Source organism: Cynocephalus volans, chromosome 3 (genome assembly GCF_027409185.1).
Source record: "Cynocephalus volans isolate mCynVol1 chromosome 3, mCynVol1.pri, whole genome shotgun sequence".
NCBI classification, from domain to species: Eukaryota; Metazoa; Chordata; class Mammalia; order Dermoptera; family Cynocephalidae; genus Cynocephalus; species Cynocephalus volans.
Genome location: NC_084462.1, coordinates 42,840,039 through 43,128,396, shown reverse-complemented (window position 1 = coordinate 43,128,396; position 288,358 = coordinate 42,840,039). Strand labels below are relative to the sequence as shown.

The following is a 288,358-nucleotide window of genomic DNA, read 5'->3' as shown; positions in this document are numbered from 1 at the left end:
TTAACATACTACTGGAAGTACTAGCCAGAGCAATCAGGCAAGAGAAAGAAATAAAGGGCATTCAGATTGAAAAAGACAAAGCTAAACTGTCTCTGTTTGTAGATGACATGATCCTATATATAGAAAAACCTAAAGACTACAAAAAAACTCATACAGCTGATAAACAATTTCTGAAAAGGTATAGGATACAAAATCAGCATTCAAAAATCAGTAGCTTTTTTATATTCAAATTACAAACTGGCAGAAAAAGAAACAAAAAAAGTAAGCCCATTTACAATAATCACCAAAAACTAAAATACTTCGGAATCAATATAATCAAAGAGGTGAAAGATCTCTACATGAGAACTACAGGTTACTGCTGAAAGAAATTAAAGAGGACACAAAAAGATGAAAAGCATTCCATGCTCTTTGATTGGAAGAATTAAGATTGTGAATATATCAATACCACCCAGAGCGATCTACAGATTCAATGCAATCCCCATGAAAATACCAATGACATTCTTTACAGAAATAGAAAAAACAATCCTAACATTCATATGGAACAACAAAAGACCCTAAATAGCCAAAGCAATCCTGAGCAAAAATTAAATAAATAAATAAAGCTGGAGGCATAACACTACCTGTCTTCAAATTATACTACAAGGCTATAGTAAACAAAACAGCATGGTACTGGCATAAAAACAGACAGTCAAACCAATGGAACAGAATATAGAACCCAGAAATCAACCCACATACTTATAGCCAACTGATATTTGAGAACAGCAACAGGAGCATACATTGAGGAAAGGACTGCCTCTTCAATAAGTTTTGCTGGGAAAACTGAACATCCATATGTAGAAGAATGAAACTAGACCCGTATCTCTCACCATATACCAAAATCAACTCAAAATGGATTAAAGAAGATCTGAAACTATAAAACTCCTAAAAGAAAACATAAGGGAAACACTTCGGGAAGTAGGATTGGACAAAGACTTTATGAACAAGACTCCAAAAGCACAGGCAACAAAAGAAAAAATAAACAAATGGGATTATATCAAACTAAAAAGCTTCTGCACAGCAAAAGAAAGGTAACATAGCAAAAAGACAACCTACAGAGTGGGAGAAAATATTTGCAAACTACACATCTGACAAAGGATTAATATCCAGAATATACAAGGAACTCAAACAACTTAATAGTAAAAGAAAAGTAACCCAATTAAAAAATGAGCCTAGGAGTTGAATAGGCATTTCTCAAAGGAAGATATACAAATGGCCAACAGACACATGAAAAATTGATCAACATCACTCAGCATCAGAGAAATACAATCAAAACCACATTGAGATATCATCTCATGCCAGTTAGACTGGTCGGTATCAAAAAGACAGAGAATAACAAATGCTGACAAGGATGCAGAGAAAGGGGAACACTCCTCCACTGTTCTTGAGACTGTAAGTTAGTGCCACCATTACGGAAAACAGTATGGAGGTTCCTCAAACAACTACAGGTAGAACTGCCACAGGATCCAGCAATCCCACTGCTTGGTGTATCCCCAAAGGAATGAAAATCATCATGTTGAAGGGACACCTGCACCCCCATGTTTATCGCAACTCTATTTACAACAGCTAAGAGTTGAAACCAACCTAAATGTCCATTGATGGATGACTGGATAAGGAAAATACAGTATATACACACAGTGGAATACTATATTGCTATGAAAAGAAATGAAATTCTGCCATTCACAGCAACATAGATGAACTTAGAGAAAATTATGTTAAGTTAAATAAGCCAGGTATAGAAAGAGAAATACTGCATGTCCTTACTCATAAGTGGGAGCTGAAAAATTAAAAATTGAAAAAAGAAAGAAAGATATAACAATCACAATAATTCCTTGAATTTTCAAAAGGAAAGAATGGAACTTAGGCCACCAAAGGTGGGAAATGGGGAAGGGGAAGAGGTTAGGGAGAAATTGGTTAAAGGCCACAAAAAATGTTTACATTGTGTAATGATAACATTTTTTAAAAAATTAAACTTAATATTTTAAGAATAAAGAGTACATTTCCAGTATCACCAATTAAAAAAAGAATATTGATTTAACCAAAATTTGAGATATAAATACTGTGTGCTATTTAGTAGGATGCACCACAAAGACAGAAAGAAAAATGCTGCCATTTTTAAGTGATAATATGTCATCCTATTTTCAGACATTTTAAAACGTGAAAAAAACTTGGAATCAGAATGGCAGACAGAGAAAAGAAATGAATGTGTAAGACAAGGGGAGAAGAGGGCTAGAAAATCATCAGAGGATGTTCAAAACTAAAATTGTGAATTTTTAAAATTTAAATTTAAAAATATTGAGAAAATACCAAGCAAAAGATTGGTGTCTTCATTCCAAGCTTGATAGTACTAGGTTTTTTCCATGTTTCAATGGAGTAATAAAACGTTAAGAGGACATGTTAAGTGTCATCCTGACATCAGCATTAAATGGAACTTGTTCCTCTCCTCTCCTCCCAGCTACCTTCTGGGTGGGGCTGGAGCCTGGTAAACCTGATCAATAAAGCAACGTGAATGCTTCAAGCCACATGAGCTTCACGGGGTCATGCCGTCACTCAGAAGCAACTGTATGGGGGCTCACAGAGGTCCAGAGGGACCTCAGTGCTCCCTGACACAGATGCCACCAAAACATTAAATCCCAATCCAAACCCAGGTACCCGAGCCCACAGCTGCAGTCAGGGGACTGCAACAGGCAGCCTTCCGCCCTCTGCAATTTAACTCTGGCAAACAAGAGAGCGGATGGGTGCCCACCTTCCTCCCAGACTGCCAGCTCAGATGCCCCCTGGCCCAGAACAAGCAAGCTCTCTCATGGAGCCACCATGAGAAGGATCTTGGGCAGTAGCAGCTTAGTCTGCCAGCTGCCTTCTTTGCCATATGTTGTAGGTGCTAGCATGTGCACAGACGGTGGCCTTGTTTTTAGAATTCTCACAATGGGGCAGGTAAGATTCTTATGATTTCCTATTTACAGTTGGGGCATCTGGGACTCCCGTGGTTTGTGTGGCCCACAAAGTCAAACAGCACAGGCTTGTCTCACAGCACAGCCCACTCTTGTGCCTTTAGAGCTGTCGGCTCTCTCCAGGCTGGCAGCTGTGGGGTGGCGGGCAGTGGAGCCCATCCCCCATGCCCCCACCAGAAGGCCCTCTGTTCACCTAATGACATCATCCTCTGCTCCGTGTGATCTTGGTGATCCTATCCACCCTGCACTCTCCCGGAGAAAAATATAGCAAGGCCCTCTGAGTCCCCCATCCACTTAATTGTCCTGCCATCGCAGTCTTTGTTTGGGAAATAGTCCCCATGTCTTAAGACCCTGCAAGCATGTATCTGTCTTTCCGTGGTTATTTCTGAAATTTCTTTGAAATTCACTCGATATAGAAAACACGTTTTACATGTCTCATGTATCACACTCCCCTGGGCCCACCCACAGCAGTCTTTCTGCTCAGAGGAGACACTCCCTGGGGGCCGACCCAGGCCTTTCCCACTCACCTAGTCAGAGCCCCACTACCCACACAGCAGATCAGGAGATGTGCAGAAAGCAGGGAGGGCTCAGGTCTACATCCTGCAAGGTCAGCCCAGGACACAGGGAGGCCCTGGGGGAGAGGTCGGATGGACGCAACTGCCCCCAGCTCTGGGGGCCCAGGCAACCTCCAGCACACCTCATCTGGGCTCATCCAAGTCAGGGGAGAGTCACCTACAGCCACAAACCAACTCCAGAACCTTCCCAGAATCACATGTTCCTCTGACACCAGCCGGGTAAAGACCCTCTCCTGCACTGTTTGCAGGAAGAATTTTAGGCTTTCTGCAGAGTGCTTTTAACTTTTATCTACTTCAGAGCAATGCTCTGCTCACTGAGCCGTAACTTTTGGGCTGACTAGTTCCAGCGCACCGCGGTGGAGTCCCAGTCCAGGAGCACCCTTTAGTGGCCCTTTTCTGTCCAGGCTACTCATGTGTCAAGAATCAGATTTTAATACTTTCTGTGCACCCAGATGATTGGCTCCTGGGGATTGCCACCACCTGCTCAGCCTCCTGTCGCAAGCCAAAGTCCCCCTTCAGTGATACTTGCAGATCCCAGCCATAGCTCCTGTCTGAACAGAGAAAGCCAGATCTTATAGTAGGAGACAAATTATGTGCACCGCTTTATGAAACTGAAGAAGAAACCAAGTGGGAAAATCATTTTAAGAGCAATCGCCAGTAATAACATTAAGCTGTTCTTTGATTTTGAATTTATGCCAGTTCAGCTGAAATGGCAGGTAACTGAGGTGTAGTGGAAAGTTGGAATTAGAGAGTCCTAGAGTGAAATGAATGAGTTTCCTTAATGACCTCAGACGGCACTCATAGAGTAGGGCTTAGCACATCGTAAGTGCTCAATAAAGGTTAGCCAATATTTTTGTTTATTTGCTTTTGTGACTAATATTTAAATTTACAGGCAATAAAATTGACTTTTATTTAGCATATGGTTCTATGAGTTTTAAGATGTGTATGTTAAGTTACAGAAGAGTTTTATCACCACAAACTCCCTACTGCTGCCCCTTTATAGTCGAATTCTTCCCCCACCCCAACCCGTGGTAACCACTGTTCTGTTTTCAATCACTATAGTTTTGCCTTTCCCAGAATATCATATAAATGGACTCATACAGTAGGTAACCTTTGGAGACTGGTTTCTTGCACTCTGCATAATGCCCTTGAAATTCATCTGGGTTGGTGTGTGTATAGTTCACTCATTTTTATTGCTGAGTATTCCAGGTATACATTCTCATATACCACGGTTTGTTCATTGGTTCACCCATCCAAAGATGCTCATTGTTTCAGTTTTTCGTGATTATGAATACTGTTTCTATAAAGAGTTGTAAACAGGTTTTTGTGTGAACATGTTTTTATTTCTGTAAAGCAAATACCTAGGAGTGGGATTACTGGGTCATATGGTGAGTATGTGATTGAATTTATAAGAAATTGACAAAGTGTTTTCCAAAGAAGCCACACCACTGTGCACCCCCACCACAATGCCTGAGAGTGCCAGTTGCCACATTCTTGCTAGCACTTGGTATTGTCAGTATTTCTTATTTTAGCCCTTCCAGTAGGTGGCGAGAGGTAGCTCAGGGTGGTTTTAATTTGCATTTCCCTACTGGCTAATGATGTTAAGAATCTTTTCATGTGTCTATTTACTATTCTTATATCTTCTTTGGTGAAGTGTCTATTCAAATAGATAGCCCATTTTTTAAATTGAGACTTACCATTCAGTTTTGAGAGTTCTTTATGTATTTTGGATATAAGTCCTTAATCTAATAAGTGATTTGCAAATATTTTCTCTCAATCTATAACTTGTCTTTTCATTCCCTTAATAGTGCCTTTTGCAGAGCAAAAAAATTTAATTTTGTTGAAATCCAATTTATGAAGTTTTTCTTTTATTGGTCATGCTTTTGATGTCAAATTTAAGAACTTTTGCCTAGCCAAAAGTGGTAAAAAATTTTCCCCTAAGAGTTTTATACTTTTACATTGTCCATTCTGAGTTAATTTTTTATAAGGAATGAGGCTTAGCTCATAGAATTTTTACATTTTTAAATATGGATGTCCAGTTGTTCTAACTGTTGGCCAGTATTAACATGATTTTTTCAACTCCTCTCTTTATATCAATTTTTCTCTCCTTAAATTGAAGATGCTTTTCTTTAAAAAAAAAAAAAAAAAAGAGAGAGAGAGAGAGAGAAGATATATGTTAAAAATGCCTGGCATATGATTCATGAAAATGTAAATAAATAAATATTGGGTTAAAACACATAAGCACACGTTCATAAAAAAAAAAAAAATATATGAATTGCAAAATGAAGCCAAAGATGAAGGTCCATCGCCCGAAATTAAATTCTGGAATCACAGGTAAAATTTGCAATGCTAAATTAAAGCCACTAAAGAGTACCAGTCTCTGGCTCAAAAAAGGCCCCCCTCTCCAGACCCTGCTGAAGAAGAAACATGTCTGCCTTTCTGTAAAAGCAAGACCTGTCCCTCATCCACTCCAGTTTGTGGTCAGATGAGCTTGCTGTTAAAATGAATGGATCTCAGCTGAAATTGAATTCTTACATTGTGGAGTGTTGCTTGTGTGCGAGTGTGTGGACATGTGCACACACCCGGGATGTGTACAAAACCCACTCCTACTGGTCTTCGCCCATACAGACCCCTCCTGGGAGCCGTATTCGTGTGAACGATTTACCCTGGTGACTTCAGGACCACAGAAACCCATCCAACAAAGGAGTTCATTTACTTTCTGACATGGTTAATGTCCTGATTTAATGGCCCTCTTATATCACACTCAGCCCCCTAAATTATAGGGCAACCAAGGCAATTACACTGCAGGATTTCATGCTGCAGTCTCCCAAGAGCTGAGCCCTCCTGTGTTCATGAGGAAGGCTCTCATCCCTCATGTGAGCTGCGTGCCTGGACTCTCATTAAAATAATTTGTCTGCACCACTTTGTTGCTCCAGATCACTGTCTCCTGAGATTTTCAGCCTCAGGAAATATTCTGAACATAAAAATGCACACGTGAAAGACTAAAAATGTCTTTCTTATCATTACTACAAAAAAGCTGAGTCAGTGTTTCTTGATTGTGTGTTAAAGAAAAAAATCCCGTCTCCTTGGCTTGTTCTAAAATGTCTCTGTTGTGAAAGATCATTTTCCATAATGACCCCTTGGAGGGAAGTGGTTATGGTCAGGGTTTCATAAACAGGAGTCCCTGCGTTTGCTCCTCAACACAGCCAGGCTGAGAGCTGCCGATTAGGCATGCTTAGTGCTTGAAAACTTCTGTCAGATGGGTTTAAGGGATTTTTACATCCCTGGCATTGGTCGTAAGATTAACTGTAAGGTAAAAAGTAAAATGCTGATGCCCAGAACCCACATTCAAGGGCCTATATCCAAGAAAACTGGTGGTGACTTACTGGCTGAAACACTCTAAGAGGCATTGCTTAGCTTTGATCTATTTATTCAGTAAATAGTAACCTAAGGACAAACTAAACAGTTGAAAATATAAATTGTCTATGAAGTGAAATTTCACTCTTAAAAATAATGTCACGTTCTAAAACTTAGATTCCACTTTATAAATATGAGAAATAAAATAATATATGTTTTCAAGAGACAAAATAGGGAATGACAGCTTATAAAAATTACCATTCATAACAAGAAAAAAGTAGCTTAAAGTCCTATAATTATATCAATTTGATTTGCTAAAATAGATCAGGTGGGAGGGAGAGGCCCTCTGAGACAGAGGAAGGGCAGGCAGGTGGCAAGAGTGCTGTGTTCTCTGCTCCAAATACCGCTTGATGCCATTCTGAATCCTCAAATGTTTACCTGACTCTAAAAAGAGGTATTTTGCCAGTTTGGGAGAAAAGACTCTTAGGAAGCTGTAGAAAAGCCTTTCATAAAGATGGCTATGTTTTCCACGTGGCATTCTGACCACAGTTGGTTATGCAATCTGGGCTCTGATCTCATTCCCATCATAGATGCATCAGTCCCTCTCTGAGCCTCCATTGCTTCATGTGTAAACCAGGAATAAAAATTCTTATCTTATAGGGCTGTTGTGAGAAGTAACTGATGTAATATATGTACGGCACTTAGCAAAGAGTGCCCTGGCAGTGTGAAGATTCCACACAATTTAGCTGGTCCAGCTGGCCCTCCGCAGTTGCAACAACCATGGATTGAGAACGTAATTAGGCCTATGATGGTTGCATCTGTACTGAACACACACAGACTTTTTTTCTTGTGATTAGTCTCTAAACAATACAGTGTAATAATTACTTACATAGCATTTACGTTGTGTTAGGTATTATAAATAATCTAGAGATTATTTAAAGTATATGGGAGGATGTGCATAGGTTGTATGTAAATACTACACCATTTTATATAAGGGACTTGAGCATCTATGGATTTTGCTATCCAACGGGGTCCTGAAACCAATCCCCCATGGATACCTAGGGATGACTGTATTATTATTGTCACAATTATTTGGTGATACATTGAAGCTGTTCAAATTGGGAAATGGAGCATTGTTTCATGAGCTGTTGTCTGACTGAATAAGTGCTGAACCATCTTCTGTCCCTTTCTCTCTGTCTCTCTCCTGCACACACACGTATACAAATGCACACAGCCCAACGTGTAGAACTGAATTTAATTATAAGCTACTAGGCATTAAAACACTTGATCTATTCTTGGCTCATAAAATAAAATAAGAGTAAATTACTATAAAATAAGAGTAATTACTATAAAATGATCATTATTATTACTACATGACACTGAAATCAAGCACTGATGGAATTTGTAAGGAACACGAGCACGCTGCCCTGAAATTCATATACAGGACGGCTGTGTTTGCTCTGAAGAAAAGAAGCCATGGAAAGAGAAAAACAGAAAGACAATGAAAGGGAAGTACGGGGAAACAGACAAGGTGATGTTCTCTATCCTTCACTTTGAGCCACCCGATCAAGGGAACCCAGGCCATTCCCTCAGCAGACAAAAGGAGGAAGCACCTAGCTCCCTGGGCAACTCCGAGGTCTTAATAGAAAACATCCCCACAGCCCACTATAGTTGCAAAACGAAAAACATTTGTCATTTTTCCTTATACCTAAATAAATAAATACCCAGGGGGAAGGGATGCACACTACAGTAACCTGATTTGGTGACGTGTCTCAAGAAAGAACGTACACCCAAGGCTGGCATGTCAGATGTGGAAAGCCATCGGCCGAGTGGAACACCTAGGAGAGGCCACCACAGCGGGACAGGGTGGAAGACAGCGGGTGGCATGGGCAACGGAACCGAACGAATCTCGAGACTCACATCACTTTCATCAGATTGAGTCACTGTGGGACGATTTGGGGGAACAAGTCAGCATCCATAACTTAAGGAAGCATTCAAGTCTATAGTCACAGTTTTATAGGTTATGTGTGAATACTCATAAAATCCACGTTGGGTTTTATATGCCATGTTTCTGAACGATTTGAAGCCACGCCTGACCTTTGAGTCACTTGGGGGAGCGGGGAATCGTCTCAGGCCCTTGACCTCTACAGTGGCCACATGGGAAAGACAAGGGATGGAGTGTGTGGCCACTCTGAAGGCCAAGGGTGTGGGGAACACTGTCCATCTGGTGGAGGTAATGTCCCTTGGGGGGCCAACCTCATCTGCTCTGAAGTTGCTGGCTAGATTCTCAATTAGCTGGAAAATGGGGCCACAAATGCTGCCCCCTCCCCACCCAACACTTCCCCCACACCACCCTTTAAAGATATAAGTAATGCCCTCCTGCATTGCACCAAACGCCTGTATCATTTCCGACGGGGACTCCAAGACCTTCCTAGATTAGTGGTGGGGCTAGGGCACCTGGCTTCCTAGGATATGAAATCCATGATTTAGAGGCATATTTTACCATTGCTCCTTTCTCCCCTTCATGTCCTACATGTCTCTATCACTATAATTTTTTTTCTATATCCTTATTAAAGCTGAACTTTCTATACAACCTCTCAAAACAACACAAGCCCATTGTGCAGTTCCTTTCCTTTAACTAAAAGTCTAGTGCTACCCCTGGTAAACTGTAAAAGTAAAATTAAATGAGCTAGGAAAAGAAATTTGAACTTTTCAAAGTATGGAAAGACATGGCAGAACTGAAGATAGAGTTTTTCTGTATTATCTGCTTTTGATTTTTTGCAAGTATTCATTTTCAAATAAGAATATTAATACAGAAAAAAATTAATAGGGATACTCACCTAAAGGACTTTTCCACAAATAATTGCAATCAATTTTGCGAGTGTTGTTATTAAAAACAAGTTTCTGAAAATTTTTAAAATTTCTCTTATGCAGATCTCAGGATCAAAATGAAATCTAAAATAGAACTGCAGAATATTTTAAAATAAAAATAATACAAATATATGTATCGGAAAATATAGGATCCAGCTAAAGCAATACCCTGAGAAAATTTCATAGCCTTAAGTACTTAACTTAATGGTATAAGCACTCAACTAAAGAAATTAAGGAGAGAGCAATAAAATAAACTTGATAAAATTATAGAGATGATAAAAATAAAAGGAAAAAAGAGAAAAAATGGTAGAACTGCCAAATATGTCCAAAAGTTGTTTTCCCCAGGAGAAAATATAGATTAAATAATTAAACAATTATCAAACAAAATAAACAATCAAATCAAGGAAGATGGGGGGAAACTATAAAGAGAAAGAAAAATGTGGAAATGGGAAAATTCTCGGCTACAAGGGAAATTTTTAAAATAATAATTGATTATTCTGCTCAAGTCTACAAAAATCCATGTGAAAACCTCATGATTTTTTAAAAAATATATAAATTGGTTGAGAGAGAAATAGAAACAAAATAATTTGCACAGCAGAGATTTTTAAAGTTATCAAAAAGTTACTTTCCAAAAAGCACTCTTCCCAGCTGGTTTTGTCAGTGAATTCTATCAACCATCCAAAGTACAGATACCTCAAATGTTCTTAAAACTGCTGTGAATCATAAAGAAAGAAAGAAAGCTCCCAAAATACTTTATATTTCAAAATTTTTATTTTGGGATACTTCTATATTTACAAAAGAGTTGCAAAGATATTACAGAGTCCCCAAATCCTTCTTCCAGCTTTCCCTAATGGTAGTGTCTTCTATAACCAAAGTACATTTGTTAAAACTAAAATTAACACTGGCACAAAACTATTAACCAACCTATAGACTTAGTTTTGATTTTACTAGTTTTTTAATTGATGACATTGTTTTCCAGGATCTAATCCAAAATACTGTGCTGCATTCAGCAAATTATTTTCATGAAGCAAATATATAGATATATATAGATAAAATTTGACAAGAACTCCCAAAAGCAAAATACAGATTAATCTCACTCATGAACATAGCTCCAAAGAAGCCTAATTAATTCAACCATGCTTTAAAAGAAAAACACACCACAGCCAACTGGAGTTCAACCCAAGATGTGAGAACATTCTTACTTAGGAAATCTATTAATACAGCACAGAGCAGGTCAAAGGACAAAAACTAAATTTGTTTATCCACAGATTTAGAAAAAGCATTTATTAAGTTGAACATAATTTATAATTTAATATCTTAATAAAATAGAAACACGTTCACCACAATTTTACACACGCACACATGCACCAGCATTTTGTTTAATGACTAAACATTGGAAGTATTTTTATTGAAGTCAGGAAAGAGACCAGGATACTTGCAATGACCACAATGTTTAAAACTGTACTGGAATTACTTGTCAAAATAATTAGACAAGAGAAATAAAATGCATACACATTGGAAAGGAAGTAAATTTTTTGTTATTTGCAGATGACACAATGGTATGCCTCAATACACACACACACACACACACACACACACTCACACACACACACACACACAGAGGAGACTCAACTAAAACTTTTATAAATAATAAGGGGATTTAGCAAGATGGCTGGTGACAAAATTAAACAAAAATCAGTGGCTTTCTCGTGTGCAAGCAACAATTCCTTAGAAAATATAATGGAAGAAAAGACTTTTGAAAAAAAGAGAGAGAGAGAATATTTGGGACCCACCCTTTATAAGAAATATACAGGTCCTATATAAATACACTTGGTAAATGATACCAACAAACATAAGAGAAGACTTAAAAATGGGAGAACAACCTTATTATTGAAAAACTCATTGTTGTAATTTTCCCTAAATTAATATGATCTTCCTAAAAATACCAACAGGATCCCCCCCCCCTTTTTTTTAACTACTAACTTCACATAGAAAGAAAATAAACATTTGATCATTTCCAGGAAAATTCTGAAAACTCAAAAGTAACAAGAGAGAATTAATCTTATACATGTTAAAATATTAGAAAGCTATAGTTTGATTTTAGTGTGCTGGTAGAAAAAAGATCAATGAAATCGTGTAGCAAGTACAGAAACAGGCCAAATGCATATGGGAATTCAGTATATGATCATAACTGTATTTCATATCAGTGGGTAAAAGGGTAGATTATTCAAAAGTGGAGCTGAGGTACCAGGGTAGCAATCTGCAACAGATAATATGAAGATCATTATCTCACTCCATTCAGCCAAAAATATCTAGATGGATGAAAGATTTAAACATATGCAAAGATAAAACTGCCAAAATATTAGAATAACACTTGGGAACATTTTAAAAAATACCCTTGAGTGTTTTTGAAAGGTCTTTCTACACAAGACATAATATTTCAATGTGATAAGAGTTATGAATCTGACTACATAATTCTGTTTAGGAAAAATTATCTAAAAAGAGTCAAAAAATAAATGATGATCTGGGGGAAAACATTTGTCACAGATAAGATAGAGAAAGTGCTGATTTCCATAATATGTAGTGATCTGTTGAGATTCAAAAAGACAAATGACAGAGGACTAGGGAAGGCTATTTTCATGTAAAAAAGGAATATAAATGGCTGTTCCACCTCAATCATAATTAAATACATTTTATTTAATTTAAAAGTATAAAGCTTTTACCTTTCAAATTGGCAGTGATAAAAAAATCAACTTTACAAACCCTTGTGGGGAAGCCAGACTCTCCTTCCCCAACCATGAAAAGTATGGTCAGTATATTCGTACATGGCAAATTTGGCACAATCTAACCTTTGACCCAGTTGACCTTAGATTCTGTCCTTCACGATGCTCACAGAGGTGTGCAAAGAGACACATAGAAGGAGGTTCACGGCAACAGTATTTGTAGCAGCAAAATGATCCAAACAACCAAAATGCCCATCAGTTAGGAGACTGGTTAAATAAATTATGGTACATCCAAATAATAGAATACAACACAGTGGTGAAAATGAAGGAGGAAATCTGACATCATTTTTATAAAATGAAAAAAAAAAAGAAGCAAAACTTAATGAGATAATGTTTAGATATTATTGCATATGGAGTAAAATGATATTCATAAAGGAATAGAATATAGAGGAACCCCTACAGTTTTGGACATGGTCTGGCGCTGAGCTGGGTTGGTCAGTTCAAGGGTCTAGATCTTATTACTGCACTTAATACAACATACTCCTTATGTGTTCTATGGAATCGATCAAGTATTAATAACTGTTTTTAAGAATGAGGTAGCTCTAGGATGACAACATCATTAGCGGTCATGAATAGGTTCTGGGGTCAGAATCCTGTGCTGGCCCCTTCACACTGGTCGCCTTGGGCAAGTCATGTTGCCCTCTGTGCCTCTGTTTGCATATCTGTAAAATGGGCTTAATAATTGTACTTACCTCATAAGATTGTTGAGAGGATTAAAAATATAGGTACGCATACCAAGCACAGTGTCCATTACATAGTGAGAACACGTAGGAGTCAGCCGTTCTTACAGTTAAGGAATGACCTACATAATACTAAGTGAAAAGAGCAGGAAGCAGAAGCTGGTATGTAGGCACTCCCTTTGGTGCAGAAGGTGGGGGAGGACCAGACTGTGAACTTCTGAAATACTCACCCCCACATAAATTGGCAACAGTGACTCCTCCAGAGAGGGGACGTCAACTGGGAATTCGTGATGGGAGGGAGATTTGCTTTTCATTGTACAGCTTGACTTTTTTTCCCCCATGTATATAAATTACCTTTTTAATTAAAAAGGTAATTTTTTAATTAAAAAATAAGTCTAGTAATAATCTGAAAGTTTTCCTGCTCTGGCTAAGAGGAATTCCACATGCCCACGGCCTTTCTCTCTGCCCACTGATGCTTAAGCTATCAGTAATCATAGGGCCTGATGGCGTGCCAGTTCTCACTGTGTTGACAGACTCCAGCTCAAAAGTCCCTTTATGAGACCTTGTCCCTCAGTAAAGCTTGCAAATTGCTCTGATCTTAGTAGACAAAGCCATGGCTCATTCTCTGCATCTCTGAGTATCCTACACAATAACGTAAGAATTGGAGAAAATTACCCGAGATAAAGCGTCATTTAGAAACATCAAAGCCCCTGATTTCCAGGCTGTAGGCTGCAGGTATGCGACAGGCCTGACAGCCCAGATGGACAGCAGAGATAAAGCAAAAAGTGAAATTCTCCAGCCAGCCGGAGCACCCAGGTTGGATTTGGCACTCAGGTTTCTGCTGAGGGGATTAAGGTTATCCTCGGAGGTGTGAGCACATTCTGCTTTTCTCTTCAAAACCAGGTAACGAGCAACAGATAGCAATCAGAGCAGGAAGCCTTTAAACCCCTGCAAGCTGCAAAGCCGTTCTCCTGCCGGGTTTGTTTAATTCTGGCCAGGGCTGTTCTGCGTGATGCGCACATATTTCCCATGTTTCGTCTGAATTCTTTGTTTCTAACCATATTTATGATGTGAGCCTCTTCCCCTTTCTACCACCATCATTGCGCCTTCAGGAGCTATGGCAGTCTTGCCTGTCTTCCTGAAGACTAGCTCTGGCAAACTTACTCATTTACTCCATCAATGTAAGTATCATCCATAAGTACAGGAGAGACGGAAGCTTGCACACATTCCCCAAAATACACTCACACACACAATCTGAAATCAGCAACATGACTTCGAAGTTTAACTGTCCTCTTAGAGGAAAATGACGGCGACTTATAATTTGCTGGGAAGTTGCTTAGCACTCCTGCTTGAAAGCTGAGCGCTAGCTGTCTTTCTGGAAAGGAAACATCTCATCACCTAACAAAAAGAAACGTGAAACTTTTTCTATTTGACAGCTGGACCATCGCCTTTACCCTACCTTATTTTAACATTATGTGTTGTGTTCATAAAAACAAGCACAAGTCACTGAAATGGGACATGCTAGTGTGTCTTCATGGTTAGGTCCAATTCAAGACCCTAATCAGAATAACAATTTATTTACCTAAGGTAACTCTCAACCCGGTGCATAAACAACAAAATGACATATGAGGGGATTTCAAAAAGTTCACAGAAAAATGGAATTATGTGAGAAAAATGAAAAACACAGACTTTATTTCCCAACATAAGCTTTCCCGGGCTTTTTTCTGCTAAAGCTTTGGCTCACTTTCTCAAAACACTCTCATAATAAGCAGATATTATGGTTCTTTGAACCTCCAGAATGTCAACAAGCAAAACACCTTGAGCATCCCAAAAACCGTTGCCATGACTTTGCTCTTGACGGGTCCCCTTTTGCTTTGACTGGACCACCTCCACCTCTTGGTAGTCATGACTTTGATTGTGCTTTGTCTTCAGGGCTGTACCGGCAAAGCCATGTTTCATCTCCTGTTACAATTTTTCAAAGAAATGCTTCAGAATCTTGATCCCACTTGTTTAAAATTTCCATTGAAAGTCCTGCTCTCATCTGCAGCTGATCTGGATACAATAGTCTTTGGCACCCATTGAGAAGAAAGTTTGCTCATCTGTAATTTTTCAGTCAGAATTGCGTAAGATGAACCAGTTGAGATGTCTACGGTGTTGGTGATTGTTTCTGCTGCTAATTGTCTGTCCTCTTCAAGTGGGGCACAAATAAGATTAATTTTTGTCCCACAAACTGATGTGGATGGTGCATCGCTGCATCTTGTCCCTTCTCAAAATGAGTTACCCATTTGTATGCTGCTGATTTCTTTGGGGCATTGTCCCCATAAACTTTTTGTAAAGCATCAATGATTTCGCCATTCGTCTGCCCAAGCTTCACCATCAATTTGATGTTTGTTCTTGCTTCAATTTTAGCAGAATGTTGCTCTGATAGGGGCTCTTTTCAAAATGATGTCTCATCCTTTGTGGTGCCTCAAACTAGATCCTGTTCACACAGGTTGTAACAAGTTAGTACTAATTTATTTTGGTGCAAAAGTTTTTTGAAATCCATGCACAGTTTTTTATAATACTCATTTTCCATGAACTCTTTGAAGACCCCTCATATTTTTCAATTTATAAGCCATTCACTATCCTTTTAAAAATAGTTTCTTTCTTCTCATTGTCTCCAAATTGTTCAGCTTTCAGGAATTGACATTTCAGGATGCCGAGCAATGTCAATGTCTTGCAATTGGTTGATGCCGATGTCTTCCAATATGGTTCTGCACATGTACATTTGGGATTTTAAAATTGTTTTAAAACTGAGGAGAGAGTTGGTCCCTGGGGCAGGATGAGTGGGATAGGAAAACGTCAAGCCTCAGTTTCCACATCTGTGCAATGGGAAGATAGCACCTGCCTGTGCACAGCAAAGGGAGAATTGGAGACCAGGTGCCCAGTGATTGTGGACTCAATAAATACTAGTTTTTCTTTTAGAGGGATTAAAGATATTTATTTTCCCCCCTTTATCACTGTTTGGAAAATATATTCATATTTTCTCCAGATGGTATGAAATATGGGTTAGCTATAAAGCACCATAAATGATGACTGCTCATGGAGCGTGACCATTGCTTGATATGTTCCTGTCCTGCACACAGCAGAGAAAAGTCCATGCTAGATTGGGCCTCAGCTCTGGCTGCCTCAAAGCTGCCTCTCCTGCTGCTCTGCTGCATTCGCTTTGAGTGAACCACGCATTGGAAAAACAGTTTCACTTGTTTACAGTCGGTGACATGGTCCTGACTGACTTTGCTTGTTTTTGTTTTTATGCTCCTTGTTGCTTGGTATTTAAAAAAGCAAATAACTCTTGTAACGCATGTCTTAAACAGAACAGAATTGTGAACCTGGGACAAACCTAGTAATTTTTTTAAAAGGTTTTAAACAAAAAGGTGTAAAGAATAATGAATAAAAACACTGCATCCATAATTTCACTTTACCCTAACTGCTTTCTATTTCAGCATACTCTCTGACATACACTTTCATAATTGTAATCACAAGGTATATATAATTTTACTGTTTTCTCTTTCAAAAAATGTTGTTATGAATATTGTCCCCTTTTCTAGCATTTACATAATTTTAATTGCTGGATATCATACTATAAATTTGACCTATTGACACCTATATATTATTTTCAGCTTTTCCACCATTATATGATATGCTATAATGAACACCTTCATATATATAGTATTTTTCTTCAGTTATCGTGGGATAAATTCCCAAGGTGGGGATAATAGTCAAACAGTATGGAATGTTTTCCTGATATACGTCACTAAGTTACTTTCTCAAAATTTTAGACCTAATTTAAAGTGCCATCGGCAGCAGTGTCCAAAAGCAGTATCCCAACCTTGCCAACCCAAGTGGGCAAATCTTCCAAATGATGCTTACTGATTTGCTTCACTGTTAACTATTCAACATGTTATATATTTTCTGATGATCAAAGTGGAAAAGAACAAAACATCAAAAGAAATATAAAACAGAATTTAGAGGTGATGCTGATTACAGAACTTTAGAGCTCAAAAAGACCCAAGGAATAGCCACTTCACTCTCACCCTTTATTTAAACATGTGACAAACCTGAGACTCATTTGTTTGAAGTCCCAAATCATGTCATTAAGAAAACAGGATGGACAAATCAGCAGAGAGGAGGCTCAACTTCTTTTTCCTTCTCGAGCAGAAGCCCCAGGGTAAGTCTGCCACTGCCACCCACCACCTCCAAAAGGACATTGAACATAGTGAACCTGTGACTCATTTGAAAATGAGATGCAGATAGTCTGTGAGTTCCAATGAGAAACATAGCCCAGACCGCTGTCCACGTGGATCCCTCATTCCTCCTTCACCTGCACCCTCCTGCACCCTCCTGCCTTCTGTTTTTAATTAGGACCTTGGAACTCACTAGCACAGATCCAAGTCATGACTTTCAAGTCATATCTTTTAAGGAAAATGACTCTTGGTTTCCAGCCTGTATCTGTCATTACACCCTCATGTGTCTCAGGGAAATTAGCAACCTGATTCTTCCCCCGGCTGTCATCTAAAATAAAAAGCTTTCTTATTTGCCATCCACGAAAAAGTACAGTAAACCGAGCAGCAGGCGGATAGGGGTAATGAGACATAATTAACCATATTCAGCAGGTTCCCAGTATCATATTTACTTGTGTGTCTCTTGGTGATGCAACTTGGGGGGTGATGCAGGTGTGTGTGGAGTCTGCATAGGATGGAGAGAGTGGTCCTAATGACCTCGAGGTCACCAAGGCTGCTCACACTGCCTCCTTACTGAATACACAGACACAGTACATGACATCCACTCAACATGGAGCCTCCAACACACCCCACTGGGTATGTATTTGGGTCTCCTCACAAAGGCTGTTGGAAAGGAGCCTACATCTTCTGGTGACTGAGGTTTTCTGGCCGAATACATGGGCTACCAAACCCACGCCCACCCATGCTTGCTGCATGCCGGGCACCGTGCTCAGCACCTCCTTGGTATTATGGAATGAATTCTCTCGACAAAGCTACGAGGAAGACTCGGCTACTCTCCCCAGATGAGGAAACCGAGGCACAGAGAGGTATGTGACCCTCCCAAAGTCAGTGGGGAGCCAAGGTTTGAAGCCAGGCCATGGGGCTCCTGAGTCTGTAGCCTCTGCCAGCCTGGGCCACTTCTTCCCAGGGGGTTCCCGGGAGCATTCAAACTCAGCCTCTTGGGCAGCTCCAAGTGCTCCCAGGAGAGCTGGGGGATACAAGGCTTCCCTCACGAGGGATTCCTGCCACTAACATTGAACCTGAATCTAAGCCAGACTCGACTGAACTTTCAAAGCAGAAGTTAAAGAACGCCATGAGGAAACAGGACATTCTACAAGGTATTAGGCCAATGTCATGAAGGGAGGAATTAAGGACCAGGGAGTGGAGGAGGCTGTGTTAGATGAAAAGAGACTAAGGGGACATCATGTCTTCTTAGACAACATGACCGTATCACAGATACCATAGTTAGATGATATTCAGTAATGTTCATTTTCTTAGGTGTGATGACTGTCACACCATGTAGAAGAATGTCCTTGTTTCTATGAAATGCATGCTGAGGAGTAAAGGGTCACGATGTTTGTAACTTAATTTCAAATGGTTCAACAAGGACACGCATCCACAGGGAGATAAAGCAAATACAAAAAAAGGTTAATAATTGCTGAATCTAGGTGGTAAGTACACAGGTATTCATCATATTGCTCTTTCATATTTTCTGTATGTTTAAAATTTTTCATAATTTAAGTTGAGAAAAAAGTCAATCTGGCTATACTTATTTTGGAATGTGTTGACTAAACCCAGGCTCACAACCAAAAACTTAGAACACAGAATTTTAGAGACAGAAGGAAACTGAGATATCTATAGCCCAACTCCTCTTATTTTAAAGATGAGGAAAATAAGCACACTTAACAGTTAAAAGCTATTTAAAATAAGTGTTATAAATATTTCCATTAATTTGTCATCCCAGGCACAGAAAGACAAATATTGCAAGATTTCATTCATATGTGGAATCTGAAAAAGTTGCTCTCTTAGAAGCAGAGAGTAGATCGGTGGTTACCAGGGTCAGGGTAGGGGGCAGATTTGGGAAAATATTGATCAAAGGATACAAAAGTTAGTTAGACAGGAGAAATAAGTTCAAGAGATCTATTGTACAACATGGTGACGATAGTTAATAATATATTGTATTCTTGAAAAATGCTGAAAGAGTAGATTTTAAATGTTCTCACCACAAAAATGATAACTTTTTGAGGTAATGCACATGTTAATTAGCTAGTTAGCCATTTCACAATGGATATATATTTCAAAGCATCATGTTGTACATGATAAATACATACTTTTATCTGCCAATTTAAAAAATAATAGCATTTAAAAATTAAATATAAAATAGAGTTTATCTTTTCAATGGTTTTCACAATGTTGACATAGTTAAAAAATTAAAATTTAAAGAATCTAAATATTTTTCTAATTATTTTTAAAACATTTAGCAATTTTAATAAGTTAATGATATTGCTAGGTATTCATGCAGTATAAATATAAGTGAATAGTGTATCTGACCCATGGTACAAATGAAAATAAAGAACAGAAAGATCAGGACTTTAAGGGAGGTGTAAGTAGGACAGGAAGCATTTGGCTCTGCCAAGACTTAGTTCTGCACAATTCTAGTGGTGGAAAAGCAAAACATGAAAACCTAGGAAAAGAGATGAAAAGAGGGAGGCATGAGATGTTTTTACAAAGCACTTCTATTTTATTTATATCAACTACTTCAAGCTGCGGTAAATAGCTCTGGAAAGCCGGGGGCAACACAAATGGACCAAAGCCCATCTCAGCAGGCACTAGCTCGGCATTTCCAGATGACAACTTTCGTGACCTGAGCAACATACTTCTGGCTAGACCAATGCAGTATGTGTCAGTGTCCAGATGGAGTGGGCCCACCTAGGGGACTAAGGTGGAGGTGGGAGGCCAGGAGCATGGATTGAGAAATTGTCAATAACTCAAAAGTCCCCACAGGTATGGTTTCCATTCTCTCCCCCAGCCCCAGTATACGTCACCCCCAAGCCCAACCCTCACCCCATTCCCCAAGTCAGTGACTGCTACGCACCAGTAAGGCCCATCACTCATCTGCCCTGGTTCCCGGAGAAACAAAGACATAATCATTACAATTCTTAGCTTCCCAAGATACCTGTCACCCAGATATTTCAAAGTTTGCTGGATTTTGTCCCCATTCTGCACATGAGAAACTGGTCCTGGGCACCTCCCAGAACTAGGAGCAGGAGTGAATCCAACGGCTGACCGAGCTGCTCAAGGGTTCTCGCTTCTTCAGTGTTTCGCTGCCTGGCCTTGGACAGCAAGAACCAACCCTTTAAGAGTTCTCAAATAAGTACATCATCAGATCTGGACGCTGATAAAAACCATACCTAATCACACTCACTCGTATGTGTTTCTTAAAGCTCTTGATCTTGGATAAATCATATTCCAGTAAGTTAGATTTTAAGCCATTTGTACAAACATAAGTTGAATATCCAGTTATATTAATTTTGTTCATGTTAATTGATATGAATCTTTATTAATCTGTATAGATTTATTTATTTGATATAATAGTGATTCCTGGAAAAATGTAAATTTATATAAGATGTTTAGGAAAACCTACACATATTCTTTCAAGTCATTGTGGATACTTTATAAAATTATCTCCTTGGTTACCAGATACTATAGCACCTCCAGCAAATTTGTAACAATTGACTTTTGACACTCTTAAATGTTGGGTTTCTGTGTTCAGGCTTTAGAATTGCACATTAGCAATCACTAGAAAGATTAAATCAGATGGGATAATGTGGATCATGGAAACTGTTTGGGCTGTTATATTCAGCATAAAGCCAGAACTTCCACAACTGACCTTGACCTCTGAAGGTGGCCGGGGACCTAGCAGGCTCTCCTACAAGGTTCTGCTCGGAGGACTGAATGCTGACCCCACTGAATTAACAAGCTGGGGTCCCCGCCCTTCCACCCCCAGCTCCCTGCTTTGAGTTTTCCCAGTTACTAACATGAATCAAATTACGGGCACCTCTGTTGGGTTTCCTGTGAAATAACAGATCATACTGTAACCAAATATTACCATCTCGGAAAAACCTTATGCAACTGGCGAGAACTCTTCATTCTCAGGCAACAGAGAAAAGCTTCTTTGTTTTGAGACCGAACACCTGGAACACGTTATCCGGGGCGGCCTCCCCGGGCTCACGGTGCGGAGGGGGCTCCGAGGACCCAATCGCACCCCTGCGTGCGGAGGCCCGGCCGGCGGGTTTCAGCAGAGCCTGGTGCTTGCAGCGGGCTGCAGGCGAACGCCAGGGGTGCCCTGCATCTAGGTGGCAGGACAGGCCGGCAAGGCCACAGGACTCCGAGGCAACATTCGCGAGAGGAGAAGAGGGAGGCTAAGGGCGAGCGAGTCGGGAGGCCTGAGCAGCCCTCGCCGCCCGCAGACCGCGGCGCCCCGCTGGACCGCGGCCTGGCGAGAACCGGGACAGCGCCGCACGCGGCGGGGCAGCCTCAGCGCGCACCTGCCCGGCTGCCCTCGCAAGCAGCGAGCCCGCGCCTCCACCTCTGCAGCAGATCGTCGACTTCCCGGGAGAAAACCTTGCATTGCTCCTTGTCTCTAACTCCACGGCTGATGCAGCAGCTGCAGAAAGAGGGGCTCCGAGAACCCCACGCGGGACAGTTTGCAGCCCGGAGTCAAGGCCGCGCGTCATAGGGCTCAGGAGAGGAACCCACTGCGACCCTCGGTGGTGAAAGGAGAACAGGACCCCTCCTCCGTGTGGAGAACCAGGGGACGTCCTCAACAAATGCAGATCCAAACACCAATCTAACGTTTTGAAGACGATACCCCGTTTTTGTTCATATCTTTTGGTCTTAATAAAGTCTAAGGTCCTTGCTGGAAGGGAGGTGCTCTTACTAATCTCTGGGCCCCTCACGGACAACTCATGAGCGTGGTATTAGTACCCAACCCACCTTAGCTAGCACCACTGTCCTCAAACCCTCACTGGCACTGGGTGCCCTGGAGTCTGGGAGGTGCGGGTTCGGAGACAGTCAGGAGCCGGGCCTGAGACAACCCTTTTCCAGCAAGCTCCAAGGAGATGCCAGGCTGCCAGGCAGCTCGACAGGCGATGTCCCACATCCAATAAAATGCCCATTTTTGACTCTGATTATCGCAGACAGTTGTAAGAACATAGCTCCCCCGCCCACAAATACCAAATAACAACAAAGTTCAGTTGCATCCGTGAGCTGATTCTTGTTCATTTGGTCATTTACATTGAACTTTAAGAATAAATCGAAGCAACTCATCAGCCACACAGCTCTCAGAGCATCTTAGGTGATGATTTGGGAAAACAAAGCCAACAAGTGCATACTTTTGACAGAAAAGGGGGACTGCATAACTGTTGAGCTATTGCTATTTATAATAATTTTAAATAAATTTTAATAAAACCATCAACTTTTGCTGAAAACAGAGGTGTGCTGTGAGAGGAACAGAAACCCAGTTAAAGCCACTCTTGAGGCTCTGTCCTTTGCATAAATGTGATTGAGAGCCTATGCCTGGTTGACCCTTTAAAAATGTGTTCCTTTACCTCTGAACTGTCAACAAAGGGCCCTATCAGTTTGCAGAATATTTCCTTAAAATGGTAGGGGTACCATTAATGATTTCCTGCCCCGTGTTCTGTTTTAAGGAAACTAGTGTGTTTTTATTCACCTCAGCTGGTCCTTCTGACAAGATGCAATTCAACTGCTTCACCGTGCTTTAAAGCAAGTTTAATTTACTTGATTAAAAGTACTCCCATGTTCAGCATGTCTCGAAAGAACCAGGGAGAGACATTAATGAAGAGTTTCCCTTTGAAATAAAATATACAGATTTAGTTTCCCAGTGTTTCCACGTCTATCTTCCTTGCTTTCTTAGTTTTCATGTGGTGTCCGATATCACAGAGGCTGGCAGCAGAACAACATAGAAATGCTTCTCATGGGGGCCCATTCTCTGGGCTTGTAGGCGTAACATATATTTTACAAGAACAATGAGTAATCAGTTAGGGAGCCACTTTTTGCCATCCCCTTAGAAGAAATCCTCTCTGGGATAGAAGTGAGGGCAGAGGGTAGATTACTATATAAAGCACTCAACAGGAAAAAAAAAGCACTCCCCATTTTGGGGGATTTTCTGTTATGATCTCTTTCACAAAGTTCCTTTGCCTAGAATGTTCATGCAAATCATAAATATTAGTGAAGAAAAATGAATCCTATTGACCAGAACTCATTACACAATTAGAAGAATTGTGCATTTTATATTTGTTTGTGTATTTACATCTTTCAGAGGAAAATATACTACATATGTTATTTTTACCAGGGTGTGCAGAAATTCCTTAAGCAAATATGCAATTAGGCATTTTAAAATATAAAGCGCATTTGCTTATATATATATAGCTTATATGCACACATTTATTTTTATTTATCCAAAGGATTGAAGCTACACTTTCCTGGATTAGTACTTTCTTTGGTTTCTTGTTGAAATACATATTTAGACAAGTTTTGAACATACCTAATAGACATTAGGAGACTAAGAGGCAATCTTTCTGAAACTTTAAAAATATGTTCAAATTTTAGAAGGAGAGAACAGAACCGTGGTTACTAGCAGTGGAAAGGGAGAGGGGCAGAGGGAAGAGTGTTAATGAGAAATTAATGAGAAATTGGTTAACAGACACAAAGAATGATTATATATTGTAATGATGAATAAGCTAACTATCCTGATTTGACCATCACACATTGTACACAACTATTGATAGTCAACTTTTTACCTCACTAATATATATAATCAATTGTGCTTCAATTAAAAAGTCATATGAACCTGAAAAGCAAAAAACAAACAAACAATAAACATATAAACTCAGCACATTTATATATATCTATATAGGTAGGAAGCTATTCTCTTCTTTTTTCCCCCAAGTTCAATAGCTTAGCTATTCATTTCCTGTTTCCAACAGCCAAGGTAATTAGACCATAATGAGAACTCTTTGCTTGGAAGATGGCATCTGAAAGTTGAAACTATTCGCTGCTGCACAAACCTCAAGGCGGAGGGGGAGGGGGCAGGGATCGCCTCCTCAGAGGGAGAAAGTGCTGCGACTGAAATGTCATTTCCCCCTAAAATTATTTCTTCCTGGAAAGACTCCAAAGTCCAGGAGGCAAAGTGACATTTGTACTGTTTTTTATGGAATGATCAATTCTTCATTGTTAAAGAAACATCTCTAAACGCTCCAGAAAGACCCAGGACATAGAGAAAACTTCTTCCCCACTTATTTTAGCTTCACTTTTCTTTCTAGGTCTAACACACACAGTAAAGTACACACGTTTTAAACGTGCATCTTGATCATTTTTCACCTATGTATACACCTAACCACCACCAAGATCAAGAAATAGAACATTTCTAGCCTTGAAGACTCTCAGACCCCTTCCTGTCCGCACCCCACCCAAGAGAGCCGCCACCCTGATTTCTGTTCCCCAGAATGGTTTTTTTGATCCTTAGATTTCATATAATGGGAACCATGAATTATACACTCTTTCTGTCCAGATTCTTTTAAGGTTTTAACGTAAATAACAAACAGAGAGTTTAAATGATTTTAAATGAGCTTAGTTGAGAATAGAGAATTGCAATGGGAATGCACATGCCATAGTAAACCATGTGCGTATTCAGGGAGGCGAAGGAAGACAAATGATTTTAAAGGAAAAATGATGGAGGATTACATAACTGTTTGGGGATAATTATCCTTGGCTACAAGGATCAATAACAAAGGTGATGCCAGTCTGAGGCTGGACAGTCAGCCCCTGGGCAGATGTCCTCAGAGAAGTATTTTTTGTGTGTAAAATTGTGATGGCCTCTGTGCAAGGCTGTGGTTTTGCAGAGTCCTTGTGGTAATTTTTGTTATCAGGCATTTGTGCATGAGAGCTCTCCTTCATGGCCTTCTCTGGCTCTATTTCTCAGTTTAACACAAGCAACTCCATTTTGATTCTGACAGAGCTCACAGAGGTTACGTGTCTGCGATCCATCCATACTCTCTGCACACTGTGCTCTGCCATTTCCATTGCAGGTCAGCGTTCCTTTGTGTGGATACGCCACCACCTATCTACCCATCCTACCTTTTATGGACATTCACATGTTTCCCAGTTGGGGCTCTTAAGAACAGAGCTGTTGTGACCGTTTTTGTCCGTGTCTCTGGGAGAACATAAGCATTTGTTTTCCTTGGGTGTATAACTAGGAGTAGAATTCCTGGAGCATAGAGTGTGGGAAGCTTTGGTAGGTTCTGCCAAATCGTTTTTCAGCGAGTTGTACCAACTGTCACTCCCGCAAGGAGTCCATCACTTTTTGAACAGCAACAAGGGTTTGTTCTCATCATTAAAAAAGTTTCAACTTCCCAAAAGGGAGGACACCAAGACTGAGCATCAGGAGAGGTAGGAAAAAATAACAATTAAATGAAAAGAGAGAGAGAAGACAGAAGAGAGAGAGAGGGAAGAGAGAGAGAGAGACAACTACCCCCCAGGGAAGGAAGTAGCCCAGGCTGAATGGGCTCTGGCCAGGGTCCTGGGCCTTTCTGGGTGAACCATTTCCTACCCACACTGGTCAGGATGAGGGGCAGTGGTCTCAAGATTTCTGACCAGGGAACTGAGTGAACAAGCAGGGTCATCCTGGGGTCCAGCTGCCTCCAGCACCCTTCAGCCTGGTTCTTGGCCTTGTAGATCGTCACTTGTAGGACTCACCTGCCAGACCCACTAAGTCACCTGAAACCTTCTTCTTTGGTCCAAAACCCATATGTTCTCTTTTTCTGATAACTTTTCTAATTATTGACCGAAGAGTAAATAGTAAGGCTATTTAAGGAAATCTGCCACCCTTGTGGCCAGCAACCACCCTCCACCCACCCACAGTGGCCCTGCTGCCCCCATGGGCCCTGCTTGTCCCTTCTCCTCCCCACTTACATGCAGACCCTCCAAGGGGCCTAGAAGGGGTCTTTCAGGCTCTAACTTGGCCAGAATCCCAGCGGAGGTGAGAACCCAAAACACCTCCCCAACCTCAGATATTCCTAGAAACACAGGAGGTGGAGGCTGATAGGAGACTGTTGGCCTTACTGACAACTTTTCCAAACAACCAGAGCAAGGTCATTTTTAAAATTTAATATATTTGCAGCTCCTTCTCCAAATTGAGAACCATCCACTGACACCTGTGGGTTGTGAAGGAGTGAATTTGAAAATCCTCCCACCCATTAAGGACCAGAGACTCCAGGTCAGGCCCATGGCTGGGCAGACCTCGCCCATCTCACGCCTTCCTCCAGCACTCCATTTTCTCTCGGGGCCTTTGCTCTGTCCTCTCCATCTCTGGCACTGATGGGTTGGCACCTCTGCTGGGAGTTTCACGTGTGCTAGGATGGCCATGTGCTAGGATAGTCAGGAGGTCCTTGGCCTTGAAGTCCCACTTATAACTCAAAGGGATAGGAGCACAGTGATTTGTCATTCTGCTGTAGCACAAAATTGACCCCAGGTCTGGGCAGCGTATGGGCTTAGCGTGTACTCAGCTAACAAGGAGTTTAGTTAGCTGTTTGCTCACCTGCTGCACGATGGAGCACCAGCTGGCCTGACCAGGCAGAGACCTCTGACTTAACAGGCCGTACCCACCAGTGGTGGAGCCGGCTGGGTTAAGCCAAAGAAGAGATTAGGCCAGCTTCAAAGGCTTGTATGCTTCCCTTCTTTCTCTTTGTCCCTCCTTACTGTTTTGAAAAGTGTGCACTCTCCTCCTCTCACCCTCCTCTCAGTTTGAGAGGGACAGGGACAGGGACATGTGGAGAGGACCCAGCTACAACAGAAGAGCCTGGGATGAACTGGGGCCAGATGGCTTACAGCCCTGCAGATCGGTCCCATCATCTTGACAGGGACCTGGTGAGCTGGTGCAGGTGTGGCGGTTTTAAGATATGACCCCAGATTCCTTGACACTCTTTTCTTCAAGAGGTGGAGACTACTTCCCCTCTGCTTAAGGGTGGGATGGACTTAATGTCTTGCTCCTCACACTTAGGGTAAAGCAGAGGTAGGGTTGTATGGCTCGAAGATTAGGTCATAAATGGCGCTGCAGCTTCATGCTTCTCTCTCTCTCATCACTAGCCTGGGGAAACAAGCTGCTGTGTCATAAGTACACCTAGGTAGCCCACTGGAGAGAACTCCGTGGGGAGGAGCTGAGGCCTCCTGCCAACAGCCATGTGCTGGCACCATCTTGGAAGCAGACCTCCAGCACAGTCAAGCCTCTGGATACCTGCAGCCCTGGCCCACGTCTTGACTGCAACTTCCTGAAAGACCCTGAGCCAGAACCACTCAGCTAAGCCGCTCCTCCACATTCCTGAGTAAGAAAATAAATGGTTATTGTTTCAAGCCACTCAGTTTGGGGATAATTTGTTACGCAGCAATAGATAACTAAAACAAGAGGTTATTAGTACTACAAACCAAATATTTCTGGTTCTAGCTTCCAGAAGCATGACAGGATGACCTACCTCCGCTTCTTAGAAGTTAGTATGTCCCTGGAACTTTCTTTGGCTAATGAAATTGAGCAAGACTGGTGTGTGTCCCCTCCACGCAGGCACTACAAGAGCCAGTTTGCCGTCACCATCTCTTTTTCTTCCTCTACCAAAACAGTCGTCAGTGTTGTTGTGAATAATGGGAGAACATTTTGGCTCCATCAGCTTGAGGCCAAGAATAGGGCCGATGCTGGTAAGAGTTGCTAGCTGACCGGTCATGGACATGTAGCAGCAGAAGAAATAAACTTGTGGCTCTTAAACAGCCCCATTTTGGGTGTTTGTTACTGCGGCATGAGCTGGACTACGCTGACTGAGGTAGGCAAGGATGCACAGGGACCCTCTGTCCCTCCACCCCCACCTCTTCACACTCTTTGAGCCCAAGAAAGCCAGCATCGGCAGTGAGGTCATCAGGATCGCACTATTTAAGTGGGATTGCTGTCGTATACACAGGGAACAGCACTCCTGCATGTCCAAGCCTGGCTCCGGAGTGGGCTGGGAAGAACGTACATGGGAGTGAAAAGAGTTTAAGGTATTCAGCAATGTCCATGTGGTCCGGTTCTGGAAGTCACAAAGTCAACAATGATTGATCCTTTGCTTTCTTTTCCAGAACAATAGAGAATTTGGGAAATTACCGTCTGGCCACCCAGAACACAAAGGCCAGTTAGGATTTGTTTTCTTTTCTTTCCTTCCCAGATCAGTCCACAGTTCCCCAAGGATCGCTGTGGTTTGGAGCTTCCTCTGCCCTGGTCCTGCTCCTCTCCAGGCGCCGCCCCTCCCTGCCCCCTCAACCGTCCTCCCCTCTGTCCCCACAGCCCCTCCCCTTTGCCCAGTCCTCAGGCTCCAGCCTCCTCATTAGGAAGTGTTAGAAAGTTGCTGGAGTGAGAAATGAGCCTGTGAAAGCTCGTTGTCCCAATTAAACTGTGACAAGAGGCGACGGGGAGGAAACGGTGCCACCACCAAGGTCTCTGCCTGGGTCCAGGTTGGGGAAGGCCTTTGTCCTGCAGAACAAAGGCTGCTGTTTGCACGTGTTAAACCCCATCAAACTTCATCAGACCCAGGTGCAAAAACCCACATCCCAAATGCCATCCCGGCTTATGCCACCTTCCTGAGCACCGACAGTCCCCAGCCATCAACCCTAATCAGGGCCAGGGCCCACATCAAAGCTGCAGTCCCTCCACAGACAGCTTCTGCTCCAAGACGCATTGTCCTTGCGACTTCCCAGCTCAGCCGGGCCTGACGAATTAGGGCACACAGCCCCCATGGCCCTGCATGGCAGCCCTGCCCGCGTTGTTAATGAGGCAGGAAGGGCGGCCTCCCTGAGCCCAGGCCTAGCATAATCGCACAAAGCTGGTGCTTTGGAACAGACTGAGCTGCCCCAAAGTTGATTTCCCTGGAAGCAACGCAGAGGGAGCTTCCTGGAAGAAGACACAATGCCTCCTATTGTCCCCGTTGCCCCCTCCACCCTTCCCGAGCTTAGGCATCCACCCGGGAGCCACAGCCCTGTGCAAAAGCTGCTCACTGTTGCCCAGCCGCAGTTTCCAAACCCCCCTGAGAAGCAGCTTCTCTCCGCAGTCTTTGTGATCAGACTGGCCAAGCCAGCCGGGGAGAAAGTCCAGGTCCAGGGAGATGGGGGCTTGTGACACAGAACACCATGGCTGGCGGTGTCTCCTGGGAGGCAGCAGAGGCCCTGCTAGACATGCCTGGTGTCTGGGCGAGGCCAGGGCAGCATATGCCCCATGGTCCTGGGGGCCAGGTCCCTGGAGAAGGATGGAGTGTGGATGATCTAGCAGCTCTCAGAAAGTTCCTGGGAAACTATCCCTGGGCTCTGAGGACAGCTCACACTCCTCCCCAGGAACTGGGGCAGCCATCTGGGTCTTTGCTAACCCAGCTTCTTCTCCCACCTCTTCTGAGTCATCGCCCAGTCCCAAGGGCTCAGGCAGCTTCCTAGAAGTGTCTGCGACTGGAAGGAAACTCTTGTCCCACCCACCAGGTGTCCCCATGTTTTCTCTACCACCCTACTAGTGTTCTTAAGAACCGTGGGGGGTGGGGGAGTCCCAAAGTAGGTGGTGCATGGCCTGACACAAGAGTGGAGTCAGGAAGGAGTGAGAATTGGGGGACTTGGGTGGGGTGTGGGTGCGGTCTGTGCTGAGCACCAAACCCAGAGGCTAGAGGTTGCAGGGGAAGTCGCATCCCCTCATCTTCCCCTGCAGTGTATTTGGGGGCTTCTGTATTCACAAAGTCACCAAAGGACTCTAGAAGGCCACCAAGATTCTAAGGTGACCAAGACATGATCCCCCTCTTACTGCCCGTGGGGAGACCAATCTGTGAACAACTAAGCATAACCCGAGGCAGAATTGACTGAGGGCTATTTTAAAGGTTCCAAAGACAGCCTGAAGGAGAATCAAAGGGATAGATTTGGTCGAGGAAGGAGGAAGGCTCCTGAGAGAGATGCCCTCACTTGGGGTCCACAGTGTATGAGTAGGATTTTGCAGAGAAGGAACATATATGAGGTGACAGCTTTGCTGAAGCGTCACTTTATAACAGGGACAAAAGCACCACTCCCTCCCCAGCCGTAGGTTAGCCTGTCTCTCCAAGTCTTTGGTACCCCTGGAAAACTGTGATTTTTCCAATCTTCACCCAGCCCAACCACCTCCTCCAACCCTCTCATGCTGCAGACTGGTATATGTGGTGGGCACTTAGAGAGTGCTTGCTGATCCTGAAAATGAAGCCATTCTCTGGGGCTCCTAGAAACCAAAGGGACTCACATAACCAAGAGATCACTCTTGGACACGGGCAAGAGTGAAATCATTTAATAGGTATTTCTTGTTTCTTTTTAACTATATAAAAAAAGGGCGGATGTGCAAACCCAGCCCAAGAATACCTTGGCTCAGGCTCAACTAGATAAAACTTTTAAAAAATGATTTAATGTTATGTTAGACTGTTGCATATTAAAGCAATGTAATGCCTTCTAAGAAACGAGAAGTATATCCTGAAAGCGATGACTTGGGTAAATTTTATTAAAGAGTTATAGCTCACTTTTCAAGGAGCAACAATAAACATTCTGCCCGATATGTACAGCAGCCTGGACCTCTAATGACAGTGTGTAAATGCTCTCTTTCATTCCCCAGCTATGAAGCTGCCACTTTCTCCTCCCCTTCCCAAGCCACACTTTTCCAAACAGCAACTGGGAGGGATGGGAAGCTCACATTTGGGGCCGTATTGGCTGGTGGAGTGAGTCGGTGTGGTCACTGTGTTGCAAAGTCGCATCACTTCCCAGGAAACCCCAGCCTCCGATAGCTCTCTGGCCAGGGCTGGCGGGACCAGGCAGGGGTCTGTGTGTCGGGTGCGCTGCCTGGCAAGCGGTGCAGCTGTAAAGGACTCTCTGTACAGAGGAATTAATGAGAAATTATTGGGCACTCGGCCCACAGCAGATGCACTGGGGAATGGAGCCAGGACCTGGGATGCAGCAGGAGAGGGGACGCAGAGGACCTGAGAAGCCTGGCACGGTAGCCACAGGCAGAAACCTGAAAAATGAAGACATTCCCATTAGTTCCAGAAAAATGGGGCTAACTTCAAATGCTGCTCCTTTCCTTGAAGTGGACTTGGTGGGCCCAGTTGTTAAAGGCAAAAAAAAGAGAAAAAAATCAACATATTTTATATTTTTCTAGCCTGCATACCGAGCTGTGTTCCTCCAGACCCCCTCAAATGCTGAACTGATGTGTGGGATCAAAACAAAGGAAATTTAGGGCAGTCATTACAGGACCAAGAGCTAAAGAGGTCACAATTTTTCAATATTTCATGCATTTATTGTACTAAAGCAGCAAACAGATAACAGCACACCGGGTCCTCTAGAAAGTCACCGGAAGTCTCAGGGCTGTGGCCTCTAGCTGCTGCTTTAGAGGGTCATCTACACCCCTCAGAGGCCGCTGCAGCCCAGAAGAGCAAGGCAAGGCTCCATTTCCCATCGTTGTGAGCGTTCCTCTTTCCCCGTTCATGTCCCAGAGCCTCAGCTCCTCAACTTCCCCCGTCCTCCAAGTCTGCTCTCAGACAAAGAGTGGAAACTCACTCAGACCCAAACGTGAATGGCGACACCAGCTGCTTCTCAGGGTGGATGGGGAGGCCTATGTTTTCACAGGTCTTAAGTTAAAGTAAGCCCCTGCTAAACAGATGAGGGAATTACATTTAGTGGTAAGAGGTCCATACTGAACTCCTACGAGTTCCTGGAAGGATTCATGAGATTTCTTACCTCTGGGCTTGATGTAGAGGTTGGTTCTCTCCATCTGCAATGTTCTTTGTCTAACTGACTCATACTTTCTTTCTGCTTAAAAGTGTCACTTCCCCAGGATGGCCTTCTGTCATGAGTGGTCCCTGGGCTAGAGGCTGATAGTTGCCTAACAACACCTATTCCCCTTTCTTCTTGACTATTAGACCCCTATATTGTTGGGGTCGCAATAGGTCTAGCTAAAATACTACATTTCCTAAGTTTACAGACATCTGTGGCTGGGGGATGTAAGTAGAAGACATTGAGGATAGGGGATGGGATGCTGCAGAGAAAGTTCTTCAAAAGGGGGATAATTAAACTGGAGGCAGGTTTCTCCTTTGCCTTTCTGCCTTGGAAGGTGGCCGTGAAGGTTGGAGCTCCAGCAGCCATGTTAGGTGCAACCTGAGGTTGAGCACTGCAAGCTAAGATGGCTGAGCGGAGAGAAATACACCAGGCTCTCTGATGAATGACTGCCTTGCCAGCCTTAGATGTCCCATCTCTGTACTTCTGCTATGTGAAAATCAACCTCTATCTTCTTTAAGTTGCTGTGGCTTCCCGTCTCTGTCACTAGCCGCTGAACCACACCTAACGAAACCCTCTGCTTTCTGCACTCCTCACACTGCCATCCACACTTGCAGTTTCCCAGTCCACGTCCATCTTCTCCACGCTGCGAGAGCGAGGAGGTTAGCAAGGCATCTGTTTTGGCATCTGCCGGAGCCTCAGCGCCTGGTTGGAGCCTGGCACATATTAGCAGCTCTGTAAATGTTGCACAAGAGGCCCCTGAAATACAACTCTGCAAAAGGTCGGCATGTTTGGACCTCCCTTCTGTGGAGTTAAACAAGATTCTAGGGAGCCAGGGCCCCTGAGAGGTCAGCATTTAGACTAAGTAGGACACAGGAGAGGGAAAACCTATTTATATTTACTTATTTAAAAAACAGCTATTTTGGCACCTGTTATGTGCCAGGCCCTATATTGGCACTTAGCAGAACATCTGTCCAATGCTCACAGTGGATGTTGGTAAGAAGATGGCATTCCTTACTTTAGGGCATGCCCCATGTCTTGTGATTGATTTCTGCATAATGAACTGCTCCCAAACTCAGGGCTTAAAGCAACAGGCTTATTATTATTATTATTATTATTATTTCTCATGATTCTATGGGTTGACTGGGGCTCAGCTAGAGGGTCCCTCTGCTGACCTTGTTTGGGGTCTCTTACCCAGCTACAGTCAGGTGGTGGCTGAGACTGGACTCCAAGATGGTGCTGGGGCTGGACCTCCCTGGTGACTTCATTCATCTGCCTGGAGTCTTCCCAGGGGCATCTGGGAGGCCAGACTCAGCTAGGACATTGGGACAATATTAGGGCCTCTTCTTTCTCTCCATTTGGCCTCTCCACGTGATCTTTCCTGAAGGAAATCTGGATTTCCTACATGGAGACTCAGAGGCAGAAGCTTCCAGATCTTCCTAAGGGTCAGGCCCAGAACCCACCCAGCATCACCCAGCATGTTCTGTAGTTCAGGCAGTGGCAGGGCCAGCCTAGAGTTAGCATGGGAGGGGACTGCACAAGGACGTGAGCACCAAGAGGTGCCATTCATGGGGCCATCTGTGGGGACTCACTGCTGTGCCCATGAGTAGAAGAGGAGGCTGAGGCTGAGAAGGACGAAGGGGCTTGCCCAAGGACCCCACCACTGAGGGTGAGAATGGAACCCAGAGCCACCCTCCTCCATGGCTGGCCCTCTCTTGCCTTCCTCACTGGGCCTCTGTAGCAAAGGGATACATACCCCTGAAGTTGCATCTGAGGCCAGAGCTCTGCCCAAAGTGCACACTGCCCAAGGCTGCACGTGCAGGGCTGCGGATGGCCTCTCATCCACGTGTTATATATCTGCCACTTCCAGCAGTGAGGGGCCCTGGGAAAGATGTTGCTCAGGCAAAGGGTGACTTGACAGAGAGGCAGACGACACACAGAGGGCCAGGGACCTCTGCATCCGTCACCCACAACCACGGCTCCTCTGTTAACTCCATCCTGTTCTAAAATATCTGCCTATGCATCGTTACCCCAGTTTAAAACCTATTCCCACGTGCACCTCACTTTTCACCCAGGGATTTCCCAGTGGAATCTGCAAGTGCGGCAGGACGTGGGGGCTCCAGAGGTGAGGTGCTCAGGGTGGGGAGCAGGACTCCAGGGTCCGAGGGAGCCGCAGATGAGACCCCTCAGAGCTTGAGCGTTCCTTTGTCCACCCCTCATCTACTTTGCCCAGATACGCTTTTGGACACACAGTTCCCAGGGAAGTGCAGGCCCGGCCCCCTGGCTGCCTAGCTCAGCCTTCAGGGTAGGGCAGGAGAAAGAATGTAATCAGAGTTATGGCTTAACGAAGTGAACCGTGATAACCATAAACAGACAGTTTGGGATTTGGTTTGTTATTTTGTACAGAGTAGTACCTTTCAACAGCAACTAGTATAGGGCCAAACTTAAACACTTCCATGTCACCAACAAAAAAGACAGTGATGCCATTGTTATGCTGGACTTTTCCACCTTAAAATGGGATTGGTTTTGTGGATTGGGAAAGTTACCAAAAATAAGTTTCTTCAATCACAAAGTTTAGTGGAAAGGAAGTGGATAGATCGTTTTAAAGATGAGAAAGGACTTAGGTAAGTAATAGCTGTTATGGACAATGGTGTGTCAGACCACCTACCTCAAGCTGTTTTTATATCTGACACAAAGAATAGACAATAAATCCCACACAGCTTGAGGAGGAAAAGTAAATTTGTCTTTGAGTCCTCCCTACATACAGGGCAGAGCAGACACAGCTATGTGTAATAGCTCATGGCTGCATGCTATGTTTTAAGAAAAGTAATAACTAAAAAACGTTTCTCTCTTGAGAATCAACACCCCAAATATAGTATGCCCACATGGGGGAGCCACACAGCTGCCCACATGACAACTTCCTGAGTGCCAGTTTAGGATGGAGGGCTCAGGTTGGGGATGTGGATGGCTCTCTAGACCACCTGTGGAAAGGAGCTCTACTAGCTCTAAAAGGTTGTTGGCCTTTATTCTGTGTCCAGACATGTAGTTACCTAGTAACAGTCAAAGTCAGTTCAGGGTTTGAAGCCATTTGGTGACTCTCTGAGAAGCTGTTCATCTTTAAAGCACACACTAACAACACCTCTGTGGGAGATGCCGGTTTCTAGGCAGAAACAGCAAGACCAACAGATGGTGGGTGCCTTCAGGCCAAAGCACCAGCCCCCAGCACCTAGGTGTGAAGTGGGGCTCCCTGGCACCTTGAGCCAATGCCACAAGCTTTTATTTCACCAAAGTGGGGTGACAACACAGAGGCCTAAGCACATGGTCTTGGATATTTCCCTCTTTTAAAAATCTTCCCCATAATCAGGAGTGCCACCCCCTGCCTCTACTCCTTGCTCTTTAGGATGTCATCAATATCTTGCATCAATCACTAATTATTCTACCTGGACACAGTTATTTTCCCAACTAAATTGCAAACTTCCTGAGAGCAAAAACCATGACCTCTTTTTCTGTAGTCATGGCACCTAGCTCATAAGATGCTTTGTAACAGATTATAAACCCTTTGGCTCACCAGAAGTCCACTGTGTTCAGGATTGACCTTTCAACTTCTTACAAGACACAAACCAAGAGGGTGCTGTGGCAGATGCCTGGGGGCATGGGTTTTCACCTGCTATGGAAGGAAGCATCCTGGACTGGGGGTCAGGTGGGCTGGGCTCAGTCACAGTTAACTCTATGGCTGTGGACAAGTGCCTGTCCTATGGGTGCAGAGTTGATTTGCCTGTAAAATAAAGAAATGGGTTTTGGAGAATTCTATGATCTCACCAGGTCTACAACATAGGCTAATTGTTGATAATATTATTTCATCTATGAACATCCCAGGCATGGGTGGAAAAACAAGCAGAACTTGATTTTTATTTCTCCAACCCAAGGTCTCATTTTAATTTGTTCTACAAAGACCATTAGCCCTGATGCGTTCACTGCAGACCTACTAATAAACTACCCAACTCCCAGTTGGTGAATGTGCCAAGTATATAAATGGCCATTTGAACTTCGAATATTTTGGGAGTGCTAGCAATATCCCGTACCAAACTGTCCTCAGGCAAAGGCACCACTTGATAGCTGGTGCAGGGGTCCCTGCAGTTATGTATTTCTGTTCTAGATGCAGGAGTCCACCCAGCAAACAGACAGACAGAAGAAGCATAATCAGTGCCATAAGGATGATAGAACGGGATGCTGGGAGGAAAGATGTTTCAGACAGACTGGTCAGAGGAGGCCTCTCTGAGGAGGTGGCATTTGAGCTGAGATGCTCATGACGAGAACAGATCAGTCATGCAAAGATCTGAGGAGATCATTCCAGTCTTGGGGACTGCGATTGCAAAGGCCCTCAGGTGGAAACAAGATGAGTGGGTTTTAGGAACAGAAAGACACCCTGTACAGCCGGCGCCTGGCAAGCATGCAGCATGGCACAGGTGGGCACAGAGGGAGCAGGTGGACCCTGGGAAGACTTGCCATGTGGGAGGAGCTGATCTAAAGTGTGCAGGGGTGAGGAGTTAGGCAGCTGAGCGGCACGGTACCATGTCGTATCCCTTCATTCTCTTGATCATTCCTGATACTTACATTAATTCCCCTTTAGACAGTAATCCTTTCTATTCCAGCCTTTGTTCGGGTATCTCAGAAAAATGTCTCTTCCCTTAATCAACATTCCATTCCATCAGGAGCAAAAACAGCCCAGACCTTGGCCAATAAATGCACTGTATCCTCGGAGACCTCCTCTTTGAGCAGATGAAGGGTGACCACACACCCAGCCTGAGCTGGCACCCTTGCCTGGAGAGGCCCGTTTCCATAACAGTCCAGCATGAAACACCAGGCTATCTGCATAGTCATGGGCTGCTAAGCCATCCCCTTTTACAGAGGAGGAAACTGAAGGTTAGAGACATTCGCCAGATGCCCCAGGTATTAGCAAATGCCGAAACTAGTTACTGAATCCCTCTAAGTCCATAACATAAATGGGAGCTCAGTCTAGTGAAGACTGATGTCAGATGAATGACTACACAAGTAATGCATAATTACAGTTTTACATATGCAAATCATATATATGTTACGGTGTAGATAGCTACCCTGTGAGCTGGAATATGTACAATGCCTAGGCCAATGCTCTCACAAAGGAGCCTGGGCCACATTCAGCAGGGCCGGGGCCTGAGACAGCCCACAGCCCCTGGCCCACTTGCAACCCTCATCTCAACCACTCAGCCTGAGTCAGAGCAGCCGCTCCGCCCCCACATGCCTGACCTTGCCTGCTCCTCTGGCCTGAGGCTTAGTGCTGTCTGTCTCCCTGTTCTGTCCTCCCATTGTCTGCTTCAACTATCCACTATCCACGCTTGTCCTTTTGATGTCCCACCTCAGCCATTCTGGGGAAGCACCTTGCTGTGCCCTGTTGCCCTGGGGGCCTCACATCCCAAAGTGGAGCTCTTGGCATGTTAAAATCCATCCCAGCCCTCCAATGGGCACAGAGTCTCATCAGCACAGTGCACAAAACTCCTCAGTCTTCCCCAGAATCTTTATCCCACCCCCTCAAGGCTGCCTTCCTCAAGCCCTAGAATTCAAGACCAGTATGAACAGCAATTTTTATTCAATATAATGAAAATATAACCTCTTCTTAATAGTATTGCATGGTATTTCTAGACTTCAGTCTTGTAAAACTGAGCTGATTAAAATTCTACAAAGCCATTCCCTTGGGGATAGCCATAAGGAGCCTCCAAAGAATGGGAACAGTTGGGATCTTGGTTGGGATGGGTATTGGACTTTCCTTGGGCTCATGGTGGAATGCGATGTCATCTCCATTCTGAAAATAAACAGAGGATTGCAAAGAGATGAAGGACTCATTTTAGGTGTCCTGACCAGTTGGTCTTTGGTGGGGTGAGGACAGGGAGTGCTTTTTGTGAGAAGCCAGGTAGTAATCAGATCAGAGCCTGGTGGCCCTTTTTATTCTGGGATGTGCATTTGAAGCTCCCGGGACTCTTGCCAACCAGCAGATTTTGTATCTGCAGGTCTAGAGCAAGGCCTGAGAGTCTGCATTTATAACAAGCTCTCAGAATATGCCAATGTTGCCAATCTAGGGAGGACATCTCTTAGATACTTGCTAGTAGCTTGTTAGATGTGCAGAATACTAAGCCCCACGTCAGAACTATGAATTGAACCTCCCCGTTAACAAGGTCCCAGGTAATTCCAAGTGATAGTAGGAGAAAGCTGGTTTCTAGGGCTTGCCTGCATCCTGTGCCCACGGAGACATAGCTGATTAGTCAGAACACTCAGATGATGAGTCAAGGGCCTTCTCTGCACAGCGCTGCAAGTGCCTGAGGGGCAGCCTGGGAAAGAATATTATTGCTATGTTTGGCCTAAAAAGATCTAGAAGATTTGGCCCTGATACATGGCTAGTGAAACAGGAGAGAAAGAAACAAGTCAGGGCAAAGTTGTGCTTTCAGAAGCCCAAAGCCAGAAAGATTTCTAGAAGGAGTCCAGGAAATGTCTGCAATGGCAGGTGAAGCATAAATATATGTGCGAAGGCCTCTATGTCAGAGCAGTGGGACCTGAAGTCAGTAAGAGAAGGGTCTCTGTCTCAGAGGTCCAGAGCCTGAAAGCTGCGTGTGGCATCCACCAGAGAGAAGACCAGAAAGAAGTTTCCATTAGAGAGCCTGGGTTGTCTTGCCCGCTGGAAGGACAGGAAGGGATAAGGATCAGGTAGACACCCAGGGCCCAACACAGTATCTAGATGGGGTGAAGCCTGAGAGCTGAGGACAGGCAGGTCAAGGTTCTGGGCGGTGCTTTCTGTTGGCTTAATCTAGAGTCAGGCAGCAGTGATGTCTTCTCTGTTATGTTGCAAATATGCTTGGCACATCATACCTGCTGTCTCACGTTAATCTCTACAACCCCCTTGCTGGGCAGGAATCATGACTCCCATTTCCAGACAAGGAAGTAGAGGCTCACAAAGATCAGGTGTCCAGGCCCAAGTTCTCCCTGTACTAAGAGTGGCACCACATTTGTATGATCTCAAAGCCAGGAACCCATGTTAGGCTCATTAAGAAGTGAGAAGGCTTTTGTGGGCTACCAGGGTGCTAATCACCAGTTCTAACATTTTGTCTATAGTACAGTGGAAGTTTGGGGCATTCAACTGTCAATACGTTTTTGCACATCCATTTTTTATAAGTTGGGAATGCCTGTTTCTCACAGTACAAGAAACTTTAGGGCCAACTTCCCACTCAACTTGGTCCCATGACATCTAGTGGCCAACAGGAGAAGTGCAGTGGAATCCCTGGACATTGTGAGCAGGTGCAAATGCTTGGTACTTTGTGGTATAAAAAGATAGACCAATGCCCACAATAGTACCCGTTATGTCACAGGTGATCGCTAAACATGTGTTGAATTAAATGAAATTGCCAATGGAAATAAATATTTCTTTTATTTAAAAAATGGGCTGAAAGTCATAGTAAATAAAGTATCCATGGAATTTCTAAAATGTACATTTAAACCATATAAAGTCTATAATCCCATGTTTTGTTCCCAATATTTATGCTTATTTACTATACTGGTGGAAATTACACCATATCCAATCCATTGTCTCTTAGTTGATAAACTATGTTTGCAATAATATGTAACATAGTATAATCTCAATGTCTGCAGACATGCTCGATGATGAAAAGCATTTTAAATTTGAAAATGCTACAGGTCACTAATTATTCTATTCCCCTGGGTGTGTGGTGTATGTTTTAGGATCACCATAATGCTATATGAAAAAAACTAGATGAAAATATGCATAGATGATAAGCCTCCTGTGTGCTATACCTAAATATATAAGACATGATGTGCTTTATAGAGACTTTCTGATTACAGGAGAACCTCAAGAGTGCCTCCTGAGTAACTTTCTTACCACAAAGGCAATCTCGTGAGAATGAAGATTTTGACAGCTTCTCCAGCTGCTCATCCCAGTCTCCACGTTAGGATTCAAATAATGGCAAAAATCCAAGGGAAGATTGTTTGGTAATTGATGATCCTTTACGAGTGTCCTGGCTGAAGGGCAGGAGGAAAGTCTTGTCACCGTAGGATAGATGAACCCAAGAGTGATTCGCCAAACCTTAACACATTCAAATTATTTTTCAAACATTTTGGCAAAATGCATCTTGCTAAGCCCCCTTTCCAAACATTTTTATACCCATGTGGATTTCAAGGGAAATTTAATATACATGTTTCTGATTCACTCAGGCTTAACTCAGCATAATTGTTTAGTGAGAGCCACTTTGTGTCTAGGAATCTTCCCAAACCCTTTCTTTTATAAGCCCCCTTAAATGACTTTTCTTCTAACCAAGAAGTGTTTTTTGTCCGGAGTAAACTTAACTCGAACCCCCAAAAGATTCAAGTTTGGTTCACAACTCAGAATCCCTGAATTTTGAAGAAGGTTGGAAAGTTTGCAACAACTTCTCGTGTCACTGAGAATGGCCGGTGGTGGTACTGAGAAGTGGGAAGTAGTACAAGCGAGATGCAGTGATTAGATAGAGTGATGTTTTGCATATTTTAAAACCGAATGTCTGACTTCTTGCTGCCTGGATTGAGGGCTGGCCTGGCCAAGCATCTTCCGGGTCTGGGTGGCTTGGGGACCTATACAGGCACGTTAACTCTCTGAGTGTTGGTACCTTCCTCAGTAGTCTCAAGGGCACAGCTAACACCCATGGGCACCATAAGATGGAAGGCCACCTGCCTAGCTCTATGGAGGCTTTTGTACTAAAGGGATTCTCTTCCCCAAGTAGGACCTCACCATCAATTTAGGCAATTAGAGCTGTGAATGAATCAATGAGCCAGCTTCATTTATTCCACCCCAGGGTTAGTTTATGTCTTTTTAAAAAAAATTTACTATAAACCTGAGAACAGTACATCTACGGCATTTGATTAGGGTCAATATAGAGGAAATGGTGATAAGATAATGTACTTTTTTAACGTACTTCTCTTTTTATAAAAAGATGACATAATTATTCCATTTGAGTTTAAGTTTGTTTTTCTTGTCATAGTGATGCGCAGAGTTTAAACAGCCACTATATCACTTAGGATTAAGTTCAACAACATGTAACAAAAAACTCAAATAGCAGGCTTTAATAATATAGGAATTTACTCTTTGCTTGCATAAGATAAATCCAAAGCAGGAAATCCAGGATTGAAAGGCTCGTTCCAGGATCATCAGGGACCTAGGCTTTTCCTTTGTGTCTGCTCCAACATCCTTACCACATAACTTCCACTTTAGAATTGCATTATGGCCACAAGAGGGCTGCTGGAGACCCAGCCCTCATATCTATGTTCCAGGAAGAGGAAGAAGAGCCTCCCAGCTGACTCAGCCCCATGTAAAGAGCTTATTTGAAAGCCCAAACCAAAGACTTTGGCTCATATCTCCTTAACCACGCCTGTCTGCAGGAGAGACCGGGCAACATGTTTTACCAAAGCACATTGTTGCTCTCAATAATATGGGAATCACTGGCAGGAAAGAAGAGAATTATAGGTGGTCAGCCAGCTGTCTCTATTTTGCCCACCATGCTCTTCCTGGTCTTGTCACAGTCACGATTCTCAGCCACTGGAAGGTAGGCCCTTGTGTGTATGTGTGGGAGTGTGTGTGTGTGTGTGTGTCCTAATCAAGGCCTGACCCTCAAATATTGTGATGTATCCTCCTTGATTTTAGGTAGTTAGTTCTGTTTGCATCTGCGTGGTCTTTCTGATTTTCCTCAGACTAATCATGTGCGTGGAAGACCTTCCCTTGGGGCCAGAAAGGACAGGCAGGGCAGAGAGAGAGCAGCTGAAAGAAGGGGTGGCAGCTCCTTTCTCTTGACCTTGGTTGGGGGTCCACCCTCTCGCCTGGGCTGCTTGTGACTGTGGTAGAATCACTGATGGAAACTCGCAGGAAACAGACTTGCTGCATGTTCTCTGTGGAGAGAATAATGTCGCAGCATCCAGTGGCCTTGATGGACGATAACTGACAGTAAGCTTGAAAGGTAAGTAGTTCCCTACTCAAGGCGAGTGTGGGCAGCACTGGCCAATTCACATGAGTTGTGGAACCTACTTCACTGATACTGGCAGGGAGATGCCCACAGTGAAGTCGACCTTCCCTCACTGCAGGGGCACCTGTCATCCCCTTTTTATAGCCAAGAAAACTGAGGTTAGGTCACCTGCCGAGAGTCAGTGAAGACCCCTCAAGATGGGGCTGGGCCACACTGGCTTCTCTACATCAAAGGACCACCCTCACCTGAGGAGCCTGGTTCTCCGGGGAAGGGTTCAGCACAGGCAGGACCCAGGGCCTGGCCTCAACTCCCAGTCGCTGAGTGAGATGATGGCCTAGGTAGGGAGAGGCAGCTCTGCAGCTGGCCACCAGCTATGGGGACACTGGGGGTCCTTAGAAGGCCTGGGCGCCACTCAGCGAGGCTCAGGTGTCAGACTTGAAATAAAGTAAAACGAAGTGGGCATTCCTTTAATATTATCATCATCATCATCATCAACTACATTTGCTATGGACCTCAACATCGCCCACAAATGCTTATGGGTTTAAAAATGGAATTAGGTTGAGCTTTGGAGGAGGTTACCTGACTTCTGTTTTATCTGTCTTTCGTTCATGCTCGTTTTCATTGAGTGCTTGACAAACAACCCTCAACAGGAAATGTCTTGGACTCAGGCCATTTGACACGGCAAGAAGCCGCACGGCAGACAATGGCAGCACCACAGAGCTGAACACAAAACCAAAAGTTATTTTCACAGTGAAATTAGCAGAGGAACTGTTGGCCGGGGGAGCTCCTACAAGCTGGAGAGAAGCAAGGGGAACTTGCTGACTTCCAAGAAGAAAAGCCCACCAGGAGGAACTCTGTCTCCAGACAGAACAAGAAAATGAAGAACTGGAATGTATGCAGCACTTTACAGTTTATAAAGCACTACTTCACAGCGCCAACCCTCCCTAAATGCTGTAAAGTGGGAAGGAGATTACAGAAAAGGAAACAAGTTCAGAGAGATCAAGGGCTCACAGCTGGAATCCAGGGCAGGGATGTGTTCAGCAGGGGCTGGGCCTCTGCCACTTCCAATGCTCAGGCAGCCCACCAGACACCCAGTAACCCACTGTGGGCACAAATGAGTCCCCACTACTCCCCTAGCTCCTGTGGCCACCACCTCTGAGGCCAGGGCTACAGGGTTTGATTTCTAGGAAAGCCAGGAGGGAAGCTGCCACCATTTGTGCACTGTAAAGCATTTGGTACCTTTACTATGCCCTGTGTGGCCCCAGTGAGATGGGGCCACCGCAGGACACAGGTACTCCCTTTGGTAGAAGAATGGGGTGAGGAATGTAAAAGAAACCCCTCCTCCACGCCCTGCACCTTGAACCCCCACACAGTCTAGCCTTGGTTCCTCCTCTGACAGGGATGTCTGGAGCAAGTACCTGCATGCCTCTGTTTACTCACCTGTAAAATGGGGAGAAGAGCATCTTGCCTTCACCCCTCCCGCCGAGTGGCAAGCCAAGGGGAGTTGAGGAGAACCTGCTTGTCTGGACAAACCCAGAGCGAGGCCCATCCTCGTGACCTGCTCTCTGGGAGCCTCCTGCTATGATGAGGTCTGTGGCTGAGTGTTCTGCTCAGATCTCAGGCTCCCAGGATCACGTGGGTACCAACAGGAGGAGCTGCAGTTGAGCAGGTTGGTGTCATTGCACTGGCCCCAAGGCCAGACGCCTGGGGTCATGGGAGTGTCTCTGAGTGTGAGGGTAGGCAGCCTCCATTTCCGACTTCATGGCTGGCAAAGCAGCAGCTGTCTACCTTCCAGCAAACAGGCTTTACCTCTTACCCTAAAGGACCCAAGTTCTAGGACCCAACCCTATCTGCCTTCCCCCATCAATCCAGCAATTATTTAATTAACACAGTTGCCTCTATAAATTTTCCATTTTGTTTTGTTTTTAAAGCCCAGGCCTAGTGACATCAGTTCAACCATCCAGGATCCCAGATAAACTCTCAGAATGAGAGGTCGGTTTGGAAGCATCTCTACTTGCAGCCCCTGATGCTTGGTGTACCCACTGGCCTTAGGCCCCTGTGACCCTGCAGGCCCTCCTGGGCCCAGACACCCAGAGGCTGAGGCTCCACATCCATCCAGGAGCTCTGGCATGAGACCTCTGCCAAGATGTTTCAGGAGACCTAAGTGGCAGCCATGGGGCCAGCGGGAAGACAAGGAGCCCAGGAATTGGTGGAGCATCTGAGGAAGAGGTGGCATTTCTCTGGGATTCGCCAATGTGAGTGAGCCTGGCATGAGGACAGACACACTCATGGTGGTCAGCCCTAACCCATTCCGGGGGCCCACTGTCCCCTTTCCTTGGCCTCAGTGGTGCATTCCAACCCATAACTGCACAAGACCATTCTGCCTTCCAAGGGTAGGTGGTCTGATGAAGAGGGGTTTCCAAATGCTTAAAAGCTTACCCCACTATCCTGCAGGACACCCAGCAGCACTGCAGTGAGGAAGGAGAGAAGGGTTAGACGCCCTCAGGAAAATGAGGAGACGACCCCCCACACCCACCCCACCCATGTCTATCATTTGGGATTACTCACAGAAAGAGATGGACTAAACCTAAGGACTAAACCACTGCTTTTGCTGGAAGTTCATGCCTCACGTTCCAGCGACCTGAGGAAAGACATACAGGAGAAGCCAATTCCCTGTCTCAGATGGGCCGGGGACAAGTCCCTGGGGTTGAAGGAGCGTTTCCCAAACGGCAGAATGACAGCTAGCCTTGCCTCTGCCTCCCTGGAAAGTTATGAGCGACCTACACGGCAAGAGCTTCAACTCTTAAAACAATTAGCTGCAAAGATCACATGTGCTTTTTCAAAAAATGGAGGTATAATTTATGCATTTAAAATATCAAAATAATTGCACCCCAGGGTTCTGGACTATGAAGGTCAGAGGCTCAGCGGCCGGCGCTCCAGAGTGGCCGCGCAGGAAGGGCCCACGCTTGGCTCTCGCCTTCTGCCGCTGGGCATGTGAAGCCCCGGAGCCGCGGGGAAGCTGCCGGCCAGCCGGGCCCAGGGTGTGCCCGCCGGCGGCCCCGGCTCGGGCCGGGTGAGGCGCGGGGCAGTCTGTCCTGCTAGCGGGGACAGCGCAGCTGGATCCTAGACGGGGTCACGTAGGCAGCGACGCGGGGCCGCCCCGGCATGTGTCGCGACCCCGGCCGGCGCGGCGCAGGGCCCCAGGGCGAGCGCGCATTCCCCGCGCGCCGGCCGAAGTTGGGCGAGTGCGCGGAGCGACCGCGGGCAGGGGGCGGCAGGTGCCGCGGACGACCTGCCCGCCTGCGGGGAGGGAGCCTGGCTCTGCGCTCTGCGCCGCAGTCCCTGCCCGCAGCCGGCGACCGAGTCCCGAGACTTCCGGGCCCGGCGGCGCTGCGGGGAGCGCATCCCAGGGCAGCCTCCGGGCTGGAGGGCGCACGGCGCGGCCGCCCGGGCGGCCCACAGCACGCGGGCCGCGCAGCCGGCACCGAGGCCGGGCGGGGGTGGCCGGGCCCCCGCAGGGGCGGCGGGCGGGGTGGGGTGAGGCGGGCCGGCCCCCTGCCCTCCCTCCCGCGCGCCCGCCCTCCCTTCCTCCGGTCCTGCAGCCAATTAGACGGCCCCCTCGGGCGGGAGGCGTGGGGCGCTCCATAAAGCCGCGCGGAGCTGTCACCCCGCGAGCAGGCTGCGCACCGCCCAGGCCCGGCCGGCTCGCGGCAGACTCGGGAGCCTCGGGCCGGGGAGCGCGGAGGAGCCATGGCCACCACTAACGGGGCCGTGGAAAACGGGCAGCCCGACAGGAAGCCGCCTGCCCTGCCGCGCCCCATCCGCAACCTGGAGGTCAAGTTCACCAAGGTGAGGTGGGCGCCCCTCCCACCCGACGGCAGCCGGGTCCCGAACTGGGCAGCCGCGTCCCGGGCGGCGGGGACGAGGGGCCCGCAAGCTAGGAGTCCCCCGGGCGCTCCCGAGACCCCAGCTTCCCTGCCCGGACCGGCCCTCCCGAAACCGCACCCATCTCTGGGCATCCCGGGCGGCCTCGCAGGCGGTGGGCTCAGCGCTCTAAGCCTCGAAGCCGGGCAAGGGAGGCCTCGCGGCGCCCGCGCGGTGCCAGGCTGCTGTCCTGAGCGGCCCCGACGTGCCCCTGCACCGCCGCTTTGAACGCTCGCGGAGGTGCGCTCCGCGGGGACTTGGGGCGCGGTGTCTCCCCGCAGAGCCCTGGGGGTAGTTTCCGAGGTGAAAGACTCAGGCTTTAGGAGGGTCGGAGGGTGCCCGAGAACTCCAAGAGCGAGTCTGAGAGCAGAGGCCACATGGAGAGCTGCAGTCAGGAGACTCGGGAAACAGGTCCTCGGAGCAACGCGAGAAGCTTCGGGCATCTTCTGTGTTTAGCTTATACCAGCTTACGGGCGAGTGAGGGGGAGGTGCTCACTGATGAAACCGTCCCGGAGCCCAAAGGTCCCGGTGTTATGGACAAAGACGTGTTCCCCGAAGGAAGGTCTCAGATCTGGGCCTCGGGAAGCCGCGGGGGCAAGGCCGGAGCGCCCGGGCTCCGTCGTGTCGCGGAGAAGCAAGGCGGCTCTCGGCTTCTTTGCGCGCTCGGCTGGGACGCTGGAGTGTGGGCAGAGCGGTGAGATCACCTACCTGGGGCAGAGAGGACGGTGCTGAGGCCTCGGCTCGGGCCGAGGAAGGCCAGGAGGCTTGGGCAGTGAGCGTCTCCCGAGGGAGGACACCCCCAGGGTGTTAGTGTGGTCTGGGGATGCGGCGCTTCAGGGGCCAGGGCCATTGGGTTCACTTTCCCCAACTTTGGCTCCTCTTGTTTTCCGGTCTCATCCATAACCCCCAACCCCAGCTGACACAGCGCTTAGAAAATTCTCATCAATTTTACTTTCAAAAGTAGCAATTAAGTCTCTCAAACGGTTTTAATCAAGCGGAGAAAGTTTCAGGCCGCTATGTGTGGCCTTCAGATTTTGGTCTCGACACTTAATTCCCAATGTCGGCTGTGCCTCTGATCACATGACATTTAAATTAACTGTTTTGAGGGGGCTCTGTAATCAACAGAGACATGTCACTGTAAACGCTGGAAATTATTTTTAATGTCGTTTCCTTAGTATCAGCTTCAGAGTGAAAATTCCAACACACGTTCTGGGAACACTAAGCGTACCTTAATTTTTTCAGACCCCAACACTGTGGTGTTCAACTGTTTGTTGGTGGTGGTGTTTGTTTTAATTTTGGTTTTATAGTATTTTGTAAAACTATATAGAAACCAGAAAGTAAATGTATTGTTGTCCTTTTACCTTTTACGTTTTTGGATCCTATCAGAGTAATCTGGCCACACATGAAAAGTTTACCTCTTTCTCTACGATTCTTTAGGACCCTTTCAAAGTATAAATGTAGCCCTTAGGGAGGAGGATCTTAGAAGATTCACAGAGCAATGAGTGACTGTGGTCTTGATGGGTGTCACCTATTTGTCAGTTGACCAGAACCAGTGTGTGATTGACACGGAGGTGGGTGGTAAGATGGGGATGGCTGGAGAGCTGGATCCTTGGGGGGGCTCCCAGAAGGAGATGGCTCCAATGCCTGACACCCACAGGGGACGCTGCTGCTGCCTGCTCTTTGTCTTGGCCCACCTCCGCGGAGGCCTCCCCACAGGTGTTGTGGGCCCAGACAGTCCGTGTGGCTAAGGGTGGGCAGCCAGCACCCTGGCCCTCAGTGCTCAGGGAGCCTCCAGCCAGAGAGGCAGACAAGAGCACGGAACCAAGGCCCAGGACTGGCAGGAGGCTGGGCGGAGCGTGGGAGCCAGCAGTGATCAGCCATTTTTCAAAACTGACTCATGGTGCTTCTCGCTAACGGAGAGAGAACCTGCCAGAGATGGTCGGCCCAAACCCCGGCCTCCATGATGCCGTTTCGCAGGCTAGTCTAGCTTCCAGAGGATGACTTTGTCTAACCCCCTTCATTGTTTTCAGATTCGAACATTGGGCTCTGTAGGGTCACTCTGTGTGATTCTGATTAGGGGAAGGGACACTCTGGGGTTCTCACACAGATCTCAGAAAATAATAACCCCTTCCACTTCAGAGGAGCTCTTTCTTTATAAAATTTCTTCCAGTAGCAGAGATTCTCTTTAAAGTTTTCTAGTTCCTTAAAACACCGGTTTTTATTATCTCTTTTATGAAAAATAAAATTTCCCCAAATCTCCTTTTCCGAAAACATATTTCTGTTGAGTTCAGAGGAGTGGCCTGTTGCCCGATGGGAGTTACCGGAGACAGCGTCAGCAGGGTTCACGTGTGTGACTGCCATCGTCACCTCCGCCCAGGCACCTTCCACTCAGTCCTGTGTCCATGTCCTTTGATTCCTTTGGTCCAATATGAATTCTGTCTACTGCTCAAGTAGCTTAATTTTATATCTCTATGAGGTATAAAAAGAACTTTTCCCTTCTAGACCCTTTGTCCTGATTCAGGTTGAAGACAAAGCAGCCAGCATAACTGGCAGGCCACATCTACTGACTCTTTCCTTATTTATTTATTTTTTGCTTTAGTGGAGGGATAATCAACAGTAGAAACCACTTACAAGAGTACATGCGCGTGTAGTATAAAGAAAAAGATTTTGCTAAGTTAGAAACATTGTGATGGGAAAATATGGATGGAGTCAAGCAGCCTGAATTTTTTTTAAGTTGCTGGTTAGAAAGGACTACAAGATCAATGTCATGAGCAACCAAGGAATTTTTTTTTGGAGGAACATGCTTGGAGATGAAGTTTAACAGACATCTGACCATTGCAATCTGTTTCCATCCACCTTGTTCATGTTCTCTTCTGCCACCTTCTCATTTTCCCTCCTCCTTGGAATTGATACCAGGAAGGACCTCGAATCAGCAATTTTCACTGACAGCCTCTATTATCTAACCCACGAAATTTCATCTTCCTACAAATGGGCCCCTCTTTCTGGCCGCACTTTGCTCCCACACTAACTTGGCTCCTCCTCCCCACTTACTAATTTCTCGCTGTTACCGAGTGATTACTTGCTGGATGGCAAAAGTGAACGCTTGGATTTGGTTTCAGCTGGAAGAATAAACCTGTAATTGTAGCCTGGCCTTTTCCTCGTGCACTTCCCTGGGGGCCTGGCCTCATGTTGAAGGCGCTGAGCTTCCAGAAGTCAGACGGGCACATCCTGCTGGTGATGGACGCTCCCAGCTCTGGATTCTGGTCCCCACCCACCTGCCCAGCCAGAGCCTGCCTTCTGTGCCTGGTTCCCACCAGATGCAGACTGGGCTTCCTTCAGGATGAGCTGCAGTGTCTATCCAAGAGAGCCCAATACAGAGAACGTAACCACGTCGCACACTCGAGGAGACAGCTCCTTCTCTCATCTGTTGTCACTGGGGAGTCAAGTGTTCCAAATGAATCAGTTTCACAATAATTGAAATTAGTCCTTTAATGATACAATTAGTCCTTTAAACAATTCAAAGAGAAACAAAGCTATATATATGATATGCATATAGATATAGAAATGGAATCTGCTGAGCTAGTTCTGTACATAGAAATGATTGACAACATTTTATTTGAAGGAATGGTTCTAAAGCGAGTTAGCCATTTCTGCAACTAGGGTCTTCCTGATGCTATGATGGACCATCCCAATCCAGTGCAGCAGGGGCTTGTCTGTCCTCTCTCTGGGCAGCCAGGATCTCTGTGCTGTCAGAACGTGTTTTGTATATTATCTGTCACTTCTGTTCCTAGTTCTTTTGCAAAAGACTTCTCTTTTAATATGATGCTTTTAAGGCATTTAGGATTTAAACTAACAGTGTATAGTACATACATTTCAATCATGAACTTTGTACATTCTTTTTAGTTTTCTCATAACATCTTATTTTTTGGGTTTAGGGTTCTTATTCTCAGCTATGTTCTAGATAATTGAGGTTCCCAGCGAAGTGATTTCTGTGGATTATTTCTTGGGTTCTACATATAAACAGTTATTTGCTACATCTCTTAATATAACCTGGAAAATTTCTAACCCAGATATTTAACTTTGTTTTCCAACACTGGCTTTTATCAAGCCCGATGTGAAAATGGACATTTTAAAGGGAATGAGGGGGAAGGATGTGTTGATGTGCATTTATGAAGACTAACGGGTGGTGGTAAGACCCTCACATAAAGTGAGTTCCTTGGCAATCTTGCTGGGAGTTGCAGCAGGAAGGAGGAAGGGGCTGCTCAGGGTGTACTTACCCTTTAGGAGCAGGCAGATTGCTTGGCCCTTTATACATACAAACCTATTTAATCTTCCAAAGTCTGTGAGGGTGTAAGATTCAATTCACACCCTCTATTTAACTGTGTAACTCATCTATTCCTCTGTGAATCCATGCTATTGCTGAATCATAATAATAATTTAGGAAAAACTCCAAATAAGTTTAGTTTTATGATGACAAAAACTTGGATTCTAATTCTGAATCTGCTCCCAGTTGGTCGGTAGGTGCTGGGACTCCGAGTGTCTTGTCCCCTTTCAGGTCTCAAATGTAGAACAGGGAGGGGTGAGAGGAGCACAGGGGAAGAGGGCGGACAAGACGTTACCTAATGTCCTTAGCATGTTGAAATTATATGATTTTGATTTAAACCTAATTCGTTACACTTCCTTTCCCGGTTAGATATTTATCAACAACGAGTGGCACGAATCCAAGAGTGGAAAAACGTTTGCCACATATAATCCCTCAACTCTAGAGAAAATATGTGAAGTGGAGGAAGGAGATAAGGTGGGTGCTTTTTTTTCCCTCTAAGTAATTAAATTACAGATAAGTAGAGGATAAGGAAGCAGTTTGCCTCCGCTGTAAGCCAGCACTGGCCCACACTCGGGGTAGGGCCTGGGCTGGCTGCACAAGTTGGTATGTGCTCCTCAGACACATGGCCCGGAATGGGATCAATTATGGACGATCCTCTGCAAAGAGTCACTCTCCTTTGATAGATGTGTCTCCATCTATGAGGATGACCTCAGCTATCCTCATCACATGGCTAAAGGAAAGGTTTTTATCAATTATTTGAACCTGGAGGCATTAAAGAATCTTTCCAGAGAGCATTTCCGGCTGGTGTGTTTCACCGAATGCAGCATTCTGGCAGGAAACGCTTACAAAAAAAAAATAGACTTGAAGGAAAAAAGACTTGCTACCCAAGTGATGTGGGAATAAGTAATAACGTCACGTAACCACCAGATATCTTTTCTACCAGAAACTCACATGATCGTGTAAAGCTGTAGTCTTTTTAACCCTATTTGCTAGTGCAGAGTCTATATTGTAGTATAGACGCTAAGGGACTCCGGATGTGTCCTTTCTGCATATCAATGCCATAGAATATATTCTGAATGTAAGTTCCACTGGGAAACAGGTTAGAGATGACAGTCTGCTATGGAAGGAAGGAAAACATGAATCTCCCCTCAACCACTGGAGTGCTGGGCCGATGTTCTTAATCAGTGTGTTGGTGATGTTGAACGTGGATGGCATAAAGAACACATATGCAAAGCAGACTCGGATTTTATCCTACCCGTGACAGTTTGTGATGGGTGTGCAATACACAGTGGCTCCAGCCTGTGCAGACCCTGCTGTGTCAGGCTCCTCATGCTAAGCTCTGTTCACAAAGAAAGTAGCACAGAGGAGCTTGAGTGAAGATGTGAGGGCATGGGGGGGAAGAGCGGGATGCCAATTGGGATTCCCATTTGGAGATTCCCAGTTGCCCCACACAGGTGTCAGAGAGGAGAAGTAGACCCTTGCCTCACGCTGCAGTCTTTCCCTTGGTCTGGGTGGCTGCTCTGAGCACCTGGAGACAGAGGCCACCCCATCCCCTGCAGCTGGAGAAGGTCTGGCCTCCACCCCAGAGCCTGGGACAAGGAATTCAGTATCCCAGCCTGTCCTGTGCCAAAGTTTCTGCTGACCTACAAGCAAGCTTTGGAGACAGGGAGTCTTGGCGAAGTCTCCCTCCTGACTGGTGTGCAGAATCCTCTGCTTACCACACCTGCCTAGAGAGAGCATCTTGGCAGGGCCTGCGAGATGAGCCATGCCTGTCAGTGACCATAACCTCGAAGCCCATTTTCCCGAAAATAAGAATGAGTGATGCTGCTCTCAGTAGCTCCCACTCTTTCCTTTTAAGGTTTTGTTGTAATTATTCTATCAGTACGTAAAGGATCCAGTTCTACCCCCACGGGGTAGGTGTGACTGAAGGCAGAGAAAAGGCCTCCATGGTAGTCCCTGCACCTCCCTGTCTGTGGATTGTTGCAGTGTGGCCAGTTCTGGGACCCAGAGAAGCACACCCTCCCCCATTCTCACCACTGGACCACAGTTCTCAACGGGAACAAAATGCCAAGACAGATGTTTCCCACCTAATTTGTGAATGGTGGGATGGTGTGTATTCAGACTGGGTTAGCATGTGGAAAATCATCTCACCAAGAAATATTCCAGGTCACCAAGGAAAATACTTAAGGCCAGTGATTTTATAAAATATGTTTAAATGCTTTTATAATCAGAAAGGACATTAATATTTGGCCACCTTAGAAATTTTGCAAAAGACTTAGGATGCAAAGAAGAAAAAAATCACTTGAAAACCCCTGCCCATTCAAGTATCTGCCAACCCCTCCTTCCTGGGCTCTACCGCAAGACAGAGGCCCGACTCTGCTGTTCTCTGTAATTGATACACTCTCTTGTTTTGGCCACTCAGCCCGACGTGGACAAGGCTGTGGAGGCCGCCCATGCCGCCTTCCAGAGGGGCTCACCGTGGCGCCGGCTGGATGCCCTGAACCGTGGCCAGCTGCTGCACCAGCTGGCCGACTTGGTGGAGAGGGACCGTGCCATCCTGGCTGTGAGTACACGCACACGGGGCAGGCAGGGGACAAGTTGGCCTCACAGAGGGTCCTGTTCCCTGTGAGGTATGGGAGAAAAGATGGAGGGTTCCCAGCGTTCTGTGGCTGTGGGTCTGTTCCACCCTTTGAGGTCCAGCTCTCTGGCAGTAGGCAGGCATCGATGGCCCTGGACCTCACCCTCTTCATTTTGAAGTCACTTTCGTCCCCTGCAGTTCAGCTTTTTGACCAAGAAGTTGCCTATAGGAAGTCTAGCTACATCAGTGTTTCTCAGACTTGGGATATGTATAGATGGTTACTACAGGCTGGCCTGTATCCTGGTCCCACCTATACATTTATGTACATTCTTTTTCTTTTTTACATTAACTCCCTTTTAAACTTAAATTTAACCTCATCCTAAGTGACAACATCCATGAAATTACAGGTTTAATGTTTCGACTGTATTTTTTCTAATATTTGTTAAAGGCAATGCTACCACTTAAAAGGAAAAAAGTTTCCCCCATATGACCTAAAATCATTCCTATATCACTCCTGGGCAGTGAGGAGCATGTGTGGAGTGGTAGTAAAAGTAGGATAAACTGGTTACAGGAAACATAGAATATAAAATACCTGGTTCCAAATCCCAGCTCTGCCACTTACTAGCTGTGTAGCTGTGGACAAGTTGCTTAACCTCTCTGAAATATATTTCTTCATGTAAAATGCCACTATTAATGATGACTAAGTGTTGGAGAATGATCCATTTAAAATCCTCAGCAGAGTTAGTGGCATGTAGTAAGCACTAAGTAGATGATGATAACTATCATTAATAATAGCGGTTATCATCACAATGCTATGTGAAGACCCTGTTTCTAACCCCAGCTACATGCCCTGCTAGCCACTAATCTCCTTAGGTGTAAAATGGGGCTGTTAATGCAGCCCACCCCATGAGGTGGAGCCATTCACACTAAGTGGGGCTGTGAAGGTATTACTGAGAAGTTTATGCATCATTTCACAGGGTCATCGGCCCTTCCTTTGGTCCTGAGGCCGAAGCCACTGTAGAGCCATGATGGGCCTTGAGATCCTTTGCAACCTGCACATCCTGTCCCTACTTGGCTTAGACTTCTGTTTGTTAAACTTGTTCCAAACCCTGAGGCCCAGTTTGTAGGAGAGGAAATCTCCTTTTTGGCCTTTGATTTGGAAAAATGATTTTTCTCATGTTGGGAACGAGCAGTAGAGTGGACACTCTTTCAAAGAACAGTGTCAGGCCGAGCCCGTGGCGCACTCGGGAGAGTGCAGCGCTGGGAGCGCGGCGATGCTCCTGCCGTAGGTTCGGATCCTATATAGGACTGGCCAGTGCACTCACTGGCTGAGTGCTGGTCACGAAAAAGACAAAAAATAAATTTAAAAAAAATAAAGAACAGTGTCACTCGGGTATTCAGGTCACTGAAATTGCTTTTGTCCCTGCATGTGTTTCTTGGGGACAGAGGAACTCCTGGTTGCCTTTTCCTGAAGGTGCATCTGCACAGAAACCAGGGATCTTCTTCCTTCCTGCCCAGTTGGCCAGTCGGGTGTGTTCACCCGAATCCGGGTGAGGGTAGCTCCTTCTGAGGGCAAGCACTTCTCTCCACGGAGCCTCTGGTTTCTTCCTACAAGGAAAGCCAGCCTCAACTCTCAAGCTGCCAAACTGGCTTTTTCAAAAACATTTCTGTTTTCACCCAGCATGAGCTCATCGGTTTGCAATGTCCGTGTGGACTAATAGCAGACTGGAGAGGATGTGGCCCGGGCTCCCCTCCCCACCCTGGCCTCGGGTGTCAGTATCATCTCAGGAGCAGCGGCTACAAGGCCACCTTCATCTTCAGGCCACTCCATTGACCCAGCACTACTATGTTCTGATAGCAGATGGAATGTAGGAGGAATTCGGGAATCAACTCATCCAATCGCTTCTGCCATTGGGACCTTGCTGCCCACAAAAAATAAGATCTAGCTCTTTGCCACAGCATGAAGGGGACAGGAGAATCCCTGGCAAATATGGTTTTTACAACCAATGACATCACAGGAAAGCGCCCCTCCCTCTACGCCTTGCCATGGCTCCCCTGCACTTTGACATGGCAGGGCACTTCTTTCCTGTCACGTTCTCTTGCTGGCTTAGTGGTTTTTCAGAGCTGGGTATTGATTTCTGTGTTCAATGTTTGAAACAGTAGTGGGAGACCCAGTGGCCCCTGACTTTCTTTCCCTTGCTGGGGTACCCTGGGCCCACATGCTGGCTCTTTGGGTGCTCATTTTGGGATCCTCCAAGTAGGGACTCCCCGTTTAATTTCCTTTTCAACCTGAGTGCCATTTCTTGGGCCTCGTGCTTTAAGCCTGGCACACTGGGGGTGCAGGGGCAGTTCCCCCAGAACTTTCCAGTCATTCCTTAGTAACTGAGGGTTATGATGTGTTAACTTTTCAGAAGGTATATTTTTCTCCTAAAATGTTAAAGGAAATACACTTAGGAGTGGCTGTGATTTACTCATGGTCGAACCGCAATAACATGTTAAAAGGCAACCATTCCCATCAGTAGCTAACACTTGACTTCTCAGGTTCAGTCCTGTATTCTCACTTACCTGTGACACATTTTTTTTTTTACTAATATTAAGAATTTCCTGTTTAAACCTATTGTGGCCTGGGTTTTGCTTGGACAGATTCCATAAAAGCAACCTGGCAAATTCATGTTGTCACTCCAATAAGCGAACTTGCCCAAGTTAATAATGAAAAATAGGCAATGTTTACTGAATGCTCACTGTGTACCCGGCTTGTTGTAGGCACTTGACCTGGACTATTTATCATCCCATTTTAGAGATGAGGAAACTGAGGCCCAGAAAGGTTAAGTAACCTGTCCAGGGTCACCCTGCTGGAGGCGGTCAGCCTGGACTGGAGGCAGACAGTCGGCTCCGTGTCCTACCCTTATCCATGATGCAAATTGCAGTCTTCTTCCTTGTCCTATCTCAGAAAAGGACCAAGACTAAACCCCTGGTTCCACTGACATTTGCAGATACTGTCTGGAGCAGCCCAGTCCTGGAGACCTTTTGGCATTATTTGCGATTGCTAGGCTTCCCCTGGGAAAATGAAAGTTCCCACTTGGGATGTGAAACAATAGGAACCAAAGATACCGTGTATTCAGTGTTATGTTGGCCCTATTCAGTCCCTGAGCCGCAGCTGCTGGGGGTGAGACACATGCCCCAGACCCAGACCAGCCCTGTCATACTCAGCAACTCACAGCCCTGCCTCCTCAGGGACCCCAGGTGAGGACTGACAAGTACTTGTGCCTGGTGCCTAAAAGGAAGATGATTACCATCATTGTAGCTGTCACTGTTGTCATGTGAACACTTCCACACCACTCGCTGTGGGCGGGCACCCTGGTTAGTGCTTTATGGAGATTGACTCCCTTAGCTCTCCCACCAGCCCAATGAGGGAGGAGCCATTATTATTCTCATTTTCCAGATGAGGAAACTGAGGCAGAGAGTGATTCAGGTACTCACCCAAGTCCACTAAACTAGAGACAATCAGAAGTGGCTGCCTCCTGTTTGTAGGAGACGAGGCTCCTCCCTGAAGCAAAGGCCGGACAGGTATCCCGAGCATCTCAGGTTGTCCTGCTGTCTTTCCAGACACAAATGCCTGGGAGCAGCAGCCAAAGGGGTGGGCACTGTGCTGGCTGCAAGTCGGATGCCCTGAATTCAGTGCCAGCCATGCTGCTGATCCACTGGGTGGCCTTGGCTGAGTCACTGGGCTCTGTTAGCCTCAGGTGTGCACCTTAAAGTGGGAATAGAGATGTCGAGTTCAGGGATGAGACATCTGCAAGTGCATCAGGGTTAAAGCCCTGGACACCAGGAGGGGCCTTTCTTCCTTTGTAAATCTCATCTTGCTGCACTGGCTCTTCAACAAGAATCCAGCCCTGGGCTATGTGTCAGGGTGGCCACTTCCTGCAGAGATGGATGACTGGCGGTTTCAGTGCTGGGCTCAACTGGGGCTGCTTGTCCAAGGGACAAAGGGGTTCTCTTCCACCCAGGCTGGAAATAGAAAAGAATCCCTGCCATTGAGCCACTGCACACTCTCCTTGGGCGATTGCCTCCCTCACCAGCAGAGCCAGTCTGCTCCTTCCAACTCTATATCCGGCGTGGGCAGCACAGCTGGGAAAGCCCACATCCTTGTGCTGGTGGACGACCCCTCAGGCATTGGTCACTTTTTCCACAGTCACTCTGGCCAGCCCAGCTGAGAAGGAAGAGCCCACGTCTTCCCTTTCTCATTTGTTAGAGGAAGTCAGCTCTCTCTCCAGCCACCGTGAAGCCAGTTAACCTTCCAAGAGCTTCCTGGGAATGCACAGGCGCACATCCTGGGTCGCACAGCTGAGGCCACTGTGCTCTGTCTGGTAGAAAGACCAAATGCCAATAACAAGGCTGCAAATCAGCCTTGCATTTGAGGGCGGTCAAGGGGAGCACATGTCTATGCTCTGGCCAGGCCCCCAGCTTTAGGTGTTTTAAAATGAAAGCAGTCCTTGCCAATCTGGGATAGGCAGGTCTCATTTGAAATGTAGCATCTTGCTTTCTGAAGAGATGTATGCAACTCTGATGTCTAGAGAGCAATGCCCTAGGACTGTGTTCTCCCCCCAACTCCTCATACCCCTTCACCCCCAGTCTTTAACAACCTGCTAGTTGAAAGAAAAGCCAGTCTGACAAGGGTGTCACCTTGTTGTTACAGACGCTGGAGACGATGGACACAGGGAAGCCCTTCCTTCATGCCTTTTTCATCGACCTGGAGGGCTGCATTAAAACCCTCCGATACTTTGCAGGGTGGGCAGACAAAATCCAGGGCAGGACCATCCCCACAGGTGAGCTGTCATCGCCTTCCTCCAGGCAGCCTCTTCAGAGCCCCGCCTGGCCTTTCCCCCCAAGGCATCCTCCCCAGCTCCCCAAAAATGATTATGTGCCAGTTCATCTTCTAAGGAGCTTCACTTTCAAAGTTGAGTTCAAGTCACTTCTTTGTGCAATAGATAATACTTGGAGCTGAACCCCTGTGAGCTTCTGGGTTTCTTGTCTTTTTACTACTTGAAATTCCCAGCCTTGATTAAGTGTGTCCTCCCGCTATGGAACCTCTCTTCCAGATGACAATGTTGTGTGCTTCACCAGGCATGAACCCGTAGGTGTGTGTGGGGCCATCACTCCTGTAAGTATGGTGCATTTTCTCCATGCATTCTGGATAGGTCCTGCCCCCCTGCCCTGTGGCCTTTGGATTCTCTGGTGTGTTTTGATTCGATCACATCAGCACTTGATGAGCGTTTGGTCGGTGGCTGTTGAGATGGATTAGACTCATTCCTACTCCCCAGTGGCCCGCTCCATACAATCAGCCGAAGGTGGATTCCAACAGGAGGGGTCAGGAATGGCCAACACCCCTAGGGAGGTGGTCTCTTCACTGGGCACTGAGGAATAAGGACTTGTTCAACAGGAAAAAGGGTTTTCCAAGCAGTAGGAATGGCCTGGGCAAAGGCGTGGAAGTGGCTGGGCTAGTTGGAAGGAGATAGCAGGAAAGCAGGATCTCTGGCAGAGCAGAGAGTGAGGGAGAGGAGGAGCCATGTGGGGGGCACAATACAGCTTCCAGTGCTTTGGCTGCCGAGAGGCCAGGGCTGGGTTCACTGGGTGGTGGGGATGCTTGTAGGTGCCCAGGAATGCAAGGTGCTGCTGTCTGTTTGGTAAGCCCCGGGCTACTGCAGTGAGAGCTGGGCAGGGAGTTGGGGAGGTAGGGGGCAGCATGAAGTAAGGACTGGAAAAGTGCTCCATGGAAGCAAAGAGGATGTCAGCCCTTCAGTGGATATTTTTGAGGAGGGGGTTGTACACCTGGAGCAGAATCCTCTCTGCAACAGCTACCTAGGAGCATGTCCCAGAATGCTGTTTAGGACGCACTGGGTGGGAAAGCTGTTCAGATCGCTGCACAGTCCTGTGTTACCCCTTACACCTCAGATCTACACTATGAAAGCAAGTGTCCTCCACGGAGGCACAGTTGGGCACCTGGGACAGGGTAGGGGTGGATCTGGGCATCCAAGGCCTTGTGCTCTGTCGCAGTGGAACTTCCCCCTGCTGATGCTGGTGTGGAAGCTGGCCCCCGCCCTCTGCTGTGGGAACACCGTGGTCCTGAAGCCAGCAGAGCAGACGCCCCTCACTGCCCTTTATCTCGGTTCTCTGATCAAAGAGGTAAGAAGTCCAAAAAGAAAACATTATGTGTTCTTGATGATGTTCCCACCCCCAGGAACCAGGCCACTGTCACAAGATGTGACCGTGGCAGCCTGAACACGGTCGAGTGGGATGGGAATGACTCCCTGTGTTTTGCTTGACGGCTGCTTTTTCTTTCTCCTGGTTGTGGTCACTGAGCTGGAAGAAACTCCATTGCTCACAGTGATCCTAATGAGAATGCTTAACTCTTATTATGGGCTCAAACTGATGATCTAGGACCCAATGTTTTGGCTACAGAATTTGCAGGAGGGTCACCCAAGAGGGAGCCAAATATTCAGGAGTTTATTGGAGCTTTGCATTTGCAGTGTATGAAGTGGTCTGTGTTTCTCTTGGGGGGTGACCTGGCCAGCTCCAACTGAAGTGGCTCCCCAGAGCCTCCTCGGGCAACCATCCCCTCCCTGGGCAGCCACAATTCAGGGAAACAGCAGCCCAAAGAGACTCCTCCTTCCAGACACACCTGGCAACATATTTTAGTCATTCTGTCACCAGCTTGTATTGTAGCAAAAATTTAGAAAATAGAAACAGTAAGAAAAGAGGATGGGAGAAAATATCCATTTGTTTCACCTCTTGGTGGGGCTGATTTGATTGGAATGCACGTCCTGTATTGCTTAGATGCAAGGTTGGAACAGCCAGTTGCCCACTTGCCTTTGACTGGTCATGTAGGATGTGATTAAATGACAGTGATGAGACTTACAGATTCTAAATCACAACTGTTAGAAAAAAATAGTGTTTGGAAAAACTGAAGACTCAAGTAATAAGTCCTAAAATCTTAACTTTTTAAAATAATGTGTTTTAAGAACTGGACGTGTGGGGAATAGCGTCTTCCACCTTGCTCATTTTCTGGTGTTTTTGGTTAATGAAGAGGATTTGCCTGTGCAAAGCACAAAGCGTGAATGTGAGAGAGATGGCAGTCCCTGCCTTCAGCAGGTGCCAGCTCCAGGTGTGGCCCAGACTGAAAGAGTTGATCTTTGAGGGAGTGATATCTTGTTGCCATTTGAAACATTAATGGGTAGATTAAAAGTTGAAAACTGTAGCTTGGGAAGGATATTTCGCAGGTGCCTCTGAGCCCAGGGATTTGTGACCAAGGTACCCTCTCCTCCCCTCAACACCCCCCACACACTCACACACATGCAGATGCATGCACTTGCACTCTCACACACACTCTCAGATGCATGCACACATGCAGATGCACTCACGTGCACTCACACATGCATGCACACAGACACTCAAACACACACACACTCAAACACACATGTACACACACATTCACACACACTTGCACACATGCACACACTCACATAAACACACATGCATACACTCATACGCTTACACATGCACACACACTCACACTCTCACACATACATACACACTCACACATACACACACACTCACATAAACGCACACGTACACACACTCTAATACATACATGCATACATGCAGATGCACACGCACTCACACATACACTCACACATGCACACACACATACACACACTCATACACCCTTTCACGCATGCACACACTCACACAAACACACACATAGAGACGCACACTCCTCAATGAGACACATACATACCCACACTCATACATGGAATGGTGCTGCCCACTTTGCTCACAGCCCTTTCTGGGTGGGAAGCTCTGCTTGGAAGAAGGGGTGGGTGCTGCGCCCTGGCCAGCCTGCACGCTGTGTGGGCGGTGGAAGGTGAGGAGCCCACATTAGCTCTCGGGGTGCCAGCGGCTGAACATGTCTGGGCCTTGGGGTGCACGTGTGACCCTGACCCAGCCCTCCCTGTGGGAATGCTGCTCTGCAGCCATGCCTCTCTCAGCCAGTGCAGGTGCATGGCAGACACTGGTCCATACTCTTCCTCTGAAGATCACCTCAATTTCTTCCCAGGTCGGGTTCCCTCCAGGTGTGGTGAACATCGTGCCAGGATTTGGACCCACAGTGGGAGCCGCAATTTCTTCTCACCCTCAGATCAACAAGATAGCCTTCACTGGGTCCACAGAGGTAACCCCTCATGGGCTGCTGGCAGGAGGGACAGCAGCTGCATGACTTGAGACCTGCGAACCTTCCCTTTGGGAGACTCAGCTATGATTTGTTTTCCTTCTAAATTTGAGCACGTTTTCATTCATAACAATCAATAAATATGTCACTGGTCCAGTTTCCAAACTAAATAAATATCTAATAGAACCCAGAAGCCTTAGAAGAAAAGATTGAGAGATAAGATAAAATAAAAATGTAAAACATCCAGATGGCAAACAACATCATAATCAAGGTTAAGAGATAACTAAAAGCTGGGAGAAAACCAGCTGTAATGTATGCAGCTCTGCAAGGGCTTATATCCTTCATATGTAGAGTGCTCCTACAAATCAATGAAAAAAACAAAAACAAAAAAAGATACATTGGTGAGAAAATGGCAACTCGATGACTAGAAATACTGAATGCCCAATCAGCTTAACCGAATTCACTGGTAATCAGGGGTATGCAAATTCAAGTGAGAATCAGACTGTCTGTCGTGTTGGTGAATTGTCGGAGTGGTGAAAACCAGATGGTATTTCTGAGAACATGGGGAGGCAGGCGCTCACGCCACCATCAGTAAGGTGGAAGGCGATGTGGCAGCACTGAATTTTTTAAAATTCAAAATTTTAAGGTGAAAAACTTTTGATTCATAAATTCCATTTGGAAGAAACTACTTAGAGTACTATTCTCATGGGCATTCAAAGACATATTTTCAAATATGTCTTATCCATTCTATGAAATGTTTTACAGCCATTACAAGGAAAGCTGTCCATAATCTACTGCTGAAGCACAAAAAAGCAAACTGTGGGAAATTATCTACAACATGATCCCTCTAGTAAAAGTGGGTGTGTGTGGAAATAGAAATTGTTTGGAAGAATTTCCAAGAAATTATCACCATGTCCCCCTCTGAGGTGGGGTGTGGAGTGAGGGGAGATCAAGACTTTCCCCCCTTTAATTTACACGTATCTCTATGGGGAATTATTTTTAATGAGAAAGTCCTTCTGTACTTAAAAAAGCAAATCAGCAGGTCCCATGCAGTACATGTCCCCTTTCCCTTCTACTTGAGTCCCACCAGGAGCCTGTAACCACCTCCTGCAGCCCTGATGGACGGTGCTGCCCTCCTCTAATAGCTAGGGTGGGCATCCTCTGAGACTGCTAGTCAGAGTCAAGTGAGGCCCCCACCCAAGGCCACCAAATCATGCACATGAACGGCATTGAAATATCCAGTGGCACTCAGCTCACTGAACTAAGCAGCAGCTCCACACCTGGTCCGGCCTGGCCCCTGCCCTCCAGCTGGCCCCAAGTCTTCTCACCCAATAGCAAAATTGTCCCTGCCTTGGCCCTGCCCCACCCCTGTCCCTGCCAAGCTTCTCTGCAGCATCCTGAGCCTTCCCTCTGGGACTATGGGGCTGCCCATGGGTACAGCCTCTGTTCCCTTCACTGAGCTGTCAATGTCAGCAAAGCATCCTCAGTATCACCAGAGACTGCTCAACCAGAAGGCATCTCCATAATGGTGTGCTTCTCCACCCTGGGTGCATTCAGCTGTAAGAATGAGCCTTAACACCCCCATCAGTCGCCAGCCTCTGGCAGGCTGGTTTTGCTTTTGTTACTCTCCTTGGGGACCACCATGGCTACTATGGATTGACTCCATACCTCGCTCAGGCCGTCACCCTTGAGCTTGGTGGTTTTTAAAATGCACACACCCCTTACTGTTGGGGAGAATGGCCTCAGGCCTGGGAGAGCCCAGCCCTGCCTCTTGCCAGCTGTCTGGCTCTATGAAGTTCACGTCGTCCCAGATAAATCACCAAGTTATACAGGGCCAACTTCCCTCTAGCAGGGTGGTGGACAGTGGCACACACGGGAGTCAGTGTGTTCTTCTGTCACTTCATAGTGCAGCACACCGATCCTGTCCCAATGAGAGAACTGGCTCTTTCTCATCCTGAAGGTCAGCTGCCCTCTGTGTTTCCCTGACTCTCAGAGGTTCCCTCCAACTACAGCAAAGAGCCACACAGAACCACTGCTTTCACTGGGCCCTTTGTCAGAATTTCAGATGTCACTAGGAAGGGTAGAAGAGTTGGCCGTTGTACTTCGAGCCCTTTACCAGATGAAGGGACCAGCCTGCTGAGCTCAGAGGGGCAGCCACTGGGACAGGTGTGCAGCCGGCTCTGCCACTGGCCAGCTGTGTGGCTTTGGGCGAGTCTCTGGGCCTTCCAGAGGCTCCCATCCACACCTGTAGGTGGAGCAGCTGGGACCAAGGACTCGGAGGTCAAGGTCCAGCCTGGGAAGAGATGCTGTGGGCCAAGTTCAGCCACAGCCAGGGTTTACTCTGGGCTCTGTTTTATCCTGAAGGTTGGAAAGCTGGTAAAAGAAGCCGCCTCCCGGAGCAATCTAAAGAGGGTTACACTGGAGCTAGGGGGGAAGAACCCCTGCATCGTGTGTGCTGATGCTGACCGTGAGTCTCTGCCCTGTCTGGGCTTTGCTGGGGCTTTAGGGCATCTATAAACCTCTCCTCATTCCCTTGCACAAGTTTGGAAGCGATTGAGAGGCACACACACACCATGGGGACCCTTTTCCACCAGAGACAGCCAACCATAAACAGGCAGAAGGAATCAAAACACCCGCTTTATTAGTGACAGAAAGCAGTGTTGGAAAAGGACAGGGCTTAGATGGTAGCCAGAGGGGCTGCCTGTTTCTGCAGCTCATGATTAAGTTTGTCTTCCTCTTCCTGCCGAGCTGGACCTTGAGGTGTAGGTCCAAGTTCTCGCCAAGTCCCCTGTCAGGACAGAGCAGGAGGATGAGGAGGACAGGTGCCGCCCCTTCATGGGCATTCATCATTCTGCCCTCCAAGTCCACGTGTACTGTAGTGTTTTTGGGCTCTCTGATTCTTTGTCTCAGGCTTGACAGATCGGAGGAGGACAGTGGCAGCTGACCCTGAAAAACACCCCCATGGTCTGAGTCTCGCCCACACCACCCCTTCCCTGGGAAAGCAGTCTGCCCCACAGCTTGCAAGCAGCTCGGTCTTGCTAGAGCCGCATGACACAATATTAAAATACATGCTGTTCTTGGCTGCCATGTCCAGACGAGGGAAGAAACGCACTGGGCATTCATGCCCCGGCTGACAGAGTCAGCTATCAAAAGGTGTGATTTCCCAAGTGCCTTGAAGCACCATTGCCTTAAAGAATAGCTTCCCCCACCTGTCCACTGGTGCCAGAAATTCCTTTGGTGGAGAACAACGCCTTCCATTCCACACTCAGATAAGGCTGGAATTGCAAATATCCCTGAGAAAAAGGACCCTGGCACAGTTTCTCACTGAGGTGTAAATGGCTGATACCAGTTCCTTGCCCTGAAGCTGGCTTTCAATGGGAAGAGGATGGGAAGGGATTGCGCTCTCAGGAAGGACAGGGAAGCAGGGCATGAAGGTGGACTGCCTGTGTCTTGCCTTGGCTGATGCTCCCTGGTGGAAGCGTCATTAGCGTTGCTAACGGTGTCTGGAGCCACAGGGAGAAGTTCTGTAGTGGGTGAGCAATCGTGTTGCCCCACTGTGACCCACATTTGGAGTCCCAAGCTCCAATCCCAAAGAGCCAGCTCTCCTGTTTGGCATTCTCATGCCACCACATCTGGGTGTCCCCCTGTACCTCAGGTCACCATCTTTTCCTCCTGGTGAGGAAAACTGCCGCTAAAGCACAGGACTCATGCTGTTTGGGACTTGGTTTTATGAGGGTCATAAAACACGCTCTGTAGCCACCTCCTACTCCTCATCGGGCAGTGCCAGTCCACAAAATTAAATCCTGACATAACTGGCATCCTGGGCATGATATGAAGGGGAACAGGCCTCCATTCCTCTGCCACTTCGGCCACCACCACCCCCAGCTCATGTCAGGGCGCAGGAAATGAATTGGTTATCTCAGAGGAGGGGCAGTTGCAAGCTGGCACTTGGCCCAGCCACAGGGGTGGGGGTACAGAGAGGGCCAAGAACCTTATGACGCTATCCTGCTGCCATCACAACTTATACAGACGACACTGCTGAACCGCAACGTCCTCTTTCCAAAGCCAAGGGAAGAGTCCCCCAGAGCTGCCACAGTGGAATTTGAATGGACCACCTTCCAATACCCAGAACTACAGCCGGCCATGGTCCTTGCCTTTTTTCCATGCAAAGGAAAGTTGCATTTCCTAAGCAAGCAGTAGCATGGGGTGCGGGTGCCAAAAAACCAGCAAAGCCTTGAGCACTAGAAGCCCCTCTGTAAGAGTGAATAACATGCTGTCACCATTTTTGGGTAATCGCACCATTTTAAGCACATCCACAAAGATCTTTCTTATTAAGCAGCCTTCTATCTGGGTTCTAGCGGTTTTAATTCCAAGTCAGCTCTACAGTTCAGATTCACCTTGCCTCGTGCAGAATCAGTGTTTTTTCCTTTAACCCTTCCAAGTCGTGCACGGTGTTACATTACTTAATAAGTAATCTTTCACCTAAGGTGAAAAATTGTGGATCCTTCAATAGTTCTCATCAATTGGCTTACATCAAAACTTACCAAGGTTTATTCTATAGAACGTTAGTCCGTTGGAAAAACAGGAGGGGACAAGAGGAGAGTGTTTCACAGGCAGGCGAAATGGGGAGTGTTGTAACTCTGTGCTCATTAGCATATTAAAGGTACTGAGAAGTCCCATGGTCAGAGAACATATTTAACCTTAAACTTGGTGGACCAGAAAACTCTTTTTCCCATCATTTCTGTTTGGGAAATGTTGAGAACAAAATTAATTTCTGAAATGCTGCCATTCTGGGGCCTGTTTTCTTGTGTGGGCAATTAGAGTTGCAGCTGTCGCCAGTCCTGCTTTAACGACTTAATCACTTCCTCTCAATCCCGCCTGCCTCCCCCTCCAGTGGACTTGGCAGTGGAGTGTGCCCATCAGGGAGTGTTCTTCAACCAAGGCCAGTGCTGCACAGCCGCCTCCAGGGTGTTCGTGCAGGAGCAGGTCTACGCTGAGTTTGTCAGGCGGAGCGTGGAGTATGCCAGGAAGCGGCCCGTGGGAGACCCCTTTGACGTCAGAACTGAACAGGGACCCCAGGTAACTTACTGATGTGTCTGTGCTCATCTGGGGCTGAACCAGGCAGTCCCATGGTCCCATGCAAGGGCCCTCTCAAAGGAGGAAACACTGTCTTGTCCTGCCACCTGAGACTCTTGTTTAGAAGCCGATCAATACTGCAATCTCATTAGGTCCCGGTGGGGTTATGAAAGGGGCTGGACACACAGAGTCATGGGGCGTCGGGAGGATGGAGCCGTTCCCAGGGTACAAGGCCATCTCCCTGCACCCTCCAGACCTCCGAGAGTCCTGCCCTTCTTCTGAGACACCTGGTCCCCAGGGGAGAGCTTCAGGCAGAGGCCATCTTAGCTGGGTGGTCTCCATGCAGGAAAGGGGCTGTAGCACTGAGGGCAGCAGGCAGCAGGCAGGCACAGTGCCTGGAGCCAGCTGTCTCAACCCAGAGGCCCACTGTGTGATGGACAAGGTGACTAGAAACCAAAGAATCCCGATGGAGAGGGCAGGGGGATGGGGATGCATCTCTGGGTAGTAGGAACATGTCTCTGGAGACCTGGTTTGGGAAGCCAAGGACAGGATGAAAATGATCATAACCACGAGGTTTAATAACCTCTTTAAAAGGGCACATCCTGTATCACTTTCTTACTAATTATGAAGTGAAGCAGATGGATAAATATTTAAAAGAGGGCAGCCTGACCATCCCATGCATTATTGAAATGGAGCTGAGCAGCAACCCACTTCGCTTTTAGCCAAAGTCCTGCTCCAGGCACAAAGTTTCAAATCACAGGTCTGTAACTTACCCACTTGCATCTATCCCGGGAGCTTGCTGTCCACTCACTGCATTGGCACCGTGTGTTTGCACCTGAAGCTGTGGGTCTGGGCTCAAACTTGGCTCTGTGGCTTTGTGAAAGTCACCAAATCCTCCCATGCCTCAGTTTCTTCACCTGGAAAATGGAAGTAATAGATAAATATTATGAGAATTTCATGGCACCTAGGAAGTACTCAGTAAAGCATAGTTTTTATTTTTAAAAGGGAGGAGCAGTAAATGACAGGCTGTCTGATCTAGGTGGCAATGAATGTCTGTGTGTGATGTCAGGCCTTGTTGATCCTTCTTGCTTAAGCACCCTGTGGGGACAATCTGGCTGGGGAAGGAGAGAGAACCACGTGGAGGAGGGGTGTGTTTCTGGCTGTGCTGCCCACACTCCCCTGGCCCCATTCCACTCATGCTGTGGCTCTGATGCCACATAACCCTGGTGGGAAAGTGGCTCTATTTGTGGACAGCATTCGTCAGCCCCAAACCCAGTGGTCATTAACACAAGGCTGTCGGTGGCCTTGGTTAGATTTCAGATCTGAATGTAAACACGACCACAAGTCATTATCAAATCCACTGTGATTTTAAAGCTAATCCAGAATCAGTGGTAAATATGTGAGTTGATGCCATACTAAGGAAACCTTTTTACCCTAATCATTATTCATAAGGCTCTTTCCAAGGCTCCAGTCTTGATCCGGGAAGCCAGACACACAAATCTCTTCTGAGAGCACAGATCCAAGCAGAATGGGTGTTGATTTCATTAGTGCGTTTTTTGCTGCTGCTCAAAGTCCTTTCGAAAGCCCACCAAAGCCATCTAACCTCAGCATATTATTTTAGGATGCTGTTGGGTTTTTTTTTTTTTATTTCTCCCAAAGTACTTTTTCATCTATGGTAGTAAGATTTTACTCTGAGAGGACTTACAGCTGTCTAAATAGTCCTGTCTGTCTCATGCCTATAAAACAGCTAGCTGACCTAGATGGGTGTCCACTGCAGGCGAGCCACTCGCCGGACTGCTCCAGAATCATTCAGACTTATTTGGCAACTGAGCAACAAGGTGCATAAACATTATGCAGGCCACCTGGACGGGAAGGATCCACAGTGTCCTCCCCAGCAGAGAACTGAGCACAGCCTTGGGCCAGTCCTTTGGGGGCCGTATTTCCCTGTTTCTGGTGCTGTGCCCTGTCATGTCATTTCACTTCCTGGCAGGTCCTTCTTCCTGTGCTGTAAGGCACCAGCTGACATTTCATGGAGAATTATTAGATCTAAACAATGTGTTCATACAGACTCACCAGGGAGAGCAGAGTTGGGATGTGTAGGTTTCCCTGGGACCCAGCACTACCTGCAGCATGGACGGGGTCTTCCAGGTGAAACATGGTCAGCAGCCAGTCAGGGTCTGTAGTTGGAGAGCCCTCTCAGAGCCCCCAGGGAGGAAGAGAGAGGCTCAGAGACCCCTGGAACTTTTAACCCAAGACTTGGTTCACCTGGAGAAACATCGAGAGAACTTTGAGCTGTCACTGGATCCATTGCGGTTATTTTCATTATTTTTTTTGAGTGGGAGTACATGCAGATGGGTCAAAACCCCAAACACATAAAAAGGTTTACAGTGAAAGGACCCCTCTAATCCTCCCTCCTGTTCATACATGTGATTCTTGCCCTTCTCTTCATGGGCATCCCATGTTCTTAGTTTCTTGTGTGTCCCTCTAGAATTTCTTTATGTGTATACAAGCAAATATGAATGTGTACTCTGATCTCCCGTTACTTTTACACAAAAGGTACCACGATAACTATACTGTTTTGCATCGTGCTTATTGTTCCTTAACGAGAAGCTTGAGGAGCTTTCTATGCCAGTGCATGGCAACCTGCCTCATTCTTTTTCACATGTACATAGAATTCTGCTGTATGAAGCCACCAGAATTTAAATAACATCTTCTGATGAACATGTGAGTATGTGCAATCACACACAATGCCACAGAGTATGTAATTTCACACATGCAAAAGAAAACCCATGGGACAGATTCCCCAAGGTGGGCTTGCTAAGTAGGAACACATTTGTAATCTTTACAAGCATTGCCAAATTACCTTCTATAGAGGATGAACCAACTTATGTTCCTATCAGCATTGTATAAGCTTGTCTGTTTCTCAGCCTGACCCACAGAAAAGTGGTATCTCGTTTAGTTCTAATATGTGTGTATCTCTTACAATGAGTAACACAGAACATCTTATCCTATGTTTAAAAGCCATTTGAATTTCCTTTTCTATCAAATGTGCATTTGCTTTCCATATTTTTCTCTCGTTGGTCATTTTTCTTATCACTTCCAAGACCTCTTTTCTACATAGATAGTAGAGAGATTAGCTTTCTACGATATGACTTGTCAGAATTTTTTCACCGTTTGTTGTTTTGTTCTTTGACTTTGCTTATGATGATTTTGCCTTTCTTTTTTTTTTTTTTCACATGCTCAAATTTATCAAACTTTTATATTATTTTGGCTTCTGCATTTCAAGTCATAGAAAGGCTATCAGCACTCCCCAAGTATGCAAGAACAGTCTTTCACATGACAGAGTTTAAAAACTATGGCTTCATTTTTCATGTTTACATCTTTGATCTATTTGGAGTTTATCCTGGTGTAAGGTGTGAGATATGGACCTGACTCAGTATTTTTAAATTGGTTCCATATTTCATAAGATGGTTGGTCAAGTAACATGCATGGTTTCTGTGAGAAAGCCAGCCTGCTCCTCAGGGATAGTCATCCAAATGCACCATTATGTTGGCTTATTTTTCTATTTAAGATTATTAAAATGAAACCAGTTTCTCTATCTAAAAGTCTCAGCTACAGTATACCCATTAAAGCACTGTCTCTCCCAGCCAAAGAGGAGGGGGACTGTCGACAGGGTCATGATAGAGAACAGGGCTTTTGCAGATTTCAGGAAGAAGGGCCAGTGAAGGGGGACAGAAAGACCACCTTCTCCTTGAGCAGCCTCACACAAGGGTGCCCTCTTGACAACTGGTTAGGCACCATGTCCACGAGCAGAGTGTTAGGCTGGTGGTGCAGGGAGATCCAGCCACACCAAGAGGCAGCACCTCCCCAACACCGTGAGGCTCACTCCTCTCTGTCTCCAGGGTGCTGAGTAGGGCAGCCAATGTTTCTTCTTACTTCTCCTCTGCATGAAAGGAGGATTCCACTAACCCTTATCCTGATCCATGGTGCCAAGAGAGCAGGGCACAGAGTTACCAGATAATCCATGGCACCCAGTTACATATGAATTTCAGATTAACATTGAATGCATTTTTAGCATAAGTATATGTATTAGTCCGTTTCTGTTGCTCATAACGAAATTCCTGGGTAATCTTTAAAAAAACAAAATTTATTGCTTACAGTTTCAGAGGCTGGGAAGCCCAAAGTCCAGGGAATACATCTGGTGGGAGCCTTCCTTGGTGGTGGCTTCAGCGACACAGGGTATCACATTTTGAGATGACAGAAACAGAGACTCACATGCTGTCCTTTTAAAGCCCTCAGAACCACGCCCATGACTCCCATTACACCATCAAATAAGTTAATCCATTCTCTTTGGCATGGTCTTCACAATCTAATCACCTCTTCAAGGCCCCACCTTTCAATTATCATAATAGGATTTCCCACCCTCAGCAGTTACAGTGGGGACTAAGCTTTAGTGACTTTGGGGAGCCATTCAATCTATTGCATTCCACCCCTGGCCCCCCAAATTTATGTTGTTCCCACAAGAAAATACATTCATTCCATCCCCAAAGTCTTAACTTATTTCAACTCAAAAGGTCCAAAGTCCCATCTGCAAAATCAAAACAAGTTATCTACTTCCAAGATACAATGGTGGGACAAGCATAGGGGACATATTCCCATTCAAAAAGGGAGAAACAGGCCAAAAGAAAGGGGTAACAGGTCCCAAACAAGTCTGAAACCCAGCAGGGCAGGCATCAAATCTCAAACCTGGCGAATCATGTACTTTGACTCCATGTTCGACATCCTCTGCATGTTGGTGTGAGAATTGGGTCCCCAAGTCCTTGCGCAGCTCTGCTCCTATGATTTTCCTGGTCTCTAGCCATGCTTCAGTTCTCACAGGTGGGCATTGCACACTGGTAGCTCTACCATTGTGGGGTCTTCATGGCAGCTCCACTCTCGCAGCTCCAGTAGGCCCACTAGGTGCTGATGGGGTTTCTCTGCTGCACCTCTGACCCCACATTTTCACTAGGCATTGCTCTAGCAAGGCTGTCTGTGGTGACTCCGTCCCTGCAACAGATCTCTTCCTGGACCCCCAGGCTTTTCCATACATACTTTGAAATCGGGGCGGAGACTCCCAAGCCTCCACAGCTCTGGCATTCTGCAGGCCTGCAGACCTAACACCATGTGGATGCCACCAAGGCTTCCAGCTTTTATTTTCCAAAGCTGCAGGTCCAGCCACACCTGGGGCCAATTTAGCCACAGCTGGAGCCGCCAAAGTAGCTGGGGTGCTATGGGGAGCAGCTTCCCACAGTGGCCCTGGGCAGTGAGACTGTGGAGGTCACCTCGGGCCTGTTCCCCAAGACAATTCTGTCTCCCTAGGCCTCTGGGGCTGTAATCAAAGATGCAGCCTCTAAGATCTCTGAAATGCCTTCAAGGTGTTTTTTCTCTTCTCTTCATGATCACTTTCTTCTGTACAAATCTCCTTAGTAAATGGTCGCTGGGCTACACCGTTGCATTTTTCTCCTGGAAATGCTCTCTGCTTCCTGACCACATGGCCAGGCTGCAAATTTTCTAAATCTTTACGCTGCTTCCCTTTTAAATTCTGGCTTTATGTCATGCCTTTTCTGCCATAACGCAGTGTTGGCTGTTGCAGGTAGCCATGCAGCTTCTGCACATTTTGCTTTGCTGCTTAGAAATTTCTTCTGGCAAATACTCTGGGTCAGCACCTTGAAGTTCCACATTCCATAAAACTTTTGGGCATGAACAGAATGCAGCCAACTTCCTTGAAACTTCATAACAAGGGTGTTTATAACAACTAGTGATTTGCCCCAGTTTCCAATAAACTCCTTATTTCTGTCTGAGATCTCCTCAGTATGGCCTTTACTGTCCCTATTTCTATAAACATTCTGCTCACCACAATTCAACCAGCCTCTAAGAAGTTCCAAACTTTCCCTAGTTTTCTTGTCTTCTAAACTCCCACCAGCAGCTAGGTTTTTCTAGCCTGTTCCTCCAAATTCTTCCAGCCTCTCCTCAACACCTAGTTCCAAAGCTACTTCCACATTCTCAAGTATTTGTTATAAGCAACACTTCACTTCTCTGGTACCAATTTTCTGTATTAGTCCATTTCTGTTACTTATAACAAAATACCTGGAACTGGGTAATTTATAAGAAAATGAAATTTATTGCTTACAGTTTCTGAGGCTGGGCAGTCCAAAGTCCATTCAGTCCACTGCAGTGTATCACAAATATTGTTTAGGTTATGCTTATACTATAATATCATGTGTTGTTTTTCTGAAATTCAAATTTAACTAGGCATCCTGTATTTTTATTTGCCAAATCTGGAAGCCCTGGCCGGATGCAAAGAGTTGGTAAAGAAAAGAATGTGACGGGCCGACCCCGTGGCTCACTCAGGAGAGTGCGGTGCTGGGAGCGCTGAGGCCACAGGTTCGGATCCTATATAGGGATGGCCAGTGCGCTCACTGGCTGAGCACGGTGCGGGCGACACCAAGCCAAGGGTTACGATCCCCTTACCGGTCACACACACACAAAAAAATGAGACCACTTCAGCTCTTATTTTCATCAGTGGGCCAGCTTCCCAGCATGGGAAGGGAGGCAGACGTGAATAACCCAAAGCTCGAGCGGATGAGAATAGCCTATCTTCTCATCAGTCCCCTGTTCCAAAGAGAACAGATTTGTGCATAAGAGGAATTTTTGCCTACAAGGCACCTTTGTTACACGGATGGGATCATGACGTGGCAAGAACACGCAGGGTAGGACAGCTGATCATGTTGCAGGCCATTGGAAACCTAAGGTGGCAGCCACTGCCCAGAAGGAAAAGCACCATGTTTCCCATTCATGTTTTGCAGATTGATCAAAAGCAGTTTGACAAAATCCTTGAACTGATTGAGAGTGGAAAGAAGGAAGGGGCCAAGCTGGAATGTGGGGGCTCGGCCATGGGAGACAGGGGGCTTTTCCTCAAACCCACTGTCTTCTCCGAAGTCACAGACAACATGAGAATTGCCAAAGAGGAGGTAGGTGGGGCCACGTCCAGGTCTATGGCGAGGGGTGTTTCGCACAGTAGCTCTTGCCTGGGACCTGGGGTCCCAGGTGGCTTTGTGAACTGAACGCTTTCCTTTTTGTGTGGCCTTTCCCCTCTTCTTTAGGTTTCATAGGGAAGCCCCCTACCTCTGACAAACCCCAAACCCCAAACCCTAATTAGCAGGTACAGAGTTTTTCTAGCTCCCAGTTTCCACTCATCGCGTGGTCTCTGGGGAGCAGCAATCCTCTGGCCTCCTAACACGTCCCTGTGCAAGTCCTGTAGCCAGTGATGGAGAGCTGTCGCCACCTGTGGGTTTTGGCAGCAATTGATTCAGGGCCCTGTAAATTCAGGGCCCAAAGCTGCCTTTGGTCCCCCAGACAGACCTTGAACAAGTGTTCCTTCAAGGAATGTGTCACAGCTAGAATTCTCATCGATGTTTTCCATCATGTGCATCCTAGGAAATGATGGAAATTAAGGAGACCCCCATAAGAGTGTAAATCTAACTATGTCTTTCCATCCCACCATGAAGCTGGGTGGAAGCTGGTTCCTGCACAGGATTTATAAGATGAGAACCTGATCCCAGGTGCTTAGACCCTGGGATGTAGGCTTTTGGGGGTGCATGAAAGAATGCCCAGGGCTTCCCAGTGTGGGTATTTTACAGACTTTCTCCTTGAGATTTTTACGGGTTACCAACCATAATGGCATGAAGCTCAGTTCTTTAAACATCCCTGTGACCAGAGGTCCTGAGGAACCTGGGAAGGTATTTTGGAGGTTGAGCATCCTCCTGCTGGGTTATAATCATGTCCATCATTGACTCCATTATGAGCTATTTACAAAACCACCTTTAAATTTGAACCTTCAGCTTTTCCCTTTCCTTTGTTTTGCTGTGTTGTAGATGTGAGAACACTGTCTCATTCCCTCCCCCAGGAGATATCATGGAAACATTTTAGGGCATCTTCAGTAGTGGAAAACACAGCACCAAAATATCAGAACATACAGTCCTACAGTGTTCCCGTAAACACCTTTCAAGATAGCTTTCCCAAAAGTTATCCAAAGGTTTTGTCTTCTGTACATCTGACGTGCACAGGTTCTCACGGGCTGGAGGTTCTCAAAAACTCTGAAAACAAAAGATCTTAAAGGCAACATTTTTGTTGTTGTTGTTATTTTTGATTTTTGTTTTATTTTAATCCTTCCGTTCAGATTTCAACCTTTCGCTAAAAAGGTCTTTGGACGTTCTTTCTGCTCCAGTCATTGTTTTTCATGCATGTGTGCGCTCTGGGTATAAGAAAAAGCATGAAATGAAGGAAACGCCTGCTGAGAGCATACCATTCTGTGCAAACATGCCTCTCACTGCCATTCTTGCAATTCATCATAGATTTTCGGGCCAGTGCAGCCAATACTGAAGTTCAAAAATATCGAAGAAGTGATAAAAAGAGCTAATAGCACTGACTATGGACTCACGGCAGCCGTGTTCACAAAAAACCTCGATAAAGCCCTGATGCTGGCTTCTGCGTTGGAGTGTGGAACAGTCTGGTGAGTTGGAGCATGGCTTTCCAGAGTTGCATGCTTGCTAGCTTCATTACTCCTTCATTACCAGGGCTTCGATTGTATATTTTGTGCCAAGCACTAACTGCTTTGCTTAATCCTCATGACCATATTCTGAGGTAGATACCATTGTGTGTCCATTTTACAGATGAGGAAATCAAGGCAGAGGTTGAGTGACTTGCCCAAGATCACACAGCTGGTACATAGCAGAGCAGGCTCTGGTGCCCATGCCTTTGACCACTGTACTATATTGCCCCACTGACTTTATTTTTGGTCCTGATTCTAAAAGCAGTGAAAGCACGGATGCTAGTTCCTGCCTTACCAATAATTCTGCAGATTATTTATTGTTATCCCCATTTTAAAGATGAGTGAATTGAGGCTCAGAAAGGTTGAGCAACAAGCCCAGAATCATAAGCCAGGAAGCAGGAGAAATTTGAGGTCAGGTTTGTCTCATTTCAAAGCTAATTCTTACTCACCTGTACCATAATTTTTCTCTTCTTTTTTCTCACCTTCTCATTTCATTCCTATCCTAATGAAAAGCTCTGTACTTAAGTATATTTGAATTTTAGTTTCTGGTGGGAAGAATGAGAAGGCAGAAGTTGAGAGCACACTATTTTAATTATTGAAACTTTGGCAAAAAGCCATTCGTGCGGCAACACTCGGCATCAAGTGCTAATAGCTGGACTTTCTGAGATCCAGCTGAGTCTTGAGGTCACTGTGAGCCTCTTTTCATTTTTTCTAGGATCAACTGCTACAATGCCATCTATGCACAGGCTCCATTCGGTGGCTTTAAAATGTCGGGAAACGGCAGAGAACTGTAAGTGTTTCTGTCACTCCAGGCCTGCTGGTGGGGTGATAACTCATACTCCAGCCCCCCCCCCCACCCGCCGCTCTGTCTGGGTCAGCGTGTCCCAAAGGCTGTAGTCCCTTCCCTTTGGGACCAGTATGAATCCCTCCTTTCCTCTCTCTCCTACCTCCCACCTTCATCCACAGCCTGCCCTCCTCGAGACCCCAGGATCAATCTCCAGCCTCAGCTTTGGTGTCCTTCCCAGCACCAGGGGACATTCTGTACATACTTGACATGGGCTGGCTGGATGAGGACATAGGCAGAACTGAAAAGTGCCCTTTTTTGCCAAAGTATGTCATTACTCATGCAAATCCCCACCCTCAGCAGAGAAGATAGGCTCTGACCCAGATCAGTCCTGGACCTGCCCAGCCCTGCTCTCTGAGCCGAGCAGAGGCCCTGGGGGTGAACTGTGGCTACTCTGGTTCCTTCTGGGTGCCTCTTTGGAGGCATATGGCAACACCTCCTACTGAGCCTCTGTGGGCCCATCAGTGTGCTCAAACCCACTGCATACCCCTTCACATTTCCCTTCTGCCTCTCCTGTTGAGAAAATGGCTCCATAGACTTAGATTAACGAGTGGACCTTCTTATGTCTGGCCCAGGCTGAGGCACAGAGTTGGAAGCAGCGTTCTGGGGGTGGAGACACTGTGGTTTCCAGCTGATGCCATCTTCCCTCCCATGTCCTTCTTGGTGGTGCTCAGGGCTTTATTAGCTTTTATGGACAAACATCTTGTAGCGTCAGTGTTCCCAAGGAACTATTTCTGACAGCACTCAAGGCTGTTCTTGGGACATCTCTAAGGACTCAAGATCTTCCTTTTACTTGAACAGTCTGTGTTATTTATACACAAGTGCATTACCTTGTACTTGTCTGCATGTCTTCCAGTGGGAACAGATTCAGACACTTGCCCCTGGCTTGGGCTTTGGTGGGGTCCTTGCAGGGCTTCCCTTCGAGATTCTTAAAGACATTATGAAGGCATAGGACTGGCTTCCTTCCCTGAAGAAATGCTCTCGACCAGTCTGCATGGAATTGGGGTCCCTTCCACCACCTCGTTCCTTTCTTGTCCCTTCCTGACTCACAGCAGATACCCCAGAGCCACCTGAGCATCTGAGTGGAGTGTGTCCATTGATCGCCTTATTCCTGTGACTGGTTTCCCCTTCAGGAAACTTCAGTAAATTCTTGGCCATGAAGACTGTGCAGAAACTGCATTTCCTTTCCCTAGTGGCTTGTTTGTATTTATGTTCTGTGAGCTCTGCTTCCTTGCCTCTTATACCTGCCTGCCTCCCAGGGAAAGCAGGCCTGAGCTGGAGTCACTGGGTCCCCTCCAGGATCCCCCAAAAGCAATAGCACTGGCAACAACTGGCATTTGCTGAGCATGGGCTCTGTGGCAGGCTTTGTCCGAGCTCTCTGCACATGGCAATTCATGCTATGCTCACGATGGTCCGGGAGATGGGTACAGTGTTCTCTGATGAGAAAACAGAGCTAGTAAGTGACAGATTTGGGAATGAATACTGGCAGCATGGCCCTTGCACCCACCACAGCGTAGGGCCTTGTGCAACAGGGGTCACCTTTGTTAGCCACCTGGAATGAAGCCAGCCAGGGCAGTGTGGTCATCTGTCTCCTCTGATGTGCTGCCTCAACAGTCAGGTCGTCAGGTCTGGGAAACCCAGACCCTGCACAGTCCTCCTCCCAGAGGCCAGATGCAGCCTCGTCCCACAGCAAGAACTCCAGTCCTCAAAGCAGATGGGAAAGTGTGTGGGGCCCGCCTGATTCCCAGTTCGTACTCACTCCGACGCCTCGCCACATTACCCTCCCACCTCGGCCTGCCTTGTCACCACCCTGTCAGGGCTGTCAGCTCTGTAGCATCCCCTCGCCTGGCACAGCGCAGGGCTTGATGAGTATCCGCTGAACACAGTCCATGTTTCATCCTGCCAGTTAGCTACGATCGGGACTTTTTTGAATGTCTGTTTTTTGGACCCTTGGCATATAATTTCCCAAGGCTTTTGATTAAAAAATTTAAAGTAATTCACAAGGAGCCTAGAAATGGCCTTGAAAACTAATTTCCATTTTCAGTTATCTCTAATTAATGTCTTCATATTGCAAGAAGTTCCCTTTTTTTAATGCTGGAGCACCACGCGGTGGATTCCATGGTTTTCCCCATCCCTGGCTCCTGGGGCTGGGCTGGCTACCCGCCGCCCACCCACAAGCCCCTGCAGGATTTGTTTCTGTGCAGGTCTTGGGACGGAGCCTGCAATTTTTCTTCCTTCTGGGTACTTTTTCTTCTTAGTTCTTTGTTTTGCTTTGTAATAAAAGTAATATATTAAACAAAAAGCTAGATAGTAGAGACGTGTGGAAAGTCAAGGTCTCCCTCCCTTGATCCCAATCCCATTTGTAGAGGTAAACACTGTTCAGTAGTTCATTTTGTTTATTGGTTCATTCATTCACTTGGCAGATATTTATCGAGCATCTTTGACACAGTAGGCATGATGCTGGGCTCTGAGCATGTGGCAGTGATGGATGTTAGGACCTGACTTTCTGGTGAGGTTTAATGGGAGGAAGACTGGACTCATGGATGACCCTGAGTGCCAAGGTGGCTGAGACTGGGCAAGAAACCAGTTAGGAGACACCACATTGAGTTTAATAATGAGGTGCAGAAACGGGAAAAATGAGGGGATCCATGTGCTTATTCTCATAGGAGTGATTTTAATACTGTATTTATTAGGTATGTGCTAATTCAACATGATTTCATCACTTTGTTTGGTACATACAATGGATGTAAATATGTGTGTTCTTTCTGTTTTCACATGAAATGGGAGCAAACTACCTTGTGCTCTTGAGAATGGGTTTTGGATAACCTTCCATTCTTTTTATTGATTGTCTCCTATGATGGACTTTTGTGTTATTTCCAAGAGGTTTTGCTATGACAAACCATGCTGATGTATTTCCATGTCCGTAAATCTTTATGTGCTTGTGGGAGATTGTTTTCAGAATAAATCCTAAAATTGACTAATCTGCCATGTGAAGATAAGCTCACCACTGTTTTGGTTTGCATTTCTTTAATTGTGAGGGAGTTGAGCACCTTTTCCACACTTATTGGTAACTTATATTTCTCTTTCTGCAAACTGACTGTTCATGTCCTTTGTCAATTTTTCCATTTGATCCTTTGTGTTTTTCTTATTGATTTGTAAGAGCTTTTTGTATGTTAAGGAAAACAGCACTCTGTTTCTCACACAGTGTTGTAAATGTTTTTGTGGTGTTTTTTTTTCTATTTGTCACTTGCCTTTTTTTTTTTTTAATGGAGTTTCTGCTCTACAAATATTGAACATAACCTTCTGTTTACAGCTTTTATATTTTGTGTTATGTTTAGAAAATATCACAAAGTAATTCACTCATTATCATGAGTTCTTGAACTGTTTGTTTTAGGAAACTACCTAAAAGTCTCAATCATATACATTATCAGTAAAATAGCTTTCCACCTTCACTCTCTGCCTACCACTGTGGGTCTTGGCAAGGCCTGAGAATCTGCATTTCTAGCATGTTCAGTGGTGAGGCTGACATTGTTGGCCTGGGGTCCACACTTGGAGAACCACTGGTCTAAGGGATGAGATGGGATTCTGTCTCACATCTTTCTAGCTATAGAGCCTGCAGCGGCCACCTCTACTTCCACCTCTTTTCCTAAACAAGTACACATTTTTCTTTACTTAACAGTGGGTCAAGCACTACAGAGGGATTTAAATCTATCCAAAGCTGCCCCTCAGTTCTGGAAAGGACAGCTACCCTGAAGATGGCCCATGGTGCCAGGGAAGGGTCATCTGGGCCCTACAAGACTTAAAGAAGGGAAAATATACCAAGAACACTAACTCAAAGGCTGTGGCCTCCCTGTGTCCAGTCTGTGCTAACGTCTGCTCCCCTGGTCCCTCCAGGCTGACCTTGCTCCTCCTGCAGCTGGTCCCCAGCTGTGAGCTCCAAGGCCAACTCCAGGGCCTCAGTGTTCTGGCCCTCTGGCCCTCTGGCCATATCCCCATTTAATAGCCTTCAGCCTCTGCCTCTTCTGTCTCTTCAAACGGCTCCAAATTGCCATCTAAATGTTATAAACCCAGTATAATTTCTGCTCCCCACCTTCCCTCTCGTTCTCCCACCCAGGTCCTCTTTTCTTGTGCTGTACCCTGACCCAGGAATTCATCTCTCTCTTTTTTTAATTCTTTATTCTTCAAAGGTAACCCCTTAGTCTTTCTGAATATTTCAAAAGCATCACACACAAAATCTTGCTATTTATGCTCGGGTTACATATCCAGTTATTTAAACTGTACTATAGAATGGCTAAGTGATGTGCCTTTTTTGACTTTTCCTCTTTTCTGTGATCACAGAGGTGAATATGCTCTGGCCGAATACACAGAAGTGAAAACTGTCACCATCAAACTTGATGACAAGAAGCCCTGAAGGAAAGGTGGGCTCCTTCAAACATTGGACGGCTGAATGTGGTAGATCAAACTCGCCGAAGAAAACACTACATTTCTGACCTTCCCGGGACACTTTCTTCTGGAGACTTTAAATCTGCTAGAGTTGATGAGTTATATCTTCCTCTCATGCTCATGTTTTATTGACCAAACTGTGGATGCCTATATGTTGTGTGCAAAATTGCAGTCCTGCCTGGGGAGGGAGCTATTGGCTATTTCTGTTTTTCCCTTTAGACCAAGTCTGGAGACAGTGAAGATACTCAGGGCATTGTTAAGTGGAAGTGGTATTTGAAGTGTCTGGCAGTTGCTTAAAAATGCTTTACTGAATCTGACTCCAGTAGGAACGTGGGGGAAACTTCCTCCATGTTCCACAAGCAGGACCCTGCACCTGTGTTCTCCCCAGGGTTACCTGCTCGCAGAACAAGCCTCTCCTCTTTCCGAGGTAGGGGTGGGACCATTCAGGGGAAACGGGTTAGCACAAAGTTTTTTTTAAAAAGGGGGACTTTGTGCGGATCTAATGTGGGGAGCTTTTGGGAAATGCAAATCATGGAAGGGAGCAGAGGTCTTGGGCATGCACAGGTGCAGGTCTTTGAGGACTGCATATGGACATTGACCATAAGATTCAGCTTAAAACCAATACTGACTTTGGAATATGACCCAATCAACAGCCTAAAAAACTTACTCAAAAACTACATCATGGTCTACCCTAACCAAGACATTTTCCTAAGCAGAAAACATCATTAGTATCACCTTTGCTGCTAAGGATCCAACGTTCTAACACCACAACAGCATAGCATATCCGAGGATAATTAAGCCTTGCATTTGACAAATCAGAGCCATAATTCACTTTTATGAATTATGCATTTCTACCATATTCACTAACAGTTTATGTTAAGCCTATGTAGTTTTCTTTTTCTCCAGTTCTGTTAACCGTTTTAGATTAGTAAAGCACACACAACTGGAAAGACTGCTGTTATAATACAGCCCCTGTTTTGAAAGTCCTATTTTGACATTAATTTCTGATTAGTTAATAAATAACACCTGATTTCATGGAGGAACTGGATCATTATCCAAGTGGCCTAAATAGTTCACAAATAGGTTGTGGAATATCCTTTTCCTCTTTGGGTATCCAAATAATGTGCGATTCCATGTTTTAACTTGGAAAACTGAAAGAGTTCACATATAGCTTTAAAACAAAAGCAAACAAATTATGTTATTCGGATACTCTTACTGTTACTAGCTTGTACTTTTCTAATTGGGAAATGGTGCTTATGTGTGGGAATCAAGTTGGAGGGGGCCATGTTGAAATGAAGCTATATGTCAGCACCAGTGTGTGTATAAAGAAAAGTATATATGAAACGGGGTTATCATCCCTGTTGGAGATATGCGACACAAAATTTACTTTCTTCTCTTCCTCAGTTAACACATCACTTATACTACCAACAACTTGTTAAATCAGGATTCAACTTCATACACTGAATTTTCAGTATTTTATCTCGAATAATTATAGACTGCAACTGTGATAGTAATACATTAGAGAGTTCCTATTCTTTCATTGTACAATAATGCCTTTAATATGAAATGCTACATTATTTATAATTGGTATAGTTAATGTATCTTTTTATAGTTGTAAGTACACAGAGGTGATATATTTAAACTTCTGTAATATACTGTATTTAGGAATGGAAATCTATACAGTTTTAGATTTCACTTCTTTTGAGGTTTACCCCTGTGGTATGGTTTAAAAATCTATCTGCCTGGGAATTCTGATCCTAACTGCAGATTGTGTTCAACAATGCAACAATAAAATAAAATTGGATGTTTGAGAAATATTATGTTTTTTCATTGAAGGACCAAAGTCATTTTAATTCTGTGACTGGCCTTTCTTTTTCTGAGATCTTCTGTACAAAATGGCTTATAATAAGACAGAATCAACAACTCCAGAATAAAATTACATTTGCTCAATCCAATCAGGCCCAGTGCACTGCCTGAGTGTGAAACCCATTTCTGTGTGTGTGGGGTTGGCCAGGCAGGGCGCCGGGCCTCAGAGGTTCTTCTTCTTAGGTGGCTAAGTTTAAGCTGTCATCTAAGCTGCCCAAGTCTCTCTTCATCATAAAGTGATGGTGACATAAGTGTGGAAAATGGTGGGGAGGCTTGCATTTAGGGAAAGCATTTTGCCCCCAACTGTGAGCACAAGTGTGCATTTTGTCACTTTTCTCTGAGGATCTAAGGTGTTTGGGTTTAACTTACCTGCAGTTTCTAAGGAAGAAGACTCAATCGCCAAGTTGTGAGCTGACAAGACCATCCCTTGTACTTGGGTGGGTCCACCAAGCTCAACCTGTGCGTTTGATATTGACAATCCAGATCACTTTGTCCGATGACAAAGCACCACCCCTTTAAGAGAAAAACTTAAAGGAGACCTGAATCAGATCTCTGTTAACGTATGCATTTATGTGTGTATTAATGTATCTAGTAACACCCATTTCTCAATCCAAATGTGAGCTGAAAATGATAGGAAAATGACATTTTCCCTCACTTGGTTTACCAGAGCATGACTCCCTTAAGGGAACCATTCTGGACAGTAGACAGAGTGTGGTGTGCGTGTGTGTGTATGCATGTGGTGTGCACATGCACTTGTGTGCCTGCGGGGGTGGGCACATTCTCTGCAGGTGGACCCTGTGGAAGGCCTTAGCTTCTCTGTTGGTGGATGAAGCCTTTTAATGTTTTCACTCCATCCACCTAGCCATGTGTCTGACTTATCTTGAAGGTGGATAACACTAACTGACCTGGAGCAACCTTCCTATGGGAACCTGCCACTAAAGCATGCTTAATGGACAGAGTTAGATGCTGGGATATGACCAGCTCAAAATAGATTAGCCGTGTGCCCAATGTTCTGGCTGTTTTCTAAGTCGGGCGTATTTTTTCCCTAGCCTATTCCCAAGCCCATTTAAAAGGACAGTTGGGTTGCCTCTATCCCCACTGGCCACGTCCCCTCCAGTGTCTGCCCGTGGCGCCAGGCGTGCGTTTCCTCCCGGTGGCGCTAGGTGGCGGGGCCGTGCGCCCTGAAGGCGCCGCACTGCCGTCGCGGGTCTCCCACATCACAGCGGACGCCACGCCCTGCAAATTATTAGGGACTTTTTGGTAGCAATCACACTGCTGCCCCTTGCAAACTGGTATGAGCACCTCAATGGTGAGAACAGGATTGCAAAACTGAGCCACACCCTTTTGGAAGGGCGTCTGGTGGCGGGAGAGCCGGAGAGGCAGCCTCTTGGGAGAAGAGCAAAGCTTCCCAGGGCTCCCCTCGCCAACCAGGAACCCAAGGAACCGCTCCACGTAACCACTGCCTGGGGTGTCCACGAGGTCGTTTTGAGGGCCCTGCGGCTGCACGAGTTATGTGAAATGGCAGTGAGGGTTATGGCGATTTGTCTCTGTTTTGCGCTCAATCCTAGGAATATTGGAGTCATGACATTACACAAGAAGAGCTTAGGGTGCGTTGGTTCTGCCAGGGTGTAGAACCATCCGCTTTTTCTGAGCGGGCTTCTCCTTCCTGGGAGGGCACGTGGAGCCCAATCTGAGGCCTGCGTGCAGCACGGGCACAGATCTTCGTGGTCTGCGTTTGGGTATTAGCTTTAGTGGTGTGATGAACACGCTTATGGTAGGTTGAAACATGATAAATTGCCGACATTCCACGTTTTACTGCCCCTTCCCCCAAAAGCAGGCAGTTAGAAATGATTCACCAAATAGCAGTATCTTTGCATGTGTTCACAATTCGTAAATTCAGGTGGTGGAGAGGTGCATCTTGCAAAAGATTAACGCTTTAAAAATACGTATTTCTATGCTGCCCTGTAAAGAGCTGTACATAAATGAATATTCCCCGTCTTTTTAATATTTACAACGGGAGTGTATGGCCAACATACAAGTTAGAGAGTAATCTGCCGATTTTGCTGCTACTAGAGCAGAGGGACTGTGAAAGCTGGGCTGAGTCGAGAACCGACCAATCTTACCGCTGCGCCCGCCCCGCGCGGAGAGAGCGGGGATCCGAACCTGGCGGAGACTCGGCGCGAGAAGGGTCCCGAAGTGCGAGCGGTGAGCGTGACCACCCGCGTTTTACGGCTGGGGAAGCTAGGGCGGGCCACCTAGGGGACTCCTCGTGCTCATTGTGCGGAGCGCCGCCAGCGGACCCTGGGAGCACGGCGGCCTCGCCCCGTGCGCTCTTCGCGCCGCCCGCCTCCCGCCTCCCGCCCGCCGGCTGCAGGATTGAGGAAGTGCGTCTGGGCCCGGCCCGGCCCCGGCGCGCGGCCCGAGGCGCGGGGGGTTAGAGGGCGGTGGGACGGCCAGGCCCGGGCCGGCTGGTGTCCGCCCGGCGCGCCCGGCCCCGCGTCCCAGAGCGCCCGCGCCCCTGCCCCGCCGCCGCCACAGGTAGGTGCCGCTCCGGCCCGCGCCCCTCCCGGGGGCCTGGCTGCCTCCTGCCCCTCCCGGGGACCGGGAACCGTGCGCAGGGTCGGTGTGGAGCCCTGGCCTCTGCCTGCCTGCCCGCGGGCCCGCGCGCCCCGCAGCCCCGGCCCGCTCTCCAGGCTGCCGCGCTGTCGGGCATGGGTGGCCCTGCCCCCACAGCCCGAGGAGAGCGGAGGGTGCAGGGCGACCCGCGTCACACACCGCCGCTCCCTCTCGCCCGGACCCCTAACCAGCCTGCGGGCTGGACCTGTGCGGGGCCAGGGCGCGGAACCCCGAAACCCCGCGCACTACGGGGCCGAGGCTGGGGGGGAGCAGAGGGAAGAAACAGAAGTAGGAAAATACCCCAGGGCGTCTCTACGTTTCCTCTGCCTTTGGAGAAAACCCTGCCCTTGAACTTGGAGCTGAAGGAGCGTGAGCGCGCGAGTGTGAGAGTGCGTATGAGTGTGTGTTGGGAAAGGACTGCCCAAAAGTCTCACTCTGCCCCAGGGAGGGCGGCCTGGTGATGCCGGCTGGCCCAGCGGGCCCTCACTCGCCTCCAAGTATGGGACAGGCCTCTTGCCCAAGCGTCGCCTCTCTGGCTGGTACAGATGAATCTGCCGCTCCTCAGTCTGCAGGCGACTCCCTGGCTGGATGGGGAGATGGAGCCTAGGAAGGATGGGGGTCATCTGGGAGATGATGGTGGAAAATTTGAGGGACCCTGTGGCCGGCTCAACCTGCCCCTTCATAATTTGAGGCCACGAAATTTTTCTCACCCAAACACATACCCTTGCAGCAGTGGGAGCACTAGAGAAACAGGGGCACATAGTTATGCTTTTAGCAAACCTCTTACCAAATGCACAGAACACTATTGTTAGAGTTTGCCACTCACTCATATGGTATCAAAGTACTCAGGCATCAGAGGGACAAGTAGAATATGCACAATTTGGGGAAACGTTAACATTAAATGCCTTTATCTTTGCTTATATCCAGGAAGAAAAAAACTAAGTTAATAACATACTAATCTCAGACCTAATTTGTTCCTAAAGGAGGTTTTAGGGTCAGCCAAACCTTTCCCTCTCCCAGGCTTCCACAGCTCAGGAAGTGTCCCCCTAGTCAACTCCATTGCTCAGATCAAAAACCTGGGAGTTATCCTCCACTCCATTTCCTCATCTCTTGAATTTAGTCTGTTAGCAAGTCCTGTTGGGTCTACTTCCAAAATGTGTCCTGGTCTGTCCCCTTCTTTCTCAAGGCCTCCACCCTTGTCCAAGGTACCGGCATCTCTTTCCTGTACGATTACGGTCCCCCTTCCCCCCATTCTCTGGTTGGCAGCCAGAACGATTTTTTTTTTTTAATTGGTAAATTGGATTGTGCCAGTCCTCTTCATGGAACTCTTCAATAGCTTCTCCATGCAACTGGTATGTAATCCAGGGTACTTCCTTCCCCTCACACCCTCAAGGGATCTGGCGTCTGCCATCTCAGGTCACCAGGCCATTGCCCTCCAGCATGGGGCCTCTGTATTGCTGCCCCCTGACTCTTCACACGGCCTAGAAGGCCTTCCCTGGCCACCTTCTCTAAACCTACCGTCTCTGTCAGGTCCCTCACTCTGGACAGCAGTTCCCACTATCTGTGTATTCCTTCTTCACCTGTTTAATTTCCCCTTAATTACCTTGTGGTCTCCGCTGAAGCTCCTGAGGTCAGAGACTGGATCTGTCTTGCTCACTGCTGCGTCTTACTGCCATAACCATGCTGGGGGGCACCCTTCCCCTCTCCAACCTTTGGGTGCTCCTCTGGGATTGAGGACAATATATTTCTCTGTCCTGCAGCTCCGTGATATTCTGATGTCCACAAACCCATTAAACACATTTTGCAGGCAAGCCATATTGGTCAAGGGATACTAATAGCACTAATCGGATGCCTAGAACCATGGGCCAGCCATTTCGACCAGGCTTTGGATTCAAAGGAGCTGGGTGATATGAGCATTTCTAACATGCTTCACTCGCTACGGTATTCCAACTTTGGTGTTAAGCCTCCTGAAAAATTACCTGTTTCTCCCCTGTCTGAAACTATATAGCAGTTAGTTATTTACTGTCTTCCTTCCCCACCAGCTTCAAAAACTCATGAAATTTACTCCTCCTGGGCAGGGCTCAATAAAAACGTAAGCAGAATGAATGTCAGGTTCCTCTTTTTCCTTTTCATTAAGTATTTAGGTTTTTTCATTCATGCAAGTATAAAGAGTTGGCAAAAGGAAATTGGTGAGGTTTTTAAAAATTGTTAAAACAATCATTACTGCAGAAAACCTCTTTTGAAACCGTCTTTGGGAATGTATAATGAAAATACTCATGTGTAACTTACAACCATGATTTGTTGCATTGGTCTGAACCCAAAAGAAGCAGGAGGAAAAGAAGATTCCGTTTGAGGGTAAAGATTGAGCAAAACTTGAGTTACCTCATCTTGAAACCTCTACCTTAGAGTATAAGCCAGAATACTAATTATAATTTAAAAACTGCTCCAGGGGCAAAATCTTCCATTGGTAAAGTGATTTTTAAAAGGAAACTGAAAATGAAAAGGGGAACAAAATGTTCTGGGCGAGAGATAGCCTAGAATATTTTTAAGATTTTTTTTAACTTAAATACATTACGTGGTAAGACACTTCTATTTTCAGAAGGAATGTCTACTGTTAGGATTTTTGAAACGTTGCTGGGTTTGTTTGGTAGCTGTTTTAGAAAGGTGTTATGAAAGCAGATGGCAACTGTGTTTCTCGGTTTCTGGATGCTGATGTATGATTTGGAGCCTTTGTTTTAAAGCAGATTCTGTCTTGCTGTTTCTCCCTATCCCTGTCTCAAATTCATTTTCCAAATCCGGTTTTGCAATTTATAAAGCTTTATTAATGTCCTAAATTTTGTCCAGATCGATTATTTCTCCTTTTCTCCTTGGACTTTTCAGGCTCCCCAACTTCAAACATGGTTTCTCTAGGCCTTTCCCTCTTTGGTTCCGAAAGAAGCCAGCTCATACTGAGCGTTGTCACAGGTGCAGGGCTTTTCTAGCCCCACCTCCCCCTGCCGGTGCCTGATTTTCAGGCTTTTAGATGAGAAATTCCAAGTGCTCTCACAGCCTTGTTCTGTAGCTTGCTCAGTGCCTATGCTGTTCAGGGCACTTTCTAGAACACACCCACTGGAGAGACAGAGCATCTGCCCTCCGCATTGATATTCTGAGCGTGTTAACCAGATGGGAGGCGGGAGACCCTCCCAAGTCTGCACACTTTTATTACAGGTAAAGACCACCCCGGCCCTGTTGTGGAAAGTGACTGCAGAAACTTTTCCTTAGTTGAGTTCTCACAGTAATCCTGTGGGGTTGCCAGGGTATGGGGGTGCATGTCTATTTTTAACAGATGAGAAAACTGAGACACAAAAGTTAGAGCTTGAGGTCACTAATGTGTGACAGAAGCAATCCATGCCTTTGACATGCAGACCGTGCTTTTACCTTTACATATTCTTAGGTGTTATTTATATGACCCTGATTTTCTTTATTATTATTATTTTTTGGCTGCACTATCACTCCCCATTTCGGAGTTGTCTGTCTCAGGGAACACAGACGGGTTGCTGGTTACTGCATACTTTATGTATAGGATAGACTGTACGAACACTGATAGGAACGCGTGCATTTCATATGGTAATACCTTCCTGTCATGCACTTACCCCATGCCAGCCCTGAGCTGGGCCTGGGTCTTGCCCTCAAGACATTTCTGGTCCTTTAATCACCGTAGCAGGATGGGCACTGATGTTGGGGGGACCTCTAAGCTCAGTAGGAGCCCAGCACAGAAGAACAGCTCCTGACCTCACAGTTTATCACAGTCTCTTCAGTTTTAGGAGATTAGTCTTAATCTAACTCAGAGTTTCTCCACCTTGGAACTATTGGGGGCCAGATAATTTTTTCTTGCAGACAGCTGTCCTGTATACTGTAGGATATTTAGTACCTTCCCTGACCTCTGTCCACTAGATGCCTGTAGCGCCACCCCCTACACCCCCATCAAGTTGTGACAACCAAAAAATGTTTGTAGACATCACTGAATTTCCCCTTGGGGAGAGACAAAATTTATGGGGTTCACTTCTGTTAACCCCCAAAGCTCAAACTGAGTTGACTTCATAACCACTGTCAATTCCTTCCAGACCCCTTCTCTTTGGTATTGATTCCTGGCTGCCCTTTGGGATTACATGCCCACCTCTGGGCTTCCAGAAGAGTCTGTCCTGGGCAAAGGGAGGGCCTTGGGTTATGGTGGCCCATGAGTGTGTCTGCCCCACCTCAACTGGAGTGTGAGTCTCTGAGAGCTGTAGCTGCTGTGCTCTCTGTGCCACACACAGGGCCTAGCTTCTTTGCAGGTGACAATGGTTGTGTGTTGAGTGAATAATGATCAAACCTTTTCCCAGTAGGTATTTAACGATTATTTGGGGCTTTTTTAATACTGTCCTGAGTCCGGTGTTGAGGTGGGATGGGGGGAAGCTCTGTCCTTTCACTGCCCCCACCTGACAGATTTGGCTGGATAGAGGGACTGTGAAAAGGAATGCTGCAAAGGAGAGGAAAATATCAGTGAACCAATGTAAATGGCAAATATTGGCATGGGTCACAGGGCAGGACTTGAATTTAAAAAGCTTTCTGCTTTTATTATGTTTTTCACCACTAGGACGAGAAAGCTCTCTGCCCAGCTATGACTGCATATCCATGCCTTAACCCACCTCACGGGCAGCAGTTGTGACATCAGCAAAACCTGCCTTTGGAAATCGGCTGCCTCAAGGGTTGATGGCTGGCATGTCGCGGAGACCACCCAGCATGTACTGGTGTGTGGGGCCAGAGGGGTCAGCTGTGTGTCCAGATTGCGCCATGGAGACCCATAACGGTAAGGGCAGGGTTGGCCTTGCCTGCTTGGGTGCAGCCTGCTATGCTTGTCCTGTGGGAAGTCTAGAGTCCATAAGAACAAGGGGCTTTCAACCAAAGGACATAAAATGCCAATTATTTTGTGCCTTTTCATCATAAAATATATCTTGGGATTCTCACTTAAATTCTAAAAACTGAGGGGCCATGTACAAAATTTATTGTGGACTTGAAGATCTTAAAAATTGGAGCATCATTTAGTGTTGGTTAAAGGAACTTTTTTTTAAGTGGGGATTTGGTTTTGGTTCTGCATTATAAAAGTGATACATGTTTATTAAAGAAAAATTGAGAAAAGAAAATAAAGGAAAGTAGAAAAAAAAAAAATCACCCAGAGCCCTACCACCCCAAACTCAACCCAACCACAGTTAACATCTTGGCATGTTCTCTTCTAGTCTGTTTCTCTGTGCTTAAAGGACTTTGTTTTAACTTTATTGTACTTATAAGTTGTAAATAATTTTGTGTCCTGCTTTTTTCTTCTAACCACCTGTCCGTGGTAACTTATCTAAGGCACCTCCTAGCTCATGTGATCAAGAGAAACATCATTTATATGGGAGCACTGTATAAAATTATTGACCTAATCCTTAGGCTCCTGTTAGACATCATTAGACATGTGGGTTGCTTCTCGTTCACTTTTACAAAAAGCATTCCATTCCCGTCTTTTTATACATGGTTTCAAGACTATTTCCATAAAATATATTTACAGAGGTCAGATTATTGGGTTTGAACATTTTTGAGCCTCTTTATGTGTATTACCAAATTTTCCACTAGAGTTGCACCACTTTTAACACAAATAGAGTATCATTGATATTATTAACAATAAATATTTGTTAATCCTTTAGTATGTACCAGGCACTGGGTTCAAGGCTTTATGAAATAATCTCACTTAATTCTCACAACAACCAGACATCTGAACCCTGCCTTAGTCCTAGAACACTTACTCTTCTAGGCCATCCTGCAGGGTTTGAGAGGGCCCAGATGTTTGTACCCTCAGCTGTGTTAATGATCGGGCATTGAATGTGGCTCAGCAGAGGTTTTGTTCAGTTGCTTGAGTGTTTTTTTCTTCATCTAAAATGTCTATAGGCTAACTAGGGTGATATTTCTGGAAGGTTTCTTTGCACATAAATTAAATTATGAAGTGGGAGAAGAATTTGCTTCTTGACATTGCCCGGCACTAAATGTTCCCAGAGTATTTGATTTGCCTCTTTTTAAGTTTTATTTTTCTTTTATTCAGTTGCTTATTAGAAAGACCTTGATGTATCATTGTGGGGTCAGGGTGGCATGGGCAGCAGAATGCTATACCCAATTGTGAGTGGCGCCTCCACCTTTCCAGTGCACTTCCAGCTCCGTTATCCCACCTGCTGCTCCTCTCAGCAGTCCTGAGGAATGAAGGATGATGGTGTGGGCAGGGACATTAGGTCCATGTGGGGTGTGTTGGGTAGGTGATTGTGTCATCTAAAAATGCCCCACAGGGGACTCTGCTCCATCCCCTTCCTGTTCAAGACTTGGTGATCTAAACACGTGTTTCTCACCACTGGTCCACAGAATCCCTGGGGAGCCTTTCAAACTGGCACTGCCCAGGCACCATCCAGACCCACCAGAGTAGCATCTTGGGAGGGGACAGGCAAGGACATTTTTTAAAGATTCCCTCATGATGTGCAGCTGGGGTTGAGAATCAACCAGTCTAAATGGTTTGAGTCCCATAGAGCCGCACTTGTCCAACTGTACTGTGCACACGAATCCTCTGGGGATCTTGGAGAAATGCTGATTCAGTAGGTCTGGGGCACAAAGAGCCTGCATTTCTAACAGGCTCCCCGGTCATGCTGATGAGTAGCATCGCTAAGACGATGCTTTCCGAGTCCCCAGGGATCCCCTGTTGACTCTTCAAGGTCCCAAGGACCTGAACAAACCTGGAATTGTGCACCTCCAAGCTTGGGGGAGGACAGATAACCAGAAAACGTTAATGTGCACTGAGAGGCCAAACCATTGATACTCCTCAGCCCGCTGTGTTTTCCTTAAAGCTCTGGTTCAGAGCTTTACAGTGTTCCTTAGTACATTCCTCTCCTGATAGCTGTGATTGCCAGCCTGGAAAGAGCAGACTCAGAAAAGTCTTTTCTGCCCCAGGGACCTCTTTTTCCTCACTGGAATATGAGGACACCCCACTGTCCCTGTTCTGGATAAACCTAAGGACACATACAAGGGTCAGAAGCCTGAAGGGACTTATGCAGCCCCAGTGGGTACTGTTCTGGGTGCTTGGAGTTGGAGACAAGAAAGACAGGGAAGTGACATCCTGTGAACCTCTGAGTGTGGGGGAGGTGTTTGTACAGGGACCAAACACACGAACCACAGAGCTGAGCAAGATGAGAGGAAAGTGACCTGAAATTCACCAAAAAATCCTGTCCTGTGGTTCGGCATGAAAGAAATCATATTATACATTAATGAATTATAATAATGATTGAATCCTCATAAAAAATCTTATAAAGAAGCTGCCAATTTTTGCCCATACGCTGACAGCGTGAATAGAACAGTTGGTATCAGGAGAGCTGAGAGCCTGGGAGCCTGCCCCTGGAGCTAACTAACAGAATTTATTAATTCCAGGGGTAAAACCCTATGACACCCCCCTCTGCAGAGCCCAAGTTTAAAACATCCCATGTTGGATTTCATTCTCACAGAATATAAATATACACACCAAGGCCACAGCCAAGGGCAAGTAACACTCAAAAGGTAGTGTCCCACCTGTGTTTCAGGCTCACAGGCACTATGCTCTGCTTACCTGCAGTGTTTACGTTTTCTACTATGAACGCATGTTCCTTTTGTGTGTTTTGCATTCCTTTTGCCATCAGAAGAATAATGTTGCAAGTCATCTTTTAAACTGCTATTTCTGTAAGTACTGACATTTCATGATTAGGATCTAAACGGCAAGTGTGATCATATTCGAGGTCAAATTTGTTTCAATGGCTTCTTTCCCCTTCATGTCTTTCTGAAACAAATGGGGGGATATTTGACTCAGTGCAAATGCTCATCTGCAGCTGAGCCCTCCACAGAGTCCACCCTTGAGTGTGTCCCCAGAGGATGAGCTGAATGTGTACCACCTCCTACTTTCCCCCAGACTTCCCAGGATCCTGGGAGCCCTGCTTCCCCCACCCAAAATCCCCTGGCCTCACCTCAGAGAAGTCTGTTCAAGAACTAATCCCCAGCTCTGACTAAGAAAAGCTGGCTGCCAAAAGTTGGCTCTTAATATAAGAGCCAAGTGGTTTGCTCAAATTATGGAGGAGCAACTCTCTCACCCTTTAAAAATCCTTGGAAGATACATTTTTGAAAATGATAAAGTCATTATACTTCCATTATGGTTGAGAAAAAGACCCAAGCTTTAATAAAACACATTTTTTACTGTGGGGTTTTGGGTAACGGTATTTAGTATTTTTAATTTGTGTGCTAGGTGTGTCTTCACATCCCTGCATGTTTTGACTTGTGTGACCCCACCTCACGTTTGTTTAGAATGGCTAACCCTTTCCAAGCCCATGACCTGGGGGCGCTTCGCCCAGCCGCAGCATGGGGCCGGTGGCCGGTGGGTGCTGCCAAGTGGCCTGCCGTGTGTGGCCAGCTGTGTGTTAGTACAGCACTCTTGCATCCCAACAAGGTGTGTCACAAGTGTAACCGCATTGGCACTGTCCGAAGTCAGCTCACCTGCAGTGCGGGAGGAATGTTTAGAAAGCGCTGATGAGTTTAGCATGTGTGAGTCAAAAGAATGCGAGGCAGTGAGACTCCAGGCAGGCTACTTTGACAAACATGTCATTAGACATTCTTTTGTGTGTGTTTGACATCAGAGTGGAAAAACCTGTCCTCCCAGCAGAGGTAGGCACCCCGGGAAGTAAAGAAGTAAGGAAACTTCGAGGTCATTCAGGCTGAGAGCACTTGGTGAGCCTCTCCTGCATCGTGGAGGGTGGGGGTGCTGGGGCAGACATTGCCCAGGCGGGGGCTCTCTGTGAGTGCCCTGAAAGCCCTCACACTGCTGCCTGCCTCTCAGAGCACTGTCCACCACTGGACCCAGCATGGACCAAAGGAGGAGATGGAACATTCCGGAGAGTCTTCAAACCCCAGGTTGTTATACAGCTACTTCCAATGTCCTTTATTTTTTTTGTTTTCTCCTTTAGCTTTTTCAAATCTGTATTAAAAATATAACTTCTTAGTATAAGAGCCAAGTGGTTTGCTCAAGCAGGGGCTCTTCCTGTCTTCCAGAAATAGAAGTAGGAAATAGACTGAATTCGGAAGTGTCCTAGTGTGGTAGCCCGCTGTCTTGCAGCCGCCGTAGGCAGTTCTATGAGGAACGGACCCATTCTGAAGAAGCAGCCCACATCTCTAACCTGTTCCTCATGTGCTGCTCGCTCCCGATGGGCTGTGTTCACACCGTGGGGGCCAGGAGAAGAGGGGTGGACAAGGCTTTGCTGGGCAGGAGACTGCAGTCATCGGGGCTCCCTCCTCCAGCCTGGCCGCAGGAGCACACTGGGTCCCTCCAGGGAGCATAGCCAGTGTCTGGTAAGGAATCCCTTATTGAGCAAGGCAAAGAAAGGCCAACTAACTGGTGGCCCAGTGGTGGCAGAAATGGCTGTGGGCATCCATCCATGCAGGGGGCAGTTAGCACAGCTGTGCTTTATGCCCACAAAGCAGAGCCCAACTGCAGAAGCTCTGGACTTGATGAGGCTTTTAACATCAACCTTAGTCTGAGGCTTAGATCTTCTCCTAACTATTTGTCCAGAATATGCTTGCTTCCTTCTAGCAACGAGCTATCTACCTTCTGAGCAATGCCAGCCTTTCTGTGGACAGGTCTGTTAGGAAGTTTGTGCTATGGAAATCTGTCCTGCTGTCATTGCATCTAGCTCCACCCATCTAGGCTGACGGGAATCTCTTCACCCCTTTCTTGGAGTAACTGAAAGCAGATGCCTTGCCCTCCCTGTGGGTTCCTTTTAAGGTACAGTAAGCCATCCCCCTACCTCCAAGGGCAGTCAGTGGGCAACCCCACATGCCCCACTTGGTTACCACTTAAACATTTTTGTACCTAAGTCTGTCTATGGACTAATCATTAAGATATGGTTGCCTGGGTCCGGGGGAGATCTGCCCCCCACCTCCTCTCCACCCTCGCATGGAAAGGCCCTCCAGAGCACCCCTACTCACCCACCCCATTCTAGGTGGCCAGAACCTAGAGGTGGTGGCGGCCAGAACCTAGAGGTGGTGGCTCGTCCAGAGCCTCAGCTGTCACCACCTCCCTGCCTCCCCTCCCCTACGCTTGCTCCCTGACTCAGCTCCCTTCATGTGGGATGGGCAGAACAGCCCCACCTGGCAACTTCTGCACTTGCTGGGAAGCAGCCCAAGTCCACTGTCATGCATCAGCAACCAAGAGGGACACTTTTCTTTCTAGCCATCTGCCCTGGTCCCATGAAGAGGTCAGTGGCTTGTAAGCAGGAAGATGTCTGCACAGACATCCCCAGGTCCCTGAGCAGAAGGACGAGGATTTTCACCCATATGTCGGGTTTCCTAGTCCACATGAGTCAGACCTTGAAGGAGCCATGATTAGGGATTTTTATGAAATTCTTCAGTTCTGTGGGAATAGGCCCCTCCCCCTCCTGATAACATATAGGTCTAAACCCTAGTGTATGGATTTCACGTATTTTCAGTAACCCTGATGAATGAAAATAGGGAGCTACTAATATTCCTTGGAAGTCCCAGCTCTTCATCCCTTCACCATCCAGGCTGCCCCATGTTCAGTTTGTCCAGATTCCATTTAACCATATCTTGCTATTTATTCACTGACATTTGTCATAAAGAAGAAAAGAGAAAAAAAAATTAAAAATAGAAACATGCATCTCAAGCAATAGACTCCTTCCTTTGATGTTGTAGAAGGAATCACACATTTTTCAGAAATTATATTTTCAACTCCAGAGAACTTCCTAGAATTCCAGCTAGTTTTGCCAGTTCTTGCAAGGGTTGTGCCCAGCCACTCTTCTCATCCTCCATCCGGCACCCAAGGGCCAGGGCACCTTGCCAAGTGTTGTTTTAAAATCACCTACCTGGTCATTTCAGGAGAACCAAAAACAAAAACAGCTTCATTTCTGTGTCACATTGAGCTTTTCAGAGACTTAGAGATATTTAGAGGCATTGAAAATTGCAGACTATTATTTTATATATAGAACCATGTGATGATGCAAATTCATGGCTGGATTTGAGTACAGAAGGACAGGAACAACACTCTGAATTTCCTGTTAGTAGCTCATTGGGACATGAGATGGTCATGTGAGCTCTTAGAGACAAGTGGATGGTCACAGGTGGCCCACCCCCACGCAGTTAGAGGGGCCAGATGTGGGCCTGGCTCTGCAGTTGGTGCTGGAGGTGGGGGGAGGCCAGGGCAGGGCCCCTCAGGCTGTGCCACCCCTGCCCTGGCTGCTGCTCAAACACCTCTGCTGGGTGGTTGTCCGTCTCTGTTCAAATGCCACCAGCCCCTCCGGCTTCAGAAACAAGAGCAAGCTAAGAGCTCCTGCCTGATAATGGGCAAGGAGCACTCTCCTTAGGCCCAACTTCTCCCTGAAGGTAAGAAAAAGTTACTTGTGTGCAATCCCACACTTTCTCATAGTAGATTAAAATGATCTGGAGAAAGCCACAGTGCTCCTTGGTCCCTTTTCATTGTGCCCGTGGGTGCCACTGATAGTTGAGTGTGTTTCCTTCCTAACCTCTTTCTAAGCACACATGCGTGCACACACACACTCACACAACTCTGTTTGTATGTGTTTCTGGTTTTACATGCATGTTGCTCAGTCATACATATTGTGCATCTTTTATCACTTATGTCTTAGAGTTCTCTCCATGTGCACACGTTTGATGACGTGAATACAACCAGGTTTGTTTAATCTGTGCCCAATTAAAGTGCCTTTAGATTCTTTCTACATATTGCTTATTATTTTAAGAGTTGAATATTTCTGCATGTGCCCCAGCAGAATTGCGTGATCACAGCATAAGCACATTAAAAATGATCAAAGTAATACATACCCCAGGTTAAAGATGCCAGTTGTACTAAAGGGACTGTAACATAGGAAAAGCAACAAGGCCCCAGCGTCAATTCCCAAAAAGGCCTTCATCTCCTGTTTCTGGTTTTAGTTCTGCAGGTAATTACCTTCTCTCGGTGTAAAGAAGATGCCTGCACCTCCCTCTTGCTGACTTCCTGCCATGACAGATGAATATTTCCTTCACTTTCACACCCTGTCTCCCTGCTGCCCCTCCACATTTCCTTAGATGGGTGCTGACTTATCTCTAGCTTGCATTTGTAACTTTACATGATATTTTCCCCTCTCTGTGCCTCATGCCCAGAGACTCAGTGTTATCCTTACTCTGCGGGGCCCAGAGCTGAGCTCCACCTTCCTCCCTTCCACCTGCATCTGCCTGGAGCTCTTACTTTGAGCCCTCATTTACCTGGAGCACATCCCCAAGAAAATTCCTAAGAAGGGGCAATGGGAGGCACACACTAGGGGCTCCTCAAGCCTGAGAGCGTCCTCACTGTGCCCTCCCCTGGATCTCAGTTGGAATTCAGTTGCCTTCACAACTTGGAAGAGCCTGCTCTCTTGTCCTCTGATGTGGTTTGATCCTCATTGCTCTGTGGGTGACCTGTTTTTTTCTCTCTGGGAGCTTTAGGATCCTCCTGGTGTGCTTGGTCTTCTGAAATTTCGGAACAAAAGACCTGGGTGAGGGTCTGTTTTCGTTCATGCTGCTTGGCACTGGGCAGGCCAAGTGTGTATCCCTTTCAGGCCTGGAAAATTCCTTGTATTTTCTTTGATAATATCTTTTTCTTCTGCTTTTTCTCTTTTCTGTTTTGTTTGTTTTTCGGGAGCTGCTATAGTTAAGATACATGTTGCTAATCTTTTCTATCACATTTTCTAGCTCTTCTTTTTCTTAAAGTTTGAAAGATTTCCTAACTTTATCTTCTAACCCCTCTATGGAGCATTCTAAATGTTTCACTTTGGTGCTCATTTTTATTTCCAAGAGCTGTTTCCCGGTCTTAGTTTCTTTTCATAGCGTTCTGCTCCTGTGTTATGTGTACAGTATTTTTCTTTCTTTTTTTTTGATTCCCTAGGAGATCCTAATTGGCATTTATTTTATCTTACTTTGGTGTCAATTTTATTACCTTCTCAGTTAATTTTTGTTTTTATTTATTTTTTTAATGTCAGATTTGTTTATTAAAAACATTTTTTCAGTGAATTCCAGATAAACCAATAATTATATGATTCTAAGCCTTATGAGGGATATTTGCAATCAGCTGACTTTGTAGACAGACAGTGTCTCTAAATTACATGGGAAGCAACTTCCTATGATGCTAAAAAAAAAAAAAAGTCAGCAAAAATGCTGGCAGAAAAATATTTTCTCATTGGCACTTATTTTTGAAGTCCTTTTAATAGGCTACATTCTTCTAAGGCCTGGCTTTTTGTCTGTCTTTCTTAATTCAGCATTATTATTTCACAATTATCACACATCTATTTGTGGGGAACACGGTTCTCAATGCTGAGGACATAGCAAGAATGTGTCCCCTGCTCTAATTGGACTTGGGATTGTAGCAGGAAAAACAGAGAATAGAGAACAAAGGAAACCAGAGAGCAATACTTGCTGAAAACAGCGTCAGAGCAATGGCATGTGCTAAAGAGGTACCACATGGCCATTCGTAGTTGTTATTAGGTTAGAACTGACGTTGAATCTCAGATCTGCTCGGTTGAGCAGGAGGAAGCCAGGAAAGGCTGGGAACAAGAGTGCTTTTTGAACATCCTGCAACAGCAGAGAATGGTGCATCCGCCCTGCTTGCTGCGCTCATTCATTCACTCTGCACTTTGTCAGAGCCTGACACAGACTGGGCCCTGGGAAAGCAGGAAAAAGTCCTCCTATTGCTTATATTTCAGGGAGAAGCATGATAAACAAATATGTGCTCTAATGTCAGCAGTGGAAAGGGCCGGGGGGAAATCAGCCAGGATGCAGGGACAGAGAGTGGGCAAAGGGCACTATTTCAGATCAGAGATCAGGAAAGGTGTCTAGGGAGAGATGGCTTTTGAGCAGAATGGCGTGAATGGAAGGAGGAAGGTAGTCCTGTAAAGAGCTGGGAAGACGGTGCTCCTGGCAAGCCACCAGCAAGTGCAAAATCTGGGAGGCAGGAGCGAGCTTTGCATGGTTGAATAACAGCAGAATGGCCTGCATGGGTGGACAGAGGGAGAGCAGTGCCAGGTAGGGCTGGAGACGGGAGCTTCCGTGTCAGGGGCTCAGATTTTGTTCTGAGCGATGGCATCACCTGAGGAGCACATGAGCTGATTTAGGGAGTTAGAAGGCTGTGACCAGAACCCTGGAGAGAGGGTACCAGGCATAGCCCAGGACAGTGAGGTTGGAGTGGAGAGAGGAGGATGGACTAGGAATAGGTTTTGAGAAGAAAGCTATCAGGACTTGTGTAGGGTTTTACTGTTGTGTGACAGACCACCCCATAACTACTGGCTTGACACAGCAACAGGTTTCTGTGAGTGGAGAATCTGGGCAGGGCTCTGCTGGTGGTACCCCTTGCTCCAGTCACACGTCTGGTTCTCAGTGCTCCTCCACGTGACTTCGCTGTCTTCTGCATGCTTTCTCATCACCCAGATGTCTAGCCAAGCTACTTTTCAGCCCAGCAGTCAAATTCCTAGAGTTCAGAAGCAGAAGCTCCTAGGCCTTCATAAGACGCAGGCCCAGAACTGGCTCAGCATCACTTCTGCTGGCCCCTGTTGGGTCAAAACAAGCCAAAAGGCCAGTCCAAATTCAGTCCAGGACAGAAATAGACTCCGCCTCCTCTTGGGAGGAATGGCAAAAAGTTTGTGGACATCTTTAATACACCACAGGGTTTGAGAATGGATTAGAGGTGAGGAGTAAAAGAAAGGGGTCAAGGATGTAGCCACCACTCACATTTAATATTTTAATATTTAATATGTTAATGTTTTGTCACTTTTGCTTTAAAAATTATTTTAAGAAGTCAAACCTTACAGGTGCAGCTAGAGCCCCTTTGGCTCCTTTCCTGATTACCACGCTCCTTCAGCTTCAGAGATAGCCATTGTTCTGAAGTTAGTGTGAACCTTTGCCGTGTTTTATATCATGGCCAGATATGTGTGTGTCCATAAATATGTGTTATTGTCTCTGTCCTTCCAGGGAGGTCCCCTCTGGGATGCTACCCATTGTGCAGGGAGTGACATGAATTCCACAGTGTCACCTGCCTGGGTTATGGAACAGGTTTTATTGAGGGAGAGGAAATCACAAATCCTGGGTCTGCAAGATGGACTTGCATGTGGCCCCCAGTCTCTCATTCGTTCACAAGGAGGTGTGCCAGGACATCTACTAGACAGAGATGGCTTCCAGTCCAGCAAAGTCTAGCGTGGGCTTCCCCTCTCAGAAGGCTACCCTGTCAATGGAGTGCTACAGTGTGGGTGCTGGCTGTTTTTAGGGGACAGCTTGGGGCCTTGGGACATTCATTCCCCCACAATGGAGGGTGGGAGCCACTAGACCCATGGGAAACTGCGTTTGGGTTCTATCCTTTCAGCTGGAAGAAGGAAGACTCTTCAGCTGGCTCATTGTCCAGATTTGGGAAAGAGCAACCAGAGTCATGTTTGGGCAGTCCTGCTCCTTTCAGAACATTTTCCATATTTTTTGAATAAATGACTTCAATCTTTTTGCAACTTACATTGTACAAACAATGCTGATTGAAAAAGTAAGTATGTACTATATTTTCCAAGAAGCTGGATACAACACTTTGCCTATAAAACTATCTAGGCCTGGTGCTTTTTTTATGGGTAGAGTTTTTCTATTGATTTTCTTTCTTCAAAATTTATAGGTTTATTTAAATTCTCCATTTCTTCTTTTGGTAATACATTTTTCTAGATAGCCATCCATTTAATCCAGATTTTTCAAATGTTTTAGCATAAAGTTCATAATGATTTCAGAATTTAAAAAATATTATAAAATTATCTTACTCATTTTTATAGATAAATCATATATTTGATATAAAACTCAAAAGTGCAAAAGGGAATACAATGAAAAGTATTCCCTCCCATCCCATACCCTCTCTTTCCAAAGAATCAGGGCAGATACTTAGTTCCCTATTTTTTTGCCTCAGAAACCAGTTTTTTTTTTATTTCCTAAGTCTTTAGATTATGCAGAAATTTGAAATGTGTTTTTATCTTAGATTTTTATTTTTGTATTACAGAAAGTTTTGAGCACATTACAAAAGTAGAGAGATCACTATAACAGACCCTTTGTACCAATTACCCAACTTCAGGAGTTGTCAACCTGGCCAACCTTGATCTCTGCCTATCCCCTTCTCCCTCTCTCCACATGATTTAGAACCCAATTCCAGACTTATATCTTAAGACGTCTAAAAAAACAAATACCTTTAACATACATCTTTTAAAAATAAAAAATTATCAATTAATAATATCAAATACCTAACCAGTGTTCAAAAGTCCTTGTCTCTTAATTTGTTTTTTATCATTTGTTTGAATCAATATCCCTGCATTCTTTTAGGTCAATACAGTTCCTAGGTCTCTTGATTTCTATCTTTCTCCCTCATTTTCTTTTTCCTTGCAATTTTATTGTTGATAAAACCCCATTGCTTGTCCTGTGCAGTTTCCCACAGTCTGGATTTGGCAATTGCATCCCTTTATGTGAGCCAACGTGTTCCTCTCCTCCCCATGTTTCCGTAGATCCAGAGGCTTGATTAGATCCAGTGAGATGTTTTGGCAAGAATATTCCATAGACAGTGTGTCCTTCCTGTATTGCTTCAGGGGTCAAATAATGTCTAACTGTCTCTCTTTGAGGTTTAGATTATTTTGGTGATTTCAAGTGTTGTCAGCCTGATCATTCGTTATATAGATCCTAATGGTTTTTTAGCGTTTCACCTAGTGGTTTTATCAGGCATGGATCGTTGCTTAGATCAGTTATTTCATTCAGGGTTGCAAAGTAGTCATATTTTAAGCCTATCTTTCCTTCTTCATTATCAGCTGAAATCTTTCTCTAAGGAAGAGGTCTCTCCCATCAACTCCGTGGTACCTTGAATCACAGTTTGTATGGGAAAGCCGATGAATGAATCTTGCCCTTAATTCACATATTCATTCTTCTGCCAATGAGTTGATTCCCTACACCTTTTGAAAGGGACCAATGAGGTTTTCTTTTCTTTGTATCATTACGAACCCAAGGATTTTAACTTCTTTGATTCTTAAAGGTAAAACTGTTCCTCTTTGGCCAGTAGGCCCCTTTGTGTTGGTTTCTTTCTCTTTTGGCATGACCCCAGGAGTCCTTGAGAATGTCCTTGCTTTCTGACACCCAGAGTGTCCATTTCCTGACCCAGATGTGCAGCCCACCATCTCTCCAAGAAGCCCCGCTTCCTTTAGCAAGGTCCCGACTTTTATTTTCTAATGCATGGTGTTGTCTCTTTTCTCATCCCGGATATTGCTTGTGTGCTGTCTCTCGCGCGCTCTCTTTTTTGTTGTTGTTGATCAGTCCTTCCAGAAGATTATTTATTTCATTAGTCCTTTGAAAGAACAAACTTCAAGTTTTGTTGTTGTTCTCTTTTATTTCTTTGCTTTATATTTAATTCATTCTGCATTTCTCTTATATTCTTTTTTCCAAATTTACTCCTTCCTTTTTCAGCTTCTTTACTATTATCCTGTCACTTCCGAGAACTCATCTTTCCTCAACTTGAGAATTGTTCTTATTTATTTGAGTATATATTTCTGGAATTCTTATGAGACGCATTTGAAACGTTTCCGGAACCATCTTCCATGCCTCTTACTTTTTGTTTCTGCTACCTGCCTCTCTGTCTGCTGGCGTTGCATGCTCTGCTTGGTCTTCCATGTGACCGGTGTGACCTTCAGCAGGATCCACCTGCTCTGCGGCCCATCTGCTATGTTTCACAGTTCGACTCTTCTAGTTTTAATTTCCAAGATTTTTAGCTGATTCTTGTTTGTGGATTCTGTGTCCCCCCTTGTCTCTCCAGTAATTATTCTGAGGTTGTTCTTGCTCTACTAACATTGGTTGTGGGTCGATATGGGCCCCTGAGATTCTGGGAAGCTGGAACCAGGATTCTGCTTAAAGAAGCTCAGGCTCAGACTTGGTTTTTTTTTTTTTTCAGAATGGGGATGACAGTTGCTGATATTGAGTTTTATCATGAGCCAGGAGATCCCAAAGCTTCCATGACCGGGTTATTTGTGTCGGCTTTCCCCTGAGCAGCAATGTAAGGGTGCAGAAAGAAATGCGGCTCTCAGATCTGGCAAGACCCTGCCTTGCACAGATGTTGTCACCATCAGCTGTTCACAGGGGGACTCTGAGGTCCACGGGGGGCAGTGGTGAGATAAAGCATGTCTTCTCCTGCCCTGGGTGGCCAGCCTGCTTCCATGAGACTGTGTCTTTGGCTCCGGAACCAGGGAACTTAATTTAGCTTTACCTTCTGTGGGTGTGTTGTGGGGGTGGGGGCCTCTTCCTGCCAACTTGTAGCCCACACTGCGTGCCTGCATGATGGAAATCGGTGCTTCTCCTTTATGGTATTTGTCTTCCTCAAATGTTTGTAGGTGCCTTCTGGGTGGGGGGGTTCCACGTGCCTCCTGGGTGTCACCCACCACAATTCCTCTTTAGCCCACACAGGGCAAACCCATCAGCCCCCTGCTGCCTGGCACAGGCTAGAGAGGGATAAATCACAGGGGCCTGCCCACTGAGGTTCCCCCTCCCTGCAGTCCTCCCGCTGGGCCCTCCTGCTTGTGGTGTGCACCCCAGGCAGCCGCAGCACACTCCCGATGCTTCTCCACCTTGTGCACCGTGGTTTCTGTTCCTCTTAGGCCTCCTTCTCCTTTTCCTGTGCTAATATGGCTTATTGATATTTTTTTATTTCTTTAATAATTTCTAAGGGTTTGAGACAGGAGATGGTAGCTACAGCCCAGGTCTGGTCTGCTGTCTTGACCCCATCTTCCAGGATCTCCTGGGCATCTCTGAGGTGCAGTTTTCAGGGAACACTGAGTGACAGTGGCAAGAACATGGGCTTTGCAGTCGGAAGGAGCTGGGTTGAAATCCTGACCCTTGCACACCCTCATCTTTATCTGTAACATGGGCATGGTTGGAGTCTGTTTGCAGAATGTTTATTATCTCGCCAGGTGCACATGCTGGGTGGACCCTCAATAAATGTCCATGTTTTTCTCTTTCTGTGTTGGGCAAGTTCTGTAGCCTCACCTGCATTCTATTTCCATTCATGAAAATGACGATAATATTAGATGATAAAAGCAGAGAGGGGGTCCTTAAAAAAATGAGAGGTCTTTGATTGTATTTGACTCTAAGCCATTGAAGTCATGGAATTTAAAACGTGGCCAGACCTCATGTTCAAATATGTGTACAGCTGAAATGTGATGACCCCCAAATCTAATTATCAAATTTGAGTTGTTTTAGTTAAAGCTATTTAAATAACATTTGATATTAAAATATTTTCATTAAAGTTAAAGTCTTTTTTGGCCTTATCTTCGGAATACTTTTTTTCACCCCCAAGTTACAAAACTGTGTGTCACATGGGAGAAAACTCCTGGTAAAGATTGAAGTTATAAACCGTATGGAGTGGATGGGGCTGTTGATGTGGCAGAGACCTCTGGGTTCTGTTGGTAGCAATCCTGGAGAGTCGTGGGGTTCTCAGCTCATGGAGGGTAGGTGGGGGTATGTGCTGGCCCAAGGAGGCCCCCCGTCCCTCCTAGACATCAGCTCCTGGAAGTCTTTGTTGGTCCTACTTGCTGATCAACCCTGTTGGACAACTTGGGAAAGCAGTTTTTTCCTGAGTTTTCATAGAGTAACTCAAAACTGGCTTAATGAAAATATGCACAGACTTTCCTGGTATGTCCCAAATTGGGACCTTATATAATCTCTTTGTTTTACTCCACTGGGGTGCAACAGCTTGCTAAGTCACTGTCTTCTGCCCTTGTTCGTAAAAACTGACCCAAGGAGGCAGTAAAGCTTAGTGGTGGTTCAGAGGAGGAATTCTGCAGCCAGGCTACCGGGTAAATACTCACCATCTTTGCAAAACAATGTTTCTATTCTCTTGGTTTTTCTAACATTGCTGCAAAACAATAAATTTCTATCTCTGTTGTTATTGCCATAAGATTTCTACCAGTTTAAAGAAATAAGTAGTAGTTTTCGGAAGTTGAAAAGATAAGCCATCAGGAACTTCTTTTACTAAATTAGATTCTTAGACAATATCCCTTTCCCTTTGGTTCCTTTTTTTTTTTTCTTTTCTTAGCTAAAATTAAGTTTAGTTCTTCCCCAGTCCTTGTCCTTTTTGTCATCATTTGTTTGCCAGTGATCATATCTCCGTTCAGCCTCTAGCTGTCTATGGTTAGTGCCTTGAACACAGGTCACAGAGAACTCAGGAAGGGAGGCAATGAGTCAGTCTGCAGTGGGCATGGGGCCTCAGTGGCAGAGCCAGGCATTCTTGGAATGTTTGTGGTTGCAGAAGAATCATGAAGCTCCTCGCTTTCATAATCAGAATATCACCCATGAAAAAAAAAGAGAGACCTATTGTTGTCCAGCCAGAGTTTATACTAAATGGAAGAAGTTTGTATGACTCGAGTGGGCTATTCCATACAGGAAAAATAGCTGTGAATGTGGCAGAAGCACTGATCCAACCCGGCCACACACTAAGAACCAGCCACGGAGGAGTGCAGCTCCCAAGGGATGCTAGCTACCACCCCAGACGGCAGATCCTCCCAGAGTTTGCATCTTCGGTCAAAGGGGCTGGGAGGTGGATATTCCCTCTGTGAAGCATTATCTTTCACAAGGACAGGTGTGTGGCATTTGCTTTAACCTTTCAGAGGCCAAATTATAATCATCCATTGGGTACGCCTCAAATCCACGTGTGAAATACATCAGTTTATGATTCTGGCAGCTACAGAGGACCCCAATCCTGGCTTTTTTGCTTCTATTTCGTGTGCTTGCTTTTGGGTTTGGAAGGCAGCTGGCAGTCCCAGCACTGAGTGAATCAGCTGGAGTCAATTTTTGTTGTTTAAACTTGAGGGTGTGTACGTCCGCCTGAAGACATGTTCAGAGAAAGGGAAAAGCAAATGACCTCATGTTTTTTTCCTTGCCAATGTTTTAAAATTTTAGTTGTTGGAATGTGTAATTCAGTCACATGATTCAAAAGCCATGAATATCAATCTATAATTCTTAGCTACTTTCATCCTTCCAAAACTTCTTTATATGTAAACAAGCAAAACAAATACACATTCTTATCTTTCCCCTCTTTTACACAAAATAGAGCAGGTCACTCTGTTCTGGACCTTGCCTGTTTCTTTCACACACATTTGTATGGAAAGGGTGTCATCAATGTTCTTTTTGACAACTGCATAGGTATTCTATTGCAGGGATGCACCTCAGTTTATATGAGCATTCTCCTCTTAGTGGGCATTTGGACTATTCCTAATATTTTGCTATAACAAATAATGCTAGGTGCTTTTTCATACGTATGTAAGCATACTATACGAGAAATTTTCAAAGTGATGGGTCAAAGGGCATATGCTTCTAAAAATCCAGCAGCTATTGCCAAATTGCCCTCCACGAGAGCTTTTCCTGTTTGTCCCAGTCCCCAACAATGTGTGTGCTTGCCTGTTTCCCTAAAGACCTGACAACAGTGTTTGTTACCAAATATTTGGTTTTTTCTAATGTGATGAAAAATGGTTTCAGTTCAATTTTAATATGCATTTCTCTTATGATAAGTGAGGCTATATTTCCTTTTTCTTTTTTTAACCCTCCCCCTTTCCTTTGCTTATCAATTTCGAGGAGCTCTTTGATCTTTCCTTATCAATTTCTAGGAGCACTTAGTGTTGGCTTTGCATCTAGAGGTTGTTAACACATGATCAGAAGCTTTACCAAGATCCACTTAAGAACACAGAAGACTGAATGAAATCTTTGTTCAAGGGGCCACAAGAAGAAATGTTCTGCCTTTTCCCCTTAGGTATTAAACGAATATATTAAATATAAAATACTTAAGGGAACTAATGATACATATATAAGGCCTATCTGAAGAAAACGTTAAAATACATAAAGAACATTTGAGTAAATAAAATGACATACCTTCTTTTTGTATGGAAGACTTAATTTTGTAAAAATGTCAATTCTCCACAAGTTCCTTCTATAATTCAATGCAATAACAATTAAAATACAAACAGGATTTTTTTTTTTTTGTAACATGGAAAAGGTATAATAAATTTTACCTAGAAAAATAAACCTATGAGAATAGCCAGAAAAATTCAAGTTGGGGGGTGGGGTGAGAGGTGGAGGGGAGATTAGTTCTGTCATATTCTAGAATTTATTACAATGCCACAATGATGACTAGGGTTGCAAACTAGAGAAGGAAAGGACAGAGAAAGCAATGGAACAGAATAGCAACTCGAAAATAGGCCAAAATGCACATCAATTTTGCTTTACTATTTAGAATTTCAAATTAGTCCAGGTTGTTTGGTAATAGCATAGGGACAGCATGCTGCTCTCTCACTCCCACACCAAATCAATTTCAGATGAATCAAATATTTACACATAAGAATGAACACTATTAAAAGTCTAGGGAAATGATTAAATTAAAACAGTTTTGGAGTAGGAAGGACTTTTTCTCTTAGAACAGCACAAACCTAGACATCATAAAGGGGAAGATTAATGAACGTGACTACATACCAACTAGAACTATTCTGTAGCAAAGCCCCTCTTGAGTGCCAAACAGTAAATAAGTAAAAACTATTTTAAACATAGACCACAAACACCTACCTTCCTTCATCTGCAAAAAGCACTTGCAAATCAATGAGAAAAAGAATATTCTGATTTTCAAATGAAACAAAAAACAGGATTAGGGAGTTTATTTTAGTTCGTAGAAAAAATAGAATCAATAAACATATGAAAATCCGCAGCACATCATTCCTATGGAAAGAAATGCAGATTAGAACCACTCATGAGATATGTCATTTTGCTTTTCGGATTGGAAAAATCAGAAAGTTTGATGTTATTTAATGTAGGAAGAATTTTTTTTCTGTTTTTCAAACATATTTTATTTTTAACTAATACTGAGTTGACAAGTAAGGTTATATATGGTACAACTTTTTGAAAAGAAATTGGCAATGTTTATCAAAATTAAGGCTGAATATATTCTGTGCTCCTTCCAGTGCTAGGAATTTGTAGTTCCCAGTGAGCAGAAATGTCTGTGCATTTCAGGGGATGTTTATAGCAGCATTGCAACTGGAAATGCCTAAATGTCCATCAGTGAAGACAGAGAGCTACCACAAGAAAGAATGTGCTAGATCCCCATGTGCCAATTCAGAAGAACTTTTAAGTGGGAAAAGCAAGTTGCAGAACATGATTATAGTATAATCCATTTATTAAAAAAGCAGAGGAGAAATGAATATTTATGTCAGATCCAAGGAAATGTGAGCCACTCCATGACCTCTGTCAGCACAGTGACATATTCAAAGGACACTCCAGCCTGGAATCTTAAGACAAAATAAAAAAGCAGCTTAAATCTTTAGGACAGTTTCTTTATAAGGCTTCCATGAGGAATTCCATTTAAAACACACAGCCAAGCTCCTGAACTCCTTTGCCCAGCTCTTCCCTAGAAGCTCACAAAATAGGTCTCTGTCCTCAATCTTGAATCTCATTCTCTCAAGAAAGACCCCAGGTGCTGCCCCTTATGCCAGCTTGTCTTGCTCTGTGTGTTTTTATCTGTGTCTGTCTGCCCCCACTTCTGCCCTTTCCTGGGCAGACATCTCACCCCTCAGCACTGCTGCCCTGCCCGCTCTGCACCAGGAAGGCACACTTGGACTTGCTTGAGATGGAGGAGGAGGAGGTGTCCCATCTACCCTGGAGGCAAGGAGGTGGGACACCCCTTCATGGGTTGTATTGCCACCATTCAAACATGACATGTCATGGTGCATGGAGATTATGGAAGGGCATCATGAGAGTCGGTGGCAGTGTGACCAATGGGCGTGGGTGGCAGGGAGGAGGAAGTGGGCCTCTCCCTCTTCCATGGACTGATCCCACCTTTGTGTACCACCACCAGTGTCACCTTATGGTCAGAAGCCGCAACATGAGGGGCAGAGTTTAGGTTCCTTATTAGGCTTGAGCTCTGAGCCTTGGTCTTCCCAGCCCCAGGATGAGCAAGCAAACCCTGCACAAAGGGCCAGGTGGGGCTGGGAGGTTGTGTGTGCCGAGCCAGAGGTAGTGGAGGTGGCCTGAGAATCACAGGACAGTACGTGCTGGAGATGACTCCCTGGAAGACAGAACTCTTCCTCTTTCCTTCTTACCACTGCGTAGTACTTTGCTGTGTGAGTGTCCCATAGGTTATAGAGGTAGTTCTCTACAGATGGACATTTGGATTGTTTTCCCTGCAATAATGCTTCAATGAATAGCCTTGTGTAGAAATAATTTTGCATTTTTTGGCTAGTGTATCTTTTGTATAAATTTCTAAAAGTCAGTATTGGCTAAGAGGGAAAATGCAGATGTAATTTTGCTAGGTATTGGTAAATTTCCCTCCATATGGGTCGCACCATTTTGCATTTCCATCAGCAATGTAAGAGCAAAGAGCATGTCTGTTTCATCATATTAACCTTTTGTCTGTAATATAAGTTGTGAATATTTTTTCCAGTTTGTTGTTTGTCTTTTTAGCTTGTTTGTGTGTTTTGAGATGTAGTTTTTTTTTCCCTTATGTGTTCAGATTTTGTTTGACAAGCCTTAATAAATTTAAAAAGATTGAAATCATACAAAATAGGTTCTGTGACAACAATGTAGTGAAATTAGAAATCAATAACAGAAGGATATTTGGAAAATTCACAAATATGTGGATATTAAGTAACGCACTACTAAATAATCAATGTTTAAAAGAAGAAAATACAAGGGAAATTAGAGTATATGTTGAGATTAATTAAAACAAAAATGCAACATACTAAAACTTAGAGGATGCAGCTAAAGCAGTTCTTAGAAGGAAATTTATAGCTGTAACTGCCCATATTAAAAAAGAAGAAAGATCTCAAGGCAATAACCTAAACTTCCATCTTAAGAAAGTAGAAAAAGAACAGACTAAACCCAAAACAAGTAAAAGGAAAGAAATAACAAAGATTAGACTAGAAATAAATAAAATAGAACAAAGAAAAATAATAGAGAAAAATCAATGAAATCAAAAGTTGGTTCTTTGAGAAAATCAGCAATGTTGACAAATCTTCAGTTAGAATGACCAAGAAAAAAAAGAGAAAGCTCAAGTTACTAAGATCAGTAATGAATGAGAAACATCACTACCAACCTTAAAGGGAAAAAAAAAAAAAAAAGATTATGGGAAATAACCTACGTGAAATGTATAAATTCCTAGAAAGACACAAGCTACCTAACCTGACTAAAGAAGGAATAGAAAATCTGAATAGACTTATACCAAGTAGAGAGATTCAATTAGTAACAAAAAAACTCCCCACGAAGTAAAGCCAGGCCCAGATGGCTTCACTGGCGAATTCTACCAAACATTAAAGAAGAATTAACATCAGCTTTACAAATTCTTCCAAAAAAAACAGGAGAGAAGGGAACATTCAATCTATGATGCCAACATCACCCTGAAACCAGAACCAAAGACATCACAAGAAAAGAAAACTACAGACCAATATCTCTTACAAATATAGATGCAAATATCTCAACAAAATGCTGTCAAACTAAATCCAGTAACACATAAAAGGATTAAATATCATGACGAAGTGGAATTTATCCTAGGATTGAAAGCTTGGTTTAACATCAATCAACAGTAATATATCATATTAATAGAATAAAGGAGATAAAAAATACATGATCATTTTAACAGACACAGAAAAAGCGTCTGACAATATTCAACACTTTTTGGTGATAAAAACACTCAATAAGCTAATAATAGAAGGGAAATTTCTCAACCGATAAACTGCATCTGTTAAAAATCCACAACTAACATCATACTTAATGCTGAAAGACTGAATGCTTCTGCCTAACATCAGAAACAAAACAAGGATGTCCACTCTCAGTATATCTATTCAACATTATACTGGAAGTTCTAGCCACGGCAATAGTCGAGAAAAAGAAATAAAAGGCATCCAGATTGGAAAGGAAGAAGTAAAACCATCTCTATTTGCAGATGACATGATATTGTATATAGAATATCCTAAGCAATCCACACACACACACACACACACACACAAATTAGAATGCATACATTGGTTCAGCAAGTTAGCAGGATGCAAAAATCAATTGTGTAAAAAAAAATGTAAAAATCAATTGTGGTTATATGCACTATCAATGAGCAACCTGAAAATGAAATTAAGAAAACAATTACATTTACAGTAGCATCACAAAGAATAAAGCAGTTGGGAATCAATGTAACAAAAGAAGTGCAAGATTTCTACACTGAAAACTGCAAAACATTGTTGAGAGACGTTAAATAAGACCTAAATGAATGGGAAAACATCCCACGTTCATGGATTAGGAAATTTAGGAATGGTAAAATGGCATTACTCCCTAAACTGATCTACAGATTAAATGCAGCCCATATCAAAATCTCAGCTGAAATTTTTACAGAAAGGGCAAGCTGATCCTAACATTCATATGGAAATGCAAGAGACCCAGAATAGCAAAACAATTTTGAAAAAGAACATAGTTGGAGATTTCACTCTCCCTGACTTCCAAATGTACTACAAAACTACAATAATCAAGACAGTGTGGTATAGGCATAATTATAGACATACAGATCAACAGAATAGAACTAAGAGTCCAGAAATAAACCAATACATTTGTGGTCAGATGATTTTTGACAAGGACAAGAAGACAATTCAGTGGGAAAAGAATCACTTTTCAATAAATGGTGCTGGCATAACTGGATATCCACACGTGCAAGAATGAAGTTGGATCTTTACCTTCTCAATAAACAAAAATTAACTCAGGATGGACTATACATTTAAATGTAAGAGCTAAAACTATATAACTCTCTAAGAAAACAGGATTAAATCTTCATGACCTTGGATTAGCCAGTGGTTTCCTTGATATGACACCAAACACAAGCAGCAAAAGGAAAAATAGATAAATAGAACTTTATCAGTTAAAAATTTGTGCTTCAATGGACATCATCAAGAAAGTGAAAAGACAACCTATAGAATTGCAGGAAATATTTGCAAATCATATATCTTATAAAGGACTTGTATTCAGATTACACCAGGAACTCTTACAACTTAACATCCAAAAGACAACCCAATTTAAGAATCAGCAAAGGATATGAATAGACATTTATTCAAAGATGTAAAAATGGCCAACAAGCCCATGAAAAGATACTCAACATCATTAGTCATTAGGGAAATACAAATCAAAACCACAATGAGACCACTTCACAACCAACAGAAAGGATGTGGAGAAGCTGGAACTCTCATACATTGCGGGTGGGATTGTAAAATGGTGCACACACTTAAGAAAACAGTTTGGCAGTTTCTTAAAATTTTAAACATGCAGTTACCATATAGCCCAGTAATTCCACTCCTACCCAAGAGAACTGAAAACGTGTATTCACAGAAACACTTGTATACAAATGATCATAGTAACATTATTCATAATAGCTAAAAAGTGTAAAACTCCAAACGTCCATCAACCAATGAATGGATAAACAAATTTGGTATATCCATACAATGGAATATTATTTGTCAGTAGCGAGGAATGAAGTGCTCATACAGGCTAAAACATGGATAAATCTTGAAAAAATACTAAGTGAAAGAAGCCAGTCAACCCACATATTGTGTGATTCCATTTATATGACATGTCCAGAATAGGCAAATCTATAGAGACAGAAAGAAGATTAGTGGTTGCCAAGGGCTGGGAGGTGCGGGGGAGGAAGTGAGGGTAATTGCTCATTGGTACAGGGTATCTTTGTGGGGTGATGGAAATGTTTTAAAGTTAGAGAATAGTGATAGTTACAAAACTTTGTGACTATTATAAAACACTTTTAAGTGGTGAATTCTATGGTATCTGAATTATATCTAAATAAAGATGTTATCTTCAAAATGTACTCAAATTTATCAATCTTTTACTGCTTCTGGGTTTTGAGTCATAGTTAAAAGGGTTATACACTCCCAGATTAAGAGGCTATACACTCCCAGGTTAAAAAGGAATTTACTCATGTTTTCTTCTAATGCTTATGTAGTTTCATTTTTTACATTCATACCTCTGATCCATTTAAGATTATATTAGTGTATTACGTGAGGAATGGATCTGATTCTTTCTTTTTCAGTGTGGCTACTCAGTTGTACAAACACCATTTATTAGCACACTTTTCTTTTGGGGCTCTTCTCACTGGACCTCACTCCTGTCCTGGACTACCCTTCCTACTGAAAGGAGAAAGCATTCAATCCTAGCAGCTTTCCCTGCAGATAGTATCAGATTGCCTGTCAGGCTTTCGGCTACATCCAGTTTTATCACAATAACCATTCCCATCAAGGATTTTTACAGTGATTAATCAGAAAATTAATTCTGAACACTGCCTCTGGCATCTAAAACTACATTGATTATAAAGCTTACCTCTTGCTTGGGAATATTTTGAGGCAATTCTCATATATATATGGGAAATATATATGTATTTCTGTGTGCATGTATGTGTATATGTGTATATATGCGTGTGTGTGTGTATATATACTCTCCTTGGTTCATCCATCAATAGACACTTAGGCTGATTTCATATCTTGGCTATTGTGAATAATGCTGAAATGAGCATGGAAGAGCGGACATCTCTTTGAGATACTACACTCCCATGTAGTGGGATTGCTGGATCATATGTAGTTCAATGTTTAATACTTTGAGGAGACTCCATACTTTTTTCTGTGATGACTATACTAATTTACATTTTCAGCAAGGGTTTTGACACTCTTTACAAGGGTTGCCTTTTTGCCACACCCTCACCAACACTTGTTACCTCTGGTCTTTTTTATAATAGCCATCCTGATAGGTGTGGGATGATATCTATGGTTTTGATTTGCATTTCCCTGATGATTAGTGATGTTGAGCACCTTTTCATGTACCTTTGACCATTCGTACATCATTTGTGGAAAAATGTTTATTCAGTTCCTTTGCCCATTTTTTTTAAGTCACATTACAGGGTTTTTTTGCTATTGAGTTGTATGAGTTCCCTATATATATTTAATATTAACCCCTTATCAGATATGTGGTTTGTAAGTATTTTCTCCTATTTCATAGATTGCCTTTTCATTTTGTTGGTTGCATTATTTGCTGTGCAGAAGCTTTTTAGTTTGATTTAGTCCCATTTGTCTGTGCTTTTATTGCCAGTTCTTTTGGTGTCATATCCAAAAAAAATCATTGCCGTGACAAGTGTCAAGTATCTTTTCCCATTTTCTTCTAAGAGTTTTATAGTTTCAGGTCTTACATTTTAAATCTTTCATCCATTTTGAGTTTATTTTTCTGTATGGTGTAAGATAAGGGTTTGATTTTTTCTTTTTCTTTTCTTTTCTTTTCTTTTTTTTTTTTTTTTTTGCATGTGGATGTTCAGTTTTCACAACACCATTTACTGAAGATATCATCCTTTTCCCGTTGTGTATTCTAGGCATCTTTCTCAAAGATTAGTAGATAGACTATGTGTGGATTTATTTCTGGGCCTTCTGTTCTGTTCCATTGGTCTATGTATCTATTTTTATGCCAGAGCCATGCTGTTTTGATTATGATAGCTTTGTAATACAGCTTGAAATCAGGAAGTGTGGTGCCTCCTGCTTTGTTTTTCTTTCTCAAGCTTGCTTTGTCTATTTGGGCTTTTTGGGTGATTCTATACAAATTTTAGGATTCGTTTTCTATTTCTGTGAGAAATGCCACTGGAATTTTGATAGGGATTATATTGAATCTGTAGATACTTTGGTTAGTATGGACATTTTAACAACATTAATTCTTCCAATCCATGAACATGGGCTATCTTCCCATCTATTTGTTTCTTTAAAAAAATTTTTTTAAATCAATGTCTTATAGTTTTTAGTGTACAGATCTTTTGCCTCCTTGGTTAAATTGACTCCTAAGTACTTTTGGTAGCTATTGTAAATGGAGTTTTAAAGAAATTTCTTTATCTTATAGTTTGTTGTTGATATATAGAAATGTAACTGGTTTTTGTATGTTGGTTTTATATCATTCCCCCCCTTTACTGAATATATTTATTAATTCTAAGAGTTTTTGGTGGTGTCTTTAGGGTTTTCCACATATAAAATCATGTTGTCTGCAAACAGAATTTAACTTCTTCCTTTCTGATTTGGATGCCTTTTATTTCTTTTTCTTGTCTAATTGCTCTGGCTAGGATTTCCAGTACTATGTGAATAGAAAAGGCAAGGGTAGGCACCTTTGCGTTGTTCCTGATTTTAGAGGAAAAGCTTTTTACACTTGAGTATGATGATAGCTGTGGGCTTGTCATCTATGGAATTCATTTTGTTGAGGTACATTCCTTCTATACCAAACTTGAGAGTTTTTGTCATGAAAGGATGTTCAATTTTGTCTAATGCTTTTTCTGTGTCCATTGAGATGATTGTATGATTTTTATCCTTCATTCTGTTAAAATGATATATCATGTTTATTGATTTGCATATGTTGAACCATCCTTACATTAAATAGCATTTGATCATGGTGTATGATCCTTTTAATGTGCTGTTGAATCCAGTTTGCTGATGTTTTGTTGAAGATTTTTGCACCTGTATTCATCAGGGATATTGGCCTGTAATTTTCTTTTCTTGTAGTGTCCTTATCTGGCTTTGGTAGAAGGTTAATGCTGGCATCATAAAATGAATTCAGAAGTGTTCTGTCCTCTTCAATTTTTACAAGGGTTTGAGAAGGATTGACATTAATTCTTCTTTAGTTGTTTGGTGGAGTTCACCTGTGAAGCTCTCTGGTCCTGGGCTTCTCTTTGTTGGGAGGTTTTTGATTACCACTTCAATCTCCTTGCTTGTTATTGGTCTGTTTATATTTTCCATTTCTTCATGATTCGTTCTTGGTAAGTTGTATGTTTCTAGAAATTTATTTATTTCTTCTAGGTTATCCAATTTGTTGGTGTATAATTGTTCGTAGTAGTTTCTTAGAATCCCTTGTATTTCTATGCTATGTAATGTCTCCTCTTTAATTTATAATTTTATTTAATTGAGTCCTCTCTTTTTTTCTTGGTAAGTCTAGCTAAAAGTTTGTCAATTTTGTTTATCTTAAAAAAAAAAACCTCTTATTTTTATTGTTACTTTTTATTGTCTTTCTAGTTTCTATTTCATTTATTTCTGTTCTAATCTTTATTATTTCCTTCCTTCTACCAACTTGGGGTTTAGTTTTCTCTTTTTCTAATTAGGTATAGAGTTAAGTTGTTTATATGAGATCTTTCTTTCTCCTTAAAGTCATTATTTATTACCATAAATTTCCCTCTTAGAACTGCTTTTGCTATATCCCATAAGTTTTGGCATGTTGTATTTCCATTTTCATTGTCCCAAGATATTTTTTGATTCCCCTTTTGATTTCTTCTTTGGCCCATTGGTTGTTCAGGAGTGTGTTGCTTAATTTACATATATTAGTGGGTTTTCCAATTTTCCTCCTGTTATTTATAGTTTCATATCACTGTGGTTAGAAAGGATACGATGTATGGTTTCAATCTTAAATTGTATTAGACTTGTTTTTGGCCCAATATGTGATCTATCCTAGGTAGTGTCTTATGTGCTCTTGAAAAGAATGTGTATTCTTTTGCTGTTGGATGGAATGTTCTGTATGTTTGTTGGGTCTATTTGATCTATAGTGTTATCCATGTCTACTGTTTCCTTATTGACTTTTTGTTTAACTTATCTATCCATCATTGAAATTAGAGTATTGAATTCCCCTACTATTACTTTATTGCTGATAATTTCTCCCTTCAGTTCTGTATATGTTTAAGTGCTCCTCATTGAGTGCCTATATGTTTATAACTGTTGTACCCTCTTGATGAATTGACTCCTTTATCATTATATAGTGACCTTCATTGTCTCTTGTGACAGCTTTTGCCTGAAAGTCTATTTTGTCCGATATAAGTATGAGAGCACTTCAAAAAGTTCATGGGATAGACTTTAAACTAAAAACCATAAAAAGAGACAATGAGGGCCATTACGTAATGATAAAAGGATTGATCCATCAAGAAGACATAACAATCATAAATATATACACACCCAATGTAGGAGCAGCCAGATTTATAAAACAAACTCTATTAGACCTAAAGAAGGAAATAGACACTAATACCATAATAGCAGGGGACCTGAACACCCCACTGTCAATATTGGACAGATCATCTAGGCAAAGAATCAGCAGAGAAACACAAGATCTAAACAATACTCTAGACCAGTTGGACTTGGCAGATATCTACAGAACATTCCATCCAACAACCTCAGAATATTCATTCTTCTAATCAGCACATGGATCATTCTCCAGGATAGATCACATATTAAGTCACAAATCAAGTCTCAACAAATTCAAAAAAATTGGAATTGTCCCCTATATTTTCTCAGACCACAATGGATTAAAATTAGAAATCAATAACAATTGAAATTCTGGAAACTATACAAACACATGGAAATTAAACAGCATTCTACTTAATGACATATGGGTCCAAGAAGAAATCAAGCAGGAAATCAAAAAATTTATTGAAACTAATGAAAATAATAATACATCATACCAAAACATGTGGGATACTGCAAAAGCAGTACTAAGGGGGAAATTTATCACACTAAATGCTTACTGCAGAAGAATGGAAAGATGGCAAGTGAACAACCTAACACTTCATCTTAAAGAACTAGAAAAACAAGAACAATGCAAACCTAAAGGTACCACACGGAAAGAAATCATTAAGATCAGAGCAGAACTTAATGAAATTGAAACCCCAAAAACAATACAAAAGATCAGTGATTCAAAAAGTTGGTTTTTTGAAAAGATAAATAAAATTGAGAAACCATTAGCATGGCTAACAGAAAAAAGAAGAAGGAAGATCCAAATAACCCAAATTAGAAATGAAAAAAGTGATATTACAACTGATACATCTGAAATACAAGGAATCATTCGAGACTACTATAAACAACTATACGCCAACAAATTTGAAAATCTGGAGGAAGTGGATAAATTTCTGGACACACACAAGCTCCCAAAACTGAGCCAAGAAGACGTAGAAAATCTGAACAGACCAATAGCAATAAAGGAGATTGAAGCTGTTATCTGAAGGCTCCCAGCAAAGAAAAGCCCAGGACCAGATGGATTCACAGCATAATTTTAGCAAACATTCAAAGAGGAATTGACACCAATTCTTTACAAACTATTCCAAAAGATTGAAACACGCAAATCTCCCAAACTCATTCTGTGAAGCAAACATCATCTTGATACCAAAACTAGGTAAAGATACAACTAAAAAAGAAAACTACAGGCCGATATCCTTGATGAATATAGATGCAAAAATCCTCACTAAAATACTAGCAAACAGAATACAGCAACACATACGTAAAATTATTCAACACGATCAAGTGGGATTCATCCCAGGGATGCAAGGTTGGTTCAACATACGCAAATCAATAAATGTGATACACCATATTAATAAAATCAAACACAAGGACCATATGGTCATCTCTATAGATGTTGAAAAAGCATTTGATAAAATTCAACATTCATTCATGACAAAGACCCTCTATAAGTTAGGTATAGATGGAAATTATCTCAACATAATTAAAGCCATATATGATAAACCCACTGCCAATATCATCCTGAATGGGGAAAAGCTGAAAGCTTTTCCTTTAAGAACAAGAGCTAGACAAGGATGCCCACCCTCACCACTGCTATCCAACGTAGTGTTGGAAGTACTAGCCAGAGCAATCAGAGAGGAGAAGGAAATAAAGATTGGCATCCAGATTGGAAAAGATGAAGTTAAACTGTCCCTGTTTGCAAATGACATGATCCTGTATATCGAACAGCCTAAAGCCTCTACAAAAAATCTCTTGAAGTTGGTAAAGGATTTCAGCAAATTAGCAGGATACAAAATCAACACACAAAAATAAGTAGCATTTCTATTCTCCAATAGTGAACAGGCAGAAAGAGAAATCAAGAAAGCTGGACAATTTACAATAGACACCAAAAAAATAAAATACTTAGGAATAGGTAACCAAGGATGTGAAAAATCTCTATAATGAGAACTACAAACCACTGCTGAGAGAAATTAGAGAGGATACAAGAAGATGGGAAGGTATCCCATGCTCTTGGATTGGAAGAATCAACATTGTGAAAATGTCCATACTACCCAAAGTGATATACAAATTCAATGCAATCCCCATCAAAATTCCAATGACATTTTGCTCAGAAATGGAAAGTACTACCCAGACATTATATGGAATAACAAAAGACCACGCATAGCCAAAGCAATGCTGAGCAATAAAAATAAAGCTGGAGGCATAACACTACCTGACTTTAAACTATACTACAAAGCTATAATAACCAAAACAGTATGGTACTGGCATAAAAACAGACACACTGACCAATGGAATAGAATAGAGAATCCAGAAATCAACCCACACTCCTACAGACATCTGATCTTTGACAAAGGCACCAAGCCTATACACTGGGGAAGAGACTACCTCTTCAGCAAATGGTGCTGGGATAACTGGATATCAATATGCAGGAGAATGAAACTAGACCCATGCCTTTCACCATATACTAAAGTCAACTCAAAACGGATTAAAGAATTAAATATACATCCCAAAACAATAAAACTTCTTAAAGAAAACAGGAGAAACACTTCAGGAAGTAGGACTGGACACAGACTTCATGAATACGACCCCCAAAGCACGGGCAACCAAGCGAAAAATAAACAAATGGGATTATATCAAACTAAAAAGCTTCTGCACAGCAAAAGAAATAATTAACAGAGTTAAAAGACAACCAACAGAGTGGGAGAAAATATTTGCAAGATATACATCTGACAAAGGATTAATATCCAGAATATAGAAGGAACTCAAACAAATTTACACCAAAAATCACATAACCCAATTAAAAAATGGGCAAAGGAGCTGAATAGGCATTTCTCAAAGGAAGATATACTAATGGCCAACAGACACATGAAATAATGCTCAACATCACTCAGCATTAGGGAAATGCAAATCAAAACCACAATGAGATACCATCTCACCCCAGTTAGGATGGCTAATATCCAAAAGACTCTGAACGATAAATGCTGGTGAGGTTGCGGAGGAAAAGGAACTCTCATACATTGTTGGTGGGACTGCAAAATGGTGCAGCCTCTATGGAAAATGGTATGGAGGTTCCTCAAGCAATTGCAGGTAGATCTACCATATGACCCAGCTATCCCACTGCTGGGAATTTACCCAGAGGAATTGAAATCATCAAGTCGAAGGTATACCTGTTCCCCAATGTTCATCGTAACACTCTTTACAATAGCTAAGAGTTGGAACCAGCCCAAATGTCCATCATCAGATGAGTGGATATGGAAAATGTGGTATATCTACACAATAGAATGCTACTCAGCTATAAAGAAGAATGAAATACTGCCATTTGCAATGACATGGATGGACCTTGAGAGAATTATATTAAGTGAAACAAGTCAGGCACAGAGAGAGAAATATCACATGTTCTCACTCATTTGTGGGAGCTAAAAATAAATAAGTAAACAAAAAAACCAGTGGGGGGAAGAAGACATAACAATTACAATTCCTTGAAATTGATACGACAAGCATACAGAAAGGACATTGTTGGGAGGGAGTTGGAGAGGGATGAGGGAGGGAGGTTTCAGTAATTGGCCACAATAATAAACCACATTGTATATTGACAAAATAAAGTAAAATAAAATATTTAAAAAATAAATAAATAAAATTTTTAAAAAGGGGGAAAAAGTTCATGGAAATATTTGTATTATCTTTTAATTCTATTTTTCCACAAACTTTTTGAAGTACCCCTGTATAGCCATCCCTGATTTCTTTTGCTTACCGTTTGCATGGAATATCTTTTTCCATCACTTCACTTTCAGTCTGTGTGTGCTTTTAAAGCTAAAGTGAGTCTCTTATAGGCAGCATTTGTTGGTTCTCTCTCTCTCTCTTTTTTTCCCTTAAAATCCACGTAAGCACTCTGTATCTTTTGATTGGAAAATTTAACCCATTTACATTTAAAGTAATTATTGATATGTAAGGACTTACTCTTGCCATTTTGTTCATTGTTTTTGACTCTTCTGTAGCTCTTTTGTTCCATTCTTCTTCTTTTGCTCTCTTGCTTGTGATTTGTTAATTTTAGCAATGGTATTAATCATTTTTAGATAAGGAAACACTTGTCAGAGTAAACACTTGGTGCTCTTCATTTTGGCATGCAGCATGCTTATTTTGGCATGTATCATGTCATTTTGGCACTGAATGTTTATTGAGCTTCTGTGTGCTGAGCAGCATACAGAGATCTAGCTATGACCTCTGGCATATTACTGTCCTGTCTGAAGTTGATGCTTAACCATTTGGTGTGCATCTGTACCTCTGCTTCCCAGCAAGCACAACAAGGGTGCTAGAGGCAAGCCTTTTTGTCTTACAGTTTTTGGCCTCACTCACATCTGACCCAGAACTAAGTAAATAAGATTCCACAAACCACCAACTTGTCCATTTGAATGGACATGATTTCCCTCAGATGCCTCAGATATTCCATGCAAATGGTAACCAAGAGAAATCAGGGATGGCTACATGAGGGTACTTCAGAAAGTTCATGGAAAAAATAGAATTAAAAGATAATACAAATATTTCCATTAACTTTTTGAAGTACCTTTGTACTTCCATCAGACAAAATAGACTTTCAGTCAAAATCTGTCACAAGAGGCAGTGAAGATAAGGAGTAAGATGAGAACCCCAGACTTTACAGTATTTAAATATGTGCCAAATTTCTAACTTAACTTCAAATAATGATAATAGCAGCTAGCATTTATCTACCCCTCACTGAGGGCAGTGTTCTAAGCACTTCTCGCACTTCTGTTCATTTGATCCTCACAACAACCCCTCTGAGGTAGGTGCTGCCTTTATCTCCAGTCTTATGGCAGAGGAAAGGAGGTACTGGGAAGCAATGGAAACATGCAGGGGGCCCAGATCTGGGCACAAATGGGGTGGTGGGGGGATGCAAGTGACATGGCAGTCACACTCCTCTGTCTCTTTCTGGGGCTGTCTGTGTTCTGGGGCCTCCTTCCCTGCAAGCACTTCAAAGCCATGTGTTCTTGGAAAGTGTGTATGACCAAGGTCTCAGAACCTTTTATGAATTGAAAAGCCCCAGAATATTATCTTGAAACAGTGTAAACTTTGACCTGATTTGCCCTGCAAGTGTACTGAAGTGGCCAGCAGAGTGGGGAGGTGAAGCTGTGGGGCCAAAATGAAGCCATTCTCGGAAAGGAAAATCCAAAAGAGCTTGAAGACATCAGTCTCTTCTTTTTCTGGGAGAATTCTTTGCCCCCATGGCCATGGTTAATGATAACAGCAGATTGGCAAGGGTCTAGGTGAACCCCTTATTGACATGCAGAGAGCTCTGGAGAGTTAATGAATTGAAGTCAAGAAGACTTAATGAGCACCTGCTGTGTGCAGGGCACAGCACTAGGCACCCATGGCCATGGGTAAGTGGGACCCAGCCTGTAGGCAGCACAGGGCAGAGCAGGATGCTGACAGATAGACATGTTGGCAAGGGGGATGATCCAGGATCCAGGTCAGACCTCGTGCAGGCCGAGGAAGGAGAAGGAAGGCCTGTGGGAGATCCACCAGTCCTCTCTGGGGAGAACCATCTCTGCTGGGCCTGGAAGGAGGAGGAGAATTTTGATAAAGTAGGGAAGAGGTGGGAGCTCCCTCCAGATAACGGGTCCATGGAGGAAATGAGAGTGCAGTTTAGCTGCCACATAGGTGCCTCGAGCTGGGAGCAAGTGGCCAAGCCTGTGTGTGTAGTGGCAGTGTCTACTTTGGTGCATTTATTATTGTAGCCACCATTCTTTGCTACATCAAACAATACTGCAATCAGCCTCTGTACGCATATTACGTGTTTTTTCTTTTGCATAGTGCTTTTTAAATGTGTAGAATTATTCCCTTGGAGTCAGTTCTCCAGAATCAGATTGCTGTGTCAAAGGGTGTCCTGAGCCTCCAGTATTTACAACCACAATCACTTTCCCGAAGATCAGAGTACAGCTGATTTTTTTTTGAGTGAATCTTCGGATTGTCCCTCTATTGTATTAGTGGGTATTAAATCAATGAACTGTCCTATTTCTGTGGCTTTTATTTTCCCAGAAGGATGTTTCTTTCCTTACCAGTTCAGTTTTTGCTGCTAACGATCCCACATCCTTTTACCTGTTGGTTGAAAGGGCATAGTTTCTGTTGCAGATGTTTAAAAGCAAACCCCAGGAAGAATATGGCATCGCACTCGAGCTGTTCCTACCTGTCTCAGCAAGCTGTGTCACCCGGGTCTAGCTCAGCACATAGGAGGTATTAAATGTGTAGAATAAATGAGCCATATATAAATGAATTTTGGAAAAGGAACTAAATCTAGGAAAGAATTCATCTTTGTAGCTCTGTATTTGTGTTTCTTTTACGCTGCTGCAGCAAATTCATGGAGGAATTGGTTTCCATTTCCTCTCTGGTTTTTCCATATAATGAGACAGGATCACCTCACCTTTTAGTTCCCACATCTTTGCCATGCACATGCATTGTTACATGTCAAATAAGAGTCTCATTTTTGGCTGGGAGTGCACAGCCTGGGAATCAGGGGTCAGGTTTTGACGGCAGGTGCAGGGGTTCAAGTCTCAATTCTGATGTTGGGAGCTGGGTGGGGTAGCTTCTCTAATCATCTGCAACACTGGTCACCTCTTGGTAAGTGGTGATGAGAAGCCCAGCCTTACAGGGGTGTTGGGAGGAAGGCAGGTGTACGCAGGACACTTCCTACAGCATCTGGCAGTACTCAGTAAATGCACCAGTTACTGATACACAAAATATTATTACAGACCATTTTGTTTTATCTTTTAAAATCTGGGATATCTGTGCCAGTTATTGTTCCATGAAATTTTCTTATTCTCTGTCTTTTTTTCTAGAGTAACTGAGTTAGTTACTCTATAACATGGTATACCTAAGAGCAAACAGTTGCTTCAGTGTAACTAATACCATTGAAGAACTAGTTCATGAAGCTAGGTTGAAAGTAGTCAACTTTTTGCTAGATACACTTCATCTTTTAATATATTTTTTTCTTAATCTCAAAAGCAATACATGCTTCGGGCAAAAAAAAAAGATATTGAAAAACACAAATATAAAAAAATCTCCAGTCATTTCACCTGCTGAAGGCCACTACCAGTATCATTTATGTGTGGCCTTCAGGACTCCTTTCTAATCAGAGAGACAGAGAGAGAGAGAGAAAGGGGGTGGGGAAAGAAAAGAGGAAGACACAGTATTTGCAAAGAAAAATAATAGAATATATATTCTTTCTATACTCATTAGGAACCTTCTTTTATTCTTTTCCAAAGCATTTTAATCACACATAATCTATTAACCTGGAATAAATTCTTTCATTTTGCATATTTTCAAATGATGCCAGTCAGTGTTCAGTGCTGTGTATTTTTTCCACAGTGTTTTACAGTCTGCGTCCCATAGTCTCCTCTTTTAGCTTAATGATAAGTATTTTTCATACTTCTCCTTGGTCTTCATTATTATCCGTGTTAATGGCTGCATCATATTCCTTCATTCTGAAGTACAATGAGGTCCTAAGTTGGAACACAGAGAAGAGGATATGTATGAGCTCTGGGTCAGAAAGTGCAGCCCCCAACTCACCACAGCCCCTTGCTGCTTCCAGCACTTTGTGAACCAGTAACTTCATCCTGGCCTCTCTCATCTGTAACTGGGGGCCAGGACGCCTCCTTCATAGCACTGCTGTGAGCATTCAATTAAATCACATGAATCAAGCCCCAGGCCTGTGCTGAGTCCCTGCCTGTCACTTTGCCATAAGCCCCTTCCTGTTCCCTGGCATTGGTCACTCACCTAGCTTGCCGTTTATCCCTCAGCTATATATCACAGGCAACTCTGCAGGGGCAGTGACATAGCTCAGGAGTGGATCTTTTGTTTGTGCCAAGTTATTTCTGCAGGAAAATTCCTACAAGGGAAAACCACAGGGGAGCCGGCAGAACTGCCCCCAGGTCTTGTTGTAGCCTGTTTTCCTCTTGCTTTCTGAGAAATCCATCCCTTTTGCAAGGCCTCCCACAATGGTAAATGCACCAGAAAATGCACCAACTTCGCCACACTCTGGCCAGTCATGAATGTTATAAGCCTTTAAATTTTTCACTGTCAGGTGGACATAACATGGCATCTTATGATTAATTGTGTTTTTTAATTAATAAAGAAAATAGTGTTTTACATGCAGTTTCCCTCTGTGGGACCTGTCTGTATAAATAACCACCCATCTCCCCTTTATGAACGAACAGTTCCAGTGATTTGGTGCAATTATGCACACAGAAGTTGTAAGTCTGTGCTATGCAGCTGTTCTGCTATGAGAAGCACGTGGCCTTGGAGCTCGAGCTGTTCCATGTGAGCTCAGAGCCAGGCCCTGGTCTTTGCTCTCTCTTCTGATGCTGGTGGAGTGGCCCAGCATGATGGGGCTGAGCCCCAGCCATCTGGAACTGGTGAGGAATTACTGCCACGGGTCACCCTAGGGGCTGTGTCACCCTCCCTCCCTCCCCTCTGCACACCCCAACCTCTGCATCTTCTCCGGAGAAGTAAAGGGTTGGATTTCATTGTAATGTGACCCGGGGATGAAAACTGCTGCTGAGGCTAAAACCCTAGAGTGATATCTGGCAAAGAAAGAAGCATCCTTCCAGCTGAAGGCCAGTAAACCTAGGGCAACAGAAGGTGATCCCCCAGAGTGCCAGAAGGGTGTCACCCCTGGGGAGGGACATGAGGACTTGGTGGAGGATGGCACATGAAGGTCGTTAAACTGCCATGACCAGGTCAGTAGCATCCTAAAGTTTACTTCTGTTTGTTCTGCATTGAGCTGTGGGTTGATAGATCATTTTTACTTTTTGCTACTCTATCGATGAAGGTGAATGCAATAAAAAATTTCATGAATGTGCAAATAACATAGCAGTGTCTTTTCTAGGATGTAGAGAGGATACCTCACATTTTCAATTAACAGACAGCATTTGCCTTCCATCGTACATGTTTTCTGTGGTGTGGAGGAGAGAAACACACACACACACACACACACACACACACACACACACACACACACACACACACAGCCAAGATTTACACCTCATAGAATTAAAGCCCCTTTTTTATCACCTCTCCATTGTCCTAGATTTGTAGGGGAAAAAAATGTAGAATAAGTAGTTTATTTTTAACAATTACTGTTCTAGAAGAAAGGTAAGAATGTCTGACAGAACAGACTTAGGGATTGATAGACAAAGGAGGTCCCTTTAAGGTGGCCTGAAGAGCACAGGGAACTGGTGGCAGAAGGGACATGGTTTTTGCAGTCAGGCATTACTCTGTAATATTCGTAGAGTTCTGTTTTATTGCTTCCCCAAAATACTGAAATAAAAGAATAATTTTTGTTAGTTTTTCTGTAGTCAAAATAATTTGTTTTCCTAAAACATGAATTATGGATATGTTGTTCAGAGATTGAGTTATTGGCAACTAAAATCATTTCTCCTAGAAATGGCTGACTATGTAAAATGCATAGTATTATTGAAAGTATTTATTTATAAATAGAATATTAAATTGAAAGTTATGATCAAGGACTAAATGATGTTCTGGTTCTACAGGTTTTAAAATATTTTATGTTTTCTTAATCAAATACTTCGTTACATAATGAACTTTAATTTACCATCCATGTCTGGCACATTGAAATACCAGGAATATGTTTGTGTATTAGCTCAGAGCTTATTGTAAATGTTCCTCATATTCTTGAATAACTCTCCATGTGCTGAATTCATAACACTAGTCATTGACTGCTAAAATCAAACTTGCAACACCAACTAAACCTTACAAAAAAAGAACTACTGTATTAGTTTACTCTTTTCCTCCTTTACTTAGTTGAATACTCAGTTTAAGTGTATTGACTTTACATTCAAAGCAAGTGAGATGCCTGTTTGTAGTTATTTTATATAAACATATATTGGAAATTTTTATTGCCATATAGGAAAACAATGACACAAATTGTAATTCACAGAGCAAAAAAGATTATTTTTTACTTGAAACTGCAATGTTCTATTATTATTTTCCTACTGGTTCTAGCTACTTATTTGGGACATTAATGTTTTATTGAAATAGAATGTTTGCCCCATTTTATTTTTTAATATGAATTTTAAGTCTATGTGAAGAAAATATTTAGAACTGAGATGTTTCACTGTATAAAAACATATTATGGACAGTGGTTGATGGATAAGCACAAATAACTAGATAATCTCAAATAGTATAAATACATTCCCTGTGTTTTAGTCGTAAGCCAAAAGTCTCTCATTCTCAGATACAAAACTACTGTGTAGTATTTGGGGTGGGGGATAGTTGCTAAGAAAGTAAATATTTCCCTCTAGGAAAAGGTGTCTGATGGTGGTGAGGAGGGGCTTCTGCCTTTTACAGATTTCTGTATTATTTAATTTCTTTCAGTGAGAATGAGTTCTTTTATTGTGTAGCTTCTTTAAAGTTTTAAATGAAGCAGTCACAGAATTCCATTACGGAGAACTTGGGAAATAAAGAAGAAAAATCTTTTCTAATTGTATCACTAGTTCCCCCACAGCCCATCCTTAATATGCATTATTAGCATTTTGGTCTTTTTTCTTTCAATTTAAATAAAAGTTAACCTTCTCTTAAGGAAATTAAGTGAGGTTGGCCCTTAAATTAAATGCATATGCATTAACTGATGTTTTCCAATAATGTCCCTCCAACAATTTGCTTAGAATCGACCCCCAGCTCAGGGGGTCAGGGAGAACTACCGTACATTGTCCATGCAACTTAAGGAAGTCAGATTGATTCAAAGCTGAAAAACACCACCCCATTAAGAAATGTAAAGAGAACTGAGCAGGTTCTAGATTCTTATTAATATCATTTACTCCACATACATGGCATTATTTAAAAATCAAGTTAAAGTAAAATCACCCTTGTAATTTTATATGTACCTTATGACCTGCAAGTGACCCACATATGTCCTACGTAAGTTCCATCTTCACAGAGTCACTCGATTTGGGCTTAAAGTTTTAACTGCTTGTTCCTAACATGAACGAAAGAGGTTACTTTATACCCTTTGTGCTCGTGGATGCGTGCATACACACACAATCACACACTCTCCTTTTACTAGAGAAGGGGGATGTTTGTTTAATTCTGAAAGATGAGCAATGACATAATTAAGTGCCCCTTCTGATGGATGACACTGCAGTCGCTTCTACCTCCTTGTCAGCCCTGCTAATGGTCTTTCTCCGTCCATCCTGCTCTCAGACGGCTCAGGGTCTCTGACTGTTAATAATTAATGAGACCGTTGGCGTGTGTTGGGGAGCGAAGCTGCCTTGTTCACATGTACAACCACTTACACACCAAGCCTTTTCCTGATTCCCCTTTCCAAAAATACACAGCCAGAAAACAATAATCTCCACTCGGACACAGCAATCCTGCACTGGCGTTTTAGGAATGATGCAGATTGTGTATGGTGATCATCCGTCTGTGTGGATTTTCAGAACAGTTGCCTTTGAAATGGTGCCAGTCATGGCTTAGGGTGAGTTGTGAAGGCCCTGGATGGTGTCAGGGGCCTTTGCTCTGCACGCAGGTTGGCTTTGCCTCTGTACTGAGCAGGACTTTTCTGCGTTGGTGATGGAGCTCATTCTGTATGTAATGTGGCCAGCCCTGCATTTAGATGATGATATTTTGACTCACTTTCCTTCTAATATTTTGTTAGGAAAAAATTCAAGCATATAGTAAAACTGAAAGAATTGAACCCATTACTCCTACCTACAGTCTGCCATTAACATTTTCTAAAATTTCTCTCTCACATTTCTATCCATCTATTTGTCCTATTTTTACTGCATTTCAAGGTAAACTGCAAACATCTGTACACTTCACCCTTAACTACTTTAGTGTGCATAGTATGGACTAAGGTCCAATATTGTTTACAGTTTTTCTTTTAGGTAAAATGTGCATAAAGTGAAATGCACATATCTTAGATGGCCTATTTGATAAGTTTTGACAAACACAACATCTGTGTAGTGAAAACCCCATCAAGATACAGAAGCATTAGCCCAGACATGTCCTCTTGCCCCTTCCCTGGTAAATTTCACTGCCTACCCTACTCCCAGGAACCACTCTTCTGGGGTTTTTTCCACCATAGATTAGAACAGCGTATAAATGGAATCATTTTTGTGCAAAGGTTTCTTTCACTCAGCAAGCACTGTTTTTGAGATTCATGTCAATCATTTCATGGATCAACAGTCATTTTTATTGTTGAACGGTTACTGTACCATGGTTTATTTTTCCATTCTCCTGTTGTAAGCACTTGGACATTTTACAGTTTGGAAATACTATGAATAAAGCTGCTATGGACAGTCTTGGATAAATTTTTTTTAAATATTTCTCTTGAGTAAATGTCTAAGAATGGAATTGCTGGGTTATATGGTAGGTGTATGTTTAGTTTTATAAGAAACCATCAGACCTGTTTCCAAAAGTGGTTGTGCTATTTTACACTCTAACCAGTAAGGTATGAGCATTCTGGATGCTCCATACTCTCACAGACTACTCTCAGTCTTTTTATATTTTATTTATTTATTTATTTATTTTTATTTATTTTTATTTATTTATTTTTGACCAGCAAGGGATCCCAACCCTCAGCACGGTGTGGTCCGCACCGCACTCAGCCGGTGAGCGCACTGGCCATCCCTATATAGGATCCAAACCCGCGCTCTCAGCGCTCCCAGCACCGCACTCTCCCGAGTGAGCCACGGGGCCGGCCCCTTTTTATATTTTAGACATTCTGGTGGAAGGGTAGTGGTGTCTCATAGTTTTAATTTTCCTGATGGCTAATCATATTGAGCTCTTTGAGTATCTTCCATTATTCAAATCTTTGCCCATTTTTAATTGGGTTGTTTGTCTTTTTATTTATTGAGTTACAGGAGTTTTTATATTCTGGATAACATTTTTTGGATATATATTTTGCAAATATTTTATTCCAGTCTATAATTTGCCAATTTTTCTTTAAATGGTATCTTTTGATGAGCAGAAGTTTAAAATTTTGATGAAATCTAATTTAGCAATTTTTTCTTTCATGCTTATTGTTTTCTGTGTCCTATCTAAGAAATCTTTGCTTACTCTCAAGTCATGAAGATGTTCTCCTATGCTTTTTAGTAGAGTCTTTATAGTTTTAGCCTTTATATTTTAGGTGCATGATCCAACTCAAATTAATTTTTGTTTATAGTTAGAAATAGGGGTCAGGGCTCAGTTTATTCAATGAGAATGTCAAGGTGTCCTAGCACCATTTGTTGAAAAGAGTTTGTAATTATGGTTGGGATTAAGTTGAATCTAAAGCTTTTAACTCTCCTTTATTAACCCATTTGTAAATCTGGTAGAGGCCTTGAATTTTCTCCCCAGAAAAATGTACACACGTACACACACACACATGCACAGAATTTTGTGTACAACTTTAAGATGTTCGAGAATTTCTAAAGCCTCTTTATCAGCCTTTTGGGGCCCACAGATCCCTACTTATGAGCCCCTATTCTTTTTTAGTTGAAACATAATTCATTGTACATATCTAGGGAGTACAGTGTTGAATATCGATACCTGTGTGCAATATATGATGCTCAAATCAGGCTAATTACCATATTTATCATTATACAATGTATTCTTTCTTTTTTTCTTTTTTGTAGCCCTTTACCAATTTGTCACTAACCCTTCTCTCCCTTTCCCTCTGGTGGCCTCAGTTATATTCTCTCCTTTTGAAAGATCAAAGAACTATTGTGATTGTAGTATATTTCTACTTTTTTCATTTGTTTGTTTATTTTTGTAGCTCCCACTTATGAGTAAGGACATGTGGTATTTCTCTTTCTGTGCCTGGCTTATTTCACTTAACATAATTTTTTCTAAGTTCATCCATGTTGCTGTGAATAGTAGAATTTCATTCTTTTTATGGCAGAGTAGAATTCCATTGTGTATGTAAACCACATTTTCCTTATCGAGTTGTCCATTGATGGACATTTAGGTTGGTTCCAACTCTTAGCTATTGTAAGTAGAGCTGTGATAAACTTGAGAGTGCAGGTATACCTTTGACATGATGATTCCTTTGGGTATGCACTCAACAGTGGGATTGCTGGATCATGTAGCAGTTCTATCTGTAGTTGTTTGAGAAAACTCTGTTTTCCATAATGGCTGAGCTAATTTACAGTCCCACCAACAGTGTATGAAGATTCCCCTTTCTCTGCATCCTCGCCAGCATTTGTTATTCTCTTTCTTTTTGATAATGGCCAGTCTAACTGGGGTGAGATGGTATCTCAGTGTGGTTTTGATTTGTATTTTCCTGAAGTTTAGTGATGTTGAACATTTTTTCATGTTTCTGTTGGCCATTTGTATATCTTCCTTTGAGAAAGGACTATTTAGCTCCTTTGTCCATTCTTTAATTGGGTTACTTGGTTTTTTTTTTGCTAAGTTCTTTGAGTTCTTTGTATATCTTGGATATTAGTCCCTTGTCAGATGCATAGTTTGCAAGTATTTTCCCCGTAGGTTGTCTTTTAACTCTGTTAAATGTTTGTTTTGCTGTGCAGAAGCTTTTTAGTTTGATATAATCCTATTTGTTTATTTTTTCTTTTGTTGCCTGTGCTTTTGGGTCTTCATAAAATCTTTGTCCAGTCCTACTTCCTGAAGTGTTTCGGCTATGTTTTCTTTTAGTAGTTTCATAGTTTCAGGTCATATATTTCAGTCTTTAACCCATTTTGAGTCAATTTTGGTATATGCTGAGAGGTATGGGTCTAGTTTCATTTTTCTACATATGGATGTCCAGTTTTCCCAGAACCATTTATCAAAGAGGCATTCTTTTCCCCAATGTAGGTTTTTGGTGCCCTTGTCAAATATCAGTTAGCTGTAAGTATGTGGGTTGATTCCTGAGTTCTTCATTCTGTTTCATTAATCCGAATGTTTGTTTCTATGCCAGTATCATGCTGTTTTGGTTACTGTAGCTTTGTAGTACAATTTGAAGTCAAGTAGTATAATGCCTCCAACTTTATTTATTTATTTATTTATTTTTGGCTCAGGATTGCTTTGGCTGTTCAGGGTCTTTTGTTGTTCCATATGAATGTTAGGATTGTTTTTTCTATTTCTATGAAGAATTTCATAGATATTTTGATGGGGATTATATTGGATCTGTAGATCACTTTAGATAGTACGGACATTTTCACAATGTTAATTCTTCCAATCCAAGAGCATGGAATGTCCTTCCATCTTTTGTGCCCTCTTTAATTTCTTTCCACAGTGATTTATAGTTCTTGTTGTAGAGATCTTTCACCTCTATGGTTAAATTTATTCCAAGGTATTTTATTTTTGTGATGACTATTCTAAACGGGTTTGTTTTTGTGGTTTCTTTTGCTGCTGTTTGTTATTGGAGTATACAAATGCTACTGATTTTTGTGTGTTGATTTTGTATCCTGCAACTTTACTGAAATTTTTTATCAACTCTAAGAGTTTTTTCGTAGAGTTTTTAGGTTTTTCTATAGGGACAGTTTGACTTCGTCTTTTCCAATCTGTATGCCTTTTTTTTTTTTTTTTTCTTGCCTGATTGCTCTGGCTAGTACTTCCAATATTATGCTAAATAGGAGGGATGAGAGTGGGCCTCCTTGACTTGTTCCTGTTAACATCATTCAGGGTGATGTTGGTGATGGGTTTGTCATATATGTCTTTTACTATATTGAGGTACTTTCCTTCTATACCTAATTTGCTGGGAGTCTTATCATGAAGGGATGTGAATTCTATCAGATGCTTTCTCTGCATCTATTGAGATAATCCTATGGTCTTTGTCCTGACTTTGTTAATATGGTGTATCAAATTTATTGACTTGTGTATGTTGAACCATCCTTACTTATCTGGGATGAATCCCAATGATCATGGTATACAATTTTTTGGATTTGTTGCTATATTCTGATTGCTAATATTTTGTTGAGGATTTTTGCATCAATGTTCATCAGAGATACTGGCCTGTAGTTTTTCTTTTTTCCTTGTATCTTTGTCTGGTTTTGGTATCAGGGTGACACTGGCCTCATAGAATGAGTTTGGGAGAATGGCTTCTGTTTCAATATTTTGGTATAGTTTTAAGATAATTGGTATTAATTTCTCTTTAAAGATTTGGTAGAATTCAGCAGCAAAGCCATCTGGTCCTGAGCTTTTCTTTGTTGGGAGATTGCTGGTTACTTCTTCAGTCTCATTGCTTGTTATTGGTCTGTTCAGATTTTCTTTTTCTTCTTGGTTCAGTCTTGGTAGTTTGTATGTGTCCAAAAAATTATCCATTTCCTCCAGGTTTTCAAATTTTTTGACGTATAGCTGGTTATAATAGTCTCTAATGATTCTTTGAGTTTCTGTGGTATTGGTTGTAATATCTCATTTTTCATTTCTGATTTTTGTTATTTGGGACTTCTCTCTTTTTTTTTTCTTTTTGTTAACCTAGCTAATGGTTTGTCTATTTTGTTTATCTTCTCGAACAACCAACTTTTTGTTTCATTAATCTTTTGTATTTTGGGGGGGGTCTTTGTTAAATTTAGCTCTGCTCTGACCTTTTTTACTTCTTTCCCTTTACTAATTTTGGGATGGGATTTTTCTCATTTTTTTGTAGTTCTTTGAGGTGTAGTGTTAGGTTGTTCATTTGGGATCTTCCTGTTCTTTTGATGTAAGCATTTATTGCAGTAAACTTCCGTCTTAGTACTGCTTTTTCAGTATCCTACAGGTTTTGATGTGATGTGTCTTTATTTTCATTAGTTTCAAGAAATTTTTTGATTTCCTGTTTAATTTCTTCTTGGACCCATAGGTCATTCGGGAGTATGTTGTTTAATTTCCATGTATTGTATAGTTTCCAGAGTTTCACTTGGTATTGATTTCTAGTTTTAATTTGTTGTGGTCTGAAAAGATACTTGAAATGATTTTAATTTTCTTAAATGTCTTGAGACTTGATTTGTGACCTAACAAAATTCTCCAGGTCTGTCCTGGAGAATGTTCCATGTGGTGATGAGAAGAATGTATATTCCGTAGTAGTTGGATGAAATGTTCTGTCTGAAAGGAAAAACCCTGGCCTGAGGACAAAATAAGACACACCAGGAGACAGGGACTCAACTGAAGTGTACTGGCAGGCAAAATGAACAAGCGGGCTGCCCTCTCGAAAATGGAAGGCACAGCGGGGAAAGTCGGGGTGGGCCTTTTATATCCAGTTAGGCTGAGCTGGACTGTTCCTATTGGCTAAGAAGGAGGGGGAGAGAAGTGAGCAGGGTTTAAGCTGAGCTGGGACTTTCTCATAGGCAGGCAAAATTGCATGTGTGGGAAGGTGATGTGGCAGCTACAGGTGCCATTTTGTGTATCTCAGTCTTTAACACCATTTTACTTTTCTGGCAGAGGGTATATTAGCCAATACTGTCCAACTGGTCTAAAGTATAGTTTAAATCCCGTGTTTTTCTACTGATTTGTTGCCTACATGATCTGTCTAGTGCTGAGGGAGAGGTGTTCGGGTCCCCAGCTACTATTGTATATAGGGTCTATCTTTCCTTAGGTCCAATAATGTTTGCTTTATATATCTGTATGCTCCAGTATTGAGTGCACAGATATTTATGACTGTTATGTCTTCTTGCTGGATAGATCCCTTTATCATTATATAGTGGCTTTCTTTATCTCTCTTTACGGTTTTTGGTTTAAAGTCTATTTTATCCAATATAAGAATAGCTACTCCTGCTCTTTGGTTTCCATTTTCATGGTATGTCTTTTTCTATCCCTTCGCTATTAGTCTGTTTGTGTCTTTACAGATGATGTAAGTTTCTTGAAGACAGCATAAAGTTGGGTCTTGCTTTTTAATCCAATCAGTCAGTCTGTGTCTTTTGAATGGAGGGCCTGACCCATTTGTATTTAGGGTTGTTATTGAAAGGTATCATCTTACTCCTGGCACTTTATCAATTTTCATTTGGATGTTTTAAATATATTTTGTTCCTTTCTTCCCCTTTTATTGTTTGTCTTTGATGTTGGCTTTTTGAGATGGTAAGGTTTAGTTTCCTTCTCTTGTTTGCATTTTTGTTCTACCAGTGGGTTTTGTTCTTTCCTGGGTATTCATAGTAGTGATTATCATTTTTCAGATTCCAGATGCAGGTCTCCCTTTAGGATTTTTTGCAGGGCTGGTTGTGTAATGGTGAACTCCTGCAGTTTTTGTTTGTCCGGGGAATACACTATTTCTTTCTCATTTCTGAAGGATAGCCTTGCTGGGTATAGTATTCTTGGCTGGCTGTTTTTTTTTTTTTTTTCTTTTAGTATTTTGTATATATCATCCTGTTTTCTTCTGGCCTATAGAGTTTTTGTTGAGAAGTCTGCTGTTGGTCTGATGGGGCTTACTTATAGGTGACTTAACACTTTTCTCTTGTTGCTTTTAGCATTCGCTCTTTGTCTTTGAGCTTTGCCAATTTGACTATAATGTGTCTCAGAAAGGATCTTTTTAGATTGAATCTGTTTGGAGATCTTTGAGCCTCCTGGATCTGAAGGTCTGTGTCTCTCCCTATACCTAGTAAGTTTTCCATTATTATTTTGTAGAATACATTTACAATGTCTTTTCCTTTCTCCTCCCTTTCTGGAACATCCATGATTCAGATGTTTGTGTGCTTAAGGTTGTCTGTTGGGTCTCTTAGATTTTCTTCACTTTTTAATTCTTCTTTCCTTCCTTTTATCCTCCTGGGTTATTTTGAAAAGCCCATCTTCAAGATCAGAAATTCTTTCTTCTGCTTGCTCTAACCTGCTGCCTAAGCTCTTATTTGTGTTTTTTCTTTTGTTGAATGAATCCCTCAGTTCCATGAGTTCTGCTACATTCTTTTTTAAGGTATTAATCTATTTGTAAATTTCCTCCTTCATATCCTGGATATCTTTTCTCATATCATTATGCTGTCTTGCTGAGTCTTCTTGTATCTCAGTGAGTTTCATTAAGATTATTGCTTGGAATTCCTTTTCAGTCTTTTAAAAGATATCCTCCTGCTCTGTTGGGTCTCATACTTGAGAATGACTGTAATCCTTTGATGGTGTGATATTTGCTTGTTTTTCATATTTCTAGTTTCTCCATGTACATGTCTGGTCATCTGGTAGGGCAGTTGCTTCTTCTATTATTTTGGAGTGGGCTTTGAGGAGAGAGACTTCTTCCTCTTTTTCTGGGCTCCACTGGTGACTCTCTTGTGTTAGTGCAGTCAAGTGGGAGGCAGGCTGCCTGCACAGTATCTGTGGTAGTTACTGTCACAGTGAGCCACCCTTGTGGCAGCAGTGGGTTTGGCCATGGCTGTAGTGAATCACCTGTGCAGAAGCAGAGCTTGCAGCATGTTCTGGGTCCCCAGGTGTGCTCCTGCCTCCTGCCAGGTGGGGGAGGGTGCCTGTGGCCATGAGCCTCTATTCTAGAGTGGGAGCTCAGTGAGGAGAGGGGCTGCCTTCTTTTACCTTTGTGCCTTCAGCACCTAGCATGTACTTGTCCCATCCCCCTGCTCAGTGAGTGCCCTGTGCACTTGTTGAATGACTGGCAGTGCTGCGTGGTAGCCTCCTGAAAGCTGGACTCTCCTCCTTAATAGCCCCAAGTACTCAGCTAACCCGGAGCAGCCCCACAACTTCCTTCACCAGTATAGGCCAGTGTCCACTATTAGAGAACAGGAACATATCCATAGTAAAGCTACATCTCAGATAACCAGAATGGCAGAGCCAGGAAGTATCTTCGGGTTGCCTTGGGTCAGTCTCACCAGTTGACCAAGTGCATCTCAGAGCCCCAAGCTTCATTGTATTACTCAAGATCATTACATGGCATGTTTGTGCAGGAGCAGGTATGGAGTGAGGGTTGCTGATTCTAAATCCCATGTTTTTCATGGAGTTTTCTAAACAGGGTGGGCTTTAGGAAAGTGTATAGATTTCTGCAATCCCAGGACATGACCTGTCTGTCCTCCACCACTAGACACTCTGTCCCCCTCGGGGACACAGCAGTAGGACAGTTTAGCTGGAACCACCATCTCTCTCACCAAATCCTCAGCCTCTCCACTGCTGTCAGTGAGGCCCCCACCAGGCAGTTGCCCTGGGTGCTCTGGACTGGCTCCAGGTGGCAGACATGCTGCAGAATCCTCAGAGCTGTGCTGGTGCCGTCACAGACAGCACGGCCTCATGCCAGCCCCAGCAAGTCTTTTCCCAGAGGGCTGCACATCTCTGGGGCAGCGGGTGCTCTGTGACAGGTGACAACAGCATTTCAGGGCCATCCCTCTCTCTTCTGACAGCCCCAGAACTCTGTCATGGACAGCACATCCCTCTGCTCTCCTCTCTTATGATTCCCAAGAGCAGCAACGCTGACGCTGTGGGTGTGTGTGCTTCATCCCACACAGGTGCTGGGGACATGGGCAGCAAACTATCCACACCAAGCAGTGACTGCACAGCACGCTCCCCCAGGACGGAAGGCATTCACGCTGCATACAAGCAGGGAGACCCCAGCAGGGCCCAGGACCTGCTCAAAGAGGCTTGTGACAAGAGCACATCCCAGCAGGAAAAGGTAGGGTGAATGCCCACCTCCCCCTTGGGCCATACCTGGGAACCTGGGTTGGACAAAAGTCACCACTCAGATTATTTTCTTGTGATTGTCATTATTGTACTGGGGATTTTTTTATTGTGTTCTGGAAACACGTCATTTTGCATGTGAACATATGGGCCAACTTCCTCTCAGTCCATCATCGCTTAAGCAGGCCCCTGACTACCTTTCCATATGAGGTCTTTGGGGCACCGGGGTGGGGTCACTTAAATGTAAAGAACTAAATGCCAGCTGAAGATTTAACCTACTGTATTCTTTTATATTTTTTTCCATTATAAAAATAGTACATGCTCTAATCTAAAAAGAAAATTTAGAATATAATGTAAAAGTAGGAAAAAAAGAACAAAAAAAGGATCTATATTCCTAATACACCCAAACAATCACACTCAACAGTTTGCGTATGTCTTTTCCAACCTGCTGCTCTGAGCACACATTGCTGTTGTTGTTTCTATTATAAAGTCATATTGTGTATATAGTTTTTCACCTATAGCTCATTCTTACATAATATTCTATTACAAATTTTCCATAGGATTATAAATTTCTTGTAAGCATAACCTTCAATGGCTGTATGACATTCCACCTGATAGAGAGACCATATTTACCTGTCTATTCACCTTGGTTGGATATTTGGATTGCTTATAATTTGTTACTAATATAAATAATGCTGTATTAAATGTTTTTGCCTAATTCTTTTCTTACTGTAAGGCTTTTTGATTAGCATAGATTTACAGGAATTTAGAATATGGGTGTGAATATTTTTAACGTTTTGAAAGATGCTAAGCTGTTTTCCAAAAAGCTTGTACAGATTGGCCTTCCCACTGAGGATTCAAGAGGGCCACTGTCACTTTTCTGCCCTTGCGGGGGATTCTTATTGGCTGTTATCGTGAAAACACTTTACTGAGGTTTTATTTGCATTACTTTAATTAGCACAGGTTTAACATATTTTCATTTAACTAGTAGTTAGAAATAACTCAGTTCCTTAACCTCCAGCCTGTTCTCAGAAGTGTAAGAGATTTGAGGGTGGAGTCGAGGCTTGGGGTATAGCAAGGACCATGTGCTTGAGAATTGTTGAGAGGAGAGCATTTTGGATCCCTCCGATTATGAATTCAGGGTGGTGACAGCAAACAACCTCCCTCTGTATGGGGAGAGCTGCAGGTCAGAGCCGTGGGCTTCTCTAGTGTGCAGCAGGTGGCCTCCAGCAAGGAGGGCCTGTGCTCAGCAAGCAGAGCCTGGAATCTGTGCCAGGTGGCCAAGTAGCTACAGACAATGGCTCATTTCCCAGCTGTGAGTTGTCTCATCTGGCCTGGAGCAAGGGAGTCAGGCATGTGCAGTGTCAGGAGATACTAAAAAATGGGAAGAGGATCAGGGACCTAAAGGGCCCAGGGGGCTGGGACTTATCCTGAGAGTGAGAGAGCCATTAAAAGGAGTGTTATGAAAGTTTGAGAAAGACCACTCTGGCAAATATTTGGATAGAGGAAAACAGAGCCCTGAGTGTGGGTCTCTTCTGCCTGGCATGGTGGCCAGTGGCATCTTAAAGTTGAAAAGATCCCTAGAAGACCTGCTGGATGCTGAGCTGCTGAAATCCTGGGTAGCTGAACTTTGAGAACATGTTGAGAAGATGAATGAGTCTGTGTTTTCATAAAAATCTAAAACTTTATTTCCAAAAATATGCCATAAATAAGAGTCAAGGATTAATGACAAATTGAGAAGGAATATGGCTAATACCCTTAGTTGACAAAAAGCTTGTAAAAATGATATGAAATAACAACACCATTTTTAAAAAGGACAACAGGGTATGGAAAACAGCAAAGTAAACCTAAAGAAAATAGAAGGAATGAAATTATAAAAATAAGAGAAAGTGATGAAATAGAAAGCAAAACAAAAGTTGGTTCTTTGAAAAGACAAATAAAATCGGAAATCTGTGATGTGAGTGATCAAGACAAGAAAAATAAATAAATAAATCTATCAGCAATATAAAAGAGACCTTCACTAAAGATTATACCAATATTCAAAAAATACTAAGAGAACATTATACGAACAACTTTATGCTAACACACTTGGAAATTTAGATGAATTAATCAAATACCAAGAAAAATCCAACTTGTCCAAACTAAAACAAAAAGAAATAAAAGGCATGAATAGTGCCTTAACCATAAATCAATAATTAAATAACCTCTTCTTTTTTTATTTCCTTGAAGGAAATAAATCAATAATTAAAAAGCTTCTTACAAAATAAATTCTAGGTTCATACGGCTTCACTAGTGTGTTCTACCGGTAATATAATCACTTTTCCAGAGGATGGAAAAAGAGGATACACTCTTCAGTTCCTTTAATAAGGCTAGCACAACCTCAGCACCAAAAGTAGATGAGAACAGTACCAAGAACAAAAATGACAAAGGATGTGAATAGATAAATATATGTGCACACATAAAAAGGAAATTCAAATGGGCAGTACAAATATGAAAAGTTATTTACCTTTGTTAACAGTTACAGAAAATCAAATAAAACAAAAATGAAACAGCATTTTTTTAACTTATCAGATTGACATCTTCAAATTTTATAATAATCAGTAGCGAAGCTATGGGAAATCACACACCCTTATTTAATGCTGATAGGAATATAAATTTGTGCAGTCTCTTTGGAAGAGAGTTTGCAAATGTTTATCAAAATTTAAAATTCCATCATCTTTTACCCAGCAAAACTATTATGAGTAACTTACCACTACAAATTTACTTGCAAAAAAAAAATGCACAAGAATTGTTCATCAAACTTGTGTTTACAATAGCAGAGCCCTGGAAACCGCCTAAGTGTTCCATCTGCAGGCAGAGACTGCTACATAAATCTCTGTGTCCAGGCCATAGAATACTGTGTAGCACTCCAACAGAACAAAATAATCTCTAACAGCTGTTTTGAAAACATCTCCAATGTAATTTAAATTAATAAGTGAAGGACTTCTGCTTCCTGTAAGATGGAGGGAAAACAGAGTGAGTGTACTTTTCTCTCTTCTTCTCACTAAGTGTACCTAAAGACCCTGGACATTACGTGTAAAACAAACATAAGATTCTGAAAGGTGGAAAAAAGAAGGCAGACCAGCTGGAGACCTCCAGACTCAAGGAAAGGACAGTAGTGAGATTTTGGGCTTTCTTTTTTGGCAGCTGACCGGGACAGGGATCAAACCCTGCACCGTGGTGTTATCAGTACCATACTCTAACCAACTGAGCTAACCGGCCAGCCCTGGGTTTTCTTTTTACCTCGTACATTCCAGACCAGATACTAAAGAAGGTGGCAACCCAGAAACACAAACTGGCACAGACGAAAAAAAAAAAAAGCCCCAAGGAAAGCCTGTTCTCTCTAGCCAAAGGGCCAGAAAAAGAGAGACCTAGCAAGACAAAACTTATATGCGATAACCAACACAATTCAACCAAACACCACAGGAACACCTGCAGCCCCCACCCCACCCCTGGCCAGCAAAGGCCAGGTGAAAAGCCTAGACTTCCACCCTTGCCAGGCTGTAACAAGACACCCCAGTCATAACCACCCCCAGGGTGTCAGAGAAGGCCATGGGGAGCTGGGATTCTAGTCTCTTTCATGTGATAACACCCCACTACCACCGTCAGTGGAGTCCATGTGGGGAGCATGGACTTCCATCCCCACCTGGCCTGGCAGTAATGAAACACTCTTCTCCCTCCCAACTAGGGTGGAATTGAAGCAGGCCTGGTGTGGAACATGAAATCCCACATATGCCCAGCAATAACAAGGAGCCCCTCCCCACTGGATTGCAGCTGATTCTGAGGACAGCCCCTGGATTTCTACCCACCAGGCAGTAATGAAGGGACACTCCTGTTCACCCACCAGAGCAAAGTCAGAAGAGGCCTGCTAAAACACAAGATTTAAATAAGATCCAGAGTCTTAAAACATGATGCCTAAAATATCCAGGTTCCAGTAAAAAATTAGTAATCATACTAAGAACAAGAAAGATCTCAAACTCAGTGCGAAAAAAGAACCAACAGATGCCAGCACCAGAATGACTCAGATGTTAGAATTATCTGACAAGGATTTTAAGGTGGTCACGATAAAAATGCTTCAATGAGCAATTATGAACACACTTGAAACAAATAAAAAGGATAGAAAGTTTCAGCAAAAAATAGATATCTCAGCAAAGAAATAAAACACATGAGGAGAGCCATATGAAAATTTTAGAACTTAAAAATGCAATAACTGAAATTTTTAAAAAATAAAGAAAAAAAAACTCAATGGATAGGCTCAATGTTGACTGGAAAGGACAAAGGAAAGAACCAGTGAACTTAAAAATAGGACAGTAGAAATTACCCAACCCAGAAAAAAAAAAAATAGATTGAAAAAAATGAACAAAGCCTCATAGACATGTGAGAATTTTAACTGAAGATCTAGCATTCATGTCATCAGAGTGCCAGAAGGAGAATAAAAAGAAGGCAGGACTAAAACAATGCTTGAAGAAATAATGGTTGAAAACTTCCCAAATCTGGCAAAAGACATCAACGTACAGATTCAAGATGCTGAATGAACTAAAGACAGTGAAATTCATTTCAAGCACATCATGGTCAAACTTACAAAAAAACTAAAGACAAATCAAAACTTGAAAGCAGCTAGCAAGAAATATTGCCTTTAGGGGAAAAACAATTTAAATGACAGTGAATTTCTCATTAGAAACCATGGAGACCAGTGCTGGAAGAAAAACAATTGCCAACCCAGAATTCCATATTCAAAGAACATATCCTTCAGAAATGAAGAGAAAATAAAGACATTCTGGGATGATGGAAAACTAAGATTAATTGCTAAAAAGACCTATCCTAAAGGAACGTCTAAAGGAAGTTCTCTAAAGAGAGAGAAAATGATAAAAAGAAGGAATCTTGGAACACCCAGAAAGATGAAAGAATGTGGTAAGAACAAAAATGTGGGTAAATAAAAAAAGACATTCCTTCTTATCTGTAGTTTTCTAAATTATGTTTGACAATTGAAGCAAAAACTATAACAGTGCCGAATGTGGTTCTTAAAGTATATAGAGAAAATAGTTAAGACAAGACCATTATTTTAGTAATGGCAGAGGATAAAGTGATGTAAAGGAGGTAAGGTTTTTATGCTTCACTCAGACTGGTAGGAGGTTGAAAACAGTAAACATTGATAAATCATGTATATACAGTATAATACCTAGAGCAAGCACTTAAAAAAACTATGCAAAGTGATACATTCAAAAACACTATAGATCAATCAAAATGAAATTCAAAAGATGTTTAAGTAATTCATAGGAAGGTAGGAAAAATAAAGCAGAGAAATGAAAAACAAAACAAAAAACTAACATGAGATTTAAGCCTTAACATGTAAATAATTATATTAAACATAAATGATCTAAATACATGAACTTAAAGACAGAATTTGGCAGAGTGGACAAAAAGGCATGAATAGCTCTATGCTGCCTACAAGAACTCACTTCAAATACAACATGTATGTTAAAAGTAAACGAATGGAGAAAGATATAACATGTAACATTAATTAAAAGAAAACAGAAATGGCTATATTATTACCAGATAAAGTAGGCTTCAGAGCAAAGAAAAATAACCCATGGATAGGGAGGGATATTACATGATGATTAAGGGACCAATCCACCAAGAAGACATAACACTCTGAAATGTCTATGCACCAAATGACAGAGCTGCAAAATATGTGAAACGAAAACTGATACAGCTGAATGAAGAAGCAGATAAATCTGCAATTACAGTTGGGGACTTTGACACAGTCTCTCAACAAGTGATAGAATAACTAGACAGAAAATCATCAAGGATATGGAAGAACTCAACAACACTATCAGCCACCAGGATCTAACTGACATTGCTGCAATCAACAACAGCAGAATGCACATTCTTTTTAAGTGTCCACAGAACATATACCATGATAGACCATATCCTGGGTCATAAAACAAACCTCAACAAACTTAAAAGGATTGAAATCATACAGAATGTGTTCTCTAACACATTTCCAGTTTGATTCAGTGGAATTAAACTGAAAATTGATAACAGATAAACTGAAAATTGATAACAGCTTTTCCTAATTGATAATAGGAAAAGCTTCAAGCACTTGGAAACTAATGACATACTCCTAAATAATCCATGGGTCAAAGAAAAAGTCTTAAGGGAAATAAAAATACTTTGAACTGAATGAAAATGGAAATATAACATGTCAAAATTTGTTGGATTTACCTAAAGCAGTGCTGAGAGGGAAATATATAGCACTAAATGCTTACATTAGAAAAGAGGAGAGGTCTCAAATCACTGATCTAAACTCCCACCTAAAGAAACTAGAAGAAGAGCAAAGTAAACCCAAAGCAAGCAGAAGAAAGGAAATACTAAAAATAAGCGTAGAAAATTCATGAAATGTAAACATAAAAGCAATAGAGAAAACTGGTTCTTTGAAAAGATTAATAAAATTGACAAATCTCTAGCAAGACTAACAAAGACGAAAGAGAAAAATCCTTAATCTCAGAAAGGAAATAAAGACTATCACTACAGATCCAGCAGTTATCAAAAGGATAATAAAGGAATACTAGGAACAACTCTCCACACATAAATTTGACAGCATAGATGAAATGGACCAATCTTTGAAAAGCAGAAACGACCACAATTAACCCAGTATGAAATAGATCATTTGAATAGCCCTTTAACTATTAAGAAAATTCCATTCATAATTTTAAACCTCTTAAAAAAGAAATCTTCAGGCCCAGATGATTTCCCTGGACAATACTACCAAACATTTAAAGAAGAATTAACACCAGTTCTACACAGTCTCTTTCAGAAAACAGGAGGAAGCACTTTCCAATACTTCTATGAAGCCAGTATTACCCTGATGCAAAAACCAAGACAGTACAAAAACAGAAAAGTACAGACCACTGTTCATCATGAATGTGGATGCAAAAATTCTTAACAAAATATTAGGAAATAGTTTTTAGCAATATGTGAAAAGAATTATACACCATGACCAAGTGGGGTTTATTCCAGAGATTCAAGCCTGGTTCAGTGTTTGATAAGTAACCAAGGTAATTATTATTATTAATGCTATTATTAATAAAAAGACTAAAGAAGAAAATTACCATATCATATCAATTGATGCAGAAAACTCATTTGACAACATTCAAATCATGATTAAAAAAAACTCAGAAAATTGGGAGGGTGCGTGAGACTAAAGGGGTAGCTTTGTGGTGATGGAAGTTCTGTGTCTTGGTTGTGACAAAATGGCAGGACGATACACACACGTTGTACTAAGGTCAAATTACAGGTCTGATGTCATACTGCAGTTATGTAAGATGTTACCATTGCAGGAAGCTGGGTCAAGGACACTGAGGTTCTCTCAGCACTATCTTTACAACTTCCTGTGAATCTCTAGTTATTTCAAAGCAAAAAGTTAAAAAAAAAGTAATAGATGACCTGTAATGCCATTTTTATAATGTTTAAAAACTGATAACAACAAGATCTTTTTTGGTTCATAAGCACAATGATTGGGTTTGCAGGCTATTGTCTGAGATGTGCCTTCCTCTAAACCTTTTTATGACATCAGCACATTACCCATCTTACATGGGGGGAAAAATGGCAAAAATGAATCTGTGGTGTTAGAAGTCAGGATAGTGGTTCCTCCAGGGAGAGCAGTGGCTGGAAGAGGCACCAGGAGGCTTCCAGGCACAGGCCATGTTCTGTTCCTTGGTCTGGGGCCAGTTACATGGGTGTGTTCAAGTGGCAGTTCATGAAACTGATTGCTTATAATTTTTGTACTTTTCAATAGGTGTGTTATATTACCAATAAAAAGCTATAATGAATTAGGTGATAAAATCTCTTGGTTTCCTATGGGATTACCTGTGGGTGTGCATGCATAAACATGTTCTGTAAGGCTGTGTGAGAGCAGTTTCCTTTGCAGAGGGGGTGTGCAGGTGGAGGCATCAAGGGAGGCCCACTTTTTATTTTATATTTTTTATGTTTGAATCAAAATAAATAAATGCTTCAGAGCCTCTGGGCTGTCTCCAGCCTGAGAGCCAGCTCTGACCCTTCTCACCTCCTGGGTCTCTCTTGGCCTTGGGCTGGCTCTGTGACATCACTTACCACCTCGTGAGCATGGGGCTTTTAAGCTTCTAGTTGACTGGAGTCTAGACAGCTGTTAGTTGTGTGTGGTGAACTATTTAATCAATCACTGTAGCTTTTTTCCATAATGCAAGTGCTTTCCTGGAATAGCAGGGCTGCCGGGTCCCACCTCGGGCAGGAGGGTGGGTTTTTCTTTTCTGCACATATTGAATATATGACTCTCTACTGTCCTCCAAATAATTCTAGTCCAATAGACTCGTCCCTCACCTTACCTGTCAGACATACCTCCTGTCGCCAGCCCATTCACTCCGCTTACAGATCCTGAGCCTCCTCCAAGTCCCACCTTTTCCAGGAAGTCATAGACAGAATGGAGAGATCATGGACTTTGGAGCTACACAGATTCCAATTAAAGCCTGGGTAGTTGTGGGACTATATATAAACTCCCTAACCATGGGCAAGTTTTCATTTCCTCATTCATAAGATGGAAATACAGATACATTCCTTGCATGACTGTTAGAAGAATTGAACGTAACCTTGTAAATAAAGTACTCAATGCAGCATCTGGTATTTGGAAAGAGCTTGATAAATATCAGTTCCCTTCTCTGGGGTTCCATTTACCCATTCCCACCCATCTCACCCTGAAGTGATCTCCAAAGACACTTGTTTTCTAAACTATTCAGTGAGTAAAATATGCTCATTTGTGGCTATTTTATGCTCAAACTTACTTGTAAATCCATGGAGGCTAGAAATTGTCCATCATCCTCAGTGCTCATCCCTGCGTCTTATACACAGTAGGTCCTCAGTAAATGGCACTGGCTGTCCCCCTCCAACTTGGGTTCCCCATCCACCTCCTGAACATGCTGGTGCTCAAGCCCATGGGAAGCAGCCAAGTTCCAGGAGGACCTAAAGTTTTAGTATTGCAACCAATCACTTCTATCTGAGCATCCTTTTCACGGACCCAGGGAGCTTGTGGACAGTCAGAGCCATTTTTACATTACTGTGTGACAGACACTTACTAGCTGTGTGCTCTTAGGCAGGTTATAAAACCTCTCTGAACCTCCATGACTTTGTCTGTGTATTAATATACTGCCCATTTCATAGAACCTTTGCATACCTGAATGGCTGGAATGAAGTAGGAACTCAGACGTAGGTTTGATTACCTTCCCATCCTTTTCTTCTTCTGGGCCATGAAGTTGAGAATCCTACTGCGTGTTGCTGGAGGATCTTTGTCCCTGGATTCAGATCTGTGGAGTCCCTTCATCTGTCACATTCCATTTATGAATAACTTGCAGGATAGTCCTTCAGAAAGCCTGGCTGCCATCCCTCTTCCTAAGGTTTACTCAGCATGTATCAGATGGTAATTGAGCTCTGGCTCTGGAGGGGATACTCACAAGGTCCTTGTCCTCATGCAGTGGATGGTTGACAGCAGCAATGTCCAGTGGAAATGGAATTTGAGCTACATTTATAATATCAAATTGTCTAGCAACCACATTAAAGAAGTAAACAGAAACAGGTGAAATAATATTATTTTATTTAACCTGAATATATTAAATCATCGTTTCAACATGTAATCCATATAAAACTATTGATGAGATGGTTTACCTTCTGTACTGGGCTTTTGAAATTGTGTGTGAAGTGACAGCCCCCACCGCTCACTCTGGAGGTCCACGTTTCCAGCGCTCTGCAGCCGCTGCCACCCTGGGCAGGGAAGCTCCAGTCCTGTCCAGGGACTCGGTGGAGCATGTAACATGGGTTCTCTTGGCAGTTCCACACCGAGCTCACCTCATGGAAGCCCTGTTCTGTTTTGACCAGGGCCAGCTTCTGAGCATCTCAGCGGCCTACGGGGATCTAGAGACGGTCCGCTATCTACTCACCGAGAGGTGGGTGGTGCTGCCAACGGAGCCCACCGATGACAACCCAGCTGTGGTGGCGGCGTATTTTGGGCACACCGAAGTTGTGCAGGAATTGCTTGAGTCCTTACCAGGTAAGACACAGGGTGAGAGCTCCTTACCACCTCCCAGGGGCCCCTGTTAGGCTTCACCCCAGAAAGCATATTTCTTTATGCTGTCACCAATAATGGGATCAAGACATTTGGGGCCTCCGACTGACAATCCAAAATGAAATCTGCCTGCCAATGGCAGCACCGCGTCCCACACCTCACTCCCATTAACTCACAAGGGAAATTCTCACACACCATATTTGATCAAGCATACAGGTCGATGTTGCTTTCTTTTTTAAATTAGCAGACTTTATTTTTAAAAAACAGTTTTAGGTTTACAGAAAAATTGATTGGAAAGTACAGAGTTTCCATATGCCCCACAGGCACAGTATCTCCTTTTATTTACATTTTGTATTATGTGGTTCGTTTGTTACAGTTGGTAAACCAATGTTGATACATTGTTACTAACTAAAGTCCATAGTTAACATCAGGGTTCACTCTTTGTGTTGCACATTCTGTCAAATGTATAAGGATATGTATACACCATAATAGTATCATACAGAAGGGTATCACTGTCTTAAAAATCCTCTGTGCTCTTCCTGTTCATCCCTCCCTCATCCTGGGCCTTGGCAACCACTGATCTTTTTCCTATCTCCATGGTTTTGGCTTTTCCAGAATGTCACAGTAGTTGGAATCATACAGTAGGTAGCCTTTCAGATTGGTTTCTTTTGCCTAGCAATGTGCGTTTAAGGTTCTTCCATTCCTTTTCGTGACTTGATAGCTGATTTCTTTTTATGGCTGAATAATGTAACATTGTATGGATGTACCATGCTATGTTGCTTTTTTAGTAACTGGTAATTTTTTTTTCCTCTTTGGTAAACTCAAGGTGTCCTGGTCTCCTGTAAATTACCATGTACAGTGGTCTTTGGGAGTTGAGATTGTACTTGGGAACAGGGTCAGCCTCTTGGGTCACACGGGTCCCTGTGCTTAGAAGGTCTCCACACTTGGTTTAACACTCCGTAGTTGCCATCTTAAAATTTTTCATGATTTTAAAATAAGGGGCCCCATTGTTTTCATTGTGAATTGGGCCCCACTCATTATATAGCAGTTTTATTTGGGAGTGTCCCTCTGTGTGCTTTTAGATAGACCTGTGCTCAGGTGGTTCCAAGCTGGTGCATCCCCTCATGCGTCTGCAGGGGGAATGAGGTTATGAACAGAAATTGGGGCAGGTTTAGGGCCCATAAGATGCAAGACACAAGAGGACAAGGAGGAGCCAAGCCGCCCTAGAGGAGCCAAAGGCTGGCTCCTTCTTTTCAGGGCTCCCCAAGTTTAGCTCTGTTCTCGCCACAAAGAGTTTACACCAGCTGACTCACTCATATAGTGGTACAGCTAACAGTTACTGAACATTTGCCAAGCACTGGGCACCCTACAGGACTTGAGAGACACGGAGACTTTTTAAAGATGATCCCAGCCCTTTAGTAGCTCCTGGCCAAGCAGAGGGAACAAGGCAGAAAGGAGTAACTCTGTGTAACGTTATCATGCTGAGGTTGAAGTATTTACACAAAGGGCTGAGAGCTCACATGAGGGGGTGGTCTTGTCTGGATGCAGAGGGGTCTTCATAGGGAGGCTGACATCCGAGTGGGGTTTTGCAGGGAGAATAGGAGTTTACTTGGCAGACAAGCAAGAGGAGGCCTTGGGATGCAGAGCAGGGGGCTTGGCTAGACCTCAACATGGTTTCCAGCTGCTCCTGGGGCATCCTATCTTCAACTCAACTCTGGGTAGTTGCTGAGAAATAGAGGATTCCAGAACATTGTGCCAGGCCCTGCAGAAGTGCAGAGATGGGCAAAACAGTGTGTGCTCTCTGGGAATTTCCAAGCCAGAGGAGAGGGCAGCCGTGGTAGGGAGGAGGTAAGACCAGAAGACAAATAAGAGGCAGCTAGAGAACCAAGGAGGGTCTGAGAAGAGGAGGGGTGTGGGGTGGTGGGGGTGTGCCCTTTGAAGTGATCCTCATGTAATTCCTGGTCTCTAGTTGCGGAGGAGTGGGCAGGAGGAGGAGCAGAGACCAAAAGGCCAAAACGGGCTGTCTGCATGTTGCTGGCTTTATGCCTCAGAGAACACACGTGGGGGGTTGTGTGGTGAAGAGGGCACCCTTTGGTTTTAGACAAAGCAGGATTTAAGTCTCAACCTTGCTATTTACCAACTATGGGACCTCCAGTAAGTTTGCAAACCTCTCTGAGCTTTGGTTTCCTCATCTTACAACCATGAGTCTAAAATACAGTACCTGCCTCCCAAGACTGACACATCTACATCCCACAGGAGTTAGTACTATGATTACTGTATGTCTCTTACCTGGTACCCTTGCAGTGTTAGTGATTGCTTGTTTTTTGTTAATATACCTCTGCCTTGGTCGGCTTCCTGTCGCTTGTAACAGAATACCTGAAACTGGGTAATTTATAAAGAAGAGAAATTTATTTCTTACAGTTTGGAGGCTGAAAAGTCCAAAGTCCAAGGGGCACATCTGGTGAGGAGCTTCTTCTTGATGGGGACTCTCTGCATAGTCCGGAGGTGGTGCTGGGCATCACATGGCATGTGGGGGAGAGTGTGTGTTAATGTGCTCACTTGCTCTCCTTATAAAGCCACCAGAGTCCTTCCCATGATAACCCACTCATCCATTAACCCATTAATCCATTCATCACCTCCCAAAGGCCCCACCTCTCAACACTGCCACAATGGGGATCAAATTCCCACATGAGCTTTGCGGGGACAAACATTCAGGCTCTAGCAACCTCCGAATCATTAATTCTGGTTAACGACAGAGGGAGAAGAGGAGACACGTACTTAGTACCGGCTCCAGGCCACACTGTATGCCAGGTGCTTTATTTGGTTTTAAGCCCTGCGATCCTGATCTCAACCCCATTTTCTGGTTAATGCCCTATCGTGGAGGGGAGGGTCGCACTCTCCATGCTTGGGAGCACTTTGGTCCCTCTGGAAATGAGACTGTGTTATGATGCAGTTGGGAAGTGTCAGTGCAGAAGTGAGGTAATTTTTCCATGGCAGCTAGATCCATAAGATACTGCACTATTTTGAACTTGAAGATACTGTAACACTTCAGCCCACGCTGCCCATGTTCATTCAGTGTGCTAAGTGTTATTTCATCCTGGAATTGAGTAGGCTGTTCTTTCCGGGAATAATTCTAAAAGTTTTGACCTGGAGCATTAGATCTATTTCTTTCTTCAAAGCCTTTTTAAAATTATTATTTATGAAGGTAATATATGGATACAGATAATTTAGTAATGTGGAAAAGTGTTAGTACTCTAATAATGTAATGACGTAACATAATGAGTTAGGATTTATTGATCCAGGCTTTTGACATACATTATGTTATGTAATCCTCACATTAAATTTGGGAGGATGGGAGTTATTATTCCCATTTTACTGATGGGTAAACTGAGGCAGAGACATTAAGAAATTCGTCCACAATTACACAGCTAAAGTATCTTAACCCTAAGCTGCCTGTCTCCAAAATCCTACTCTTGTGTGTAGTGCTACTGCAGGGGTGGGATCAGGGTGCAGGATAAGGAAGGGGGTATGGGGAATGCTCAGAATCCCAATGCCCAGAGAGAATACTGCAGCACTGGGGTAGTTCTTTCTGGTCTTATTTCCACACACACATTTTTCATTCAGTTGTGATCACATTGTACATGCCATTTTGTATCCTGTGTTTCTTCACTTGGCATTATTTGACAAGCAAGTGGGTTTATTATGATGTGGGGAAATGTCATATGCAACATAGAGGAACTATTCTGGAAAACACCGTCCACTCAGCAGAAGTGACTTTCAGCTGGAAGCAGGAGCTCAATGTTATTAATGGTCAAAGAGAAGATGAGAGTGGGAGCGGCCAGTACCCTTCAGTGGCACTTTCCCTCCATCCTGTCGTCTCCCACCAGGTCCCTGTAGCCCCCAGAAGCTGTTGAACTGGATGCTGGCCTTGGCTTGCCAGAGAGGACACCTGGAGGTGGTGAAGCTGCTGGTCCTGACACACGGGGCTGACCCGGAGAGCTACGCAGTCAGGAAGAATGAGTTCCCTGTCATCGTGCGCTTGCCCCTCTATGCAGCCATCAAGTCAGGTGGGTCCCGCCCGAGTCAGCCCTGCCCATGCAAACTGTCCTGGTTTCCAGGTGTGGGACCAGGTCTTCACCCTCTCCCTTGCTCTCAAATCGCCTCTGTGGAGAGACTCTTGCAACTCCTGTTGGGGATTTCGGTGACAGGAACCAGCTGTGGCAAATGGGACAATTGTATGCGGCATTCCAAAGGGCGGAGTCCCACAGAAGTTCTCTCATTAACAGGAACTGGATACATCAAGGGAAGTCATAGAAGTGCAAACAGAAAAAGTACCTTTGCAGTTTCTGTTCCACATATTTGCATCTGTCATTTCCGACAATGGTGACACCTTCCACATCTGAATGCCCTTAGCTTTCTGGGTGTTTTTGTCCCTTTAGGGAATGAAGACATTGCCATATTCCTGCTTCGGCACGGGGCCTTTTTCTGTTCCTACATCCTGCTAGACAGTCCTGACCCTAGCAAACATCTCCTCAGGAAATACTTCATTGAAGCCAGTGCTGTGCCCAGCAGTTGTACAGGGAAAAAGGTGAGTCGTCCCTGCCTGCGGGGCTTGTCTTAATCTGTTATCTGCTGCTATAACAGGATTCCTGAAACTGGGTAACTTATCATGAATAGGAATTTGTTTGGCTCATGGTTCTGGAGGCTGGTAAATCCAAGAGCATGGTGCCAGCATCTGGTGAGGGCCTTCATGCTGTGTCATGGCCTGGCGGAAGGCGGAAGGGCAAGAGAGTGCAAGAGCCAGAGAGGGCCAGACTCAGCTTTATGACAACCCACTTTTGTGATAAGGAACTCACTCTCACAATAATGACATGAATCCATTCTTGAGGGTGGAGCCCTCGTGGCCTAATCACCTCTTAATGGTCCCACCTCTTAATACAGTCACAAAGGCAATTAAATTTTAACATGAGTCTTGGAGGGGACATTCAAAACATAGAAGGGTGGAATCTGAAATCTGGGCTTCATGTATTTTCTCAATGTTTCCTTTGGCTTTTTTCCAAAATTGGTTAAATATGTCGTAATTTTTTAATTTCCTTTGTTAAATTTTTAAATTACATAGGTTATATATGCTTGTTATAACAAGTGAAAGTAATTGAAAGAGATATAATTTTATGAATCTGCTTCCCTTGAAATACATAATTTAACAAACTGGTGATGATCTTTTCACACCTTTCCATATGCAAAGCTACAAAAGTATTTGTAAACCTATATAGGGTTGTTTTAGTCTTCCATTTTAATAACAAAAATAGTATTGCATTTTTACATTATCTTCAACTGGCTTTTTAAGTTTAGTACTATATCATTTTTAGTCCTCTAGATCAGTTGATCTAACTACAACTCATTGTTTTAAAAACATGCCTTAAATCTATAGAGTCTATGTAGCTTAATTGATTCAGCCCTTCTCCTGTTTGCAGACATTTGGATTATTTCTGATTTTTGCCTGTTGTAATATAGCCTGGTGTGCCAGGATGTATTTGCTTATGTAGATCAGATTCCTAAAAGTGAACCGTTTTGCAATCACTGCCCCCCAAAAGTGAGGCGATTCACACTTTTACCAGCAATATATGGGAGTCTCTGTCCCCACAGCTTGGCCACCATTACACATCCCAGAGCCTTTTAATTTTCACCAGTCTGACGGATAAAAATCATATATCGTTGTTTTAATTTCTATGTTTATATTATTAATAATATTGAGTATCTTTTTGTATGTTTGTAAACTATTAGCATTCCCTTTATGTGAGTTGCCTGTTAATATTTGTTTATTTTTTCTAAAGGGTTGTCTTTTCCTTCTCACTTTGGTAGGTCTTTTTGTATATTAGGGATCTTAAGCCTTTGTTTGTTATATACTTTGCCAGTATTTTGCTCAATCTATTATTTTTCTTTTGTCTGTTTTTTCTTTGTGATAACAAAGATGTAAGAATATATAATCATATGTGTTCATCTTTTCCTTTATGGCATCTGGGTTATATAAGAAGGCAATTTCTGCTCCAATTTTATATTGATATTCTCCTGGAGTCCCTTGTGATATGTTTATTCATTTACTTTTTACATTTTAAGCTTTAATTTTTCTGGTATTTATCCATGTGTGTTGTGTGGCAGTGGGGAAGTGGGAGTTGATCTAGCTTTCACCTCTTCTAGATGGATGACTAGTTATTCCAACACAGTTTTTAAAATAAAGCTTCCTTTTCCCTCCAAATGGAAATGTCTCCACTGGCATTTCCCCCAATATATATACCTGTATACCTTTGGGGATTCTTAGTACTGGTCCTCTGGCCTATTAATCTGTTTCTGGAAAATGTCATAATGCTCTGATTACAGGCCCTTCATTTAAATGTTACAATCTTTTAAAGCAAGTTTTCTACTCCTTTGTTTTTTTCAAAGATATCTTGACCATTATTAAATATTTATTCTTCTATTTTGTGGATTTCCCACAATGACTCAGTTTATGCAGTTTTTATATTCTTTAATAAGATTTTATGGTTTTCTTCCTAAATGTCCTGGTCCTATCTTGTTTATTTGTGATTTCCTTGATGTTTTTGCCACCATTTGAATATATGTATAAATCTTTACCATTTTCATTTCCAACCTGATATTACTGGTATGGAAAAAAGTTATTTTGTTTATTTATGTTTTATCCAGTCCCCTTACCAACTTCTCTTATTAATTCTAGTAGTTTTTAGTAGAGTTCCTTGAGACTTTTAGGTATATGATCAAGTCGTCTGAAAATTCAAAACAAGTTTGTCTCTTTTTTTCCAATATTTATATAACTTATTTTATTCCATGTCTTATTGTGTATCATTAGAAATTTCAAAAATTGAATAATCATAATGATACCAAGTGTATCTATTTTGTTCCTGATTTTAAAGTTCCTAGTGTCAGCAATTTATGAGCATTTGCTGTAGGTTTTTGGTAAATAAACTCTTTATATTTAGGTAGTTTCCATGTATTCATATTTGCTTCGAGTTTTTATTAGGAAATATTAGGCTGAATTTATCAAATCCCCTTTTTGCAGCTACTAATATGTTCATATAGATTTTCTACTTTAATTTATTGATTTAATAAATCATGATAATAGATTGTGACCCAACCTTGAATTCCTGTAATAAATACTAATCGGTTTTTTTTTTTTTTTTTTTTTTGCTGCTGCTGGATTTGATTTACTGACATTTTGTTTACAATTCTTGCATCTATATTTATAGACAAATTGATCCATAATTTTCAATTTTTATTGTTTTTATGAAGTTTGATATAAGATTATGCTAGCTTTACAAAATGACTTGGGAAACTTTCCATCTTATTATGATCTGGAGAAGTTAGATGGGAATTATTTATTGTTAAAGGTTAATTAGATAAAACAGGTCTTTATTTTCTGACTTCTCTCGAAGTCATTGGTCAATTCAGGTTGTCTGCAGTTCAGGGATTATATATTGATAGAAAATCATCCATTTCCTTTAGATTTTTGAATTTGCCATCGTGGTGTTGCATTTACATTTTTCTTATAATGCTTTTCTTCTCTTCTGTATCTATAGTTATATTTTTCTTTTCATTTCTAATGTTGAACAGTTTTAATTTTTCTCTTTCAATTTTAATCAGATGAACTAGAGGTTTATATATGAGGGTACATTAAAAAGTCCATGGAAAGGGCCGAGCCCGTGGCGCACTCGGGAGAGTGAGGCGCTGGGAGCGCGGCGACGCTCCCGTCACGGGTTCGGATCCTATATAGGAGTGGCCAGTGCACTCACTGGCTGAGTGCCGGTCACGAAAAAGACCAAAAAAAAAAAAAAAAAAACATGGAAAGATCCATATTATCTTTCAATTCTATTTTTCCACAGACTTTTTGAAGTACCCGCATATTTTAGTGGTCCTGTCAAGGACTTGCTAGATTTTTTTGTTTGTTTGTTTATTTCATTAATTTTAGCTTTTATCTATTAAAACCCTCTTCGTGTGTTCTTTTCTGAGTATTTTGTTAATGGTGTTGAGGTTGGAGCAAGGCTCTGGCGTGAGACTTACAGAGTCACGTCAGGCTTTAGGCTTCTCTGTTCCAGGGCCTGCATCTGGTACTTTCTCTCTCTGTGTCTTGTGTCTCTGGTTTCCTCACCTGGAAAATGGAAAGAGCAATGAAGTCCTTGTCTTGGACAGATGCTTGACAATTAAATGTGGCAATATTTGTAACATTTGAATGACAATGCCTGGGACATGGTAAGTACATAACAGATGTTACCTGCTACTGTTGTAGTTCTTTTTCAAATTTTTTGAGTTGAATATTTGTTTATTTCTGTGTTTTTTCTCTAATTTTAGCTTGTTGATTGCAACATTCATGCCCTTTGAGTGCTACCTATTCGTGCTGGCTTTATCAAAATCTGAAATACAGATATACAATATATTTCTGTACATAAGTGCATATCTCTACTTCCCACTTCCCCTGATTTTTTTATCTCATTATTATTCTTATGTTTCTACAAGGTTTTGCACCACATACCTGGTTTCTGGCTTTATGACCCATGAGTACATATTTTCATTACATCAGATAACCACCTAATCCTGTTGATGCCTCTGTGCTTGAAACTGTGTTTGTCTGCTCTTATCTGGCCACATTGCCCACATTTTCTTTGCATTAACCTTAGATAAGTTTTCTCAGACCTTTATTTTCAGTTTTTTCTTTGTCTCTTCGTCTTAGGTGTATTTCTTGTAAACAGCATTTGGTTTTAATCCCATCTGAGTGTGTCTCACAACAGGAATCCACCCACTTCACATTCGAGCGGGACCTGCTATGTTAGTTTTTTCTTTCCATCTCTTTCTATTATATTTATTGCTACTTCCTTTTTACCCTTTCCTTATTTTTGCTAGCTTTCCAGTTTCTAAAGAATACTGACACTCTACTTTCTGTACCTCGTTAGCTCTCTGTGCCTTGGTTGGTTTTCTCAGTTATAAAACAGGCATCGTTATAGTACCACCATGGAAGGTGTCTGTGCACTTCACACAGGGCCTGGCACATAAGTGCTCAATAAACATTGGTTAATATTATTATTCGCCTCATGTTGCGAAAGGAAATAATGCTCATCTAACCCTTACAGTCATGTAGTGCTGGTGTTTTTCCCAGTGCTTTGCTGTTGTATTTGATCCTCACAGCTCCTCAGTAACAACTGCAGGGAATATAATCTGTTTTACAGATGAAAATACTGAGGTCCAAAGATATCATGTTACTTGTCCAAGGACAGGAAATGCTAAATGGCACTGCTGCCCACACCAGCCTGCATCTCCTGAACACGGGGCTTTCCCCATTTCTCAATTCCTGAGCTGTACTATCGGGTTTCACATACATCAGGGAGTCTCACAATTTTCTGCACATCGGAATCCCTGGGAAATTTTTGAAATCTTGTTGCTCAAGCCACATCCTACACCAATTAAATCCAAATCTCTGGGATGTGACCCGTCATCAAGAGTTTTGAAATTTCCCCCGGTGATTCCAATATGCACCTGATGTTGAGAGCCAGTGGCTTTAGTTTTCCTGGCATAAGGGTAAAAATAGAAATGGTTGGCATCTCTGTGATCTTTTCTGTAGGGCAACTCTTGCTATGTGAGCCAAGGTCGGCCCAGGGCACAGAAGTGATTATTGCATTCTGCAAATACAAAGACAAATAAAAAACAATGTTGCTTTTCCTCTCCTTGGCTCTTTTGGGTAGAATCAGAAGAGGAAATGAAATTTCAGCACAGCATGAGTCATAAGGACTCCTTGGGCTTTCCCAAAACAGGTGGTATTTTTATGATTCAACTAAATTTCAAAGGCTAGTACCTAGGAGTGGGTATGTCTGGCTGCCCTGCAATCTCTAACCTGGGACGGCACATTCCTTCTGTGCCACTGGAAGAAGAGAGGACAGAGGGGGCAGCTCAGAGGGGTCTGGCAGCCGGGAGTGATGACTAAGGAGCCGGAGGTGAGTGCTCCTACCTTTCAAGGTATTCAGGGGGATCGAGCTGACTTTTTTGGTTCAAAATATTAGATAGGGGCAGGCTTTAAAGAGTACTTTGCTCATGGTATGTGGCCTCAAAACTCCCTGGACTTTGCTGTCATTCGTGGTGGTGACCTTATTGAAGTAACAGTCCCACCAGGGCACATGTGATGTAGGTTGCCTCTAGCAGTGCTGCAGCAGGCCACATGGTGACACACTAAGGTGGTCATGCCATGTGCATCTTGTGTTTTGTGTGCCTGTGCTCTACCCGCCTGCATGCTTCTGGGTTGGGCACTGCCTGGTTCTCAGGCTGCCAGAACCCACCTCTAACAGCCAAGGGGGAACTGCAGAGAAGCCCGAATTTATTATGCACTGGCAGCAGCTGCCTCCTTGGGTTTTGTTGGGGTTTGAGTAAGGAAGGTTCCTGTGGCCATACCACGTAGTCTGGACTTCTTGGACACACTTTTTAAAGGACAAAATTGAAGCCAGGTCAGACCTGGCCAAGCTGCTTTCCTGGCCCGGCAGTGCTTCTCTTAAAGCCTCCAAACTTGTCTGAACATCTAATGAGCTGGCCTGTGTTCATGGTGCCCGTCCTGTCAATGTTAGCTGTGTTACCATGAGAAATAGCTTCACACTTTGATGTTGTCACACCAGAAAGGAGCAGGAAAACACAGAAATGCCAGGAAAGGCTTAATCAGGTCCTGGAATAACCACGATGTTCCTGTTTAGCAGTTCAAGGGCCAGGCTGGAGGGCTTGCTGGGACTGTTTCAAGTGTTGGAAGTACACGAGAGCTGAAATTTACTTTGAAACAACCCAATGGGGAAATTATTAATTCCCGTTTAAAAGTCCCTAAGATTTCAAATCTAATAGCTAACCTAAAGATTTTTTTATTTTGGACCAGCTCTGGCTTATGTAACTTTAAAAGTTCCTGGTTATCCTCCATTCTTTCCCTGTGCTGGTGCTGAGCACAAACATCCAGCTGCACATTCTCAGAGCTGAGGCAGGCCCTTCCCCCGTCCATCCGTCCGTCCGTCCGTGGCTGCTGGGTGTGAGCGCTGGTAGCCACAGGGCATCAGGAAGGGGGCCGACAGAGTCGCTGAGTGAGGGCTGCATGCTCCTGACCATGCCTGATGGGCCGTGGCTGGCAGCCTTTCCTGAGGCACACCTGAGGCCTCTGGAGAACATCCCTGCCCTTGGGAAGCCCTCACATTTGGAGCAAAGGGCTTTTATTCAAGAGTTTTATGCCATCCAACGCATTTCCACATACAAGACCACCGTCTTGGTTCTGCACACCCTGCTCACAGCTGGTGGTGCTGTCTCGTGTGGCAGATGTGGGAACTGGTGTGCCCAGAATTGCATCTTGGGACCAGCAAGGCCCCCCGGGTAAGGGGCAGTGCTGGGGAACAGACTCAAACTCCCGGGGCCTGGCCTTTTCACCACTCACTGTGTGAAAGGAGGAGAAAGCCCTTCTCTTGCCTGCTGAAAGTCACGGAAGCAAACTCGGAACTGTTCCAGGCATCTTCCCACCAATTCTGCCCTTTTGTGCCCTGGTGAGGAGTCCAGCCTATTATTCTCCATGTGTGTCTATTTTCTCTAGTTTCCAAATACCAAATCTTCCCCTGTCCTCATCCCCTGTTCGTTACTTTCCCTGTGGAACAGGGTCACAACTGCCACACTACCCACGTATATGGTTAGGGCTTCATAGAGCTTGAAAATGGACAGCCAGGTCACACGGTGGAAGAGATGAGCAGGAACACCACTGGAGCTTTCAAGCAGGTGCTCATCTTGCCCCCCTAGATGTTAAGGCAAAATACAAAAGCAGCAATGATATAAACCACATGTATTTAGTTAAAAACAGAGAAAATGATTAGTAATGTAGGCACACAGAGGTAATAAAACTAATATTTTGGATTTATGTGACAAATTAGAGAACACAATAAGAAAAGATTAAGAAAGAAAATAAAAGTAAGAAACATTATCAGATGTTGTTGGAGCTGTTGGATATCAGCATAAAGATTTAGATTAGTTATGATGCAGGTAGATTCCAGATAGGTTAGAGTTAAGCATTAAAAACTCATCAGAATAGATATATAGATAGGTATATAGACATAGATATATTCAAATTTATATTTAAGTGTGTAATATATATTTATTTAAATATATATTTAAAAGATATATGAAAATATAATTTTAGAAAGAAATATAAAAAAGGCCATAGAAAATATTTTTTAAAAGAACTGAAAAAACTTAAATCCAAAATAGATCATTGATACTATTATATGTCAGTCGTTGACTGAATTTAATTCTGCCAATGTTTATAGACCACCTACTAGATGCTTGGGACTCAGCAGTGGTCAGACCTACACCCCAGCTGTCCCATTGCTCACAGATTCCATTGGGTAAGAAGTTGAAAGAAATGAACAGTTAATTTACACATAAGAAAACACAGATAGTAAATCATGGCCGAGGAGCGTATATAACCTTATTGGCAATTACAGAAATTCAAATTAAAACAACTTGAAAGTACTGTCACACACCTATCAAACTAGCAAAAATAAATATAAAGGGTGAGTAAGACACTTGGCAGGGTCGTAGAGCAATGGGCACACCAGTGTCTTGCTGCTGGCACTGTAGATAGATAGCTTCCATATGTGCGGAAAGTAGTTGGCATCATGTGACAAAAGCTAGAAAACTCTTTCCTCCCAGTGAACTGCTCTCAATTTGATGTTTCCTTTCTGAAAGATACCTCTAGGACATAATTCAAAATAGATAAACAGCAATTGCCACAAACATGGTCAAAACACTGGTATTTATAATAAGAAGAAAGTGGGGGAAAGAAACCAAAATGTCCAGTAGCAGGGAGAGACTACACTGTCCATGCTGTACCAGCAGCTGGACCCCATCTAGCCAGGAAGAAGCAAGCCTGCCTCTTCAGCATCCCACACATTGCTGATCCCTGACCCCAGGACACCCTGCTGATCTGAGCCCCACACAACATGCTCAGGAAGGCTTTTTTTAACCCACAGGCCTGGTGATTCTTCCACCCCCTTTTATCTCTCTGAGCTTCCTGTCTGTTTTATTCATAGCACTTAACAAAGTTTGGGGTTGTCTATCTGGGTGACTTGTTTAATGTCAATTCCTCCACTTGACTGGAAAGCTTCCTAATATCAGGGACCTTGGCTACTTTGCTCATCCTGTGTTTGCCCTTCAGTTTAGGGCCTGGAACAGTATTAAGAGATGGATGGATGGATGGATGGGTGCATAGTTGAAATTTTATACGTGCAATTATCTCCCTTCTGTTTACATAGGACTTCATAGTTTAAAAAGTACTTGGCCAAACATTCCTATTTTAATCTCTTACACAATCCTGTGAGGTAGAAGGTTTGTCTTTATTTAAAAGTTGAGGAAACTGAGGGTTCTCTCAACAGTAGGTTAAGTAGCTTAGTAAACTGCAGACACAGTGTTTTTACTTCTTGTTCTTTCTCCCTCACATAGCTGTTGGCAAAATTCCCAAGTTGGAACTAGTGATGGGAGATTTCTTGTACATCTCCTATTTTTAAAAGGAATGACTGAAATACAGGAAAAAAGTACAGTTTGGTTTTTTTTAAAACCTTCTCTTCACCTATTTGTAAGAATTTTAGTGAAGAAAAACTGGTAAATTTTACTAAGTACCTTTTGGCATTCAGATGATTAAAAACAAGCACTCTGTTTCACTTCTTTGACAGATTGCTGTGGTTTTCCCCAAGTCACCACCACACTGTTTTCTTGATATAGAACCCTACTTGGCTGTAGAACTTAAATCTTTGGGTTTAGTTGTATTCTATTTGATTTTGTTACAGTTTTTGCCTCCATGCACACACATGTAATTGGCCTAGAATTTTAATGGCCCTTGTGAAATAACTAGTTTTGACTCATAAAATGAAGTGAGTCCTTTATTAAGGAACCGTTTATGTAATGTAAGGACTATTTGTTCTTTGAAGGGTTTGGTTGAAAAAGACTTCTATTGAATTAGGAGCTTTTTGGGGATGATTCTTTAGTTATTTTTTATTTGTTTGTCTCATAAGTAATTTTGTTTTCTATTCCTGGCCTAATTATGTTTCCTTTCCTGCTCTCTCGGCTTCCCATCCTCAGAGGGCCAGGGCTAGTGTGTTATGTCTCACTTTTTCTTTTGTGCAACTGGGATCAGAGTTGTGCATTTTATTTTCCATTACTTGTGATGATTTCATTGTTCTAAAAATATGTTCTGTTGTTGTGGATTGTTTTACTCTCTTACCCAAGCATTATCTAAAGAAAGAAGTATGTTTTTTGGTTTTTTTTTGTGTGTGTGTGACCAGTAAGAGGATCACAACCCTTGGCTTGGTGTTGCCCGCACCGCGCTCAGCCAGTGAGCGCACTGGCCATCCCTATATAGGATCCAAACCCGCAGCGGGAGTGCCACTGCACTCCCAGCGCTGCACTCTCCCGAGTGAGCCATGGGGTCGGCCCTAAAGAAGTATGTTTTAATGTCCAAACAATTGGACATCTTTTAGTCTTCCTTTCATCATTGGTGTCTTCCTTTACTTTGCCTTTGTTGAGGCATAAGATATGTAGGATGAGGGATAACATAGGTAGGAAGGTTGCCTTTTTAATTTACTTTTCCTTCATACCTCAGAATTCAATCAGTTTATATGGAAGGTTCATATCTACTTGAAAGCAATTCATTCTCTTGCCCTACCATTTGGTGGTCTCCCACTGTTATTATAGAGCGTAGCTTTATAATTCCTCTATGCATTCTTTGCATATTTGATCTTTCATATTCTGTTCATATTGCTCCTGTATTTTTATGCTTTTTTCTTTTACCTATTTTGTCCTGTGTTGGAACCTAAAGATTTAGTATACTTGCATTTTTTGGTTGTAGTTGTCTTCTTTTGTACTGAGCTGCCTTGCTTATCTCCCCTAAGGCCCTTGCATTGCTCTGTGGGCTGTGCACTTGGTGGTGCATCCGAATTGCAATCCTGATTTGGCTGCCTTTGAAAAGTTCACCTCTCTGAGGTCCTTTGTATGCAAATTGTGCTAACCTTACAGGGCTACCCTGAGGGTCCACTGAAACAGTGAGCCTGAGAGCACTTTGCTGCCCTGCGTGGAGTTGCCCTTAAGGTGTTACCAGCCATCGCAGCTCAGCTTCCAGACTTTTCGCCTACAGAGTCTGGTCTTGACTGTGCCCTTGTAGGCACAGATTGTTACATGTTGATTATTTAATGTGCTATCAGAATTTGTATCTTGTAAGTTATTTTTGTACTTAAATTTCTCATTTATCTGGTATCTATGGTAATGTTTCCTTTGTTTGTTATATATCATGTTGGCAGCTCACCACTAATTCCAATATTTATAGTATTTTTAGCAGACATGCTTTTGTCAGACTGATTTCATGTTTTTCTCTCCTTCAGTTATTTAGTTAAGTAACCCTTCCAAGATGAGAAGGAAACTGTCCTCCTCTTTCTTTCACTCGCCCCTCCTTGCTTCCTGTAGGATTTATTCTCAAGTCATCTTTGAAGTTGTCCTTTTGTGTCGTACAGTCCTCGCAGGCCTCCCGTAACTCAATGGCTGATTTTACTGTCATTCTCCTGACCTGTTTTATATTTCTAACCTGCTTATCTCAACAGGCATCTTTTAGACTTTCAAGAATCTGTTTCTTTCTTTTCCTCTCTTAATCTGTGGGCCTCTGTCGATAGAATGTTCTGGTTCTCAGGTCTTAACTTCTCCTATCTTCACTGCAACAAAGTACCAAGAACTGGGTGGCTTAAAACACAGAAGTATATTCTCTCACAGTTCTGGAGACCAGAAGTCCGACCTCGAGGTGACGGCAGGTTGGTGCCCCCTGGAGGTTCTGAGGCAACACCTGCTCACCTCTCACAGTGTCTGGGGACCTTGGCATCCCACAGCCTGCAGATGCATCACTCCAGTCACACGGCTGTCGTTCCCCTGTGTGTCCTCACATCATCTTCCCACTGAACGTGTCTGCATCTGTGTTCAAATTTCTCCTTCATTATAAGGACACCAGTCATATTGGATGAGGGCCCGCCCTGATGACCTTAACTTGATTACCTCCATAAAGAACCTCCTTCCATCTGCGGAACCAAGGTCTAGGCCTTCTGCATGTCTTTTTGGAGGGACACTCTTCAACCCATCCCACCATCCTTGTAGCCATCGCTCACTTGCCCTGGCCTACGTCCACCCACCATGGGCAGCCGTGTGTGCCAGGTACACGGCCCTGCAAGGTCCAGTGTCCTTCCTATCCTTCCATTGGAAATGTCCCCTTTCTCCTACAGCACCTGTCTCTGCCAGAGTTAGGAAGCTGGACACCTTGGCTTTTTGTCCAGCTGTCTGGTCCCAACCCTGAGGACCTGGTGTGTCTTTGTGAGCCCTGCAGAGGGCCTTCTTTGATGTGGCATCACAAAGATTGTGTGGCAACTTTTCCTCGGCCTGCTGCTGGGCTGACTGCCATGCTTTCCCCAAGGCTCCCCATGGAGCCTTTGCAGGACCACCAGCCAGAAGGAACCCTGGATCCAGAAGTGACCTAGACATCATCTGGTCCAAATCACTTATTTAACAGATTTAAAACCAACAATAACAAGGTGAAGGGTGACTCAATTATGAATTATGCATAGATTAGGAAGAAGCCTGTGTGGCTGGGTTTGAATTGGAAGCATCAGAGAATGCCCTCACATTAGTCCCATTAATGTACCAAGAAGCAGTGACACCCCAGTAGTGATGAGCACACCTAATATGCAGATCTTGGCTCCTAAATACCAATTTCTGCTAAAGGGAATCAGGGCTGATTCCAGGGGTTGAGCTTGGAAAGTGCAAGAGGAGACTGGGATATCTTGTTTTGCCAGGAAGTAAGGAAAAGCCCCAAAATTGACAGGGATATGTCGCAGGAACACAGGAGCCCCTTGGGGGACTGACCAAATTGGAGGTGACTTGGGCATCAAAAGAAATAATGATAATAATGAGCTATGATACTTGGAATAAAAAGAGAATCCATGAGTCTATAGTGATACTTACAGGGGAGAAAGAAGGATGCTCTTCTATACAGAAGAATGCCGGGTAATAAATGTAGAAAAAATGATAGTTTTAGAAAAATCATCACTCTGCAACTGCCCTTGTACTTATTGGTTCAGGCCATGATCAACAACAGATACTAAACCCACTAGATGAAATGATGTAGGAACACACAATATTCATGTGGTATCAGAATATTACACCACAGATTGCTTATTAATCACAAAAGGTTAAACATGTTTACAAAGAAGAGATCTGACAGACCCTCCCTTAACCAGGCATCAAACTTGGCCTCACCAGTAGTAGGGTCACCTGACATCAGGTGCCCCCTGGTGGGGTTTGGTGGGAAGGACTCATTGTCGCATGTTGCCAAAAATGCCTAACTCAAATCTAAACTTTGGAGGCAATTGAGTACATTCAGATTATTCTACGAGACAACTAGAATGACTTGAAAAACTGCAGTGGCAGTGTCAAAAAGACATTAAAAGGTATGAGGACTCTTCTAAGGTAAAGAAAGGTAAAGGGACGTGACAGCTAAATGCAGTGCGTGATTCCTGACGGGCTCCTGCATCAGCACACAAAGAAGTTATAAAAGATATTTCTGGCATAACTGGGGATATCCAAACATGAACTGTGGACTTGATAATATCATATTGATGTTATAGTCCTTGAAAATGATCATTATATGGTTGTCATGTACGAAAATATTCTTGTTCTTCACAGATACATGCTGAAGTATTTAGGGGTGAAGTCATGATGTATAATTTACTTGCACACGATTCAGCAAAAATAAAAAATGTGTGTATTTGCACATGTCTAGAGAGGAGAGAGAAAACAACCGTGACAACACATTAACAGTTGGTGAATCTAGGTGAAGAGAATATGAGTATTCATTGTGTTCTAATTCAACTCTTCTGCAGTTTTTTTAATTTTAAAAAATAAAAAAAATGTACAGAGAAAAACGGTAACAACAATTAAACAGGCCAAGAGCGATTAAATGACTTGTCTGAAAAAATCAGCTAAGACTAAGATTCCACTCTCTTGACCCTTAATCCTATATAATATTGTGCACCCCTTTTCATCCAGACAAATGGAGAGACAGAAAGATGGAGTGACAGAGTCCCTCCTCCCCTTGCTTTAAAGATCAGAGCTTTGAGAGGGTGTAGACCCAGCCTTTCCCATCTCCAGAATTTAGCAAAGGAGGAGATAAAGCCAAGGCACACACCGCCATCTAGTGGCCAGATAAGGACATCTGTCAGATCCTGCCAGTTTTGAAGACCAGCTTATCCCATATTACTGGTGCCTTTCCCACAGTCTCTTCCGGGTTGCTGCATTTTCCCATTTGCAAAGCACTAATTTTTGTTTACATTTCTGCCCCTCTAATTTTCCAATACGGATTCCCAGTTGCTTTGGAAAACCAGACCAAAAGCAGATTTCCTCTCTGCCGAAACCTAATTCAGCCCAAATTCTTTGATAATCAAAAAGAAAGAAAAAAATCCTACTCCTATGTATTTAACAGATCCCTTTTACTGCCCCACACCAGCAAATCTCTGCCTTTCTGACTCCCTTTTGTGGAAATAAACAAGGACCAGCCAAATGAGAAAAGCAAAGGCTATTTATGCTGGACTTGCTGTAGCCAGGGTATCAACCACTATCATCTCCATGGGGCAGAGACACCAAGGCAGGCAGAGGAGTAGGATAGCTTTATAGTGGGACAGAGAGGAGGCTGCACGTGTGCTCTGATTGGTGGCTGTCAGTATGGGGAAGATGGAGGCAGGCTCTCCACAAGTCAGACGTCCTGTGGGGTTGGATAAGGATGCATACTTAACTTTCTCTGGTTGGTCCTAGATTGAAAGTAGGGACAAAAATTAGGGAAGTTGTCTGTTATTAACCAGGTCCTGGGCATTTTGGACTGATTGTTACAGAAGTTATTGTTTAGCTTTCTGGATTGTTTCTAGAGGTAACAACCTGGCCTGCAGGTTGACTTACAGTAGGCTGGCTTCCTCGTCTATTTATTATAGATAAGGAGGAGGGTTTCCTGGGCAGGTTGCTGCAGGTTGTAGGTCAGAGTTCTGTTTTTGTATATCATGTGGCCTTTGTTCATTTGTATAGTCAGTCTCTCACACTGGGAGCAGCTTGTCCACAAAGCACCCTGGTAAGCTGCAGGCGGCTGCAGGCAGCAGCTACTCTGATTGCAGAGAAGACAGCCTTGAAGGGAGGTCAGAGACCCAAGTTGGGGTCCTCAGCCTTCTTCTTCAGTCTGGGGAGGTTGCTCCACCCTCTGGAGGCCGGAGGGTGATTGCTCGAGCCTGGCGCAGATTACCTGGAAGATGCAGGCACAGGTGGGATAAGATGGACATGGTCCCAACATTTTGGGACTCCATCTGGGGTAGGCACACAGACTCACACTTGAACAAATCATTGCTTTACTCTAAGCCCACGTGGGCTCACTGTCCACATGTGCTTTTCCCTCTTCTCCAACACCAGGCGCTTCATGTGAAATGGTCCCATCTCCGGTTGCCCTGGGTGGATCTAGACTGGCTCATAGACATCTCCTGCCAGATCACGGAACTCGATCTTTCTGCTAACTGCCTGGCGTCCCTCCCCTCAGTCATCCCCTGGGGGCTCATCAACCTCCAGAAGCTGAACCTCTCGGACAACCAGCTGGGGGAGCTGCCTGGAGTGCAGTCATCGGACGAAATTATCTGTTCCAGGTGGGCTTCTGGGGGTGGTGAATGGCCTCTCTGTGCCCCAGCTGCTGCCATTGTCCCCTTGCACTTGCTCCCAGGTTGTATTTTGTGTTTTTGAAAACAAATTTATGGCTAAAATGAGAGAAGGAAGTCCTGCCCACCCTTATGCAAGCTCTCAGGAACAAGCTGCCCTTCGCAGGTGAACACAGAGAGGTCTAGGAAGATGGCTTGTCTGGGTCAAGGCTGCATGGGTTGTGCAGAACCACTTGCTCGAGATGCCCATCTAAGTTCTGCACAGGAATCAGGAGGGTAGTTGAAGGCTTTCCGGGTTGGTGGGAACAGTGGGGTCCAGAGGCACCAGCTTTTACTCCTCCTGGGGAAAGTGGGAGGGGCCTCAGAGAAAGGTTGACCTCCGCAGGACTCTGGCAGCACGTGGACAGTGTGGGCAGCCCCTGTCTGCTTTTTCTGGAGGCGTTGGGAAGAGGCCTGAGCCTTCCCGCTAAGGTTGCATGGGAAGGGGAGGGACTGTACTTCACCAATTTCTTTAGGATACATACCTGCAAGGCCTCATCCTATATAGGATTTGAGGTGATTTCAAAAGTTAGAGCTCCAAGTAAGTAAGAGGGAAGAGTGTTGGAGGAGCCTGGGGGTCAGCAGTAACCCATGGGCCTCATAGGGAGAATGGGAACAAAGTCTTCACACCAATCTCTTAATCGGCAAGTGCCATCCGAGCGGGAGATTTATCCTGGGCCAGATGGATGGGTCTGAGAGGTTGAAAGCTTTCAGGGCACGAGTTCATTCTGCCATCACATGCCTACAAAAGGTTTTCATCCCAGTTGGGCAGCGAGACCAGGGCCCACCAAAGAGAGATTCGATTTTCTTTATCTACATAGGACGTGGTTGCAGTTTTTCAAATGAATAAAAATCATATGTACTACATCTTCAGTGCACTCTAACCTTGTGCAGGGAGAAAAAATACACCTCCTTGTTTACAAAGGAAAAAGAAAAAAATGTAAAAGTGGTGTCTTACCTCTTTCTTCTGATGCCTTGACTTCCTTCTTCCCCACCCCCAGGCTGCTTGAAATTGACATTTCCAGCAACAAGTTGTCCCACCTCCCTCCTGGATTCTTGCACCTTTCCAAACTTCAAAAACTGACAGCTTCAAAAAATTGTTTAGAAAAATTGTTTGAAGAAGAAAGTGGTAGGTTTTAACCTCAGTGACCTGATTTAATGAGTCATTTTCTTCTGGATAGGGATAGTTTCACCAATTCATACTTTTTTTCCCCCTAGCCACTAACTGGATTGGTTTGCGGAAGCTGCAGGAACTTGATATATCTGACAATAAGTTGACAGAACTCCCTGCTTGTTTCCTTCATTCTTTCAAGTCACTCAGTTGTCTGAATGTCTCCAGAAACAACCTGAAGGTGTTTCCAGATCCCTGGGCCTGCCCTTTGGTTAGTATCATACTGAAAATCAAGAAAGCCACAGTCAACTCTGCATCTCACGTTAACCTCATAGAGTCCTCTCAGGTTCTTTCACTCTGTGCCCTCAGCAGCCAAGCTGGGTAGCAGGGTCGTCCCACACTGCAAACGAGCAGTGTAATTCAGCAGGCTGCAAGGCTGAGTGTCTCAGGCATGTAACTCACCTGAAAGCCAGCCTGCCTGGCTCTCAGCTCCAGAGCCACACAGTAACACCCAAGGATCTTTCCACAGTGACAGCTTGCACCTGGCACAGGATGACTTCTGCCCAAAAAAAGGAGGATTCGTTTCTTTAGGACAGGTAGAAAATAAGAATAAGAAATAATCTGCATTCACAGTACTGGTAGAAAATAAGAATAAGAAATAATCTGCATTCACAGTACTGCTGATTAAATTGTGTTTTTGTTTCTTGGAAATTTTGCTTGTTTAAACAGATGGAACAGCATAAAGAATATTTGTGTTTTACTGCTGTTGGTTTTAAACCAGAAAATTCTCCATCGCTAGCATTAACATTTTTCATGTGACCATATGTATGTGGGAAACCGGCTTCTCTCCAGAGCACGGCCCTGAATCATTCCATTATTTCCAAGGACAATGGGCTGGATGTTCTGGAATGAGAGAAAAGGACTGTGAGCCCCTTTTTTCTCCCCCAGGAAACTCCATTCCTGTCTCCTCTTTGGAGTAGGAGAACAGGAAAACGGAGTGTGTCACCTCCTAACTAAACCGAATCATTTACAGAGCCTTACTGTAATGGACTTATTCTTAGCATCAAGTTTGCAAACAGTCTTATAGGCCCCACCACATTTAAAGAGCTAATGTTATTTATTTCTCATCAAACTCCTAGAAATGTTGTAAAGCATCCAAAAATGCCCTGGAATCTCTGCCAGACAAAATGGCTGTCTTTTGGAAAAATCACCTCAAGGATGTGGATTTTTCAGAAAACACACTCAGAGAAGTTCCCCTGGGACTTTTTCAGCTTGATGTAAGTCTAACAGCACTTTATTTCTCTTTTTCGGCTTCGGTGAAGAATCACTCCACATTGCCATGAAATCTACGTGCTTTTCCTGAGACAAGTCAGGATGAAAGTGACGGAAGAGTTTAGCTGTCACAGTGCATGTAGTCACGAGGGAAGGTGGGGGTGTGCGAGACGGAGCCAGCCCCATCAGGGTGGCGGGACTGCGGGTTTGTGTCCCCCAAGGCTTTCTCTGCTGCCGAGGCTCAGACCTTTCCCCAAGCCCCGTGTCCACCCCAGCACGGGCACGTTCTCACTGCAGGTCGTCTGTGGGCTGCAGGTGGATAAGATCACACTCATCGCCTAGAGCCCACGGCCAGCCGAGAACAGGGGGCTGATACATGTTTGCTGACGGCATCGGGGCAGCTCCACTAGAGCCTGTGGTGGGAACACTGGTGGGCCACACTGCCCGGGCAGAGTGACCAGAACATAGCACACAGGCTTCGGTCCCCAGTCCTGCAAAGCCGCTGCCCAGGCCCTCCACGAGCTCTCCTCTAAGGCCTGGTGCAGCTTCCTGGGTTCAGGGATCCCCAAAGTCCCCCCTCAACATGCATATTCTCAGAGAGGAAGAGCCACCAAGTCATAGGCCCCTGGACAAACATGGGGCAAAGAAAGGGACCCAGGCCATGTACCCTGCCAAGGGAAAAGGGCCATGCAGGGGGGCATTGCAGGGTGAGGACCCTCCTCCTCCTCCCACAGGATACGCCTGGCCGCACATCCTTGTTCACTGCCCTGGTGCCCTGTTCTGAGTCTGTTTTCTCTTATTTCGCACCAACCAGCAGACTTGGTCTCCCAGTTCCCACTGCAGCGCAAAAGCAGCGAGTCAGGAGGGCTCCGTGGGAGCCATGCTTGCTCATGGTCTACCACCCTGGTCCTGATGGTGGGTGACCACGTCAGCCCCTTCAACAAGGGGGAGACGAAAGCACATGGAGTCTGGAGTGTAACGTGAGGCTACAGGCGGTTTGTCAGCCCTCCAGAGGCCACCCCGGTTATGGCCAGGATAGCGGGTATCTGTGGTGATGTCATTAAGAAAGGTTACAGTGTGTCTCATGTGATGTGTAAAACACATTGCAAGTCCAAGGGTAGAGCCTTGCCCCATCTCTGGCTGCCCTGCAGGGTCTGCGTGCAGGAGGGCTGAGGGCCGAGGGTTAGCCACCATTGAGGGGGGCCAGAGGCACACCCGTGGACCTGGAGGTGTCCCAGCCCGGACCCTGTGCTGGGCAGCAGAGGGCGTGCGGCTGGGGTGGGTCACCTCTGTGTCTCTGCCACCCTGGCCCTGGGCTGTCTAAGCATTGTGCTGCTTCCCCCCCGGTGGTGACCCTGTGCCCTCCAGGGCCATCAGAGTCAGCTGCTGTTCCCAGGAGAGGCCCATTGATAATCGTCACTCTTAAGAATCCTAAACACTGTGAAAAACTCGGACTCCTTTCATTCCAGCATAATTGCCTGTCATTGATTTTGAGGGAAAATTGTCTATAGATAAATCGTTCCATCTGCTCTGTTTGATATAACTTCGTGAGTTTTGAAAGACTATTGAGCCTGCACACAATTGGGGTCTCTGTAAAGGTGAACTGGCTGTGATGTTTGGCTGCACTGCCTCAGGGAGCTAACCAGCTTTCCTTTCCGTCTCTCCTCCCCCTCAGTGTCTGACGCCCTTTGCCTCTCTGTCCCTACTGCCTTCTCTTGCAGGCCCTCTTGTTCTTGAGGTTACAGGGAAACCAGCTGGTGACACTTCCACCTCAGGAGAAGTGGACCTGCAGACAGCTCAAAACCCTGGATCTCTCCAGAAACCAACTGGGCAAGTAAGCAGGGGGTCTCTGTATCCCTGGCAAGTTCCAAAATGTGTGTGTAACCGCAGCTGAGCAGATCTTTGCGATGGTGGTTGTATGGGTCTGCTGGGGATGGGGGCTTACACAGCAGAAATTACTGTCTCACAGCTCCGGAGGCTGGAAATCCAAGATGAGGGCATGAGTCGGGTTGGTTTCTCCTGAGGCCTCTCTCCTTGGCCTGTAGATGGCGTCTTCTCCCTGTGTCCTCACATGGTCGTCCCTCTGTGTATGTCTGTGTCCTAATCTCTTCTTATAAGGACGCAGTCAGATTGGATTAGGCCTCACCCTAATGACCTCATTTTAATATAGTCATCTCTTTAAAGACCCTGTCTCTAAATACAGTTACATTCTGAGGTACTTGATGTTGGGACTTCAACATATGGATTTGGAAGAGGGACACAATTCAGCCCATAACGGTGCCCTTTCATTTCTAATTTTTAAAGACTCCTGGAGAATCTTGTCTCTCACTTCAGCCTAAACTGTAATTCTGTTCAAAAGTCTTTGCCAGTCACCAAGTACATAGATAGAATGTACGTAGATAGTACCCACCTGCAAAGCCTTCCACTGAAAGGTGGCAGACAAGCTGGGCATGAACCCAGTCGGCCCTTGGGCCCTGGAGGTCAGCCATCCCTATTCATCTGCTGGAGGCCACTTCAGCAGTGTCTCAGTAGAATTTGCACCCCAAACAGAGCTTACATGGGGAGCAGCATAAAATGTCACAGCCACTGGAATGTGCAGTTGTGCCAGGCACTTAAGGCTCCCACCTGCCCAAAGTGGAAAAGCTCGAGAATGGAAACCACCAGTCATGCCAGTTAGGTCATCTTCTCTGAACATTTTTCCTGAAAGACTCCTGAGTTACACGTACCTATGTAACATGCACCGGTTACACGTAAACTGTAGGGGGTCCAGACACCTGCCATGAGATTTCCTCCCTTCTCCCTGGTTCAGGGTTATATGGTCACAGCCAAAATAGTAATGTCTTTCTCATGCTAGCCTCAAATTTCTACTTTTTTCCCCCTGACAGAAATGAAGATGGACTTAAAACAAAGCGTATTTCCTTTTTCACCACCAGAGGCCGCCAGCGTGCAGGGACAGAGGCAGGTGTGTGTTGCTGGGGGAGATGCTGGGGCTGGAGGATTAGCCGGATGGCTACTCCACCAAAGGGGGGTCGCTGTTATATTGGGATTTCCCCTTCAGTGCCCTGCTGGAATGCTAGAGATGTCCATGTTCCACTGAAAAACCTACGAGTAAACCGTGCCCATTACTCATGTTACATGGAGGACATGCAAGTATCCCGAAGACCTGGTTTCCTATTTGGGGTCCTGTGATACCAACAGTCACCCAGTGTGGATGGTCTACTGCAGGCTGAGGACTGCCCTGCAAGGTCACATATGTTAGAGTCTCTTTAAACCTCACAACATGAGGTGTCGACTATGGTTTGATGAGGAAACTGAGGCTTCCACGGGGTCGCAGCCAGCTTGGGCTTCTGTGACAAAGTACCACAGATGGGATGGCTTAGCCAACAGACATTTATTTCTCACAGTCTGGAGGCCAGAAGTCCGAGATCGGGATGCTGGCATGGTCAGGTTCTGATGAGGGCTCTCTTCCTGGTTTGCAGACAGCCGCCTTCTCACTGTTTGCTTACATGGCAGAGAGAGAAAAATTCTGGTCTCTTTTCCTCTTCTAATAAGGACGTTAATCCCATCACGAGGGCCACACCCTCATGACTGCATCTAAACCTAATTAGCACTCCAAATACAGTCACATCGGGAGTTAGGGCTTCAACATATGAATTTGGGGGGACACAATTCAGTCCATAGCACAGGCGTTTGCCCCGGTCATGTGGCTGCACAGGTTTCAGCCCAGGATCATGGGACTCCAGCCCTGGGGCCAGCAGACCAGTGCTGCTGAGTCCCTATTTACACTGTGACATCTTGCAAAGTCCATATCGGCCATGCTTGGCCCCACAGACTGAGGCTAGGCTGAGCTTGCAGAGGGGCTTGTGGCCTTCCCCTAAGCACATCAGGAACAGAACTCTTCCTATAGCATCTATACTGGTCATGCAGCAAAGCCAGCTCAGCATGGAATATATCTAGGGAAGAAGCTCTTCTTGTTTGCTTTCTCCTGTGAGGGACGGGGAAAGGTATAGACCTGTGCCTGGCATGAAACAACTAACCCTTTTTTTAAGTCTCAAAGCTAAGACTTCTAAAGCCAGCTACCTTCACAGAAATATCCCTCAGGATGCCACCCCGTGAAACAGGAACAAAGATTTAGTTCAGTTAAAATGTAATATAACTTTCTTCTTTGGCTTGAAAGGTCAGTGTTGGCAAGTACAGATGGTGTGAGGTGGGGATGAGAAATGCCACATGCAGGGGTGACCTAGCCTGTCCACCTGTTGCACTTTTTGATGAACTGGTGTGTGTGTGTGTATGTGTAATATGCATTTAGATTAGTCATGTATGTGTACATGTGTATATATGTGACTGAAATAATGCGATAACACATTATCAGTGGAGCAGATAAGAGAGTCCAAAAATAGACCTAAGTAAATATAGGAATATTTGACAAAGGTGGCATTTCAGTTTAGTGGAAAAAGAATGTTTTATTAGTTTAATAAATAGTATTGGTACAACTTCCTGTTCAGCTGGAAGGGGAAAAAACACAACGCTAGGTGTTCTGCTTTATATCAATTATAAAAATTTCCCTGTGGATGATGGGTTTAGGTGTAAAAGAAAAAGAAAATAACATTTAAAAGAATTTGGGACTGGAGAATGCCTTTAAAAGCTAGCTGGGAAATTCAGGAATCATTTAAAAAAAAAATCTTTGGCTTTGTAAAAGTTGAAAAGTTTTGTTCAGTAGAAGGCATCATAAACAAAGTCATAATGCAAACAGACTGAGAAGAAATATTTGCAACACAAATTGTTGCAACCCAGATTGGCTTAAGTTTCTAATACACAAAGAATGCTTACAAATTGATTTTTTAAAAAATAAAAGGCAAACCAATAGGCAAAAAACAGGCATGAGATGTGAACAGTTTGCAGAAAGGGAAGCCCAAGCGGCCAGGAAACTAATGGAAAGGTCCTTTACCATGGGCACTAATAGGGAAATATAATTGTGAATTTCATAACTGAACTTTTTTTAAACGAAGGGCCTTAGGACTTTAGAAATTGAATCCAGACAAAGGGATTTCACTGGGAAGGAAGGAGAGACAAACACCGCATTCTCACTGATGCCAGACGGGCTGATGGGCGGGGAAGAAGCTGGTGTGGATTTGGGTCATGCAGTGGGGTGGGCCTGGAGGCTCAACACAGACTGCAGGAGGTGGGCCTGTTCCTCAGTGGGACCACCCGCTGTCTCGTGAAACTGCCAGGGAGGAAGGTCAAAGGGACACAATGAAGGCACAGTAGGAACCCAACCCGAGCTGGTGTTCTAGGAATGGCTCTGCTGGTGGCCCGCAGGAACATGTCTGGGGAGCCAGGTGAGAGTCCACGCCCCTTGGGAGGTTCCCTGGCAGAGGTGGATGGTGGCTTTGGCAGATGACAAAGGCCTCTTGATTTTCCAAATTTCATCTAGAAAACTGGCCCAAACCTGAGTGGAAAGAAGGGGCCCCTTGAGAGCCCTGTCTCTCAGTAGGGCTCTTCCCTCGGGACTCTTGACCCTCGGGCGAGGAATTATCTATAAAAGACATCTTGTTTGCTGATGGATGGTAAAATTCCAAGTAGATTTACGCACATTCGAGTAGTCATATTTGTGCAGTGGCCTCGTCCAAAAATAATTTGGACGGCTGTTTTTTACGGTAAAATTCAGACCAGCAGAGTCATAAATAACTTAAGAATAAATAATTACAGTTCATGAATACCTCAAGCTACGTTCTCCCAGCCCAGTTTCCGTAGTTTTCGACCCGGGGCCGGGAGGTCTGTGACAGGTGTTGCGTCTGTGCTCAGTAGCAGCCCCTCATGCCATCCATCGTTACTTAAAGAGGCTTAATAAACACCACGGTGAAACTTGCAAGTTGGGAAGCACAGAGGCCAGGTGTTAGAACTGTTCTGGGGGAAGAAAGCCAGCCTTTCTCGTTACTGATGTTCTTTCATGAAAATGTGAGTTAGGGCAGTTTACCGCTGTCATCCCTCTTGGCTAAAGAGTATAAGAAACCTTTGAACATTCTCCTACAGATCAAGGTCTAGTACAAAGCCATCTTTAAAAGTCTGTTGCACCTTTATTTCCACAGGGGCCCCTGCAGTGAGTCCCATTCCCATGGCAGCTAGCTGGACTGATTTTCCAGGCCTTGGTTTTGGTATTTCATTATCATTTCTCCCAGAACGTTCTCTGAGGCCAGGTTACCCCATTAACATTGAGACGCAGCTATATGTGTGGAGAAAAGCCAGAGCTACTGGGGTACTTGTGATAAAGGCAACCGAACACGGTTTCAGCCAACAAAAGAAACCCATCTTCTCTGTTTTCCGGGTCTGGCAGGGAACCTGGTGAGAAGCTTTGTAGCAGTTGTTCTATCTTGAATTCCCTGAGCTCCAGGCATGCTGTCCTGCCCGCTTTCCCTGCCATAGGGGAAGGATAAAGGCACTGTAGAGAATCTGCTGGAATCCAAATCTCTGATTCCCATCAGTGCAAGTTTCCAAACTCTCAACCATAATACTTCTCAGCTCAAATGCTCAGGTGCCCATGGAAACAGCAGATTTGACATGATTTTAATGGTAATCTCATAATTTGCCTAATTGATGAAGTCACTTAAATACTGAAAAGTTGGCTGGTTTTTCAGAGAATGCCATCCGAGGAAGCATAAAAACTTAGCCCATAGTATTATTTTTTAGTTAAGTAGCTTTTTTTAATTGAAGAAGTAATACGTGTGTATTTTAAAAGAAAATTTTTAAACAGTACCAAAGGGTGTGGGATGAATATTCAGTCATTTGTAATTTCCTCCCCAGAGACAACTATGGAATGACATGTGTCTCTGGTAACAATTGTGTTTGTTTCTAACATACATAACCGATATATATACATATGTACTCATGTGTGCATGCATACGTATAACATACACACACATATGCATGGGGTGTGCACACGCGTGCATGCATGTCTGCAGATGTTTTCTGGCACACTAATAAGGCTTCTAGATATCTGGTACTGCACCTTGCCTTTTCAGTTTCCAAATAGCTCTTGAGTATCACTTCATACCATACATATAGACCTACCCCATGCTCTGTAATAGTCACATATGATTCCATTACTTATTGAACCAGCCCCCTGCAGATGGACAGGTAGTTTGTCTTCTGTCTTTGCTATTACAAATGGCTTGCTGCTGAGCATCTTCGTTCTTCCATCTTTACCACACATGCGTGCAAGGATGTCTGTAGAATTAGAATCACTAGGTCGATGAGATAAGCATTCTATTCTCTTGGGTTTGCCAGAATGCTGGGCCTCCATGCTGTGATGGTCCAGAATTATTTTAAAATAGACAGTCTGCTTTGCCATTTCTTTGCAGCGTGTGTGCTAGAATTTCCAACCTTCCTAAGTGAGTCTTTGGAAGTCCTTTGTCTGAACGACAACCACCTTGACGCAGTCCCTCCCTCGGTGTGCCTACTGAAGAACTTATCAGAGCTCTACTTGGGGAAGTAAGTACACAGTGGTAGCAGCCGCACTGGCCCTGCCAGCCCAGGGAGGCAGAACACCCTCCCCTGGACCACCAGAGGAGACAGGAGCCAGCAGAAAGAAGCCAGCTATTTACCAAGAAGCAGTGGTGGGATTTTTGGAACTGGGCTTGGTAAAGGAGGTGGGGAAGAGGGAGACGGGTAGAGAGGCAATGCTACATGTTTTGCTACTTTGCTTGGGTTCAAATAAGGAGAACCGCTCCATCATTCATTCTTTCATTTACTCAGCACCCACTGCACCCAGATACTGCCAGGGGTTTTAGGCAGTGTGCAAAACTTGACAAAAATATAAAATGTTGTATTAATATTAAACCTACATTTTCTTTTCAAGAAGAGGTAGTGATCATCTTTATGGTAGCATAATGAGTAGAAGAGACAGGAAAGTTGGGTGAGAGGAGCTAGTTCTAGGCCGTGGGGATCTGCAGAAGGCAGAACTGCCAGTTCTACCACAGATTCTCCAGGCAGAAATGTTTGGAAGTAGTGTTCAAATGGGACTCACGAAATCAGGGCCCCAGGTGTGGGCATGGTGTGCAGGCCACAGGTGGCACCTGCAGGCCTCCGAGGCTGATCAGAGTTGGGTGCTCTTGTGCTCTCTCATGGTGGCTGCGTGCGTCCTCAGCAACCCTGGCCTCCGAGAGCTGCCACTTGAGCTGGGGCAGCTGGGCAACCTCTGGCAGCTGGACACTGAAGACCTGAACATCAGCAACGTGCCTGCAGAGATCAGAAAGGAAGGTAGGGTTTCCGGAGCCCTGTCCCCTCAGTATCTCCTTCTTGGAAAGATGACTCAATCCACTTGTTAATTTGTGGGGGTGGAAGAACAGGTGACCTGCAGAGCCCAGCTCCAGCTTCAGGGTTTGGCAAGATACTGTACAACTGTCCCTAAAGAGATAGTTGTCAAGGGTCATTACATTGAGAATGACCATGTGGGAAAACTATCTATGACCTCCTAGGCAGAAAGGACGTTGTCCTTTTGTTCTTGACTTTGACACTTAACTGTTCCCAGTAGCACACATGGGAAGTGTTTCTGCCTGGCAGGATTTGTTTCCAGGAGATGTGGGCATGCTCCCATGTATGTGTTAGCAGCAGCGTCTACTCTCTCCTTCACCATGTCACACAGGCCCCAAAGCAATGTTGTCCTACCTACGCGCTCAGCTGCGGAAAGCCGAGAAGTGCAAGCTGATGAAGATGATCATCGTGGGTCCCCCGCGCCAGGGCAAGTCTACACTCCTGGAGATCTTACAGATGGGGAGGGCTCCCCAGGTCGTGCACTGCGAAGCCACCATCCGGACCACCAAGTGGGAGCTCCAGAGGCCAGCTGGCTCAAGAGCCAAGGTCAAGGATGGTCAGCGTGCAGAGTCCCCATGGGTGGGAGGGACCTTCCTTGGGCCCTTTTTTCTTCCTCCTCAGAGAGCCCAGGATTTTCCCAGCCTGGTGTCTGAGGCCCAGGGTGTTTGCAGAGGCCACTGGGTGCTGTTCCAAACCAGCTCCTACCAAGGGCAGCAAATCATTTGTTAACGAGACCTCGTTTATTTTCTGTTATAGTTAAGTTGAGGCTCTGACCCACTAGTTCTTAACCCTGGCTGCCCATTAGATTTCCTTGTGGAGCTTTCAAAGATAGCAGTGCCCAGGCCTCACCACTCCCTGGCCCCAAAGATTTAGATTCAAATGGTCTGGAGCAAGGCCCCCCACTGTCAGGACTGAGAACTAACTACTGCTGCAGGCAGGGAAGCACCCCTCCTGATACAGAAAGCACCCCTGGAATGGGGGCTCTGTCCTCCCAGGTAACTGCTTTCACTCCAAGTTCTGAAAAGTCCCATTTTTAAGCCCTATTTAAAATGAATCCTACACTGAACCTGTCAGTCATCCTGTTTTCTATTTAGTACCAGGCAAATTATAATGAAAAATTTCTTGCTCTTGAAACAGTGAAAAGAGCCTGTGGAGTATTGGTGGGCTCTCCATCCGTGGCATATACAAGGGTACTTCAAGAAGTTATGGAAAGATTCATATTATCTTTTAATTCTATTTTTTCATTAACCTTGGGAAGTACCCTTGTAGCTTGGGGCAGTTCGCTCCCTCTCTGAGCTCCAGTAATGAACCCACGCAGACAATGCCGTCCTTATCTACTGTATTTGTGTTTCTGCCGCCCTGTGTTACTCAGGGACCCAAGGTGCAGGAGGCTGTTGCACTGTGGAAAACCCAGGGGCCTGGCTCCAGAGGCTGTGTGATTTTCTCCATAGCCCCAAGCATGGTGCCAGCTAGAGATGGGGTTTGCTGCAGTCTTTTACACAGGGCCACTTTCGAAATCAGGGAAATCCAGTTGGAGAAATTAGCATGTGAGCTGAATGGATAGTCTGACATGGACTCAAAAGCTGGTCTCCAGGAACGGAGTCCTGTCTTTAGGGCCAGAGCAGTCAGATAATTAATAGAAGGCTCACCCCAGAACCTCCACCTCCCAGGAGCAAATCTAGCTAACTCGCGTCCCAGGGTTCCATAAAGCAACTGGATTCTTCTGCATTCTCTCCTGCTTTGCCTTCTTAACAGTTGCTCAATCTCATTTTGTTCCTTTTACTTTCTTTAGCAGAGGCCTGAGGAGTGAGTTAGTATTTCTATTTTTCCTGTCCTTGGGCCTCCCCTTCCTGCCATCATTAAGGTGCCCCGTCCTTTAGTTGAAAGACAACCGCCTGATCTTGTGAATGCCACACCCTGTAGCTGTGTGTGGCTGCTCTTCAGCCTGTTTAGAACAGCTGGCCGTTTTCATCTTTATACAAATCCAGGTCAGCAGGCTGTGTCTTGGAGGCCAAAATGCTGCATCGCGGAAATGACTCCTCTCTACAGAAAACTGCAGCCTTAGCTTGTGGGGCCAGACTCTTACCTCATGCGATGATAGAGAAACCACCGTTTACACAGCCTTTCCCGGCAGCCCAACAGCTAAGCTTTTGTTTGATTCCCACACCAGGGGAGTGTCCCATCATCCCTGGTGGGCGCTGCCCTCCGACTCACACAGCTGTCCCCTCTGTCTTGCCCTTGCAAAGACGGAGGTTAAGACTCGGTGTCAGCAGTGACGTCAGGGCGGGGGCTTCCTCCAGCGGAAGGTCTCCCAACCATCTGCAGAACCATCTGCTGAACCACCGCAGAACCAGGACAGTGCCTTCCAACGTCCATCCAGGGCCTGGCCCCAGCTCTGTTAGCAGTAGATAGAAGCCCACCTACGTGCTCCAGGGTCCCAAGTACAGCGTCCAGAGTAACCCGTTATCTCAATTTGATTTACCAAGCCCTTGGTCTCTAAATGCCTGCCTGTATCTCACTTGTTGCTCAAGTAGGTCGAGTCCGTGGAGTTCAATGTCTGGGACATCGGGGGCCCAGCCAGCATGGCCACAGTCAACCAGTGCTTCTTCACAGACAAGGCCCTATACATGGTGGTCTGGAACCTGGCACTGGGGGAGGAAGCTGTGGCCAACCTCCAGTTCTGGCTGCTCAACATCGAGGTGAGGAGGGACGCCAGCCCTTTGTTTCCCAGTTCTCAGAGCATCAGAGCATCACGGGGGTCTGGCCACTTCTCTGAAGTCACCCTTCCACTGAGAGCAAAACGAGTTATGTTAGGGAGAAGTGCTTGGCATCTTGAGCAGCTTCCACGGGGGGCCTCAGACTCAGGGTCCTGCCCATCTTTCATGGGGAAGTACTTAAAGTCCTCTTCCGCCCGAGGGTCCGTGGTGATCTTGCCATTTTCTTGCTTGTCTTAGATTTCAGAACCCCCACCCTTGGTTTCCTCCCAGGATAAAGGTGTTGCTGGCCTGGCTGCAGGGCCCTGCTTAGGGAGCTGATGTGATGTGTAAAAGGCCAGAAAGCCCCACACCACTGACCGAACTCAGCATACCCTGAGAAGGAAGTCGTGGGGCGCCTCAGACACCCCTCAATGCATAGCAGGCCCTCAGGGCTCACCAAGAGCAAGGGGTTCAGGCACTGCCTGGGGTGACTGGCTGCAGGACAGTGGCTGTGCAGGGCCATGGGATCCGGGGTGAGAACTCCTGCACGGCTGGAGGGCCGTTTCCCATCCCTTGTTCAATAAACAGAGACGGGGCTCAGCCATGGGTCCTCTGCTGCAGGCCAAGGCCCCAAATGCTGTGGTGCTGGTGGTGGGAACGCACCTGGACTTAATCGAAGCCAAGTTCCGAGTGGAGAGGATCGCGACGCTGCGCGCCTATGTGCTGGCACTCTGCCGTTCGCCCTCAGGGTCCCGAGCCACAGGCTTCCCCGACATCACTTTCAAACATTTGCAGTAAGTGTCTTGGGGATTCATGTGGTACCTCTGTGCCTCGTTTTTCTCCTCTGTAAAATGGGCATGTTGGGAAGACAGACTAGAGCAACGATTGTGGGGTGCTCAGCACAGTGCTTTGACAAGATAAGGCTTGTAAACTTCTTGTGTCTTCTTAATTGAGCTCTCTAGATGTGCCAGTGTTCAGGACAAACCCCTTGGCAAAACAGACACTATAAGGCTTCCTCAGAGAGGGGCAGTGAGATGATTAATCTCAGATCTTTTTGCACATACAGTGAGATTTCTTGTAAGAGCCTGGAAGGCCTGGAAGGGCTGCGGCAACTGATTTTCCACGTCACGTGCAACATGAAGGACGTGGGCAGCACCATCGGCTGCCAGCGACTTGCGGGGAGGCTGGTGGGTACCTCACTCATCCAGTGAAACCTAGAGGGACCTGCCTTTCATTGCTGGGGACCCTCAGCCCCTCTGTCTTTACTGTCAAACACGGGTCTGTGCTGTGAAACTCAGTGGTTGCACATGGGGAAAGGGTAGGCATGGCGTACAGTGAGCAGAACGTTCCACCTCCTCAGGCCTCAGTACCGTGGGCACGGGGCTGGGGCTCGGGCTGCCAGAGCTGGTGGGCTCATCTCAGGACCTGTCCCCCAGATCCCCAGGAGCTACCTGAGCCTGCAGGAGGCTGTGCTGGCAGAGCAGCAGCGCCGCAGCCTGGGTGATGACGTGCAGTACCTGACCGACAGGCAGCTGGAGCAGCTGGTGGAGCAGACCCCCAGCAATGACATCAAAGACTATGAGGACCTGCAGTCCGGTGGGCCAGGAAGGGGGGACAGCGGGCCTGGATGGGCATGCCATGGGGACCCAGAGAGTCTGGGCAGAAGGACTGGGGCACTGTGAGAATCGGAACCTTTTGCACTTGATAACTGTAGCCTGAGTCCCAGCACAACAGGGTAATAGATTCTGAATGGGAGAACCAAAAACTCTGCCTGTGTTTCTGCCTTTCTCCCTCCTCCCCTCCATCCCCTCTCTCTCTGGAGAGAAAGAACACAGAGGGCGACTCCGCACCAACATTGTGCTGGCACAGAGGACACGCAGAGGAGCAGGGTGGACCGACTCCTACCCTCCAGGGCACATTGTGCAGTGGGGGGGACAGGAAAACAGCCACAATCCATGCTCATTATCCGCGGCAATTATGTTCTTTTAAGTTGCCGTGGCCACTGAATTAACGACTTCTGAGCTGTTGCTCCTGGAGAAACACAGGGTGAGGTTCCTGCGAGCCCACAGGCACATTTTCATCAACCGATCAGCACATAGCCTTGTTTTACATGCTTCTGCTTAAAGACACCTGATTTAATGTACATCATTGCTTCACTAACATTGAACTCACCACGAACAGCACTATCGCTCATGCCTCAACCAAGCTCACCCAGCACACGTGTTTTCTCCCTAAGGCACATCGCAGCCATCCCGCACTTAGGAACATTGGCAGCACTTCAGCACTGTGCTTGAAGTCCAACATAAACGGGGAAATCCTCCACAAAAGGCACAAAAATCCAAAAAGCATGGCACTAAATAGGCCTCAGAAGAACACGTGTTTCCAGTGGACTTCTCTTTGTCCAGCGTCAGCTGGAAAGATGCCTGTAGGCAACTCCAATTGCTTGCTTCTCTGCAGGTCTTCACATAACTACAAAAGCACCTCAAGCATTGATTTGGGGGTTGCTAATACATTTTAGCAAGCAAGTGATTTGGAAAGATGGAATCCATGAATAATGAGGATCAACCTTGGTTACCCAGTTGGCTGTCAGCTCAGCACACTGGCGAGATAGTTGCCACCAGAGGACCTGTGATCAGGCTGCCCACCTGGTCTACAGGCCCAGCATGTTAGGAGTGTTGGTTTCTTCCCAGGAGGAATCTGTGACACCCAGCCCCTGTTGGGAATAGGGTCTTCCCTGAGTTTCATTTGCTCTTTGTCTAACATTCTTCTTCCGCCTTCCCTGGGCAGCCATCAGCTTCCTCATAGAAACTGGCACCCTGCTGCACTTCCCGGACACCAGCCACGGCCTGAGGAACCTCTACTTCCTCGACCCCATTTGGTTGTCAGAGTGTCTGCAGAGGATCTTTAGTATTAAGGGCTCCCGGTCGGTGGCCAAGAATGGAGTGATCCGGGCGGAGGACCTCAGGATGCTGCTGGCGGGGAGAGGCTTCACGCAGCAGACAGAAGAGCAGTACTTCCAGTTCCTGGCCAAGTTCGAGATCGCCCTGCCCGTCGCTAATGACAGGTGAGGCACGGGCTGGGCTGTGCAGGTTGCACCCTGGGGGAAGGAGTAGGGGTCTGGAGCCACTGATGGTTTGAACAAAATTTCCAAGGGTCTTTGTTGCCTCTGCCAACCCCCTGGGACTGGCCAGCACCTGGTGAGATGACCTGCCTTGCTGGCCTGGGGCAGCAGGACAGGGCACAACCGGGCCCCTGCTGGCCACTCCCTCCTGTGCCACGGGCTTCTCTTTTCAGGAAGTTGATAGAAATCCATTTATTGAAAAAATGTAGGAAAATATGCAAGGATGGCATTAAAAATCATTTGGGGGGTCACTTTTAGGGGGCTTGATTGTGTGGTTATTTGGTGAATGAACACAGAGTAAGTGACAAGGACGTGCATGCTAATTAGATAGCCCAGCTTCAAAATGCCGTCTACCATGATTAGATCGTGGAGCAACATTGTCACCTACGGCAAGAGTGTAGATCTGGGAGGGTCTGTGTGGGGCAGCCCTTTGTTAAATAAAGAGACATCCTGTTCAGTGGCTACTCATTGCCTCTTTCTGTGGACATTTCCTGGGTCTGTGACATGCCCGGTCTCCCCCACCCTAAACCACAAACAAAATAAGCCTCCCTCCTCCTTTTCCTCCTTCCCTTCCTTCCCAGCAGCTGCTACTCCTCACCTGCCACCCTCTGACCAACTTCTCACGACTGTCTTCACTGTCCTCTGCTGAAACTGCCCCAAGAACTCAACTCCTTGGCTCCGGGCAACTTTCTTGACACAGTGACCCGCCACCCTCCCCTCCGCCTCCCACGTCCTCCTCAGCAGCACCCCTCCTCTGCACTTTGCCCGAGCCATTGAGTCAGCTGTCCTGGTGCTCCGTACCCTGAAGGAAGAACCCCCAGATTTCCAGCAGGGACCACCCTCCAGAGCCTCGTGACTGAACTTCCAAATTGCTCCCACCCGGAAGGCCTGCTTGGCTCTCAGCGCAGCACATCCAAGACCCCTTGCCTTCCGTCCTTGCTTCGGTTCCTCAGGGTACCTCCCACACTGCCCTGCTCTGCGAGTGGTGCTGCCAGGCTGGCGATTCCTCCCCGTACCCCTGACACCCACTCCTCACCCCACCGCTCCACTCCCTGGCCCCGGCACCCCCCAGTTAAACAACTCTGTTGACCGGCCCTCTCATCACTGTGCACACAAACCTGCTTCTGCTTTTTAATTGAGGCAAAGTTCACTTACAGTGAGACACGCAGATGGCTCGTGTCCAAAACCATGAATTTTGACAGACGCATACAACTGCGTAATCCACACCTGCAGCAAGATATAGAACATTCCTGTCACCCCAACAGTTCCCCGCACTGTCCTCCAGCCATTTCCCATCCTTCCTGGTCACCGCAGCTCTGATGTCTGTCACCAGGGCCTGGTCCTTGCTGGTCTCGCACTGAGTCACGCATCGTGGCCTGTGACTGGCTTCTCTGCCTGGTATCACGTACGTGAGGTTCGCCCAGGCTCTTGTGTGTATCCGGAGTTTGTTCTTTTTGTTGCTGAGTAGTATTCCGTTGTACGCCTTTACCACAAATTGTTTATCTGTTCACATGTTAATGGACATTTGGGTTGTTTCCAGACTTTGGCTGTTATGAATAAAGCTGTTGCGTATAGTCTGAAGTCTTTTGTAGACATATGTTTTCATTTCTCTTGAGTAAATATTAGTATTGGCATTGCTGAGTCATAGAGTGGATGAAAGTTTCATTTTATAAGAGACTGCTAGTCGCTCCATTTCCTCTCCAACATCTGCCAGTTGTTGGTCTTTCTAATTTCACTGCTCTCGTGGAGGTGGATTGCATGTCATTGTGGTTTTACTTCGTATTTTCTTTATGGCTCAAGAGGTTGAGCACCTTGCATGGACTTATTGGCCATTGGTGTGTCTTCTGTGAAGTGTCTGTTCAAGTTTTATGCCTGTTTTACACTTAGAATGTTTGACTTTTCATTACTTATTTGTAGTTCTTTGTATCTTCCAGATACAGTTCTTTCTCAGATATATGATTTGGAACTATTTTCTCCCAATCTGTGACTTGCTTTTTTTTTTTTTTTACATATATTAATGAAATCTAGCTTATTTTTTTCTTTTGTAATTATTGCTCTTGTGTCTTCTCTAAAAAATATTTGCTTGTACCAAGATCTTGAAGATCTTCTTAGATTTTTCTTCTAGAAACCTTATAGTTCACTTTTACTCCTAGGCCTGTAATCCATGCCAAATTCATTTTTGTGTACAGTGTGAAGTAATGGTCAAGGACCAGTTTTTTCTATATGTTTATCCAGTTGTTCTAGAACCATTTGTTGAAAACACTTTTCTTTCCTACACTGAACTACCTTGACTCCTCCACCAAAAATCAATCATGCAAGTTTATTTTAGGACAGTGTTTTGTTCCACTAGTCTATGTACCTATCCTTACGCCACTACCAAACTATACTGATTATTGTAGTTCTAGAGTAAGACTTGAAATCAGGTAGTGTAAACCCCTCTATATTAGTTTTCTGTGGCTACTGTAACAGATCAACATGAACTTGGTGACTTAAAATGACATACATTTATTCTTACAGTTCTGGAGGCCAGAAGTGCAAAATCAGTGTCACTGGTCCAAAATCAAGGTATCAGCAGGACTGTAGTCCCTCTGGAGGGTTTAGGGAAGAATCCGTTTCCTTATCTTTTCCAGCTTCTAGAGCTGCATTCCTTAGCTCATGGCCCTTTCTTCTGCCTTCAAAGCCAGCAGTATTGCATCTAGCTCCATGGTCATGTTGCCTTCTTCTTCTGTGTCAAATCTCCCTCTGCCCCCTGTCTTTTAAGGACACTCATGATTGCATGTAGAGCCCACCCAGATAATCCAGGGTAATCTCCCCATCTCATAGTCCTTAATTCAGTCACAACTACAAAGTCTCTTTTGCCATATAAGGTAATAATCACAGTTCTAGGGACTAAGACCTGGATGTCTTGGGGCCATTATTCAGCCCCTCATGCCCTCCAAGTTTATTCTCCTATTTCAATATTATTTTTGACTATTCTAGATCCCTTGCATTTCCATCTAAATTTTAGAAACAGCTTGTCTGTTTCTACCAAAACAAACAAACAAAAAAAACACTTGGGATTTTTTTGAGATAACATCAAATCTATAGATCAAAGAGAACTGATGTCTTAACAATATTGCATCATCCAATATGTACATTTATATCTCTCCATTAATTTAGGTCCTTAAAAAATTTCTCTCAAAAATGTTGTTTTCAATGTTTGTATTTTGTGCCTCTGTTGTTAAATTTATTTATACACAATTTATGTTATTTGCTATGGTAAATGATATATCTTCTAATTTGATTTTCAATAGTTTGTTAATGGCATACAGAAATACAATTGACTTTTTTTATATTTACTTTTTATCCAGAAACCTTGCTAGATCCATCTGTTAGCTCTAGTAAATTTTTGTAGATTTTTTTTATTCTAACTGGGTTTTTTCTGCATCTTTTTATTAGCAGCTTATCTGGGTATTTATATTAAAAATTAGTCCCTTGCTAACAGCACATTATTCAATCTAACAATCTCTGCTTTTTAATAGCAATATTTAGTTTATTTACATTTAATGTAGTTAATTATATAATTGGATTTGAACCTACTATTTTGCTTTTTGTTTTGTATTTATAACATTTATTTTTGTTATTTTGTTCTTTCTTTCCTGCCTTCTTTTGAGTTAATCAAAATTTTAAAAAAATATTTTCACTCTCTCTATTGGCTTTTTAGTTATTCTTCTTGGTATTTTGTTTTAGTGATTACTCTAGGGATTATATTATGCATCCTTAATTTATTACAACCTACTTACAATTAATATTATATCACTTTACATAAAATGTGAAAACTTTAGCACAATATAATTCCATTACCCTTCTCACCACCCTCTGTATCCTTGTCATCTCTCCTTCTTCTACATGTGAGCCCCACAATGCAGTGTTTTCATTTTTGCTTTAAACAATTAACCAATAATATTTTAAGAAATTAAGAAAAAATATATATATTGACCATTTCTGGTGCTCTTCATTCCTTGCTACAGATCCATGATTCCATCTGGTATCATCTCCCTTCAGCCTGAACATTTTTGTGTAGCATTTCTTAAAGTCTAGGTCTGATGGCAATAAATTCTTTTTCAGACAAAATTTTTGATTATTTGAAAATGCTTTGATTTTACTCTCATTTTTGGTGGATATTTTCCCTGGATATAATTCTTGGTCAAGTTTGTCATTCCATTGTCTTCTTGCCAGACAGGGGTCTTCCTCAGTCTTCCTCACCCTTGAACCCTCCCTTAAGGACCCTTCTGACCCCGAGCCCCCTCCTCTCTCCTGGACTGAATTGCCCAACCCCCCTGCTCTGCTCAGTCCGGGGACTTCTGAGAAACCTCCTACCCCTTTGAGAGCTCTCCCACCATCCTCCTGTAGCTTTTACTGCCTTTAGACTTCTCCACTTGTTACTTTTTATCCCTCTGTCTACATGTTCAGGTGTGCTGTCAGCCCTTGAAAATCAGAGTACTTGAAAATGCCTACCTGGCTCTGTCCTGTGCTCTGGCCCCAGCATTTGGCCTGTGGAGGGCAGAGGAGAGGCAGTGAGACCCCCTAGTCTGATTGGCAGGGTGTTCTGACCAGGAATCAGTGCAGACTCTTTATAAGCTCTTACTTAAATTTCCTTCCTTCAAATTCTCACTGTTGAGCCTTGGTTTTCATCAACAGTGTCATGTTGGCTTCTTTCCTCCTGCTATTATCTGTGCTACTCAGTGCCAAGATGCATCTTCCTGAGTAGCTGAACTGCAAAGCATTCTTCCCCACACCAGGGTTAGACCCCTAAGAGGGCCAGGGCTAGGGAAGCACATGTGGGGTCAGGTCCCCGGTGGCTGCCCAGTTTCTAGATGATGCTCTGACCTAAACCAGACTGGTTCTCAGGGACTCTTCATCCTAGTTTCATTTCTAGCCACTTCCTGGGTTTGATGCTGATGTTGGCAATGAGGCAGCCTACAGGATCCCAAATCCATAGGCCTTTGCCATGCAGCTGCCATAGAACACATCACCACGCTGCTCCCTCAACTCCATAGCCCCACAGTGATGCTGACCAAGATTCCTGGGAGCTGGCCTGGACCCTGTGCAGCCAGATCAGAGACTCGGCCTCCTGGCAGCAAGCCCTGGACTCCTTTTGCTAGACACTCCACCTGCCTTTCTACTATGCCTTGTAGGTATGGGAGGGGCCTCAAGTCCTTGCTGCGTTAGCCCCATGGGGGCCATGAGTGGGATCCTAAAAAGATAAACTCCAAAGAGAAATTCAAAATCCCACAGGCCCTTCTACCATGGCCCAGGGGTTCACAAGAAGCTCAAGGTGTGGCAGCCTGTGAGTTTACAACATTGCCAAGGTGTGATAATTTTCTGGTTATTTTATCAGTGGGTTAGAGGAGCAAGGAGATATTAGCACTCAGTAAAAGCAAGTCAGTTATCCACATATATGTCAGTTTTACATATACATGAATATTATAAATACAAATGTATTTTGTACATATATATGTATTTTATAATACATTTATTACATATATTTATAATATAATATATATTTATATTTATATAATACATATATAATATGATATATTTTACAATGCATATTGTATATTTTATAATATATATTCATAAAATACATATATAAATGTATATGTATACAAAATGTATTTAATACATATGTATTTTATTTTATAATATATATGTATTATATATATATATGTCCAAAATACATATGTATTTATAATATATACATACGGAGGCTTATTGTGAGGTGGGTTGGAACATGGAACCAGACTACCTGAGGATGAATCCGAATGACCTTCTTTTTCCTCATCTGTAAAATGGGGATAATGTTATTACCTACCAGTATTATAGTTGTTGCAAGGATTAAATTAAATAACACAAGTAAAGTACTTAGAACAGTGTGTCTTACTCCTACAGCTCCCAAGACATCAGGTATTAGCAGCGCCGTTACTGTTACTATTTGTTCCTGTTAAGTACTCACAGCCGTGGTGTCTGGCTCTACAGAGCTGTGAATAGCCGAACGTCTTTTGTCTTTCATCTCAGCACACACAGAACGATTCCCTTGTCCCCGAGACGAGCTCTAGCTCCTTGCATCATAAGCTTTTATAAGGTTGCTGTGGCTGCTGGGATCTCTGAATCAATGTAAACAAACACATCAGCTGCTCCTTCTAGAGTGTGGCCTTCCACCTGCAGTCCCTGAACCCCTCCAGTCCCTTGGAAAACCTTCAGGGGATTGATTGACAAGCCTCCTGAAAGTACACATGCACTCCTGAGCATCTGTGCTTCTTCCAGGGGGAAACTCCTTAGCTCTCAGCAGGCTCTGGGAAGGGCCCAGTGCCACTGCCTTGGTGCACACACCATGCCCTGCCCTGCCCAGGGTTTCTTTGCCTGACATTATTCAAACGCATGAGTGATTCACCGCTTAAGTCCCACCTTACGGATGCTCTGGTCATTCCCAGGGCTGGCTTTTCCCAGCTGTGACTGCTCTCACACCCGGTGCCGGGGGTCTTGCCAGGTGCTCCGCTCACCTTAGAACCAGCTTCCCTGGCCAGTCAGAATTTGAAGCTCTTTGTTTGCCATGCTGGCGTCCTAATCATCTCTGCCTTCACAAATGTCATATATAAGAGCACCTCTTCCATGTACCACCGTGCCGCGAGGTGTGGCACCTGGGCAGAGGGTGGATGTCCCGCCCTCTCAAGGCACAAACCTGCAGGAAGAGAGGGATGTGCAAGCCACAGGCACCACCTGTGGGAGGGACTCAGGCTGGCATGGCACTGGTGGAGCAAGCAGAAACAAACAGTGGTAGACACTGGCGAGGACCTCCTGTTTGGGGGACAGACACTGAACAGATAGATACAAGAGGAACTTACAGAATGCAGAGGAATAAAATAGGATTCTATGACAGACAGGCCAGTGGGTAGGGAGAAAAGCATCTGGCCAGGTGGTCAGGAAGATGAAATGGCTGAAAGGACCTAATCCTTCACCACTCACTGGCTAGGACACCTGCACAGCCCTGCTCAGCCTCACCAACCCTGTCAGGCGTGTGTCCTTTCTCTGCCCACGTGTGCTCAAGGCACAGAGCACACAAGTCAGAGATGTCAATGAATTTTCCTTAAATAATATCTTAGGGGTCTCTTCCAGAAGATTTTAAAGACTGAAATGAATTTATTTTAAGAGGATTAAGAGAGCTGAAGGCAAAGCCTCTGTTAGAAAGAGACTAGCTTCTGCACACCCAAGGGACCACCCTGGGCCTGACCTGCGTCTGCCCCTGGCACTCCACAGCACACAGACGATGCCAGTTGGAGGGACCTCCCAGGTTTCATTTGTTTTAAAATGATAACAGACATGAACACCTCGTGGACACAGTGATGCAGCGTTTTTATGATGACCAATAGTGTTCTCATAAAACATCTCTCTTTTGCACAAAACAGCCTCCTTCTAACTTTAAGACAATCCTGTTGTCTCAACTGGCCAAGAACAATAAATAGCTTTGAAGGCAAAAATGTTACTCTGACCCCAATATCTGCATTGTCCTTGGAATTGTGCAGCTGTGTTTGTTTTTCTTTCACCAACCAAAGTTAACATTAAGTGATTCCCCAACCACAACCTAGCTTATGGACTCAACTCCAGTTTGCTGTGTCTGACAATTTTATGACCACAGATGTTTTCATGTATTCCTTAGCATTATTCTAGCCTCTATCTCAGAAACCTTGGTAAATACATGCACTGTGCCCATCTTCATTTTCCTTTGGAGCATTTATTCTCGGCATATAAACTACCCTGTCTTTCTCAAAATAGAATTCCAGGGCAGGATCCTGAGCTGTCTCAGCAGAGTCTGCCTCTAGGCCAGGCTACAATGGGGCTTGGACCACACTCTTCACCTGTCCCCTTGATGTTTTTCAGCTACCTCCTGCCACATCTCCTGCCGTCCAAACCTGGCCTGGACACCCACAGCAAGCGGCACCCCATGGCCAACACCATTCAGAGAGTGTTTAAGATGAGCTTTGTGCCCGTTGGCTTCTGGCAAAGGTTTATAGCGCGGATGCTGATCAGCTTGGCGGAGATGGACCTTCAGGTAGCTGCGTCTCTGGGTGGGGGGTGCATGCGAGGCACCTGCAGCTGCAGCCTTGCGGGAGGGAGACACCCTTTGCTATTGGCACCCTCTGAAGACCCTTGTTCCCCAGGAGGCCAGCACGGCATGGGCTGCTTGGCGGAGTCATTTGAGCTGTTCTGTGAACACCAGACCAGCACCCATATGACTCAGACAGAACCCTCCCTTTCAGAGCAGTGGTTCTAAATGTCAGCCCACCTCAACATCACTTGGACAGCCTGCTAGAATGCAGACTGCAGGGCCTCACCCCAGAGGGTCTGATTCAGCAGGTGTGGACTGGGGCCAAGAATTTGCATGTCTAACCAATGAGGAGGTGATGCTGCTGGTCCAGAGACCACACCTGGGGGACCGTGACTTTAGGAGCGCAGTTTAGCCATCCTGCTGTACACTAGACTCACCTGGGAAGGGGGGTGATTCTAACAGACACAGACTACACCCTAGACCACTCAAATCAAAATCTTTGGTTGTGGCCTCCAGGCACTGGGCTCCCAGGTGATTCCACTGTGCAGCCCAGCCTGAGAAGCACCCATGTGGGACTTTTTTTTTTTTTTTTTTCCTTAATTTTATTTTGTCGATATACAATGTGGTTGATTATTGTGGCCCATTACCGAAACCTCCCTCCCTCCTCCCTCTCCTCCCTCCCACCCAACAATGTCCTTTTGTTTGCTTGTCGTATCAACTTCAAAGAATTGTAGTTGTTATGTCTTCTTCCCCGCCCCCCCCCATTTTGTGTGTGTGTGTGTGTGTGTGTGTGTGTGTGTGCGTGAATTTATTTATTTATTTTTAGCTCCCACCAATAAGTGAGAACATGTGGTATTTCTCTTTCTGTGCCTGACTTGTTTCACTTAATATAATTCTCTCAAGGTTCATCCATGTTGTTGCAAATGGCAGTATTTCATTCGTTTTTATAGCTGAGTAGTATTCCATTGTGTAGATGTACCACATTTTCCGTATCCACTCATCTGATGATGGGCATTTGGGCTGGTCCCAACTCTTGTCTATTGTAAAGAGTGCTGCAATGAACATTGGGGAACAGATATACCTTCGACTTGATGATTTCCATTCCTCTGGGTATATTCCCAGCAGTGGGATAGCTGGGTCATATGGCAGATCTATCTGCAATTGTTTGAGGAACCTCCATACCATTTTCCATAGAGGCTGCACCATTTTGCAGTCCCACCAACAATGTATGAGAGTTCCTTTTTCTCCACAACCTCGCCAGCATTTATCGTTCAGAGTCTTTTGGATTTTAGCCATCCTATCTGGCGTGAGATGGTATCTCAGTGTAGTTTTGATTTGCATTTCCCGGATGCTGAGTGATGTTGAGCATTTTTTCATATGTCTTTTGGCCATTTGTATATCTTCCTTAGAGAAATGCCTACTTAGCTCTTTTGCCCATTTTTTAATTGGGTTGCTTGTTTTTTTCTTGTAAAGTTGTTTGAGTTCCTTGTATATTCTGGATATTAATCCTTTGTCAGACGTATATTTTGCAAATATTTTCTCCCACTCTGTTGGTTGTCTTTTAACTCTGTTAATTGTTTCTTTTGCTGTGCAGAAGCTCTTTAGTTTGATATAATCCCATTTATTTTTCCTTTGGTTGCCCGTGCTTTTGGGGTCATATTCATGAAGTCTGTGTCCAGTCCTATTTCCTGAAGTGTCTCTCCTATGTTTTCTTTAAGAAATTTTATTGTTTCAGGATGTATATTTAAACCCATGTGGAACTTTAACTTGTCTGGTAACAGTGAAGACCTAACCAGAGGAGTTGTTTTCTTTTTTTTTTTTTTTTTTTTTTTTTTTTTAATAAAAGATGACCGGTAAGGGGATCTTAACCCTTGGCTTGGTGTTGTCAGCACCATGCTCACCCAGTGAGCTAACCGGCCATCCCTATATGGGATCCGAACCCGTGGCCTTAGTGTTATCAGCACCGCACTCACCCAAGTGAGCCACGGCCCGGCCCCAGAGGAGTTATTTTCTGTGGGTTCACCTGGGGTGCTGTCAGCATTCATTTCATGCGAGATAGTAACATGGAAGTGCTATTTGCCTAGGACTTTGGTTCTCAAAGTGGACTTCCTAGAACAGCAAAATCAGCCTCACCTGGAAAAGTGCAAGGAATGCAAATTCTCACGCCCCACCCCAAACCCACTGCATCAGAAATTCTGGGATGGAGCCCGGCCCTGTTTGTCACAAGCTCTCCAGGGGATTCTGACACACTGTACAGTTTGTGAGCCCCTGGCATCAGCCCCGACTATCGCATCCATGACAGTAAACTCATACCGTATGAGTTTACTTTTGCCACATTCTAATTAGAAGACTTTTATTGAATTATCACTTCTTGGCTCAATATAAATGTTCTTTGATCTTCCCATTTTATTAAAATGGTAAGAAAAATAAATACAAGAGCCTGAAAGTCGGAGCTGTCGCAGCCTGTTGGCAGGAAGGGAGATGTGTTTATAACGCTGGGAGGGAGGGTGTACGTTGAAGGCATGGGTGCAGCGCAGCCTCTTCCTCTGCCCTCTCTTTGAACCCTGTGCCCTACTGAGTTCTAAGCGGGAGGTCGTGGAGCCTCAGCGTCTTGGGAGGCTGAGTTTGCGAGGGGGGCCCAGCTGGGCCCAGAGGCAGGCGCCTTTCCTGGCGGCATCCCTCACCCGAAATTAGGAAAAAGTCCTATTGAAATTCAGATGGGTGATAGGGAGGAAAGAGTTCAGTCTTCACACAAATGAAAGAAATGCAAATTCAAGCAACAAGGAGATTCACTTCTCACCTATCAAATTAGCAAAAAGCTGAGCCATATGCGCAGCTCCAGAGGCATGAATTGGGCCTTCTGCAACCTGGTGGTCTGCGTATACGCTGGTCTGATCTTTCAGAAAAGCAGTTTCTTATTATGCATCAAGAGCCTTGAAACATTCAGACCCTTTGACCCAATAGTCTTCCTGCCAAATATCTGAACTAAGGAAATCATTTGAAATCAGAAAGTTTGTGCTTTTTTTCATGTTTATTACATTGTATTTGAGGAAGCAAAGATTATAACCAACTTAAACGTCCAAGAGAAGGGAATGGTTCAGGAAATTACTGTACTTAGTAGCTTTAGAAAAATGAATTTTATGTGAGTTCAGTTAGGAAAAGTGAAGTTTTTAAAAGTATATAAAATTAGAAATATTGTATGTCTTCAGCTGTTTTTTAAACATACATGTAGATAGAAAAAATAATCCTGGAATAATATATACGAGATCTTAATGGTCTCTGCTTGGTGTTATACTGGTGTTTTATTTTCTCTCTTACATTTTTCTGTATCTTCCACATTTTCTAATATGCATTTTTGCTTGTAAAGTCAGGAAGGGAAAATATTTTTAAAAAGAAAGCCAATTTCCAATCATTTGCAAGAGCCGTTTTCCAAAAATTTCCTGGACACCCCTTCAGATAATGTAGCATTTAACTTGGCAGTGAGGATGGGCAGCGTGGGAGGATTGGGTGGGAAAGACAGTGGTCATTTATCAAGAGGGGGCCAGGCGGGGCCTCTTTACAGCTTTGCCCAGTGCCAGTGAGAAGCCTGGAATACTTAAGCAGATTCTTTTCTCTGTCTTTCAGCTTTTTGAAAACAAGAAGAATACTAAAAGCAGGAACAGGAAAGTCGCCATTTACAGTTTTACAGGAAACCAGAGAAATCGCTGTAGCACATTCAGAGTGAAAAGAAACCAGACCATCTATTGGCAGGAAGGGCTCCTGGTCACTTTTGACGGGGGCTACCTCAGGTAGGAACATCTGGAAGCCCACCTGCCCGGGTCAGCAGCCCCCGCAAGGATGCCTCATCTCTGCTCCTGAGAGTCATCATGCTGGCCTGTTAGAAATGGGAGACCCTCCCCGCAAATGTTGCAGAGGTTCCCCATCTCCTCATTCCTCCTCTGCTCCCCTTGCAGGACAGGAAAGTCGAGGGCAGGTATGGTGGCCACAGCCCAGGACTTGAGGGAAATGGGCAGCCCCTGAACTCAGAAGTGAGAGCCTCAGGCACCTTCCAGAGTCACTTAGGTGCATCCACCCACCCCTTTGTTCTGTGAGGAGGAGCCAGGTTAGAGGGGTTGCTCAGGCCCCCCAACCCCAATCCCATGGTGTGACCTAACAAGATGCCTAACTCAGCTCTCTGTCCAGCTCAGCAGATTTAATGAATGATAAACACACAAGATTATCAAGATGATTTAATATTTACAATGAACTTTTCAAAATAAGTAACTTTTTGGAGGGCCTGAGTTAGGCCACTCTTGGTGCCTCCGTAAAGATGTTCCCTTGCAGCTCACACTTGCCACTTGACAGATGAGAAGACTGTAGTTCAGAGAAGTAAGGAACTTCCCTGGGATCACACCCAAGGGGCAGGTCCCAATCTGAGCATCCCAGACTGCTGAGTCTTCAAGTCTTCATTAAGACCACCTCGCCACTTTGGGGGTGGGCAAAGACAAGGCAGGGCCACATGGCAAGCACAGAGATGGAGGGGGTCCCGCACAGTGCTGCACGACACAGGGTTCCTCCAGGTCCTCACCCTAGAGGCAGGGAGATCAGCCCAGGGCCCCCACAGCCGATGACAGTGGGCTCCTTTTTGTTTCTGGGTTGCAGTGTGGAATCCTCTGACGTGAATTGGAAAAAGAAAAAAAGCGGAGGAATTAAAATCATTTGCCAATCAGAAATGAGGGACTTCTCAGCCATGGCTTTTATCACAGATCACGTCAATTCCTTGATCGATCAGTGGTTTCCTGGTAAGAAAACGTTCTAGAACCAAGCCTTTGTTTATAAATCAGCATGGAGCTGCTGCTTTGGGGGAACAGAAATCCCATCAGGATTTAGCCCCGTAAGAGAGTCCAGCCCCAGGGAGCTGAGTTCTGGGCATGAACAGGGACCGCTGCAGGGAGGATGTGGCTTGGCCCCCCCAGGGAACGTGCCACGACATGGCCTCCTGCTGCCACAGTGTGTGGAAGAGAGATGATGCTGGGTCCCTGCATGGCCCATGGAGAGGCTCACTGTGAGCCTCACGCTCAGTGTCTTATTTACACAGTGGGGAGAGTGGCTGACATTTGGGGGAGCGGCAGATGGGGATGTGTCCCTTGTGCAGGAGCAGGGAGGCCAGGAAGCCACCATGCCCAGGGCCCTGCTCTCCTTCCTTGCCCACCCCTCCCACACAGCCCTTCTCAGACCCTCTGGGTCCGTTTCTCCACTGATAGTTCACCCAGAGAAAACACTGTTTGAAGTGAGTTGCTGAGCTCCTCTGTTTTGCTCCGGGGATGGCAACAGCCCCCCAGAGTGGCCGGCGGGGAGGAGGCCATCTGGGGCAAGACCAAGGTGGGGCAGGCAGCTGTGGGGGAGGCTGGGCCGAGCAAGTGGAGAGTGGGCTGGAATCCCAGCACAGCGGCTGCCTGCTTAGCACAGTCCCTGCATCCCAGGAGAACATCAGGGAGTGTAGTTAAGGAATACTGGCAGTGTGCTCTCTGATTACACATTCCAGATACACGTTCCAGATACCGGGGCTTGGGGTCTTTCGGGAGTCAGCGGGAAGGGTGACCTACAAAGAAAAAAAGCTTCGAATGGGGCCCTTAGAGAAGGCAGTCTGGTATATGAGCCCTGGAGATTTGGAAGATGCTCTGCCATCCAAGGGGGACCCCCAGGCTGGTACAAACCCTCTGGGCACCTTGTGGCCTCCTACCAGCCAGTGGTCCCCCCACAGCAGGTGCTAGAGTATTTGACAGTTGGGCCCATTAGACAGTCACCTGAGATGGGAAGGATTCAGCTGGGCACCTGAGACAGAGCTGCCTGGCACCAGCCCCACCAGCCAGTGGGCCGGAGTCCCTCCCAGCAGGATGCCTTACACGTGGTCCTGCAGATCTCAGATGTGCCCAGAAAGTTCCAGGCATCCACCACTTACCCTGCACAAAGCAGGCCCTTGGGCTGCTCTCAGGGTACCCACAGGGCACCTTGATGGGAGTTCCTCTGCACCTCCTATCAGAGGCGGGCAGAAAAGTTGTTTCCTGCTCAGGAGAACCCAGTAAAATGACTAGGTTTTGTCTGCATAACTTGTGCTCACTCCTTCCTCTGCTGTGCTCTTCTAGAAAGCATCATAGTAATTGCGAGCTATATTTCTAATTTTAAGAATGGCCCCTTAAGCGCTCACTGTGGTTGGGTTGTTGGAATGTAGCTGAGACCCAGCCGCAGTGACCTGTCAGGCCCAGACCTGCGGGAGGGATCCCCACCCTTCCTCTCTCCCATCTAGGCCAGCCTGCTCAGGGTTAAGACCACCAGGCAGCTCTCAGTGCATCCCCGCCCCTCCCTGTGCACATCTTTCAGAATCAATGATCACGCCTCCAAGAAGACCCCCGAGAGTGGCACTTACATTTCAGCTTCTCCCTCAGGTCCAGGCAAGGGCAGGCAGACCCCTGCCGGGAAGGCCTGCTACCTGGGGTTGCAGGGTGCTGCTCGGGGACCTATCTGCAGCAACCTCACGTGACCTGTCTCATGCTCTGTCCCCATGTAGCCCTGACAGCCACAGAAAGCGACGGGACCCCACTCATGGAGCAGTATGTGCCCTGTCCAGTCTGCGAGACCTCCTGGGCCCAGCATGGGGACCCACATGTGAAATCGGAGGGCGTGCAGTACTTCGACATGGAAGACTGTGTGCTGACGGCCATTGAGCGGGACTTCATCTGCTGCCCCCAACACCCGGACCTCCCCGTGCCTCTCCAGGAGCTGGTCCCTGAGCTGTTCATGACTGACTTCCCAGCCAGGTACATGCCAGTGGCCCTCCCAGAACACAGGTGCAGGTCTCGGGGCTGTGCTCCTAGTTGTGCAGATGCCAAGTGATCCTGGGGCAGACCCCTCCCGCTGGGTCACTGCACGGTGGCCCAATCTTCGGGTGGTGGCAGCTGCTCCAGCCATTGCTTCCCACCAAATCTCAGGTGACCTTAGGTCCCCATCCTGAAGGGAACCAGGCTGTCTGCTTTCCATTTTTGAGGCCCCCACAGGCCCAGCTGGGCCAAGCTCTTTACAGGTGAAGCCATCCCAGACCCCTGCACTTTCTTTCCCTGTCATTAGCTAGAGCTCCTTCTGCTGAGCTGGCCCTCCCTTCTGATTCCTACCTGGCAGAATAGAGCAGAACAGGACAGAACAGGAACAGAAGGTAACGCAGTCAGTGCTCCTCAGCTGTTGAGGAAGGGGAGCTCCCAAACCGGCAGCGGCATTTTCCTTTACTGGAAAACACTGACTCCCAAGTGCAGCCCTAAAGGCTGAGCACTGGGACTCCCTAATCTGTTCTTAGAGTTGATTCTACCTACACTCATTTAAGAGGATAACTGGGGAGAGAATGCTGGAGGAAAGAGGAAACATTTTGTGGTCCCGTCTAACAGAAAATGGTCACAAAATCCAAGACCGTGGTAAAAGATAGCATCTTCTGTAGTGGATGGAAACCAAGATCTATTTGGTCTCCCTGGAGACAATTTGACATCAGTGGTTCCCAATTTTTTCGGAGTTGTGAAGTTCTTATTTTCTTATTCAAAGGAATACCATATCTGGTTTCTTTAAGGAACATTAAACTGTCTTTTTAGTAAGAATGTTTGTATTTTCATTTTTCCAACTTGCTCCAAATAGATGTGGAGTACTCTGCGATACTGCAGAATTGGAGTTCAAAAGTACGCTTCTGGATGAACCTATTAAATTAGAAAACTGCTTCCTACACTGGATGATTCCCCCCCCCATGGTTCTTTCCAATATCCCCAGTAACCCCACGGGTAGAAATGACACACTCCGCTCTTCTGCAGAATGACTTTCCCTCATTCCTAGATCTTTAATGTGAGGATTCTCAGTTCTCAGAGACCACGTGCAGTTTTGTATATATATGAATTATATTTCTCTAGGGGGTGCCAATTTGGCACTCCCAAAGTTTTAGAATTTTCATTTATTTGCTGAACCTTGCTGTTTTATGTCTTAGCTTAGAGACTTCAACTGAGTCTGGGCTGTGGAATTTACTCTATGGAATCTGAAAAGGCAAATTAGACTGTCCCTGTTGGTTTGGATCTAATCTCAGGCCGTAGCATGGTTCTTAACTGAAGTTACTTGGCAAGGAGTTGAAAACTCTGACAATCTGAATAGGATTCCCTGTTCAGCAGAGGCTTTTGGGACTTCAGCTGGGACCCAACCACAGCTCCACACTCCCCTAATTCAGAGTTGGCAGGCAGAGGGACCTGGCATCCACCAAGCCCTGCCCTCTGGCTTCTACAAAAGTGTGTGCTTCCCAGGTTTGTACAGTCCTAATAGAAAGCCCCAGAGGGATCCCCAATGTTCCCATTGCTCGCCATGCCTATCTCAGGAGGCTGCTGAGTGCCCACGCTTCCCGAGCAGGTGGTTTGGTGGCCACTGGGAGATGGGCTGTAGCTGTCTTCTGCCATGTCACCCAGTGCTGCAGAGAGTGTGGAGTGGGATGCGACTGAGCTGTGCAGAGTCTGAGCATCTGCAGAAGCTGCTCCTGAGAGGCATGGGAAAACCCGCAGCTGCCAGGGAGGTCAGCCTTGGTTGGGCTCAAGTGCAGCCTCCACCTTTGCCTGGATGGCGAGGTCCCTGGCAGAGACAGCTGATGAGGAAACCAGAGCAGGGCCGAGTCTGAATTGGGGGTGGGACATCAGGGCTGCCTTTCTCTCCTCCTCCCTCTCTTCTTTGCTTCATGCTTTGCCTTGTTATCTCACAGTCTCTGAAGAAACAGTGGAGTCTCGAGGATACTGGTGAGGGCCCAGGGATGGTGGGGGGTGAAGGGCACCCACAAGGGCCTGAGCCTGGCCTGCTGCCCCGGAGCCCCAGGGGTCAGAGCTACAGCAGGCCTGCACCCTGTCCTTTCTGGCCTGGACTCCATCCAAGCTTTCCGGAATGCTCTGGGCCCGGGCAGGCCTGGGCTTCTTAGTCTAGAGTCTCCAGGTCCATGGGGATCTGCAGAGAAGGCCAGAGGGTCCAGGAGCAATTTGCAAAAGCCCAACAGAAATCTTCTTTTACCTAGGAATAGAACACACAGACTGACGAGGTGGCCTAACTCCCTGCCTTTGGGTGAGATCCTAGCCACTGACGGTGGGGACACTGGTCATGCCAGTCAGTTCTGCAAGGCAATGTGTATAGCTCTTTGCTTACTAAAAAGAAACAGGGAAACAACTAACCTAGCAGTGAGTACATGCGTGTGTCTGATGCTCTCAAAGCATGGAAACTCTGGAGGAAAACATCCAAAGGGATCCTTTCCTACACCGATAGCTTTCGCAGCTTCTTCCTGTCATCCTGAGCATCTCTGGGGCAGTTCCTGTCATGAGCCCACATCACAGAAGGGGGGACCAAGGCTTGGCAAGGCTGCAGGGCCTGCCCAGGTTTGCCCGTGGCCAGTGGCAGAGCTGAGCTCAGCCCAGACCTGTCCCACCTCCTGAGAGGCTTTGAACCAGGACTCGCCCCAGCCTGGCACCCGCCCCCGCCTTGGGTTTGGTGGGCCAGGGCTGACCCGGATCCATGTGTGTGGCAGGCTTTTCCTGGAGAATAGCAGGCTGGAGCACAATGAGGACGAGAGCAGCATCCTGGGCCAAGGTGGGAGTGGCACCGTCATCTACCGGGCCCGCTACCAGGGCCAGCCCGTGGCTGTGAAGCGGTTCCACATCAAGAAGTTCAAAAACTTTGCGAATGCCCCAGCAGGTAAGCAGGGCCCCAGCCCAGCTTCTTTTGTTTTCAGACAGGTGCTTCCTTGATCCAAACCTCGTGCCACCTTAGGAAGGCTGAGGCCACCCACGCACACGGGCAGGTGAGGAGGGAGCAGGAGGCCAGCCTGGGCCCCAGGCAGCCCTGCTCTGTGCCTGGAAGATTGTGGAGCAGGCTCGCGGGCCAGGCCTGCAAGCCCAGGCCTGGAAGTTGCTCTTGGAGGTTACTGTCCTATCTAGACATGAGCCCCCAAGAGCAGGGGCCATCCGGACCACTTCCATCCGCTCCGTGCCTGGTACAGGACTGGCATGTGGTAGCATGTGGTGACACACAGCCTGATCTCAGGCAGACCCCTTACCTGCAGGACCCCGACAGCCATCTCCACCACAGGTAGGAAGGTGGGCACTCCAGATGAATGACCAGGAAGCTTGTCCCCAACCCCCACCAAGGACAGAGCTCCCTTGGCACACTCAGGCCCACACATTGTGTGCGGTTCAAGGATGTCCTCCACCTAGAGGGACCCGTCACCACCTAACACCAGCCAGTGCAAGTGTGGAAAGGCCACCTCACTCCAGCACAAAATATCACATTTCTCACTGCCCGTAGCCAGGGTGGGTCATCTTTATGATCATAAAGGTAATTTATATTCTCAGTAGAAAAATTAGAATCATGGAAACATACAAAGAAAACAGATTATAATGGAAAAGACAAAATTGTCATTGAAGAGAATGTGACTTTCTGCAGAGAAAATCTAAGAGACTGTGTTGGCAAACATCAGAGCCAATCAGAGCTTCCTAAAGTTGCCAGACGAGAGCACAAAGTCAAAATTCAGCAGCATCCCTGTGCACAGCAGTGACCCGTTAGAAAATGTCCTCTGCAGCAACCATAAAAACCATAAGACATTGAGGAATAATCAATAAATCATTCAGTGTACTTCTCCTCTGAATCCCAGCAGAGCATGTGTGTATGTGTGTGTGATTTGACTGTCTGACTGTAAAATGCCTGTGAAATGATAAATGTCCAAGTACAGCTGAGAAAAATCTACAATGGAAGACAAAGGAAAGAGGGCCTCCCAGCAAATGTCAGAAGTTACAGATCACACACTAAGGCCGTTTCCTCCCAGGGCAAGGAACAGAGACACCTTGGGATGTGGGATGCTGGCACATGGCACTGGCGACAGTGCTGGCCAGAGGACAACAGCCGACTGTACTCACTGAACGGGGTGGAGGTTTGGATCTGCTCTTACACCACTATCAAAAATAAAGTCTTAAAGGATTAAAGACCAATGTGAAAAACAAAACTCGTACACTTAAAACGCAATGGCCAGCACACACACAGATCTGGCAGTCAAGGCCTTTCGTCACCAAGGTTTTTGTGCTGTTTGAACCTCCGTGGGTAGCAATGTGTCCCAAATTTTAAAATCTGACCATAGAGAAGGGATAGGAACAGGACACAGGAGGACAAGCAGGGCCTGGCTGCACCTGCCTCATGCCCCAGGGGCAGTGTCCTGACCCTTTCACTTGGCAGGAGGGGCCCTTCAGGGGGACTCGTGCAGGAACCTCACACGGGGTGAATTTCAAGGAAGAAGGTCACAGTGCGGGACTGGGAACCTCCTACCACGGCCTATAGACCTTTCTCCTCTGACCTGAGATGACGTATCACAGGCTGCTGCTGCCCCACAGAGTGACCATGGACAGTTTTCTCTCTGGCTGATGGGGGGTGGGGTTTGCACCTTCAGTGGTCCTGGCTACTTGGTGAGGAATAAGGTGACCAGCAGTGACCAAACCCTTGTCGTCCCTGAGGGTGGAGAGGAAAGGCCTTGTTACTTCCCAGACATACTGCCTGAGTCAGGCTCTGGGCAAGGCACTGGACATGCAGAGGAATATGGTATAATTGGTACCCTTGGGTGGCTGGCAGTGGGGTGGGGCGAGAGCTATGAGAACTATATCTGGGTGACAAGGATGGGGGACATGTGGCACCCTCCATCGAGGGGGCTGAGTGGGTGCTCAGAAACCGCTGAATGTGACATGCTTCCTTGAAGAGGAAGGTCCTGATACCAGCCCATAGTCCCACCCTTTTGGGCCAAGTTCTGGGTGACAGTATTGCAACCCCTGATGGGATGCGTGCCTTAACATACAAATCCTGCCACCCACCTCCTCCAGGACCCAGGAGGCAGCTCTGAGTGTGGCAGAGCCCCCACCCATGCAGCCCTGGGGGGCTACCTGGCCAGGCCTGGGTCCGGTGGGCAGCCTGTACTTGTGCCCCTTGTCCTTCCTGGGCGGCTGATGGCTGTGCCCACTGTCCCCGGCAGACACCATGCTGAGGCACCTGCGGGCCACGGATGCCATGAAGAACTTCTCAGAGTTCCGGCAGGAGGCCAGCATGCTGCACGCCCTGCAGCACCCCTGCATTGTGTCGCTCATCGGCATCAGCATCCACCCTCTCTGCTTCGCTCTGGAGCTTGCCCCGCTGAGCAGCCTCAACACTGTGCTGTCTGACAATGCCAAAGGTACGGCTGCTCTGCTTGAGGGACATTCCACGGGGGTGGCCTGGCCCTGCCCAGCTCCCAGGATGCCAGCAGAGCCCAGGCGAGTGGGCAGGCTGGCCTCAGAGACGCTGGAGGCCTGGGGGCTCCCTCCTGCCTGGCCCAGCTGTCTCAGGCACAGTGTCAAGCCACAAGTGGTCTCAGCAAGCCCAGGGCACACCCAGCCCCACGGCAGGTGGCCATCTTCCAGGTGTGAAGCCAGGTGCCTCACCAGATGTAAACACTGAGTGAGATCATTGGCGAGGCCAGGGGAGCTTACACTTCAGAGTCAGAACTAGGTTCCAAGTCCTGCATCTGTGCCATAAGCTGGGAAGTTGCTTAGTCTACCACCTGTGAAAGGAGGATCGTAACAGCCCCCACTGGGAGGGCATCGAGCAGCATGAGGTGGCCCAGGAAGGCCTGAGCAGCGGCAGCTGGTGCCCACAAATGTGCAGATTGCTCCTTTAATTATAACACACCACGTGTGTCCACATTAAGACTCTGAGACCCAGGCTCAGGTAACTAAACTCCAGAGAGTCCCCAGAGGGAGAGGGGTGGCTGGATTTTGACTTCTCCCTCAATGGAGGGGGGTTTTTTTTTCTTATACCTGCAACTCATCCCTTGACAGTAGGACAATCTTGGCCTGAGATGAACTCTGGGGATTGTGAATCCTTAATCTTTTAGTTAAAACACTAGCAATCCCAGGCATGAGAGGCCACAAATGGAGCTATAATGACAAGCGTTTCTGTACTAAACACTATTTCACGTAAGAAGGTCATTTTCTGTCTCTTCTGGCATCTAGCATGGAGAATAGTAGGAATGTGTCAGTAGAATATGAAGTATTTGGGGAGGTAGAAGGGATGAACAAAAAACAGTTGCTATAATGATCATTTAATTCTATTGAAACTGAAGTTTTGATAAATTTGAAAATTGCTATTTTTTTCTTTGCAAGATTCTTCCTTTATGCCCCTGGGACACATGCTCACCCAAAAAATAGCTTACCAGATTGCCTCGGGCCTGGCCTACCTGCACAAGAAGAACATCATCTTCTGCGACCTGAAGTCAGACAACATCCTGGTGTGGTCCCTCGATGCCAAGGAGCATGTCAACATCAAGCTGTCTGATTACGGGATCTCGCGGCAGTCATTTCACGAGGGCGCCCTTGGCGTGGAGGGTACTCCTGGCTATCAGGCCCCGGAGATCAGGCCACGCATCGTGTACGATGAGAAGGTACCTGCCCGGCCCACTGCTGTCCCCAGCCCAGCCCCACAGTGCAGGAGCCTGGTGGCACCTGCGGAATCTGGGCTCAGCATCCCCCAAACACACTTTTCACCCTCTCCCTCTCAATCAGCAAGGTCTGGCATGAACCAGAAAGGCTCAGGGATCTGTGTCTATCTGCTAGTGACAAGGTTGACCTTCTCCTTAGCTTCAGAATTCTCAAACCTCAATTCAGAGACATTGTGGAGTCTGTAAACAGTGGGCCAGGAGTCCAGAACAGAAATGAGTCTGGATTTGGGTCCCAACATACATATAGATGTGCAAAATGGGGACAGAGGACAGCCTTGCAGGGTGCTCATGAGGAGCAGACCAGATAAGGATGAGAGAGCTCCTGGCTCATAGGTGCTCACCACGAGGTGCTGGCCTAATCAGATGTTGAGCCAGAAGAGATTCTGGCAGGATAAGCTTGGCCTCCCCAGGCAGCCCCATGGCAGCCTCGGTCAAGACAATGGTTAAATGTTTATCTTCTTCCCTGCTTGCTGTCAGCAGAACCAGGCACTCGGGCAAAGTGAAATCATCTTACAGTGCACCCACTTCATCTAGTGCCAGCCTTGTTAATTCATCATCCAGCACTGATATTCCTCTTGTCTATAATTCCTTGTTATTTGTTGATTTTTGGATGGGTCAGTTACTAATTGCTTTAAGAATGGCCTGAGCATATGTGGGCCAACTCAGCACCCTTGGTTGTTGCCCAAGTTAGAAAAGACAAATCAGAGCAGCAAAAATAAGAGCTTTTTAGTAGCAGGTATCTCAGGCAAGGCATCCACCTTGAAAGTAAGATTATAATAGAAACCTTTACATTAAAAATTCTCAGATCTGAAGGGTTCAGATCCCCTTACCGGCCAGCCACTAAAAAAAAAAAAAAAAAAAAAAAAAAAAAAAAAAAAAATCTCAGATCTCAGCCCTTCTCCTACTAAAAAGTTATTTCTTGACCCTTGTAGGGGCCTGTATAACGTTCCCTGATGAGCCTTTTTATGACAATTAAAATTAGAGGAGAAAACATATTGCAATCTAGGAGATAATCCCCTCTTTATGAGTTGCATACACCACCCTTCTAGTACCAAGCTGAGGGTCTGGGTTTTCCTGCCTTGTCTTGATTCTTAAAGATAAGGACCTTGGCATTGTTAGATCCCTTAATCAGTGACTGACAGTTAGCAAGTTCCCACCTTGTGTTTATTGGATGGATGGGTGGTTGCATAGATGGATGGTTGCATGGATGGATGGGTGGTTGCATGGATGGATGGGTGATTGCATAGGTAAATAGGTGGATGGATGGGATAATGGATAAATGGACAGTAAGATGGGCAATTAGATGGACGGATGGGTGGATGATCCATGGAAAGAAGGAAGAATAGGAAGACAGGTGGATAAATGGACAGAAGAAGAAATGGTCATATGGTTGGTTGGATGTTTGGACAGATGGAGATGGATGGATGGATTGGTGGATGGACTGATGATGGTCTCCCTTTGGGCAAGGTTCAGCATTTACTTGTCTAGTTTTGTCTCACTGCTCCCTTCAACTCCCGACCAGCTTGTGAAAGTCCCCAGGCCCAGGCAGGGACCTGACTTGCTTGTCTCTCTGCCCAGGTAGATATGTTCTCCTATGGAATGGTGCTGTATGAGTTGTTGTCGGGACAACGTCCTGCTCTGGGCCACCACCAGCTTCAGATTGCCAAGAAACTGTCCAAGGGCATCCGCCCAGTGCTGGGGCAGCCAGAGGAGGTGCAGTTTCATCGGCTCCAGGCACTCATGATGGAGTGTTGGGACACAAAGCCTGAGAAGGTACCAGGGCACAGAGCCTGGGCCCTGGGCCCTCCTGCCACTGTGGTGGAGGCTGTGGGTCTCCAGGGTATGCTTGCATGGCTGCCAGCCCACCCTTCAGTGGGAACCACTGGAGCACCCTTCTCTGCTCACCTCTTCCAGGGAGAGAGACTGCTGCTAACATAGACAGCCTCGTTGTCTTTGTGTGTTGCTCTCAGGAAAAATGAACTTTATTTTCCTTTTGCATTATTTCATCATGCAGACAAACAAGTCTATGAACCCCCTTTAAAACAATATAGTCCCTGTGCGAGAGCAGAGAGAATGTATGTGTCTCTTTGGAAAGTAATGGGGAAAAGGTTTGCTCATGAGAAGCAGGGGTCACCAAGGCTAGTTTCTGTGGGGTTTTTTTTTTTTTTTTTTTGGAAGAGGCTAGTAGTTTTAAAGTTAAAGTCATTTATTACATCAGACAGAGCTAGTTTAATGTGTCAGGAATAAATGGGGTAGACACTTGGGATTTAGGCCCATAGGGCCAGCCATGCTCAAGCTGCTGTGGCTGGCGATGACCCAGATGCTGGGCTGGGTTTGCCTCTGGCATCTGAAGTCCTTTCAGCCTCTTGTTTGGATCCGGTCCTGAATGAGCAGATTCCCCCTCATTCCTCCCTGGTTCAAGCCAGATGCTTTTATGGGTGGGATTGGCATCGATCTAGTTGAAAGTGACCTTGCTCATGCCCCAGTGGCCTCTCTCCCTCAGCGACCGCTGGCCCTGTCGGTGGTGAGTCAGATGAAGGACCCGACCTTCGCCACCTTCATGTACATGCTGCCCTGCGGGAAGCAGACGGCCTTCTTCTCGTCCCAGGGACAGGAGTACACTGTGGTGTTTTGGGACGGGAAGGAGGAGTCCAGGTAACCTCCTGATGCCTCCCCTGCTCTGCTTGTGTTCAGGGTGGGAGGCCACCGTGGAACTTAGGAACAGTCAGCAGTGACCACAGGGAGAGGTGGGCAGTGGGGTCCAAGGCCTGGTTGGAGTCCACTCAAGAGGGAGCAGGGAGAGAGCACAGAGTCTGCACGTGCAGCTATGTGGTTAAGAGAAGCAGAGAAACGGGTGGTGTCCACCGGGAGCTGGGGACACAAGTCAAGGGAGGGTTTTGTGTTAAGATGCCATGGGCAGGGAGGGGGCAGTTCTGGAGTGAGGTGGCTGCGTAGCAACAAGTAGAGGGGGAGGGGACCCAGAGCCAGACCAAGGGTTACCCTGAAATAAGAGTCCGTGCACATTCCCTTCTAGTTGCATCTCTTTCCCTCGGTGAAGTGGCAGGAAAGCTGAAAGAGTGAGAGAGGTTTGAGATGTGCGAGGAGAAAACAGGAGGGATAGACCAGGCATTGCAGCACAGGGAGGTCTGGGGCGTCTGCAGGGCAGCATGGGGGCCCTGCCAAGTTGGAGGTCCTATGTTTGACAAGAGGCCCGTCAGCCCGGGACGTGACTTGTGACTTTCTCCAGCATGTTCTGCTGCCCCAGAATGCAGGAGAGTCAACAGGGGGTTTTAAGCAGTTGGGGTTTTGCCAGGAGGGAAAGAGGGGCATGGGATTTGAGAGTGTTTTCAAGGAAGTGACTATAGAGGTGGGCCGTGGAACCTAGGTGAGGCCAGTCAAGGAGGGAGGACCAAGGGAGAAGATCACAGGACCCCAGGTCTCGGTAGAGCGAGCATATCTGTGGGGAATTGTAGTATGAGGCAGAGCAAGCTGAAAAACTGGGAGGTTGTGGTCAGAGAGGAGTGGGTGGGAGGGGCGCAGCTAGCAGGAAAGACAGGATCCAGGGTGCGACCTTGGGAGAGGGAAGCTGGGGTAGAGCAGGGAAGAGATCACTGAGGAACAAGCAGGAGGTCCCAAGACCGAGAGGCCAGGGCATTGGAAAGATAGCACCAAAGACTGAAATCGCCATGAAATCCATAACTTGGGTGAGAGCCTTCAGTCCTAGCCAGTGTCTGCAACCCCTTCCACCTACCTGGTGCGATTTCTTCACTGGAAAGAGAGCATTTAAGGCAAGAATCATCTTCTAATAAACCTAGTGGTAAACTGCAGGTGCTAAACCCAGATAAGGCTTAGGTAGAGTGAAGCTTGAGATGTGATGAGGTCAGTGGTGTGGACTGTACAGTGTCCCTTGGGTCAGTTTTGGTGAGGTTCACATCAGATTTTATACAGATGGGACTGAGTCCTGACACAGGCACACTCTAAGAAACAATACCCTAACGAAAGAAGTCATCCTAAAACACCTTCCTGATGGGGTGCACTCTGAAGACAAAACAAGAAACAGATATTGATCTGTTCTGAGTAGTTATATTGTTGGTAGTAGAGTTATCGTTTTTCTAAGATACTGCTCGTGGTTGTGGAGTAAAGTGAACGAGTAATTATGTTGCTGTCTTTTGAAACCATGATTTTCAGCATGAGCTAAAGGGAAAATAGATGTAAAATAGGGTAAGTAAATCCTGTAGTTCTGAATTGAAATTGGATGGACTCGGGATATATTTTAAGAAAAATAAGCTTATATTTACTAATTCTGCTCATTGAAAAGTCCTAGAAACAAGGACCACCCAAATACCCATGAGCACCCTTAGGACACAGATGGTGGTGTCTAAGTACCAAAGGGAACCAGGGCACGTCAGAGAAATGGCTGATACCAGGTCTGGGGCAGGATGTGGCCCCAAACATCTGGCACACAGCAGCAAGGACAGCATCACAGATTTCTGAGCGTGTGTCAAAGGGACTCAGGAGCCAGCCTGGTCCTGCTGATGCTGGGATGGACCCTGTTCTGCCCACGTGGATGCTTTCTTTACCTTTCAGTCTTACAGACACGTGCAGGATGTCTGAGACAGTTCTGCTCGGGGCACAGAGAGCTCATCCCCAGTGGGAAGAGAGGCCTCTTTCTGTGACCCATGAAGGTTCTTTAAAACTCACCAGCAGCCTGAAGAAAGGGGCAAGTTCACAGGAAGGGTGGGTATGCTGACCAGAAGCCCAAGGGCAGTGAGACTGGAGAATAAAGGTGGGGAGAACTTAAGATTTATCTGCAAATTAAGGAAGGAAGAGAGGATGCGCAGATAAACAGGACATGCACATGTCAAAATTATTGTTGGAGCGAATATAGAGGTCTTATTTTTCTTTATGCTTTTCTATATTTTTTCATTCATTTCAAAGTAAAAGCTATTTAGAATATCCTAATTTTACTTTTTCAATGCATAGAAAAAAGGCTGGAAAAAAATAGACAAATATAACTTTGGAGAAAGTTTGTGTGCTGTTTTTTCACCCATTTTTATCATCTGCAAATATGTGTTATCAGTCAGCGATGACAGAGGTTTCCAAAATTTGGTGGCAGGCACCATTTCACATTGAGAACCCCTGTCACTAGCTGAACTTATTCTCCTGGGTTGGGGAAAAGCCCTGTGTGGTCTGGGGCACCTAACTTACCACCCTCCTTGGCCTCGGTCTCCTCTTCCATGCGGTGGACTCAAGGGACACCCACCGAGAACAGTGGTGTCTTTAACCTTGACTTTGTCTATTTGGCCTCAGGGGGCTCCACGTTACTGGAGTGGGCAAGATATGGCCACTGGGAGGGCAGTGACTGGTCTTGGTGGAAGTGCCCCTCCCCCATGCTGGGAGCAACTGTCTCTACCTTCAGGATTCACAGACAGACCTTCATTCATTGTGACATTCACTGGAAATGTCCCTGGAATGGCCCACAGCATTCAAGCATTACCAGGCAGGCAGAACCCAGCTCTGCACAGGCCTTTAAGGATGGTCCTTGATTCTCTCAGAATGTGTCAAGATGTGACCCTGGGTTCCAGGGGTGAAGGGGGACAGAGCTGATGTCCTCCAGGGATATTAGATCAGGCCAGGAGAGGAAAGCGGCCCCCTGCCACCAGGAACTGACCACAGGATTGTTGGATCATAGGAACTACACAGTGGTGAACACAGAGAAGGGCCTTCTGGAAGTGCAGAGGATGAGCTGTGCGGGGATGAAGCTGAGTTGCCAACTCAAGGTCCAGAGCTCCCTGTGGACTGCTACCGAGGTAACCGCCACCTGCAGGGCCCTCAGCAATGTGGCTCCACCAGGGTGTGGCCCCCAGAGGCGCCAGATTTATAAAAATATAGACACCCAGATCAATTTGACTTTTAGACAACCCCCAGCTCATCTCCATGAGATCCCCAGAGCAATACCAACAGCCCCATGAAGCAGCGCATGTCACCTGCTGCTGGCTGGCAACTGGGAGTCAGGATGATAGGGGTCAGGTGTAGACTGTCCACAGGAGGAGGAACCCAGTACGTCAGTGAAGTGGGTTTCCTATAATGCTGATGGGTCGACACCACAAGTTCACTCAGCTCTGCAGGCCTTTTACTTGCACATTAGGAAGTCACCAAAAGTCCAAGGAGCTGTCTTCTGAGAAATCTAGATAGGAATGCCCAAAAACAAATACTCTGAAGTTATGAGTGGGGGGTAGAATGGTGCAACTTTTCCAGAGGGCACCTTGAAAGTATGGTCCAAATATGATGAAATCTCAAAAATATTCATGCCACTTAAACCTCCGTAAATTCAGTGTTAAAAATTTATTCTAAGGAAATAACCAAGACACACACACACACAGGACTATAAGAATGTTCATCTCAGTATAATTCGTAGCAGTGAAAACTTGGTGAACATCTGATAACTGATTAGCCCAATTATGGTACTCTTGAGTGATAGACTGTCAGGAGATCGTCCGACATCGTCCCCTCGTAGAATGAGAACAAAGGGCTCTATCTACAGAGTACTGTCACATGAGAAGAAATGTGAGAAGACAGCCTTGCAGTGTGGTCCCACTTTTGTTGGTCCTACACACACAGACAGATACACACAGAAGAACTTCCGAATGGCTGTGCCCCCAAATCCCAATAGTGGTTTTCTCTGGGTCATGGATTATGGGAGATTTTACTTTTCTTCTTTAGACTATTCTTTATTTTTCAAAGTTTCTACAAAGCACAGAAATACATAAACAACCAACCAGAAATACCTGTTACTTTTCAAGGTTCGTAGGGGTTCCCCAAGACCAGGTGTGCCCCCATAGGAAATGCCCGGCACTTTCCAACTGGGTCTCACAGTGAACTCTCCTCTATAGGACCAGAAAATCTACATCTACAGCCTCAAGGGCATGTGCCCCCTAAACACACCCCAGCAGGCCCTGGACACTCCAGCTGTCGTCACCTGCTTCTTGGCAGTGCCTGTTATTAAAAAGGTAGGTAAGGGGGCAGCCGGGTGTGCAGGTCACTGTCCCCACCCTGTTCAGGGGTCTCCTAGCTGGGAACAGCCCGAGGCTTTCTCAGGGGTGGGATGGAGAGCAGAGCCACACCCTCAGAACACTTGGCCCAGGTCACAGCCTTAGAGAGACAGACAGGAGGAAAGGTCCCATCAGACCAGGGCCTTCATTAGTGCCTTCTGGAGGAGAGAGCCTGCTGTCCACATGCACACGCCACAGCCCCTGATTCAGATGAAGTGTTAGTTGGTGTGGACGGTGCAGGTGGGCAGTTGTGTGTGTGCCCCACCCTGACCTTTCTAAATGAAACCTCCCAGTGGAGCTCTCCCCAGCCTGGGGCCCAGCCAGCTCCACCACACCTTGGGATTAGACCCGGCCTCCACAGGGCTGGCGAGGCTGTCCCCCCGCTGGCCCCTGCACCCCACATAACCACACCTTGTGCTGGGCCCTCACCATCCTAGCCTCACCAGGAGTAGCTCTTCCACACACACCTCTTCCAGATCTCCTCCCATTCGGTCTTCAAGATCAAGGGTTGTGACCCCTTGTCTGAGAAGCTGCCCTTGAACGGGAGGCAGCTTCCCGGCTTTCCCAGGCCCCACAGCCCTCCCAGAACCCAGGTGCTGTTCAGACACTTCTGGTTTGTCTGCTTGTTTGTGCAGCAGGCACACCTGTAAATGCACAAGGAACACTTACTAGTGTGGCTGTGTCAAAATGTACTGACTGTCATCATCAGTTCCAGTCTGTCCACCTGGAAAATGGGGATAATAAGAGATGGTGAGATGGATCTCTGGACCTAACGTACCCAAAGCTCTAGGCCAGTGCACTTGGTAACTGTGAACGATATTATTACTTCCTGACAGTCCCAAAATATGAGCTCTTCTCTTCACCCTTCTCCAGTTTCATTTCTTTAAAAAAAAAAAAAGTTAAAGTCATTTATGATCATGGCTCCACGAGCGTGGTTGGGAAGCTCAAGTTGGGCAGCTCAGGACCCGACCTACACCAGAGCGCAGGAGAACATGACACAAAGCGTTATTGAAGGCCACCGCTGGCCAGAGCCCCTGAGTCAAGGTACCACCTCCCGCATGACCAGAGGGAATAAAGCCGGCTCTGTGCAGAGCCTCCTGTGCGGGGCGCCTGCCCCCGCGGAGGCTGTCCTGCCCGTGGCCGTGCAGGGCAGACCCTGCATTCTTGCATGGGCGGGCATGTTCACACCCAGCCCTGGCTGGGGCCCGAGCTGGGACTCCAGAGGGAGACTTTGAGCCTGTTTGCCTTGGCTGCTTTCTTTGCCTGGAATCCTGAAGATAGATTTTGATAAATTTTCATAGTGCTTGTTGCCCTGTATGTTATGCCAGAGGCCGGTCACTCCAATAGTTTGGACAGCCCTCCCTCCTGAGTTCCCCTAACCCCCCCAAGCTGGCACAGGCCTGACTCTGGCTTTGTTCTGCAGAACTCTTCCCGCCCCTGTCCCAGCCCCAGCCCAACCTGGGCATCCAGGCTGGGAATATGTGCTCTGTTCCCAGCTCCGCCCTGGGGAGGCCTGGCTGGGCCCCGCATTCAGCACTGTCCATGCAGCTTTGGCTTCCGCCTGGTGACCCCTGTTGGCTATAGAAGAGCTCATCCTTCATTGTGGGGTGGCGGGTACACCAAGGACCCCATCAATGTCAGCCGGACCTCAAGCATTTCAGAGTGAAAGTCGTAAGCTGGGAGTGTGGGTACAGTGGGCCAACGTGTGCCTCCAGGAGAGGGTTGAGTTGCAAGCGATTCCTCCTAGAATGGGTTCAGCAAACACATAGTGTCCATTTGAAGCAGAAAACTGCGTGGAGTCACAGAGCCACAAAGATGAACGAGACTCAGCCCTTCCCTGTGCCAGGCCAGTGCCCAGGGTACAGGTGTGGGCACAGGGACCCAGCCCCTGCTGTCATGGCAGGCAGCAGGAGGGAGGCAGTGAGTAGACCCCACAGTGCCTGCAGCTGCTGTCACATGAACAGCAGTGCTTGTGGGAAGGAGGGCACCATGTCCTGCCCTTGTTGCCTTGAGCAGAAAGCATTTCCCTGTTGCTGGTGCGGCAAGAAGCCAGCCCGAGCAGAGGCAGGCTATGTGGTCCAGGTGACACACGCCCTCGCTTGGTGCCATGGGCCCTGCTCCTCCCTGACACACCCCTTTCCTTACAGCAGGGAGGTGGGTGCAACTCTGCTGGGCCTGGGCTGCCCCTCCTTTGAGAGCTGGCCCAGAAGCTCCCACTTGCAGCCCCGGCCTTTGTAAGAGCTTTGTGGGTGGAAAGCACATGCCTGCCTGGTATGCATGGAGATGAGCCTTGTGCCCACTGATTCCCTCCTGGAGTGCGTGAGATGGGGGCATAACGCGTCCCTGTCTCCCTTCTGCAGAATTGCTACCTGGTGCTGGCGGGCCTAGCCGACGGGCTTGTGGCTGTGTTTCCTGTGGTGCGGGGCTCCCCAAATGACAGCTGCTCCTACCTGTGCTCACACACGGCCAACAGGTCCAAGTTCGGCATCCCAGACGAAGATGCACGGCAGAACCCCTACCCGGTGAAGGCCATGGAGGTGGTCAACAGCGGCTCTGAGGTCTGGTACAGCAATGGGCCAGGCCTTCTGGTCATCGATTGTGCTACCCTGGAGATCTGCAGGCGGCTGGAGCCCTACTCGGCCCCCTCAGTGATCATGTCTGTCGTGTGCAGCTCTGATTGCAGGGGGGAGGAGGTGGTCTGGTGCCTGGATGACAGGACCAACTCCTTATTGATGTACCATTCAGCCACCTATCAGCTGTGTGCCTGGTACTTCTGTGGGGACCCCAGCCCCCTCAGGGACATGTTTCCCGTGCGGCCCTCAGGCCTGGAACCCCCAGCCAGCCACGTAGCCAACCCAAAGGAGCCTGATGGAGACTGCATTGCAGATGTGAGCATCATATACAGTGAGGAGCTGGGCACGCAGATCTTGACCCACCAGGACTCACTGACCGACTACTGCTCCATGTCCTCCTACTCCTCGTCCCCATCCCACCGAGCTGGCAGGGTCCCCTCCAGTTCACCCAGCTCCCCAGCAAGTTCTTCCTGCATGCCTTTCTCCAACTGTGAGGACTCGGACAGGCTGCATGAGCCCAGCACTGCCTCCGACAGGTCTGAGCACGATCTGACCCTTGTGGACGGGGACACGTTCAGCCAGCACCTGCAGGCTGTGAAGGTTCTTGCCGTGAGAGACCTCATTTGGGTCCCCAGGTAGGTTTCCTGACGGCAGGGGCAGCGTCCTGGTTTTGCTCACTGCCCTTTCTTTGGGGGCAGAGTGAGGGGAACCCTATTGCTTCCTCTTCCAAGAGGGCTTTGCTCCCTGGATTCTGAAATCTGGAGTGACCTCTTTAGCAAATCTAAGAATGGCCACACTAAAGCTCATCTGCTGGCCAGAGCTTAAGGTAGCACAAAAGGAGGAGAGCCACGGTCACCTGTGATTAAGTTTCTGACTAGAAAGTCCTTCTCTGCCTCAGGCTACACCCTCTCCGTAATGTAATCCGTTAGCAGAGACTGCACACTTGTTACCTACCCACCTGCCTTTCTTCAGCCAGTCCCCCTAGAGAGCACAGCCTGGACAAAAACACTTCCCCCTCTCGGTTTTGGTTTCTCAGGCGCGGTGGAGATGTTATCATCATTGGCCTGGAGAAGGACTCAGGTGCCCAGCGGGGCCGAGTCATCGCTGTCCTGAAAGCCCGGGAGCTGACTGCGCATGGGTAAGACTGAGGGAGTGGCCCCTTAGGATCAGAGGAGGGGAGCCGCATGGGTACTCATGGCACCACTGCCACATCCTACACCATGGCCTTGCTGCCTTTCTGTTCTCACAAATGTCAACATCCACCAACATGGCCATAAGGCAAAGTAAGAACAAGATGGGACCCTCCAGGTAGCTCCTATGGGCTCAGCAAAATCCATAGGCCAAGGCTGCCTATTTCTCAGATCCCCAGTGCACCTGTAGACCAAGTGCCTGACCCAGGACATGCTCCAGGGCCAGAGTTTAGCTGCAGCAGAAATGGGGGTCCATCCAAGTGATTCACCATCCTTCCTGCAAAGCGGGAGAGCCCAGCCCAAGGTGCCCCACCTGCCCCTACAGCACCAGGTGGGGCCAGGCGACACAGACATGCTCCTGGCTATTCCTAAGCCTGGGGGTCTGGCTCCTGCCCTTCCCAGGCTCAGGCATGGCTTCATACTCATGTGTGGGTGGACACCACCGGGAGGCATGCCAGCCTCCACTGTGGGGTGTGCCAGGCAGGGCGACCCTCCCAGGCCACATCTATGTAGCTGGGGAGATGAGAGGCTGGCATCAGGCCACAGTTCCTAACATGTTTACACTCCTCCCTTTGACTACCAAGCCCCACACAGTAAATCTTCCTTATGAAGAGCCCCTCAACTCAGATGCATGTGTGCAGGTGCGCGTGTGTGTGCATGCCTGTGCACATGTGTGCATGTGTATACTCTGTAGCACTTCCACTTCCTACCAGGCCCATTTCTACGCAGCGCAAGTCATCACCTGTCCCCAGGCAACTGGGTTTCTATCCATCTGGAGCATGAGGGGCTGGAGAAATCCCATTCGACCTGTTTCTCCCAGAACAGGATATGACCATGGCAGTGCCACTCTCTTGCCTGCTAGCACTGAGCTTTCTCAGTGAGTCCCAGGGCTAGTGACACTTGCTCTGTGCGTGCTTCTTCATCTGGGTTTGCTCCTGAGCCCAGCTAAGTTTATGAATGGCAGCCTTGAGCTGAAGTAGCTCCCGGCTTGCAGATCAGGCTTCTGGAACAAATGGGTCTGTAGAACCCAGGTGGGTTGACTGTGGCATGCTTGTCATTAGTGTCCCTTAATCTTTACCTCGTGTTTTTCCTATTCATGCCCCAAAGCCAGGTCTTACCAAGAGCCAAGTATACTCACTATATGGAGAAAGAGGTCCAGGAGGTCAACTGAAAGGAAGGCCCTGGCAAGACCATGAGAGTCAGAGGCCTCTGGACATCCTGGCTTACAGGATTGCCTCGGTGCCAGGCAGGGCGTGCACACTGGTAACAGAAGGAGGAGGTGCAGATAGTACCTGCTTGGAGGCGGGCTGCCAGCCCTGCAGAGGCGTAGCCAGGGCAGGAGACCACAGGGAGCCCTCCACCATGGCCCAGAAGGAAACCTGTATTGCACCCACAGATGTGCAGAACAGTCCACAGCCTCAAAGAAATGTAACTGTTTATGACTTTGGGGCAGCAGGTTTTCTGCCTGCAGGGTAATTAGTGACCCCGTATTCCCTCAGTGTGTGGAAACAGAGCGGAAGAAGCAGCTCACGGAGCTTAGGGCGAGGGGATTGAGTTCAAGCTTCAGCACGGCCATAGGCCATTCAGCAGCAGGAATTCAGGTCAGTGGTATCTTCTGGACATTTCGGGATCTGAGGCAAAGTTTGGAGGATGTCTGCTCTGAAGCACCAGTGACTTTCCATGGAGTCAGTCCATTCCAGGAGTCAGTGCCTGTGAGTGTCAGTCGGTGCCCCCAGCCCTCTGGCAGACTTTACCAGGCCTTGGCCTGCAGCTGGGCCCCCCATGAGAAGCAGGATATCCCAGGCCAGGCTGAGATGCACAACCCCACTTAGGTGCAGGGTAAGGGTCCCAGCCCCGACCGAGTGAGGACCACTGTGGGTTTTCTCAGACCCCTTCTCTCTGCAGGGTGCTGGTGGATGCTGCTGTGGTGGCAAAGGACACGGTTGTGTGTGGCTTTGAAAACGAAAACACCGAGTGGTGCCTGGCTGTCTGGAGGGGCTGGGGTGCCAGGGAGTTTGACATTTTCTACCAGTCCTACGAGGAGCTGGGCCGGCTGGAGGCTTGCACACGGAAGAGGAGGTGATTCCTGTGGAATGACTGTCACAAGGGGCTGGCCAGCTTGACCCATCCACGGACCCAGGAGATGGACCGAGTTCTCCCCTGAACCCCTTGCTGCTACAAAGTACTGAGAAGTGACCAGCCTGCCGGTGGTTTGGGGGTTCTCTGGTTCTCAAGGGCAGAATTACCTGAATATCCCATTCCCCTTTTGCTGGCTTTACAGTTCCAGGGAAGACGGTGGCTCCTCCTGCCTCCTCCAGCTTCCAGAAACAGGGGAGGGGGACCCCATTCTGGGCTAGGTCCCACAAAGGGGGGCTGGGCCTCCCTGGCATAAAGGACCTACCCGTTTTCATCCACAGGTCTAGGATGGAATTACACTAGAGGCTCTCAGTTGGGAAGCAGTTTGGGGCAGGGCAGGGGGAGGGTCATGACCCCTTTCCCTTCCCCCCAGGACCCCAGGCTCTTAGCACATTTCACAAGCTCCTGAATCCCCAAGGCCCAGGGCCAGCCCAGGCAAGCAAAGATCAGATGTCTCCCTGCTCAGGAAAGTCTCTGTGTGAGAAACCCCCAGAACGACCCTGAGTGAAGAGGAGCGTTGCCCAACCCAGGAATGAATGGGTTCCTTTAAGTGGCACAGCCAGAAAGCCCAGAGGCACAGAGTGCGAGAGTCCCTGCTCAGCCTTAACGTCCTTCTGCTGCCGACAAAGGGAAGGAGAAACTCAATCAGCAGGACTCGAGAGAGGGCTTGTGTTTATAGCTCTGTAAAATAAACTTGGACGCAGCTGGAGCACAAGCCCTGTTTGTTTGCACATAATAATCTTGTTTATCGCTTTAACAAATTAAGTAATATCTCAGCAGTTAGGCCTCGTTGTGAAATCACATCATATGGGGCTTATACCAAATTATGTATTTGCTAAACATTCACTGCACACATATACAACAGAGTACAAAATGTGAAGTTGTTAGCAGGATTTATGTACAACAGCAAGCACTTTTATAAGACATGTACACACACACGTACACACATTAACACACGTGTGCGCACATATCCACATCTCTGCAGAGTTACCATTTGAGGCTGCTTAACCCAGAACAGGAGTTTGAATGTAAGATCATACTCAGCTCACGTTGTTGACCCTTTTCTAAAATTAAATTATAAAAATTGAACTTCAGATTTACTGGAGTGTGCAGGCAGATGTTCCTTTTATCTGAAAATAAACAGGGCCCCACAGGAATGAAGCTGTGGCCTGCCTGTTGAGTGTTTGGGATAAAAGCATAGGCTCATTCCCTCCCAGGTCCACTCACTGCCTGGGGTGGGAATGGATGCGTCCTCGGCCCTCCGTGCCAGCGTGCAGGCTGCCCAGAGCAGTTTCAGTGGGTAGAGACGGCCACGCGCGTCAGCCGTGGGCCTGGGTGCCAAGTCCCGGGGGCCAAGAGTCTGTGCCTCCTGCCCATTGCCCACTATTCTCCTGCCCTGGCTCCTCAGCAGGGCCTTCGGGGTCACTGCTCCCCTTCTCCTCATCCTGGTACCCTACAGCTGCCCAGTTCGCCCCGCAAATGCAACCCAGGCCCTGTCCATCTCCTGCAGCCAAACTGCTTTGCCAGCCCCAGGCTCCCCCGTCCAGTCCAGGCCCTCATTAGACCTCACCTCCCCCTGCCCCTGTGTGAGAGTCTCACTGGGCCGGTCAGGGGAACTCTTTACACCACAGAGTCCAGATGGGAAATGGTTAATGAACTTGCCTATGTAAAAATTAGAAACTTCCATAGAAAAATTACCAGAGTCCAAAGGTGGACAATCAACTGGGAAAAAAAATTTGTGACGCAAATGAGAGACAGTAGCTCACTTGTCCTGTATACAGAGAATTTGTGCTTATCAGTGAGAAAGAGAAAACCCAATGTGAAAGCGGGTACAGGGCACGAGCTGCAAGGAAACACGTCCCGGACACACCAGCACTCAACCTCGCTCAGCCCCGGGAAACAGTCGTAAGCCTGGCAATACATGCCATCGTCTGTCCACGTGCTGGCAAGGAAGGAACAGCGGTGTTTCCTGAGCACCTACTGTGTGTCACACACTGTCACCAGGACACAGTGGTAATCAAACCAAAAATAATCCTGCTTTGAGCAGCTCACTTCTAGTGGGTGGTGGCGATGAACACACAAGTGAGATGATAGAGAGGGGAGACCATTAAGTGGGGCAGTTGGGAGCCAGTGGCTGAGGGGGCTGCCACACTTGAGGAGGCCAGGGATGGCCTTCAGGGGGAGGTACAGTCTGAGGTTCGTGTGAGATCTGCACGCACCAGGTAGGCGGGCCGTGCGTGCAAAGGCCCTGCGGTAGAGTGAGTTGCAGGGTTGGAGGGACAGACAAGCAGCTGGTGCAGCTGCAGTGTTGCAAGGGAGCTCAGTGCCAGCTGACACAATCACAGGCCTTCGTCTTCATGGACACGACTGGCAGTTTTAAGCAGAAGTATTAGATGATCTAATTGTCTTTAAAAATCACTTTGCTGAGTGGAGGATGGACTAAAGAGGAGGTAGTCTACATCAGGGCCACCCCTTGGAGAGCATTTTGGTTGTATCTACTCAAATTTCAAATGCACAAACCCTTTGACTTAGCAGTTCCACTTAGGTATTTGATCCTGAAATATTTGTGACAGTGCCCAGAGATACAGAACAAAGATGTTCATTGCAGCATCACTTATAAGAGCCCCAAACAGGAAACAATCCCATCGAGATCTATCAGGAGGGAAGTCATAAAATTCTCACACGTGCAACAGTGCAATACTCTGCAGCACTTCAAAAGAAGGAGGCACTGCTGGCTGTGCTGGTCTGACATGTTCTCTGAGATATAATAAATGTGCTGTTGCTGTAAAAAGCAACTTGCGGTGTAGCGTGCATCGAGTCACCATTTGCATAAAAACATTGTAGAGCTACGCATGTGCACACACGGAAACCGTCCCAAAGGACACCCAAGAACCTGGTAGACATGGGTTGCCTCTGGGGAGGAGAATTGAGGGCTGACACAGAAGAGCAGGCTCTTAAGTTTTACTTTATATTTTCTGCTCTGCCCTTCACTCTGAATCGTATGCATGCCTTTTCTGGATTTTTTTTTTTTTTTCTCCCAGCTGGTCAGTATAGGGATCTGAACCCTTGACCTTAGTGTTACAAAACACCATGCTCTAACCAATTGAGCTAACCAGCCAGCTTGCATGCTTTTTTATGGAGGCAATCCAGGATGAGAGGTACTTCTCCCCTGGTCCCCAGAAAGAACATGCCTCGCCTTGGTCTCCAGTGGTAATGGGGAGTCCCCCCCTGTCCCCTCTCCTATGTGGGTGCCTGACTCCATGGTCATGGCTGACCCAGGACCACCCTGACTGTTTTTAGGTTGCAAGCAGAGAGCCCAGGTGAAGTAGATGTGCACAGCAGGGGGCAGGTATGAAGATGGTCAGCCAAGGTCAATCAGCTCTGACCCTGGTCCACCCTTGCCCTGGAATTGGGAGGGTGGTTGCCCAGTTGGCCTTTCTGATGACTGGTCACCAACTGGGCCACCACCACCTTCCAGGGCCACTTATTACTCAAACCTACAGGGTCTTTGCAATGCCAAACCCAGCCTCTCTCCCTGCCCAGTGCCTCCAGGGCTGGAGCGTGGGCTGCTATCCCTGTCGTTTCTCACGCAGAAAGCATGTGGAGAACCGCAGAGGAGACATGGTGACACAGAAACTCCCCCAAGGCTCAGAGAGACCCGCAAGTTGAAACACTCCCAGGGAGAGAGCCATGTCTTCTGGCATAACAGGGTCTAGGGCCTCAGACTCTCCGCCCCTCTAAATGCCGAACGATATTTCCCATCCAAGGCAGGACCAGTCGGTCTGGGGAGAAATGCAGCAGGATGTTCTAGTTATGACAGTAATCACTGTGGCAGAAACTACTGGTTGCACCCCCTTCTTCTCAGTAACTCACCCCAATTTTGCTGGTGCTTCATTTCCCAGCCACCCTTGGAGGTAGAGGCGGGTCTGGCACTGAGCTCCAGCCAGGGGCAACGTGGACAGTGTGGAGTAGGGCTTTGGGGAAATGCCAGCAAAGGGGCCAACTGAGCAGGAGCCCCGCAGGCCCTGTCCCCTGCCTCCCTCTCCCTTGTGGGAACATGAGGGCCAAGAGGACCCTGGGACAATAATGGAGGACAGCCCACCATGGCCGCTCTGGCTGCCAGCCTCCAGGCTTCTCACAACCTCATGGAAAAGGGAACACACCACTTCCTGTTTGAGCCAGGATTTTTCAGATCTGTTAACCAGCAGCCAGATGCATTCCTAAGTGTTCAGATACGTTTTCCGTGAGCCCAACCGGGGCACTGAGAGCTAGCGAATGAGCTGGCCCTAACACACTTCCACTCAAGTTCAGGCAGAGGCCCGGAGCTTACTTCTGCGTCATGAGAACCGAGTGTGGTGAGGTCCAAGGTGTTGCTCCCCAGGGCAGCAAGCAGTCATTTCACACCACAGCACTGTTACAAAAAGGTCCAGGGTTTCAACCTAGTCACTCACTCAGAGGCCAGTACTTGGGGTGTGGGCTTTGATGTCCTGCAAGTCTCAACCCTTGAGCCTGAGCAGGCTGCCCAACTCTGCAGGCCTGGTTTCTCCTCTGTGAAACAGCCATGACGATTCTGATCCCATCAGGATCAGCACAGGGACAAAGAGAGATCGTGTATGTGACAGCCCCGTGCCCAGGGTCAGAACCCCCTCCCTCCCCGCCTCCCAGCCGTGACGTTCTCTCCTCTGCCTGGGAAGGCACCAGGGGGAGCCCAGGATCGTCCCTGAGAGCCACTTGGGGAAACACCAGCGGTCCTGTTGCCTGAAACGTCACAACTTTAGGAAAAAAATGTTTTCTGAAATATCAGGAAGACGTTTACTCACCCCTTCACTAGAGAATTGAGTTAGGGTGTAGCACATGTAAGAATAAGTGAAAGCTGATTGATTATTGTAATAAGATGACAGGAATGTTTAGGAGTCCCATTTTGGAACATGCATTTTTAAAATACGAAATAGGAGTAACGATTGGCATGCAAATAAAATACATTTCCACCTTGTCATTGGTGGCTTCTGCCATCCCCAGGGCTGCCCCCGAGACTCTTCACCATCCGGGCCTTCGGTCAGTCGGTCGGCAGGTGGGGAGAGGCCGTGTGACAAGTGCCAGCAAAGTGCTGAGTAGAAGGGAAGCCATTGCCTCTCACAGGTGGGAGCCCTGCATTCCTGTGTGGGACGACCCTGCCGCGGGACGCCCCTTCCCTCTCACCTGGGCCCTGAGCATGAGCTGGTGGTTGCTGGGTCAGCCTGTGTCCTAGAGAGATGACCAGAGCACGCAGACCACCTGCCATGGACATGGATGGAGAGCAAGAAGTAAAGCCTGTGGAGGGTGACACTGGAATTTGGGAGTCCCATCACCTGAGCTCACCTGGCCCATCCTGAGTGGCAGGTGACCCCCACACCCCACCAAGCCCCGACACCGTGCACCACCCAGCACTCACACACGGTCTCGTGCCTTGGCAGCAGGCTCCGCAGAGCTGTCCCCCTGCTCTGTCAAGATGAATGGCCCCAGCTCTGCCTCCCTAAGCCTGCGAGCTCCTCAAGGGAAATGACAGAGAGGACAGGTCTTAATGGACAAAGGAGTCTCATCCCAAAAGAAAGGTGGGGCTGGCAGGGGGACAGCAACCTAACATGTGAAATTGGAAACAGCCAATTCAATGAACTCATAACTTGTGCTGCAGAAGGAGACCAAGAAATAGGAGCAGTGGTTGCCCGTGGGGAGGGGAGTCAGATGGCTAGGATGGACTTTTCTTATCATGAGTATTATTTAATCAATACATCATCTCACCCCAGTTAGACTGGCCATTACCAAAAAGACAGAGTAACAAATGCTCATGTGGATGCAGAGAAAAGGGAACCCTCCTGCACTGTTGATGGGACTGTAAATTGGTGCAGCCACTATGGAAAATGGTATGGAAGGTCCTCAAACAACTACAGATAGAACTACCATACGATCCAGCAATCCCACTGCTGAGTATATACACAAAGGAATGGAAATCATCATGTCATAGTGATACCTGCACTCCCATGTTCATTGCAGCTCTATTTACAATAAACAAAAGTCGGAACCAAAGTAAACGTCCATCCATGGACGACTGGATAAGGAAAATGTGGTATATACACACAATGGAATACTACACAGCAATAAAAAATTCTGCCATTTGCAGCAATATGGATGAACTTAGAGAAAATCATATTAAGTGAAACGAGCCAGGCACTGAAAGAAATACCACATGTCCTCACTCATAAGTGGAAGCTAAGAAATAAATAAAATTTAGAAAAGAATAAAAGACAGATACAACGATCACAATGATACGTTGAACTTTCAAAAGGAGAGAACAGAACTGAGGCCACCAGAGGTGGGCAAGGGAGAGGGGGAGAGGAGGTCATTGAGAAATTGGTAAATGGCCACAAAAAATGATTACATTGTGTAATGCTGAGTATATGGATTATCCTGACTTGAGCATCACATATTGCACACAGGTAGTGATATTCAACATGGTACCCCACAGATATGTGCAATCAATCATGTTTCAATAAAAATTAAAAAGTAAATGGAAATTAATATATGACATCATCAAAAATATTCTGTCATTAAAAGTGGCCTAGAGAGTAGCACCAATACTCACATACTCCCCTAGCTCGTAGATCTGGAGCCTACTGCTTCTCTCCACTGGAGCAAAGCTGGACGACATGCACGCACACACTCAAAACACACACACAGCTACACATGTACCACACACATACACACACATAAACATTCACGACACAGACACACATATACATACAGACACACATGATTTAGAATGAGCCTGGGACGGGCTGGATATTCAAGGATTTCAAGAGCAGCGTTCAAAGGACAGAGCCACTTTAAAGGGATTCGCTTTGGCTGAGTTGCAACGATTTGTTAACTGGCAAACGGAAATCATACCAGTTGTAAAAAGTTGCAATGATACCAAAAAAAGAAGTTATTATGAAGCAGATAGACGGTAGTTGTAATTTAAAAGGAGGTTAAATCTCATAGTGTATACATAATTTGTAATTGCTTTTAATGACTAGAGAAGTGTTCACATAATGGGTAATTGTTCCTTCCAGTAAATGTATAATCTGGCTTACAAAACATGTTTTTTATCTGTGTAAGAAGGAAAATATGAGTGCAGGGAAAAGATCTTGGAAGGGGAAGGAGCTGTCACTCTGATGGCCATCCTGATGACCAGCTAGAAAGAGGTCCAGCAGAGAGTGGCCAGCAGGTGCAGAGAAGCTGCTGTCCCGAGCTGGTCCTGAGACAGTGAGCACCCTGCACACATTCATGTCCTCCCAGCCCGGGACAGGACCCTCAAGTTGGCCCACTTAGCAGATGTTAATGAGATACGTTTCCAAACCAGGTCAATAGATCATGAGGAAGGGACAAATGAAAGTTAAAGAACGCTTCACTTCTGGGGTGGACACCAGACTGCAAAAGAACTCAAAGCTTCAAGAAAAGCTTGAGCTTCAAAGGTCCTACAGGTGCAGGAAGTGAACTCTTCACACAGAAAGGACCCTCAGCTGGATGCCTGGGCATGGCTTTCAGTCACATTGGGAGGAGAAGCTGGGAGCCCTGCCCCGTGAGAACCGTCCATACCCCAGGCCCTGAGTCCTCAGTCCTTATCCAGTCACATCGAGCCCTTGTCTCTTTTCCTGGGGTCCGGAAAGGTCATTGCAACTCTAGGAAGGCTGAGACCTGGGAGAACTATGAATATCAGTAGAAATCTAGTGAGGGGTAAGGAAGAAAGATGGGACTCTAAGGCTTCAGCATCGAGGTCAGCTCTGGAGTGAGCACTCAGTTATGTAAGTGACACAGCATTTTAGATGTGTTTTGTCTGTTTCTTAGAATGATCAAAGCACTGAAGATGGTCTAGTACTGTAGACTTTGATATTAATTAAATGTTTACAAGCAGAATTCAATACACATTTTAAATCAATGTTTAATTGGAGAAATTGTAAAGACTCAGCAGTTACATATTGGACGCATAAGCAGTGTGTTAGTGTTTAGAGACTGGTTGCTGTTTCACGTTTAGTGAAAGTGATCCATAAGCCTGATAACTGGGCAGCAACAGTGTACAGGCAGCGACGTGTGAGCCCACCAGCACCCCACAGCCGGGCACCCAGGAATGGCATGTTAACTGAAGGCAGAGGGAGACAGCAATGGAGGTGCTTCAGGTTCGCTGGCCAAAAGCACTGGAATGTCCTCATCTCCCAACCTAGGGGCCAGAAAGATCCAGAGGAGAATGGCATCCTATTCCTTCCTTTTCCAAAGGGCAAATCCACCCCACTCCAGACTAGACACCCTCCTCCCCTGCACCCCACAGAGTTGAACTCACCCAGAAACCCAGAGAACCCGGAGAGGTCTGAGTGATGGAGAGAGAGCCGCACAGGAGCCTGGCCGGGCACACCTGTGTGATTCTGCAGAGCAAAGCTCAGGGGGCAGGACATGCCAGCCACTCTCTGGGAGGCTAGGGATGGCCAGCGCCATCCCAGAGCCTCAAAGCCTCCCCTTCCCCATCCCCAGGGCTGCAGAGCAGAGACCCCTGCCAGAAGCCCACAGTCAGGCCCTGGGGTCCATTTGCAGGGCCCATGATTTTTAACAAGGAGATCGTAATGCCTGTCAGGGTGAAGGCCGGGTAGAGGAAAGCCATTTCTCACATTGCTGTTGCTCAGACGTCTGTCACCTCTCTCGCCCACAGGAAGCCTGGACTCTGGAAATTCCCCTTCACTTGCCCTAGGTCCCTCTCCACATTCCTCAAGCCCCTTTCCCAGGCAAGGACGTAAGGGGGCATCTAGAGAGAGATGGGCTACGTGGACCCCCAGGACTTCCCAAGTAGAAGCTAGCTCCTAGCTGCCCAAATTTCATGTTGCAGCAAGTCCAGAATCACTGTTTGGAATTATTTCTACCCCCTGTATCAGTCTGCTTGGGCTGCCATAATAAAATATCATACATGGTGTGGTTTAAACAATAGGAAAGTATTTCTCACCGTTCTGGAGGTTTGAAGTCCAAGTTCAAGGTGTCGGCAGGATTGGCTTCTCCTGAGGCCTCTCTCCTTGGCTTGCAGATGGCACCCTCTGGCTGCGTCCTCACATGGTCTTCTCTCTGTGCATGCGCCCCCCTGGCCTCTCTGTGTGTCCTTATCTCCTATTCTTATAAGGACACCAGTCCGATTGGATTAGGGCCCACCCTGACAACCTGATTTTAACTTAATCACCTCTTTAAAGACCTTACTCCCAAATATAGTCACATTCTAAAGTACTTTACTGAGGGTTAGGGCTTCAACATATGAATTTGAGGGTTTCGCAATTCAGTCCATAACACCCTTCTTGTTCCAACAGCTCTATGGTGAATTCTGTGGAGCATGAAAACAGCCAGAGAGCATGCCCTACGATGACAGCAAATGGATACTATTGTAGGCAAACATTTAAAGGCAAGGCAAGGCCCTCGTAATACACTAAGTGAAACAGGGAGGCCTCAAGATTCATGGTGATAAGAAATGCATGTACAGTATTTTATAAATGTGTAGATGAAAAGGCTAGAAGAACATAGACCAAAATGTTAATGGTGGCTATTTCTGGCTAATGAGATTTACCACTGAATTTTTTTTTTTCTTTTCCTTCTTGCTTGTCCACATTATTTCTTTTGCAATAGGGAAAAAAAGTAAAAGTTAAAAAATATTTGCTTTTCATTACTATAAAATTACTATTGGACCTAAGAATGCACATTCTTGTTGTGACTGGTTCCCTTTGGGACACTCAGCTTCCTAGCAGCCAATGCCAAAGAAAGTACCTTTTTCAAAAGTTACCCAACGCTGTGGTTTGAATGTCCCCTCCAAAACTCATGTGCAAGCTTAATCCACAATGTGGCAGTGTTGAGAGGTGGGGGCTTTGGGAGGTGATTGGATCATGAGAGCTCTGCCCCCATGAATAGCTTAATCTATTCATGGATTAATGGATTAATGGGTTATCATGGGAGTGGAACTAGAGGCTTTATAAGATGAGGAAGAGAGACCGGAGCTAGAACATTAGCACGCTCAGCCCCACCTGTGATGCCCTGTGCTTCCCAAGGAACTCTGCATAGAGTCCCCACCAGGAGGAAGGCCCTCACCTGATGTGCCCTCTGACCTTGGACTTCCCAGCCATGGAACTATAAGAAATAAATTCCATTTCTTTATAGATTAGCGAGTTTCAGGTATTCTGTTATAAGCAACAGAAAACTGGCAAGACACCCAATTCCCAGAATCCAGAAACAATGCATTATCCAAGTGAGGTAAAATCACCTTGCTTCTCCCAAGCTGGGCAGGAATCTCCTCTTTCCCGGGGAGTCAGGGGTACACAGGGGACATTCTGAGGTGTAGGGACTGGTGCCCCTGCCGTGACACAGCAACAATTTCCTGGGGTTGACTCTCCTAGCTGCCACAGGCAAGGCAGCTGCCACCCCACCCCTCACAGCCCAGGTGAGTGTTGGCCCTTGAGGGCCCGTAGCACAGGGCCCAGGTCTCAGAAGAATCCAGGGCCACTGGAAAACCTAGAAGGGGGTGTGCACGCCCTCCAACCCCACCTCCCGGAGCCCAGTTTCCACATGAGGGAGAGGCTGGGCGCAGTGAGTGCCGCGCCTCTGACAAGCACCGAGGCGTCCATCCAGCAACACTGGCCTGACGTAGACCACCCGGCCAGCTGGCCGCAGCTTCTCTCGGCATCTGGGGCTGGCCTGAGCTGGACCTCTAGTTGCATCGTCGTTTCCATGGAAACGTATGTTTTGGATCATTCCCACCCAGAATTCACCTGTCTGCAATCAACAAAGGACTAAGGGGCAGGACCCAGACTCACCGCCACCCCTCTGTCTCCTCCTCAACTGAGCACTCTCAGGAGGTACATGGTAAATTCTGGAGGCCCCATGCAGCTGCTGGTTCTGCTGCCTCAGCTTATAGTGTCATCAAATCCCCCTCCACACCTGTCCCCACACGCTCCTCGGCTCCCTTCCTCTGAGTCTCACATTAGTCCAGACACATTGCCCTGAGGCTCCGTCAGCCCTGGGATGTGCCAGACCAACACGAGCTGCTCCCAGGAGCCAGGGTCTTGCCAGTGGGACCACAGCACCCCCAGCCTGTGCCAGGGACCCCATCCCAAACGAAGCCGGGCTCACGGCACCAGCATACCATCACCACCCTCTTTCCATGGCCCCTGCTGACGGACACACTCTTTCTTTAGCCAGATCCACACACAGCAGGCCAGCTGTACCCCAGTCCTGAGGCCTCATGGCCACTCTGCTGCATTTGGGGAGTTGGCATGTTCTCCCACAACCCCTACCCTGCCCGCCACTCTGTAGCCCTCAGAGCCTCAGCTTCCTCATCAGTAAAATGGGAGGATTAAATGAAGGACCGGCATCAAGGACTTAGCCCAGTGGGACACTTAGCCAGAGCAGCGAACATGCACTCTCGTCTAACTCTCGGGCATCGCCAGCTTGTGTCCTCAGCTGCAAGTGCCTCGCCCTCATCTCCCCACAGCCCTCAAGCACCCACGCATCACCCAGCTTGACCGTTTTATGATGTTCTTGACAGAACCGAGGCTTGGAGAGGTGAGTGTCTGCCATCTCTCCGTGGGGGCAAGCTTGGAAACCTGTTTCTACAGACCCCAGTTGCAACTGCCCCTGCAGATCCTGAGTCTGTCCCTCCTGGGCCCCAGCTCTGCCCCTCTCAGGCGTCATCCAGAACTGCAATTACGTGTGCATGGAGGGGCAGGGCATGCACATAGGGAATCTCCAGGAGAGATTTTCCATGCCCTGGAGGGCCCTGTCTGGCCCCTGCTGTCCAAACACACCCCAGTCCCTGATGAAGACCCTAGACAGCCTGCACCGTGGCCCCGGCTTCCACTGCACTTCCTCCTAGCATGGAAGACCTCTTAGACCCGCTGTGTGCTGTGCAGGGCGAGGTGACACCTCCCACCAGCTGAGCCCGCCCTCATAACCTCCACCCACACCTGCATGGGAGATGAGAGGAGAAGGGACGGAGGAGGAGGGCAGGTGAGGTGAGGTAGAAGGAACTAGGAAACACGTTCACCTCTGAACTAGCCGCATCAGGTCACCAAAGCCCCAAATCAAGTGCAGCTGGAGAAGTGAAAGTGAGTGAACTTATCTGGATTTTATTTATAAAAATGATTTAAATTTAATCTAAATGACACTAGGTGTGTGTTGTCCTCAATGCAAAGATTTTCATGTTTTTAATCTTTTTTTTTTTTTTTTTTTTTACTGTAACATAGTTTATTGCACATATCTGTGGGGTACCACGTTGAATGTCAATACCTGGGTCCAATAGGTGATACTCTAATCAGGATAAATAGCATATTAAACATTATATAATGTAATCGGTTTTGGGGGCCCTTTTCCAATTCCTTCCTTACCCTCCTTCCCTTTCTTCTTTTCCACCCGTGGTAAACTCAGTTCTGTTCTCTCCTTTTGAAAATTCAATGTATCATTGTAATGGTTGTTTCTTTCTCTTTCTTCTCTTCTCTTTTCTTTTCTTTCTATATACTTGGTTCTTTTAGCTCCTGCTTATGAGTAAGGACATGCAGTATTTCTCTTTCTATGTCTGGCTTATTTCACTTAACGTGATTTTCTCTAAGTCCATCCATGTTGCTGTGAATGGCAGTATTTCATTCTTTTTATGGCAGAGTAGTATTCCACTGTGTAAATATACCACATTGTCTTTATCCAGTCATCCAACAATGGACATTTGGGTTGGTTTCAATTCTTCACTATTGTAAATACAGCTGTGATAAATGTGGGGTGCAGGTGTCCCTTCAACATGATTATTTCCATTCCTCTGGGTATATGCCCAGCAGTGGAATTGCTGGATCATATGGAAGTTCTATCTACAGGTGTCTGAGGAAACTCCATACTGTTTTTCATAATGGCTGCTCCAATTTACAGGCCCACCAACAGCATAGGACTGTTGGTCTTTCTCCGCATTCTCATCAGCATTTGTTATTCTCTGTCTTTTTGATAACAGCCAGTCTAACTGGGGTGAGATGATATCTCAGTGTCGTTTTGATTTGCATTTCTGTGATGCTAAGTGATGTTGAGCATTTTTTCATGTATCCATTGATCATTTGTATATCTTCCTGAGAAATGCCTGTTCAGCTCCTTTGCCCACTTTTTAATCATGTTATTTGTTTTTTTACTGTTAAGTTGTTTGAGTTCCTTATATATTCTTCATATTAATCCCTTGTCAGATGCATAGTTTGCAAATATTTTTTTCCCGCTCTATAGGTTGTCTTTTTGCTCTGTTAATTGTTTCTTTTACTGTGCAGAAGCTTTTTAGTTTGATATAATCCCATTCATTTACTTTTCCTTTTGTTGCCTTTGTTTTGGGGGTCATATTCATGAAGTCTTTGCCCAGTCCTACTTCCTGAAGTGTCTCTCCTAAGTTCTCTTTCAGGAGTTTTATAGTATCAGGTCTTATATTTAAGTCTTTAACCCATTTTGACTTGATTTTAGTATGGCAAGAAGTACAGGTCTAGTTTCATTCTTCTGCATATGGATGCCCAGTTTTCCCAAAACCATTTATTGAAGAGGCAGTCTTTTCACCAATGAATGTTCTTGATGCCTTTGTCAAAAATCACATGGCTGTAGGTGTATGGGTTAATTTCTGGGTTCTCTATTCTGTTCCATTGGCCTAGGTGTCTGTTTTTATGCCAATACCATGCTATTTTGGTTACTATAGCTTTGTAGTTTAATTTGAAGTCAGGTAGTGTTATGCTTTCAGCTTTATTTTTTTTTTGCTCAGGATTGCTTTGGCTATTTGGGGTCTTTTTTTTTTTTTGCTCCACATGAATGTTAATATTGTTTTTTCTATTTTGTGAAGAATGTCATTGGTATTTAATGGGGATTGCTTTGAATTTGTAGATCACTTTAGGTAGCATGGATGTTTTCACAATGTTAATTCTTCCAATCCAAGAGCATGGAATGTCCGTCTCTCTTTTTGTGTCCACTTTAATTTCTTTCAACAGTGATTTGTAGTTCTTGTTGTAGAGCTCTTTCACCTCCTTGGTTAAATTTATTCCTAAGTTTTTGGGGTGGTTTTTTTTTTTTGGTGACTATTATAAATGGACTTTCTTGATTTCTTTTTCTGCTAGTTCATTGTTAGAGTATAAAAACACTACTGATTTTTGCATGTTGATTTTGTATCTTGCAACTTTACTGAAATTGTTTATCAACTCTAAGAGTTTTTTGTAGAGTCTGTAGGGTTTTCTATATATAGGATCATGTCATCTGCAAACAAGGACAATTTGACTTCATCTTTTCCATTCTGAGTGCCCTTTATTTCTTTTTCTTGCCTGATTGTTCCGACTAGAACTTCCAATATTATGTTTAATAGGAGTGGTGAGAGGGGGCATCCTTGTCTTGTTCCCATTCATCCATTCAGGATGATATTGGCAGTGGTTTTGCCATATATGGCTTTCATTGTTTTGAGATAATTTCCTTCTATACCTAATTTGCTGAGATTCTTTATCATGAAGGATGTTGAATTTTGTCAAATGTTTTTCCTGCATCCATTGAGATAATCATATGGTTTTTGTCCTTGATTTTGTTGATGTGGTGTATCACATTTATTGACTTGCATACGTTGAACCATTCTTGAATCTATGGAATGAATCCCACTTGACTGTGGTGTATAATGTTTTTGATGTGTTCCTGTATTCTATTTGCTAATATTTTATTGAGGACTTTTGCATCTATGTTCATCAAAGATATTGGCCTCTAGTTTTCTTTCTTTACTTTATCTTTGTCTGGTTTTGGTATCAGGGTGACTCTGGCCTCATGGAATGAGTTTGGGAGAATGGATTCTCTTTCAATTTTTTGGGACAGTTTGAAGAGAACTGGTATTAATTGCTCTTTAAAGATTCGGTAGAATTCAGCAATAAAGCCATCTGATCCTGGGATTTTCTTTGCTGGGAGACTGCTGATTACTTCTTCTATCTCATTGCTTGTTATTGGTCTGTTCAGGTTTTCAGTGTCTTCTTGGTTCAGTCTTGGTAGTTTGTATGTGTCCAAAAATTTCTCCTTTTCCTCCAGGTCTTCAAATTTGTTGGCATATAGTTGTTTATAATAGTCTCTAAGATTCTTTGTATTTCTGTGGTATTGGTTGTAATGTCTACTTTTTCAGTTCTAATTTTTTGTTATTTTAGTCTTCACTCTTCTTTTTTTAGTTAGCCTCACTAATGGTTCACCTATTTTGTTTATCTTCTCGAAAAATCAATTTTTTGTTTCATTGATCTTTTGTATCATTTTGGGGGTTTCTATTTCGTTTAGTTCTGCTCTGATCTTAATTATTTTTTTATCTACTAATTTTGGAATTGGATTGATCTTGTTTTTCTAGTTCTTTGAGGTGTAGCATTAGGTTGTTTATTTGAAATCTTTCTGGTTTTTCGATGTAAGCATTTACTACAATAAACTTCCCTCTTAGTACTGCTTTTGCAGTGTCCTGCAGGTTTTGGTATGATGTGTCTTTATTTTTATTAGTTTCAAGAAACTTTTTGATTTCTTGTTTAATGTCTTTTTGGACCCATATGTCATTCAAGAGCATGTTGCTTAATTTCCATGTGTTTGCATAGTTTCCAGAGTTTTGTCTGTTATTGATTTCAAGGTTTAATCCATTGTGGTCTGAGAAGATACTTGAAATAATTTCAATTTTTAAAAATTTGCTAAGGCTTGATTTGTTACCTAACATGTGGTCTATCCTGGAGAAGGTTCCACGTGCTGATGAGGAGAATGTATATTTTGTGGTTGCTGGATGAAATGTCCTATAGATATTTGCCAAGTCCAGTCGGTCTAAAGTGTGTTTTAAATCCTGTGTTTCTCTGTTGATTTGTTGCTTAGATGATCTGTCCAATATTGAGAGAGGGTATTCAGGTCTCCAACTATTATTGTATTTGGGTCTATCTCTTTCCTTAGGTATAATAGTGTTTGCTTTATATATCTGGGTGCTTTGATGTTGGGTGCATATATATCTGTGATTGTTATGTCTTCTTTCTGGATAGATCCATTTATCATTATGTAGTGACCTTCTGTGTCTCTTCTTATGGTTTTTGGTTTAAAGTCTACGTTATCCAGTATAAGAAATAGCTACTCCTGCTCACCTTTTATTTCCATTTGCATATCTTTTTTCATCCCTTCACTCTTTGTGTGTGTCTTTGCAGGTGAGGTGAGTCTCTTGTAGACAGCATATAGTTGGGTCTAACTTTTTAATCCAATCAGCCAGTCTGTGTCTCTTGAGAGGAGAATTTAATCCATTTACATTTAGGGTTGTTACTGAAAGGTTGTCTTATTTCTGGTATATTATTATTTTCATTTGGATGTCTTAAGAATCTTTTGTTTCTTTCTTTCCCTTTTATTGTTTGTCTTCATTGTTTGTTGGTTTGGGGAGATGGTAAGATACAGTTTCTTTCTCTTTCTCATTCGTCAATGCAAGGTTTTTGCTCCTCAATGGAGCCCATGGAGTGGACAGTGGGCTAGAGCCCAGCCTTCTTATCAGTGAGGAGATGGTCCCCCACAGAAGCCTGTTGGTGGGGGTCCAGGGCCTGCAGGAGGCTGAGGCCATCACTGACCTCAGGAACCAGGCTGGTCTACCTATCCCCCAAACTCCTGTCCTTTAAGTTTCCTGCTATTGGTTTCCCTCTCATTCACTTTTATTTTCTTTTCATTAGTCAGAAATGAGAAAACAGAGTCACATGGAGATTGTACAATGTGATTAGTGACAGCTGGGATGAGAGTTGGAAAACTGGGCACTCACTCCCACTAGCACCTCCTGGCTGGTGGTCCCACAGCAGCCCCTCTTTCTTCAGACCTCCAGGTCCTCTGGCCCCCCTACCTCCAGGTTGTGATGAAGAACCAATGGTGTGTGCTCAGTAAAAACCAAGCTCCATCACAATGGACGCCCTGGGGATCCTCAAGACAGAACAGCCCAAGTCCCCTGAGCATAGGGCAGGGTGGCCAGGAACAGGGACCTCTACTGGCCCTTTAAACACCAAAAGCCAAATGCCCAGGGCTCTTTTCCCAAATGTCACTCTCAGGATTGCACCAAGGTCTAAAGGAATTGCAGGAGCCCAATCCCAGAGGCTATACCTTGATGTGGTGACAAGAATGGGGTTTGGTGACACAGACCCAGGTTCAGATCCTGCCTCTGCCAACTGCCAGCTGAGAGACACAGAGCAAGTTTCTCAGATTCTTTGATCCTCATTTCTCATTGACAAAATGGGAAAGTAATACAGGGTTGAGATAGCGACAGCACACAATGGAGGCACACAATGGGACTCAGCTAAATGTAAAGCCTCTGTGCCCAGAAGGAGGCCCACCAGAGTATGTGTGTGCATGTGTGTGTGCACATGTGTAACCAGGGTGTACCCTGGCTCTCAGTGGCTAGGCCCACACAGACATGGAATAGCAGGTGGTAAGGCTGTGTGCATAGACAAATCCCTGCTGAGAAGGGGATGGTGAGGGGGTCAAACTCCCTCAGGGGGCAATGTCCTTCAGATGGGCCAGAGCTTAGGGAAGATGCCTTGGCTCTACCCTGACTCCCAGAGCACATGCCAGGTGCAAGCAGGAGGCCTCTGAGCCTTTCCTGTCAATGCTTTTTGGGGACATCCATGAACAAGAGCTGAAGACCCCCAGCCCCCACATCCATCCTGACCTTGGCATGCTCAGGGCAAGTGCAGCATCTGTCCTCCTGTCCTCTTCTGCACAAGTCAGGGAGGAGACCCCAACCCAGAGGTTTGTGCGTGATTATTCTCCTCCTCAGCTCCTGCAGGTGGCTGTCCCTGGCACAGGGACCCCCACAACAGGCCCTGCAGAGGAACTCCAGTTGCTCATGGCAGGGCTGGCTGTGGACGAAATCACAATGGCGTGTTTCCCCTCCTTACCTTATCCCAGTCCTCAGGAAGGGATTGCACTGACATCAGGGGCTGGGGCTGGGAGGATGGACACGTTAAAAGGAGACAGGTGGGTGGACCCTGAATGGGTTAAATGTGAGGGTCGGGGTATAGAGGCTTTCTTGTCACCCCAGCAAGTGTGATGCTGCTCAGTGTAGCCCCAGAAATCCAGTCCATCCCAACCATCATCAGCTCACAGTTGGTGAGGGCCAGGCCCTGCCTCGCCCATAGCACAGAAAGCATTTGGCTAACCGTGGTGGCTAGTAGCGGGGATCTTAGCCAAAAAGACCTGTGATGGCCAAAAAGACCTGTGGTTTACCAAAATAAAATAGTTCCTCTCCTGGAGCCCAGGGGACAGGGGAAGTTGGTGCCAGCCTCTGCAGCCCACTCTTCACAGCATCTGTCCCCCATGTGGCCCGCTCCCAGGAGCAGTTCTCTCGCCCGCAGCCAGAGGGTGCCCTACTCCGAGAAGCCCAGCCCCTGCCTGCTCTCTGCCTGGCTCAGCCTCCGCAGGGGATGGGACCAGCTGACAAATGGATGCCCCTGGGCTCCTGAGCCTTCTGAGAAGAGTTTGTGGGCTTGGTGAGTTTACTTTACCAAGTATTCCCAAGTATGATTCTATCTGAGGAAAAGGGAACCCTTGTGGCTGCATGTGGATGTATGTAAATACAGACACCCAAGTGGCCAGGCAGGCAGAGGCCCAAAGGAGCCCCAGTGTGCCTGGGGGCCAGCTGGGGGGAGGTCGGATTTTCCTCTCAGAACGTTCTAGTCAACATCTTGCATTCCTTATATAATAGAAAATTTTTAAAATGTAACTTGGCTTTTCTGTATATGCTACAAACTTGTGAAGAGACTATTCTATGTGTGCAGACATGCATATATGCACATGTGTGTGTACAGTCATGTGTGTATGTGTGTACATGCATGTGTGTGTGTATGCATATGCACACACATGTGTGCGTGTGCATGCTCACGTGCTCTTATCTCTCTGGCATGTGGCCCCATGGCCAGGTGAAGGCCCTGTGTTCAGTCTGGGGGATCTGGGGGTTCTGAGGGTCAACATCACATTGGGAACAGAGGAGAGAGTGGTGGAGGAGTCCGGAAATCCTGAGAAAACTTTTCCTGGGAGAGTCACTTAACAAAAGTAGCTTCTGGAACTACATCAGCCCCACGATTCTAACAGCTGAGACTTCTTGATCCTTGCACTGTTCTCAGCAAAACTCAGAACTTAGCCACCAAAGACAGCAAGGGGCATGTCTGCAGTTGACATTTATGTCAGCCACACAGAAACTGTACCCCACAAAGGACAGCCTGCCCCTTGCCCCAATAGGGCAGGGGATGGCTCAAAGTTCCATCCCGAAGGCCCTAAATTGCAGTCACAGAGGGAAGGCCATCCACAAGGAAGCTCTGAGCCACTGGGGGACTCTTGGGACCCCTACACTGCTTGGCTCCAGGGTGAGGTCTTGCCTGGCTTCCCTCATTTCAGAGCCAAATCAAAAGCCAAGGAACACATTCCCAAAGCCACATGAACAGCCACAGGTAGTGAGGGAGGTGGGCCAGGCCCAGGAAGTCTGGGATACTCCACTGAACCAAGCAGCCTGCTGGGCTCCAGTTAACCCTGAACTTGCCTCTTCAGCCCAGCCACGGTGAAAAAGGCAGAGGTACAGGGGCCTCCATCACGCTGCTGTGGCCCAGCTCACTACTGGGCCTGCAAGGACCTGCCCCACAGCTGTTAGGAAGAGAAGGCACTAGAAAGGCCTGGCCAAGGCTGTCTGTGCCACTGGACCATGGCTGGGGTGGAGTGGGAAGGAGAGCCAGAAGGGTGGTGTGCCCAATTGCTTTTTCCAAACGTGGCCACAACAGTATCTCCCATCCTGTCATTCCTCCCATCAAGAGGTAGGGTCTATGCCCCCATCCCTTCAATCTGGGGGACTTGTGACTTTCTTGTAACCAATCGAATGTGGTGGTAACGATGCATTGTGACTTCCAAATTTCAGTCAGAAAAGGCAGTGAGGCTGGGCTCTCAGCTCTGGAGCCCTGAGCCTGACTCTGAGCCCTGGGACTGACTATGATGTGGCCAGCTTGCTGCAAGGAAGCCCAAGCCACATGTAAGTGCTGTGGCCAACAGCCCAGCCATGGTCCCAGTCAGCAGTGGACATCATTTGGAGGAAACGGGAGGGGCTACACCTTCAGATGACCCCAGCTGTTTGGTCCCCCTCAGCTGTGGAGTCTTTGCACGTGAGACCTCAGACATCATGAAGTAGGGGCAAGTCATCCTTTCTGTGCTCTGTCCACCTTCCAGAGCCACAGAACCATGAGTACAGGAGGCTGGTTGTTGCATGCTACTAGATTTTGGGTGGTTTCTTATGAAACAATAGTAACTGGGACAGACAGCTGAGGAAGAGGTTTGGAAAATTTGTCAGCCAAACTTCTTTCTCTTTCCACTTTCACAGATGCTGCCGGGACCCAGGAGGACACAGGTCATTTGGAGAGCTGCCCCCTCTTCAGCAGGTAACAACCCAGGCTCAGGGCCCATGGGAGCTGCCTCATGCAGGGCACCTTAACCCCCTCCCCTGCAGCTGGGAACCAAAGTCAGCAGGCCCTGCCAGGCCGAGTTGGCTTCTTCTCCCCAGGCCCGAGGAAGGCGCTGGTGGCTGAAACCTGGTTCCCACTAACTGAGCTCCAGGGCTGGATTTGCCAGGCCGTGCTCCATGTTTCTGGGCCTGATGGGTGAATGGGCGCTCAGGAGTCACGGGTTGCTACAGCAAGGAACCACTGAGGTGTGGTGGGCTGGTGCACCTGGAGAGGAAGCAGCCCCCACCCTCTCCACTCACTTGTTGCTCACCTGGGCTCTGTATGGCCCTGCTGGGGGAGCCCTCCTCTCCTCTCCGCTGGCTACTCTGACTCCTTTGGGAGTGGACTCATGGACGAAAGTTTCAAGGAAAGGGATGGCAGGCAGGTCCCTGTGGCCGTGGAGGTGGGGCTGGGCAAGGGGCTGGGAAGCCTGGACAAGGCTCCCAGCTCCAGGGGCACAAATGGGCAGCAGCCTCCAGGACCATGGGCAAGAGGTCCTGGGAAGCAGCAACACAGACACCTTTATTTGCCCTGCTGAGATGCCAGCCAGGGGACTGAAGGGCAGGAGAGAGGCTCCCTAGGTATGGGTTTGGCCTCCCAGAATGTGGAGCCGGAAACAACCTTGACCTTCTCACATCCCCATTGTGCACATGGGAAACAAAGGCCCAGAGAAGCAGCCAACCCCAAATGTGTCGTCTCCAGGGGCAACCTGGCCGCAGCACTCGCTTGCAAGCCTGGGAAAAAGTTGTTGCTCATCGAGGGGGGTGGGTGTTTGTTTTGTTTTGATTTTTTAAAAGCTTCAACCAAATCAGCTTTTTAAAATGCTGCTCCAGGACACGGTGCTACTTGCAGATGGCCTGAAGGGGCAGATCCAGACAGAGTTGACAACATTCAGACAGAAACCCTCATGGATTCCAAAACATCCGTGCACGGCTCCCGCCTCACTTCTCCGCAGATGGTCCCTGTCAGTCTGTGCTAAGATCAAAGGCTCAGACGGCTGTCTGTCCATTTGCTTCAATCAGCAACTTTCATGTTGGAATGAAGTTAAACAGAGTTCTTTGCCCACGATCCAGTGCAATTGCCATATTTTCTCTTCTCTGAAGAGTTAGGAAATTTTGACATTAAGGGGGTCGTTTGTCATGATTAAATGTTGTCACACACGTTCAATTAATTGTCACATTAGACCAAAAGGCAGTGCTAATCCACTGTGTGTGGCACAACTCCAGACTTCTTTGTGAGGAATGGAGCTCATTAGGACAGAATTCGAGCTCCCCTTGTTTCAAAAGAAAGCAGATTCGTCTGGGAAGGTCCTAAGCATCTGAGAAAGGAAAGTGGCCGGGAACAATCTCGGCCCTGTGAAGTCTGCTACATGTACCAGGCCCAGAGAGAGATGAGCCTGAGCTGCAGTCACATCCCCTCGCTCACGTCCAGGATAATTGCTAAATTGCACGGTTTGGCAACTGTTTCAGACTAGCTGCTGCCACAGCAGGGATAGACTACCCAAATGTTATCACAAGTGCACAATACAACCCTCGCCCTTCCTTTGTAGCAAGTTTCCTGGAATTTATGACACAAAGAGCAACATATAGCCAATCAGTAGCTCATGTTATTTTAGTGAACCAAGGTAAGTTCTTGGCAAACAACTTTGGAAATGCCCTTGAAGATTCTCCTTTTTCCTTTAAATACTGACTTCTCTTTTGTCCTCCGCAGCACAATTCAAGGCAATTTGAATTTGTGTCCCCAGGATTGCAATCCCCAAATATGGCCCAAATAAAACTCTTTGTTTTATACTTTTGCCTCAGTTTCTTCTTTTAGGTATACATCTCGTTGGGGCAAACCAGGAGCCCTGCTGAGCTGAGAAGAGACTGCGAGCTCCACCGTGGGGTTCAGGCTTCAGTGCGGGCTCCCAGGCCCTGATTCCAGCTTCGCAGGCTGTCATGTACTCCTCAAACCCCACTTGTCCATCCAGCCTCACTAGCACAGCCTCCAAATCAAACTGTGCTTGCCCTCCACTGAGGCACCCCGTGAAGTGGCATGGGGATTGCAGCCATCTGCAAGAGGATGGAGTGAAAGGGGAGACAGGACGGCCAAGCACAGGCGCTCACATTGCCCACTGTACTCCCCAGGGGCCAGCCACACCCGGCTCTTCAGAAGAGAGAGAAAATTCAGAACGGGCCGAGCTATTCTCATGAGCGATTCTATGTCAGCTCCTGAGCGGCAGTGGCTCTTGCATGTGAACAAACACACCAATAGGAAATCTCAGATGCTAAGACTAGCCCTTGACAAAGACGCTCCAGATAGTTGAAGAAAACGCAGTACAAAAGAGAGACACCAAACTCAACAACAACAACAAAGCACCTAAAGAAAGTTGTTATGACAAAGAAGTGGAGAGTTTAAAAGAAGTATAATTAATGCACTTAAAGGGATAAGGAAAATCAGGCCAGTATTTAAAAAAGAACCGATGAAAGATCTTTAAAACTAAACATATGATGGTCAAAGTAAAAGGAAAATTTGACTAAGCTAAAGAAAGAGACCCCCCTGCACAGCAAGTTTCTGGAATTTAGAGCCAAAGTAGTCTTCATAATGTAGCCCAAGAGAACACAGCATGAGAAGCATGAAGCGGATGTGAAGAGGCGTGGGGGACAGACGCAGAAGGTGCAAAACCATCTGATAGACGTACCTGAAGGAGTGCAAGCTACAGTTAGAAAAACGGAAAAAGAAACAGTAGAAGAAAAATGTCCAAAAGGCTTAAGAAGACAGTAGAAAACTTGGGTACATCAATAGCAATATAATTTGGACAGATGATAAAAGACTAAACTGTTTTGTTAAAAAGTACCCAGGCCTAGCCATTTTGATAGGAACTTTCTCCCTAACCTCCAAGAAACAGATAATTGCCAGGTTAGCATCCTAGAATAGGAAAGACTAGATGTGATGAGCTTCTCAATGGACAGAGCAGAAGAACATTTTAGCTATTGTTTCCTTAACATGATCAAGGATATTTTCCACAGACCCACAGCAAGCATTATACCTGATTATGAAACCTCGGAAACCTAGTTTTTAAAGGCACCACTCTTTGCCCAGCTGATTGCCAAAGTTTTAAAAGATTGATTCTATCAAACGTTAGTGAGGATGTGAGGAAATTTCACCCTCCACACACTGGAAGGGTAAAGAAACAGCCACTCTAGAGAGCAATTTAACAGTGTCACTAAATATTTAAATCCACCCTTGGACCCAACTCTTCCATTTCTTCATATTTTTCATTAATGAATATATTAAAGCATTGCATGTGTAATAAAAAATAGTTTAAATAAGGTAAATTTTTTTTTTAATTTTTAAAGATAATTTATCATACATACATGTGGGGTACAACATTGATTTTCAATAATTTTGTACAACATGTGGTGGTTAGATCAGTATAGTTGGCTTATTCATCATTACAATAAGCAGTCATTCTTTGTGTTCATTGACCCATTCCTCATTAGCTCCTGTCCCTCTCTCCCTCCCCTCCCGTTTTGAGATACCACTTCATATGCTTTAGGGTGGCTATTTTTAAAGGGAAAAAAAGGAAAATAAACAAGTGTTGGTGAGAAAGTCAAGAAATTAGGATCTTGGTACGCTGTGGGTAAGAATGTGAAATGGAGCAGCCACTATAGAGAACGCTATGGCAGTTTCTCAAAAAGTTAAGCCTAGAGTTACCGTATGACCCAGCAATTCCACTTATGAGTACATACCCCCAAAAAATTGAAAACAGGGACTGGAACAGATATTTGTACACCCATGTTCATAGAAGCATGATTCACAATAGTTGAGAGATGGAAACACCCCAAATGTCCATCAACAGATGCAATGGATACACCAACTGTGGTATATTCATACAATGGAATATTATTCAACCTTACAAAATAAGTAAATCCTGACATGCTACAACAGGATGAACCTTGAAAACATTATGCTAGATGAAATGAACCAGACACAAAAGGACAAGTACTGCATGATTCCACTTATATGAGGTACATAGAATAATCAACTTTATAGAGACAGAGAGTAGAATGCTGGTTGCCAGGCACTGGGAGTAGGGAAATGGGGAGTTATTGTTTAATGGGTGCCGAGTTTCTACTTAGGATGATGAAAAAGTTTTGGGAAAGGATAGTGGTGACGGTTGTGCAAGATTAAGAATGTATACATTGTAAATTAATGACATGGAATCCTACACTTGAAAATGGTTAAAATGGTAAATTTTGTGTTATGTATATTTTACCATAATAAAAAAATTAAGTTATGAAGCATTCTTCTGTAAATAAACTTTCTGGGAACCCAGAAGCAAAAAGTCAAAACAAAATAGTGTGGTTTTGCAATGCAGCATCCACGGGGCCAACAGGCCAAGGGTCCGCAGACCCAGGCCCGGTCTTCCCTGGCTGCCACGCAGGCTGGCCTGAGATTGGGGTACAGACAGTCCAGGTGGTGGAGTCTTCAGCACCCCTTGGGAAGGCCCTGGCCCCAGGTCCTCCATCCCATTAGCCTTCCCACTGTGGGAGCAGAGGGCCTTCTGCCGGCACCTCCTGCAGACTTGGGTTAGAAACCCGTTATTCCCCCCACTGGACCATGATTCTACTTTGTAACAACCACAGTCTACCAGCTATGGTAGACCCCAGCTCTATTAGCTCATTTCTGTCGCTTATAACACAATACCTGAAACTGGGTAGTTTATAAAGAAATAGAATTTATTTCTTACAGTTTCAGGGACTGGGAAATCCAAAGTCCAGGGAACACATCTGGTGAGGCCTTGTTAAAACAATGCAGGGTACCACATGGCAAAATGGTTGAGCAAGAGAGGGAGTAATCTCATCACTTTCTCTCCTTTTAAAGCCATCAGAACCAGGCCCATTACTCCATGAATGGATTAATCCAATCACAAGGACACAGCCCTCACAATCTAATCACCTCTTTAAAGCCCCACCTTTCAATTACCATAATAGGATTTCCCACCCTCTTAACACTCACAACATGAAACTTCAGGGACACATTCACCCATGGCACCAGCCTTCAAAAGTAGTATCTCTTGGCAGCCTAGTGGAATGCAAGGAGCACAGCCTGAGGCATCAGACCCACATGCAAATGCTGCCCCTCCCCCTTCTGTGCTGACTGACCTTGAGCTGCCTCAACTTTCTCGCTGTGAAATGGAACAATAGTAGCTCAGAGGACTACTGGGTAGATTCACTAAGAAAATGTGTATAAATCACCTGACCCAGAGGAGGTTTTCATTAAAATGTTAGTTTCTAATTTTGGTTTGTAAGTTTATGCAAATTTAATGTCAGGTGTGAAAGCCAAGTGTTGACTTTCCCAATTGGCATCCATCCATGCAACATCCAGTCAAGAAACTTCTGTGTGTTAGTCACAGGGCTGAGCCTCAGAAATGGAGCTGAAGGGGTTTTGCAATAGAATAGAGTAAGTCACCCACGAGGCTGCCTGTAGCCCTGGCATGGCTGCCACATGTGTGCAGCCACAGTGCTCATGACAATGGGATATCAGAGGTGGAAGAGCCACAGATGCAGTGCTGGAAACCTAGAAGCTGCTCAGCACACACTGGTCGCCTGTTGCCTGTTTTGCCAGCTAGAATACTGGAGCTCTGAGAGGTTGGCTGCCCTGCCTGGGATCACACAATGAGGACAGGCTCCAAGTCCCACTGGAAGAGAATCTGCCCAAGAACAGAAATCCTGCTCTCAGGGCTGGCGCGAAGGGTCTCTCTCAGGATCAATGAAGTGCTTCAACAAGCCCAATTTGGCTGAAACTTCCAAGAAGAAAACTGGCCTCTTTCTCCAGGTCGTGCTGGTCGCTGGCTGTGCAAAGACCCCTTCCAAGTGGATGGTATCGGAAACCACAGGCCAGCCAGCAGCTGAGCTTGGCACGGCTTTCCTGGCCAGGCAGAGCGGGCAGCTGGGGAGTTGGAAGCCTGCTTAACCTCTGATCACTCAGCTCCCGCTGGGGGTTTGGGACACCACTGTCCCCTCAGACTAAATGGTCACATTTGTGAGGAGGACAGTCCAGGTCCACTCACCTCACACTGAGGATGACACAGGCTGCAGGGTGTTGGTGGCTGTCACAGCCTCTCTCACCAGAGGATGCCGTCTGGCATGGCATCTTCACAAACAAGGCCACTGTGAAGCTCTGCTCCACTACGGCCATGGCCTCTGGTCTCAGGCATGGGGCCAGACACAAGCAGTACCCGAAGACAGGCAGGACAGGAGCTCATTCATTCCCAGGCAGGGGGTGGCAGCATCCCACCAAGGGGTGAGGGCAGAAAGGGAGATTGGGACAGGTTCTGGGGTCCCCCTTCCTGACCCCAGATTCCCCAGAACTGACTTGCTCAGGTAGAACAGCCCTGTGCTGGAAGTGCCGAGAGCCCAGCACATCAGAATATTGTGGAAGTTTCCTCTGCAGCAGCACCACAATCGATCCCACGTTCCAGACCAGGACCCTGAAGGCTCCTATACTCATCACCCACACTGAGGGTCTCAAGCATCAGGGGCTGTTGGGGATGAGGAGAGGATCTGGGGGAAGAGCTGTGGAGGTCCTGTGAGTACCCCTTCCCCCTACCAAGGCTAAGGAGAGTGGAGGGTGCTTCCCCCTTCACATAAGCAGGGCCCTGAGAGGACTCCGCAGCACATCAGCACCATCTCCTGCAGGGCAGGCACACAGCGACCAACTTGCCCTGGAAGATCTGAGGACATGCAGCAGGCAGCACGCTGCTCAGATGGCAGCACGCCAGCGAAGCCAGATGGCACCCCCAAAGTCAGGCCCATGCTGTGGATAGCTGGGGAGGGCTGAGGGGTTCACTGCAGAAGCTGCAGCCACAGCCCCGAGAGAAAAGAGCTCACCCGGGCCAAGGGCACTCAGCCCAGCCTCCCCGGACAGTGCCCAGAAAAGAGAGTCATTTACAAAATGCCTGCTGGGTCCAGGGAGAGCCCACTCCTGGTCACAGTGACCCTAGTGACCCTCTCTGCTCCCATTCTGCTCCCCAACTAGGATGGGTTCAGATCCTGAGGAGGAAAAAAAGAAGATGCAAGCATCACCCCATCCCCAGAGCCGGGTCTCTGTGACCACCAGCAGCTGCCTGCTGAGCAGGTGCGCACATGGCCTGGCAGCCACGGGCGCCTGAGCACAGGGTGGTGGGAAGCGCTCAGGGCCTGGCTTGTGACTCTGGGGCAAGGTCAAGGCAGCAGGGCTTTGCTCTAGACTGGGTGCTGTCAGGGTGGGGACAGTTCTGTGACTGGGGTCTCATACATCTCATGGACGGGGAAGGCAGACCACAGCCCTCGGAACCGAGGGAAAACGTTAGCTGTGGCATGCTTTGCACAGTGGCCTGGTTTTGTCTGTGCTTAGACACAGTTACAAAGTGGCCTTGATCTGATGCATTTCATCAAGGTTATGGGTGATCTAGCCCCATGCTGGTTGCCGGTGCCCACGGGACCCTAGGGCAGGGCTGGGAGCACCAGGAGGCTCCTAACCACACAAAGCCGAGCCCTAGGGCCAGGCCAGCTCCCAACGCCAGCAGCTGCTTTTCTCTCTCTCAGTGATGACAGGAATCCTCAGTGCAGCCTGCATGGCCCTGTCTGGTGTGCCCTCTTAGCTCTGCGGCCTTGTAGCCCACTTGTGCTACAGCCACGCCAGCCTCCATGCCTTCGACGCACCCCCACCCTCCTCCTCCACTACGAGTGCCCATGACCCCCACCCCTCTCCAGAACCCAGTCATCACTCCTTGCAATGTCCCAGGGAAAGCTGTGCTAGCACTTCCCTCCATCCTACCACTGGTATAATTGCACATTTATTCCTGTGGTCACCATGTCAGCCCCCCTTGGACTGTAAATGCCACCAGAGCAAGGCTTTTTCCCTTTTGGTTCACCACTGTATTCCCGGCCCCTCTTTCAGTACCTGGCACTTGACAGTTGTTGAATAACATGCCCTGAGAGGCAAACACACCAAGATCTTCCTGGAAGCTCTTCCTGCAGCACAGTGTTGGGAGGGGTGTGCGAGTCAGGGCAGAGATGCTGTGACAGATTGGTGATGTCTGCTGCGGCCCTGGAGCTGGGAGAAGGCAACACAGGTGCCCACACCTGGAGTCATAATCTTCAGACCATAAAGCCCAGTGGGACACAGAGGAGCTGGACTCCAGAGGGACATCGCCCATCCCACAACTTGCATATGAACATTTGAAAGACCCTCTGATCAACTTAATATGTGCATGGTCTTGACTCCCCAATACAGATCTGAAATAGAAAGTCCAAGCCGATTATGCCAGGACAGGAGGCTTTTGCTTGGAAATGGCTATTTACTTTCAACACTAATGGGAATAGTGACTTCTTGCCAACATTTGGGAAATTTTTTAGTTCTCTTCAAAGACCCACGCAGTAACAGGAATTGAGCAGGGGTACTCCATCAATTCCAAATTAAAGGCAATTTCACCTTCAGAGGCATTTGGCAGTCAACAGCCACCTCAAAGCCAAGCAAGCGAGGGGCCCACATGGCAGCTGCCCACCTCCCAACCCCCCACCCCCAAGACGCTGAGGTCTGCAGCACTCACCTGGGCCGTGGTCCCTTTTGAGGTTCAGGCAACAAGCATTGTACTTGTCATGGAAGGAGAAGAGAATATGCAGACATCCCAATCGGTCTTAGTCACACATTTTCTCTGTCATAATCCAGAAGCTGGGCAGCCCCAGGTCATCTGTCCACACTCTGGCCTCACTCACAGAATCTGCGACTATGGAGCAGCCTCATGTTTGAGTACAGGACTCATTCCCTGGACAGCCCAGAACCAAGTGGCCCTTCCCAGAATGGAATGGAAAGCGCCTCCTTAACGGAGCCCCCTCCTCTAAGGCTGTCTCCACCAACTCATTGCAGATACCTGAAAACGGAAACCTTTTCAGGGCTCCAGAAGCATCAGAAGCATCCCTCAAGATCCACATCACACCAGAGACAGATACTCAGGGCACCACCCAGTGTTTAGGGAAAAGAACTGCGACATCCAGACCTGGGTCATGAGAGACATTTACCCCAGGCAGCTTCTCCTGGAGAGTGTCCCACACCACGCAAACCTTCTGCAAGTCCAATGCAGCCACTGCCAGCCTCACTGGAGTGGCCACTTCCTGCAAGGTGAGCTGGCCGTCCCGCCTTCCACAGGCCATGCCCTGGCAGTGGTTCCCCTGAAGCCGGTAGCTTGTCCCCAGATGTCCCACTCTTGATGAACCAGTGCTGACAGTTGTGTTGCGTATCATCTAACCATACTCTGATGAAAGTAGACAAGAGATGGTGGCAATTCAGGTTCCCACCTGGAAGCCCCAGAGTGGCATTTGACAGGCAAATGTCCCTGGCTCTTGGCTGGCCCTGGATCCTGTCCATGTGTCACAACATGAAGACTTGGGGAAGCTGACTCATGGGATTAAACTCACAGCAGACTCAAGTTTTTAAACAGAATGACCAAATCATTCATTTCCATTTCAAGGAGCTGAAATTAGTTGACTCTGCATAAGGATTTCTAGCTAGAAATTCCAAAAATCCAAGTCATCAGAATGGCGCCCAGTGAATCAGATGGGAGCTCGGAGGGTGGGGAGCTTGCGGGGGGGGGGGGGGTCCTGCCATCAGACCACTGTGGGGCCCTGTGAAGGTGGAGGCCCCAATCAGGCATCGTTCCCCTGGACCTGATGGATAAATCCAAACAACTAACTCCCAGGGCTTCCTCTTCCCGTGCCAGCAGGATTCCAAGCTTGTGTTTAATAGTGACCACCCCTCCCTCCTTTTTAAGTGAAATATGATACACATCACCAACATATAACATAGATAAAGGCAGTAGTTTACACAGCTGTAAGTGTATTTTATGTATTCAACCACGTGAACATGAGGGGACAGGGTAAAACAATCAACCTGAGGAGCTGCATGGCCTTCAAGCTCCCCAGCTCTCAAAGGACAAGAGCCAAGGGGTAGATTTTCAAAAAAGGAAGAAAAAGAGTGCAATAAGGGTGGGGAAAGGGTGTGCTCCATAGAAGAGGGCACACCTCAGGGGACCTCGGTGTGGCTGAAGCTCACAGTGAGGAGGGGGTTGGTGAGGAAGGGACCAAGGCGAGGGGGTAATTCAGCTAGCAAAGTGGAAGTTTCCTTGGGATTTCAGAGTGTTAAAGAATAGGAATGCACATGGAGATTCAGTAAAAATTGCTAGAGACCAAAGACTTAAATGTTTTGGAGAGAGCTAACTAATGTTGGACATTACAATCTGGGTTGCGTTTCTTTAAGGATGACATGTATTGGGGCCTAGACCATGGCAGGGATGCCATTAAAAACTGAAGTTTATGGTTGATGAATTTACATCAGCCTTACTTTCCATTTATTTTTGTATTTTTTTCTAGTTATAGCATATTAGGGGAATTCTGATTCACAATTAGTTGCAAATGGTAACAGTTGGTAATAACTTTGTCACAGAGATGGCAAAAGCTTTAAGCTGCACTAAATTAAGTTAACAAGTAACACAAATCAACTCATTGTAGTTGGTCACATTGAGTGTGTGTGTGTGTGTGTGTGTGTGTGTGTGTGTGTGTGTGTGTGAAAGAGAGAGAGAGAGAGAGAAAGGGAGAGGAGAGGGCACGTATGTGTGGTTTTCAGAACAATTTGCAAATAGTGAGAAATAGTCATGCTCCACATAAGGACATTTTGGTCAACGAGGATCCGCACGTACGATGGTGGTCCCATAAGACTGTAATGGCTACACCATTTGGCCTAGGAGTGTAGTAGGCTATACCATCTAGGTCTGTTTGAGTACACTCTATGACGTTTGCACAATGACGAAATCGCCTGACGACACATTTCTCGGAACGTATCCCCATCGTCAAGCAACACGTGACTGCATATGATAAATGAAACTGAATCAAACACCTAGGGAATCTCCCACAGAACCTCAGACCCTGCAGCCCACCTGTGCAGGTGGCGCACTTCTCTTCACTGAAACTTCTCCTAAACTAAGTCCACCCTCCTTCCATCCTTCCCCTCTGGGCTAAAGTGCTGGCTGATCTCAAACCGAGAGGCAATCCTAGAGTTCACTTACATTTAACCACCCACCCTTTGTTCAAAGATTTTAATGATGTAATTTTCAGGGGGTGTGTTAGTTTCCTGGGGCTGCCACAATAAGTTACCATAAACTTGGTGACTTAAAAGGACAGAATTCACTCTCTAACAGTTGGAGCCAGAAGTCCCAACTCGGGGGGTCCCAGGGCCATGTTCACCTCCAGAGGCACTGAAGCAGATCTTTCTCCCACCTCTTCCAGCTTCTGGTGGCTCCAGGTATTCCTGGTGGCTACATCACTCCAACTCGTGCCTCCATGGTCATAAGGCCTTCTGCTCTGCATGCCTGTGTCTCCTCTTCTGCCTTTATAAAGACACTTGTTGTTGGATTTAGGGCCCACCCAGGTAATCCAGGATGACCTCATCTCAAGATCCTTAAGTACATCTACAAAGACGCTTTTTCCAAAGAAGGCCACATTCACAGGTTTCTGGGGATTTGGACAGGACGTATCTTTACGGGAGCCACCATTCAACCCACAACAGGGCCAACCTTTCTCATGAACCGTACATGTGAGAAGCAATTCACACATTTTCTGGCAAACAGTGAGTCCTCAGACAAAGGTGGCCGATAGCATTCCCCCATATCCTCAGGGCACCTCCAACGTGGGCCGAAATGTACTCAGCAAGTTGATCATTTGCTTTTTAGGGCTGACAACATTTTAGCAAATGGCTGTTTTTTAAAACCAACCTTGTCATTTAATGTCAATGGCTAGCTGTCTCATTTACTTACTATCAATAGTAGCCAAATTATATTGTCATTATGCATTTGTAGACATTCAGTTTGACATCTCCAAGTCAGAATTCCCTTCCCCTTGATACACACTGATAGAGTCTGGACATGTTGTCCCCCCAAAACTCATTCGGAAATCAGATCCCCAATGTGACAGGGTTGGGAGCAGTTTGAGTCATGGGGGCGGGTCCCTCATGAATGGATTAATGCTCTCCCTGGGGAAGGGGGATTAATGAGTGAGTTCTCACTCTATTAGTTCCCATGAGAGCTCGTTGCTTAAAAAGACCCTGGCACCTTCTCTCTCTCTCTCTTGCTTCCTCTCACCATGTGATCTGCCTGTACCCACTAGCTGTCTGCCACTTTCTACCATGAGTAGAAGCAGCCTGAGGCCCACACCAGATGCAGCTGTCCCAGAATCAAAAGCCAAATAAACCTCTGTTCTTTATAAATCACCCAGTCTCAGGTATCCTGTTATAGCAACACGAACAGACTAATACACACTCTCTCCCCCTCAGCAACCCTCCGTTCCCTTGGAGGCTGAACACCAGGGGAGGTCATGCCCATCACAAGAGCCGGGCTTCAAGGCCATCAAAAAACCATGCTCTAGGGTCTTTGGGGGACTGAAGCCCACGCCAGCATTGTCTGGAAGCACACCTAGGGATGGGGACCTTATCTTCTGTTACGGGCTGAATTGTGCCCCTCCCCTAAAACAGATACATTGAACTCAACACCCAGAACCTCAGAATGTGATTGTATTTGGAGACAGAGTCATTAAAGAAGTAATTAAGGTAAAATGAGGTCATATGGATGGGCCCTCATCCAATAGATTGGTGTCCTTACAAGAAGAAGAGAGTGGAACACAGGTGTGCATACAGGACGGCGTGAAGACGCAGGGACCAGCCCTGCCAACCCCGTGATCTCCAGGTAAACCCCTGATCTCTTTCAGTCTTCAAAAACATAAGAAAACACATTTCTGGTGTTTGAGCCACACAGTCTGCAGTAATTTATTATGCCAGCCTGCTATGGAATGAAGGTTTATGTGCCCCCAAAATTCGTATATAGAAGTCCTAACCCCCAGTGTGATGGTCTATGAAGACGGGGACATGCTTATGGCATGCGGTGGAGCCCTCAGGTGGGATCAGTGCCCTCGTGAGAGAGACACAAGAGGGCTGATTCTTCTCTCACTCCCTCTGCCACGTGAGGACCCAACGAGAAGACGGCCACCACAGACCAGGAAGCAGCCGTCACTAGACTTCAGATCGGCTGGTTCCTTGAACTTGGACTTCCAGCCTCCAGAATCGTGAGAAATGAGTGATTTTTGTTTGAACCCCCACCCCCATCTACTGCAGTTTGTTACAGCAGCTGAACTGACTGGGCTCGTGACCCAGGCTTCTCCAGCCAGTCAACACTTTCATGGCCACAGTCACCGCAGCAGGGTGAGCACAGGGGCCGAAGCCACGGCACAGGTCCATGAGAGGCCGGCTTGAGGTGCTGGTCAGAGTCACTGGGGAAGAAAGGTCCTCTTTCCATGGTGGTAGTTGTACGCCTGGAGCTCCTGGGGGTGGCCTTTCTGAGTGTGAAGCTCACGCCGGGGCTGGTAACATCACTCTCTCCCTGGGTCCAGCAGGACCTGACGCTACCCCAGGGCTTTTCAGTTGTGTTAGGCAACAAATCACCCTTTTTGCTGAAGCCAGTGTGGGCTGGATTTCTGTCACCTCCCCTCAGAGGGGCCCTGAAGAAACCAGGGGCTCTTGGTGTCCATGCCAAGCATTGAGCGGAGCCCCGGGCAGGTCCAGCTCGGCTGCAGGAGCCGGCCCGCCCGTGGGCTTCACTCACTCTCCTGGCAGCACCGTCTCTGGCTCCCACCTCCTGCTCCATATGAGGCCTTTGCTGGACCTTAGTGCCGTGTGTTCACACAGCAGCTACCCAACTCCCACTACCCATTGTTGCTCAAGGTGCCTGCATGACCCCTCCCACCAGGGCTGCCACTGCTAAGCCCCCCTCACATAGCCCAGTCTCAACAGTCAAGGTGGGGTTGTGTCTGCGGGTCACGTCCCCGTGCTGTGGGGCTTACATGTGCTTAGTGGGAAATCAAGCCTCTTCCTCACCACCCACTCCGCACGCCCCCACACTCTCCTCCAGATCGTGAGCCCCATCCCTCAAGGTGCCACTAGCCAACACCTGCGTGATGCCATCCCCAGGGGCCACAGAGGACTTTTGTGCTGGCCCTGAGGTGGCGCCCTAGCTGGATGCCACTGCCCTGAAGGGTTGTCCCCAATCCCATCCCCCTCCTCCTCCTCTCAGAGCCAGGCCCCACCCCTGCCTGGAGGCCCTACCCACTTCTGTCATTCCGGAAGTTTCAGAACACAGAAGGAGACCCCAGATCTGACCAATCCAGGAGGAAGGAACAGAGAAGAAGCTGGGGGTCCTGGCTGTGTCACCAGGATGAACCCCCATGCCCTGGTCCCAGCCTCTCCAACACCAGCCCCAGGGCTGCCTGTCCTCCTGCCCCTCCTGCCGGCCCCCACACCCTGGCCCAGATGCTGCTGCCTTTCCACGCATACATATAGGAGCTGCAGGCCCTGCACCTGGGCTCTGAGTTCCCCACCTGGGAGCCGAAAGAAATGCCTCTCGCCACCAGCTGAGCCAGGAGTGTGTGGGGCCCAGGAGATAGGCCCACCCAAAGCTCATGCCCTAGAGCCCAGAGTCCCCCATCCAAATATCGAGGGCCTATGCAGGCTTCTCACCATACCTGTCCTCTCTGGGAAAGCCAAACCACTGACAGTGCACGCTTAAGCCCAAGAGGTGGCCGAGGGGAGGTGGATAGAACCTGAACTGTGGACCCCATGGCCTCTCACAGTGACAGATGGAGCGTGGGCTGGGAAAAGAACAGGACAGGTCAGTGCTGGGTGCCAGCGCACTCCACACCAAAAATCCTAATTTAAACTGGGCCCTCCATGTCATTACAAAAATACACTTATTAAGGTAGGAGGAGAAAAAATCTGTTGAAAATAGCTTAAGTTACAATTTGTAAGTATTTTGTCATATAGTATGCAGGTGTCCCTTTGTACCTTTGCCTCAGGGCGTGAAGATATTAGGGGTGGCCCCAGGGAGGATCACAGACCAGTGGGGGAGGAACGTGGTATGGAGCATCCCGCTGCAGCGCCAGCTCCACGCTGGGCTGGTGACTTTGAGTGTGTCACTGAAACGCTCTTCATCCCTGGAGGCTGCTGGGAGGATTCAGTGGGATAAAATTAGCTTGAGAGTCATTTCTTCAGAGAGGATAGATGAAGCACAGGGTAGTGAGGTAGTCAAGAGAGAGACCAAGGGCTCGGGCATGTGGGACGGGGAGGCCGCAGAGGAGGGAGCGTCAGAGCCGAGGCAGGAGATGGCGGCATGTAGAGCCCAGAGAAGGGCATTTGGAACGTAGGGGCAGAGGTTCTCAGGCTGAATGCCCCAGAGGGAAAGGAGGACAGGCCACGGGATTCTGGGCAGAGAAGAGGCCTGGCAGGCAAAGGTGAGCAAGATGGGGGGGTCCCCAGCCCGTTTTCTGGTTTGCCACAATGGCTCCATGGTAGCCGTCTGCTGGGGATGAGGGCAGGCTCCCAAAAGGCCTTGCAACAAGCTGCTTGCTGTGATCTGAATTTCTGAGTCCCCCCAAAATGTATATGAGGAAACCCTAACCCACAAGGCGATGGTGACAGGTGGTGGGGCCTTTGGGGGATGATGAGGTCATAGTCCTCATGAATGAGATCAGTGCCCCTGTAAGAGACCCAGAGTGCTCCCTCACCCCTTCCACCACGTGAGGACACAGAGAGAAGGTGCCATCTATGAACCAGGAAGCGAGCCCTCGCCCGGCACCGAATCTGCCTATGCCTTGATCTTGGAATTCCAGCCTCCAGAACTGTGAGAAAGAAGTGCTTGTTGTTTAAGCTGCCCGGTCTGTGGCATTCTGTTATAGCAGCCTGAATGGACTAAAGCACCCCCACCCCGCCTCCCCCACCCCCAAATGAGAACCCAGAGGTCTCACCCCACCTTCCTGGCCTTGTCCTGTCAGGAAGCACTGATTTGGCTGCAGGGACCCCAGACTCACCTCTGGCCCTCCCTCCCCCGCCCCCTCCAGCTCTGGACAGGTCACTGCGTGATGGATTCTGTTGTCTTCTGGAGTCCCTGGCACGGTGGAAGCAGAGGAAGCGGAGTTTCCCTGTCAGGCCTTCTGTCGGGCCTTCTGCTGGGCCGCCTGTTTGAGGCCCAGGCAATGCCCACGAGGCTGTGTTTAGGACGGATCCCCATGAAGCCTGTGGATTTGCCCCAATTTAGTCTAGTTTACAAGCAGGTGTTCCTGGTACCCCGGGCCCTGCTCAGCTGCTGATGGGTGCCATTGACAGGGCAACTCTGCCATAGCGAACTCACTGGGTCACAAGCCATGCTAAGCAGTGAGTCCTGCCAGGCCAGCTTTGGCTGTGAGGCCAGGGCAGTCTCCAGAGAGCAGACGGAGACACGAAGAGGACAGGTGGCCTGCGTTCCCCCTGCCCCGGGAGCCAGCCCCTCGCCAAGCCCAGCTCAAATGCACTGCCATTAAGGACCCCATCGGCATGCCCAGACCACAGTCTAATTGTGAAGAAAACTGAATTTCAGCCAGTCCTAGCCGCGAAGGCTGCGGGTAAAGTTCCCACTGCAGACTGTCAGATAGCCCGTCAACTGAGGCATTCCTTGCTATATGTCTGTTCACATGTTATTCTTTTTGTAGTTTCATTGACTGAATAACAAACTAATTTTTTGCCTTTATGAGACTTTTCATATATGCGAGAGGTCTTCAAAAAGTTCATGGAAAGATTTGTATTGTCTTTTCCAAGAACTTTTTGAAGTGCCCTGGTATGTATACAGTCATGGGCCACATAATGACATTTCAGTCAATGGCAGGCCGCATGTACAAGGGTGGTCCCAGAAGACTGTAATGAAGCTGAAACCTTCCCATTGCCTAGTGATGTCACAGCCATTCTAAAGTCACAGCACAGGGCATTTCTCACCTGCTTGTGGCAATGCCTGTGTAAGCACACCTACAGCACAACACATTGAGGAGGAGTGCCAAGCTTAACCACGGGGGGCCCTCTCGAAGGTGCTCAGACCTTTAAGGTAGAAAGCCAAGCATTTGACACGTTAGGTCTGACTCCAAGTGAAAGGGCTGTTCTCTACTTTAGAATTCTTGCATTTTAGAATGATGTCCACCCATCTGTATGGCCAAAGAACAGTTAGTAACAGCTACTAACACTCACTAAGTGCCTGCTGAGTGCCAGGCCCAATCTCTACCTGTAATTTTATTGTCATAACTTTGTGGGGGTGGTGTTATTCTAATCCCCATTTAACAGGTGAGGAAAGCGAGACACAGGGAGACTTAGTAACATCGTTAGAGGCCCATGCTCACGCAACTAGTGGCCAGTGTGGATAATAGGAAAATTCATTGCTGTCTCCTTTCATGATACACTTTGCCAAAGCAACAAAAGCGCCTAAGGATGCACACACATACACACACATATATACACGCATACACATATACACACACATACACACATACATGCACACACACTTATTCATACAGAGTGTATGTGGTAGGTTATCCTACTTCCATTTTAAATTCTAATACGGAGTTTCCTTGCTACCCTGGTGGCTCCTCTCCTACCCACTCCTCTAAAGCTACTTAGCCCCAGCTGGTGTTTGCTTTGAGAACCAAACCATTCCATCAAGAGCCTGCCCAGGCTGACAAAAGGAACACATTCTAGGGTAGTGGCCCTTCCTGGGCCAGTTAGTGAGGCAGACAGAGGGAAGGGCCTGGAGAGGCACAGCCTGGGCAGAGAGGGGCACCCTGCACACACGGGCACCTGTGTGTGTGCTGTGTGAGGGGCAGGGGTGGGTGGATTACAAGGTAGTTGGTGTTCCTGGAGAGCAAAACGTAAAGACACAAGTAAGAGAAACTGAGACAAGAGAGGCAGGCAGGGCCAGAACTCCAGGAACTCAGGAGCCAGGCTGCATCGTGTGGCCATTCTCTTGTAGGATGGTTCTCCCTCTGGAGGTACACAGGGATCACCTGGGGACCAGGCAGAAACATCAGTCCCCAGGCCTGGTTCTCAGAGATGCTGAGTCCCCACATCTGAGGTGGAGCCAGGCTGTGCGTGTTTAAAAAGCACCCAGGTGACTCTGAAGCTGGTGGTCTGACAAGCGTGGGAGGGTGGACAGGAGGGAGACCGGGCTGGAGGCAGGAGGCGAGAGAGGAGGTGCTGGAGCTTCCAGATCACGGCTTGAGCTGAATTGCTGGTAGGAGTGGAAAGTGGATTACAGAAAGGGACGTTTTTGTCATCTTTTTTCAAACTGAGGTAAAACATACATTTTATGTAAAGATACAGTAAAATGTATGTAGGGCAAGAGTGCCTTCCCAGAGCATCTGTGCCGAGAGTGGTGCAGCGCCAGGCTGCTAATGGAACTCAATGCACCGCTTGAATAAAAACACAAAGGGACAGTCTTCAGGGCTGTGTGCTGGCAAGAAGTCACTTGGCATCATGCTTAAAGAGCCCTGAAGAGGCCTCTTCTATTTTACCCAATAATTCCAATCTAAAGAAATAGTTCCTCCATCATTAGGAAATATTAGGAAAAAAAAATGGGTTACGTGCCTGGAGATGTTCACTGCAGTGTTATCTAGTCCAGGAATAACTGGAAATCCTGTACATGTCCAGTAATAGGATGCAGTAGAGTAGAAAACGATGTATCTACTTCTTGAAGGGCACAGCGGCCCTTAAAGAAACAATCATAAAGACGACAACAAGGAAAGCGTGACATGGAAGCGGTCGCATGAGGTGCTGGTCTCGCAACGGCCTTTCTTTTCCTCTTCTGCTGTTTGCTGCCCTAAAAACACGACGACACCCATGACAAGAATGCTTAAGAGCCATTTACTGTCTTCATGACACATTGTGACATTGTTTATGCACTTTTAACACATCACTGACATGCTTTCAGCCTGAGTAAGTCAGGAATCGGGGCACTGGTTGTCACAGTCCAAGAAAATTGTATCGACGGCAACAAGAGGAGAGCTGTGCCACACAGAGGAGGAGCCCAGGCCCACGTGCAGAGCATGCTGGTGACCTCAGTGAGAGCTCCCAGCACACGCTGAGGCTTGGAGAGAGTTTTTAGCTTTATGTATTTGCTTATATATTTATGCCCGGGATTTTTCAAAATTCCTCTCAAAACTAATCCATCACATCACTAAATATCTTGAAAAGCTAGGTCCTGGGATTCAAGAGCCTCATCTCTACAGACGCCACATAGCCACAGAATCACTCAGTCTCTGTCGCCTCATGCACAATTCATGAAGCAGCCTTTCAACACGGCCTGGACGGGCCCCCAGCTTTGACGAGCGGCTCCTCCTCAGCCAGGTGCAGGTCCCGTGAACAAAGGCCCGAGCTCCATTGCTGTGCGGCCCAGGCTGGCCAGGTGCTGTGACCCCAGGGACACACATTCAGTGGCTGGTTTATCTTCAGTCCTGGCGGAGATCACTGAACAACGGCCAGGGCAGCAGAACAGCTGGGAAATATCCGGGGCTGGGAGGGAGGCGCCAGGGCTCGGCAGCAGCTGTTCCCAGGCCCCCGCAGCTCCCACGGGTGCTGGTGGAGGGTGGCCAGCCTTGGGCCCAACTCGCCCCTCAGGATGCTAAAGGACATGACCCGTTGACAAAAACCTGCCAATCATGGCCTTTTCTAACCTTTGGGACATTTCCTGGGTCCCAGCCCTAGAGGGACAGAGTTGCACCTGCTCTCCTTTACCTACAGCCTAAAATTCCAGCTCCCTCATGTGGCAGGTCTGCGTGGCCTGCCTCCCCTGGTGTTTCTCCTGGATCACATCATCTGCCCTGACTCTTACCCCCTTGAGAACTCCGTTGCACCTGCCTAGAATGCACCCTGGCGCTCCCTCCCTTCTGGAGCCTGCCCACCTCCCAGTTTGACTCAGTCCCCCCCATGTCACGAGCTCCCCCAAGCCCATCTCAGCCACCCTCTTCGGATTCCTCCTCCCTGTCCTCACAGCCTTGACCGTTAGCAAAGGATAACCAGTCACCCTGACTTTCCCAGGTCCATCCGTTCTCAACACCTCCGTCCTGGTGTCCCTGTGTGTCATCAAACTGTCCTAGATATCATATGGCTTTGCTGCCCACAGATAGAACTACTAATGGAGAAGAGCCAGAAGGTGGAGTGAGCATCTCAATTCCTTGGGAAAAAGCCAGTTCCCCATGAAGACACCAAAGGCAGGTCCCACCCCAGAGACTCTGACTTAGTTGGTGGGGACCTGAGCACTGGGGCTTTGAAGAGCTCACAGTGGTTCAGGGAGCCTAAGGGGCCGAGGGCTAAAGGTGACCCAGCCAGCCCTGCATGCGCTGGGGAGCATGAGGAGCAGGAGTGAAGTTAGTGTCGACCCTGGCATCAGCAAGGTGAGCCCGCATGACCGAGGCCTTGGTCAGTAGAGCCCAGGTGACCGATTGTTGGCACACAGCTCCCACCTCAGAGGCCTGGCTGCCCACTCCGGATGGAGATGTGCTTGGTTCAATCATGGTTATACTGGGCATATTGGAGCGGCCCTCCTGCCACAGCTGCAGGGTACAACTTAAAGGACAAAGCATGAAATGTTCAGGTTGGGTGGTTTCTACTTGACTGAGCAATGTGTGCATCAGACCCGCTTACCCCCACCCCAGGGAACTAGCCTGGGGCAGTTTTAGGGTACAGGGTGGGCAAGTATCCCAGATCCCCGGGGCCTAGCCCAGGCTGATCTGGGCACTGGTCTGGGGCCTGCCAGCCCCTCCCCATCCCAGGCAGGGCCCCAGGCTCTCAGCAGACCTGGCCCCTAACCTGGAAGGAGGGCTTTTCTTCTGGAGTTTTCCTGTTCAGCCCACTCAGCCGAGGGTTTCCTGGACTGGCTTCATCACCGGGGGTCTTGACTTAGCCTCAAGTCAGACACATCTGCATGCTGGTGGGTGTCACCCTGCCCATTCACTCATTTGCTCCCACACTTGGATCATGCACCTTCCAAGGGCCAGGTCCATTCCAGGCACAAGTGCTAGACCCAGGGACACTATGACAGATGCCACTGACAAGGCCCTCCTGCCCTGGGGATCTGTTCAGATGGGAAGACCAACATAAATAAGCACAAAAATAGAAAGCGAGTCCATGCCTGAGCATGACAGATGGTGGCAAGCGCATTGGGCTGGTGGGGACACAGGTGTCTGGAGCAAGGCGTCCAACAACAGGCTGAGTGGTCAAGAAGCTGGAGGAAGTGGTCTAAGCCCAGTGTGTTTGCCAGAAAAGTTGGGAGGTGAGCAGGCACCCCAGATGCAAGGGGGAACACCCAAGGAGGCCAAGACTCAGCCAGGCCAGACCCCCTCCTTCAAATCTGCCCTAAGTTCTCTCTGCTCCTCGCATACCTGGCAGATCAGGGCTGGAGGGTGGAACAGGAGGCCGGGGACCAGCCTGGCCTTTGAGGCTGATGACGCTCCCTTTTGAGCTATGATTCTCAACCTGACTGCCATAGAGGACCCTGGGGATCTCTGAGAACCCCTGACACCCAGGCCACACTCCAGCCAGCAGATTAGATGCTCTGGGGCTGGGGTCCAGACATGAGCCTTGTTTTATGCTCCCTAGGGGATGCTTCTGGGCAGCCAAGGAGAGCCCAGGGGAGGCAGCACAGGAAGGCGGCAGAGCCCATAGGGTAGAGTGGGTGGGATCTTTGAGGTCAAGCAGGCCTGGGTTTTAATCCTAGCTCACAAGTGACTTTGGTTTCTCCTCTGCAAAATGAATTGACACCCACTGTCCAGACATGCTGTGATATTGAACAAGGTGATATATGCAAAGTGCCTGGAATGGACCTGCTCCCTGCGATGTGGTGCTGCGTGGGAGCGCCCTTCCCCCTCCAGTGTCACATGGTAAAGAGTGCTGGGGTTGGAGTCAGCAGACCCTAGCGTGACCCGCAGCCCCAGTCCTAACCTCTACTGGCTTCATGCACCTGGGCTTCTCGGGTGCGAGACGGGGAGAGTCTCGACCCGCCCACAGGCAGTGGACCTCGGCAGCGGGCACCCACCTTGGGTGGACCTGCAGGAGCCCACGGCCTCCCGCAGTGTGCTGTGTCTGGGAAGGGACAGCCAGGACTGCAGAGGTGACCTGCAACCCTGCTGGTGGTCTTCCCGGTGCTGTGTAAGCCGTTATTGGAGAAATAGCTGCTTTCATGGAAAATGGTGTGAGCCGCAAGGCCACCCTGAGCTGTGGTTTCAGCGGAATGCCTCTCGCCTGCACTGAACTTCTCCAGGGCCCCTGATGTCTCAACTCCCTGAGCCGATGTGTATCGGCGAACTCAACCGCTGGCAGCAGCAGCGATGGGGAGGCCACCAAGGGAGGCAAGCCGTGGGCCCCCAGATTCGCCCACAGTCTGGCAGCCACAGGAAGGGCCATTTCTGAGAAGCCCCGGGCCCAGGTGGAGCCTCAGTATCAGACTCCATCTGAGCCTGGCTTCTGCTCTGCAATGCTGAGTTCGATACTCTAGAAAGATCTGGAATCCTGGAGCCAGGTGGGGAAGACCTCACCGACTCTCCCTCTCCTTCTGGCTTCTATGAAGCTCACACAGGAGCCACCCCCCACCCCCGCCCTCCGTACTTCTCTCCGTACTCCCAGAGCATGTCGCCAGGTACAGCCACATCTATGGAGGGTCAGAGGTGGGGGGTGGGACGTTTTATTTTTCTGAAGCCCTTCCCAGTCCCGCCCTCAGTTCCCTGCCCTGCCCTGGCATCGCCCTGGAGCTGCATAAATGCATCTCTGGCCTCCCAAATAAAGCTCTGGTTTCTTGCAAAGGGGAGGGCAGGTGTCCCTCACGCTCACCCAACAGCTCACACCCCGTGGCTGGGTGGAGATGAGCTCCGTGGCAGGGACAGGTGCAGGGACAAACCACTTCCCCTACCCTGTCCTGCATTCCCAGGTTGTCTTGGGAATGGAGCTGGAAGGAAAGCAGGGAGGTGGTGGGCACTGGAGTCTGGTGGCCAGGCCTGCAGGGCTCTGCTGGGGGAGGGAAGAGAGGCCTGACACAGGGCAGCCGAGGCCAGGGCTGCTGCCTTGAGGACCCTGGGAATCTTTGTGGCCAAGGAAGTCAGGGCATTCTCACTAAGTGTCCCTGTGGGCCTGCTGTTTCCCGCCCCCTGTCTCCCACAGACAAGGCTGGCACCCTGCATCCACATGGGTCTCCCAATCTGGGGTTACCATGGTGAGAAGAGACCACACTTAGCTGGAGCTGGAGGCCTGTTCCGGGTTTCCTCCAGGATGCCAGTAGTGCACTCCGCGCTGCAGCCCAGAGCTGGTGGGAGGGATCCCCTTTGGGTTAGAGCTGAGATCACAGTCCAGGGCTGACATGCTGAGCCCCTGCCACACATGCTGTCAGCAAGGGGGACACCTTGGTAATGGGCCTGTGCTAACCAAGGGGTGCCAGGCACTACAGAGAAGCTTTCCAATCTGTGCAAGACTGGCCGGCTCAACCAAACAGTAGGTGCCCTGGGGTGGGATAGTGTGACACCTCTGCACCTCAGAGCTCTGCAGGCCACCAGCCCTGAGCTCAGCTCCCAGGCAGCTGAGACTCCACTTCCCAGAAGGAGAGATGAGGTGCAGAGAGGCCAGCAGCCCTGCTCAGAGCTGCACGGGATCCTCAGGCTCTCAGCCTCCCACCCTCACAGTCCCCTGGGCCCAGCATTTCCCAGGCCTTCAAGATCATCCAGGCAAATCTTTACAAATTGTTGCTTAAAAAACCTTCTCCTGAAACAAGATCTGAACTGGACATTCAATCCATCAAACCTTCAGAAGGGCAGTAGTGGGCATGGGGTGCCCCTGGGCCTTGCCCACCCTCAACTGAGGAACTGAACAAAATCCTCTGATATAATCCAGGATACAGATGTCTCGTCCCACAGGTGAGGAAGCCGAGGCTGTGGGGGCAGTGTGTGTGGGGTGGACGTGAGCTGGTCCCCCCACAGTTCCACTCTACACCCCCTTCTGCACTCCCGCAGCCCCTGCCTCTAGAACCGCCATGCATAGCGTATTTATGGTCTGACAGCAGCCGTTGTAAAACGGAGCCTCCTCCTTGTAATCACCAATAAGTTTCCCCTTGGAGGAGCTGACTTTGAACTTGCAGAGAACAAAGTCCCCTTTGTGACTTGCTTTTGGGAAGGGACATAGGGGGAGAATTGCATAAATAACATGACAAGCAGCAACCCCAATCATATTTTGTAACCTCTCTTGTGAATATGAAATAAAAACCACTTTATTTTGAAAGCTGCTGTGGAGCCAAGTTTCTCCTTCCTGGACGTGGAGGCTCAGGGCCCAGGGCCAGGCCAGCAGGACAGTTGCTGTGGTATTGTGGGCCACCGGGCCAACCGTGAGCACACCGGGCCACTCTAGTCCCACTTGGCCCAGGCAAGGCGTCATGAAACATGGCATGAGCCTATTCCTTTCCAGATGCAGGGAGTCCAGTTTGCGCAGGAGGAAAGTCATATCTTTGCTATTTGGGGCTGGAAGGAACAAGGCTTTTCCCCTCCTTCCCCCGCCGCGCTCAACCATGCGTGTCTTCCCGAGTTTCCTGCAGCCTCTTCCTGCCAACACTCCAGGACAGGGCGGCCAGGGCCCCACAGGAGCCAGGGTAGGGGCTGCAGCTCTCTTCCCAGCCTGCACTTCCCCCGGGACAGGAGGGCCTGCTGCCAGCTGTCCCATCAGCCACATGGCCTGTGCTCACACGCTCTCTTCTCTCTCTACCAAACCCCATTCCTCCTTTGAGTTAAAGCAAGTTGTCACCTCCTCTGGGAAGCCCTCCCTGACTCAGTTGCTCCCTGGGCTGCCTTTCCGCAATACTTAACACAGGGCAGGGTGGCTTAGTCTCACATCTGTCCCCTCAGTTGACTGAGGTCTTAACTGAGGACATAATCCATGCTTGTGCCCCCAGCCTATGTCCCACAGCCAGGCACAACGATAGCCTACAGGGGGACAGATGAGCAGGTCCACACGCTTCTCACTCTGTACAAAATGGTGCTTGTAGTGGTCAAGACACTTTCAGCTGCAAACTGCCTTCTGTAAGAATAAAAGGTGGGGCTGGGGGGCTTACAGGTTAATATAACAGAGATGTCTGAGCAGATGGCTTCAGGCATGGCCCAATCTAGGGCATCTCTCTATCTCAGCCTTATCACAGGCAGGCCTCCCCCACATGAAAGGAGCTAGAAATGTACATCTCATCAGCTCAGCAACACTGTAGAAGGACAGCTCCTCTGTCCCCATAGCTTGGCAAGATAAACGCTCTGTCCCTACCCAGCCCATGGGGTCTAAAGGCAGGATTTCTTCTGGGAAAGTAAATGCTCGGGCAATTCTTGTGAAGCAGAGATCTGAAGGAGGAGATTCAGGAGATAGAGGAGACTGTCCTCTGCAGCTCAGTGTGCTACCCAGGGTGGCTCTGGGCATGAACATTCCAATATAGTAATTCCTACCTCCTTTATTAATAATCTATACATCGTCTACTTCCAAATGAGATCCAAAGCCACAACATAACTTTGGCCCGGCTTGTAATCCTTCCAAAGAGCCTTCACGTAGCTGTCACTTCCACAGAGTGCCCACAGTGAGGAACTGAGGCCGAGAGGCGTGGAGTGGCCAGCAGTCCTGCTGACAGGCGTCATCACCTAAGCGGAGATTCGCCTCCTAAAGGTGAAGAGTTGCTTCGCTTCCCACTGTCCCAGAGGAACTAAGAACAAACTAAACCCAAGTGTTGCCGCCGTCTGCCCATGACCCCCATTTCACCTCAGATCATTCAAGCCCGGCTGAGGTCATGTGGCTTTGGTCTTGCAGCAAATGCTGCAGCCCAGCACCTGGGGCTGCTGGCGGTTACTGTGGTTACTGCTGCTGCTGTTTTCAGCTTGCCGATGGAGCTGGGTCTACGTGTGCGCACGCGAGGATGTGCACACACATGCACACATACATAGATGTGAGAGCCAGCTGTGATCACATGCGGAAGGTCCACATCACCTCAGGGAACCCACACTGGAACCCATTGCACAGATTAGGAAACTGCCCAGAGAGGGGGTCTTGGTCCATTCGGGCTGCTGTAACAAAATACCTTAGGCTGGACCATTGATAAAGGGTGGGAATTTATTTGCTCACAGTTCAGGAGGCTAAGAGTCCTCCGGCAGCCTCGGCGTCTGGTGAGGGCTGCTCTACGCTTCCAAGGTGGCACCTTGTGTCTGTGTCCTCTGGAGAGGACCAACACTGTGTCCTCACACGGTGGAAGCCATGAAAGGGGACAAACCCACTCCCTCAAGCCCTTTTGCAAGGACCCTAATCCCATCCACAAGGGCTCTGCCTTCCTGACTCAGTCACCTTCTACCGGCCCCACCTCTCAATAGTGTCGCACTTGTGATTAAGTTACTTCAACAAGTTCATGGAAAGGGCTGCCAGTGAGCTCAGTTGGTCAGAGTGTGGTGTTATAACACAGAGGCCAAGGGTTCAGATCCCCCACCGGCCGGCTGCCAAAAACACAACAAAACAAAAAAAGTTCGTGGAAAAATAGAATCGAAAGATAACTGGAATTTTTTCATGAACTTTTTGAAGTATCTTCATGTGAATTTGGGGGGAAACATTCAGACCATAGTGGAGGCAATTGACATCCCCAGGGACAACCAGCTGGTAGACGGACAGACAGACCTTGAATAGAAGACCTGAGAGACCAGGGACCTCACACTTCTCAGCAGCCCGTTCGGCTTCCCAGACACTGAGAGGAGGCTGGATGGGGGAGCTGAGAACAGAGACAGAACGAGCTGTCTCTCTCAGGTTTGGAGCACTGAGATGTGTCAGCCAGCCCGAGGAGGTGGAGGCAGTACCAGACCAGTCTTGGGTCCTGATGGGGAGCCCTTGCCTGTCTGGTGGGCTGTCTGGAGGCTGGCTGCTTAGCTGCCCCAACCTTCATTCTTGGGGGCCTTGGAGTGGTCAGGGGCAGTGAGGGTCTGCAAAACCTCCAAGATCAGCAGTAGCCAGTGGTACAATTGGCCCCGGCTCCCAGGGGCCCAGACCAGGCACCTGTGGGGCAGGGCATGAGGGCTGCCTTTCCAAGGGCAGACCTCCCTTCCCTGGGACAAAGGACAGGAATGTCATTCTGATTTCACCCACTCCTATGTGGCCGCAGGTTGGAGGCCACAAGACTTTCCTGCCATCTTCACTCTGGACAAAGATTTCCTGGCCCTCACCGCCATGCCTCTCTCCACACTGGGCCCTGATGTCCCTGGCTCCAGTCCTGCCCCAGTGCTTCCCTGTCTTTGGGGCTCTGCTCTATGGCCAGCATGTGGACATAGCATAAATGCAGACACAGACCCTAACTTCACCTCACAGTGCTGTCCTGTGGATTGGGTCTAAGTGTGCTGTCCAAGCTGATGGCACCACTGTGTGCTCTGCAAACAGTCCCCAGAGTTCAAGAAAAGGCAATGGAGGGAGAGCCTGCAGGCCCAGCGGGCTGCACCCAGGGGAGCTGGCGCACCGTAGACACCGGCCTGCAGCAGATGCTGTTGTCCACCTCGTTCAGTCAATGCTGTTCATTTGAATTTCATTCCTCTTTCCATTTTGTTTGCATTTAATTTGCAAATGGGTCTTGATGGTATGTTTCTATATCAGCTGTAAGCATAAGGGGCTTATGACTGCTTTCATGTTTCTAAATGTTTAAGTAACAGTGTAATAAAAATATTGAAGTCAGCACCAGGGGACCAAGAGAATTTTTCCCTTTAGAAGTGGGGGTGGGGTGGGGTGGGGTTGTTCTACGCTATTGGAGTCTGTGAGGTGTCAGTAGGTAAGAAGCGACCTAACGGGGAGACAGCCCAGAGGAGGGCTGGAAATGCAGGCCACTCTGGGTTCGAGCCCATTCCTGTATGAGCTCTGAGCTGGGGAGAGAGACTTGGCATCTCCCAGCCAATTTTCACATCTGAAAACGGCAGTTGGAGCCTCTGTCTCCAGCCAGCTGCCACTCACGGTGTCCTCAGTGTGGCACGTGGCAGAACCTCGGTAGATGTGAGGTGGGCTCTCTCCTCTGGGCATTGCTCATCCCAAGGCAGGCCTGCTCTGCCCGGTGCCTCTGAGAAGCACTACCTTGACCCAAGGAAAGTCCCTCTCCATTGGGGATGCCAGGCCCCGTGATAAGTAGGTCAGGAGAAGGTTTGGTTGGGGGCTGGAGGGCAGTGGCCCCCAAGACCCACTGGGGTCTTTCTGCTGTGGGGCAGACTCCCACCACCCAACGGTCTCAAGTCCAAACCAAAGGATGACCTCAGATTGCCCACAGCCTCCAGCGTGGCACAAAGGGGACTGCTCGCCCTCCCCTCCAGGGTCAGCTTAGTCTGAGAAAAAGAGGGTGGCCAGCAGGTGTGGCCCCGGGAGCTAGAGCAGCAGGACATGCAGATGGAGTCCCAAGGCAGTGGGGCCAATCCAGGCTGACACAGTCGCAGGTGCCCCTCTAGTGGCCAGGGCCTTTTGACCTGAGCTGAGGTCCAGGAGGTCAGTGAGTGCCCAGGCGAGACCCAGGTCCCATGGTCCTGGCTGCTGGGCCAGCCGCTACTGATGGGCCCAGCGGGAGGCCGGGGTGAGAAGGTCTGCAGCCTTCTCAGCGGGGAGCTGCGGTCATAGGCGGTCCGGCTCCCGGCCTGGCCCCCCCAGTCACCGGCCTTGCTGCTCACTCAGCCTGGACATTTGGGGCACTGGGCCCAGAGTTTACTCAGCAGGGGCCAGTAGGATTTACTGACAAGGCAAAGATCTGATTTATTTTTACTTTTTAGGCTTGCCCCCACCAAAATGAAGGCTGCTGTTTAACCAGAGGCCACTAAAAATAAATATTTAAACATCACATTTGTGCAGTGAGCCAGGCCAACTGCGCCTTAGAGGCAGGCTGTCCCCCTCAGCCTCTGAGAAGATGACACCTCACACCTGCAGCAGCCCCCACACTGAAGGGGACCCCCCCTTGGCCCAGTAAGAGGACAAAGCCGGATGTCCAAGTACATCCTTATTTCCCAGTGTCTAGGGAAAACAGCGACTGGCTAGAGAAGGACAGAAGGAGACCAGGAAAGGAAGTGCCTCTCCAGAGAGTTCTTCCACACAGGAGCGTGGGTAGCCCCGAGAGAGGCTTCTGACTCTCCACTGCGTTGTGAGTTTGCTCCCACCGAGACACCCGACGCCACCGCCTGGCCACACCGAGGTCACAAACCACACGCGGCAGGGGGTCGGTGTGGCAGGAAAGGCCCAGCCCCCTGGCTGGGAGACAGCCAGCCTGGACAGCAGCAAGTCCCCTCTGCCAGCGACCTTCTGCTAGTTCCCAGCCCTGAGATCTCTGAATGCAGCTTTTATTTTTAGGAGGCCAGGCAGTGGGGACAGTGAAGCTTCTGCTTTGACATCTGGAATGAGTGGGGGGGACTAGGAGAGAAACACATAGCAAGGAGAAAGAAAGAGAAGAGAGAAAGAAATGGGGGAGGGTAGAGCGAGAGAGGAAGAGAAGAAAGAGAGGAGACCTTGCTCAGAGCAGGGGTAGCTGGGGAGCGAGGGTGGGACGCAGCTGCCACCTGCTCTTGGCCCCCAAGTGCCTCCTGCAGAAGGGGCCCCTGGCCCGTGCAGGAAAGTGCTTCCACTCCCCTGGGCTGACCGTGCTCAGGTGGGCTTCCTGCGCCCCCACTCTCCAGATGAAGCTGGACCTAGAGTCACACAGACCTTCTGGGGAGACTGAGGGAAGCTGCTGCTCACTGGGTACCTACAGCTCCAGGTGCGTTATGAAATAAGGTTTTCACTGCTTTGTGAATAGAACAAATGCTCCCCACTGTGTTTTTCATGGATTAAAATATTATCCGTTTGTTAAATGTAAACATTGAAATGCTTATAATTCTGTTTTGTCTGTCTCCAACTTTTCTTTTTTTTTTTTTTTAATATACTGAAAGTCTCAAAAAGCAAAAGTGGCCTGAACCCACCTCCACCTAAGCTCATCTGGTAGGCTCGGGTGGCTCTGTAAGTGCCCTGGCTCAGAGCATGACAGTGTTCCCACAGGCCCCAGGACAGACTCCAGGGCCTAGAGCAGCCCCAGGGGCAAGCCCTGCCCCACTCAATGTTGAGACCCTTGAACTCAGTAGTCCCTTAGGGATCACTTGAACCTAGAACCCTGAACACCAGGGTGTCCCAGGGGGGCCAGCCAGCTGCAGCACAGAGAGGACCACCAAGCTGGGGCTGAGCAGCCAGGAAGGAGGGGGCTCCAAGGCAGGTGTTCAGCCCACCTAGAGGGACTGGCCGAGGTTCCCGAGGCAGAGCCAGCTCTGAGCAACAGAAGTCAGTAGCACTGAGACATTCAGGGGGATGTGGCACCTCTGGGGCCTATCCCTGCCCCTGACCTAGCTGGGTGTTATTACTGAAGGCATCTCACATTTTGTTCTCTCCCATCCTCTGGAAACATATTGAGAGAATCAGAGCAATGAGCAATAGTCCAACTCACTTTGATAACCCTTTAACATATTTTATCCCATTCAATACTCACAGCAGCCCCACCCTCCTCACTCCCATTACACGAGTCTCTGTGCTATTTCTTAAACACACCAAACACTTTCCTGCCCCAGGACCTTTGCACATGCTCTTCCACATAACTTAAATACTCTTCCCCATGCCCCATCCCCTCACTTCATTCAAGTTTCTGTTAAATATTCCCTCTTCTGAAAATATTTACTTTACAACCATGTGGGACTATCCAGGAGAATACCTTTGTTCTTAAGAGAACCGAACCAGTATGTTCAGAAATTGTAGTGAATTAAAAATGGGTAGAGATTCTTCACAGATTCTTTGCAGCCACAGTCTATTTTCCCACCCCTCTAATCGAGACAAGACTTGTGACCTGTTTCGACCAAGAGAATGTGCTGCAAGTGGTACCATGTGACTCAAAGCAAGGCCTCAAGTGGCCTTGCAGCTCCTGCTCTCACTCTTTTGGAGCTCAGGGGGCTGTGAGGAAGCCCAAGCCAGCCTGCTGGAGGGCACATGGGGGAGAGCCGAGGCACCCCGTCCACAGCCCCAACCCACTGCTGGGGATGGACTGAGGTCACCTGGGACCAGCCACAAAGTTTAGCGTTATTTCTCAGGAAGGAATACCTGAAACAAACGGTAAAAGTCACAGTCTGCCACTTATTTTTTATAAAAATAAGAAGTTGGGGGAGAGGGTAAATAAAACCTCATGTAGCTACATGTATGGTCAATTGATGTGCAACAAGTGTCAAACAAATTGATAAGGCAAGAATCATCTTTTCAAAAACTGACTCTGGGACAAGTGGATTTGCACCTGCAAAAGAATGAATTTGAATTCCTACTTCACACCCTATTAAAAAAAATTAACTCAAAATGGATTAAAAACCTAAATGTAAGAGCTAAAACTAAAATCCTCTTACAAGCAAACAGGCATAAATCTTCTTGTCCTTGGCTTAGGCAATAGTTTCTTAGATATGATGCCACAGGCAACAAAAGAAAGAAATAGATTAATTGGACACCATCAAAATTAAACACTTCTGTGCTTCAAGAACACATCAGAAAAGTGAAAGACAACCCACAGAGTGGGATAAAATATTTCCAAAGCATGTATCTGATAGGGACTTGTTCTAGAACATACAAAGAATTCTTAAAACTCCATAATAAACAGAAAAAGAACCCAATTTAAAAACAGCCAAAGGATTTGAGTAGACATTTCCCAAAAGAAGATATGCAAATGGACAATAAGCACATGCAAATTAATTAGGGAAAGGCAAGTCAGAACCACCCTGGGATACCTGCTAGAATGGCTATAAGTTTTCAAAGGCAGCTAGTGAATGTTGGTGAGGAGGTGGGGAAATTGAAACCCACGTGCACTGCCAGTGGGGATGGGAAATGTGCAGCCTCTTGGAAAAACACTTTTGTGGTTCCTCAAAAAGATGAACTCTACAGTTAAACTTGACAGTTTCCATATGACCAGCAACTCCACTCCTAGGTATACACACAAGAAATATGAAAACATTCGTTCACACAAAATCCTGTACATGAGTCTTCACAGCAGCATTACTCACAGTAGCCAAAAGGTGGGAACAACCCAAATGCCCACCAGCTGACGAATATACTAATAGAATGTGGTATATCCACACTGCGGAATATTACTCAGCCACAAAAAGGAAGGGAATTTTGACATGCTACAATATGCATGAACCTTGAAAACATTATGCTAAATGAAAGAAACCAGACACAAAAATTCACATATTATATGATTCCATTTACATTAAATGTCCAGATGAGGCAAATCCATTGAGACATAGATTAGTAGTTGCCCAAGGCTGAGGGGAGCTGAGGAGTGACTAATAGTACAGGTTTATTCTTTAGATAACGGTGATGACCGCACAACCTTGAGAGTATACTAAAAACCACTGAATTGTACATTGTAAAATGATGACTGTATTAGTCCATTTCTGTCGCTTGTAACAAAATATTTGGAACTGGGTGATTTATAAAGAAAACGAAATTTATTGCTTACAGTTTCTGAGGCCAGGAAGTCCAAAGTCCATCTGGTGGTGACGACAGTGACCCAGGGGTCTCACATTGCACAATGGTTGAAGCAGAGAGAGCAGAGAGAGGATAACCTCCTCATTCACTCTCTTTTTAAAGCCCTCAGAACCACGCCCCTGACCACCATTATCAATCTATTCACTATGTCATGGTCCTACAATCTAACCACCTCTTCAAGGCCCCACTTCAATTACCATCATAAGATTTCCCACCCTCTTAACAGTCACAGTAGGGGGCCAAGTTTCTAATACATAAAACTTGGGGGACACAATTCAAGCTTCAGTGAGTTTGGGGGGAAATAATTCAATCCACTATAATGACTTTTATGATATGTGAATTATATCTCAGGAAAAAGCCAAAAAACATCTACTACATTTTCTGTAATATTTAATTCTCTTCATTTGCTCTCTATTTTTAAATTAATAATTTTAAAAGAACATGTTTCAACTTTAGGATATTGTTCCAATTTAGTAAAATATTTCATACAGGAACTAAAATGTCGGTGCCTTTCTACTGTTTAAAATTTTAAAACCAAGCAACTGCTCTCCACCCAGTGCCTGCTCTCAGCTTGGAAAGAACCTGGAAATTCATTCATGCTCAAGTGCTGAGAGCTGATAGTAGTCTCCGGAGGTGTTTGCTTTTAACAGAGGGGATACTTCTCAATTAGCCAAAAGAACGCCTCAGCTGGTGCACTGCCAGCCTCCATGCTGGGCTGCTGGGGTCCTCGGTACCCACATGCTTCTCCTCCACATCCCCTCAGGAGCAGTGTACTCCCCAAAGACGAGCCTGGCCTGAGAGTAAATCAAGAGACACCCCAAAGTCAACTCAGCCTCCAAGGGCATTTGGAGTAATTAATCATATGACAGTCTCATGACTTGTGTCTGGTTAGGTGGAGCCAAGAAAATCCAGCTTCCCTCTAACTACAACTAGGCTCCTGCGACTAAGCTCTGCCAGGGCCTGGGAAGGGCTCTGCGAAGACAGAATCTCACAAACTCTAGAAGTGGGTCTTGTTTTTCTCAGCTTGCTCAGATGCTTTGCTTCCAGATTTACCAGGCTTAGTAAGTGCAAATTTTCTCATTATTTTCCTCCAGGACCTCACAAGTCATTAAAATCCTCCTGGACAGACAGATTAGAGGACAGCCCTGAGAAAAATGTACATTTGCTTTAAAAAAAAGAAAGAAAGAAAAAGGTGGTTTCAGGTTCCACATTATATCAGCGGGGTTTAGTCACAGGAAACAGAAACCACGCTAACAATTTTAAGCAAAAAGGGGTTTAGACAGGAAATTAGGGGCTTACAACTTTATTGAGAGGGCTGGAGGGGCAGGCACGGCTGGGCCTTTTGGAGTGACGCCCGGAACAAGGCCTGGGGACAAGCCGGCTGGTGCTGCTGCCTTGGCGCCAGTCAGCAGGTGGGGGGTCAGGAGCCGACCAGTGCTGCCTCCACACCTGTCTCCTGACCCCATGAGGGGACATGGGAACGCTGCCGCAGGAAAAACAACCACCATAACTTTGCTTGCCAGCAGAAACAGCCAAAAGCAGCAGGGGGACCGTCTTGGCCTCCGAATCATAGTGGTGTGCAACTGATTGGCAGAACTGGGAATGTGCTGGAGCCACTCACCTAGGGAGAGCCGACGATGCACAGTAATTCCGGCTCTTCCTCCAGAGAGACAGCATGTGCATAGCACGTTTGAAATCCACCACGGTGGGAGCATTTATACGGTGGAAATCAGCAAGCGCTACCTGCCAGGGTGCCTTCTGTGTTTTTGATTTTGAGAGCTGGTTGTGAAGTATGTGGCTGCACAGCTCTGGGCAGAACCCTAGAACTCTAGCAGCAAGGGAAGAAGGAAATGCAGTTGTCCCCCATCCAGCCTTTGAAGGAACACTCGCAGGAGGGTAGGAAGGATGCTGACTGCCAGGCCTGCCTCCAGTACCCTCACTTCCAGGAACGCCTTCTGCAGTAAACTCGCAAATGTGTGAAACAACGAATGACCAATGTTGCGGGAGTGTTAGCAATTGTGCAGAGGCAACATTTCTTAAAACAAATTGCTCTTGAGCATATGTTGAGGTTTATTAACCCTCTAGCCAGGGAACTAGCAAGTGGGTTGTTTCAAAGAGGGTTTGGAAATCGTTGATTTGTATCTACGGGGGTGGGGGGAGAATGCTTGCATATGCAGCTAATTAAGAAAAGAGGCAGCTAACAAGGTCAAGGTTATGGTTTCACTCAACACTACCGTTAAAATGTCATTTTCCTATCAGCTGCCACAAGGGAGAGGTGAGGCACGCAGCAGTCTTGGAGGTAATTTCTGGAAAGGTCAACCGTTCATCAGAAATAATAAGAAACACATCCAGGACGCGCTACATCTGTGGCTGTTAATTACACAAAGTTACCTGGTTTCATGCCCCAGCAGAGCTGGATGAGAGCCCGCCAGCTCCAAGGCAGCAGGCTCGTCCAGCAGAGATCCCAGCAGAGCACCAGGTACCAGGGCCTGTGCTGGCCTCTGCACTGCTCAAGCTTCTGATTCGAAGGTGCTAGATGTGCTGGTTGCCTAGCCCTCCATTTTGTTTTTATTCAACAACAGCCTAATATGGAAACAAGCTGCTGAGCACAGAATTATGTCCCCCTCCCTACGAATCCACGTTAAAGCCCTAACCCTCAAAGTGACTGCTGTTTGGAGATGGCGCCTTTAGGTGGTACTTAAGGTTAGATGAGATCTTAAGGGTGGGGCCCTGATCCTATAGGGCTGGTGTCCTTATAAGAGGTAGAGACACCAGAGCTCTCTTTGTCTCTGTCTTGTGAGGACACAGCAAGAAGGAGGTCAACTGCCAGCCAGAAAGAGCCCTCACCAGGAACCAGCCCTGACAGCACACTTGATCTTGGACTTCCAGACTCTAGAACCGTGAGAAAATAAACATCTGTTGTTTAATCCACCCAGTTTGGGATATTGGTTCTGGCAGCCTGAGCTGACTAATATATAAGCCAAATGTCCATGAATAGGGAACTTGGGGAAGTAAAGGGGCAACCCACAGAAAGAGAGAAAATATTTGTAAATCATGTATCTGATAAGAGATTAATATCCAGAATATATAGAGAACTCCTAAAACTCAACAACACAAAACAACCCAATTCAAAAATGGGCAAATGACTTGAATAGACATTTCTCCAAAGAAGATAGACAAATGGCCAATAAAAATGAAAAGATGCCCAGCATCACTAATCATTAGGGAAATGCAAATCAAAACTACAATGAGATACCACCTCACACCCACTGGGACAGCTACTATTAAAAAAAAAACAAGTGTTGGAAGGACGTGGAGAAACCGGAACCCTCGTGCACTGTTGCTGGGAATGTAATGTACAGCCACTGTGGGAAACAGTATGGCAGCTCCTCAAAAAGTTAAATATCAAATTACAGTATGATCTAGCGATTCCACTTCTGGGCATATACCCAAAAGAATTGAAAGCAGGATCCCAAAGAGAAATATGTACACCCATGCATTATTCACAGTAACTAAAATATGGAAGCAGCCCAAGTATCCAATGGTGGATGAATAACAAAATGCTGTATGTACACACAATGGAATATTACTCAGCCTTAAAAAGGGACAAAATTCTGAGACATGCTACACAAGGGCCACTTCCATCCTCCACGTGGGCTGTGGTTCCAAATGGTAAGAGTGGTGGCAGATGTGGGCTCAGGAGCCCCTGCCCAGCTGCAGTCCTGGCTTGTCCCTCACTATGTCCAACCCTGGCCTAAGGAACAAGCCTGAGCCACTCTGGTGCTGTGGGGACAGGAAGGGACAAGGCCTGTTGAGTGGTTAGCACAGGGCCGCACAGAGAGGCTTGTAAGTGCTGACCAGTGTCACTTCCCAGGGCCCAGCTCCAGCCTGGAGAGGCCACCACACCTGCTCCATGCATCCAGTGACTACAGCTTGTTCAAAGGAGCAGACGGCTCAGCAGTTAGAGTTGGACAGGGTCCCCAGGCAGAGTGCATGTAGGTGCCCTGGCTGGGCACAGGAGGGGAGGCCCCATGCAGCGCAGCCCCTCCACGACCCCCCTCCCTCCCTCTCATCCTTCCCCACAGGGAGCCTCTGCTCCTTCGGGGCAGTCCTTCAGTCCACACCCAGGGGAGAGCTCCATCTGGGGAGTGAAGGGAGGAGAGTGCACTGGAGCAACAGGAGAGGACACCTTTCATGTGTCACCTGTTCAAGGAGATGCGTCTGCGCCCACCCTTTTCCCATTGTTGGGCCATGGCACCTCACAATCCCTGGGAGGATTCCCATGATATTCACTGTCTGGTTGAGGAAACAGGGTCTGAAAGGCTCAGCCAAGGCCACCCAGCATGTCTCATCTAAGCACCCCTGTCCCCCATCTCCCACTGAGACAGGAGCCAGGTGGTAGTCACAGCTTCCAATCTGGCTGACAACAGACCCTCCCCCCAGCAGCAGGAAGCAAGGAGGGTGCCGTCCCCCTGTCCCCACTGTGCACCAGGCCTGCACCAGCCCCTCCCCCACCCTGTCTTGCCCATTACTCATGGTGCCACTGAGGTAAAGAATGGGGAAACTGAGGCTCGGGGCCGCAGGTCCAAGTGACATGCAGGCCACAGACCCCACACCTGAAGCTGACACGGGGTGACCATCCACATCCCAGACACCCCAAACCAGGTCACTGGCAACTGAAAAAAGCTCTGGCCAACTCACATGCTCATCCTGGGCCAGGCCAGGCCGTCCACGGAGCTGTATGAGCAAGGAGCCGGTGGCCCCTGCCCACCCTCCCCAGTGCCAGGGGGGCCTGGTTGGCCAGCAGCAAGTCTTTGTTTATTTGTGAAATGGTCTCCACTTGCTCTTGAGGAAGTCCCCTTACTCCCCAACCTTCCCCTCCTGACCTCCGACCCTCCTTCACCCAGCCCCATGTTCCTGCATCAGGCCCCAGGCACTTGACAGGACCCCAGTGTCTCAGGACCTGAAGCTGGCCAGGCTACAGCTGCCCTGTGCTTCCAACACCTCCCCATCTGTCAAGGCCACTGTCTGACATATGTTCCCAATTCCCCAACACTCTGCTCTGTAAAGGCCACGAGGTATAGGGACAGTGCTGGTGCTGGGCGGCTGCAGGCCCCCAGAGGCCTTGGTGGGAATGGTGAGGGGCTGCCCGCTCAGGCCAGTCTGCACCCGGGGAGCTCCTGCCAGGTGGCTCAGAGCAGTCCAGGGGGCCAGGAGTGCCCAACAGGGGTGGAGTTAAAAGGGGCCTTCCCTAGGCTGGATGTTTCTGGAATCTGGTCTGGAAAGGTCCTGACAGATGTCTCCTCAGAGATGGGCCTGCCTAGAGTCCCTTTAAGTGAATCAGGTGACAAAGCCATTTCCTGGAAGCCCATAGCAAAGCCAAGCCCAGGGTCTCAGCCTTTAAACGGGGCTCCTTTGTGAGTGTAATCGTTCCCTCCCCGGCTCTCCCGGGCAGCCCCCAGCCCAGGATCTGTATGAAGATGGTTATTGAGTGGCATGGTCTGAGGGGTGGTAATGGTGAGGTGTGGCTCTTCAGGTTGAATTACTTTTCAATTAAATTCATTGAGATATAATTTGTATGCAGTCAAATTCCCCCTTTTTAGGTATACAATTTTTGACAAACATATACAGCCACGTAACCACCAGCACACTCTAGACAAAGAATCTTCCCGCCACCTGGAGAGGTTCCCTGTCCCTCTGCAGTCAGTGTCCTCCCCCATCCCAAGCCCCGGCAACCACCGATCGCTGTTCCGTCCCTACAGTTTTGCTTTTTCCAGATTGTCATATAACTACATCATAAAATATGAGGCTCGTGTGCCTAGGTGCCTCCACTCATGCTTCTGAGCTTCAGCCACGTTGTTCAGCACGTCAGGTGTCCGTTCCCTTCACTGCTGGGTGACGTTCCAGGCTGTGGCAGGACCACAGCTGCTGATCCACTCACTGCAGATGGATATTTGGGTTGTGCTGTGGTTTAATGTGTCCCCCAAACTTCATGTGTTGGAAACTTAATCCCCAATGCAACAGTGTCGGTAGGTGGGACCTTTAAGAGGAGATTTGGTCGTGAGGGCTCTGCCCGCATAAATAGGTCAGTACTGTTATCACGGGAGTAGGTTAATTATCGTGGGAGTGGATTCCTGATAAAAAGATGAGTTTGGCACTCTCTCCCTCTCTCCCCCTCTCCCGTCCTCCTTTCTTTCTCCCTTCTCTCCCTCCTGCCACTGTGGGGTGACACAGCAACAAGGCCCTCCTCAGAGGTGGGCTCCTCAACCTTGAACTTCCCAGTCTCCGAAACTGTAAGAAATAAATCTGTTAGTCGCAAATAACCCAGTCTGTTATAGCAGCACAGAACGAACCACGACAGTGTGTCTGCATTGTCAGCTATCATGAATAGTGCTGCTATGAACGTTCACGTGCAAGTTTGCATGTGGACACGTGTTTTCATTTCTCTTCAGTAAACACCCAGGAGTGGGATTACTGGTCATACAGTACGTGTATGTTTAACTTGGTAAGAAACAGCCCAACTGTTTTCTACAACGGGTGCACCATTTTACACCCCAGCACAGTGCATAGCGTGCTCCATCTCGTCCACGTGCTCCCCAGCCTGTAGTGTTGTCGGCATTTTTAGTTTTAGCCATTCTGGTAGATGCACTTTATCATGCATTTGATTTGCATTTCCCTAGTAATTAATGATGCAGAGCATATTTTCATGTGCCCAGTGACTATCTGTACATCTGATTTGGTGAAGTGTCTGTTCTTGTCTTTTGCCCCTGTCTTTTTTTGTTCCTGTCTTTTTTAAATCAGGCTTGTAATTGCTTCAAAAGGGCTTGTAGATTGGGGGGAGTTGGCAGACTTAGATCCTGAACACAGCTTTGCACACTGGCCAGGGAAGAGTCCGTTCATTCAGCAGTGGGCACCCAGCTCTGGACTGTGAATGTCTACACATCATGCCTTTTCCCAGACCCCAGACTCACTTCAGAGGCCAGCCACGGGGCCCAGAGAGAGAAGACATACAAGCACACAAAGTAATAGCACCTGTGCAAACATATTAGGAAATACAAAGCACTCAGTGCCGAGCACACAGCAAGTGCTTGTTAGGCATCAGCTGTTATCATTATTATAATCTAGTAACTCAGAAGTTGATTTAAAAAACGATCTTCAGTCAGGAACCTGATGTCCAGGCCCAGAAACAGCCCCCAAGTTAGAGACCCACACAAGGCTGCTAGAGGGTCTTGTGGTGTTACAAGTCCCCCAGGCCCATCCATCTCTACAAAGCTGAACTCAGCCCCCACCCCCTGCCGGGGCTGGACTCTGAGATCGTCTATTGGTGTCACCTGGTGTCACCCACCCTCTCTTCTCTAGCATCCCTGAGCAGCCCCACATCTCACACACAAAGGCATATACCACCTGGCTTCACACCACTTGTCCTTCTGCCAGGAACACCTCGTCCCCACCAGCCACCTCTTCCAGGAGGAGGTTACCATCACTCTTGTTCCTCTGAACCCCTATGGCCAACATCTCCTGAGCAGTAACTGTGGCAGCCACTGTGGGAACAGAGACCCAGGCCAGGCATTTGGGGAACGGGGTGCAGGTGGTCACAGCTGGCACCTAGCAGTGCACATAGGAACACAGCTGGAAAAGAGAGGCCTGGGAAGTGGGCCAGGTTGAACTGCCAGTCAGGGGCTTGGGTTTCCTTCTGGGCCGATGAGAAGGCATGGAAGGTGGAGAACAAGAGCCCATGTTCCCTGGGGGGCTGGACAGCAGGGCAGGGGCCAGGCGAAGGGGCAGCTGGGCCTGGGGGGGGAAGAATGTGGGTTCAGGAGAAGCCGTTCCCAGCTGTGAAACTTTGCCCTGTGAGCCTCGTTTTTCTCCTCTGTGAAACAGGCAACAGTAACAAGCCAGCCTGCCTCCCAGGGTTGCAGGGATCAGGTAGCCTAGAAGTGCAGACATGATGCACAAATCAGTACCATGATGCTGCAGGTCATTGTGCTTGCACGAGTGGGTGTGGAAGGGAATGCAGTGGCACCAAGGTGGACCACCTGGCTCCCTGAGCAGGATGTGATGGGGACCAAGCAGGACAGGGACATCTAACATCCTGTCACATGCAGTACCTTCTTCCTCTGCCTTTGTTCCAGGGGGCACCTCCCCCCCACACACGGTCGACTGCCAGACCTCCCTTTTTATGCTCCTAACTCTACAAGTAACATAAAAGGTCAGACCAAGCCACGCAAACTGTGCACACAAACACACACCCTCACCCTGCTCCTGCCCCACCACCGCTAGCAGAGTGGGCAGGGCCCCTCCTGCTCTTCCACACTTAGCACACATGTGCTCAACAGCCGAGTGTGTGTGTGTGCGTGTTGTGTGCTGTGTACCTGCATATTGTGTGCACGCATGAATGGTTTCTTAGCATACGTGCTGTTCTGATTTGCTTCTGTCACTTGGCACCAGGACTTGGGGGCACCTTATTCCTCTGAGCCTTTGGGACATCTTCGGGCAGTGCTGGATTTCAGAGCCACCCAGCTGCTGAGAGGTGTTTGGGTTATCTCAAGACAAAGAAAGGATGAGGAACAATAGTGACAGGTTTCTGAAGTGCAGTTATTTCGTAAACCGTGCTTTCTCCTACCTTTTCTCCTACCTCTCTTTCTTTGCTTTTTTGCTTCTTTGTCTTTTCTTGTTTTATCACAATGGGCCCACAGGTGTACTTTACGCTCAATTACAGTCATTGTGCTTTTTGATGCTCCAATTGCCCCAGAAATTTTTGAGCACGTCCTTGCTTTCTGGCACAAGATGTCCCAGGCCCACCTCCAACTGTCTCTGCCCCAGACCTAGAACCAGCCAGTATCCCAAAGAGCGCTGGTTCCTCGGGGTGGAACTTGTATTTAGAACCCAGGGATCTGGCTCTCGGGGTGCTCTCTGCTGTGAGGTGACCCACTCCACCGATCTGACACCCAGAGAGGGCTGGGGACCCTCCAGTTCCCACAGGAAGCTGGGGCAGAGTGGGGCTAATCTCCAAGACTCCTGACTCTCTTCTTGGCTTCTTTGGGGTGGGGAGAGGTTTCCAGGTCAGTCACTTTAGCTCGTGGTTCTCCCAAGGGAAGCCTATCAGCATCATTTTCATATACTTGGTCTGACCCCTGCGGTCAGGGCCTTAAACCCAGACGATGAGTAATTTCAAAAAGACTGGAAAAGGCCAGACACAGAAATAGAGTTGCCCACCCACCAGCTGATGCCTAAAATTCCACCATTCATTCCTAAATATGGAGATTTCGATCCCCATTTAAATGCAACCTCCCTGAGGATTTCACTTTTAGGTATTCAGGTGTTCCCAGGAGCAGACCTCACTAATGTGACAGATACAACCCTGAGGCCCCTGGGCTTGAAGTTTAAGGGAAGGGCAGCCCTAAATTGGGTAACAGCCTTTACACTTATACAGACTTCCCAAATATGTGTCACAATCTGGCAGCTCCAGCCCCCTGCTCACCCCAGAGGCTCTGGGGACTGGCTGTAGGACCCCTGCTTCTGCTGGGGCACAGAGGGCCTTCTCGGCTGAAATGCATCAAACCTCATGACGCTCAACGAGGAAACACGTGTGTTCCCTATTCTCTTATAACCCCGGTGGTCTCCAGGACCTAACAAGGTACAAATGGAAATGCTGCTCTTTGACGGGATCAAGAGGCATGGATTGAAGACATCACAGCAGCCGAGAGCGGCGCTAGGCAGAGTGTGCGTGTGTGTGCGTGTGCTGGGGGCCTAACTGAGCTGGCATCTGCTTCGAGAAGTGGGCCCCCAAAGACCGCAGAGGGGCTCCAACCTTTCACACTAGATCCCCCACCCCACCAGTCTGCGCTTCCCCACTCCCACCACCCCGTACCCCATGGGATTCACAGAGGGACAGTATTTCAGAGTTGAACGTTTGTGGTCAACTAGCAGGGAGCTATTTCTGTTTGTGGTAGGATAATACTTTGACATATTAACAAAGTGCTTTGTTTTCTGTTTGGGGGATTTTTTGCACTTTATGCTACCCCATCATTTAGGCCATTCAGGTAAGAGGTTATTTTAGAGGCGCTGTCCTGGGGGTGGGTGGGTGGGACAGCAGAGCACAGAGCATGAGCCTGTGCATTTCTAACTTCCAGTAGAAGCAGCTACCAAGACTCTGGGAAGAGAAACTACGTTAAGAGCTGAGGCTTAATATTGCAAGAGCCAGGCTTTTAAGAGATCAAAGTTTTTGTTTTATGCTTTGTTTCTGGCTCCAAAATCCTCAAAGGACAAAGTTGAGACCATAAACAATAGGGTAGAGGAGAATTATGCAAAGCCAGGGTCCCACCCGGAGAAACAGTTTGTCCATGGTGGGAGGAGGGGCTGCAAGAGAAGAGGAGAAGTGGATGTTTTCTGGGAACAGGGACATTGCCCCTCAGCCCCAGCCGAGGCCATGTGCTGGAGAAGAACACCCAGGACCTCGTGGAGACACTGAGAGGGCAGCGGAGTGGGAATCAGGAAGCCTCGTTTGTCAGGGTTTCCCATCGTGGCAGCCCAGCTAGCCATGCTCCATCGTGCCCAGGCTGGTCCCCGGGCTGCAGATGGCTTCCAGCCTTCACGTAGTCCTCCAAGCAGCAGGATGGAGGAAAGGGGAGGAAGGGCAGAGGCCATGCCCAGACGTGTCCTCAGGATCTTTCCCAAGCACTGCCTTCACCCTTTTAGCCAGAATGAGGTCACGTGGCCACACCCAGCGGTGAGGGAAGCAGGGACACATGGTCTTTATTGCAGGAGGCCAGGTGCCCACTCACAGTCAGGAGTTCTGGGAGCCCATGAAGGGATGTTGGGGAGGCAGCCAGCAGTCTCACCGCAGCAGGTCCAGACACCAGATGCTCCAAGCCAGCCCTGCAAGGCTCCTGAGACCCCACGTGGCTGTACCCCCCTCCCCCCAACAACATCTCTGCTGTGCAATGACCCTCCCCAGCTCTACCTTGGGTTCTCAGATTTAGGAGTCAGGGGTCACCCTGTCCTGGGACCCTCCCTCGGATGGGGCTATCTTATGAATGAGAGCTAGCTCAGCCCCCCAGAGCTGTACTTCCCAAAATGGTAGCCGTTATTCATCTGTGGCTGTTGAAATAGAAAATTTATTTATTTTTATTTATTTTTATTTTTTTGTCCTTTTTTGTGACCGCGCTCAGCCAGTGAGCGAACCGGCCATCCCTATATAGGATCCGAACCTGCGGCGGGAGCGCTGCTGCGCTCCCAGCACCGCACTCTCCCAAGTGATCCACGGGGTCGGCCCTGAAATATACAATTTAATTAATTAAAATGCAATAAATTTTGAAAGTCAGCTCTTCTGTCACACTAGTCACACTTCAAGCATTCCAAAGCCATGTGAGGCTAATGGCTACCATACTGGACAACACATAGAACATTCCACCATCACAGAAACTTCTATTGGCAGCACTGCCCCAAAGGCATGAGGAGCCAGAGTCCAGAGGCTCCTGCTGAGGGAGCTACAGCAGTGGAACCCGTCCAGGACTCCTGTTTCCCTCCTCACCACAATTTCTGCTGCTGGTGACCAGCCACACCCTGGCCCCACCACTGCTGACCAATAGGATGGACACCCAGTCTGACCCTGGGGCCCAAAGGCCAGCTAAGTCATGTACCTGCAGCATGAGATGAGAGACCAGCAGGGATAGAAGAATGAGGGTAGAGGAGGAAGATAGAACTTAGAGCGAAAAGGATTAGGGTGCAGTCGGCCTCTGTGATAGCTGTCTGGGTAACTGGAGGCAAATCCCCTCTCTGCCTTCAACTTCATCGTCCTTCCACCCATCTACCTAGGAAGCCATGCATCCATCCATCCACCCATCCATCCATCCATGTACCCAGGCATCCATCCACCCATCTACCCATGTACACATACATACATCCACCCATCCACCCATCTATCTATGTACCCATGCATGCCTCCGCCCATCTATCCATGTACTCATGCCTTCATCCACCCACTCACCCACCCATCCATCCACCCATCCACCCAACCATCTATCTACCCATCCATCCACCCACCCACCCATCCACCCATCCATCTACCCATCCATCCAAGTACCCATGTACACATCCGTGCATCCACCCATCCATCCAGGTACCCATGCATTTCATCCATGTACCCAGGCATCCATCCACCCATCCACCCATCTATCTATGTACCCATGCATGCCTCTGCCCATCTATCCATGTACTCATGCATTTATCCACCCACTCACCCACCCATCCATCCACCCATTCACCCATCCACCCAACCATCTATCTACCCATCCAGCCATCTACCCACCCAATCCATGCATTCATATATTCATCCATCCATCTGCTCTGTACCCGTGCTTTCCAGGCACTGTGGGTACAAAAACAAATGATGCACAATCTCCCACCTCAATATGGAAATAATTGACATAATAATAATAATAACAACAATTGATATAGTGGTGTGGTAAGTGTTCTGGTAGATGTGGAGTGAATGCCCTTTAGAGACACAGTAAGAGGTAAGTAAATGCTGGTGAATGCTGAGGAGCCCTCCCAGATCCCTCCTCCTCTAAGCATCTGTGCTTCCCCAGGTGGGCTGAGGCTATCAATTCAAATGCTGGGTCTGGCCCAAACCTCCTGAGGGAGGCTTGTGGGAGGCCAAGCGACCCCTCCCCCCAGGATCTGCTCTGGCCAAACCACTCAGCCAAGGTGGGACTCAGGCCAGCCCCCCACCTTCCTGCCCCATGGCCCCACATTTCCAAGCTGCCAAGTCTGCACCCCCATAACAGGAACAAACCCAGGAACCTCCAAGGCATGACCTCACTTACAGAGGAGCCTGGCGAAGGCTGCCTTCCAGCTCCAGCATCTCCTTAGAGGAGGTGGAAAGAGTGCTGGCAGGGACAAGGGGCTTGGCCACAGGCCCAACTCTTTCACTCTCGAGCTACAGGGGGCCTTGTCTGTAAAACACAGACCCATTCATTTACAGAGCTGTGTGAGGACTGAAGATGATGTCAGTGAAAACCTACCTGGGGGTGGGTATACGGCTGGTGGCTAATAAATGCTACACAGAGCTACAATGTGTGAAGGTTTCCTTTCTACTCTCATGGGCTTTGATGCTATAAACTAGAGATTTGAGGTGCACAGGATCATTTCTAACTTGACAAGCCAGATCAAAACCATCCTGGACGAGGCTCCAGCTTGTACTCAAAAGGAAAGGGCGACACATCATAAATCAAACCACCACTGACCTGCCTGGGAGATCTGCTCCCCACACACTTCACCTGAGTCTTTGGAGAATTTTCATGACACATGTCAATGTGCCAGATGGTCAGGAGGTCTGAGGCCTCCTGGGAGCCACCTTCTACCCATAGAGCATCAATTCATAGCAGGAAGTAGACAGGGCTTGTGCACGCCAGAGGGCCAGCTGGCTGGCTCCATTTCACTGCTGGTTATTAAAAGGTTTAAGACCAGATCAATTAGTTGTAAATGCAGATTGAGAGCTGAGTGGGCCACAGGGTTTGCAAAAACATTTCTCCCCCACAGAAACATATCCTACAGGCAAAATTTGCTCAAGCGTTCAGGCTGGATGAGTCAATAAAGATTTTTGGAGCACCAGGCGCTGGGTGAAGTTTTAGGCATAGAGAGTCAAATCATTCAAACAACATGTCTTTATGGAGTGTCTACTCTTCCTCCTGCTAGTCAGTGAATAAGACAGGGTTGGTCCCTGCCCTCAGGGGCCTGGTATTCAAGTTGGGGAGCAGATAAGGAAAGAGACAAATAAAGTGATTACCAATTAAGTAAGTATTCAAGTGTTATGAGGAAAATAAACAAAGAACTGAGATGATAACAACACAGTGTGATCAGAGACCTCTTTGATAGCTTGTTTGAACTCTCTGAGAGGATGGAGAATGAGCCAGTCATGGGAAGAGTGCGGGAAAAACATGACGCACAGGCAGTAGTATGTGCAAATGGCCTGTGGCAGGAGAGAAGTTCCAATGCTGTGTCCCCCGAGAGACGAAGGCTGTGGAGCACAATGAGACAGCTGGGAGCAGACAGCGTGGGGCCTGTAGGCCACAGTAGAGGGTGAAATGGGAAACCACTGGAAGATCTGAAGCAGAGGCCCATGTGCTGCAATTCACACTGGAGGAGTACCACTCTTGTGTTGCTGTTTGGAGAATGGCCTAGAAGGAACAAAAGTGGAAGCAGAGAGATCTGGGAGGAGGCCTTTGGAGCTATCCAGGTGATGGTTACTCGGATGAGAGTGGCGGTGGAAATAGGGAGACATGGGGAGAATTGAGATATATTCAGATGGCAGAACCCAATGCAACTTGCTGCTGGATTGGATACAGGGTGGGAAGGAAGGAAGGAGAATCGAGGATAACTCATATAGTGCTGGCTTGAAAATGGTGGCAGCAGTTATGACAGTGGGGTAGGTATTAGAAAGGGAGATGGGGAGTTTGGCATTGAACACAGGAGATGCCCGTGGTGCAACCACATACAGATGCCAAGTGATCCGAGAGTGTTAGGAACTCAGAGGACTGCTCTGACCTGGAGTTAGGAAAGCCACCAATTAATAGATGAGTCACCCAGGTGGAGCAGGGTCCCTCAGATTGAGAAGGAGGGGAGGAGGAGCAAGCTCAGAGGCAGAGCAGGAGAGGGAGGAAATTCGGGAGCGGTGCCGTCCAAAGCAAGAGAGAAGTATATCAAGAAGGAGGTGCATGTGTCACTTACTGCGAGAGATTAGATGGGTACAGAGACCTGCCTGGGGATTTGGCCACGTGGAGGTCACCAGTGACTGACAGAGCATTCCATTGTGGCCATGGGACAGAGGCAAATGGGGGTGGAGCAAAGAGTGGAGAGGCGAGGACATGGAAACAGCATGTGGGGTGAACCCTGTTGTGTTTTCTGGCCACCCCATATCTTTAGAACATTCTGGTTCTGTTTGGGGGCATTTCTTTTCCCACCTTTAGAGTCAATGTCCCTGAGGTAGAACTGAGAAAACTCTCTTCCCAGCCTCCTTTGCAGCCAGGGCACAGGCATGTGACCTGGCTCCACCAATCAGATTCAATCTCAAGAGATGTCAAACTCTCTTCCCAGCCTCCTTTGCAGCCACATAGGCACATGACCTGGCTCCACCAATCAGATTCAATCTCATGAGACATCATTCCAGAAGGAATCTCCAGAGGGCAGCAGTGGTCACAAGTTGACCTGTAAGCACCAAACAAATGCCACTGCTGGCAGCACCGTCAGTTGCAATAAAGTCAAGCTCCGGGCAGCAGACGTGCGGTAGCCTCTGGTGCTCCATGGGTGACAGTGGTTTCCTTTCTCTGTGGTTCTGTGGGGTTGTAGTTTGGGGACTCAGTCTTTAGGGCTTAATGTTGAGTCTGCTACTCCAGCCTTACCCAAAATTCCTTTTAATAAACTCCTGTTTTGTTTAATCATCTTGACTCAGCATCTGTTGTACCAACTAAGAGCTGTGCCCTAGTACCTCTGCAATGCTGGGCCAGCCCCAGACTTCCTGTTGTGTGAGAACAATAAATCCCTCCCCATGCATCAGGATTTCTGCTGCTTGCAGCCAAGTGCACTCCCAACTGAGCCAAAATCTGGTTGCTGGCAGTGGAGTGCTGCAGGAGTGGACTGAGTGGAGGGGGCAGGGGATAGATACCAAGGACCTCATCATTGCAGGATAGGATGTGGGTCATCCCTGCCATGCAGTGGCAAAGGATTTGGCCAAACTGTCACCTGCTGCATGGTAGGACACAGATCACATGCCCATCAGGACTGTAGAGTTCGGGAAACGTCACGAAAAATCCACAATGGATCTCTTACCGGCTACTTTTGGCAATGTCCTACAAGAGAGGGATAAATTGAGACCAGACACAGCCAGAAGTCAAGCAGCGCTAGAAGAGAACATGGCAATGCTAAGAGAAGCATCCTCTGCTGGGAGCCTGCAATCTGAATGGATTGAAAGCAGCGCCATAATTTGGAGCCTTGCAAGATTACACACGCGCGCACACACACGCGTGGACGCACACACATGCATGTGCACACACACGCATGCACACACGCACACACGTGCACACACACATACACGCACGCACACACACACACAGTTTCTTCACTCCAGACTGAAGCAAAACCTTGCCTGCAAATGAGAGCCAAACAGGAGATACACTTGGGACCTAGGCATTTCTCTAGGACTTTCTCTTAAGAATTCTGTCTAACAGAGGGGCCCCCAGAATAGAGCAGGTGAAGGGGTTGTCTCCCATTGAGGCCATTGTTTTGCATTGCCCCAATGTCATAAATATTAAACGCAGAATTAGGCCAAAGGCAAAGCACTAGCCCAGTAATTTTTTTAAAATTTAGAGTTTTCATGTGTCAGGCTTAGGCTAGAAGAGATCTTACCTGTGGTTACTCTCAAATAGAACTGACCAAAAAAAAAAAGACTGGAAGCCGACAAAGTTTTGAGTAAACGTATTATCCCAAATAGTCCCAGGTTGGTGAGTAACAGCCAGTACCTGAAGCAACCTTCAGGGTCCCAAACTCATACCAACAGGAAGCTGTGTGGCCCCCAAGGACAGCATGTCCTCTAAGACCTACCTCATGGGTGCCCATGAAGAATAACAGACAAAGGGAAGGGACTGCCTCTTCAGCAAATGGTGCTGGGATAACTGGATATCCATATGCAGGAGAATGAAACTAGATCCATACCTCTCACCGTATACTAAAATCAACTCAAAATGGATTAAGGATTTAAATATACACCCTGAAACAATAAAACTTCTTAAAGAAAACATAGGAGAAACACTTCAGGAAATAGGACTGGGCACAGACTTCATGAATACGACCCCAAAAGCACGGGCAACCAAAGGAAAAATAAACAAATGGGATTATATCAAACTAAAAAGCTTCTGCACAGCAAAAGAAACAATTAAAAGAGTTAAAAGACAACCAACAGAGTGGGAGAAAATATTTGCAAAATATACATCTGACAAAGGATTAATATCCAGAATATATAAGGAACTCAAACAACTTTACAAGAAGAAAACAAGCAACCCAA

At 46.2% G+C, this 288,358-nt stretch overlaps 2 protein-coding genes and 1 non-coding gene across 3 annotated transcripts; all 3 read left to right on the top strand.

Annotated features, from left to right (window-relative positions):
* Positions 1-45,898: 45,898 nt before the first annotated feature.
* On the top strand, positions 45,899-81,685 carry ALDH1A3 (aldehyde dehydrogenase 1 family member A3). The gene is made up of 13 exons (XM_063089482.1): positions 45,899-46,023; positions 50,792-50,896; positions 52,845-52,985; positions 57,697-57,826; positions 58,100-58,161; positions 59,055-59,183; positions 61,114-61,227; positions 63,589-63,691; positions 66,119-66,303; positions 73,146-73,310; positions 74,694-74,851; positions 75,606-75,680; positions 80,073-81,685. Exons 1-13 carry the CDS (start codon positions 45,925-45,927, stop codon positions 80,143-80,145), a joined length of 1,539 nt encoding a protein of 512 aa, XP_062945552.1. The 5' UTR covers positions 45,899-45,924; the 3' UTR covers positions 80,146-81,685.
* A 2,830-nt stretch (positions 81,686-84,515) lies between these two features.
* Positions 84,516-219,483, top strand: LRRK1 (leucine rich repeat kinase 1). Its single transcript, XM_063090601.1, has 34 exons — positions 84,516-84,581; positions 89,275-89,487; positions 137,149-137,312; positions 147,260-147,431; positions 151,334-151,513; positions 151,886-152,034; positions 166,983-167,209; positions 168,259-168,386; positions 168,476-168,639; positions 169,508-169,645; positions 171,362-171,474; positions 172,526-172,602; positions 176,999-177,128; positions 177,784-177,896; positions 178,282-178,496; positions 180,485-180,649; positions 181,268-181,440; positions 181,713-181,833; positions 182,083-182,242; positions 183,434-183,710; positions 191,685-191,856; positions 195,478-195,641; positions 196,495-196,634; positions 198,401-198,650; positions 201,410-201,576; positions 203,891-204,088; positions 205,056-205,333; positions 206,969-207,163; positions 207,894-208,045; positions 211,083-211,200; positions 212,284-212,400; positions 214,803-215,650; positions 216,052-216,153; positions 218,111-219,483. Exons 2-34 carry the CDS (start codon positions 89,391-89,393, stop codon positions 218,286-218,288), a joined length of 6,042 nt encoding a protein of 2,013 aa, XP_062946671.1. The 5' UTR covers positions 84,516-84,581; positions 89,275-89,390; the 3' UTR covers positions 218,289-219,483.
* LOC134374470 (small nucleolar RNA U13) lies at positions 144,847-144,950 on the top strand. The gene has a single exon (XR_010023313.1). It is a non-coding gene; the product is annotated as a small nucleolar RNA U13 (small nucleolar RNA).
* Positions 219,484-288,358: the final 68,875 nt, after the last annotated feature.

Bases quoted from the DNA above. Each gene is read 5' to 3' on its own strand.
- ALDH1A3 (XM_063089482.1), top strand. From the start codon at position 45,925: ATGGCCACCACTAACGGGGCCGTGGAAAACGGGCAGCCCGACAGGAAG. The intron at 66,304-73,145 runs GTAACTTACTGA...CATGTTTTGCAG, and splicing joins GAACTGAACAGGGACCCCAG to ATTGATCAAAAGCAGTTTGA. The intron at 75,681-80,072 runs GTAAGTGTTTCT...CTGTGATCACAG, and splicing joins TCGGGAAACGGCAGAGAACT to AGGTGAATATGCTCTGGCCG.
- LRRK1 (XM_063090601.1), top strand. From the start codon at position 89,391: ATGGCTGGCATGTCGCGGAGACCACCCAGCATGTACTGGTGTGTGGGG. The intron at 147,432-151,333 runs GTAAGACACAGG...GTCTCCCACCAG, and splicing joins ATTGCTTGAGTCCTTACCAG to GTCCCTGTAGCCCCCAGAAG. The intron at 195,642-196,494 runs GTAGGAACATCT...TCTGGGTTGCAG, and splicing joins TTTGACGGGGGCTACCTCAG to TGTGGAATCCTCTGACGTGA.